Here is a 288,358-nt window from a genome sequence, read left to right on the forward strand (position 1 = left end):
TTGCATCAACTCTGTGCTTTCACAGGCATGAACTTAGGTTTTTAAACTAACACCACTTTTGAACTCAATTGTGATTACTTCTTCTAGTATGCTAACTGCATTTGTCTTTTCTTGTCAGTGATCACTTTACAGTCCTCCAGTACCCTCTTTGAAGAGCCTTTCCTAGTCTTTCAGCTTCCATGGGAAGCTTTGCACAGGCTCCTTGTGGCTACTGTTATAGGTGCTCTCATTCAGCCAGACCAAATTTTAGCCAGCCCCAGAAGAGCTTCTCCAGACTAACTCTTCTATCTTTAAAGGTCTTAAATTATTTAAAGTATGATGAAGTGGGCCTTTCCTAGGTCTCTATCTACCTTTGCTTTAGGAGGCATCTAATTTTCAAAATAGGTATTGACTATAAAAGAAATTTGGAAGGCAGAAGGCACCTCACAAGGAAGGAATCACTAATGGAAATATTTTAATTTATAGGCAGAAAATCACTAGACACTGAAAGGTATTGACATGGCCCAAGGGTTTCAGCATCTTGTTTTATGCTTGCCATTCTTGTTTCTTAGGCACTTATAATCACCAACTGGCATTTATCTATCCTTTTGGAGTGACCAGTGAATCCACAGGTCACTTTTCTTAGGGTAAGTATAATACAGTGCTTACTATTTGTTGGGCACCAGAGAATTGCCAAAGACATCCATGGCTTTCCTTTTTCCCCAACAGGGCTTTGAGGACATCTATATACCGTTCAGCAGACAGACACTGGAGTCTGTATCTATGTAAAGATGAACTGCCTTTCTTTGTAATGCAAACCCAGGTCAATTTATTGGACAATAACAAGGCCAGGTTGGATGGAGCTTTCAGCAGCCTGGTCTTATGGAATGTGTCATTGCCCATGGCAGAGGGGTTAGAACTAGATCACTTTTAAGGCCCTTTTAACACAAGGAATTGTTCAATCAGAATAGTCTAATAAATCTTGTCAATGATTAAAAATTCAGAACCCTTCATCCAGGACCAGAACATAGACTATTACTTGATTTAAGGAGGAGATTTAGTGACTTTTCCTGCCTCTGCTGCTTTTTCTAGTGTTTTAACTCAAGCAACTCTACCTATACCAGTTTAATGTCAGTTCCTCCAGAACTGCAGTAAGAAATGCCATCAGATTGCAGATTCATTATTTTTTTTTTAATAATCAACTCTTAAATTCAGTAGTTATCTCTCTGAGGGTGGCAGGGATTCCTTTCATCAAAAAAGGGATGAGCAGAGTAAAACATTTAGCATGTGAAATCACATGCTTTTGGTTTTAAAAGAAAGGAGCAATTTGCAGGATGACACATTCCACCTCCATTTTAAAGCACGAGTATTTCTGTTTCCATATTTTCTGAAATATTTTTTTTTCCTCTGTCCCCAGATGTCAGCATTCCTCTTCTACAGTCATTATCCTCAGCTTTCTCATTTTTACTGTTTTTTCAATTGTTGAAATCTCCTTTGACTTCCTTCTCATCTTTTGCATTCAGTCAGGCTGAGCTGTCTCATAAATCATCCCCCCAGTAGTGTATTCTCTGGTTTTATGGCTTTCAGAGCTAAAAGCTTGCTAATGTGACATTAGTGATTAAAAAGCATATCACTTACTTAAAAAAAATAAGAAATTAATGAAGCCAGGGAGGACGGTTCTTCCTTTGCAGCATGCAAAATGCTTCAGCAATAGACACCATGATTTGATGAATTTCAAGACACTCTACCAGACACGCTGGAGTTATAGTGTTTAACTCACTTCATATACCCTGCTTATCCCAGACTGAATATAGATTAATTAAGAGAAAAATTGGGCCAAACGTAATCTTCAAAGAAGGACTTTAATAAAGTAAGTCATTAAAAACTCACTTGAAGCTACGGCCGATTCTTTCACAATACTAACAATATCACCATATATACAAAGGTGATCATGTTTAACAGTCATGTTCCAAATTATTTTTGAGTTTGCAATGCCACAGATCTAATAATTAGCACAGATGTAGAAGAGTCTTAGTTGTCCTGAGGCACCAAGGCTGAGGTGATATAGCTTATGAGCTTATTGGCAAGAGAGATTGGAGCAAAAGTGGTCTTTCCTTTCTTCCTTGCCCTTTGTCCAGAAAGAGATGTTGGTGTGTCTCCTCTGCTTCTACTACTACTTATTTAATTTTGTCTTGTGCATTTAGGTGAATGTCCTATTTGTTTACAATTTGTTGTTCTTATCTTGGCCCTGATCTGGTGTTTTCTGTTGCTTGGATGCCTCTTATACCCAGCTTGTTTTGGTTTCAGCTGGGATAGAGTTAATTTTCTTCTAGTTACTGCTATAGTTGTGTGTTTTGCATTTAGGATGAGAGTAATTCTGATAACACTGGGATGCTTTCATTGTTTATGAACAGTTCTTGCAGAGTCAAGCGCTTTTCTTCCTCTCACCCCACCTGACCACAGGCCAGCTGACTCCAATGGACCAAAAGGATGTTCCATACCGTATGGCATCATGCTCAGAATAGAAAGCTGATGGAAACCTGGACAAGGGGCTGCAGTTCAGGAGCATGTTGGGCATCAGTTGGTTGGTGGTGAGCAATTGTTTTTTACTTTCATTGGTTGTTTTCCTTGTGTTTTCTCTTTCTGTTTTTGGTTGTTCTTTATTATTGCTATTATTATTATTTCTATTAATTATTTTATTTACATTGTTATTAAGTGTTTTTACCTTTACCCATCAGCTCACTTCTTTTTACTCTTTCAATTTTTTTCCCAATCCCACCAGGGGTGAGGTTGTAAGCAGCTATACAGGTCTTAGCTGTAAACTGGGGATAAAGTACAACATAATTATATCCTTCTTTCTTTGCTTCTGTGAGGATGATATTGTTCACATGCACATGTAATATTGTATCTGGCTAGAGTCTTAGAATGTTACAAAATACTTAAAATATGCAATTTATTACTTGCACAATTTCAGTATGCTTCCAGTTAAGTTCAAAGTAAGCACATTTTAATTATATATTTTCATTAGTACACTTTTTTCCCATGTTACAGGTCTCTGATTTGGCTAAAAGTAACTGGAAAGATAGTTCCCTCCTGATCAGAGAATTAGCACAGCTAGAAAGGGTACCAGAAGAGATAAAAAGCAATAATGTTATAACACAGCTTCTTCTTAATGTTAGAAGCAGACAGAGAGATATTATAAATAACTTTGGAATTAAGTTCTGAATAAGAAAGGGCAGGCTCACAAACTTCTTCAGTCTCCAACAGATGTTTTTTTTCATTTGCCTACAGGAGGAAAATAGAATGTAGCTTATAAATAAAAGCACTTTAAAGTGATTGATTGAAGTTGCCAGAGAGAATTTGATTTTAAAAGCACTATTCCCACTTTAACTATCAGGATCAAAAGAGTGACCTATGCCTTGTTACATACTTCAAGCCACACTCTCTTGCTGGTTTAAATCAGTAGAAAGAAATTGGTAACTACATTTCCACAATAAAATGTCCAAAACATTTCCAAAACAAACGGCAAATCCTGTCAACCCAGGAAGCAATCATGCTTTGGATCTGTTTTTTTAATAGTAAGTTTGTTTGCAGAGGATTTATACTGCGCAGTTCAGGGCCAGGCAAAAGTCTGTGAATGAGATCTAGCCCAGTGTCCTCCACCTGCAGAAAGCAGCAGTGAAAGTGCTGTCACTGCTGTATTTTGAGCATTACAAAGATGACTGTCAAGGCTTCACCACTAATCTCCCTTTGTTTTCTTCCTTCAAAAGCTTGTTTAGCCAAAAAGGAAACATTAAGAACAACTATTAAGCAAGAAATAGGACTAAAAAATCATCAATCTATATTCAGCCACCTGAATAAATAAACATTTCTGTCTTGGAATGGGTTGAGTTCCTGCATGTTCCACTCTTGAACCAACAGCATTTTCAAAGACGAATATTCATTAATATTCTGAAAGAGTGGACCACGTTTCTTCTTTCTAATTTTATTATATTGGATTTTATATCTCTTTTTAAATACTAACCATTAAAATTTTGTATGCCTTTTGTGCCAATACATTTCTTGCAGAACCTCTTTCATGATATTGGTGGTTTAACTGACTAAAAAGGAACTCACTGCTCCTTTTTATGACAAAAAAGCACAAAGCAAAACTAAACTAAACTAAAACAAAAATCCCAATCTGAAACTCAAAACCAAAAAAAGAACTGATATTATTTGAATTAATTGATAAAATCTTGATTCAAATCTGCCAACTCATGAACTAGGAGCAGTAACATCTCTAGGGGATTGTAATGTTTTATTAAAAAATCAATTGTGTCAGATAGTTCTTTATGCTATGAAATATGTGCAATTATATTTGGTGTGGACATTCATTTACTCCTTTCAGGAAAGGAACATATTAGTTATGAATATCCAAAATTTAAAAGAGTCTAAATGCCAGTAAAATATGTAAACTTAAAATAACACCTGAAAATCAGTCACTTTCAAATAAACAAAAGAATCCTGATTTCTCCCTTCATGCCAGAAAAAAAAAAGGAAAAAAGAAAAAAACAAACCACATATAAAATGCTTCCCACTTCTGACACCTAATCCTGCACAAAAAATTAAAAAAAATATTATTAAGATCTACAAATAATTTCCTGCTGATACCATATAGAATTCTGGTTATTGCTCTGATCTGAAAGTGAGAGCAAAGGAGTAGTAGCACTGATCTTGGACAGAATATACATAGATAAACATTTTAGTTACAGAGATCTCATACAAGTAGTGCCAAACATCACTGCGTTACTTAAACTAAATGAAAATGTGTACTTCCACCTTGTCCTTTAATCTCTCCTTTAAAGGGTGATTGTCCTCAAGACAGAAATCCACTCTGAATACCAAAAAAAGGAAGATCAGTTCCCCAGTATCACTGCCCTGAGTTATGCAGTATATTTAATACTTTTGTATCAGTTTGGGGAAGTTCCCTAATCACTGTTAGGACTGGCTAAAATTCCCTTTGAGGTTTTCATGGGCTGTACAGGCTGCAAAGCAGTAATTAAATTTCAATTTGGATGAAGTGAATCTTGTGTCAAAGTTTGTGATGTACTCTGAGATTCTATGAAGAAAATGTAAAGCAGAAGTCTAAAATGATCTCAGTTCTCCAACACTAAACATACTATGCAGGTGATTAATATTGTTGGAGTCATCATTGATGACGAAATACCTTTCTTACCTGAATTACCACCAGTTTTGCATGACTGGCATATATCAGCTGAAAAAGACCCTAAAGCCAAACAACCCCCAAACTCTTCCTTGAGGATGTTTTAATCAATAAGCTAAGGGAAGAAGAAAAATAATACTAAGGGTGTTTTTTTTCATCACATAATATAATAGATGGTGGGTTTCATTATTTTAAACATAGCTGTAGGTATAATTTTATTAATTTTGGGAGACAAATGTTGAGTTTATTTAAAAATGTCAGTTTTTAATTAACTTCCAATGTTGTAAAAATATTATTTCCTATTAGCTTTGCTAATTTATTGCACACAAGTCCAAACTAATCAGTTTTGCAATTATTTGTCTTATAATTTTTATTAGCTCATGAATCTCAGTTATCTTATTCTTGGTGTATTGGTTATGTTATCAATACCAAAAACCTCTTTTTTGCCTGCTATGCTTTCATTGTAAGAAAATCTTAATCAACTTTAGAATACTTTCTTATGGTAAAAAGTGAAAAACTATAATTCACCAAAACTGTATCTGAATTCTGAAACCAATTTTGCAGTCCAAAGAAGATGCTTTACCAGAAAAACAATTTTTTCCCCTAGCATACTGCTTATTTTGACTTGCAAGTGCACTCTTTCTCTGTCCACAAATGCAAAAACAACTTAATATTCAAGGTAGAACTGAAATTATCAAAAGCACTGAAGTGTAAAAACAGCTTGCCAAACTACCCAGAAAATTCATAGAAATGGTTCTACCATGTAATTAAATATTCTGTCCATACAAAACACCTTTTAAGGTGTCTGGAATTTCAGCCATATATGAAACATCACAAAATGCAAATGAAGGACATCATAAAATCATGGAGTCATAGAGTGATTTGGGTTGAAGGAGACCTTAAAGATCATCTAGTTCCAAGCCCCCATCTGTGAGAAGGAACACCCTCCAATAGACCACAGGCCTCAGAACCCCATCAATCCTGGTCTTGAAGATTTCAGAATGGGGCATTCATGAACTGCTGTGGACAACTTGTTTCAGTACCTCACCGCCATCAAAAAAAAAAAAAAAATTCTAAACTAATCTAAACCTACTCTAATCCTACCTTGTATCACCTTGCTTAAAGTCAGTCCATCTTGTTTTATCACTACTCCCAAATTTATCAATTCTCCCAAATTTGCCCTAAACCAGGACAATGTTCTTGTAAATAGTCTCTCTCCATCTTTCTTGTGGACTACCTGCAGGAAATGTAAAGCTGCAATTAGGTCAACCCTAAGATTTATCTTTTCCAGGTCAAACAAATCCTCAGCCTTTCCCTATAGAAGAAGTGTCCCATTCCTCTGATCAACCTGGTGTCCCTCCTCTGAACTCCCTGCGAGACTCTGGATCTGGCTTCAGTATTCCAGGTGGAGTCTCATCCAACTGGAGTAGAGGAACAGAACCACCTGGATACTAATTGCCTTCTGGTCTACAAGAGTGTTTTCCAGACTCTCATCCCCCAACATCCCCAAGTCCTTCTTGGCAGGGCTGTTTTCAATCTGTCCATCCTCCAGCCTGCATTAATACTGGGGGATATCCCAGCCCAGGTGCAACTCCATATTTCATCTTTAACCTAATAAGATTCCCGCGGGCCCATTTCTTGAGCTTGTCCAAGTCTCTATGGATGACATTCTATCATTTTGGTGTGTCAACAGTGCCACTCAACTTGGTGTCACTTTCCAAATTTGATCTTTTTTCTGTCTGTGTATTTAATGAAGATATTAAATAACATGGGTCCCAGCACAGAGCCTGGAAGGTCACCACTTTTCACTGATGCCAGCTGGGACTCTGAGGCGTTGACCACTACCCTCTGGATGCAACCATCTAACCGATTTTTATCTGTCTAACAGTCCACCCATTGAATCCATCTCTCTTTTGTTTAGAGAGAAGGATGTTGTGGGCCACCACATCAAAGGCTTTACAAAAGTTCAGATAAATGACAACACTTCCCTTACCCAATGATGTAGGCACTCCGTCATAAGAAGGCCACTGGGTTGGTCAGGTAGAACTCGCCATTACTTCAGTGAACAGCACTTAGGTAAATAGACAAAATTGCTAGTATTGTTCTGTGAGCTCCAAAAGGAGTGCATCAAAGCACTTAAAAGCAATTTAATTTATTTTATAGGTTATGTATATTTTGAATACTTTAAGTATTAAAATATCAAGATGAACATGCAAAATAAATATTGCATTTTTTTAACACTAGGAATATCTCACAGCCTATTTGCCTCCACCTCTACCTATTGGAAGTATACATAGAAATCAGTAGATCCAAAACCAGGAAATTAGTTTTTTCTTTGCTTTCTGAATTACTTTTCTCCATTCACAGCAACATAATCTGTCACTAAACACAGTTATATTGTGCTTAAAAAACTGTCTCTTAAAATATGACTTCATATGTTTCTCTTGACCATAATGCAATCCATTATAATTTATCTTAATCCATTGGACAGTCACTCAGGAATTAACTTTTATATTAAATATGGCAATGATCGTAAACTTCTGGTATCGTTGTTATTCCTGATATGTCAGGGAATATGGAATCCACAACATTATTTTACAATTTTTTCAAGAACAGATTCTCAGTTTCTGTTTCCACTGAGCTGGACTTCAAATCAGTTATCCCAGAAAACATTTCAATTCTTTCCTGAAAGTTAATACATTATTGAGAGATATGAAGACATTTAAGATGGTATATCAGGTGGAAAACCAGGAGAAAGGTTACAAGAAGATTTATAACCAGGACAGTTTTTAGCTTCTTCAGTTTTCTGCAATAATCTGTTTCATCTGCTCCAGTAATATTGCTGGTTTTCAAGTGGGTGGAGGAAATCAAAGCATAGAAATGTGATAGAGTGAAAATGATTTATCTAGTTAGGAACTTAAAGCCAGAGTTTCATACTTCATTTGTTCAGAGCATGAAAGGCTCACTCAAACATTTGAAATGCATGTGTGTGAGCACCTTCTTGCTAGTCCTTAATTTTCTTATTGCACATGAATAAAAATTCAATATTTACTTCTTTTCAGTGTAAATTTTTTTTTTTTGGGCATATACGCAAGTCTTTGTGAAGCAATGTTTGTCCTTGTACATACCAATGAGTCAATTTTTAATTAATCTTGGGAAACAGAGACACTTTTTCACCCTATTGTTTGTTAGCCCATATCTCTAAACCTGCTTTTCTCCAAAAAATTGGTAAATTCAAGTGTACCACATAAGAAACTAGTATCAAGGTGGTTCAAATTCTGTGTATTTTACTGAAAATAATTCATTACAGATATATTTTAAGAATTATATCAAATTTTGTATGCTTTGAAAAAGATGAAAAATAAACAAAATTTTATATCATTCTACATGGAAAGGTATTTATGTTAAGTAACTTGCACAGTATTTCATATTCACAAAGTCACATAATCACGGCAGTAACAAAAACTCTTTGTATTCTCATTTTCATATTTTCAATTGCATACCAAGGCCTAAGACTTAGAAGAGTTCCTTTTATAAATCCTTACAGTAATTCCAGTGGTTAAACAGGGGTGCTGAAGATGTAATTATTTGTGACTTCAAGGCGGGTGATAATCTGGGGAATTAAAAAAGGAGTATGTTGCATCTGTTTGGAGAAGTTTTAATGATTTGAAAAGAATCAATCCTAAAATTATTGCAGTTTCCTATTATTTTTTTTTAATATATTTAAATTTCTACTAGCTTAAACTGCATGTCAGAATAAGTCACATCTTAAAATAGCAAAATTATAGAAAACTTTTTGAAAGATACATCCTTCCAAAGCTGGCATATGCTTTAAAAATACCAGCTGACCATACATACACAGAAAATTAAAAATTAATATTTTTACCACTGGCAACATTACTTCCTTCTCACTTTTAAATGTTTTTAAAAGTATGTTAGAATTCATTTGCAGCTGGAAGGAAAACAAGATATGTTAAGGTATCTAAAAAGGCATCAGGCAATGAAGTTTAAGAAGTTAACTCCCACTTTTTTACTCCATAATTATTTCTTTATTTATGTATTGGTGAACCAAAACAACCAAAAACAACAACTAAAATGAGACACTGAATGTAAGATTTTGCCTTAGCTTATCTGAGGAAAAGTTAAAAAGGATTTTTCACATATTTGTGTTGAAATTGCTACTTCGTTCTCTTCCTCAGCCATCAAAAATACACACATATAGGTAAACAAATGCATATAGGCACTCACCTTTCAAAACCCATTCTGGTAAAAAAGGCTTTGAAAACAAATGATTCTTCCATTTTTCAAAATAAGTCTTAAACATCTAGTTTAAACAGAGGTAACTTATATATTTCAGCTAGGGAGGAAGTCCACATTCTGCTGATTAATGATTAATTACACGTACAATCCTGGATTTAGAATTCTTGTGTACTACTTTTCTCATACTCACTTCTATATTCATGCTTCCATATTTAAATGCAAAATTTGCTTTAGCATTTAACAACAAGAAAAAGTGAAATAAAATAACAAATAGGACAGGATTATATCCTCTCATAAATGAAGAATGAATCTGTGGGAATGGTCATACTGCACATTGAGTCATAACACAACTCATTACTGAAATAGAGCGCATTACATTGAGAGAAAACTCTTTGCAATTGTGCCTTTCAGAGCAACTTTCATAAAAAAAATCAGAAAAATGGCTAGTGAGGGTGTTGGACAAGCTCTTAGGACTCCTAAAGGAGAAATCAAAAGGTTTATTTTCCTCTGATATCTAAAGTGAGTGTCTTTGAAGGGAAGCAGGTCAAATAGTGCTTAATATGCAAGTACCCCACAGGATTCCATGAAAAAATGAGGTACCTTGTTGAAAGAAAAAGGAAATCCTAACAGAAAAATCTGAAGGATCAGATGGCAGGTGGTGAATCTCTAACCTGGACCAGTAATGGATGAAGAGCTGAGAAGTGGTATGAGAGGTAAGAAGCTTCTAATTATTTTGTGATTTTCTTTAATTTAATTTTCTTTAATTTAAATCAGACTTTAATTTGTTGTCACAACAGATTAACAGTGGCTGCACAAACCAATGTAATGAATTCAGGGTGCTTCAGAGCCAAAGGCTAAACCTGGATTTATTGTCGCATGTGCTTTCTTCATCCCTCTGTCCTGGGTAGGACTTGTTTCTTTCTTTTTTTGTCCCCCTTTTTTTTATTCCCAGAGAAGTCAATGATTTAAAGCAAACTAATGAGAAATAAATAAAATGAAGCAAGGTTCAACTTAACTTGGGGATTTGTATTTGTGTGGGTATTTTCAAGTAATGCCATAAGCAGCTGTGCCTTATTCCATTTATTTATTTATTTCTGATTGAGCAAAGAGAAAAACTGTTCTCCACCACAGCACTGATTTGGACCTAATCTGGAATAGCCTTTTTTATTAATATTGTACTAAACCTCAGGAAATGATGCCATAGGCCACATATTAGTGCCAAAGTATATATGAAGTCAGTTGATTCTATTTATTAAGACCATACAAGGCCTTTGACCTCCTTACAGTGCACAAACATTGGGCCAGCTGGCTTACAGACATTCCTTTATACTAAATCTGCACACTCATATCTGTTAGCAACTTTTCATTTCAACACGTCACAAGGAGTACCAGAACTGCAGCAGTGGTTTATATGGTTATATTCAGGCTGCATGACTGGCCAGTAGAAGTACATACTGTGTCATTTTCATGCGTTCATTAGTGGTGGCTGATAACAGCCATAACGCTTCTTTCAGGCAGATAAATCATATTGAAGTGAGAACCTGGAAATGGTCAGATTAGGAATTGACTCTGAACACCCATCTCACTATAAAGTAAAGAAATATTTAATTTGGCAGGAATTTATCACTGAAAAAAAGTGTCATCTGAGTGCAAAAGCATTTATGACTGCAGTTTCAAAAGCTTGAATAGGCACAAATCCCTTTCTGAGGTGCAAGTATAGGCTAGAGGTGTTACTGATTTTCAAAGAGATTACTTGAATCTGTAATGAAAGGTGCAAAGTGACTTTGTTTAGTAGACATAACCCACATTTTCTGAGCCCATCAGGTTCTGCAAACTGCAAACAAATGCAATCTGTTTATTTCATGAATGGCCTGTCTGTTCACAACCTCAAGGTCTTAACAGAGACCAAATTCAAAACATTTTGTCACCATTCATATTCTTTCACTAATTCTCCAAGGCTATGTGGGAAGGTATCATATTCCATTCCAGGCCTGAGTATGTAGTACATCGCTATAATTATATTCTGTCTTATATTTGGCATAAATTGCAGACTTTTGGTAGCAGGGTGAGCTGCGTAGAAGGAGGCAGTGAACTGCCCTATGCCAGTCCCAGATGGCTGCAAAACAGGCCAAAAATGATCACTGAGCATCAGAAATTCAACCAGGCAGGGGAGTTTGTGGTGCTTCTACTCACACATATTTAGGAAGAGCACTGTGTGGGAGGCACAGGAGGCACGGCTGGAGCCACCACCTTAGAAATAAGCTCTCAGTGATGAAAGAGACACCTCTGAGGCAAGTGTGGCCATGGGTAACATGCACGAAGGCAGGAACACCATTAATGGACCACAGCCTGTAGAAGACCTTTGCTGGGATAGGAACACCACCAGGAGGGCAGCAGCAGGTGAATCATACCAGAGTAGGGGAGTATTTTAAGGAGCAAGAAGTAGTGGAGAAAAATAAATAAAAGGTAAGGAACAGCAGAAAAAAAAAAAAAAAAATAAGTGCAAACCCCAGCCTCCTAGTCTGTCAGTTGTATTATGAAAGGGATTGAAAGAGACTGAGTGTGACATATAGACCCTAGTATTACTACAGTCAGAGTTATTAGACATTCTTATGAATTGATAAAAGAACAACATGCAATTTTTCTGAAACAGTAGCCTTCCTTTTACAAAAGGGAAATAAAAATATGAGGCAGTGAACAAAAATAAAAATGGATCATAATAACTGGATGATAATAGGATGTTAAATCTCTAAGCTATGATAAACCTTTGTCATGTAGAAGACTGAGTTTACCGATTCACAGAGAGGAGGGGATCAAAGGATGTTTTTTGTTGTTTACCTATCCTAAGATTTTGGGATCCCAAAAGGAATTCACAAGCTCCATTTAAGTCTTTAAATCTTTGCTGCTGCAACCTACTTTAAACTCTTCTTGTAAAGGGAATGTTAAAATAGGGAACATCAAGGTGATTTGCAACTTCAATGTAGGAAAGAAGGGCACTCAGCAGTTTCCAAAAACAGGTAGAGTACAGCTCTTTTTCCTAACAATGCCTGATAGATTAAATTTTAAATATGTGTTTTGAGTAAGCAGTTTATATAAGGCCGCACAGGTTCAGAACTTCAAGTTTTGTTTTAAGATTGGGTCTTTTCTTAATAATAAAATGGATGTGCTGCTAGGAAGTCTTACCCTTGCAATTAAACAATTTAAATTTTCTTTTTTCCTCCTCCTTGCTAATGCTGTTCCACATAGGGAAATTAAAAAATGCCTTATTCTTATGACATTATAGGATTTAAATTACTCTATGTTAATAGAAATCTATGGAAATAAGTGCAGTCACTTTTGATTTATAGAAGTAGAAAAGGAGGATAAATAAGCCTTTGGTTTATAGTGTCCTAACTCTGACCAAAACTTTCTGCTCCAGAGTTACCTCCAGGAGTTTTCTTAAGGTTCACACTTCACAATGAAGGTTTCTGCAGTGTCAAAACTAGATAGTTTAGTAGCAAGATGAATCAGTAAAAATATTCAAGACAACACTGGAAAACGTTTTTTCTTCAATTTCTAAATATCACCAATTCTAAACTGAGTTCGTTATTTTTTAAATTCTCTTCCAACAGGACTGAGACTTCAATTCTAAACTAGTGTTGTATCCCTCAACTACTCTTCCTCAATGCCAGAATAAAAATTAAAGATTATGAGACCTTTGCATCTTGTATGGAAAACAGTCATGTCTGGATATCCAGTGTATTAAAACCATTGCAGGTAGATCTTGAAACACAATATAATATAATGTCTTTAAGACATAGAATTTTCTGTTCATTGACAAAATATTTCAATGAATAGCTGAAAATGTGAACATTAAAGAAAGGAGTTTATACTTGAAACTCCAAATAATAATAATGTAGTAGGAGTCAAAAAACCAAACCAAAACAAAAATCTATTTATACTTTAAAGTGTAGAAAGCTCCTTAACATCTACATGGACTGTGATTCAGGATATATAATGTGCTGCATTCCATCTATGGACACTTCCAATTCCCAGATTGTGAGAATCCTGTTTTCTCCAGTGTAGAGGTGTGGTATATACCCTCAAAGAGAAGTTTGAATTATGCTTGCACAATAAATTTAAGCAGTTTTCCCGTCTTGTCTCCGTCTTCTTTTCTACCATTCCTAAAAGATTTAGGAATCCTAAAGGATTTAAGAAAGAGGGGAAATTTTCAGTTGTAAGGGTGGTGAGACAGTGGAAAAAGTTGCCAAGTGAGGTTGTGAATGCCTCAGCCCTGGCAGTGTTCAAAGACAGTCTGGATAAGGCCTTGAACTAGTGGGAAGTGTCCCCGTCCATGGTAGAGGAGTTGGGACCAGATGATATTTAAGGTCCATTCCAAACCCTTAACATTCTATGATTCAATGATTCTCTGGTACTATAATTCTGTGATTTGATGGGACATTTAGAAGTCCAACACACAAAATTTTAAGGAGAAGGCCATAAATAAGGGTAAGTAGAAAGCAATAGCCTACAACTGCAACTTCAATGGTGAGGCAAGGGACTCCTGTCCCCTTTTCAGCTCTCTCATTGTACATACAGCTTAATTCTGACATGATATCACTGTGCAGTTTCCACTTCTGTTTTCCAATACAGACATATCCTATACTAACAGAAATCAGTGCAAATGAGATCTGGTCTTTGGTATGGATACCTGGAACATGGATCTCAGGTTCATACATATAAATAACCTTAGCCATAGGCATTGCGTTTAATCTTTTCATGAATTATTGTCAGTAAACATTCTATGTAAACTGCTGCACTGCCTTTGGGTTATGTAAAATTAATGCAACGTGAATTGTAGGTCTTTCCTGACAGCTATGAGGAAAAAATAACTACATTCTGAGATACTTCAGAGCTCAACAAGTATGTTTTTCTGGAATTCCCTGCTGCCTCTAGAGAACATTAAATTTATTGCTAATAGTGCAAATGTTCATTTGTCCTTTAAGTATGAGTACTGAGGGAGTGTGCTCTTCATTTCCCACCTTAATACCATTCCCTTGAGCCCTCCCCAGCAACCAAAAGTATGTACACTCTCATAAGAGAAACAAATAGAAACCCTTAAACTCTTCCTTTTGAAAAATTTCAAATGAAGATATGAACTGCATTTCAGAACATCAAGAAACATTGTAGGAGAAAAAAGAAAATCAAATAAAACTTTAAAGAAGGCTGGTCAGTGACTCTGAGAACATCATTTTGATGTTTTCCTTATTATAAGAATCATCCACATTGAATGATGACTTAGATGTTTGCTGTACTGAGTATTCCTCTCATATCTCACCATTTGCTTGTTTATGGCTATTACATCTTTATATTCTTTTTCTGAGGAAATGCATGTGAGAGAAATGTCTTTCTGAATAAAGTTAATTCAAGATAAAATATGATATATATGCATATATATACTTCTGTTTAATTCACATTAATGAATATTTCAGATTACTCTCTATTGCATGAATTAATGTTGCTTTTGTTATGAAGACTTAAAAATCTGTAAGTTGGTAAATATTTCAAGGATTCTCTGCTGCATGAAGTTAAAAACTTAGTCTAAATTTGGCATTTCCTTTATTATTTATTTTGGCAGAGAGAAATAAGCATAGCATTCATACTATAATGTTAAAAAAATTGAGGAATTTCTTTTGACAGTGAATGATGAGTTAATTAAAATAAGAAAAATGGCACTGCCCTACAACTATGCTTTGTATGAAGAAGTGTAAAGGAAGTTAAAAGCTTTTTTCAAACATACTTCTTTCAACAGAGCTAGAGGAGCTTTGAATAGAATTTCATGTGATATAGATCCTATTGTAAGTTGTGATAGGTGGTGCAAAAAAGCACTCTAAAACTTCAATTGTTTCCTTTATCAAGATGACTTTTTAAACTGATAGTGAAATGGGTAATTAACAGCCTGCAATGTTAAATGAATGAAGAGGTTCAGAACTGAAATGTATACTGGAAAAATGGACAGGAATCCCTTCTGCTGGTTATTCTTATGAAGAGTTTGTGGTGACACACAATGCTACATATAAGCATTTCCTCTATAGTCAATAGGGAGAATTTAATTTCTCCAGAATAGACTCATTCTTTCTACATATGATTAGGCTCCTCACTTCCAGGATCTGAAGCCTGGTAAGAGGAATCCAGGCTCAGGTCAAGGAAATTAACTTCTTTTTTCTTTAATGCAGATTATCACTTGTGAGTTCACAGTGCAGAAGTGCCAACAGTTTTTTCTTGGGTTCTTGCCTCTGTTTTCATTAAGCTATCAGATTAAGCCTGTTCTTGTGAGAGCAAGTGGTACTGAGATGAAAACACTAGCAAAACCTCTTTCTTTATTGTTCCTGAATATCTAGACAGTAGTATTTATTATTTACATTGCTATCCATGTTTTTTTAGTTTACACTAAGCATCTGCGTTGCCTAGCAATTTTATTAAAAACTCTGAATAATGCATGCGTGTTTCTATACAACTTACAAGCTCAGTAGTTTGAATTATACTAATATATGCACTATAAATCTTTCCAGTTCAAGAAGTATTTGATTATCAAATCATGAGGCCAGTGAATACACATGTAATCAGATGGAGTAATAGTCCACTACATATATTTTGCATTTTGAAACTACCATCTGTGGATCTCAAACATTCCATATCTATTAATAATTAAACGTTCACACCTCTGTACTGCAAACAATCTATGCCATTTTTTCTCTCTGTTGCCACACACAACAATACCTTGAGTACTTTTTGAAGTTTTGGGCACCGCAATACAACAAAGGTATTAAATTATCAAAGAGCATTGAAAGGAGGATAAATGATCATATTGAATGAATGACTTTGAGGGGAAGCCCTGTGGGGAGTGTCTGAGGTCACTTGGTCTGTTCAGCCTGGAGGAGAGGAGACTGAGGAGAGACCTCATTGCAGCTTCCTCGTGAGGGGAAGAGGACAAGCAGGAACTGATCTCTTCTCTGCGGTGACCAGTGACAGGACTGAGAGAATGGTCTGAAATTGTGTTGGGGAAGGTTGAAGTTGGATATCAGGAAAAAGCTCTTCACCCCAAGGTCATTTGAGTACCAGAACAGGCTCCCCAGGGAAGTGGTCACTACACCAGCCCGACAGAGTTCAAGAAGATTTTAGACAATGCTCTTGGGCACATGGTGTGACTCTTGGGGCTATCCTGTGCAGGGACAGGAGTTGAGCTTTGATGATCCTTGTGGGTCCCTTCCAATTCAGGATATTCTATGACTCTATGATAAGTATACAAAATGTAATACATTAGCAATTCAGTGCCTCTTTATATGTAGAGCACAGCTGGACCATGTTATCGTAACTGGGATGCTCTGGTAACTTATCAGAAGATAATATCGCCACAATGATTTTGTTTATCAAATCATTTCAGTGCAACACAGCCTCATTCATGACTAATCCTAAGGATTTTTCATCTCAGGGCTAAATATTGTAACTAAATCACAGTGAAACACAGTTTATATATTCCTTCAATTATTAGAATGCTAATCGTGGATCTTCTAGAACTGGATATTAGAGCTTTGGAGAAAATAATGTAACGTAGCCTAACATAGTAGAGCTCCTTTCCAAACAGAGACTTTTTATTTTTTTTTTATTTTTTTTGTAAATATTAACTATTTATTGAACAGCATATTAAAGCTGATTTTCTAGACATCCAGAAAAAATCAACCTATTTTCATGTTATAATTACACCTGTGTAGCATATAAAAATGGAAATTGTACACATTTAACATCTGAAATTACTCCAGTTGGTATAAATAATTTCATAGTCCAGGGCATCAAAAGGAGTAGAACTTTGTAAGAACTGCTTTGTTGGCAGAAGCAATATAAACAAGATTAGCTGTGATGATGCACAGCTACATGCAGAGGGACCAGTTTAAATAGATTGTAAATCAATCTCATAATGCATTAAGTAAACCAGGAATACTTTGGGATGGTGATGTAGGAAAAGAGTCTTTACAGGCTCATTGTTTGGCAGGGGAAATGAACGTTCAATGAATTACAGGGAAAAAGGCTTTCTGTAATTTTGAGATATTTTAGCTTACTCCCATGTCTAGCAAAGCACATGTTACAGCACTAGTATATTAGTCACCTCAGAAACAAATGCTGAAAAAAAAATCCCATTATTTCACATTGTGCAAATAACTAAATAGGAAATATGAACAGAAGACTGTTATGAATGTTTATTTGGATTTTACACAATTCACTCATTTTTAAAAGTTACACTATTAATTAACTATAGTTGGTTTTTTTTTTGAGAAAAAAGTGAACACAGGAAACTTTTCATCATAAAAATTACTTCCAGTATCATTTAAATTATTATCAATACATTTTTCAATACTTCTTTATAGCAGTTTTGTTGCAAGATTTTATCTATAAAAACATAAAAAAATTAAAAATCCATTAGAGCTAAACCGCATAAGATAAGAGAATTCATAGATTACTGGGACAAATATCTATGAGTTATTTGAAATAAAAACTATGATTAAAACACCTACATAGTTATTGAAGAAAGTAAAATACACTGTGTAAGTAATACAAATTAGTGTTTAATTCCAGTTCATCTGTCATGTTTGCTTCTGTATCTGCCATAGAGTGGTGAAAGGAATGCTGAGTGATGCCACAGATCTCCCTGTTTGTGACTGTGCATATCTTGAATTCATTAAACCTAATTCATTTATGCTCTGTAACAGTAACCCTGATGAGCCTTTGAGCATACTCACACCACTTAAACTTTTGTCTGTGGTTGTCCCCTCTAGCATACTCTTGAAATCTACAATAAAAAGATCAGCTTTGGCTTCATCAGTCTTCTGTGCCCAGTAACAGTAATTTTAAGTAAAATTTCATGGTGAACATACAGCAGAATACTTAAAGACCTCCTGAAGAGACAAGTTTGAAAATTAGACTAAATTGTCCTTATTATGAGATGACAAAGCATTTAGCTGAAAACTGAAAGTTCAGCAAATGTGTTTGCCAGAGATTTCAGCTGTGCTAAAAAGCTGTCAGCCTCTTACTCTCTACACTCTTGACTGTTTGCAAAATTCACCTGGGAGCGCAGTGAAGTTTCAACACTAAAAGGCTCTACAAATTCTCAGCTTTTGTTCTGTACCCATAGGGTCAGCCGACAGTGATGCACGCTTTAGAGGATTTTCACATGAAGTATTTCTGCATTCTCTAGGTGAGAGCGAGAAGTGGAATGATGCTTTGCAGAGACTTAAAAGGAGACAAAGAAGAATCCCTGTCTACCATTGGATTGTATAAATCAAACCCAGTATTTTGAACAGTGAAAATGTCAGTGTTTTTAAGCTGGAGAAGAGAGGACAGATGGATACCCGTTTTATAGGCTCAACTTTGCTAGTGGCACAGTTTCAATTATTAGTAGTCCGATCATTGAATAAAGCCGTCTGCACACATAGGAGGGATTTTCTTCAAGATTTCTTTGACTAGACAGATTTTTCCCTTTTTTGTCTAATATGTCTCAATTAAACTGCTTAAAAAAAACTTGTACAAGCACTCTGGAGTACTGAAGTGAGCTTTCTGAATGTATGAAAGATTTCATCAAGAGCTTTGATGTAGTTTGTAAGCTTTCAAAGGTAAGATTGATGTTATTATGATCTTCTTCAAGGCAAAATGACACCAGAGTTACCTTGTTCAGGTAACGTTATAGGCTATTATGGTAACAGAGACAAGAGCATAAGACAGAAACCAGAAAAATAATCAGAAGTATATACAAAACCTAATACAAAAAAATTATCAACTAGAAATAAAATCAATAGACATAAACAGTGGAAATAAAATATTTACACCAATTAATAGGTACTAAAAGTAATAATTTTGCATAATTTTCTGTAAGGTATTACATAATAAAAATGCTATTTTTGATACTTATTCTGGAATCTTAAGAATGTTTCCATATTAATAAAACTGGGGATTCTTTTGTATAGAAACCAACACATAGAGAATCTCAGAATCATGTAACCATAGGATTGTTTGTGTTGGAAAGCCTCTTCAAAGATCCTTGAATCCAACCTCTCAGCCATGTGCAGTGGCATCTTTCACTAGGACAGGTTATTTAAGCACAAACCTTGAACACTTCCAGTGACTGGGCATCCACAACAACACTTCCAGTTATGGGTCCCTGGGCAACCTGTACCAGTGCCTCATCACCCACATAACAAAATACTTCCCCTTTATGTCCAATCTAAATCTACCCTCTCTCGCTTTAAAACCAGTGCACCTTTTCCTTTCCCTACAGGGTCCAGTAGAAAGTCTCTCTTTCTCAAAATATCCCTTTATATATATATATATATATATATATATATATATATATATATATATATATTAATAGGCCACAATAAGACTTTCCTGGTGCTTTTCTTCTTCAGTCTGAGCAAGCACAACTCTCTCAGCCTCTCCTAATAGGAAAGGTACAGCTCCTTGATCATTTTCATGACCCTCCTCTGGACCAACTTCAACAGATCCACGTCTTTTTGTGCTGGGGATCCCAGAGCTGAACACAGCTGGAACACCTTCCAGGTGGGGTGTCATGAAAGTAGTGGAGGAGAAAAATCACCTTGCTTGATCTGCTGTCCATTATTTTTTGCAGCATAAAATATGATTTGATATCTGGGCTGTAAGTGGGCACTGCTGGCTCATATTTAACTTTACTGATATTCCCAAGTCTCTCTAGGTCTGCTCTCAGTGTATTCGCCATTCAGTCTGTATTGATACCGAAGATTGCTTCAACCAAAGGTGCAGGACTTTGCACTTAGCCTTGCTGAGCTTCTTGAAGTTTCTATTGTCTTCTTCTTCAAGCCTGTGAAAGTCCCTCTGGATGGCCTGTCTTCAGTCTAAGTTATCAGCTGCACCACTCAACTTGGTGTCATGTAAACTTGCTGAGGGTGTGCTCAGTCCCTCTGTCATGTGATTAATAAAGATATTGAACAGAACTAGTCCCAACAGGGACTGCCAAGGAATACTAGCTGTGACTGATCTCCATTTGGACATGGAGCTGTAGACTGCCATTCTTTGCCATTACAAACACAGAGAATTGATATTATTAACAAAGCTGAAAGAAATTCTACTAAATCATAAGGCTGAGCTTAGAAACAGTCTGCTACAATAATGAGGACAGGCAATACTGATACTCTCTCAATGTAATTCTGATTACTGATCCATATCACTCAATAGAAAGAAGAGTAATATTCATAGCAAGCATTTATCAAGGAAAATGGAATTTTGAACATATAAATTATAAAAATTATAAAAATCAATCTATTGAAATGTCTGAAATGTAATGTCCAGTTTCTTCATTTTTTTTCTTTAAAGGATTGACTCCTCCTTTTTGGTTTTTTTCTTTGTGTTTTTTTTTTTTTATCTTATTTCAAGAAGATGCAGAAAAGAATGAAGCTAAAATCTTTGCAGAAACCCTTAGAATTATTCCCATTTTGCCCTTAATTTTTTAAATGTGACAATTAAATCCTTACTTTTTTTTCTAGTTTTACTCAGAAAGTTTGCAGTTAAAATGCTATATATGAAAAAAAATATTTCTTTGTTTTCTTTTTTCCCCCCCACATTTTTGACCAGGTTCCTCTTAATCTCTCTCCCTCAGAAGCTTTGATCCAAGTAACACTTGGTTTTTAATTTGCAGGCTGTTAGTCACTGAAGTATAAAAAATTGGTTCTACATATATATACACACATTTCTTTACACATGTATACATACACACACATATATAAATATACATACATATGTGTTGTTGTCTATATCTACACATACACCAATACAGAAATATTATATTAATGTCACTGAACTGCATGGCAATGTCAGCCTCAGATAAGCTATTAACTTAAATCTGGAAAGGGCTTTCAGAACTGTTTGCTTGCCAACTGTCTGATGTACTAAGTTATTGTAATTTATTGCTGACCTTGGTTAGCAGGTGTGAAATGCATCAGGGGAGATGTAGTGAATCATCATGATTTTGTTTTCAATTATTGTGTTTGCTGTCTGCAGCTTAAATATGAATGAAACCTATTTTATATAGCTTTTTTCAATGACAGCCAAAGAAAATACATACAAGGCAAAACAATTCATGATGGTTCCTTCGTATTTTTAAAATTTCTTCTATGAAATAATTTCTTTCAAAGTGTTTAGACACACTGTACACCCAGGTTGTATGTACTTTTCCTGTGGTTAAGGAAAAGAAACAGTGGGAAGACTTCTGTGGTAAGAACATTCATTACCTGCCTCATACAACACTCATTTCCCCAAAATCTTGCCAGAGAATACTGTTAGATTTAACCTTGACTATTGTTTCAAACTACATAGATTATTGAAGCTTCTTTGGTGTCTCCAAACACAATAAGATATATCCTTACTTAAATAACAAGAGCTAGGAGAATTTCCTACTACAAGGTATAAAGACAACAGTGTAGCTTTCCTATTAGATGATGAATCTAGAAAAAATGGATTCTGGCTCTGAGTCTCAACTAACCAGTTTTGTCAGGTTATGCAGAATTCTGTGATATCTCTTCACTAGTAATCCCTTCCCCTAAATCTGATGAGACTTACTCAGCAACACAGGTATGGAAAATGAAGCTAAACTCTTAATTTCAGATATTTTCTATGGTTCAGGTCTTGACTGTCTCAGTCCTTTCAGGCTCAGAAGAATAGCAGCTGCACAAAGACAGCCACCTGTCCCTTTCTTTCAGTGCCTACACCTGGAAACTACTAGGGCTGCACATAATAATAAATTCAGGCAAGAGCACAGTCAAAGAATATTATCAAGAGGCTGGAGAGTCTTAAACGTGTAGATGATTTCCTTTGGCAGTTCAGATATGTTAATACTCTAGTTTAAAATAAATAATATAATTTGAAAATAGCCACTTGTTGATTTCTTTTAAAGAATGATCTAAGAATTTAGTGTTGCACCAGCTCACCTTGCACAAACATCTTTGATAATTTTCTCTTAAATCAGGCTATTTTTTCTTTGAAAATTTATGCACCAAACTTACTTGTATATATTTTTAGATTATACTCTTAAAAAAGTTTTGTTGCTGTTGATCCAAAATATAAATGCATTCCACATTTTTGTTTTGATCTGTGTGCAGATGTAGAAGGGTTTGGATATAAAAACAACAAACACAACACACATATATATCTACATATGTACATATGCACAGTTATTTCATATAGGACTAAAGATCATCTTTGAATAGCTAGTTAAAGATTTACAGGAACCATGGACTTCATCTGAAATTTTACATACCTAAAAGAAAAAATGAAGTGTCACATAAACCTTGAGTGATTTGCCTTAAGCAGTTTTAAGTTGAGATACAAAGTACTCTGACCTAAACCAGGGAAAAACAAATACACAAAAAATACAAGCTAAAAGCTTGAGTTTACAGCTAAAGCTACATTGGTTTAGAGACAATTACCTTATAGTACTCCATAAAATGAGTCTACCCATGTAAAACCTGCATTTAGGGCACAAATTTAATAATTTTACTGTAAGCTTATTAACACAATATGGAATATTACAGCCTTTCACCTTAGTGCAGTCAGATAAATACCAATGCTTTAGCTGGTATTTCAAGGCAGAACTTCTGGCTTTTACAACTTAATACATATGCAGTCAAAATTAATTTCATTCTATTCTTAACTCCAAAACCACAAACTTCAAAAGGTTTAAAAAGAAGTAATCTGCTTCTGTAGGAGTACAGCATAGTAACTATATATCTGCTGTGTGTAGGGACTTGTTAACTAATTTGCTCGCTTGCTTATTTTCTTTCTTTCTTTCCTGCTTTTTTTTTTTTTTTCATTTTATGTATAATTCTTTGAATTCAAACTCATAAAAAACTGTTGATGAGATTCAGCTTCAGAGGAACTGTTCTTGACTCATAATATTTCAAAAAACACATTTCTGGAAATTTTGCCATATTAAATCTTATTAGTATGGGGGTCTGGCACAGTCATTATTGAGTTGTCATCATAGTCTACAGAATATAAATCTGAAAAAAATGCCTCCTGTATAAAGAGAATTCTTTATTAAAACCATCTTTCTTTAAAATTATATTACATCAATATGTGATTTTTTTGTGAGCAGAAGTTCCTTTTATGTCACCATGGTTGGTCAATTCCCTGCTTGTGTTGCATCAGTAGTAGAGCTATTAGAAAATGTGGAAAACAGCTTGAACAGGTGACCTTTTAAAGAAAAGCTTGTCAAACCACTGATCTCAGTAAGATATTCATTAAAGTAAAAGGAACATCTGCCTATTTTTGTTTTTTAAACTTTAGAATTGAAATATCCTAGGGTGATTTAGTTTACTTATATTTAGTTTTTATTTACTTGTATTTTAGTTTACTTATATTTGATAGCTCTTTATTTTATAGTCCAAGTCTGATTCTGTATTGATTCCAAGCAGATAATGTTGAAAAGCACTAGAAAATTGTCACTTACAAGTCTGGTAATAATCTGATTGACATTATTTCAGAAAAAAATTCCTCTACATTATATAAAGTTCTGCTGCAAATTGTTAGAGCATAATGACAGAGGCATCAGTTTTATCAGGGCTCTCTGCTTAATAGTCATAGATATATAGAATATTCCTGTAAGCAAATATAGTTAAAATTAATCAGCAGTAACCAATACATATTTCAGATTATATTGTTAAAAATGTGAATATCAGCAGGTTAAAGATGACTTGTAGGGAAACCCAACATGTATAACAAATTTCCAGCTAATGCTTCCACTGATGTTTATCACGAATACAGAGTACGCTAATATTCCACATTTAACAGGCATCTGGATTCAAAATAGTCTCTATCATATGTGCCAAGTCCCTCTAGGCTGTCAGTTGAACACAGCTTGTTTTACAGTTTGCCTAGATTTCACAGACTGCCTAGTATATTCTTGAGAATCTACTCAAGAATTTTGAATGCATGAGAAAATGTAGGAGGAATTTTTTTTATCCTGCCTTTCTTCAGTTCAAGGAAGTTGCCATCTGCTTCAGTCATACAAGAGAAGAGTTCAGCTAATAGCAGCTGACATGTGAATTCCAGATCTATTGTGCCAACATTTCCAAAGCCATGGCTATGCCAGTAATTGGCCAGGTGGAAACAATCACTAGGTGCAACTAGTCTAATTAGCAACAACTTGGTGGTTGTTGTTTTTCCCCCTTTAAACAGAAGAAGATGCGGGGATCCACCATCTTTCAGAACAAATACATTAAAAAAAACCTGCACTTAAAAAAAAAATTGTCCATCACTACTGCTAAAAATGCAATACAACATGAGGATAGATTGTATACCTCCTAATACTGAAATAAAGAGATTCGTCTTTAAGCACATTATATCCTGAAGTAGTATGAGAAATTTCCTCAAGTTGTACATAGTTCATGGCTGCTTTACACTCCTTACTCTAACAAGTGAAAGTGGAGTGATCCTTTCCAATTCTCAAGAACACACTTTTGCGCTGGAATAAATGCTGTGCCTGTTTTCTTCACTGTGTCTATCTATGACTATTTGTGCTGCGAATAAAAGTGCAGAGAAGATCTTGTTGCTAAGCTGCCAGGAATTGCATCACAGTTAGATAAAAGACCTGGTTATAAAATAAGGGCTAGTGGTGGGAGAAAAGTAAACATTTTCACAGGTGACTTGGCTAGAGATTCAGTTCATCAAAGACCTTTATTTTCTTTGAAAAAAAAAAAAAAGAGGAGGAAAAAAGAGAGCTTTTTAAATATTATTTGGAAAAGATCAGAGAGAGCAAGCAGTAAAATTGTCTAGAAATGTATGAAGTAATTATGTCAGAATGGGCATTAAGTAAAAGAAGATAGGAGTAAAAATAGCCAAAACTGTAATCAACAATAGAAGATGTATGCTAAAAATGGAAGCAATTTCCTGAATTGAGGTTCTAAGAACACTTGCAGCATATTTGAAGAGCAAAATGAGGCTCCCCTTGTTACTTGGTGTGATTTTTGTTTTGAGCTCACATTTAAACAGAATCTTTGTAAAGAGTACCAATAAGATAATTCTTATATTTTTTTATTATTTTTAAAATGGTAATTATAGTTAAAGCTTATAAAATAAACTATAACTTCAGTTAAAGACCTGTCTTTACTCTAAGAACCCTTTTGATCACTCATATCTTACTTTCAGTTTAATTGCCAGAATTAATGTTTGGACAGGTGGGAAGCCACCTGAACATGGCTTTTTAATGTAACTTTCTAAAGAAATAAATTTTCTGAGATAATGTTGTTCATCCTTTTTCCAGTCCTTCCTTCCTGCAAAGCTGTTGAGGGAAATAGAACTGAGTTAAATTTTATTATTTAAAAGAAGAGTTATTATATAAAAAAGAGTTTCTACAATTTTAGCCATAAAAATAATTTATTTTTTAATTCAATTGCATAAAAATGCATAGATTGCATTTGGGAGCTTTTTAGATGAAGAATTATTTTCATTCTGGTTTTTTAATGAAGAATTTAGCCTAGAAATATTGGGAATTATGAGTATTGAAATCCCAGTTATGTAGTTAGTTCTTGGAAACACTAAGATACCAACCTTTAGATTTTTTTAAATATTAACAAAATTACAAAGAATTTTTTAGTTACTGTTAATTTCATCTTAATATGTGTCTAAAGTTGTTCAGATGAGTTCCTATTACTCTTGAATAATTATAGAGTATTAAGGACTCAGCAGAATATGCTCACAGATTTATTGCAGAGTGCTTCATTTGCAATAAAAATCCCAGAAATATTATTAAAAATTTTATTTTTTAGTTTCATTTGCAACACTGAAAAACAAAAACTTTTAAGCCCATGAAGTTCTTATGTCTTTAAAACTATACTGTAGATCCAGTGTGAGGTACAAATAAGTCTTTTCTTGTTCTTTCCCACTATTTCATATAAAAACCCATCCTGAATTACCAGTTTCAGTTTGTCCTTAGATATATGCAAACAGTTTAGATATCACCTTATATTTTGTTCTTTTCTTGTAGTCTTGTAACACAAATAAAAAATCTCTTGCAGATTTTGAACATAGTTTGCCTCCACTTAGAATAATTTTTTCTTACTATACTATAATTGATAATTATATAAGGAATAATTGTCACCTTACATTATATCATTTTTTTTTTATTAATCTTACTGTAAATAGTGCAGAATTCAGGAGAACTAGTAATACCTTCTCCAAATATCCAAAGCTTTCACAAATACTTCTTACAAAATTTACAGTATTGTGAAAGTTTTACATTTTTAATCACAAAGAATGGCATAATTGTCTAATTAAAAAATATTTTGTGTTCTTGTTTCATATTTTCTTCTTAAAATTGGAAGTCTAGAGTTGAGGAAAAGGCACATTTATATCAAAGATTTCCAAATGCAAGCTATATTTTTTTTTTCTCTTTCTTTTTACTTTTTTCATTTTTTAGTGGTTTCTTTAACATAATGAAATCACAGAATGTGAACAGAATGTGGATAAATATTAAATAATTGATCATTATAAATTGAATAGAGATATTAAGATTTTTATATTTTTCCTAAAAGACATTGTCAATGGAGGTTCCTTGGAACCAGTTTGAAGCTGATGTTCCATTGAAGAGAAGTATTGTTTGCACCAGACATAACTCCTGGTCTTCCTGTCAGGTTCTCAGACACAGTGAAGTTGAATCCCAGTTTATGCATATATAGAAAAATCTGATAACTTTGCAGATCCTTTTGGGGAACTAACAAAAATATAATATGAATGCAGTTAGCATAAGCCAAGGTAATCAGTGCAAGCAAATATTCTGTCTGTCTGCCAAAATTTTTGAAAGCAAAGCTATTGCCATTGGAGATACTACCATCAACTTTACTAATAATTACAATAAGGTTCAAGAATTTATATTTAGATTGAATCTATGGATTAAATTTATAACAGCAGCTCTTTGCCTTATATTCCTTTTAACTTAGAGTGCTTTTGGTATTAAGACCTCAGAAAAAGTTTCACAAAGCATTTCAAGGAGGTACATGGAATATTTATGAATGCAACAACCCCCTGTTTTTTGCGGCCAGTCTTTACAAATTTCAGTGACCAGTGTAGTAGGAATGAATGCTCTGTTTCTGTGGTTTCTAAGCTAGTAAATACAAAGGATGTTGAATGTGCATATATTTTTTCATCTTTCAGGTCCTCTTCAGACAGATACCAGAAGAGAAGACAATTCTGTATAACTGTAAAGTTAAAAATATGTAGATGAACAAAACAAAACAAAAAACAAAACAATAAAAACAATAAAAGAGTTGCAATTGGAATTGATTCCAGTACATAAGAACTCAGTCTCACTAAAAAAAAAATTAGGGTATGTAAAACAGATTTTGGAGTCTGATCACTTTTTTTCTTTTTTTTTTTTTTTTTTTTTTCTTATATGAACACAAGTAAAGTCTTAGTCATTATTTTGAAAATTTAATTAAAAATACCCCAAAACTCAGCATTGCACATTAATTTATCTGTGAATATCTTTTAGGATGTGCCATTTCAAAAGACTTACTCAACAAGTAAATAAGATTTTTAGTGGCAGTCTTTACATCTAATTTGTCTCTGTTACACATAATCACCTACACAGCATGCAAAGTCCTCTTTTAAATACTCCAAACTGGCAGTCTAGATGATTTCAATAACTTTAAAGATTCTTCTGTGATGTTTACCATTCATCTTGGTTTTTATAGTTGTACCTTGTTAAATCTGAAGAGCTTTCCTGGTCTTTTTTTAATACAAATTTTGAATCATCAGAACTCTTGGGCTTTTATCCTTGGCGTTTACTAACTGCTCACAAGAGAAATACTGCAGCGGAAAGCCTGAAAAAATTTTCGTCAGGATTGAGAATAGAATCCAAGAAAACGGGAAAGGATGACCATTGTTTCATATTTATGGACTTTTAGAGACTAGAAAAGTTCTCCTGTTATCTTTTGCATAGCTACTGGACTCACTCCCCTGTCAGCAGTACTGTTATGAAAAACAGACAATCATAATTTGACTCCTTTCTCTTAGCTGCCAAGCTGCAGAAAAGATCTATAAATGTTAGTGGTTTTTTGGAGGTGTATTAACATTTGAGCAAACAACTGCATTAGCATCCTCAGGATCAGCCACAGGTGACTATGGTCCGGAAAGCCAAATCTCCTCAATTTCAATGGTAAGCCATATCTTCACCCAAAAAATTTTTACAGAATCCTTAAGATTTTGAGCTGCAGGAGAGATTTCTAAATGGTCCCATAAAGAAAAATATTTTCTGTTATCCTCTCTATGTTTTTGTGGGTTTTCCACATCAAGTCCTCCAAGAAATGGAAAATTTCAGCTCAAGAACATCACTCCTTATATAATTTTTAATATGTTGAGATGCGTTGTTCCCCCTTATCCTTTAAAAAAATGCTTTTGAGATCTGAAAACAAAAGGCTGTATAGCACAAGCGGCTTAAGTTCTGCCAGTTAAAAAGCATTCAGATTTCCATCAAGCCCTTTATTTTTTTATGGCTCTCTGCATTCTGACTATGAAGTAAAACAGGATTCTTTCAAAGTCCTGGGCATTTTGCCACCACTTTGGGCCATGGGGCCAATAAAAATCATTAGCAATACATAAATTTTATCCAGTGGGCTTTCCTGAACATGTGCAAATGTTCATAGGGTTAGAGAACAGAAATCCGTATGTTGTATCTTACATGCTTGGAATGCATTGAGTTTAACTAGTTTAGAATAAGTTCATATGAATACCCTGATATTTTTATATCAAATTAGGACATATGTGGCTCAAGTACTACAATAGGAGTCCTAATTAAATAAACAGATTGCTATTACATTCCAAGAGATAAAATCAATCACTGCAAAAATCATTGCTTTTTCATCTTTAATGTATTATATTAACACTAAGCTACAATATTTGTGAAATAGCCACATTTTCTTAGGTATAAATTTGCCCTTTTAAAATAGACAGTTTCCATCTAACATTTCTTGTGGTAATGCAACACTCTTGAGTTATTGGATGGGGGGGTGGGTGGGAGGTGAGGCTGTGAAATCTATTATTCAGTAGTACATTTTCATGAGATATTATGGAATATTTTGGATCAATTTTAACTCATCTGTAAGTAGCTTTCTTAGTATGACTACCTGACTTATTCAGTAGGAAGCAAATACGATTGTTTAACTATAAGTTTGGTACACCTGGAAGAAAAATACCCTATTTCTGGCTTGTTCTTGAGCTGTTGTGAATAAGCGAGACAACTAGTATTTTGGGAGTTTGGTTTGTTTTGGATTTTTTTCTTCAAATGTGGTTTGTTTTTTTTTTCTAGACTAATGTCAGGCAGTAGCATAATTTTAATGTGAAAGAAAAAACAGCAGAAGAAACTTGAAAACTTTTAATTATATCAATAACTTAGCAGCACCTAAACTTTTAACATGTAAATATATTGGGTATGATAAATATGACACATAACAGAATCCTGCACACATTGCTCTGTAATTGTATTATTTTACAGCAAATTGTGCCATAATAGAGCATTTTAACATTCTACAGCACATTTTGGGAGTACACTTGAAAACGATTTCATAGGGCTGTTTTTGGAGTTAAATGGAACTGGAGCTGAGGTGTTCTGTAATTGCATTTTATTGTGGCTCTGAACATACACCTATACATCCACACTAGAATTATTCCTTTCTTTGGGCTATTAGATTTTGAAAAGTGAGAATATTATTGTACATGGAAGCATTGAGGAAGAACTCTTTAGAAGCAGGAATGAAGACCACTAAAATTATTTTGCATAAGAGTTTTGATTACTAGGATGATCCTAAAGTGATTATCAGTGTAAACATATTTTAGAATCAAAGTACATTAAGATAAAAACCCAAAACAACCAAAAGAAACCCCAAAATAAATCAATCCTCCCCAAAAACCCTTCAGAAGTAATAGTTAAAACTATCATTGCTGAGATGTCAAAACTTCAGCAAGAGTAGGAAAAGATTTAAAAAAAAAAAATTGTTACTTTAAGACATTTAATTTGGCCTGAGGAGATTCTTAATTTTTTATATGTTGTGATCTCAAATTTTTGACATCACAAAAATTTTGGATCTTTAGACTAACTCCAGGTGACTGTAGAGGAAATGTACTGCATTTATGTTCATCTTGTGTTAAGTCATCATGATCTAAATTTTCTGAGCTGTGCACTGGTGAGAACAAAGTGTCCTTATAAAATGTGAACATTTTTCTTGCATGGTGTTACAATATTTAATCTGGGTAGGTTGTCAAAATAATTTGTCTATATATCCTGTCCTTTCTGGTTGTTACTAACACCTTTCTCAATTAATTAATTTTCAGCTGCATAAGAGTGATTAGACAAATAGAACATATAGTTTAGTTGACTAACATGTACGGTATGCTAGACACTTTCATAAAATAAGAAAAGGCAAATGTGAAATAACTGGACCATTTACTGGATTATATTAGAACTACAGCTCTGATAAAATATATTATTACATTATTTTTTTATTGATTTTTTAATAAAGAAATATTTTATATGTTTTTTTTTCTGGTAATTAAGATAATTCTGTATCTAAGATGAGTAGAAATATTCCCAACTAATCATGTAAGCATAAGAAGCACAGAACGTAGTTATAAACAAATTTGAATTACCATAACTGTGGAAAGGGATGTCAACTGCAGTGGAAAACTTAAAATTTTAATATAATAATGTATATATATCTATCTTGCTAAGCTTGAAAATTTTAAGGCTTTTATCTTTATTTGATGTTTTTTTCCTTAAAATAACATTTGACCAGATTGTTTTCAAAAGCTTTTAATTTCAAATTTTTACCTGATTATTCAGTTCATGTCCATTGTTTAAGACTAAAATAATAGTCATTCAAGGTTAATTCAAATCAATGGGATTTCATTGTGGAATTTCATGAGTGGGATTTCAAAAGACAAATGCAAAACATCATTGATCCATTTGAAATAAGCAATGGGATTATCAAGGAAATAATATACATGCATCTACATTTATCTATCTATCTATCTATCTATCTATCTATCTGTCTGTCTGTCTATCTATCTATCACAACATTTTGAAAGATCTTTAAAAAATATTTCTACCACTTCATGATATGGGAGTTTCCAAAAGAAAGATTATTTTTTTACATGTCTATATCATCACTGAGATTCTCCATCGTTCATTTATAGAACACACAGAGAACATTTTCCAAGACAAATAGGACAGAAGGTGTATATGATTACCAACACACACACACACATCTATAATATTTTTTGATTCTTTCTCTTCTTTCTCCCATTTTCCTCCATCCAGTAATTAAATATACCAGAGTTTCACGCTGACTGACGATGTGTTGGACTAACCATTACATGCCTTGCAGCAGCGCTTGCTCACACTGCAGCCTGACTCATTTATGAGGTTACTTATGTAAGTCTTCAATAAAAATAGCATGTGTAATGAGCTACATTGTACTGTCAAGCACAGAAAGGGAGTAGAAAGGATGTTCTGAATTGTCACTTACCATCCCTTACGTGTAAATATCCTTTATTACATTAGTGGAGTCATTTAATTGCTGTGGGTGTCGGTACCTGTAACCACATAAACTATAGATCAACTCGAATTTTCACTTCTGCTCCAGATTTTGAAAACAGAGTGACTGAGATGCACAAGCACATTTTGCAAGTTAAAGCACGAGCAGATAAGTGTTGCAAATAGAGGGTGATGCTAAGACCTGAAATCACCTGATAAAAGGAGGTCAGCCCTAGGCTAGCTCTTGGCACCAGGTATGCACCAGCTCAGGGCTCCCGTCAGAAAGATCCCTCACAGGATTCTCTGCTCTGTGTCTGTCACATGCATCACTGGAATAATTTCATTACACTCCACTGCATTAAATAAAAGGAGAGTATAGGTAGTTACTGATCATTCACAATATGTATTTTTTCTTACAATAAAATGCACCTGGTTTATCTGGTTTGTGGAATTTTTTTATACTTCATCTTTCACTGGATAGTATTGTGATGCCACAAATAAATATAATCTCAGATATTTTGGTTTTACCTAACCAAATATTTAACAGTAACTAATTAACTTTCAGCTATTTATATGAAAGTTAGTTCAGTATCTCATTCTTGCCTTAGTTGTTTTTGGTTTTGTTTTTTTTCATGATGAATTCTCTACAAAAGTAAAACACAAATTGTTAAGAATTTATCTTTTTAACATTTTTTCGTTCATTTAAGTTCACTAGTTTTAAAGTGATAGGCCTGGATTTTTCATTTTTTCAACTAGAAATAAATTTTTAAAAAGACAAGGTCTTGTGTTCAGGTACACCAATGGTTATATCTTTTTCGAGGACTATAAGTAATTTTAAAAGTATTCAAATTTAAAATCTGAATGGACATAAAAATAATCATTATATTTCAATTTATTTCTGTGGTCTTTCTATGTTTTGTACTCCTTTTACTTCTTCAAAAAAGACTTTGGTGTTTTGTTGGCTTTTTTTACTTCTCACAGTTCATATCAGAAGTGTATGAAAAATCAGGGTAGAATTTCTGATGAATATAATAGTTAGTCTAGGACAGCTATAACAATGGAGTTCTTTTCCATTAGTATCAGTCTCTGCTATTCATATTTCTACACATACCTGACACAAGTTGCTCCCCAACATTTTTTCGTTTTCAAAAGGAAACATTGCTCAACCCCAATCTAACTGGCATTGTCACGTTGAATACTTCTTTCTTTTCTCTACAGAACTGCTATTTTTGCTAGACTTTATAAACTTGCTGTCAATTAATCCTTCTAATTGAAGTGTTTTGTAAAATCTGGAACATCATTTGAGCTTGAATTTCCCTTAACTAAAACCAGAGTCTAAGTTACCTGCTTGGAAGAAACATTTGGAAGAAATTAATATGAAGAAGCACTGGTGATTATAAACATCTGTCCTTCAGCACTGTTTTAAGCCCACATACCATTTTGAAATCACTCTGACTAACTTATTTTAAGTGATTAAAACAGCAGCATTTAAGAAAAATATATATGGGATTTACTGTATGGAATATTTATTGTAAAGAGAGTAATAGACCTGCTACTGTATGAAGGATAAGTTTGTCTTTTGCCTTCCCTCACTGATGATTAGTTCTTTGTTGTGTAATGTTATGAGAACAACTTACTGACAAAGCTGTGTTGAAAGTTTATACATAAATAAGTATCTCTATGCCTCGTGAACACCACTGAGCATCAAAAAGGCACCTCTATGTACTTCACCTTTTTTCTTTTTATTTTTAGTGCTGGAACACAGAGCTGCTGCATTGTTCTGTATAAATAACATAAATTACATAGCCATGATCTTTTGGGAAAATAAACCATTTCTCATCTGCTGAATAAAATACCTTTTTCACTTTCAAAGCTATGCAGAACTGTCATATTTTATGCATTAGAGAATGTTTATATAAGTATGCTTTAAAAAAGAATATCTGGATGAACAGACTTTATCAGGTGTCAAAAATCATCTGTTGATAAATAGCTTTGTATGTGTTCCGAGTTAACATTAATCAAAAAAGAAAAGTATTCCTTCTTAATCCAACCTCCTAGACAACCATACATTTAAGCAGAATATAAATTAACTAGAATACCTTTGTAAGGCAGGTATTCCAAGATTTTATTGCAGAAATAAGACTGGAACAAGTGGGATTATAAATACAAAAAAATGACAAATATTTAACTTATTCATAAAAGCTGGTTTATTGTTTAAATTTCAGCTATCCTATTTATTGGATTAATGTTAATTTTATGTTTTAAATGGAATGCTTCTCTCTGCCAAAGCGAAACAACTGTGTAATACATTAGGTATTACTGTTCATAAATAATAATATCAGGGTCTTGCTCTGTCTTACAGTAATGTGCAGCTCATCTGTGCACCTCTTAAAGGTGGTATTTGTTTAGTAATAGAAAGATTATTTGGTCATAAAACAGAGCAAAGAAGAAAACATCAAAACAACTCTAAAGAATAATGCAACATTAATGACTGGATGATGGGTACTTCTGTGTTAATGAGTTCATAAATTCTTTAAGCATAACATTTTGAGATGTGTTAAAGTTGTGGAAAATGAAGCTGAAAAGCTTCTTAAACAATTCAGGAATTCATCTGTGGAAATTCCCTTCTGAAGAGAGTGTCACTAGATCTAAACTTTTTCTGACAAATGTTTATCTAACCTGTTCTTAAAAGCATCTAAAGATAGAGATTTCACATCCTGCTAGAGCAGTCAGTTACCTTGCTTAAATAGCCTCAATGCTGGAAAGTTTTTCTGAGTGTCTAAGTTAGATCTCCTTCAATGCAATTTAACATATTTATTTTTTCCTCTCTCCTTGGAGAAAGTTCATTTTATCTTTTCTGCCATAATCTTCCACAGATGTGAAGGATCTTATTTTGACTCCCTTTAGTTTTCCATCCTGCAGATGAAACTAGCTGAATTCCTCACTTTCCTCATAAGCAGTAGTTTTCCAGATTTCTGGCCATGGTAACTACCTTCCAGACTCTATCATACTGGTTCAAATCTTTTTTTTAAAATGTGAGATCCAAAACCAGGTAAAAAACTCGGCTGAGATCTCAGTCATGCTGGACAGACAGGAAGGATTTGCTGAAACATCTAATTTATGCTAGTCTTCACAGATTCTTTCATGTTCTTCGAGGAGCTGGACAGCTACAATTCCTGTATTGGGAGTGGCAATCAGTCACCTAGCACCTGTGCAACCAGGAGATGGACCCTAAAGACAAGATCCTTCAGCCTTTAAAACTTAGATGCCTTGCTATGAGTGTCCTCTGAAGGTTGAGGAGCAAACAGCCATTCCAAAGGCAGCACTTCTGTAAATGAGGTCAGCTACAGCCCCTAATAGAGGACTGAAATATTTCCTGTTCAGGCCTAAACAAGGTCTGCTTTTGGTCTGAAAACTTTATCCTGGTTCATTATATTCCCACTTGACCATAAAAAATCTCTCACCTTTGGGGGAGAAGGGGTTTTCCTTTAGGATGCTGTGTGTGATAGGTACGAATTGGGTGTAAGGATGGGAGTGACTGATGCATCTGATCAGCCAGGTTCCAGGACTCATCTCTGCCTTTTGGTGCTCTGAGTTCTTCTGTCAGTGGATTCAACACAGTTCCTTCATATGCACACTTAGCAGCTATACTTAGGTATTGAGATTTCATCTCAATACAACTGGCATTGTGGCAGTTTAGTCATTTATCTGCTCCTTAAACAATTAACAGATAGTTAACCTGGTTTGTATATGCAAAACACTTTCTTCATTCTAAAATAGAGACTATTCATTACCTGTGAGAAGGAGATATACCCTGTTTGTCTTTACTAAAATAATAAAATCCACAGTCTGTTTATAAAGTAAGAATAAATCAATTTTTTACTTCACAGAAACACAGAGATTTTGTGAGCCAAATCCTTTCCTGGTGTACTGCAGTCTGGTATACCCCTGGTCTCTTGGCTTAAGCAGAGTTTTTCTTTTTTTTTTTTTGGTCTGACTTGAGATTCTTTGAGATAGTGCTGATTTTATTATATTTTACTCTATGTTTCTAATGCAGAATCCTAACCAAGTTATCTGTTTCTTTCTCCTCACAGGACCTCATCTGATCTTTAATCTCCCTCAGAAGTAGCTTTTGTTGCCTCAAAACAAACAGATCTGACATTTTGCAAACACACTGTCCTAATCCACTAGTTCCCTAACTAATATCAGTTGTTAGGCAGAGTTGATTAGCAGCTCTGTGTGGAGCCTCTGCCTGTTTGCAGAGCTGCTGGCTCCTGCCTACACTAGTGTATAGCAGAAATGGACTTAAAGTAAACAGTGTTGCCACACTGAAGATAAGGAAACACGTCTAGATCAATTTAACTTGCAAGCAATTTTTTTAAGGATTTTGCAGTGTCAAACTGTTTATTTTCAGTGACAAATTACAACAAAAAGCAGGGGGAAAAGTCAGTTCTAAACTTAGTCTTAATCTAGTGGCGCAGAAAAGAAACCTTAGATAGGTCTGACAATTCTGACACACTTGGAAGATCCTTAAATTGTATAATGATGTTATAACAGAGAAGGAAATTATATGAGCTCAGCTTAATGATAATAAGATAATTATTTAAAACATTTCAGATATGCATAGATTCTTCTTCATTAGGTTAAGCTATATCATATATTTTAGATCAATTTAAATGAAGATGGATATATGTTTTGTGATTTATTTCTACCAGTTCAACCCCCTCCATTCAATTCAGAAATGATAGCTCACATATACATATGCACAGGTGTGTGTGCATGTGTGTACTCATGTGTATACCTGCTGTTTTTTGCTAACAGAATAATTTAAGGCAAATTATGCAAATTAAAAATTATGTCTGACACCATAGGCTCAAGAAAAACAACATCAGTCTGGGAGCTAGGAAATGTCAGTGATTTACATTTCCAGCATCACACTGATAGGTTGCTCCATTTTATAGTAATTTACAGCATTTAATGTTGTAAATAAGTTATCTTATGGTGATGTACTATACCATGAAGTGCAGTAAAAATAAATGCAGACAATATTTGATTTATATAAAACTTTGAATTCAGAGATTCATGCAGAATGGGAAGTCAAGCATGAAAATAGTTATTTGGGTTTGAGAAGAAAAATTGTTTACAGAAATAATATTTTACGCACACTCCATTGTCTTATAGTAGTACTGCATAGCGTATGCCATCACTAAGTTTTCTTTATGGCATTTCTTCTTTGGAAGTTGCACAAACTGAATCCAATGAATTATAGGAAATTTAATAACCCCTTGCTCTTGTAATAGTGTCTGAGACATGAAACCTTTCTACTGCTGAATGTTTTTTGTGTGGCATTTTCCAGGACAATAGCAAACAGGCATTTTCAAGTTTGTTTTTCTGGAAAAGTTCACTAAACCAGTTACAAGGCAGAAACATCAAAGTTGCAGCATATCAAGGGAACAAACAGTAATTTGCAAACCATCATAAAAGACTGCATATTCAATAGTAACTGTCTGTGGCCTAGAAAAAATAATGATGTACAATTTGTACATGAAAAGTGATGTTAAGTCATGCTATGTGATTTGTGGTACCACTTGGATCTTATCCTAAAGAAACTCAATGATTAAGCTTTATCACAGGATATTTTATAACAGCTTTCAGTTAACAATATTGTATCTTCAAAAGTTTTTAAGAAATACTTATTTATGCCTGAAAAATTTACCTATCTTTAAATACCTAACGATATAGACCACACACATTAGTGGTCATATATTTCAAATATGGTAACATATTTATTTCTATTACAATTTTAATTTTAAAATATATCTAATAATGGTACAAACCCTGCTGTTTTCATTCTCTAGAAGCAACAGTTCAATGTCAAAATTTGCAGCAGGATATTTGATAACTTCCACCAAGGTACTAGGATATGACTCAGCTCTTTTGGGTTTGCATGGACAGATTTTGGTAGTCAAGGTTAAAGGGCTGGCTTCTGTGAGAAGATGTCCAAATCTTCCTGTATGTCTGGCAGAGCCAATGCCTGGCATCTCCAGGATAGTCCCACTGCTGGCCAAGGCCAAGCCAATCAGGAATAATAGTAATGTCCCTGTCATAACATATTTTAGAAGGGAAAAATGTTATTGGAAAAATGTTACTCTCAGAGAAGCAATGAGTGAGAACATGTGAAAGGAACAACTCTGCAGACACAAAGGTCAGTGGAGAAGGAGGGAGAGGAGGTGCTCCAGGTGTAACCAGTGCTGAGCCCACGTTGTAGCCTAGGGTGGAGCATCTGTGGCCCTGCAGCCCATGGAGGTCAATGGGAATGCAGAGGTCCACCTGCAGCCCATGAAGAAACCCACACTGTAGCAGGTGGTTGCCTGAGAGAAGCTTGTGAGCACAGGAGAAGCCTGTGTTGGAGCAGGTTCCTGTCTGGGACCTGCAGAGCCATGGAGAGAGGTGCCCACGCTGGAGAAGGTTTCCTTGTGACCCTGTGGGGTACCCGCACTGCAGCAGGCTGTGCCTGAAGGACTGCACCCCATGGAAATAGGAAGCATTGGAGCAATTTGTGAAGAACTGTTGCCTATGGGATGGACTAAGACTGGAGATCATAAAACACTGTCTTCCCATGGAAGAGATCCCACACTGAAGCAAGGGAAGGACTCCTCTCCCTGAGCAGCAGCAGGAGCAGTGTGTGATGAACTGACCATAACCCCCATTCCCCACCTCCCTGCACTGCTACGGGGTAGGAGGAAGAGATGGGAAAGAGGGAGGGGTGCGAGGAAGGTATTTTTATGGTTTGTTTTCCTCTCATTATCCAGCTTTGATTTTGTTAGTAACAGATTCAATTAACATCCCCAAGCTGAGCCTGCTTTGCCTGTGATTGTGACCAGTGAGTGATCTCTCTCTGCCCTTATGCCAACTCATGAACCCTCCATTATATTTTCTCCTCCTTGTCCAGTTGTGAAGGGGTGTGATAGAGCGACTTTGGGGAGCATCTGTCATCCAGCCAAGGTCAATCTACTACACCAGAAAAGAAAGGAGTTTACACCTTCAGTGAAAAACATCTTGCTGGGTAAAATTAATTGGAAAATTTGAGAAGATACATACTACTCAATATGAGTAAGGTCCTCACAAGGCTAAAATAATTACAAATATTACTTGCTGCATACTTGTTTGTATCCATCAATTTTTATATCTAGAATGCTGTACAACAGGAATATTTCTATTATTTTTACAATTCCTCTACCGATTTTATTTTGAAAAATATTTCAGATTTGAGTCACAAGTTCAGTTTTTTCATATTATTAGTTTTATCTCTCTTGTTCACTGTGACACATTTTTTGTGTTTTAATAATCACAGTATTAAATCTTTATACTGTAGGGATGTCTCAGAACTGTGGTACAGGTAAGTGTGAAATGAAAACTCTTCATTATCCTTTGCAGAAAATCTGTTGAGTTTAGAAAATTACTTTTCAGTGGAAGATATCTATTGGATAAGTTACTTGATTATTCATTAACTAAACTGAAGGATAGAGTTCTCTCTAGCATTCCTCAGTTAGGGTCAGCTTAAGGATTCTCAGCCATGTACCAAATTAATTTTGTCAGACTCTGAGCCTGGCTCAGAGGGGAAGGTTTGGGGAAAATGAGATGGAAATATGATGGCTTGCTTCATCCGTTGTCTTGAGGGAAACACACAGCTGGTTGTCCTCTATGGCCCATGAAAATCATCTTCCCTTGATGCTACAAATACCAGGATGAAAATTCAATGCCTCACTCACTGAAGACCATTTTGCATGTAACATGTTTAACCTACTATATTTTCAATCTATACACTGTTTTTATTAGGAATCTAACTCCTGTATTTCTAGGTTTTGAATTCAGTTGTCTAGGTTTTGTTTTTTCTACATGCTGTGGATGGGTGCAAAATTAAAGGATTTGGTATAATTTGCTTTTATTATTAAATATATTCATAAAACTGGACTCCATGATGATTCACTTCAGCAATATTATCAGGTCTGTTGGCTACTATAAAGTGAAGTAGGAATGAACAAATTCAAATTGATCTCTTACTAATTAGCATCTTTCTATAAAATCACAGCAAGATGTAAGACCATGAATACAGAAAATTGGTCTGGGAAAATAGAGACTGTGTTAAAAATGGCAACATTCTAATAGATACTAAAACTAATTAGGTTGGGATCTTCAAGGCAATTTACTTACCTTCCTGTCCATTTATGGAAAGCTATCTGGCATAAATTCTGTCAGTTGTGGAAACACTCATTTGAATAACAGGCCATAAAAAAAGTGCCTGAAAGTAAATGATATAAAATTACAGAGTCATAGAATGTTAAGGTGTTAGAATAGACTTTAAAAATCATCTAATCCTAACCACCCCCAACCTGAACACTGGAACAGGCTGCTCAAGGCCTTATCCAACCTGGCCTTGAGCACTGCCCTTTAACACAACCTCCCTGGGCAACCTGTTCCAGTATCTCATCACCCTGTAGATACTGGATTCAGGACACTTCTGGATTGAACATACACTTTGGGAATGCAAAAATTATTAATGACATCAAAGTCCTCAGCTACATTTAATCCTGACTGGAAAGAAAAGTACACTTGTAAGAAAGAGATTCAGTTGTTTTCTATTTTTATTACATAGGACTTTCTATTAGCACTTAGAAAAATTAATGCTACCAGATTAGAAAATCAGTCTAATATTTGGCTTTCTCTAATATCATCTGTTAAATGTCTTCAGTTTTCTCTTATGACACTAGTAGAATTTCTACTGACATAGTCACTAGATTTGACCACCCAGAATTATATATTTCAGAATGCTTTTCTATCACTGAAACTAAATTTAAAATCTCCCACTGTTAAATCGTAACTACGTCTTCACTAGAGTTTATACAAACTCTTCTTTAAATATAAACACCAAGACAGGAAGCAACTAAAAAGATTATCTCATAAATATCCAAAAATATTACATATTAGTGTAAACTTACAATATCTAATATAGCAGTTTGGCTTTGGAGCCATGTGTGTTTAGAAGGAGAAAATGTATATACTGTCAAATGAAAGTTAAAAGACACTAATACAAACTTTGTTCATTAACTCTGGAGAGTTTCCTTTTTTTACTGCCTGAAAAAAATGGTTGGCCACAACCTCTGACTTCTCCCATCAGACTCTCCAAAGACAATTGAGCAATTACCCTTTGTCTGTGAGGTTAATTACCAACAGTACCCAGCTGACCATTAAAGGCCTACATAATCAGTATTTGGGTAGACAGGAGACAGAAAATGTAGAAGTAAAACTAGAAAATGCTGGAGAAGGGAAACGTCCACACTTTAGGTGTACTATGTACATTCATCTAGCCATAGAATTTGCAGAATCCCATTTGGCTGTAGCATTCTAAGGGTACTCCAAATAATTTCTTTTTGATGCTGTCCCTGAGGGAGGGGAAAAAAGACATTCACATTGATTGATATAGTTTTTCATTGAAAAGAAATTAACCCTCTTCAAACTGTGACATCAAAGAGTTCTTGAAGCCGAAAGTGAAATTTTCAATATCCAGCATTTGCGAAGGAAGAAAGAAAAAAAGAACTAGAGTGAAATAAAAGTGACAGCCATTTTTATTATTTTAAAGACTTTGTCCATGACACATAATGTTAAAATTTTAATCCTGTGTAAATAAGCACTGAACCAAAAGCTTGCTGCTGTCCTTTGTATAAAAAAAATTAAGTATTGATAATAGAAAGGGTTTGAACCATGTGGTGACAATCTCTTACCCAAGGCTGCAACTTTGTGATCTCTTAGATCAAAACACACATACCGAGTTAGTTGTACCTCAAATCAGTTTTCCAAATTTGCTCACCCTGCAACAAGGTAGATCTCCCAAAAAAATGGAAGGGGTTGAGAGCTGAACTGTCATCTGAGTCAAGAGGAAGTCCCAAGCATTGAGCCCCAGCACAGTTGCCTTGACCACAAAAGAAAGAATCCAATGAACGAAACTGATTGACAAAGATATCTACGGCACTTAAAAGCTTTTCAGAATCTAAGTTGCTGAGCAATATCTTGAGCCCATAACAGAGTACAAGTAAGACAGGGACATTTTCTGCCACCTTCTTTCTGCAACCCATGTCTTTCTTCCCCAGTAAATGAAATTCCAGATGTGCTTCAGAAGAGAGGTAAAACTAGGTTTATTCAAAAGAGAGGTACAAGACCTTTCTGTCCTGATCCAGATGCTTGTGAGACTGGGATGTAGGGCACACCATGGACTAGTTTTCCATCTCAGTATAAATAAAGCTGAAATTTATTTCAGAACATGCTGTATTCTAGCATAAAGAACATTCCAGGAAAGATGAGAAATCTCAGAAGAGATTGTACTCTTTGGTTTGTCATTCTTGAGGGGAATTATATCCACTACATTCCTAAAAGAAAGTGGTTCTTATGATTTCTCATTTTGGTTGGATTAATCCTTACCATTTACCAATTCCAAAATCCTTTCCCTGACAAATTGGCAAAAATTCAAAGTTAATATAATATTTTTGTGATTTGCTATTACAAATAGTTCAGTCCTAATAGTCATTTGAATTAATCCTTTGCTTATAGAAAGATATACGTAATCTAAAAACTCATGGCTTTTGTATCTCTTTATTATTATATTCCCAAATAACGTATATGCCTAATTTGTTCCTCAGTCCTGTGTGAGTATTAATTCACTTCTAGATCCCCTTTGGTGTGAACCAACAAGCTCCTGCAAACAAAAGTCTTCAAGCAACTCTCCAGATAATTCTTCCAATGGAGTTTTACTGGGTGGCTTAAGGAAAAAAAGGAAGGATATTTGCTATCCTGTGACTTTTGCAACATTTTGCCAGAAGAACCTGCATTCCCAAATGCTTCAATAAGATCTTCATTCTGATGTTTATGCAACCATCTGGTTTGGACAGACTTTGTCTACTATCAGACAATTTGAACTGAAAAAAATCACATATATAGATTGTGAGGGTCATCAAAACATAACAAGTGCTGAAAAAATCTCAGTCCTCCATGTTATCTGTTGTAAAAATTGATCCCCTCTGGAGAAGTGAACTGTTCTGGACCATTTAGCATTTGTGCCTGCCTGCAGCTGTGAAGTGCCAAAGAGTAAATTCTCAGTGTGACCAAGTATTTCTTCATTATGTAGTTCCATCACATTTTTTTATACATGCTGTACCGTGGTTTGTGTACCTGAGTAGACAACTTTTGTTACTTTGATGAAGGATGAACATTTCTTCTATTTTGATTTAGGTTTTTGGGTTTTAGTTTTGTTCTGCCATAATTGAAAAATTTTTGTTTCTATTGCTGTTTTTAAAATACTAGTATTCCTATTCCCATCTCCTTTTTTTTTTTTTTTTTTGTTTTTTTGTGGTGTTATTTCTACACATTACTTGCTACACTTGATGCATCTTTGTATTGATTTTTACTGTGTTGAGAATATCAATTTCTTTGTACTTTTATATATTGCTATACTGGCTTTCAGTTTAGTTTGTTTTTTTTTGCTTGCTCCTGCTTCCCTTTTGGTAGAAAAACCAACTTTTGCAGATGTATTACTTTTGGCACATATATGCTTCATTATATATTTTGAAGAAAAGAGACATGTTTATCAGCCTGTGATTAGGAGATTATTGTCAGTATCTTTCAGTTTCTGTTTATTTAAACCAGGGATTTTTATAGAGAAGAATAGTACCCTCCTCCAAAGTGGAGTGAGTAAATGAATTAATATGAATAGTGGCTTTATGTACTGCTATGGGAAGATACACATCATTATGGTAGGATAAGAGACTTATTTGTTATTATGACTGTTGCTGAAGAACTTGTCATGCATTTAAGTGAGATAAATAGCATGTAAAAAATTCTGTAGGTAATACTGAAAAAGGGGGGTTGTTTCTTTTGTGTTTTTTTTTTTTTTTTTTAAAGTTGTGCAATGCCACTTATTCTGGGTTTTAAAGCATTTTAATACAATTTGTGTGTAATTAAAATTGATGAGAAAATCAAATTTGCTTTAAAATTGGGCTTTGAATAGACATACAACTAGCTTACCATGGGCTTTCACAATTGTCTTTTCAGAATCCCTTAGCTGACAGGATGGTTAATGCACCTGTATCTCATTTTTCTCCTTTCTCTTTTCATTATCTACATTTCCATTTCCCTTCCAAAACTCAGGACAAAACTTTTTCCAAGTATGGTCTAGCTTACAAAGGCAAATCAGAAGTCAGGGAACAAATGGGAAATAATATCTGTGAACACACACATGGAAAACACCCTTTCATTTGTTAGGCTCTACCATGGTTGGATTTTGCACAGACAGAGGCTGAAACAGATGTGGTATCTAAGGAGAGAAGAAGTGCTAAAAAAACAAGGCCAAAATCAAGCAATAGTGTCAGACAGTAGGCTGTATACTGCTCTTCAGATCTGAACAGTGTTGGCTGATACAGGCTGTAGATAATCAATGTGTCCATTTTGTTGACATTTCTGGGAAAAGAGGGGGGTGAAATTCTTCTGAGCCTTTTTTTTTTTTTTTTTTGCAGCAGCAGCAGCAGCAGCACAGATGACAGCTAGAAATAAACAGTGTTTTCATGGCTGAAATGTCTGCCAGGCATGATCATATGCAGGCTCTGCTTGAGGTAGCAAAACACTGAGCAAAAGGTTGGGGTAGTAAAACAACTTGATGAGAGGTAGCTGTAGCCCCGCATTCTCTTTGCACATTCAACCCACACTGGTAATGCATGAGGGCGGTGAGCACTGCTACAAGCACAGCTCCTGTTGAATCCAGCCTCAACTCTTGATCTGCCCCTTCCTAAGACCTTTCCCCCTTATTCTTTTGTCAATGATCGCAATGTTTATGTGAAATCAATAAAAAACTGTTTTTTAAGAAAAACCCTGAAGTCCTGACCTTACTACAGAGCTGAGAATTCAACATTCAGTTGAGGATGATATCACCCACTGTGCAGAGCAACTGGCCAGCTGGTGAGAAATTCCGGCTGTCATCGCGGTGCAGGGAGTTAACATATTTATCAGATACTTGAGATGAAAAAGTGGTAGTTCATGGGGACTTTTTTTTCCCTAAGCCATCTGGTCCTGAGGTGCCTATTACATCTATTATTGAATCATTAAAGTCAATGAGGTGAATAACACGATTAAACTTGTTTACTTGTCATGCAACAGTCGGTTAACAGTGAAATGTAACTTCTACTTTCTGGTTTACTCTGCATTTAAAATACATCTCAGTTCCCCTAAGTGATACCTAAAATTAATGCCAGATAAATATCTTTTAATTTGGAGTCCAATTTAAAAGTACATTAATTCTTTTAATTCTGCTCTACATAGGAATATATTGTTTTGCAATTCCTGCAAAGACTGCTCCTTATAATTAAAACAATAAAACATAAATAATTGGCAATAAGTACAGATATGTATACTCATCATTTCACTCTACTAATCAGGTATGTGCACTTTTATGGAGGTTCTGCACAAAATGCAGTTTGCTCATGCAATTTTAGGAAAGGCAAAAAGCAGTAAATCTGATCAATATATAGAAGTCTTATTTGCATAAAAAGGTTTAAAGCATTTCATTAGATACACTCATAAAAGTGTGAATAAGCAGTTATTGTATTACCATAAATGGATTATACCTCTTTGTACTAAACCAAGATTTAAATAATATGGATTATACTGTTTGAATTAATTTTTAAAGCCAGGAAATCTTGCTCTAGTGACAGTGATATTTAGTGTAAAGGTTTCAACAGCTATAATTAATGTTACACTAGAAATTAGGAACTAAAGATACTCTATTTATGTTAAGACTTCCTTTTGAGACCTGAAAATTTTTAAAAGTGCAAAGTTTCTTAGGCTTAATAGGAAATATTTCCAGTCAAGGGACTAAAGTTCCTAGACTTTAAATCAGAGAATTGATGAATAATATTATATAGCAATGTAGATAATTATTCATATCAAGAAAGATAGGATTAAATAAAGTAAAAAAACACCATTTAAAAACTTATGTATAATCATTGAATTTGGCAGTCATGTCTATATGGTCAGTTTTAAGTAGCCTCAGTGTTAATCAGCAGCTTCACATTCCATGCACCTAATCATCACACATTACACTATGTATTAAGAAAAAACTATAGTTTAAAATATTATACTGAAAAGTTCTTCCTGGTAGCTTGAACTCCAGATACTGGTTTATCAAGCAGGTAAAGTTGTGATACCTGGAAAAACTGTATCTCATTTTCCAAAAAAGTGAAATTAACTAAATAACACTACTGAGGGTTGTTTGAACCAACTGATTTAACTATACCCAGGAACAAAATCATTGAATCATAGAAACATCACCCAATATGCTGGGAAGGGACCCATTCAGGATGACTGACTCCACCTCCTGACCCCACACAGGACACCGAAATAGGGATGTCCCACATAATCTCTGAAGTTGGTGCTGGAATGCAGTCCTCTTTACTTTGCAGGGATTTTAAACTGTCCTGGGGTGACTTTATGCTACTGGTATCCCCAGTCGTCTGGTTTATGTTATATATTAAGTTCTGCACCTTTAAGACTGGCTTTGAGAGCAAGAGAAGGGGAAGAAGAAGCCGCAGTTTGTGTTAAAGAAAAACATCACTCCCACACATCCCGCTCCTGGACTGTGGTGTCTGCAGCACGGACAGACAGCGGGACAGAGCTTCTCCCTGGTTTTTAGTTAGTTTTAGCTAGCTGAGGCAGAGGAGTTCCCTGGACCTTTGTTTTTGGTTTTTTTTGTTTTTTTTTTCTTGGATCTGTGCAAGCCTGCTCTGGACTGAACACCCAGCCAAACCCCGGGAGCTCACGCCTGTGGCCCACCGGGGCCTGGGCCTCGGCACTTTCCAGCGCCGGAGGGACTGATAAGAACCTGAGCGAGCCGAGCTACACCACATGAAAAGGACTTTCTTCCTAGATTTGCCATCCCATCGAACAGCAAGAGGTTTTATTATTTAATATTACTCAATTTCTGTTAAATAAACAGCTTTTTCCACTTCTCTCCAAAGAATTTTTTTTTCTCTTTTCCCGGACCAGGAAGTGAGGAGGGGCATTTCCCTGGGGAAATCCCCATTTGGAGTTTTCCTCCCTAATTTGCCCTAAACTAAGACATAAACCAACATGAACACTGTTCAAAGACATGTCATCAGCTGTTTAGGTGCTCAGCTAAATGAAGCTGTCGTGGAACACAACAAAATTCCTTATCTATAATACCCATGTCATTAACTCAAAAGTTTATTTCCAATGCTAATCTATTGTCATCTAGTCTTCACAGAAGAATATTTATTGATATTTGAGTTTTTGTATTCAGTCAGAATATGCTTCATCATTAACATTGCTATTGCTTTACCATTCAGACTATTTTCCATATTGAACACTTTGTTTTGTGTGATGTTGGTGGTTAGAATTGGGGTTGGGTTTTGATGTTGTTTTTGGTTATTTTTTTGGTTTTGTTTGTTTTTGTTTTGTTGGTTTTTTTTTTTTTTTTAATTTTCTGACTGTATTATAAAGAAGGATTACAGGTGAGCAGGTGTGTACCTCAGTAGCCATAACAAAATTTAAGAAGAGGCCTAGACTCAGATGAAAGCTCACTGCATAGGACTTCGTTCTTATATTCAGGACACTAAATGTAATTCTATTATAAAATGTATTGTAATCTCTGCTATTCTTCCTTTTACTGTCTATTTCAGTTCTCCAGCTAGGCAACAGAGAATAGATTTCTTTTTATTACATTGCATTGCTGAATATTATGTTGTGCTTTATTTTACTTATTTTCTTGATATTATTTTTACAAAAATATAATTAAAAAAAAAAAATTAGAACTACAGTAAAACATTAGATTAAGAAGATTATTAGCATATTACATTCCATTTATCTGTCTGATCTAGATCTTTCACTTTGTTGATTACTCAGTAAAAGTTACATGGCAGTTAAAAGATTTTCTTTTTTTAATGAAGAAAAAAATAGAAAATTAGTAGAATCAATCCTGAAGTTTAACACAGCTGTAGATAAGTGATGTAGGGAGTTAATTTGGATTCCAAAGGGGCTGATAATTTTTATGCATATTTCCCTGAAATATCCATCAGTCTTTGCTCAGAATTTAAAATGATTGGAATATTGCACAAAAAAAGCAAGCACAGAAGTAAATCTATGACAATCTTCTCCATTTTGAAGACCAGATAGAAAAGCAATATAAATAAGATAGAACTGATGTCTTTCTAATTTAATGACTGACAATTAGATGGAGGCAGGAAGTACACCAGAATTAATCCATTCATAATTTTAAAAGCACTAAAAGAAAACTCCAAACAAAAATTATTTTGTTACCAGAAACCGTATCATCTGTTCCTTTACTGCAGCAGGAAGTTTGCTAGGTTTGAATTTTTCCACGTACACTTTCTGAAAGGAAAATAAGGTGTTCAACATCCATTTATTTATTTTTAAATCAAGAAAGTTCCATTTAAATTTTAGAGTTCCTCCAGTTAAAAAAATACAGCAAGAAACAGTTGACACGGTTTGGCTTATAGTCTTCTAACACCCACATTTCTCCATCTCTTCCACCTGGCAGCTTGGGAAAGCTGCCCAGGTTATACCAGAATGCTTTGGAACAAAACCAGTCCTTTAGCATACTAGGTGTTGACAGGCCAACCTGGTTAACACATGGTTTTGCCAGGAAAAAAAAAAAATTATGCTCTCTGGATAAACTGAATCATATTAGCTTTGAACATGTCAGATGATCACTTGGAAAATGTAGCTACAATCGTAATGTGATCCTATCCATACTGTTGAAAAAATCTGAGTGACTGAAAAAAATAGCAGTCATCACTTCATCCTCAGGTTCTCAAGGCTTTTTGGGGGAAGAACTAATGAAGTCAGGTCAGAATAGGTATATTATGCATTATTTATACTTTTTCTCCTTGTTAACCCTAGCAAGTAGATGCATCACACCCTGGAACAGCTTATTTATTTGTATTGATTATGAAGGGAGCCTAGAAGGGAAAGTTTTGGGTAGCAGTCTGTACTGCTGATGTCTACAAGTGAGCAGGCAAGGCTTATCCTTGCAGACATACTCATGATAAATTGTAGAATAATATATTGCTCTACCTAGGTAGCATCCAAGCTAAGCTGAGTCCCAACTACAAAGGCAAATATAATGCCACAATATTCATTTAATTATTCGTGAACATCAGAAATTATTCAAATGGATCTTTGGGATAAGGATTTTTCCCATTTATTATTATTATTATTATTATTATTATTATTATTATTATTATTATTATTATTATTATTATTATTATTATTATTATTATTATTATTATTATTATTATTATTATTATTATTGAAGTAGTATTTTGTGATGTTATTCTCAACTACCTGGAATGATGCAGACTGGACTATTACTAATCTTTCAAGCTGCTCTTTAGAGGTTAGCAAAAATTCCAGTTTTTAGTAGGAAAGCTTGTCTTACTAGTGAGATTAAGAATGTTTATCTCCTTATTTGTCTATTTCTGTGACTTTTGTAGATAAATGGTGTCTTTAAGCACAGACAGAGGAAACACCATTTTTAACCTTTGGTTACCATATCCAAATATCTATCAGTGTTGGCACTGTTTAAAGTGATCAAAGAATAATCCTTTTTGCAGGTGCATAGGGCCCAATGATCTTTTGGCAAAAAAGGACAGTGTGACTTGACTGTGCTGTGCCTCTCTGCTTAGATGCTCTGCATGATCAGAATGTCTTTAGATAACAAAACTGCCCCATTTTGGGGCTCTTTATGGAAAATTATGATATTACTGCTGTTTACAGAGAATGGTTTAGTTTTCTGACTACTCTAAAACATAATTGATTTATATTTCACTTTGTTAAAAGAATTACTTTGGTGTAGAGTTATATAAAGCTTTCAAAGATTGAGCAAGATAGAATTTTCCCAATTTGTTCTGCTTTTCTTTAACATTGGTATAAAGTTGTACTTTAAAAAAGATCTAAAAGACATGTGAAATGTGTCTTTGGAAGCATTCACAAGCCATATAAAGTATATTAAAGAATTCAATAATTTATATACCTGAGGATATATAAGGATGCTGTACTGTAGCAGACCAGTGTCTTGCATCTCTGTGTTTCATAGCTCTTCAGAAAAAGAACTAAACTTTTAAAGACAGTCAGCACCATCAATAACAAATCTTTTATAATAATTTTAATTCTTTCTCAGTGGATGTCTCTACCCTTTAAAAAATGATCCAAATATTTCTTTTCAAATCCTCCCTTTAGTAAACAAATGAAACAGCAAAACTGGAAAAAAGTATGAATCCTCAAGACATGAATTTATTTTTATTTCCAAGAGGACTTAGAGAAACAAAAGCAGATGCAAGGACCACCCTGTTCTTTGCTGTGTTAACTAAACAAATATCATGTTTTATTTGGCTGGAAGCAAGATCAGAGGTTGAAAATTGTAATATCATAGCCACAGCTCACTTTGCCCTGCAAGGAGAAATTGTGTTACTGTTTACTTGGGACTTAAGCTTTCCAAGAACTTGTATTATCTGATACCAAAGAAATCCCTTAGGCCATTTATTTAACCCACGAATATGCAAGTTCTCCAGCAGCCCTCTAGCAACTACCATCAAAAGTTGATCATGTTTAAGAATCTTTAATTTATTGTTTGGGTGTTGCCACTGTGAGGCAAGGTGGGCATTTCAGCAGAGCTCTTTTTCATGTTTTTTTGTAAAAATGGGAAAGACGGCACATATTTGCAGAAGCTATTGTTTTTATGCAATGTCCTAACTGGTGGTTAAGAGAAGGTAGAAAAACCTAGAAAATTATAAAGCAGCTCATTTAACTGCTTAGATATAAATCAATGAATCCATGTTTAGAGAAATCTCTAGGAAATTATTGATTGTGATAGCATTTTGTTTTGATTTGGTAAGGTTTTTTTGTGTGTCTGCTTTGGGTTTTGCTTTGTTCTGGTGGGTTATTTTCCTGTGTTAACACCATGTATAGACCATACATAGTTTTTTTTAAAGCCTTGCTCCTTTTTGCTGGGGAACTTCTCCCAAAAGAAGGGCAAAGAGATAGCTACCATGAAAGGTGTTCCAGAAAATGTAATTTCTGAGGGGCGCAAGGAGTCCTCTGAGAGCAGAGAAGTGTATAGCACTGTATACTTATTTATTTTAAGGAATACTTATTTAAATGAAGAGAGGGAGCTTCCCTTGTGGATTGAAATGGAAGTGTGACCTTTTATCTTGGGATTGATAGGAGCTCTGTAAAACTGTGAACCACTTCAGCTTTCTTTTAAGAAGATGCATACCCTTGAACACCAGGCCTGGTAAAGTCCTAGGTGTAAAGCAGCAGCTTCTGTGAACTCCTTCTGCCAGGGCCACCCTCAGCACAGAAAGCAAGCCATGCTGGGACATGTACCAGGGCAGTCAGAAACACAGAAAACCACACATCAGTCATCAGAGGATCCTCCACCTGCCTGGATGCAGCAAAGGGCAGAGTAAAATTTCTGTTGCTGTGCCATGGCTCCTTCCTTCTCGCTTAAAAACCTACACAGCCCTTGGACAATGGAAGGGCTCATTTCCCTTGACTGGAGATAGAGATTGGGCTTGACTTAAGCTCCTTCTGTAGAAAATTGATAGGTTTGAACCTCTCAGAGGGTGAGCTGAATGAACCCTTGCAGATGACTCTTACCTACAAAGGGATTAGAATTGCTCCACTCCTCAGCCAGGTGTTTCAGTCAAGACACCACAGAAAAGTGACAGAAATAGAGGCCGTAGGAGGTGATAGAAAAAAGCAGTCACATCTATCAAAGGAGACTTTGACTAAGCTCTCTTTGATGATAGAAATAAACTTCTCAGTTGAGACACAAACTTTTGTGGAAAAATACTATCAAAAATAAGAAGTCCCACATGTAAGCAACTGTAGTAACTGGAAGATGTCAGCAAAATAAGAAGTGGCTTAAAAGGTATGTGGGAGTCATCAACACGTGTGTCAACTGCTGTGGAAACAAGGTAAATTTAAGAATGTGCCCTGTCCACACAGGAAAAATATTTTCATTAGGCTAAATTGGTTTAGAAGTAGATCTAGTGATACTGGAGCGGGGTGGGGGAGGGTTGGAAAGTGTGATTGAAGATGGCCCCTTGTGGTTTTTGCTTTTCATTTCTTCCTTTGGAGAAAAAGCTGCAACCTAAAAGTTCCCAGATGGCATTATTTCCTGATGCTGCTCTACGATTTTTTTCCTAAATTACATTATTTTAGAATAATTTTCACAACATTATTTTTTCTATATTTATTGTATGATTTGCCACCTTTCTTGATGTAGGGTATAGATCACAGAATCACATGATCAATTAGTTTGGAAAAAATCTCCGAGAACATCAAGTTCATGACTGGACATCACCATGTCAACTAGACCAGAGCACCGAGTGCCATGTCCAGGCTTTCCTTAATCACCTCCAGGGATGGCAACTCCACCCCATTCCTTGGCAGCCCATTCTAATGTCTAATTACCCTTTCTGTAAAGATATTCTTCCTGATGTCCAACCTAAACCTGCTTATCAGTAGTTTATGTCCTGCATAGATGTCTGGATTTCTGCCACAAATTAGACTTATAAGCAACTAAGTTTTCCAGTTCCAAAGCATCCAAATCCCAGTTTTCAAGACCAAATGTGCTGGAACTATTTATTTATTTATTTTCATTTTAGAAAATATGATTCTTTGAGAAAAATGTAAATGATGTAGGTGGTGCTGGTAGAGGGTGATATTAATAAGTTCGTGAGTGTTTTCCAAATATTTTCTCCATTCTATTAGTATTTTTAAATAGGTAAATTACAGTGTTTTTCAATGTAAAAATAATTAATTATTCTTAAATATAAGAACACTTCTAATGTTATTTCTCTCCAAGTTTAATAATTTTGAAAAAAATTATCTAAAATAACAATACAAGAGAACTTTCCTTTTCTGATCCTCTTCTTGCAATTTATATATTAAATTAACAAAGTTAATTTACCTACATTTGAAGAATTTTTTTTCTTGTTTTCCATTGCCTTATTTTCAAAGCAGTATTCCAATGTTGTTCTCTTTAATTACCCATCTGAACTCATTAGTCATGAACTCACAGCTTCTCACAAGCACTCACCTCCCAGCAGCTTCCACTAATGACTGCTGGACATCCAGTGTGATCATCACTTCCTCCTGACTTATCTGAGTTTTCTGTAAAGAATTATTACAGCAGTAGCAATACAGAATGATGTGACACTACAGTACTTTGCAGAGTCTCATTTCTAATACACTGTACACTTTTATTGCACATTTTTCCCTCTGTAGACCTCTGCTCTTCACAGACTGTATACAAAGCTACGTGTTTCAAATGAAAATAAAACTCTTCTGGAAGCACATGTTATTGCAATATACATTCTTCATTTAAGGCAAAGTCTGCAGTTTAAGTTCCTACAGGAGTTTTTCCCCTCTAAAATATTTGTTCAGTCAATAGTCATTCTCTCACAACTATCTCAAAGGCATTCAGTCAAATACTTCAAGTTCCAGCAGGACAGGAATCCTACTTTCTAATGTTAGGTGAATCATTAATGGGAACAATCTCAGATTTTCTTGCAATAACAAGTAGCAGATAAAAATATAAGATGAATGCATTTCCAAAGTCCTTGTCTATCTATAACTAGAACACAGAGTAAATCCTTTCTTTCAGGAATTGTAATTCAGAAAAATGTTAAACTTTTGTATTGATTAAGCACTATTGTAACTGGTTGGAATAACTTAATCCCTTTTTATATCTGTAATATAACATTCCAATATATTAAAGAATGAAGAATTATCCAGCACACTTCATTTACATTAAATGGTTTAGAAAACTAATTCAATTTTTTCTGAAAGGAAGTTTGAAAAAGTTACATATTATTTTGCATGAAGTGCAAGTTCTCAATATGGAAAAAAAACTATTGTCCAGAGACTACAGACATTTTTTAGGGGAAATAAACCCCCTACACTTTATCCTAAGCTTCAAGGAAAAGGAAAATCTCTAGAAAACTTTTAATATTATATTTATATTGTAATGACAATGTTTCCATATGAAATACTTTTCCAAGAGTAATACTTCTCTTCAGACCAGTCATTTGATGTCAAAATAACAACAAAGGTATTAGTCTTTATCTTATAAATTAGCACAGCCTACAATCAAGTCATGGAACCACATTGTCATAATTCTGCATCAGAAAATATGGCAGTACCTCCTGACAAAATTTGTTAAAAAATTTATATGAAACTTTTTCTTTTTTTTTCTGATAACCTCACACAAATATATGACAATTAGGTAACCTAATCTGATATAAACTGCTCATATCCAAATATTTCTAAAAAGCAAGGATTCCATCTCAAGGTTTTTTTTTGTTTTGTTTTGTTTGAGTTTGGGTTTTTTTCCCCCAGATTAGATTTGTAACCAAAATTAAAAAAAAAAAAAAAAAAAAAAATTAGTTTATTTTCTTACCATGTCTCATTATAAAAAACCAAATAATTTATACTTATGTTTCTTTTCTGAGTTACATATTTTTTTTTATCAACTGACCAACATTTGAAGATATTTTTTTAAGGTATGTAATTTGCCTTCAATGGTTATGAAACCTGAAAGAAAAACTGGAATGTTTAAAAAGAAAGATCACTGTAGTGACTTTAGGTAAATACACATACATATATTTTACCTGTTTCTATGTAGTAACAAGACTATTATGTACTCCATTCACAGTACAAAAGCTTAAATAGGAAATCTTTGTGTAGTTTTCTAAGTTTTGTGGTTATCATCTGTTTAAAATTGGGAAAGTTGTAGAGGAAAAGACTTTAATTTTGGTTGAAATGTACGTGTTACCGACTTACTGATTTACTTAAGAGCATGTGACTACAGCATGAATTTAAAGTCTTTTCCTATTTCTTGGAGAGGAGGGGGGACTTCTTTATTCTTCTTGGGTTTGGGTTTTTTTGGTTTTTATTTAAGTTCTATCTGTGTGCATTCCTATGTTTCACATACAGAAGGAGGTAGGTCTAACTGGCTCTGTAACACTGTCCTGCTTCAGGAAATTCTTAGCAGAGGTAGTGGTCAATTATGCAGGGAAAGAATGCTGCAGCAGGGCTTGCCAGCAGGATGTGGGGAATGTGTTACTTTCTAAATAAAACCAAGGGGTTTGTGGATATGGAGCACTCAGCAGTCTGGATATGCACCATCTGCCCACCCCATCTTTGTGCCCCAATTTTCACTAGGGAGCAATGAAGGCATACAGAGAGCAATGGAGTCCTGTGGATCTCCCAGGATGGGTGACTGCAGGGCTCCAGACTTCACCTAGAAGCAGACCTAAATCCTGCTCATACAAAGGCAATTGGTCTCCAGGTCCACTTGTCTGTCCCTGTGAAGTGAAATTAGGAGACTGTGGACTGGTATGAAATACAGTGGCAAGAAATAGTAACACTTTAAAGTGATTCTTTCCTCTTCTTGCTTGTTGGAAAATGAAAATGAAAATGTTACTTTTTTATAAAATAATTACATCAGATGCCATTGGTTCTTGACTGTTCAAAACTAGTAAAAACTTACAAGTATGGATCACAGGTGAGTGCTGAGTAGTAAAACATAACTTTTTAGAAAATAAAGCATCTTGATTTATCTTCTAATCATCTTTGAAATATTGACTTAATGTCTGTGAATACTGACCATCACTACAGAATAAACCAGAAAAACTGTCTTAGTGAAGTTTGATCAGCAACAGCGGATGTGTGTGTTCAAAGAGCCTAGCCTAATATGAGTCAATATGTTCAGGCTTACTGCCAGCATGTTTCTTGGACTAAGGGAATCAACTGTTCTGCCACATGTTTTCCTTAAGTATTTTTGGGAGTTTAGTCCCTGACAATTACTTAATACAATTATTTATATATTAGGAAAGATGACTGCATGTTGAGGAATTTGTTCCAATTTGATCAAAATTGTTAAGAAGGAGAGTGAGGTGCATTAGACTCAGCTGCTGTGAAGGGTAAGCACATGTCATCATTCTCTTAATTAAAACTTTAGTGTGTCTCACAGGATAAATAGTGTAAAAACATAGGGACATCAAAATAAATGCATAAAAATCTCACATTCCCTGTTCTTCCTTATTAACTGTGTTACGTATGTTTTCCCAATTTGCCTAGAAAGTTGTTTATATAGGTCACCTCAATTCCCAATCCTTTTCTAATCACTTTGTCTTGTGTGCTATTGATAATAATTTTTGAACTCAGTTGCCTACATTTTCCCCCAGCTTCTCCTTGAAATGGGAAAGAATTGCAGCTGTTTAATCAAGTTACACAGCAAGTAATTTTAAGTTTCTTCCTAATTAGTTCAATGAAGGTTAAACCATATGACAATATAGACAAAGTTTGATAATTACATACTTCATTTAGGGAAAAAAGTGCTCATAGTGGTGAAATTAGTAAGACTTTTATATTCTTCTTCCTTGATATTATCCCTGTTTCACTCAAACTGAATATATCACCAGCTGGAGAAATGTGCAAAAATATCTTCCATAGGCTAATATAATTAGCTATCTAGGGCCATGCAGAGTGCTCATAGGAATAAAAAACACCAACCCCCAATCACCAGAAAAAGGACATGTGACAATATATACCTAAACAACTACTATATTCACATATAAAACCAGACAAAATTGAATGAAACCAGAGATTTTTTTCTTTACAGGTTCTATGTCAGTTAGATAAATCTGGAAAAAAATAACTTGATTTCTGTAGAAATATTTCTGATTTCAGAAGGTACAAATGAATCAAGACTAAGACCCCAGAAGTAACATTTCATGATCCTCTGTTGCAAAGTGTCTTTAAAAAATCTTATTCTTATGGTTCTGAAGAAGCAGTAAAATAGAAAAAAAAAGGAGCACAAGTAATTCGGGTTTTTTTTACATAATTTCAGTAAAGGCCAGATTCCAATTCCAATAATAATTAAGTAGCTTCTACACCAATGGCTTCTAACCTTCAGCAAAGGGAATCTTACTAAGTCTTCCAGCAAAGGTCAGCTTTCTATTGACCTGTCATCAATTAGGTTTTGTGTGTACTTGTGATGTGAGATTGCTAACAATGCAGTGATTTATAGGATTTTTGAATATATCTTTGTTGTTCAGGAATAAAAAACATCAAAATCAGCAAATAATATATTTTTATTTCATTATATTAGGGTTTTAGATACTAATTCAGATATCATTTTTCTAAGTCCTAATATAAATTTAATTGGTTTGAAACCCAATCCTGAAAACTTTTTTCCTTCTAAGCAAATCTTATTTTCTTTTCAGCTAAAAATAATGACATTCAAATATGTTCAAAAAACATGAGAAACACAGATTTCATAAATGTAAGAATGACGAAAACTAAGTTATTCCCTCCACTTGCAAAAAAACAGACAAAAAATCCAAAGACTTTAAAGTTATCAATCTTTGTTAAAGAAATGGAAAATCTATGGTCATGGACAAGCAATTTTAATCCAAAATTTATAAAAGCCAAATATTCTGAAACTATTTTGGCTGATATTGGAAACTGGTTTTATTTAATTAATGATACAGTAATATTATGATATATTAACTATACCCATTTATGATACTTCCTTTCTCTCTGTTTTTAAAATTTACAAAAGGAACAATCTTTTAAAGATCCTTAATGGTCCTCAGCTGTCTCTAAGAGTGCTTAATTTGACCATACCCTTACGGAGACATAATATTTTACACTGCATAAAATACTCTGATTTTACCTTCTATTTTTATGTCAATAGTTTGAAAATAATTCCTGAAAATAATTCCTTTTTATTAAGTAGGTATCTGACACAATAAAATAATTACTGTAATGTAGGATCAGTCTGAGTTTCTAATAAGTGCTGCCATAAAATTACTCCCATTTTAGACATTCACTCCTACAGCCAGCAGCTGACACTGAGTTCTGAGCCTGATATACTACAACTGTCACAAAAAAGCACTTTTAATCATTAGGTGAATGAACTTTTAATCAGGTAGCTGCATATAATCACCTTTTGAATACTCACACACACAAGTTTATATAGAGTACTAGATGATTTTGGAGAAGTAGGTACCAGAATTAAATGAGTTCAGAAATCTAATCTCTCAGCTCAATTAATTTTAATCTGGCACAAGTATAGATTCTATTAGCCTTTAGTGTGATAAATAGTATGTCTCCTCAGTAAAAACACATCTAGTGAGAAAAGCATTAAATGCTATTTGAATAGCAGAACTTAATACACAGTAAATAACTGGAGACAGCTCATTTGAGTTCTTGCTCTGCTTAAAAAAAATAAAGTAATTTAACTACACAGACTGAGTATTAGTCTTGACACAAGAACATTATACTGTTTGTCTTTTCTGAATACAAGTGGGGTCTCACAGTTAATTCTTTCATCCAATAGCTACCTCTTGAAAGATTTGTCCCTGCTAAAATCTCCATTTCCTTTGGAATTCACAAGATACTTGACCAGAGTGCTACTATCTGTACTAGGGAGGAGAAACTGGCTTTGAGTTGGTCAGCACCTGTTCTAAGGGGTTTTCTAATCGCTGTTGTGGTTTCAGCCCAGCCCAGCTGGCAATTTAGCACCTCCAAGTACTGCTAAGCACCAGCTGTCTGTTCCCCACCCCTCCACGATGGAATGGGGAGAAGAATCAAAAGGAAAATTGCAGTTTGGGATGAGAACGTTTTAATAAAATAAACAAATTGTATTACTAATAATAATAATCAGTAATAAAAATCATAACAATAGGAAAAAAACAAACAAAACCAAGTATTGCTAATGCAGTTGTTTCATACCTTCTGACCCATACCAGATCCCATCCCTGAACCTTATTTGACCCCCCTTCCAAGTAACTTTCCCAGCTTGTATACTGGGCAGGATTTATAGTGTGGAATATCCCTTTAGCTAATTTGAGTAACCCATCCTGGCCCCCTCCCAAACTTTTGGCATTGTCCCTCACTGGCAGAACATGAGACATAAAATGTCTTTGATGTAAGATAAATTCTTCTTAGCACCCACCAAACATAAGTATATTATCAACATTATTCTCATACAGATTCCAAAACACAGTACTGTACCAGCTACTAAGAAATTAATGTTATATCACATGAAGCCATGACAATTATAATTTCCTACAGACAGCTGTGGATCGTTTCTGCTGCATAGACAATCACTTAGTACCTTTGAATTATATGTGCAGGTGTTACTCATTAAACACTGAATTAGGGAAAATCATAAATTTATTGCAAAATACCTGGAAGGAAGACTCAGTATGTTTCTACATGAAGTGTAGCACTTCTTAAAAATTCTTGGTAACTTGAGAAGTCTTAAGATTAAGAAGCAAGAAAATTAGAAGAACAGTGATCTCAGCTGGAGGAATAAACTTGTCTCTGACGTCTGCTTATTGCTCTTCTTATTTTCTTTATCTTCCTTAATGGGGCTAATGTGCTCCTCCCGTTTTGTATTACATAGATCCTTCCTGACTTTGAAGTTCCTTTTAGGGGAATAAGCAACTTTCAAAATTATGATGGAAGTAATTAGGGTAAACCAGAAACCTTGTGGTTCTTTTGTTTTTTGATTTTTTTTTTTTTCTGAGGTATTCACGATCTGTTTGTATTCTTAAACTTATGGTACACATGATTCCTTACTCCTGTTCCCATGATCATCTACATCAGACAAATTTTAGTGCACTTGCTGTGTCTTCTAGAATAAGAAAATTTATTCCTTTAAAATTAATCCTAAGCAAAGTTTTGGGAAAAAGTTTAGGGACCTCTCTTAATAGGCAGCGTGAATTACACTGCACTATGTTTATCTCCCTTTTGATTAATGTTTTACTCTAAAGTTATCACACTTATTTTATTGCATTTTGCATTGTCACATTCTACCATTTTTGCTATAGAAAACTCCTCTCTCCTATGCTACAACACAGACCTCTCATTACAAGATATTTTACATGATCCTTGATGAGCTAACCTTCCCTGAAATTATGATATGGCATTGTCTACAAGCTTTTGCTGTGCTAAGTTAATGCCTCTATATCAGCTAAGTTGAATGTGCTTAGCTGTCCATTTAGGAGTAAAGCTTAATTATTTAGATATTTACATTTATGACACATTTACATAGAGACCAGGAATCTGTATATAAATATGAGTCTCCCCATACTTTTATGTGTGCCAGTGTATGTGTATATGCATTACCAAATATTCTCTACAGTAAAGTTTCTGCTCTAAATTATTGCTGTTAAATGAATGTCTTGTTGTTCAAAATAAAATTAAATTGAAGGTGTTATTGATTTGGTGTTACAGATGTTCACTCTTGGCTATTTACTATCACTATACTATACACTATATTATACACTACTATTTACTAGCTGTGTGTAGCATCACTTTGAAAAAATCAGTAACAAAGATGGCTTTATTATGTCAATGGCCAATTTCATGAGATGTTTACACTTGTTTACACATTTAAAATTGATTAAGAATACTAAAGAAACTTTCAGAAGTGTTAATATTGCATTGCAATTTTGAAAAATCTGAGCACAGGTTTAGTCTGTTCTTATGTGAAAAGCAGTCCCCTTTAGACAGATCTCAAAAAAGGGAAGAAAACTGTAACTGTGAGTGCTTGTCATGCATTATATGTTAGCTTCAAAGAATATTTTAACACCTAAAACTGTATGTTTACAGAGAACATAAATAACCACAGGATATCCATTATGAGAAACTCTCATTATTCAGTCCTATTAAATGTTAAAGTGTCTGAGAAAATTAAATAAAAAGGCATACTGATATGAACAGACAAACTGCAAGCCTTGTAAAATACATGAAATGGAACTCAGGGCAGAGCTAAGTGAAGAATTCTAATATAATATAAAGCACATTGCCATAAATCTTTTCAAGTTACTTACATCATAAAGAATTTACTTACTTCTGACTACTTGTTGCACACTCCTGAATATTTCTTCATCTTTCCAATTCTTAGAAGTAGTATTGAGAATCAATAGAAAATGAACCATGAAGGTTCTGAGGCCCAGGGGGAATGATGCAAGTAAAAGAGCAGCAAAAGAAATAACAGCAGTGATATAATAAAAACAGAACTCCTTGCCTTCTGCTATAGATTTCTATATCTTGTGCTTTTTTTATTCACCCAGAACACAGAATATTCTTATTTTAGGTCTTTGCTTAATAAATTGATTCACCAAATATACCCAGCAATGTAATACATTTTAGTCATAATCAATAGCAGCCATTTTGGGACATAAAACTGAAAAAAATAGAGCATTTTATTCCAAACCACTGTTCAATAATAAATGGAAGCTGTGTGCTATGTATATAAATAAATAAATGAATTTTAAAACTATTTTTGATAAAGCAGGAGTCTTTTTCATACTACTTGAAACAAACTTCTGTGGCCTTGATTTATCAGCTGTTGGATTTCCTAATAAATTTTTCCAGTCATCATCTATTTCTTTACCCTTAGGAGCATTTTTATTAACTGATAAAGCAATCATTCTCATTTTTATCTTTGTGTCTTAGATATAAAATGTATTGTGTGACAATTTGAACAACATTGTCACATCTGATAAGCTTAAAATGGCAGAATTATTGTCCTCAATTCAAAGCAATAATTGGCATACCCAATCTTTGAAGAAGAGTGAGTAGTACACGATACATACAAACTTTCTGGGTTTCTTTCTCTGATGCATGGTTAGACAGGTGGACTTCACATTCAGTTATTCATTTGGTTTTGAGAAGTTTCATAATGTTGATTTGCTAAGCGCAAAATTTGGGGTTTCTTAAGAAGAATGAAGGACTTAAAAGGATTTAAATTCTAATGCATGTATTATATTTACAGTTTTTTTCTGATAACAAGAAAAATTTATAATCTGCATTGCAGATAATCCCAAAAATTCAGCCACTCACTGAGACAATTAGATCTGGAGCAGGCTTATTTGATAGTAGAGCCAATATCCTTCTTGTTTTATAGTCCATCCCTGAAATCCAAATCTCTCCAATTTAGCAGCAAGGATCTTGTAGGAGACTATAATTACTATTTTTATCTAATTCGGATAATAATAATATTTAATTTGCTTTCTCATGGTTGCTTCCTTATTTAAAAAAATAATTTAAAACAAAGTAATAATATTTTCTAAGACATAGAGAGCTACTTTCTTCACAATTTTGTGCTGAGTGGTTTATTTACCTGAATTACTGCATTTTTTTTTTATTCAGTTGGATGACTCATCCCATAACATACAGGATTGTGTATCAGGAGTATACTAATATTTTTTAAATAGCTGATGATTATTTTAAAGATCTCCTATCACATTTTCTCCTTCATGGAAATTAAATTCAGAAGTAATGTGAAAAAATGTGAAAACCACTTTGTTGTTATTTAGCTCAAGCAGCTCAGGGTGCTTTTTAAAGACATGACAATATTTCCTTTGTTGTATATTTGTATTTAAATGATAATAAGCAAAATTAATATGATTAAACTATATTAAGCAATCTGACATGTCCCAATTTTCATCTTCCAACAAAGTTACAGAATGTTAGTTTCTCTGACAGTGAAAGACCTCAGTAGGTTTTAGATTCAGATACTTTTAGTTCCTGAGTGGCTGATTTGGCTATTCAAGGAAAATGCAAACATTTTTGATGGTGTTGATGTCTCATGAAGTGGAACTACAAGTAATATTTTGTTTTATGACGTGAACCAATTTGAAAAACTTCCATATAAAAAAGAAGTGTAGCAAAACAGAGATGCTTTGTCCTCAAAAAATTCAGCCAAGTCTGAAGGATGGAGAGAAACATTCTTGTAAGAGGTGAAAGCTATTGAAATAGAGAAAGAGAATATTAAATGTTTGATTAGCTTGCAGAGGGATTTAATCAGATTTATGTTTGTTACTTCTTCCAGTAATTGTAAATTCGTGTTTTAATGACTATAATTAATAACTGAGCTATTTTTTTTCCAAACATACACTAATTTTTGGTCAGTATCACACTGGTTTACTATACGGCCTCTGTCTGCAGAAAGATTTATAATATTTCATTACACCTATGGAGAAAATGCTGATTAGGTCCTCCCAAAGGGGACAAGTTTCATTTACAAGGAATTATGGGGCATATAACAAAGGAATAAAATAGCTGCTCTAAAATGAAGACCAAGACCGTATAGAGGACAGAAGGTCACAACCCAAACAGTATGTAGAGGAAAAAAAGAAAAAAAGAGGAATAAATATCAGGAAATTTCTTTCTGCAATAATAAAGTTATTTGCCCCTCAACTCCTAAAAATTTCCACAGATTTGTTCCAAAATGCCTAATGCCCACACTTATTAAAAGAAAAATTAAATTAAATGCTGAAGAAGAACTCTTTCAGTGTTATTAGTATAATAGAAGAATAAAGGAATCAATTTTGTTGTGGACACAGTCATTCAGGAAAAAGCATTTAATTTGACTTGAAAGAAACATTGCTAAAAAAAAGTCTGTTGGATCATTAAGGAGGTTAATTAATAAGTACATTATGAACTATGAATAAATGAAAAATACAAATTCTCAGAGTAATGAAAATAGTGTTCAAGGTCAGGTAGCAAAAAACAGATATCAATACTGATGTTTTAGAAATAAATTTTCAAAATAGAAAACAATTTTTTTTTCAAATAGTCCCCACAACACAGTCATACAGCTTTGTACACAGGAAGGATAGAGTGTATGAGTTCATGGACATGGACAGCATCAAAAACCTTTAAAACATTATTATAAAGACATATAAAAGATAATGAGGGATAGTAGGTGTCTTAGGAGTAGAATGAAGCAGAAGATGACAAGGTAAGTTTTTCTCTTTTAAATAAACCTCTATAATTTTCAAATAATAACATGAATCCCCATGCATTCCAACTAGCTTAAAAAGAAAAGAAAGGCTCTGATAATTAATTTCAGAAAACCAGAAAGTATATGCTGTCTTAATATTAGAAGAAGACTATATTACTAATCCTAGAAGACAAGAATATGTATTTTCCCACTGACTTCTTCCCTTGCCCCAAACCAGCTATTCAAGGTAATTAGTGCACAGAGTAATTGAAGACTTTAAATGTTTATAGCCAGAGAGGTAAACAAGCAATTAGTGGTAGCACAGGTGTGAAAGAAAGTTAAGTGAACTTACAGGGGAGCTATGCTGGAAGTATACAGTCTATGTTTGCTTTAAAATATAACAGTATATTTAGGGAGATCTAGAAGCAAAACAAAACATGCATATGCAAAGAAAAATCACAAACAAGCAAATAACCAAGGCAAGGCTGAAAGAGTCAAGAAGGAATTTGGGTTTAAGATTGTCTGAAAGAGGCTGTGCCCTTCAGGAAACCAGCTTAGGTCTGACACAAAGCAGTATAAATAAAATCAAGGGTGAAGGCTGTCACAGAAAGTTAGTCTTGGTTATGCTGGTATTTTCAATGCACAAAGACATCAACCATTAATGAAAGTTAACATAACAAGCCTCTTCCTGCCTAAAAGAAGTGTGGAGTACTTTCACAGAGATAATTACTATTGGAAGACAAGAGCCAGGAATGAATTTTCTGTTCCTTCTTTCTGTCCATATGATAGGAGTTGACCAAATATCTAGTGTCTTTCTGGAGGCACAGAAACTACCTTTTGAAAAATAACAAAATGAATGTATTTTTATTGCCCTAGAGGAAATAATGGATTAGACCTAGATAGCAATCACAAGTAGGCAGAGCTTCCTAGAAATCTAGTAAATCTGATTCCTTATTTTGTGGAAGGATTAGAGAACATCTCTCTACTTTCACGGAATTTTTAATCTTTTGTTTAATATTATCACAGACAAAATATCTGTAAAACAGAGTCTTCTTCATCAAGAGTCTCATAGATACATGCCAGAGAAATTCCTAAACAAGCTGCCTGTCTCAGTATTAAACTTGACATAGAAAAGGATATATTTTTATTTAATAAAGCTAATTCTTGGGTTTTAAAAAATAACTTTAACATCATTAATTCAGATAGTTTATATAAAACACTGAAGAAAACAAGCAAACAAATAGTGCACACACAGAGGGGTACAATTTACTCTGGCACAAAGATCACTGTGGCTTATTCATTACAGGAGAAACAAAAGTGGTTTCCTGTCTTCTTTTTCCTCTAAGAAAAGAGATTTAGAGAATGACTTCGGGGGGAAAAAGGAGGAAGGAAGGCTTCTTTTTAAATAGTTAACATGCATTTATTATTTATTTAAGGCATTATTCTGATGAACAGTGTTCTTCTATGAAACATATACATCCATTTCATACAAAAGACAATATGAATTTGGACATATATATTTTCAAATGTGTCTGTTTTGTTTTGCAAAGATTCTGCACATATACCAAAACAGTCAATATCTTCTGTATGCAGCTTCAATCAATTGTGAGATAGAAAACTAAAAACAATTACCTATACTAACTTTCAACTTTGATTCTCTAAATTTTTTTGTTACAAGAGATAACTAAGAAATTTAAATGGGTAGTAATACTATAATGAAATTTTCATTAAGTATTTTCTGTAACTATTTATTAGAAAAAACATATTAGACATAATGTTATGCCTTCAGGCTAGTAATATTCCAATTAAAATTAAGCATTTAGAAGACATTTAAACACTACCACTACTTTATGAGCAGCTTATGTTGCAATATATGCTGGTCCTGGTAGAATTACTTTACTTGAAATGCCCCAGAGGTAGCCTGAGGCGAAACCTCTTGCTTATCCCTCTACTGTTATAATCCCTTTCCTGTATATGACCTACTGAGAGCTACTTACACGTATCTGGCTCCGGGTATTCCAGTTGCTTGTTCACACATCTCTGAGCAATACTGCTGTATTGTCAAGTCCAGCTAAACTAAGTTTTATAACGGGAAGATTCATTAGGCTGTTTTATTAGGTAGATGATTGACTGCATTAAGAGCCTAGAATGAAACTTTATAGCTTGCAGTACTTGAAGAAAGGAAAAGTGGAACAGCTGTTATAAACAGCCATTCCAGATTTAGTGCAATAAAATAAAAATCAAGACAGAGAAGGGGGGGAAATAAGGTCACTTTCTCCTTTAGTACAATATACATTATGTGGTAAATAATCTGTTTAACTGAATGTGGAATTGGTAAAATTATAAAACAGAAACTTTCTAGAAAATTTCTAGCTTGCTGAGGTAGTCAGCAAAACTAAATAGATTAAGAAGACAGTATAGTAATCAAACAGGAAACCCTTTCCTAAAATGATAAGATGTGTAAAAGGAAATAATTTCAAAAAAAAAAATTAAAACAATTATGACAGAACACATTTAAATTTAATGTTATGCAGAAGTATAAAAAAAAACTATCATTATTATTATACTCATAGAAAATCAATATGAACGCTCACATTTAGAATATGTGCAAGAATATTGTATAAGATTTTTTGGTTCTTTCTACCTACTTACCTACTTCATCAACTACAGTAATAAAAGACAGGACTTATGCAGACCTTACTTCTTATGATGTCTATGCTGACAGAGTGCAAGTGTGACATCAAAACAAAGCAAAAAGGAAATAAACAGGGGTACAGGAATCCTGCAGAACTCAGACATGTTCAATTACATAGGGCAATTTTTTTTCTGGATCAAATCTCTTAAATATTAAGAGTGTGCTTGTTCCTGTTATGTAGGAAACTATTCACTATACATCTTTCAAACTTTTACTTGATTCCAAGTTAAAAGTCCTATACGCAAAACAAAAAAAACAAAACAAAACAAAACAACAAAACCGAAAGTATTTACCAGCAAGATCATACATTTAAATAGAAAATGCTGAAATAGTTTTAATCATTTTATAATGGGATGGCTGCTCTTGCTGAGAAATAATGTTGTCATAATAAATGCACAGGTTACTTTAAATCCTCTTTTTATAATATGCGACCAACTACCTTTTAAATTTTCACCACAGCATCTGTTCCTAAACCTCCATATTCCAATCTTTTTTTTTTTGCAGACAAGATACATATTTGGGGCATTGATAAAATAGATAGAATAGACATTACTAAATTAGACTTTTCTAAAAGAAGCAGGTGATGTTTTCCACAGCTTCTTTCACAGACAATTTTTAATAAGTATCTTGCAAAGTCAGAGAGCCTGTTCCTATTCTTTTTTAATAACTGCAATCGCCTGACACTTATCAATTGAATGTTATCCGGTTGTAATAGGTCAGCTAATTATCCTGATCATTAACCTTTAAGAGTACAGAGGCTATGATAATCAATGCCACCCTTGGTGTGCGCCACATCATCTAATGAGTCTGTGTCAGAAAACGAACTCTTTCACCTCCCAATGGTGCAGGTTTTCATCATTAGCTTTCTTAGTCATTTGGCTTCTTAAAAGAATATGAGAAAAACTGGCACCTTGCATGAATCAGCTTATTAAAGGAATGTATAAAATAAAACTGGTTACTGAAGGTAGAATAAAGGCAGCAATATTTCCAAAAAGCTGTATGAATCATGCTACAATTTGGAAGCATCAGGAAATTTTTAATAGTCAGAAAAGTTGGCAGAAAGTAGCAATCAGTTAAATATAAGGAAAAAGCTGCTGTATCCAGTTTATAGTTAAATGGAAGCTACTATCATAAACAGAATGGAGAGTAACAATTCAGGAAATGCAATTAATTTACCTTAGCAAACTTTTAAATACATTTTTTGTTTCAGTTTCATGTAAGTCGTGGGAAGATAATATTCTCCTTCACCTGAAGAATATATAACACAAGAGCAAGCAAAGTGACAAAGGGCAAGGTGTGCATATGAATCTCAGTAAAAGGCTAGAATTAAGCATGTAGTATCAGGTCATTCTCTAATAATCAAAGGACTGATAAAGAAAGGCTTATCCAGGACACTCTTCATCCTCTGTATTTTACAGTTAGATGAATCACTATTTTTTTTAAGTGCCTTTTGATCTTACTAAACTCTTACCATCAATGCCTATTTTTCAAAGGGCTTAAGCCAGGAATACAAATCCCAACTAGACATGAAATGATGGCCGCTGCCAGTGAACTGAAACCTGAGCAGGGCACATTTTTCAAAACTTTTCCTAGTGTCAGAGCCCTAAATTTTTTTATTTCTTCTACATGGTGGATTGATAATTTTCTTTTAATAAGCAGATAGTATCAGAATTGTGAACCTGAAAAATATGCACACAAGGTTAAGTAGTAGACATTGCACCTTCCAGGGAAAGGCATGGGCTACTGTGCTGTCCTTCCTGCTTCCCGTCCAAAAGCCATATCATGTCAGTGTTGACATGGAGTCCAAAACAGCATTGCATGGTCTGTCTATCATCTGAAGTCATGCTGAGGTCATGGCACCACCCTCAAAAGTGATGCAGTCCTATCTTTGAAGAAACACTACTTACCAGAGGATTCTCTTGCAGTGAAGACTGAAAAATCAAGAATTATGTTGTTCCTCAAACAAAGACTGGATGTAAGAAAATATTTCATTTAGAAAGCAGTGAGGATAAATGAGGTTTCCATTAATCTGAACTTCAGCATGGTTTGCTTAGGAGGCAGGAACCACAGTGCATTGGTTACTGTGCAGCTGTATGAGTATGCAGAGTTTGGAACAATGCTAAAAGGACTGTGATTGATTACAGTAGAAGTTCACCTTGATCTCTGCCTGGACCCTAGATTCCTCTTACCCCCTATTGCTGTGCCACAAAATCTCACATTCCAGTAACTTTCAAACTACAGCTTTAATTTAAATAAGGAAGCATTTAGGGGTAGGCGGGTACCTCTAAAATCTGTAATCATTTTTATGTATTACACATAAATAGAAGTTAAGTATTTTCTTAATATCTTCTTTTTGGTCTTATTCTGAGTGCAGGACTTATGGCCCTTGATCTATGACTTCGAATTTGTCACTCTTGATTTCTGATATATGAGCGGATGTAGGACTTTGAAACAGATCTGTCTTTTCATGATAGGAATAAATATTTTTTAGATCTTGCTCAATAATTTTAATGATAATGGTAATATGTTATAGAAATATCATTACTGTATATATGAAAACCTGAAAACAGAAAGACAAGGTAAAAATACATGCATTTTGATTAAAATATAAATATAAAAACTTCTACTTACTGCTTTTCAAAGCTAAATTATTTGCAACTGAAATGTTTATTCTGTGAAATTTGTTAAATTGGTAAAATGTTATTAACTACTAGAACTGGAAATCAGCAAAGATGGAAAATAAATTAGAAAAGCATCTGATGGAAACCTAGGCATAGAGCTGTATTTAAAGACTGAATCATACATTAACAAACTGAATAAACAAGAACAAGCTGTGAAATACATGGTTTTTACAGAGGAAGAAAGCTCCAGCAAACAAACAAAAAATATGGACTTGGGCCAAACTCCAAACACAGCTATTATAGGATTTTATTTAAATATATTTTAGGAGATTAACATGACAAAGGATGGAGTACATCTTATGAAAGGATGTGTAAAAAGTATCACCATAGAAACTTGTTTCAGTAAATCAGAATCTCTCTTCAAACTCTGGCATAAATCTGTGTAATTTGACTTATATGAATGCAGATCTTTCACAGAGAAACATTGAAAACTTCATTAGTATGGGAAAGAAAAGGAGATAAATTTAAAGAACAAAATGAAGCTTTGCAGGACATCATTTAGGCCATGAGATAGGTACGCATCTGTTGTTTAAGATAAGACAAACACTCCCACAATCTATTCAATGATGCAGTTGCTAAAGAAAAAAGTTATTTATATGATCAGTGTAAAGCAAAATATTTTAAAGAATCCTTTTACAATCCTTATGTGTGTACTTAAGAAATAGAAGAGTATTCTCCTTTCCAGTTATTACCCCATGTCTGTCAGAGCTGAAGCATTTTGGGGAATTGAGGGATGTAGTTTTAGCAACATTTAGTGACTTTAACTAAAAAGACATTTAAACTTTTTAGACACAAAGCAGAATCTTAATGTTGGAGTTCTCTTTCAAAATATGCTTTGTTTTTCACTCAGTTGTGTTTAAATTACAGTTTCTTGGCTCCCTCCCTTCATATGAAAGCTGAAATTATATGGATCTCCATAGAATGGCTGTCAGAGGTCGTAAAGTTTGTACCCACTCTGCCTCTGGTAACTGTAATAAAAATGAGGTGAAACCAAGCATTAAAAAAATCCTAGAAACAAATGGACTTCCTGCAGCTTATTGGCAAATTCAGGAGGAACATGACTTTTCCCAGGAGGCAAAATGTGGAATTGACAATAATCATAGGGCTGAAATAATCTTTCACATCTGCCTCAAATTAGATTAACTTGTTTCAAAGTGAATTTCCTTTTAGAAATAATTTCTTCTGAAAATCTTTATGTTTTTACTTTCTTACACCTATAGGTAAAATGATCAGAGTAATAAAAAAAAAAAATTTATCTTCATCTTAATTTATTAATGGTTATACCACTTGATTAGTTAATAGAAAGAGGCACAGTTTTTACTTCGACAAATTTCACATCATTGCTTCAAGGCTCTTGATTCCTACTTATTGATTAGACACTCATGACACTATGTTTCATTCTCTCAAAAGTATTTCTCAAGCTTCAGCCTATTCTGCTTCAATCCAAATTATATTTATTATTTTTACTCAGCACCTACAATCTAATTCAGTCTAGAAAGTGCATCTGTGCCTTATTCCTGACAAGGGCCATGTTTTTGACTTCCTCATCAGCTTCCTGAACCAAACCAAACCAATATATACAGTTTTGCAGAAATGGGTGAGGCTTTCATGCTTATTTACCTGCTTGAAAGTCTAGGGATTTGCATTAATTACCCCCAGCTTTGATAAAACAGCCTTTTCCTGAATTTATGCATCCATAATGTTGTGCATCTTGGTGTTATGGTCTTTGAAGTTTCCATGCTTCCAAAGGCTTTCATCTGTCACAAATGGAAATGAGCTTGTACTGATGGGGCCAGGTTGCAGTGGCATAACTCCATCAGAGGAAAATTTACTGCTTGATATTTGAAATATTAGCAACAATTATCTGTCATATAGATTTAATCACAGTGTATTGTAACTAATAAACTACAGAAGAAGCATGAATAGCTAAAATTGACTTCAAAAGTAGAAAAGCAGGAATGATCTCTGTGGTTTTCTGTTTTGTCTGGAGAGCAAATATAGATATTAGTTCCAAAAAGGACAGATATTCTTCTCATAAGAGCAAACAGTATTTCACAGGTATTTTAAGTATTGCTATAGCTTATGACAAGGTGTTTGAGGGTATCATTCATGAATGACTAGTAGATAAGAAGGTAGTTCAAACATATAATGAAGCTCATGAATGATGCAAAACAGGAATGTCATAATTTAAAAAGCCTTGTGAAGCTAGGACCCTGCTGGCCAACTCAATCTAGTTGGTGCTCAATGAATTCTAAAGACACTCTTAAAGAAACTCAGATATGAAATCTTTGAAAATGTTATGCATTGTATTCATAAAATCATCAAAGACTCAATTATGAGTCTGAATCTCAGATATGAATCACTGAATTGATATGAATCTCAGATATGAATCTCCTATCTCTGAATTAGTACATTAAGCCAATACATGGCTCAAACCATTATTGAAATCAAAGAGAGGGAAGGTGACTTTTATGATATCTTGTTAAAGAGAACTTTGTAGACCAATGTCACATCTTGGTGCAGACAGTAAAAAAAAATTGTGTGTACATGAATAAACCCGGTATACCAAATTTAAACACAAGTCATTTTTTGTGCATGCCTCATAGATACATTAGCCTTTAAAGAATCAATAAGATTATGCATAAAGATCCTTCCAAAAATCTTTCAGGAAGATCTCACATCAATTGCTCCTAAAAAATAAAATTCTAATGATCTACTGTGGTTCTGCCCCCAGCAGCAGATTAGCGCCATGCAACCATTAGGTCACTCTCCATAGTGGATGGGGGAGAAATCAGAAATTTAAGAGTGCAAACATTCATGAGATGAGATAAAGAGACTGATAGGTAAAGGAAATGTGCACATAAAAAGCAAACCAGAAAGAGGAGTTTTTTCATAACTTTCAATGGGCAAGCAGATGTTCATCCATCTCCAGTAAAGCCAGGCTCTGTCACACGTAGTGGTGACTTTAGACAAATGCCATAACTGAATACTCTTCCTCCTTATTCCTCACAGCTTTTATTGCTGAGCATGACACCTCATGGTATGGGATATCCCTTCGGTCAATGAGAGTCAGCTGTCCCTCCTCTGTTTTCCCCCAAACTCTCATGCACCCCCATCCTGCTTGCTTTCAGGGTAGCATGAGAAGAACTTGACAAGATATTGTGTATGCACTTCTGTGAAGCAAATTAGCTCTGTCCCAGTCAAAACCAGTACAGAAGCTAAGAGATATGGTCCCCGTCTGCCTCAGCAAACAAAAAATAAAGATATTAATTTTCAGTATATTTCAAATGCTGGAACCCTAAGTGGAGACACTTAGTATATTCAACACAGATAGAAGAAAAAGGCTGAATAGTGAGGGATAAAATTTGTACATGACATACAATTTCATACAAATTTGTGATCACTGGCTTAAATGTGACTACAGAAGTGAAGGAATATTTCATAATGTGGAATGACAACCCTCTAAAGGAAATTCAGTGTTGATAACTAGGGACAGTATAAGAGAAAAGGACAAATGATGACATGGAACAGGGCACAGATTTAGTTTGTAATTTTTAGGAAAAAAACCTGTTAGGAAAGGGTATGATAATTCCCTCGTGTGGAATTGTGGAATGTGGAAATTGAATACCAAGTTATTATGTATCTGTTACAATTAAGGCAACAACAAAAATGGATGGCTGAAATTACTAAGCAATAAATTTAGAGCAAACAAAATGTGGTAACTTTTGTATGATGTATAATTACACTGTGGAACTCATGAATGCAGACAATAGAACTGTAAAGAGACTTTTAAAAGGACTAGGAAATTCAGAGAAAATAACTCATTGTAATCTATTTAGAAACATGGTAAGGTATAATCATTGTTTCAAGAGATGTTTTACTCGAAGATTGTTGTAGCTGGAAGACTGAATCTGTCAAAAAACCTGTAATTGCATCAGTCATTGGGTACGTCTGTGATCTTTAACTGTATTTGCTCTGGTTCTCAGTATCTTTTACATTAGTTTCTCCTTCAGATTGCTAACAAAAAAATAATTAACTAGATGAAATGAGGCTTTATTGGGAGATAGTAGAGTTGTTGTGTTTTTAGAGAAGGGAAGGATGGAACCTAAGTGGTGAAGCAGAAGAATTCTTGTTGGCAGTACTAGAAAGTTTCAATTTGACAACCCTTCTGGTGTAGGAATTTTTAATTTATAATCAAAACCTCCTTTAGCAGAACCTCAGACCTTTTCTTCTTCTCCTATTGCTTTTTATCTGAGAGAAGTGACCAATCTCTGCTTTGCTACATCCTTCTTTAAAGTACTTGTAAAGAGTATAAAAGTATACCTCTAGGTATACTTTTATGAATATATTTTGATGATATTCACACTCTCTTGCAGTCCTGTGATAATTAGTAAATACGAATTACTTGGATTCCTTTTGAACAGAACATAAGACAGGCTCAGAGAAGCCAGTTCTGTTAGAGACAGTGCTGACCTGGAGAGATAAAGGAAAAGAGTATGGAGAAAACATAAATTTATGGACAGTTGTAGATTTTCCTAAAGGAAACAAACCCATGCCCATTCTCCTGTTTATCCACATGCCTATAGCTGTGAGTTAAGTCAGGTCAAAGAAAATTCATTTCTGTCCCAGGAAGCAACCTTTTCCCTGTTCTTACCTCTCTGTGTTGACCAGAATTAATTCAGCAGTTATTGTTCATCTGAAACCTCTCTGAATGCTACTGGCATTCAAACTCCCTACTTTCAAGAAGAACAGCTTCCTAAAGATATATCAATTTAATATTTTCTCAAAATAGTGTTCCAAGAGGTAATTTTAAATAATAAGAGACATTACTGTTCTTATATTAGAACAATAAAACAAAAATTAAAATTAGTACTTTGGTACATTTTAAATATGTTATTTATAACATGCAAAATATTATACATGCAGGAATTATATGCTTTTATTTTGATTTTAAGTCCATGACTAATTAATGGAAATTTGAGCATAGGAAAGAGATAAGTAAAATAATAAATAAGTTTTTTAAAAAGTGTTTCTTTTCATGGTATCTGAAAAAACTTAGTAATGATGTTTGAAAGAGCAGACTAATAGGGATTTTGAAGAAAGTGTTTTGGAATTATATTGTTATTAGGACAATGAAAGCTTGCTGTATGGCTGAAACTGTCAGTAGAGATGTAGATGTAGTCAAAACCAGACAAGTTAGTGTCCTCTTCTGTGTACAAGTACCAAGAAGAAAAAGCACCAGGAAACACCCACTATGTCAAATTGCCAGCTTTCTGAACAGAAAAGAACAAAGGCACCAGAGTTCAAAAGAAGCTGCTTTCAAAGCCACTATTTGTTTGTAAATTTTCTGACTTTTGCTCTCAATATGTGTCAGCATCACTTTGATATAAACATCAGAGCATAGCCTCAAGCCAAGTTCTTCCCCCTTGGACTGAACCTTAGGGGGCTGCCAGTCTGCAGCCTAACACATAGAGTAACCCCACTACTGTATGGCAAACTACTTGTATGGAAAATACAGACATACAGAACTTTAAATGTACTACAGCACCAGAGTGACAGGTATCCCATGGAGCCTACTGTGCCCAGTCAAACTTTTAATGCTCCTAAAAGAAAATGCCAATGACTGTGAAAATTTAAGTCTTTTTGTGACAGGATCAAGTACCTGAGGTATAACCCCATGCTTCTCTAAATTGATGCCTGTCTCAACAAAAGTAGCAATATCAATTAGATGATGACATAGAAAATGGTGGGATTTTTCCACATCTTGAGATTAAGTTTGGTGAATTTAAAGTACAACACATTTTCTTCCAGAAAAATTACGGTATTGCCTTCACAGAATGGGTGAGGTTGTAAGTGAACAGAACAGGTCATCTAGTCCAGCCTCCATGTTTAAGTAGGGTCATCCCAGAAGACATTTACACAGGTTTGAATGCAAACAGCTCTTCATAAACTCCAGCAGGGGAGGCTCCTCAGCTTCTCTGGACAATCTCTTTCAGTTCTCATCACACAGTAAAGAATTCATGCTCAAGTGGAACTCCTACTGCATCCATCTCTGCCCATTGCCTCTCATGCCACCACCAAGCACCACCCTCCCTCCAATATTTATAGACATTGATGAGGTCCCCTCTCAGCTGTCTCTTCTTAAGGCTAAAAAGGCCCAACTTGCTCAGCCTTTCCTTGTAAGAGAGATGATCCAAGTTTTTCTTGTGCATAGAAGTGTTAATAATATGGGTAAGGAAGCTGCAGATAAGAAAATACTTGTAAATTAAATTATTTGGGGGATTTTTTTTGTTGAAGTTATTTTTTTTTTGTATATTTTAGACCTTATGTAATGATTGAATCTTCTGAATAAATTATTGTCTTCATATTGTCTTTTTTTCCCTGAAATGGTAGGCTGACCATTAATCAATGGATTTTTTGTAGCAATTTTAGATGGCTAAAGGCCTGAATGCAGACTTTGGAGAAATGAATTAAATTTTCCTACTGATTTTCATCTACTTTATCAATTTCAGTCAATAATAAGATCTCTTTCTGCCTTGTGAATTCTTCTTTTTTGACTTTTTTGCAATTCAAGGGTTCACAAAGAATGAATTTTTTATTTTTTGATTAAAAATGAAATCTGATCATTATTATTGATTATATATTTAGGCACTTACAATTATTTAATTAATTGATACTTGGTATTTGACAAGGACCCTTTATGTTAGGTGCTTAGAGAGCTAAAGCACACAGCAGCCCTCTAAAAAAAATAGAAAGTTATATTTGATTTTCTTCAGTTCAAGTTATTAGGCTTATTAATTTGGCTTATTAATGCAGTGGGTGAGAGAAGTAGAGGGTGATGACTGAGTTCTCTTTATCACTGACTACTAATTGTCTTTGAGATAGGATCTGAACTCTCAAACACCAGAATTAATAGTCTGATTTAAAGAATCATGAAGATAGAAAATTCATGGAGTAGGTGCTGTAGAGACTCCTCAGCCTAAAGAGGAAGACTTTTATTCATTGTGCTAAGAACTCAGCACATGCTTAAGTTCTATGGTGACTTGAGACCTCATCGAGTTACTGCAAATGGTATATCAGGGGTGATATCAAATGAAAAAATGAAATCAAACTCAGAACCAGTTAATAAATTAAAAAAAAAAACATGTATTTTTTTTATTGTTAATAGTTTCTTTGGCACCGTATAGAATGAATGTGTTGTGTATATGTTGTTCTACACTGCAGATTTTCAAGGGCACTTCTGAATTCAGTCACGTCATTATAGCTTGGAAAGCAAACTGGAAACATTTCCCATTCAGCAAATTAATTCTCAAAACAAATTGTTTCCTCACCATTACAAGGAGTCTCAAAAAGCTTGTTAAAAATGTTCTGTAAGTAACAACAGCAGCAAATAAAAGCATCATGTATTTAACTCATTCTATTCTGTCTATTGAGTATGCCAAGTAATATATTGAGATAGAAAAAAACCTCTAATTTTTCAGCACCCGAACAAAACAGATTCTCTTTTTGAGTCTGAAAACACAGAATCAACATTTCTACTAATCTGCATAAGGCTTTGCTTTTCAATTTGTAAAAATCATTATTTATACCTTTGAAAATTAGAAACACTTTTACCAGCAGAGAAGAAAAATGCAACTCTTCCAAAATATTGGGAAAAAATATTTTTATCTAAATCACAGAAGTAGATCAACATTCTATTCTGAATATGAATCTTTAACTCTGGGCTAACTTCCATAAGAGATATTGCTCAAAATAGACTGGTAGAAATTTAATAAAAATTACATGAAAGAAACAGACTTAAACAGTATATCTTAAATTGGTCTTAAAATCTTTGACAATGGTTATAGAGTTAGAGATATCAACTTGCCCATAAAGAACTAAAATTTTCTTTCACCTAAGATATGCTAAATTACAATAATTTTTACTTTATATGGCTTATACAGGCAATGTTTCCCATAATCAATCCTGTATGCAAGTGGATGCCATATACATAGAAATGTACAGACTTTTCAAGGGGGCATATGGGACATACTAAATTTTCCTTCCCTAAAAACATGCAAAGCAGCAGCAGTGTAACTCATCTGGTTGTGTGAAAGCTAATAGTAGTTAGTCTATACAGAAATACTCAATTTATATGATGACACAGTATAAAATGCCTTCACAGAGCATTAAGTAGGCGCCCCCATGTGTATTTCTCCTTTTCAACTGCATTTCTAAATATCCCACATGTTATTCAGTGGTTTTTCTGGGAATCTCTTAGAATTATTTCTTAGAGCATCTAAAATAGAGCTCCAAATATATATGTGGTTCTCTAAATCACTTTTTTTAGTGTCTTGCAAAAATGGAGGGAGGAACAAACACCATGTGGATCTGGGAAGATGATAATTTTAGGACTAGACAACAGGTTGGGTTTGGTAATTGAAGGGAAAAATGGTCATAAGGATGAAAATCCTAAAAAGAAATGTAGATTGCTGCAGGTGGGTAACCAGGCAGATTTCTTGTTCTGCCTGGTTGTCAATAGATGCTCTGTGGCTCTAAAAATTGTTATCCACTAAGAGAGAGAATGCAGAACTATCAAGTATATAAGTATAGAAATTAGTATTATTCTGTTACCACTTACAAGATTAGAAAAGGGTATATAAGCCTCAAAAAGCATTTAGTCTAACAAGTATTTTGTTTCTTTAATGTATGGATGACTGTGACAGAGATTGTAGCATTAGTGATTGGAATGCTTTAGAATGGAGTTGTCATGGGTATTCTCAGAACCAAATTTATAGCCCTGATTTCCTGTGCAATGCATAGAAAGATGTTCACATCTGAAAAGCTGGTTTACAAAAACAATGTTACTATGAGTTTTTTTCTCTGATGCAGGGAGATAAGAGATGATTCTTCTTGCAGCAACAGATGAGTGTAACACCACAATTCTTGGAGTTACAACAGATATCTTGAGATGTTGCATACTAGAATGAATGAAGAATCTTGTACAACATTGTTAAAGCCCAGAACAATGAGTGCAGGGCTACATAAAGCAGAATAAGTATAAAGAAATGTTGAAGAGTGTTAAATATTTCTTTGAGGGACATAAATGTCCTCACTTCTTTTCCCTTGCAAGCAGTGTTGGACAGTTAAACAGCTTAATTTAGAAAGCACGTGAGTGTAATTGAGCAGTAGTGATATTTCCTTTGAAAAGTTACATACAGAATATATTGCTGCTTCTTGCAATGCCTTGTTCATGAGACTGTAATGTCTTTTGCCATAGTAAGTGGTTTTGAAGTTGCTCCATTATGGAACAAATAGTTTAATATTCATTAAATAATAGTAGGTTTGGACCTACATAAGCCTACATAAGAACAAAAGTCTGTGTGACAGAAAACTGGAGTGAAAACCTCTGTCATTTACTCTTATCCTTCGGATATACAATAGTTGAAATGTAACTTTTCACTCTAAGACAACTTATGCATGAGACATGAGTGAACAAAAGCAAGACACTCATTTTATGGGAACAGGATGGAGACTGAGTGAAGAGAAGCTGAAACATTTTTGAATGCATTCTGAGAAGAACTCCCAAGTACCAGTAGTAATTTAAAGACGCAAATTAAATTCCCCTATGTGCTAACCTCTTCAATTTTATGCTACAGAGCAGGAAGATTAGTTTTAAATGACTGCAACCTGGACAGGGGTGCCAGGAGCAAGAGCTAAATAATCATCTTTCAAGAGCTTTCAAGAATGCTCTCTGCTCAAGGCATATCACTATTTACCATATTTAATTCAATCTAATCTACCATGTTTACATGGTTTACATCTTAACCTAGTTTATATTGAGAACATTTTCAAAGATTTTTTCACTTTGTAGCCAAAATCTCTCTTAGCTCAATGGATCTTTATTAGCATTCTTATTTGTAGACACAGAACTGAGGCAAAGTTCAGACTGAAAACTCATGTTATATACTTAAAAATATCTTATTTTTGTTTGTTGTTTTCCATGACATATTTGTCTCCAACCTTACCAAAACACTCTCATCTATTTGAAGATTCTCTAACTTTAAGAAGTGGAAGAATTTAAATACCAGGAATAAGTGATTTTATCATTGTTGCTTTCAATTATCACACTTAATTTTTTTTTTAGCTGTACTTCACCTCAATTCTCTGTGAAGAGACACCTTGTTGTGTTTGAGTGCCAGCAATCACATGGATAATATTGAGATCAATTCCAAAAAGCTACATACAGTAGCTTTTAACTCTCTCTTGCAATTGCCATTATGTGACTCAGACATAAAAGTGTTGGGAAATAAATATAGTTTTAATGTAGTGAAATTGACAAAAACACTGGGGGGCTGCAGGAGTGGGAGTGAGGAAATGATATTTTCCTTCCATGGAAGGAAATTTTTGTCAATGAAAGAAAGGTCATCTTCCCAGACTTGCTGTGCACATGAAGCATTGCAAAGTTTGGCAGAGTTTTTAGCTTTTATGAACTTCTGTCCTTCTTTTTCGGGCCTGAGCAATTTGAGACAGAATCCTGAAAGATTAAGAGACACATAGCAAGAGTGTGGAATAGACTGCCTTCTGCTAAGGTGGTTCACCCCAGATAGAACAGCGGGATCATTATTTAATTGTGCAAGAAAGAATGGAGACCAAGTCAGACTTCCCTTGCAATTGAGAGAATCCCCCAGGTAGGTTTTCCTGGGAAGCAAGCAAATCAAAGAAAGAAAGAAAGAAAGAAAAAAACACCAAAAAAAAAGAAAACACAACAACAACAACAAAAAAAAAGAACAGAAAGAAGGAAAACAGAAAAGTAAATGAGATAACAATTTAGAAATGGGTACTTTGAGAACCAAAGGAAACAAAAATATGGGTTATTTACATGTATTACATAATTCAAAATACAGTATAGAAAAAATAGACAGTCTTTTAAAACTTTCAAAATATATAAAAATAAACCAAATGTTACAATTAAAACATGTATAGAATTCATATATTAATCTTTTCAATTTAGTTGTTACCCTTTCCCCTTGTGAAATTGAAGTATAATAAAGAAGCTAATATATAATCTTACAGGTTTATTACTACATTGTATGTTCAGATTATTCACTGGGATTTTCTGTCCTCCACATTGGAATTAGAGAGATTGATTCTGTTCTCACAATCATAAATGAGGATAGCATTTGGCCTCCCACCTCATCTGTCACACTGACACATAAATAGTAGATTTTTATGCCAAGCAGACCTGGAATAAATTTTCCTACAGGCAGAGGTTTTAAAGTAAACATCGAAGACAGATCTTTGCAAAGAATAGAGGAATCTCATGATCAGGAAGGATGAACAACTGTCACTTGAACAGATGTTATTTTACAGACAATAAATGCCAGTGCTATTAGAGACCAGCAAGACAGAAGAAAGCAACAGAGACAAAGTGAGGCACGATAAGGCAAAGCAGAACGGAGGAAGAGACATTCTTCAAATAACTATCAGAGATTTGAGTACCAGGATATAAAACATTTTATGGTATCAGGGCTATAAGGCAAGGATCTCGCTCTCATCTGCCTTTACATGTAGGTTTCTTATTTCAGATTTTTCCTTTTGCTGTTTATTAAAAAGTGTATTTTTATCAAGATAGTGTCAGCCATGGGACTGATGTAAGCGAAACTCTAGCTGAAGGCTTGTACAAAAGTACTGAGTTTGTTCAATAATGAAATCAGTTACTTTCAACCTTTTTCCTTTTCTTCCTCTACTTTTTTCTTTTTTAATTTATGCCTTTATTTTCCCCGCTGAAGTGAAAGAAAAGTTGTGCAAAAAGTTATTACAAAATAAAACTCTTCCTCTCATTCTATCATTTTATTTGCGTCTCTGATAAATTATCAGATAGATACAGGATAAAACAAGACATGTTGCTTTTATTTATTTTCACATTTGTCCTTATCATTCCTATGCTTCATTTGGCTTATTATTTCTACTGATCTTCAACAGGTTACATGACTTTTCTTGGCATAAAGTGCAGTGAATAGGATGCTGCAAATCAAAGTCCTGTGAAGCAGTAGTGCTCTTGATTCCCTGCAGCGTTCAAGGCCAGCAGCAGATGTGGCCTGAAGTTCTGCTCCTTGAATCTTGACCTTCACTGAGTGGTTCTCTAACGACTTGGGAGGGACATCATAATTAGATAAAAATCTTGCCTATCTTTATTAAAGGGCACCAGATTAAACTCTCTGCATGTTTGATGAGAAGTGAAGTGATTGTTTTCCCCACTTCAAATGCTTCAGCATGCCTTTTCATTAATGTTTTATCACTTGCGTACTGAATTCTGATGTTTTTAAGAGTTTCTAAGAAAAAGGAAAAGAAAAACCTCACAAAACTGAAAATCTTCTTTTGATGGAAATTCTTTCATATTTTGCATATATACACATTGAACACCCATTTGAAAAAGGTGGCAGTTTACCTGAGGAAAGTAATTAAAAATCAGTACTTTACTTAAAGCCCAGTCACAAATTACTTCAAGCTTTCAACACAATAGGCCATGTAATGTAATCAAAGCTAAAGTGAATTAAATGCTTTCACTCTTTAAATTGTTCGATAAACCCGTTGAGTTACAGATGAGCTTTTGAAGAAGGGATGATAAAATATTTATTCTGTTGCAGCTGAAATGACAAACATCCTGCTGCTCATTTTATTTTAGTAAAAAGATTACGAAAGCAATTTAGATCCAGAACACATTGCTGCAGGCACTCATCAGGCAGATCTTTTGCACAGCATGTTATCAGAAGAGCAAGAGGTGAGATGTTAAGTAAAAAGCAGAAAAATGCCAGTGGCATTATCAAATTGAAGAAGAGAGTGCAATCGTTTAGAGGGTGAAATTTGGTAAAAAGTCCTACTCATAGTGGTCTCTCAATAGTGAGTCAGTTGCTAAAAGTCACTTTCAATTTATGTGCCTCTTCATCTGCACTCCCTGTATTCTTGGTTTTTTGTGTCTGATTAATGCATCTGTGGGCCAAAACCAGCAAGATTCCTTTTATAACCTATTCATGATCAATCTGGTATTAAATACACCTTAATGCGCCCTTTTTACCTTTGCATCTTGAAAATGCTGGGATGTGTTAAAAATGCCCAAAACCTTAGTGGTCAAGACATTGCAGGTCCTTTAGGTTACTAAAAACAAGAGTAAGTTTTAAGTATTAATAAAAGATGGCTTCAAGGTGGTTATTGGAAAATGCACAACACAAAACAAACACTTCAACACTCACATTTCATTGTTAATACAAGTACTCTTTTCTGATAAGGTCTGTGGGAGACCAAATTCCAAGGGACTGCCATGGGCCTGCTCATGGGAACCTAGATTGTTATGTGCAGCAATTTCTAGCTCTCATGTCTGTGTCTGTATCTATGTGTTATCTGTGTCTTTGCTTAAAATAAGCAACCAACCTGAAGAAATTGGCAAAAGCCATTTCCATCTCTTCCAAGGACAACGTTTGATTGGTGTTCATTCATTGTTTCCTGTACTTTCCATTCATAGCTGGGGTTGGCATATATTAATGGCTTGGATTACTTCTGTCTCTTGTGCCTGGTTTTATACTGTTTGAACAAATGCCTGTCAGTGTACTCTGCCTTCCAGTCTTCACAGCTCTTTTAACTCGCTTCATTACATTCCCTTGACTTTAACAGAGATGTTATATTTGCCTGCCAGTAACTTGCTCTACTACTTTCTGGCAAAGTTTGGTTTTCTTATTAAGCACTGATCTACATTACTTCTCCCAGTCAGCCTTGGCCTACGTGTTCATTCATTATGTCTCTGGTTGTCATAGTTAGCCACAGCCTTTTCCTTTGCCTTTAATATAAAACTATATAATTTAGGAATATGACTCTGGAGACAGTCCATGTCTTTCACTAAAAGTCCGTAAATGCTTTGAGCTAACTCCACTCTCCTAAAACTCTACTAAAAATGGTTCAGAGGAGCAAGTCCAGAATCTCCAAGTGATTGAATAAGCATATTCTGCAAAAAGTGTGATGCAGTAAATTCAAAAATATTTGTCATTTTTGAGCTCTAGGAAAGATTTTTCTACTTTTGACCCTCATTTATGACATTATGATTCTTGTATGTAGCCATGAAGATGTTGTGAAGCCTGGGGAGGGTTACCTTATTTACAAATTATTAAAATTTGGAAAACAAATAAACAAAAAACTACTTTCCAACTGAAAAAAATAAATCTCAATGGTATATATGTTACAGATTTTTAGACATTGATGATAGAGTAGTAGGAACTATATCCACTCTAAAAGAGAATCAGGTAACAAAGCCTAATACATATTCATTGTTCAAACTTCTGCCTATTTTTGCTGTGGTTTTTGTGTCTTTAATAATAATTAAAAAAAGAAAAATAATTGTCCAGCATTTCCTACAATAACTTTACAATTTCTTTACCAAGACATCCCATAATAAAAATACTCTTTTTTACTCAAAAATGCTTCATATAACAAAAAGGGGGAGGGTAAATGTAAAAGTATATTTTAACAAAAGTGAGTTTCAGAAATTTTAATCAGCATGCATATTCACTGTTTTGTAGTCCACCATCATAGAAAAATTTATTCAGTTTCAAATTTGTATTAATTTTCTCTCTGTGTCATACACTGATATATTAATGTCACTGATCAATGAGAAACCAGATAAAGCTGTGAAATAATAATGCCTTTACTCTGCAATATTGAACCAGGACAGCCTGAAGAAAAGAGATGGATTATTTCTACATCGAGCTTAAATAAAGAAATGTGTAGCTCCTTCAGGTTGTCAGTGGCTGCAGTTTAATCAGCTTCACAATGTCACCACAAACACATGTTCTAACTCTCTGACCTTTAATAGCTAAAATAAGAATGAAAGTACAGTAAGCATTTTTGATCTAGGATTTCACCTAGCTTGACAAATCTTTGTGCTAAGGGTAGTCTTGTGCCATAGAATAAGATACAGATATTTTGTAATTGGTGATTTGAAAAAATTACATTGGTAAGGAGGCAATAATTCCAAAATTCCTGTTTTCCAGGAGCACTAATATAAATTTGCTGTCACTTTCTCTTTACAACTGCATTGATATGATAAGCTTAAATTTAAATCCTGCAGTCAGACTGTAATTTGTGATCCTGGAAATTATTTGATTAATCATTGGGCCTTTTCATTATTCAATTCTTGAATTTAGTTGGTACCATTTCCCACTAAAACAAATCCAAAATACTGAGAAGATATGTCTGTGTATGTGTTAACAAAGAACAACAAAGTACACCAGCAAAAAGAATCAGAGATAAAAACCCAAACCAAACAAAAAATTCAACCCTAACATTATAAAAATAAAAAAAAAAAGCATAAAAGACCCCAAAAACTTCAGCATCTATGATTTCAATATTAATCACCAGTATTTTATGAGAAACAAAGAATTTTAGCTTTCTCATTTGTAGTTTAGGTCAAGTATGGTAGCACTAAAAAAATGTGTCTTTTCAATGAAATCCTAATAATTAGTGTAATTTTTACCTGGTTAACACTAAAAAATGTGCCATAGTATTTAGCTTCAAATCCAAATATTATTAAAAAGTCAAACTCACTTTAGTAGTTTGAGATTAGTTAAATATCAAAACTCTCAAGTACATGAGAAATATTACCGAGTTTGATTTGTTATAATAGTGCTCCTAAAATTGCTATTTTTTAACAAAAGTCCTAAAAGTACTGTGTTTTCCCCTGATAAGACTAAAGGCAAGTATGCAATAATGTTATTGGGGCATAAATGTTTTAAATTTCTGGTGTTGCATAATTTTGATTTCTATATCCCAGAACATAATTGTCTTTTGAAACCTAACATAAAAGTGCTTAGGGAATCTAATTGTAATAGTTAACACTCTTTCCAAGAAAAACTGACCTCTCTTATATGAAATGTTTGTAATCTTCTATCCTGTGTTGACTTTTTTGCAAGGTATTTCTTTTATATATTGCCCAAAAAGACTCAACAAAATCCACTAGGAAACTAGTCACAGAAAACACTTTAAAATACCTTTTTTCTTTTTATCCTTATCCGGATATTTCTCCAAAAAAAATCAACCTCCCCCAAGAAAAAAATGGATTTTAAGAATTCAGATTTGATACACCTTTATAAATTGCTTAATTGAAATTACATATACAAGAGGAATCTGCCAAAGATCCTATATACACATTTCTTTTCTCCTTCTCAGTGAAATGACTTAAATGACTTGGCTTTGCTAATGATAGTATCTTTATTTAGACCAATTCTAAACCATGTAAAGCCATGGAGGTGACTAATTGACTGGTCAATAGGAAGAAAATAAAACTGCTAACAATATTATGAAGTTTTTAAAATTACCTAAGTAAATTGGATAGCTGTACAGGAAATGACTGCAGACTCACGAATGCAAATTTCAGCATTCACTTGCATAAGCATCTCATAAGGAACATGGTAAATAGCTTTTCAGTGCAGTTCTCTACCCTCTGCTCTCTATAGACTGTTTCTTCCTGTTGATTTACCAATATTGACAAGGTAGTTTTCAGACTCTACTGAAAGTTGGGTGTTGTCCCATATCCAGGCAAATGGACTGTGTTGAGTAAATTCCAAAATCAGCAAACTTTTAGCCTATGACAATATACAGAATTATCAATTTCTTTATGTCTTTAAGATATCAGGGGGATTTTTAAAAATTTGATTAAGAGGATAAATTGGTAGCATTAGTGTAGGCAGCCATGTCCTCATTCATTTTGATTGTCCATGAGCTGTAATCCTTTTAGGCTTTTTAGGCCTTTTCCTAAATGCTTTTTGTACACAGATTTGTTTGTTTAAAGTTTTGCATAAGAAATAAGAAATCAGAAGAATTTAAGGAATAATTTAGTAATAACTTACAGGAAATAAAATGCATAAGTCTTAAAAAATGAAACTGCACAAGGCTGACATGGTATTTTGAATGCTAATTCATAGATGTCACAGTACCACTGGACATTCCCCAACAAATTTCTACTTTGCTTCAGTCTGAATTTCATATGAGAGTAATCTGGAAAAGTTTAACAGTAGGAAGATATTTTTCTGTGTTAGACAATCAAAAATGTATAGTTGTGATTCACAACCCACAGCTCAGAGATGCCCAAACCAGTTCTGAATCCACACAACAATCTCGCCAGCACACTGACACAGACTCCCAACACCACATTGCTCTCTGTGATGTGCTCACCTCTGATGAGAAGCTATTACAAGTAAGAAAAGTTTGAAACTGAAAAATCATCCACTAATAATCTTAATCCCAGGCTGCAACTAAGTAAATACCATGATTCTATAGCTGTAATTTGTCTTAAGATGTGACATGTGGCATATAAGCAAATCTTTACTTAAATCCACAAGGTGGGTCAGAATTACACAAAGTTTTCATAAAAAGCAAGATTTCATCTGCTATGCCTTGAATTTTTCCAAAATATTCTGGCCAAATAGCCAGAGGGGAGCGCAGAAAATAACTTGCACTAACAGTTTTACTGTTGTTGCTCTGTGGGCTTTGTTGTTGCTGTTGTTATTTATCTGTTACTTTGTTAACATTGGTAAAGCAGTAGAAGTGATGCACTGGATTTATAACTGAGCAGCAGCTCTATACAAATACCACAAGACTGGATGATTAAATGCATTCTCTTTGTTAGATTGATTTCCCAAAAGACTGAGCGCAAGCTTGAATGTAATACCCTCTGTCCATGTATACTTAGTATTTAGAGAGAAATTTTCCACCTTACCCCGTTATCATTAGATACCAAACACACAGAAAAGTGTGATTATATTGATCAATAGGTATGACAAAAGTTCATATATAAAACGTTATAGATGTAGTAGACTGTCTGCCAAACAATCATGTGTGTAACTGATTCATCAGCTTTTCCTTTTTTTTTTTTTTTTTGTTATGCTTTCTAACAAGCAATGCTAAGCCTGCAGAAAAGCAAAAGACAGATGTTTGAGCTTGCACTCTAAAAAATCTAATGGTCCAGGTTAATAGCTTGAACTATGTTTGAGAGAGAAAATTGAAGCCATTCTTTCCCTTGGTTTTGATACAGACTGCAAAAGGGAAGGTATTACAAACAATGAACAATCCAGTCCCCCAATGCATTGCAATTTCAACTCAGAATTTCAACGTGACCTTAAATAAAGCCCACTATTCACTCGTTGTAGAATACTGTAATGATGTTGGTAAGAAGACATCAAAGACAGTTAAGCCTGCTTTGGTAATAATGAAAGGGAAGTATTGATACAACTTTTCAAAAGCCACATTCTTCAACAGACCTGGCTAAGAACTGACAGCAGCTGGAATTTAATCTGTTTCTTCTTTAGTGAAACAATACTTACAGGATGGGAAGTGTCAAGTGGAAGGGGAGAGCTCTCATTTTCTGAGACTGCAAGGTTGCTTTGGCAATTCTTGAAATCCCTGCTCCTTTAGCGCAGCATCAATCATTTCATCTTATTGGAGGTGACACTATTTCCCAGACACTAGGAGTTTGAACTCTTCTGCCTAAAAATAGATCAATTTGTCATTTTTTTAATTGTCTCCTCACTAAGTGACTCTGCTTAGTTAAATATAAAGGCCAAACCTCATTTTAAGTAAAACGTGTATGTGTATGTGTGTGTGTGCACATGTATATAAAGTTCCATTCAACCTATTAGGCAAACAAACAAAAAAGCCATTAACAAAATATCTCTACAAAACACATTATATAAGATTTTCTGTAGCTCTGATTTGGAACAATTAGAAGTTTTTCTTACATTCAGGCTATTTTGCCTTTGAAATGGCAAGCTGATCTCAAACTTATGTAGCATGGTTTAAACCCATTCTTCATTTTAACCTACATTAAACTGTGGCCATGGAAAACAATTCTTTCCCTCCTTACTGAATCTAGACACATCTCTCTTGGTGTTTGACATGGATGTTTATTCTGCACTGGTTTGAAATATGTTTAAAGTTGGCACACAACTATTTATGTTTGCATTAGTGTTAATGAGAGCATTTTGTGTAGATCTCACACGTGCACACAAAATATATTTTTAAATGTGCCTTCTGCAGAAGGTAAAGAAACTCTTAATGGTTTCAGAGAATCTTAGCCTACCTAAAGGAAATTTTAGTTTTACAAAATCCTTTCCCTTATTAAAGGCAAAAAACCCCTAGAAAATCAGCTGAATAGTACAATAAAAAAATTGTTACATTGTTTTGTTTAGATTTATAGCTACAAAGGAAAATGTTCTACCCTTGAGCTCCAGACACCTTTTTATGTAACTTAAAAAGCAAAATCCTGTTTGTTCTTTGTTTTTATTGCTTTTATAAGATAACAACCCTAAAGCAAAAGAAATAAAATGGCTGCACACAAAGTTTTCCAACTTGTTCCCTTAATAACAGCCACTCATCTCTGTTAGCCTGAGCTGTGTTCCATAACTCTTGCTAATTTCACACTCACCAATTGAGTCAGGCTGGAAGGGACCATTGTGGGTCATCAACCTCCCTGCTCAAGCAGGGTCATCTCAGAGAAAACTGCACAGGATTGTGTCTGGATGATTCTTGAACATCTCCAGTGAGAGAGGCTCCACAACTTTTCTGAGCAATTTGTTTCAGTACAATTACATGCACAATAAAGAAGTTCTTCCTCATATTCAGGTGGAACTGCCTATGCATCAGTTTTTGCCTGTTTCTTTATACCTGAATCACTATTTAAATATTTATGTTAGTTGGAAGTAATTTAAATGTCATGGTTGTTGCAGCTCCATCAACAAAATCTAGAACAAAGCAAAAGTGTGACATGAAAGGGAACTGCATTACTCTGAATTCTTACCCTATCTGTTTACCTTTTCATCTTTTTCTGACTTTAAATAAGTCAGAAAAGTGCTGCCCAGAATGACCTGGAAGCCGTTGTTGCTTCTGGAGAGAGCTTCAGCCCCACTTGCCAAAAGCGGTAGTCTGTGTATGCAAATCTGAGACAGTTCAGGAACTGCAGTCCTCACTTTTGATCACATCCCCCACCATGTGGCTGCTGTAGTCAGCTATAAGGGTCTGTTTTATCAAGAGAGAAGCTGCTTTTCTGCATGCTTAATAAATTCTGAAGGAAAGAAATCTCATTGTCGCATTTTCATAAGGCCTTTCTACTTCTTATATCCTTTTCCAGACAATGGTTTTCAAATCTAGGGACATCCCTTACATCTGCTTGATTTTCAGCTCCTTTACTCTTAGCTTGTGTATTGTAATCATTTAAATCCATACCTAAACATAAACCATTACAAAATACTTGAAACTTATCTCTATACATTTATATATTATCCCAGGTATTCAAGGCCAAGTTGGATGGACTTCTGTGCAACCTCATCTTGTGAAAGGAGTCCTTGCCAGAGGCAGGAGGCTTGAAATTAAATAGTATCTAAGGTCCCTTCCAATACAGGTCATTCTATGAAAATTGAAAAACAAGGCAAAGAAAAGTTAATCTGACACCCAACTACATGACTTAATCTTCAGCAGATAAGCAGCTCTAGCTTGTTATGTAAACTTCCTATTTTATTTTTTTTTTCTGTTTACTAGATAGTCATAGCAGGAATATTTGAATATGATGGCTTGATATGCTGAGAAGAATTTCTTAGTCTGGATAGAGTTAAAGCTGTGGTTGAAATCAGTTCACTAGTGATGTGATCTCCCTACCAGTTGAGTTCCCTGTTCACTACCACTGTTATCAATATGCGTGATGCCCACTCTTTAATCCTGGCCCATAAATTCTCAGTCAGTTTATGAATAGTTTTCTGTTCTCTGAAAAAGAAATCAAACATTCTCATCTCAGGCACCTCTGAGTGTTTATAGCATTTGTTAATGCTATTTCATTAACAATTAGTGAAAATAATAAATGAATGATTTTGCATGGCTAGGTTTCTAGAATGAGGAAGAGAAAATTTAAACATGAGGAATCATCATACAATTCTGTCAGCATTACATGATGAAGAGTTGTTTATTTTATGTGCATTGCCATAAAGTAGGCCATGTAAGTACCAGATCAATAGAATGACTCTTCACTGAAAAACACCCTGGACTGGAAGACTGAATGTTTTCTGTGGCTGTGAATATCTACATACAGTCTGTAGATGCCTTACGATATGCAAGTGAAATCATTTCTTATGTTGTTTTAGTGTCTTTTTTTTTCGTATCTCTATTTTTTTCAACATTTACACTAACAAAAATTAGCTGTACAAGAGGAGAGAGGGGAAAAAAATTATTGAATTTCAACACTCAAAATAGTATTTATGTTCATGTAAACATTTTAATTTCTTTTATATAACTGTTCAGAAAATTACTAGTAAAACAACCACAGTTAGAAGTTTCAGTTGTTTACAAACTGGGATTCAAAACAGGAATTTTCATACCAAAGAATCAGATTGTCAAGAATCATCAAAGTTGAAAGAGATCTTCAAGATCATCTAGTCCCACCACCTACCCAGCACCACTCTAATCAGCTCTAATCTATATCCTCAAGTGCCACAAGATGTCTTTTGAATACTTCCAGAAATACCTGAATCATATTGATTATGAAAACATCTGATAGCCATAACAACTGTATAGTATTTTTATAAAGACCTGGCCAATATTTTAAAATGCAGATAATTTCTAGTATAATGCTATAAAAATTACTAATTACACTGATTTAGAAATTTCTTCTTTTTGACAGAAACTAATAAAAATTACTGAAAAAGAAAAAATTAGTACATTTTTATTTTATATTTTTTTATTTTTAAATGGAACAGAACAGATCTACCTGTCAAAGAGGGACTTACTTTTTCTACAATGATGAAGAAACAAATTGATTGGAATGACAGACTTTGCATTTTGTTTTTTCATACAATAAATACAATATATTCTTTCCTTTCCTCTCATCTGGCATGATTTCTTTATCTTTTCCATTAAAAAAAAGAGCTTACTGTTAGGATAAATTTGTCTTAATTTCAATTCCTGAGTTCAAATTGAAAGAGATGTTCTATTTAAGCTCATGAGTATTTAACTACAACATTAATTTCCCTAGTAAAGCACTTTTATGACTACAAATAACTAAGTGATCTGTAAACTATATGTTGTATATTTTCTTTCCATTGAAGTCCTAAGACACTTTTTGTACATGAGTGATTAAAAGAGATATTTAATATTTAATGCGTTTTGAGACTGTGTGGCATTCACACACTTAGAGTACTAGCCAATATTTTATTCATTACACAACTTAGCAAAGAGTACTGAAGACTGTTAGTGTTTATTGAGTGTTTTAAAGCAGACAAACTGGTATTACTTGAGGACTTTCTGGTCTGTTCCTTTTCTTAGTAATGTGTAAATATGACTTTCTGATCAATTGTTGAGGTTTATTAGGATAAATGGAAGCACAGGTCCCTTAGTCAAATTTCAGCAGTCAAATTCACTTTTTTTTTTTTAAACCACAGGCTGCATTATGGTTATCCTTATGTAAAAATGGAAAAGTCTTTTTCACCGTTCTCTCAAACCAGACCCTGACAGCCTGTTACCTGACATTATGGGTAACCTTATTAAGCTATTGGAAGTTACAGTTCTCTATCACTTTATTTTAGAAGGTTTAGGAGGTTTAGAATGTCTCCTTTTATTGCCTTGCTCAAAGAGTTTTTTATCATATACAATGTACAAGTTCAAATTTTTGTTCAGTTTTTACATATTGAAGAGAAAAAAGCCCTCTGAAAACAGCTAAACAGGATGTCTGTTCTCAATATTTCTAGTTTCTCAATAAATCCATGTCTCATCTAGTGAATAATAATAATGAAATAAAATTATTTTATTCCATTCTTAAGAAAATTGTACTCTTCTGAATGATTATGGAATGGAATTACACTTTTTGCTAAGGCCAGCTCAATAGTTTTTTTCAGGTGATTTTCAATTTATATAATGATTATAGGAAACATGTACCAGCTGGGTTATGTTCTTGTAAGTGGGGGAAGCATAGAACCAAATCCACTTAAATCCATCTATATTAACATATTCTATGATGATGTTAGAGGAAGTAGTGTTGAGTGGAACATAAGAGGAGAGTGTTATTGTGGGTATTTGTCGCATAACAATCCTCACTATACCTTCAGGAACAGGAAAAATGTTGCCTAACTTTTTGAGGAATTCTTCCTTGAGCTTTTTGATGAGCTAGGATGTAGGACTGGTACAGTCTAACCTAAAGTTCTGCCAGTTGCAACCCTTGTGCGCAGATCCTTGAATGAAATCTATAATTACACCATCTTCATATTACCAAACACATTGCCCACAGGTCTGGAGCTTTATAATAATCCTAACATCTTCTATCTGTACTTTAATCTTCCCAGGAGGCTCTCCCAGGAAGAGATATGGAACACTGAAATGGAAGGCTGAATATGATATGCTCCAAAACTATGGAGCATCCAGAGATACAAAAGGAGGTACAAAAGAGATGGTAGAAGCGCTTATGTGTAAAAATACGTTGTAATCCTCTCTCGGGGGGACCCCTCTGTCCCACACCACCGTGGTGAGAGCCCTGCTCGTCTCAGGACACAGGCGGCAGAGGGGGTCCTGGAGTGGATACAACACGGACTCAAAGTATCTAGACACAGGAGGCTCAAACTTGCTGGAATAGTCCCGGGTTTATTGCATGTCATCCATCTGGGGCAAGAGAGAGAGCGAAATGCCCTGGGTCTTATCTCTTATACCAGGGGGCAGGGGTGATTAGGGGGATGCAGGGAGGTCACAGCCATTGGGAAGGGGAAAGGGAAAGAAGGTTCTCAGGTAGGAACTAACATTACACAAACCAGAGGTGAGTTTTACCCTTGGGAGATACCAAGATTTTTAGATGCACTTCAACAACACCAATACACCTATACACATACATGTACATGTCAGCTGAAATGTAGATTTTTAGAAGGGAAAGGTATCTTGGTCATTGATGCTTTAAAGAGCATAGTTGGTCATTCAAATGCACGAGAATACCTGAACTCAGTTTTGACTTTAATGTACCAAAAAGGCTTACATAGCAGGTACAATAAAAGCTGCAACTCTCTACCTCCTAGTTTAATGACCACATCTTTAATTTTATTCTTATCAAATGAAATTACAATCTCTTTATCTTTTATTTTAAATATAACATAAAATAAATACTGGTACCACAAACATGCCACACACAGTTATATGCCATTCTTTCAAAATAAATTGTACTCATGCCTAGGTATCTTCTACCTAAATTTATTAGTAAAAGAACAGAAACAAAGAATTCTTTCAGAAGTGGCATGACACAAAAAAACACACTTAACCAAAGCCTTTATCCAATACTATTACGCTCCAATTACTTCTGTTTTGAATAAGCAGATAGGCCAAAATTTCCCAGATGTTGAAAGATGGAGAAGTTCTACTCAGGGTGTGTATAATATATGTGTCTGTCTCCTGGTATGTATGAACTTATTGCATGTTTTTCCAAATTCCTTTCTGCCATGATAAATAATTTTGTAATTTCTAGCTAAAGGAAAAAGTAAAGGCCAATAATAACAAAGTGTTGAGCTTGTGAAATTAAAAGCTAGTCGATAAGGTTGCTCCTCAGCCTGTTATAGTCTTTGTTCTTAAATTTAACCAAATATCCTAAATAAATTTTATCAGATTTCTCAATGGATAATGTTCTTAATCCCTCTTGGATGTGCTGATAGATTGCACATCCATTCTCAGTTGTTCCTGACTTGTGGCAACCACTTTTTTGGGTGTTGGTTCTGGTGGTTTTGCCCCTTTCAGTCAGGTAGAAACTGTCATGAGTCAGAAATTAGGGAGATGATTACAGACATGTTTTGATGCTCATATGTCTATGCACTACAGCAAATATATATGTCTTTCTTGTAATATATATCAAGCTGAGTAATAATATTTTTTAAATGAAAATTTTTGCAAGTGTTTTGATATTTATTTTGATGCATTTTAGGAATCAGAACAGAAAAAATACAATTGGCCAGAGAACACATACATATAAATACTATACAAGTACAATGATTCATACAGGACTTTTTTCATCCCTGCTCCACACAAGAAAGGTATTTATAGTTTATGCAAAATAAAAAAAATTAAAATGCACATATCCAGTATTCAAAAGCAGGGATGACTATCTGTCATGTTCTAGGATGCAGAAATGCTTGTGTTTGTGCTGTTTTAGACCAAAAACTTCTAAAACTGACATCCAATATCTGCCTTTCACAAGTGACTTTAAATTTTGCATTCTTTGTTAGCTATTTTGATAAACATAAGGATTAACTCTTTCCTTATTAAGTTTTTTTCCATTCCGCATGACTTTGAGACCTTTTTTGGGGGATTTCATTCCCATGAAAAATCATAAAAGACATTCTAAAGTGATTTCTAAGTACATCATGAAGCCATCAGCCCTTTCTGATTTTTGCCTTTCCATAAACTGCTGCTGTAGCATCAATGTTCTCCACTGTTTTTTGACACCAGATTATTCTAGGAGAAGTCACTGAAACAATTGCATATTTGTTGCTGGTATTTCTTCTTTAGTAATTCCTCTATCTAAAGAAGGTTAGAAATCCAGGAGAGATTAAACTTCTCACCATACAAGAGAAGACAGCTTAATGTCTAGTTTTATTGTCAGTATGGATTTAGTAAAGAAATGGCAATCACTCGTGCCGAAAAACCATTACATTGTAAACAAAGAATCAGAAATAAGAACAAGTAAATAATGAGTATTTTAGCTTAAGTAAAAAAAGAATGCAGGAGAATAATAAAAATAGCTAAATGTAAAGATAAAAGTACTACTTAATACCTATTTACCTTCAAAGCAGAAGAAAGCAGCCTGTAGTTAGTCATGTGGAAGTCTCATCAGGAAAGAAAGCCAGAAATGGAAATTGTCATGATCACACTTCTACCTGTATCTTCCTCCTCTGGCCATCTTCATATACGTCAATACAAAACACAGAAGCAGCAACCTGTACGTGGTTCATTTAGCTTAGGTGCACCAAAGTGGCCTAATGTTGGTTTTGACATGTTTTGAATATCTCTGGATTATGACCTGCATGAGCTCTTACACTGCATGTAGGTTTCTGTGTGAAGGTGTAGTGGGTTGACCTTGGCTCGTTGCCAGACACCCGCCAAAGCTTCTCTGTCACTCCCATACACAGCTGGATAGTGGAGAGAAAGTATAATGAGGGGTTCACGGGCTAAGAACAGAGAGCAATCAGTCATCAAATACCATTACAGGCAAAACAGACTCAACTTACAGGTAGCAACTGGATTTATTTCAAGCAAAATCAAAGAAAGATAATGAGAAATAAAATAAACCCCTTAACAACACCTTCCTTACATCCCTCCCTCCTTTCCACCTCTACCTCCTACCCCACAGCAGTGCAGGGAGATGGGGAATGGGGGTTATGTTCAGATTATCACACGTTGTTCCTGCCACTGTCAGGGAGGTGAGTCCTTTGCCCTTCAGCAAGGGGTTCTTCCCAAGGGAGGCAGTTCTCTATGGTCTTCTCCAGTATTAGTCCATCCTATAGGCAACAGTCTTCCACAAAGTGCTGCAAACTGAGTACTCTTTCAGAGGGTACAGTCCTGTTCACACAACATTCTCCAGCATGGGTCTCCCACAAGGTTACAAGTCCTAAGAGGCAACTTCCTGTAGCATGGGCTCCTCTCTCCACCAGTCTGCAGGTCCCCACATGGACCCTTTTCCAGCATGGGTCTCCAATGGGTTAACAGCCTCCCCTTAGGCATCCATCTGGTCTGGTGTGTGTCTCTTCCATGAGCAATAGGCGGATCTCTGCATCCCCATGGATCTCCATGGGCTGGAGGGGGACAGCCTGCTTGACCATGGTCTTTATCATAGTCTGCAGGGGAATCTCAGCTCTGGTGCCTGGAGCATCTCCTTCACCACCTTCTCCACTGACCTTGGTGTCTGCAGTTGTTCCTCCCATGTTCTCACCCTGCTTCTCTGTGGCTGCAATTATGTCTGTGCAATAACTTTTTTTTCTTCTTAAATTTGTTATCATAGAGGCATTATCACATGTCTGATTGGCCCAGCCTTGGCCAGAGACCCATTCATTTTGGAGTCGGGTGGCATTAGCTCTACTGGACATGGAGGAAGCCTCTGGAATGTCCTCACAAAGCTACCTCTGTAGCTCTCCTGATAACAAAAGGTGGCCATATAAACCCAATATAGATGGGGACCTTTGTGAAGTTGGACATGGTTCAATATCCCCCTGTATGAAAATACTTGTCCTCAACACGGAAAACCAAACTAATATCAGGATTCTTGTATTCAGGTAAGCTTAAAGGACTTGTTTATGCTTAACCTTGGCCATAAGCCATAGTTACCTATAGCTCAACCTGGCCTATGCAAAAAAAAATTGAAAAGATATTATAGATTTCCAAAATTAGGGGACACCGAATTTCTCTTCATGGGTTACATGTCTGATTTAGTAGAAAATTCCTTTATCAAGTGACTAGGTTCTTAGTACTGTTCACTGTCACTGTGCAAGTACTGGTGACAACATCAACACAAATTTTGTCCAGGACTTCTATGTCTGTATCATACAGGGACTGTGTCCATTACCTGCTTTTTCTGATAGAGGTCGATTTTTCTGATTTCTTTCTCAGCCAGAAGAGTGAAGAACTTTTCTCTTTTAAGCATCACTACAGGTAGCATCCAGAGTGAGAAGATAAGTGGAAAGAGTAGTTTTGCAGGAGGAACATTAAGAGTGAAGTCAAGGGAGATCTTTAATGTGCACTACCTTAGACTGGTCAATGTGCACTATCTTGCTATCTACTGATACCGCCTTTACATAAAAAAAAAAAAAAAAAAAATCTGTACACTTTCAGAACATCTAGCTTCACGGACATGTTTTCTTAGCAATAACAAAATTTATTTTTCATGTTATTGAAACCTGACATGAACAGATTTTTGTTATGTTGCAAAGATTTTCATTCAATATCAAGGAAGTTACTAACAGCTTCTAGCTGTGACTGGGCATGGATTTACAAACATATTTATTCCGTCTTCTCCAGACACAGAAATTTGCATAAGACTTCTGGCTTTGAAAGCTTCTTATTTATAACATATATGTGCATGTCTAATACCCAAATTTGAGGTACACTGCAATGTAATGTATCAGTGTCTGTCTCTCATAATTTGATTAATATCAAACAGTCAGTTCAGAGCTAATTTTTTGCTGCTGTTATTCCTTCTAATACCTAAACAAACAACATGGTAATTTGTATGATTTTTCCAGTGGATCAGATGCCAGATTGCTTCTGATAATCCCAGTAACTAACGTTTTTCATCCCTAGCACTGAAAAAGAACTGAGAAAATCCTCATACAAATTTTTTTGGTTTTTCTAAGGGTTTTCTAAAGCTTCCACCTACTAGACAGATGATATGGGTTAGACACCAGCAGTAAATGTAGTAAAATCCTGACAGAACAGATGCATCAGCTTTTCCATAGTGATAGCACTACTTGTGTGGCACATGACAACATTTAAATGAAAGACATACCTATAAAAAGACAAAAAAAAATATCTTGGAACAACCACCTCTGATTAAATGGAACTTCTCAGATGTTTCTTCTTTATTTTACCTGCAAACTAGTGCATTTCTATCTTCTTTTTATATGGTTATTAATATGGGATGATCCTATGATATTTTTTTCTAACAGAAATGTTTATTTGTGTAAAACAGGCATCCTTAAATTAATATTCACCAGATATGACACCTGTTCTTCACTGTTCTCATAAGACTGAGTGTGACCAAATGGTCAGTTATGGATAGCAAAATGTTCTCGTGTGCATTCAAGCCACTTGAACTAGATACAGTATCACTAGATGCAGTATTACTAGATACAAGATCTCCAGAAGTCCAAAGACTTTTCTGCAAGTTTGAGCACCCAGAAACCCAACTTAGTTTTGCTGGCTGCTTTGCCTGGCAGTTTAGCAAAGAATCTTTTTATTACAAATTATTCTAAGTTCTTATGAGAATTTGTCAATATTCTTTTAATTATATATCTACATATATATTATGAAAATACTCTGCAGTTTTGCAGGTTTCAGAATTTTGGTGGAATGGGGAAAGCATAACATTGAAGAGTCAAATACTTTCTACAAGGATGTTTAGCAAAGATTGCCCACACTACTGGGAAGAATGATTCAGAGTCAGCTCACAGTCATAGTTCTGAGTCATACCTAGGAAGTCCATAACATCCTAAGGAATAAACCTAGAAAATTCAGTCAAAGAAAAAAAGAAAAAAAGAAAAAAAAAAAAAAAAGTATAAGGTAATGAAAGGGAAAAAATATAAAGGGACAATTTTTACCTATATACATCATGTTCCAGGTTTATTGCCAATTCTTTCATCTTTTCTATAGTTCTTTGTCTTTTTTCTTTTTTCTCCAAACCCACCTTGTCTCTTCTGTCAGCAAGCATTTATTCTAATCTCTTACACTAAAACATGACCCCCATTCTTTTTGAGGGCTTCCTTGCTTTTTCTGCCTTCTTTTGACTTTCCTTTTCTGTTTCCTTTTCTTTCTTTCTTTCTCTGCTTAATCTTTAGCCAACCACCTTACAAGCCACCCAACTGTGTATATTCCTCACTTTGAATTCACTGTAGCTGGAATTCTTCCCAGAAACAGTGGGTGTATAGATGTGTTTATAGAAAGGAAAGGAGTGAATGAGCTTGGTATGTTTTACAAGAAATGCCAATTCTTTTTCCATTATTTTAGTGTCCTGTATCAGAGACAATAAGAATCACCTTTCTTTAACAAATGGGAAGCCATAGGGTTACTGAGATGTCCAGCATGAAAATAAAGTGTGTAACTGATCTTTCTTTCACTTTTAGCTTATAATTTGCACACCACAGAAGCTCGTGATCAACTTACCGGGCAATGAGATTATTCATATCTTCCTGCTTGCCTGTTTGTTGCTTGAAACATGCTCATTTACATCTATCAATTTATGTTTTGAAATAGTTAACCCAAAAAGAAAAATAAAAATTGGCCTGTGGGTGTTTAAAAAGAAAAATTCTGTGGATTTTGCCTACCACTCAACTGTGTAATGGCAAACTACCTCCTTAAAAGTTTGCTCTGCTCAAACCTGAATTTCTATTCTCCCTCACCTTTGGTCTGACCATTAACACTGGGGAAGGGGGACTGTGTGCTTTCTGTGACATGATCCAGGGAATAAGGCCAGCCATCAAATACCCTCATTCATCCAAATATTTGAGGCATTTGCAATTCTCCCTGTAAATTATGATAAAGTAGATGGTGACAGAGCAACATGGGAAGGGATCTCTTATCATTTAGGGGATATTTTAAGTGTTGTATGAAATTTGATCAGCAATTCCAGTTCCATAGTGAATTCCATTTTCAAATAATAATTTTATTTCTTAAAACAGACTCATTTATGCTGGTAGTTGGCAAGCAATTAATTCTAAGATAAATACAGTGAAGATTTTGCATTTACTGGGAAAATTGCAAATCTAAAAATGCTACCTGCGATCCAGCCATTAAGTTGTGTGTGCTTCTGCATGTGTATGTTTGGTTTTCCTTTGCTACTCTTTCCATGTTAATGTGTGTAATTTGTTTACATTTTTTAATTTGAAAATTATTGCAATTTAAGATAACTGTAAGAGATAGCTACAGATTTCAAACATTTGTAGCAAGGTTTTTCCCATAAGCATTACATTGTTGCAAAGTGTATGTGTAACATGAATTACATGAGATAAATATAAATCATGAAAAGAAGCAATATAATCACAGAAATACTGTTTTCTTTAAGTAAATGAAGTTATTATTAAACAATCTCTGCTGTTAACACAGTAATACCTTCCATTTATTACCCATGGAAAACTAGTCTAGGAGCAAGGCTGTTCAAAGTGATGCATATTTAACCTGATGAAATCACCATCTAAGAGGCATAGTCAAAACAAAAATTTACCTGAAAAATATTGAACTGACTGTAAACCACATAATTTTCTAATTTCCCAGTGTATACATAAAAGTAATCTACGCATTCATTCACTGAAATTGATGTTTAATTGCAATACATCCTTAATTGTTAATACATACACACACATATTTAGAGGGAAAAGGCAATGAGTTTCTGTAACAAGAGTTTAAAAAAGACTGGTTGTTTTTTTCCTGTTTGTTTGTTTTCTAGATTAATTTAAGTTCAGTTTGGCTGTAATTAGAGACTTCCTGGTTTAGACCAAGAACCATTCAATATCAATCTGGGTTCTCCCCACCATTTTTAAGTGTTTTACATTGACAGAAGGAAATACATTTGTTATATTGGTAACAGCTGAGTTTGTATCAAAAACATTTCTGTAACTAGCGCTTACAATGATAAAATTAAATTCATTCATTTGTATCATTTGATATGAGAAAGTGGTGATAACAGAGAGCAAATATCACAAGTCATATATTTTGAGACTGCTCTATTATCATGAGACTGAAGCTCAAATAAGGGCATGGCCATGTAAGGGATTGGAGTGTATCTTAAATATTAAACAATAGCATTTACTAGATAAGGGCATCAGAATTCACACACTGACTACAAAAGAACAAGTGTAAACGACCCATAGAAACCAGGAAAAAAAAGGAACATGAATGAACACTCAGTTCATGTAAGCATGAGATTAAGTTAATTAAATAAAAATATAGGTATCAGGAATTATCAATATTACCCTTCAATGAACACATTTTATGCGGTAGGACTAGTAATGGATATTTATGGCAATAGTTTTATATTATTATTTACTAAGCATATTACAAATTTCTAAAATTTGTTAGTTTCACTAACATTACATAATTCAAGATTACCTTCTTCATATTGAATCTTTAGAGGGAGAAAACCTGAAAATGCCAATTCAACACTCCCTAGAATTGCTGGCATGGACAAGATAACTGGACCCAATTGGTACAGCTCATGCCTTGTTATTTTTGAATCTTTCAGTGCTTCAGTATAGTTTTTATCTCTCCTCAACAGCAGCCCTTGCAAATAAATATATAAATAGTCCATTTTTCTTAGGGTGGCTGTCAGAAAAAGATGAGTACTATTTTGAACAAGTTTTTTGAGCTGAGAAGATTTTAAATCAGTTTGTTTTCTGTACCAGTAAGAATCAGAATAATTTTGTTCTGTACTGTGTCACTGTTGACCATTTTCCATTTGACATTTCACGTTGTCAACTTCTCTTTGGTTTGTTAATTTCTGAGAATAGCAGCTAAAGTAAATATCTTGCAGGCTTGCCTTCTACATTATTTTCCATGATTTTCCACCCTTTCCACTCAAATCCTGTTGACCCTGATGCTGATTTTGAGTTTTCCAGATGACAGTTCAGCCCGTTTGAAGATCTCTGTAGAAGATCTCTGATACTAAAACATTTTGAAATTGCAAATTTGTCAGACTGCAGAGCAGCTGTTGGACCCTGTCAGCTGCCAGAACCTATATCACTTTATATTCAGTCACCTGAAGATCTTTCCATGGTCTTGGCAAGCATCCTACAGTTCTAAACCCTTTTCCAACAGGCTGTAAATTTAATGTAATCTACTAGAAAAATCTATCATAGTTTCCTACTATTTATTTCTATCTACTTCTCACACATATCTAATGTTTCTAACTCAAAGCAAGCCCCTCATTTCTTCATGTTATTGGTTACTAGCTTCAAAGATATCAAGGAGAACTTAAATGACTTCAGAAGGAACAGCTTCTGTCACTTTCAATTATTTCATCATGCCATTTTCTTTTCTATTTTATAGGTCTTTCTGGATTTTCCCTTTCTTTCTGTGGCAAATCAGATAGTCCTTTGGTGACCTTTAGCCTCAGAAGCAAATCACACTCTTTTCACAATGATTTTTCCATTGCTTGTTTTACAGAATACAGCTGAATGTGATGAATATCATCTTATAAAGTTCAACAAATGTTTCAAGCACTTAGACATATGTTATTCCCATTGCAATAGTCTTCAGAATAATTTACCATAAGCAATGAAGTAACTATTTATTTTGAGTATCAATGTATAAGCTGGTCACAGATTTTGCCCTTGAAAAATGATCCTGTTTCTTCTGAGTCCCTTCAGTATCACACCGTGTATGTCAGCTGCAGCTTTAGCAACACGCAGCCAAATTCAGATACCGGTTCAGACAGCTTTATGTATCTGTAGTGTTGACACCTGTATCAAACAGGGCTTGATCCAAATGCCCACATTCCTAGAACTAACTCAGCAGCCCTGCTCTATCCTGGCCTTTAACTGTTAATCAAGGAAATATCCTGTAAAAATCATGAATTTCACTATGATCCAGTGCTTAAAATTTTGGAAGCAAAAACTCAGGACATGTTACCAATATGTCCAATGGAAAAAAAAAAAAAAAAAAAGAAGAAATAAGAATAAAGAATACTCTATAATTGGGCAATTAAATTGTATTATAGTGCCAGAATCTTTGGCACTAAAAGTTTATCTTTTTTTTTTTTTTTTGGGGGGGGTTTTCTCTTTGTTTTATGAGAGGTCTTATTAAGTGTTTTTAATGCTATAATGAAAACAGTTCTCATAAACTAGAGCAGACTGGACATACTCTAATTAGCCTACTCTCACTCTTATCTCAGAAAGACAGGGGCCATAGATTTCTTTAAGGCATTCCAGTGCTATTTGTAAAAAAATTATGAATGCTCAGCCTCATGGGTAGTGACCAGCCTATACAAAAGGAGCTTAAGAACAGATTAAATTATGTATATGTGTCTATCTTATGTTTCTTGATTCCAAGGAATCCTTTGGCTTGAATATGGTGCTCTAAACCCTTTCTGCTTATCCCCTAATCCCGTGCTTCACACTTCTAGAAAGCATAACCATGCCTATGAATGCTCAATCACTATTTCCTATGCTCTACAGACCATTTCAGGTACTGCCAGCATCAACATTCTAGTTCTCTGGTTTTCCCAGGTTGCCTGAGTACAGGCAACAGGAAAGAGAGACTTAAAAATGTACAGAAACTAAACATGACATGCTTTAAAGAGCAAAAATAGCATTCTGAATGATACACAACAATGTTTGGAGGACAGATGTCAGATGGTTTCTCTGTGAAGTTCCTTCCTGTGTAGACAGACATTACCAGCATTAGAAAACGTAAATCTCCAAGTCCTCAGAATAAAGTTAAACAGATGTAGGTGCTGGCTATTCTACATGCCAGACCTTTGTGTGGGAAGGAATTCCACCATGGAGAGGAAAATACTGACTGATGCTTACTTGCAGCCTCATGCTACACTGGGATAACAGAATGCCATCTTTATAATCTGGATGGGAGCTGACAAAACAACAAATGACTGACAGGAAAGTTTTTCATTTTAAAGTCATAGCAAGGCGGCACTATAGATGTTCAATAAAAGAAACCCAACAAACAGTGAACACCAAAAATATATTTACTTAAGACTGAAGACATGATTAAAACAAATTTCAGGTGAAACTGCACAAACAAGAAAGATTTTTAATAATTCCACTTCTTTACAATTGCAATCAAATATATTTGATCATTATTTATGATGTTGCTTCAGGTCTTTTTGATATTATCCACCCTGTAATTCCTTTAAGTAAAAATCCTAATATTTATCTTAACAAGTACCTCAATATACCAATTTTACATCCACCTGCAGCTTTCCAGGAACCTCAAGCCACATACCAAATGTAATTCACTTATATTATTTTTCAATACACAGATTTCCCTCCTTCTTTCTATTCTTCATTCTCTAGAAATAATTTCAAGCTTCTTTAAAGATAAATATTAGCCTTCATTATTTAATTTATTAAATTACTGTAATTTTGTTGTATTTCTTGATACCTGTCCCAGTGGAACCTGCATGTTTTATTTCCTACTTCCTATTATTTCCCAATTATCTCTACACCTCCATAGAGGTACGCAGACCAAATAATATTTTGCCAATAATGATTTGAAATTTCAAGTCTTAAAATACTTGCTTTGAAACTATATAATTTCAATGTAACTTGTTGCAGGTAAAAAATACATCAAAAACAATGGTGAAGCTCTCCTATTAAACTCTCATATTATAATTGTGGCATTAATGTGTCCATTCATGAAGTGGAGGTGTGAGATAGAGCCTGTGGTTTTGAATTTTATTTATGAAATGCAACTTTGTCTTTTTGCATATATTTTGGCTTTCTTTAGAAGACTAATAGGTAGATGTTCACTGAAGATTTATCTCAGAGTATTGTGAAGGAAAAAGAAACCAGACACAGACAGTGTCAACACTCATGGCTCAAACTTACAAAAATGGGATTTCTCAATGTAAATGGATGACTTACTGAATTTTCTCAGAGGAAATTTTGGGAGAATTTTCTTTGCTGTATTTTTTCCTATTCCAAGAAAATTTCTTAGTTCTTTAGATATTTTTCCCCCTTGATTGTTCCCCATACATACTATGTAGCATTTTACTAGATTTCAGATCTATACATTTGAATTTAGCTTTCCTCTTGTGATTGATCCAAGAGGGAAATAAATTCCATTTATTGGAAGAGACACTATCTTTTAAACATATGGTGGGTCACACAAAATATAGTGCTCTGGAAGAAATCAAAGCTCCTTATTCAAGAGCAGACATTTTTCCCCAAGGAAAATTAATAACATTACTAGTCAATAGAGTTATTTTTTTTGTTTTTCAGTTTTATGCAGACTAAAATCTCATATAGATCCTTTAAAAGCTCAGAAAGATCTAGTACTTCAAATGCTTTTGTAACAAATTTCCTATCCATTTTAAAATGAAATATGGTTAAAATAGGGTTTCATGGAACCATGGCGATTCAATGTGTTTCCTAAAGTAGCATTTAATACTGTGAGGAGAAGCAGAGATTCTGGAAGCAATGCTAAGGAGCACTGAATCATATGTTTCAACTCCACAGTAGGCTTGAATAGCCTAACTGCCTCAAGTTCAGGTGAACCCACTTTAAATTCAAATTCTACTAATTACTAAGTTTTGGTTCTCTCTCTCTCTCTCCCTCTCCCTCTCCCTCTCCCTCTCCCTCTCCCTCTCCATTTTCAGACATCTCTGTTCAGAAGAGCTGGACATGAATAAACCCTTTTCACTGTACTTTCATAAAGATTTCTGTGCTTTGACTGTGTTGTGGTTTTGGGTGCCAACTCTAAACTAAAATTCATGACATATCATTATTTTAATAACAAAAAACAGCTAGGAGTTGCATGAGATAGGTTATTTATAAGGAGAAATCAGCATAGTGAAATGCTACCAAGTGCTGATTTATTTCCTTCTTGCTTCTCAAGGGAATGAGACGTGTCTTTAAAATGAGATATACCTCCAGCCTTAGCTAGAACCAACAAAGATATAATCAGACAAATGATGGTCAGCACCTCCTGCTTTAACCCTGTAGTCTTTCACCATTTTTGTATTTAGAAATGAAATAATTAAACCAGAAGTTAAATTTCAGTATATCAAAATAATAATTGTAGATAAAGAAGCCCTAAAGAACGAGTCACCACTTGGTTGAGCTGTTGAATTTTTGTTGGAAAAATGTTGAACCAAAGACAACATCTTTAACAAAGTCAAGAAATCTTGAAAATAGTTAAACAAATATTTACTTGTGTCAATGGGTAAAAATCATTAGTCTGACTGTGAACATGAAAAATCCAATTTGAATCAGGCTTCAGGAAAGTGGTACATGTATTATGAAACAGTTTAAATAACTTATACAGTGCATGTTTAGCTCTTAACAACAAAATATCAGATCAAAATTGCTTGCAGATGGATATACATCCAGGTAATTATAGATTTTTTAATCCAGAATTGGTCACAAGACAGGTACTACTTTTATTTTCCCCTCTGTAGCACTGAGATCCTGATATATATTTTGTAATAAAAATGAGACATGCTGATGCAAAGTATGATATAAATGTATATTATAGTTCAGTTGATGAGCTTTATTAAGTATTTCCTCACAAAAATATAATAATGGAAATTAATATTATTATACATAAATTATATATCATTATGCATGAAAAAAGTTCTCAGGCCAGTTATTGACAAATCTGAAATTTGGTCTGGTAACATAGCCCTTTGAGAAGAAGACACTTAAAAACTGAAGCAACCTTTATTTGACAGAGTTACAGAGGGAAAGATGAACCTCTCAGCTCTTATAAGTAAATTTAAGAGCACATATTAGAAGCTAATATTGAAAACTTGTATAAGTTCAACAAAAGGCCTGAAGAATCCAGAGGTATGAGATAAAAACGTGTGAGCACTTTACTTTCTACTTAGTGTCTATCAATCTGTGGCAACATGCCTATAGCACTCAGAAGGTGGGATCTAAAAAGTAGATCATGCACATTAGTTCTTTAAACTTATTATGAAATCATTCTTTGATTAATAGCATTATGTATTCCAACTGAATCCTAACATAAAAGTTTCTGTTAGTTGTCCTAATTCTGCCTGTGAGTGTTTATTTTGTTTTATATTTGGAAGAGACACCGGGATAATTTCTGTATTTAATATTTTCAATTACTTGAATTGTTTAAGTCTGGCTATCAGGACAAAAAATGAGGGAAGGTGAAGTGTGAAAAATTGCCATCTTTCACAGCTTCAAAATGTTGGCTCTGTTGTCTGGCATAATTAAGTCAACAGTCTGCTGGTCTGCTTCCAGGCACTTTGACAACTGTTCTCTCACTGCCATCAGTAAATTAATAGGACTGTGCATTTCCCAAGAGGCACTCTATGCAGAATGAGAATTTCCTTGTCCTTTGGCCTGCTGCTGGTGAAGTGGTGATGGGTGACAATGCTCAGTGGGTAGGAGCTGTCAGGTCATTTGCTCTATTATAGTTGGACCATTCACACTATTATAGTTAGATGTGATAACACTTACACCCGTTATCATCAGAGGTTTATTGTGTCCCAACTGTTAGCATGGTCTCTAAGGTAATAGACCACAGCTGTGAAGTGAATTCTTTTGTGACGGAGCAAGAAGGGAAAAGAGTCTTTTTAGGCATTTGCAAGTTGTTGGGAGTGTTAGAGCTGCTTAATATTCACTAGGGTTTTATACCGGTTTATAAGTTTTGATAAAATTATTTATTTTTGCTTTGTCTGATACAGTTTTTCATCCCTGGAAGTCTGGGAGTTTCTTTGGTGGGTTTGTTTCTTTGTTGTGAGGGCTTTTTTTGTTTCGTTGTTTTGTTGGGGTTTTTTTGGTTGCTGTTTTTTTGGGGTTTTTTTGTTTGTTTGTTTTGGGTTTGGTTTCTTGTGATTTGTTGTCTGATTTTGGAGGGTTTTTTTTGTTTTTGTTTTGTTTCTGTGGGGATTTTCTGTTGGTTGGTTCATTGGTTCTCTTTGGGGGATTTTTGTTGGGTTTTTTCCTCAGCTTTAGCTTTACATTAATCCAAGTACTACCACCTTTCACCTGATTTTATTGAACTCAGTCATACAAGCACAAACTTTGGAGGGATCAGTTCACTGGAAAACTATTGAAGACTATAAATTTAGAGGTTTTTCTGCAAATGAAACACAGTCCACAGGAGTCCATAAGTCCTGGCTTTTACCCTGCACTAGGAAAATAACCTTCTGTAACTATCATGGCTGGAGTCAAGATTAGTACTTTTGCTGTCCTAAAGTAAGATTAAGGTTTTATTACATAGAAGTAAGCACATCCTTAGTAGACATAGATCAAGCAGAAGATGAATATTATCTACCTAGAGAGAAACCTGGCAGAGAAATTGCAGGGAGTACAGATTGTACTGGAAGAAGTACCACTGAACTGGATAAAAGCCTTTGCCCAGCTACATGTGGCAGAATACAAGATATTAAAGAGTTTGGTAGTTAGAGCAAACAAACGCTGAAAATTGATTTAAAACTCTCATAACACTTAATCCATACAGAAGAAATTTTCTTTTAAGAAGCAAATTATTAGGTTAAACCACGACCAATTTTTGTTGCAAGTTTTATTTTAAAATATGTGTACTTCAAAAATTGGGAGCTAATTGCTTTTTATACAGTGGCAACCAGGTCAGAGCTAGGGATGTGAGAGAAATAGCAAAGAAACACAAGGAAAACAAAAATTAATTTCCTAAATGTTACTGTTAGCAGTGAATGTTAGCAATGTCAGCTGTTCTTTATTGTTTGTGTGTGCAGGACTTCATTCACTACCTGGAATAACACTAATAATGGTACAATTCACTGGTAAGATTTATATTGTTCCAACACTGTAACAAAGAAGGCAGAAGAAAAAAGAACAGAATTATGTCACTTAGAGAAAAATGTTTTCAAATTATGCAAAATTTCTCTTAGTAATCTTTTGCTTATTTGCCGGAGATTACTCCCCAATAATACTTTCTAAAAAATTAATAGGGAAAACAAAATACTATATATTTACCAAAACATAATTTGATATATATGCCTAACTAAACATGAAAAACAAAATCAGAAAGCATATTAATTGGTCAAATTGTCACACTTGAGCTTTCATTTAATGGTCTTCTTTTGTTGCATGCAAGTGTGATACTGTGCCACAACAGCCAGCATAATCAAGCCTTTTTTTCATTCAAATTGATTAATTTTTGAGCTGCATTTAGAAGAATTATTTCCTTTATAGTTTGTGTTGTTTACTAATTTGTAGAGGAGTTTTGAATATACAGAAATTAAGTTTTGCCTAGAGAAAAAAAAGGGTAAACATGAGCATAGAGATAGTTAAACTTCTGTATGTACTCCCACATTTCCATTTATTGTTATCATTGGTTTCTCTGGGCATTTTCCACTAGCTCCACTCTACCTTAAAATACCATTTTAAAACTAGAAAGTAGGGCTGTATCAGCAAACAATCTGGCAAACAAATTTACAATTTCAGCTGAAAATTCTCTCTAGTATACTGATATGCCACTCTTCTAGTAATGCTTCGCTGTTGAGGTTGAAACATTTGTTTCTCCTCAGATTTCTTTAAAGGTGTATTAGTGCAGGAAAAAGACATTTGCTTTTTCCTTCAAAACACACCATAGACCCAAAGACCAATAATAACAACAATGATGCTTTTGAAATAACAAGTTCAGAATGATTCAACTAATTCTGTCCTAAACTGGCTTATGGGAAGACAGAGACCAATTTGAATGAGGCTCAAAAAATTTAAGGTTCTGACTACTAAACTCTAAGTAGAGTCACTTTGATCATTTTGAAGTCTCTTGTTCTCTTTCCTAGTTGTACATGCTCTAAGACTTTAAAAAAGAAAGTCATCTGCTTCCTATAATATTCTCAGAAATGTCAGCTGATCCCTGGTAGTCTTCTGGGGTACCAGATTTGAAATGTGACCCTTCTTTTGGCTAATCAGAAATAGGGTTTTTGACATATGGGGGAAGGTCTGAGAGGGCAAAACACAGGGAAGGTTCACTGCTCTGCTGTAACTAACACTGACTTTAGACAAAAAACCAAAACAAAATAAAACAAAACCAAAACAAACAAAACAAACAAAACAAAAAACAAAAACAAAAAAAAACCAAAAAACAAAAAAAAACAACAAAAAAACCCAAAAAAACAAACCCAACAAGCCAAAGTTACAGATTGTAACTATAATAAAAGAAAAAAAAAAAAAAAAAGAAAGAAAATACATATTAAAAAAAGAAAATATAAACATATAAACAAATGGAGTGGATTATAGAGTAAAATAACAACTACGGAGGACCCCAAATCCATAGTGTAGTCACTATTTTTCTAGTCCAGCCAGTGCCAAAAAAATATGACCATTTGGGCCTGGAGTAGATTAGATGCACATGCCAAACCTCTCCATGGTGTAAAGGAAACACTGTAAACAGGGCTGATCAGGTGGTTTGATACCTACACATACACCCATATACACATAACCCCATACATCCAACCCCATATACACATAAGATAGAACCCACAGACTTGCCTGTACCATATGGTCAGATCCAAAGGTACAAGGGTTGAAACAATAACGTTTGCTCAGCAGTGGGAACTGTGAGACATAAATAAGGATTTATGGCCTTGAGTATTAGTCTAATTGAATTGTCCCAAAACTGAGGAACAGTGGTTTCCTTTTAAAAACTCCACTACTTAAGTACTTCTGGAAGTCCACATGGTTAGTTTAAATTCAAAGACCAAAATGTCTTGGTGATTGCCCTATAAATCTGAAGTTATATGAGAATTGAGAGAGGCTGTGGGGAAGATCTACATTTTTCCTTAAAACTATCCTGTTCTTGATGGATAAGATCCCCCAGAATCACTCTGGGAGCACCACTACACATTTCTAGAAGAGTGTGCATCTCAGATATTTGAGTACACCTGGGATGTTCCCAGATTCACCCCTCCAAGTCTGCTTCCAGACATACATGTAAGACTTCAGTTAGATGAAAGATGAAGAATCACCAGACTAGGGTAGGAGTGGAAACAGACAGTGTTTTCAAAGGGTCAGACTTTGTGTCACCAATTTTTTTTATTTCCAAATGCAGCACACTGAGGTTTGAAGACTGATGTGGACCTTCAAATATCATATAGAGTATTAGGGGCTCATTATATAAAAATGAAAAATAATGGTCCTTGTTTCAAAGAACTAATGAACTATATACATCAATATCATTTGACTAGATTGTCATTAAGTGGGAAATAATTTTAAGATACTGTACCAATATGGAAGTGAGGTATTTAAAAGCAACAACTATAAGGACAATAAGAGAAAATTCTTATATCAACCATATAATCTGGAGTAAGAAAGGGATAAATTCATACCCATATTTGACATGATTTTTATCTCACTGTTGGTTTTTTTTTAATAGTAGATTAAATTATAGATTTTTTTAAATAAAGTTCTTAAATGGAACAAGCTAATACCTTGTGGTTTAGACTTACAGTGGTTAAGGATTTCACTAGAAGTCCATCATATTACTATCCTGTTTCTGAAATACACACTGAAATTTCTCCTTCTGCCCAAAAATATTGGATATGTGTCTGTCTTTTCTTAGTATTCTTATAAATTTCAAAGATTACAGTACACCTTTAGACATGGTCTTTGAAAACATATTAATGAATCTTAATAGCAAACTAATTGAAATGAGACTTTCCAAAGAATTATGAAGTCACCTTTGTAAATTCCTTCTGTTCAGTCAGCACTAACTCTGGTTTTAATCTCTCTTTTAATCTTTTGAATTACTAGTATTATTCTTCTCTGCAAGTTAGTTTCCTTTTTTATGTACATATTTTTAAGATGAATCTGTTATTGCTGCTGATTTTCATGTAACTTCTCTCTTTTAGACTTTCAGTATACCTAACAATTCAGGCAAAATCCTGAATATTTTGGAGACTCATGCTCATAATATGAAAATAAAATTAAAAATATTTATTCCAGGACAGTATTTTCTAAGAGACATAAAATGGCATGTTGCATGGCATTACTTCCTTCTTGTTCTTTAAAATGTTGAGATTCAAGAATGCAGCTAGGAGTGAGTTTAGACTAAATACTTTCAGCTTTTCAGGACCAGGAAGGAGTCTGTTTTCACTCTGTCTATCCTGAGGCATGATTTTTAAGAGAGAACTAGATCATGAATGCATCTCAAAAGGTTATGTCAAGATAGGGAATCACAGACCAAGAGCAGGCTTAGCAGATAATTCTTGGTACCTGTTTTTCCTCAAAGTTCTATGTCAAGCTGACTGCTGTGCAGGTAATTTGAGTGTACAGAGTATCCCAAGACTCAAGATATAGCTATAACTAAATACTGAGCACAGCAGATCTGTATAATTGTCTTCGGAAATTTACAGATTTCAGACATCCATAGATCAGATCTACAGTATGACCCTGAGAAAATGCAGCATGGCTGATACTATAGCCCAAGGGAATTACACCTGAATTGCCCAAAGACAAAATTTAGTACTTTCCTCTCTTTTGACCTTAGTCTGGATTTCAGAGCTGAGGTGATTTTCCATGCTGGCAGAAAGATAGAGATGGTGACATTTTTGAAATTTGTCTTCAGACTTAACTCTCCAAAGAGGTCAAGGAACAGAATGACTGTCTCTGACAGGGTCCAATGGTATTCTGCAAGAAAAATTGGTATTTAAGTCATCAAAGAAGAATCATGTCAGAGCTTCTTAATTCTCCTTCAGGCCCTGTGGCATTAACAAACAGCTCACAGCAACTCGAGTTATGGCTAGTTCATGGTGATGTGAAGTTCTATTTATTAGCTGTTCACTTTGAACAATGCAGAGAAACATTTGCTGAATGGATAAGCATTTTCATCCAGACACAGTTATTTTAGCAGGACGTTAATAATGAAAAATCACAGGAGATTGGAGCCTTACTACTTAAAATACTGGCATTATGTAATGCTAATCACATTATTTTCCATGCTAATGCTATTATATCAGAGCATATCTAATCTGTGTAATTGGAAAGCTGCTATTTATTAATCATTTGCACCAAAACCTTAGGAAAAACTGAAAAAAATCTACATGATTAATTCAGATTCACAAGAAACAAACTACACAAGCACATTATCTACTAATTCAAAGGAAGATATTTTTGAGCTTTTCAAGCTTACATATGCAGAAGAGCAGTCATAAAGAATGCTACACTTTTTCAGAGAAGGCCACTACACTATTTCAAAAAACACTAATCAAAATCTTCATGACAGAAAGCGACCAGGTCCATGACGGGTAGCCGCTAAGCTGCTAGGTTCCCTATTTAGTCATGGACAGGTTTCCTGTTTAGCCACGGATTCTTAATTTGCTTTCTCTGTGAGTCTTTCAGGGACAGTTGCCCACATGAAAAGTACTTTATGATTTCCTTGGTACCAGTGGCGTTCCCCTTCACTGCAGACACAGAAATATCTGGGCATCAGCAAGGGACACTGACAGAAGCTGGAAGGTTGCATAAGCTCTTTAGAGCTCAGATCACAGAAACTTTCTCCTCTCAGTGTCTGTAACCATCAGGCTTGACCCCGTGTGCACTTTTGGAGAGGACCACCCCAGACTTAATTTGGCCATGCCTGAAGAAATGACACCATAATTTTCATCAAGCTGTTAAGGCATGTCCAAAAAGACTTTCAAGTCTGGAAAACTCAAATTTGAAATGAAAACACTGGACAGAGAACTAAGGAAAGAGTTATTTTTCTCACTGGATTGTCAGTAAAACACAGAGCACCAGAGTTCCAATAAATCTTAAAATTTCATGGAAATTCTGCTTCCACTGTTCTGGTTTGCATAGCCTTTTAGGCCTCAAAGGCCATGGCAGTGCCTATATTTGAAGATAAGTTCCAGGAAACAAAGTAAAACAAGCAAATATTTTATAATCAACAGGGGTATGTTGAATGGAGGAAAATTATTTTCTTCATTTTCCATGTACCAATTTGAGAGCTTTCTCAAATTAGACCTTTACAACCATATGGTTAGATAAAAAATTGTTATATATCATTAATAGTACCCATACTATATCCATAACAGCATCATGCTTTTTCTGATACTTTTTGTCCTGTTCCTTCCTGTTCCTGTTTACTTTTGACTGAGCTTTCAGAATATAGAACAGCTGGTCATGACTAATAATCTTAAAGATGTACACAGAGCTATTTATTTTATGCCCTGTTGGTAACTTAGGAAGATATCAGCTAAAAAAAATGGAGCAATCTGAAAAAAAAATTTGGAAAACAAGGAAACACTCTTTTCTAAAATTTTCACAGCTTGCAAAGCTTACTAGCAGACAGACAGACAGACAATCATTCCTTCTGAAAACAAATAGCTTTAATCTGAATTTAAATGCTCAACTAAATGTTGATTTAATTGCATGTACATAATATAATTGAAGTATGTACCACAGTCTTTTGTTATTCATTACCATAATAAGCAAAAGTGTTTTAACTATGCAAATTAAATGTAGTTAAATATAATCAATTTAAAATAAAACAAAGAAGTCAGTGTGGCTCACTTTTTCATAACAAGTGCTCTTTCTTTACATTGTAAAATACAAAATACAAAGCACATATATTTATACTGCTTCATAAAATTACTTAGCAACATTCTAAAACTTGTAAGTAAATGAAAATATTTTTTTTTTATATTATGACCGTAATCAATTAAAGATTACATGAGATTTGGTCTTCTGTTAAATCTTTAACAGCAGAAGTCTCTTCCATTCAGAGACAGGTAACCTAAGGTACTGGTGTATAAACTTCAGATTTATGCTGGTTCATAAATTAATGAAAAAAAAATCATTTTCCCAAATTACACCATTTAAAATTTATAACTATAAAATATAAAGTATGCATGACGTTGACTTTATTGTAAGTGTTTAATTTAAACCTAAATGTTTTTATTGCAATCTCGCATTTTTTCAGTGTTCCTACCTGTAACAAATGAAAGCTGCTGCCCCCCCACAAACAAATAAACAGACAAACTCCTCCATCCATCAGCAATGGGAACCCAACATCAAAGCCGTAAACCAGATTCCAGGAATGGGGAACTAAGCATTCATACAGTTAATTGAAGGTTTGTGGGGAAATATTTTCATTTTCAAGTGAATGGAATGGTGAATACAGTAGGTTTACATGGCTGGACACCAGATGACCACCAAAGCCATTATATCACTCCCCTCCTAAACTGGGCATGGAAGACAAAATCTAACAAAAGACTTGCGGGTTTGGATAAGGACAGGGAGAGATCACTAACCAGCTACTGTAACAGACAAAACAGACTGAAATTGAATAAATAATTTAATTTATATTCATTCAAATTAGAGTAGGATAATGAGAAGTAAACCCAAGTCTTGAAAGCACCTTATGCCTACCTTTTCTTTTTTCCCAGCTTATCTTTATTCCTGATTCTCAGCATCCTTCCTTCATCAAAAAAAGAGAGGGGCACTCTGTCCCTCCTTCCTCCTCAGGAAGAGAACCCCTTACACCTGTCCCCTGCCCCGGTATGAGGTCTCTCCCACAGGAGAGTGTCCTCTACAGACTTCTCCAATGTGGATCCTTCCCCTGGGTTATAGTTTTTCATGAACTGTCCCAGTGTGGGCCCCTTCCATGGGAACCAGTCCTTCAGGCTGCTCCAATGTGGGTTCCCCACACAACCATAAGTCCTGCCAGCAAAACCTCCTTGGGAGTAGGCTTCTCTCTCCACAGTCCACTGGTCCTTCCAGGACCTTGCCCTGGCATGGGCTTCCCACAGGGTCACAGCCTCCTTCAGGCATTCACCTGCACAAGCGTGGGGTCCTTCAGAAGCTGCAAGTGTCTACTGGTTCTCCTGAGGATCTCCAAGGGCACGTCCTGTCTCCCCATGGGCTGCACCATGGGCTGCAGGGGAATTTCAGCTCCAGCCAGGAGAACCTTCTTCCTGACCTTCTCCTACACTGACCTTGGTGTCTGCAGTGCTGCTTCTCTCATGCATTCTCACTCATCTCTTCTCAGACAATACTTGTTTTGAACAATGAGATTTTTCCCTTTTTAAATCTTCTGTCCCAGAGGCACGATCACCACTGCTTCTGGGATTAGCCTTGGCTCGTGGCAGATCCAGCTGGGAGCTGGGAGGCATTGCCTCTGCTGGACATCAAGGAAGTTTCTAGCAGTTTCTCAGAGAAGCTCCCCCTGTAACGCTCCTGCTGTCAAAACCTTGTCACCCAAACCTGATAAACAATTCTTAGATTATCTTAGAAAGTAATGATTCGTTTTAGTAGGATGTTGTTCTTTGTTTTCTTATATATCATGCAGGGATCATTTATTAAACTATGCTCTTTAAGACTCCAGTTAAATGGAAAAAAATATAACAAGTAATTTTTTTAATGTAATTCCTTTTTCTCTGTTGTTATCCACCATGTCTCTGTTTATTTTCTCACCTTTCCCATTTCTTTTAATCTACCTTCAAAGTGATTCCTTATTCCTTCAACTTGTCTGAGGAAGGGGAGAAATCAACAGCACTGTCAGTTTCTTAGATAAAATTGCCTGACTCCATTGAAAAATCATATTCATATTTTAAATACTTTGGCACTCAATGGATTGATTTTATTGTTATAATTTACACAGGTCATTAAGCAGAAAGGACTCCCTGTAGCCAAGCAGTCATACCCCACTGGGGTTTTGTCTCCACAGTGACACTTACAGGGTGGTCCTGACTTTATGTCACTCTCCTTGCTAGAGTTGTACTCACTACATTATTCTAGTTGTTATTTATTTAACCACTTTGGACTCTTGCTACCACCCAATGATTCCTCAGATAATAACATGAAAACAGTAAATGTTAAATCCAGGAAAGTAAGCAAGCATATTTCTGAATTCTTTCTTTGGGCAAAAGAAGAGCGTTTTACCGATTTGTAGTGCTTCCTGTCACATTTTGGCTAGCATATGGCAAAAGGCAGCCAAGATTTTTCATATGGGATATTATAATTAGATGCTAATTACATTCCACTAATTAAATTTGAGTAGGCACCCAAAGATGAGTCATGCTTAATGATTCTGTGGGCAACCTCACTGTGACGTGTTTTTCCAGATTCTTTTAAAACATTCTCATTGTCATGAATATGCATAACTATATCCAACATGGGCCTTTATAATTAATTGACAGACTGGAATCATAGGAAAGTTGATAAAAACTGTCACAATTTAGCCTTTGCTTTAGATATATATGACATATATATGATATATATAGGACAACACATGCTAGAAGCAGAGATAGTCCATTCACACACCAGAAACAACAAGTCTGGGGTGTATGAGGCAATACCTAAAATTCATCAGGCAAAACAATTCCTGCTGCATTATATAAGTTTCAATTTTGTCTACTCAGTTAAAGGCTTATATGTTCATGTATTTGATTTGTTTTTCTTTTAATTCTACTGTTTATTTTAAAAATTTCTCTATCAGCATATCTCTGATATATAAAAATATCTCTATCTTAATATATCTGTTTTATGAGAAAAATTTACTTTTTGAAGCCTATACTGAGATGAAATCAGTAGACTGCAGAAGAGCTGGATGCCTTTCCTAGGTCACCTGCAACTCTGAGGAGAAATCGAAGGCTGTGTAGGCTGCTGGTGGTCACCTCTGCTATCCTGGGAAGAGTTGTGATGGGTCAGACCTTGAACTGCAGCAAATGCAAACTGCTGCCTCCAAAGGAAATGTTCTCATTATCTTGGTTTGTTAAACTCATGCTTACATGTTCTTTCTGTCTCTTCTTCAAATTATTCTCTCATTTCTCTCTACTGAGTAGCACAGCACCAACAGCCCTCTAATTTGCTTTCACCCTGACCCCTACACCCCAAAAAACACATACGGAGCAAATTAACTCATTCTTTCATGACATAGAAGAGATGAATGAGAAAATTTTCAGAATAAGAAGGGAATTGACCTCCCACTACTTTCCAGCTAAAGTGGTCAGACTGAGAAACAAAAGACTACTTTTTCAGCTGTTTCCTGCCAACAAAACCAACAAGCTTCTTTTTTTTCCCTTCAGTTTCCCCTCTGGGGATGTCTTGTTCACCTCACGCTTGACAGGAAATATTTAGTTGGCTGACTGCTGTGGCTGGAGCCAGTGCCTCTCAACACCTCAGAGCAAGCACCTAGAGACTACAGCTGCACATCACCATTTCCTCATCCTCATCATGCACGGAAACTGCACCTCATCCTTGAATAGTTTCTTAGACCTATGCTCTTTCCTCTGTATCATTTTCACAGGTTTATTGGAAAGAATAACCCATCCTCTTTCTTTGTACAGATAGTGAAAGCAGAATTTTGCTGAGTGTTGGTATCAAATGCAGGTCTGAACTAACTCTTTGAAAGTGTGAGCAAAGGAGAAGAGACTATTAAGGCTATTAAATGTGTGGTGAGGTACTGTATTTTTTCCTTTACATTTAGAAAATTTGTGTGAGCTAGATACAATGATAGCCACTTGCAATAAATCTACATATACAAAATGGAAAAAAGGTAAATGTAACATTTAGTTTCACTATGTAGTAGATTGATCATGTTCACATGCAATTGATCATGTTGCTTCAGAGTGGAAACCATTATAAAAATATTGATTAAAAAAAATGCTAGTCAACCAAAAAACCAACAACTAAACTACAAAAACCCAGCTCAAACCTTTTGATAAATTCAGATGACTGGCACAGTATATAATAATATACTAATAATATATAATAATATAATATATTATATATTAGTATTAATATTTGCTTTAATTTTTAAATTTTGAGAAGCTTGAGATATAAAAAGTTAGTTTAGACAAAGATACCGTAGCATATATAACTCCAGTTAAAAGTCATTAAAGAAGAAAGATAGTTATCACTGAGGAAGAACTCTGAGATATATACATGATTCTGAGGTGACCCCATGATCACCAATGATCTTCTACAACTATGCATGAAAAAGAAATGTATGAGACCAGAGCTAGCTACTCCATTTTTTCAGCTATCTCCAGCCTATGAGAGATACCAAGGACTGCCAACCAAGGAGATCATTTGAAATCTTGATACTGATTCAATAGGGTTTAAAATAATCTGGAATACTTTATATGAGTACTACTTATAGTAAAATATTCAATAATTACCACAGGTAGCCATTTGTTTCATATACATGCCTTTATTGAAATGTTGTATCCAGGTCTATATTAGCAGCACAGTACACAACATACATTCTCATCAGGCTTTTATTAAAATTTATTAAGTATAAACAATATTTTTTAAAATGTTTTGTTTTGTTTTGTTTTTTGTTTTTTTCCTTTCCCTCTCTGCCTTACTCCCTTCCAGGTGGATAAAGCTATTACATTTATTCCAACAGATTTGAATTCCCCTCAAGGCTTTTAGTGACTAAAAATTGTTACAGTATTCTGGCTGTATTCAAGTCAGATTAATAGCTTCTAGTCTCTGGGAAGAAGACCAAAAATATAAATTGTAATCAATTAACATTTATTACAGACAGCTTGTGGCTGCATAAATTTCCAATACATATTAGACGAGTTAATATTTTTCCCTCTTTTTATGCTGCTTTATCATAATCTTGATAAAATCAGCTTAAAACCTGATTTTTTTACAAAGATGTGGTACTAATTTTACCATGATATAACTATTTATTAATTATGTGAAATAAAACATAATGTACAAGGTAGATGTGTGAGGAAAGTGAATATACTGGGCTTCTCAAATCTCGTGAGGGTTTATGATCTCTCGTAATAGACACAGTAAAAATATGAACCCATGTAATATTGTCCCAGACATAGATGAAAGAGTCTGTTTTCTTTTACGTTCATTCTCAATTAATTACATATTGATCCACGTAATGCCTGTGTTTAGCTGTCATTTGGTGTGCAATGATGAATCAAATTTTTGAGCAGCTCCTAATGTAAATGAACAAGTAACATATACATATAAATAATTATAACTAAGTGTAACAGGGATCTTGCTACCACACTGAGCTTAAATAAGATCTTATTCTGAATGCCTACATTGGAGGCATTCCTTTGCACTCAATATTTACTTAAATTTCACAGCAAATATTTCATTGACTAATTGCTTTCAGATATGACATTACACAAATTTTTAAAAAAGGAAGGAAAAAGAGCATGTCTGTTATTTGGAACAAAACCTCAACCAAATACCTCCTAGGTAAATCATAATGTATGAAATGTGTTTTAGTTATTAGAAAAGAGTAATCTTATATTTGGTTAGAATATACACTTCAATCCTTTGATTACAATTCAGTAGGGAAGATATATGCCTGTTTTAAAGTACATTTAATACATAAATTTTATGTTCAATTAGCTATCAAACATGCTGTAAAAGTGTCTTGTACTAAAGGAAATACTAAGTTCTTTTTTGTTGCTTTTATTGAGTTTTTTTTAATCAATTATTTGCAAATTTCTCTTTCGTGAGAAGAGGAAGGGTGAAGGTTTGGAGGGTTCATTTTTCAAGGAAATGAAGAAACAAACTGGATTAAATCCCATACTTGTAAAATACGCTGAAGATCCATTGACTTTAGCTGAGTTACTACAATTTACACAAGTGGAAGACACGACCTTTTCTGATTTATTTTGGCAAAGAAAACTCTTTCCTTTTTTGGCACTGAAGATGTTCTGCTATCACCAGTTACTAAATCTCTAGTAGGATTCATGTGAATACAAGTGAACGTGCACTTGTAGCTGACAGCACAAATAATTCAATAGTGACTTCTGCAGAAATTTCTAACTTTCAAACCTTCATGTGAGTAAAAGTTTAGCAGTGATATTTAGAGATGGATCTATAGTGATTCAGAGCAATAGTGAATTTTTTCTTATAATTTATTTATTTTTAAACATGGTCCAAAAAACATAAGTGTATTTCACAAGAAGTTTAAGGAAATACACTCCTCTGTTTACACGTCTAGCTGCAATGTATTTTATTTTGCCACAGAATAAAACTTAATTGTCATTCTCACCTTTTGTCCAGAAAAAAGAAAAACAAATACAACAAATATTCGGCTTGTTTTTCTTAGAATGAAACTTCTCATATATATTTGAGCTGCAGAGAAATGATGAACACACCCATACTTCTGCTTGGGCAGTGAGACTTGAAGTCCCTCAGGAGCAGGTGTTCCCTGATGTGCATCTCAAAGCTCTTGAGCACATGTGACAGCAATAGCTCAGCAGCCCCCAGCAGATTTTTGTGTGGTTTGAATAGGAGGCAGGTCACAGCCAGGAAATCTTCTGGAAATATTCCCAGCACACTCTCTATGATTAGTTGTTTCTACACAGCTCAGCCTGTTATCACAGAGTCTGTTATCCAAGAATTAAAAAGAGGAAGAGAAGTTCTCACTATATTTTCTACCTGGTTTGAGGTGGTTTTGCTTACTACCTCTTACATAAAAGCAGTACTCAATTTAAAATATAACAGCAAATCAGAAGCTCTTATGTATTTAATGTGCTAAATAAATATGACTGAAATGTTTTCTTGACATGACACAGACTTGTTTTGTTAGAAGATAGTCAGAAAATATAACATGAAAGATCTATTTTCCTAAGTGTCTGAAGTCACCTTACACAAAAGAAACACTACCACAGCTATGTCTACACCATAAACTAAGAAGAGACAAGAATTAAAATTTCCCATCATGCTTGCTGGCAGTTTTGTCTTAGGCCAGCTAGCAATTTGTCAGACAGCATCAGTGTACAGACTGGGAAAGAGACTAGGCCAGAAATTATTTTGGGGAGAGTTGCCTGTTAATTTCTGTGCATCTAAGGAGCTCAGCAGAGATGCTGAAGATCTTTACTTCAAATTAAGGGTCCAAAGAACAATTGAGTAAATAGACTGAATTTATCTTTATCAGTTTACAAATACAAATACAAAATTTACAAACACTGAACAGTAAATAATGTATCTCATAATAACTAGACATCTCTGGATTTTCATTTATATCTTCATTTCTAGTCTTCAGCTTTCTATTTAACATGTAATGGTATACAACCCTAAACACTGCCAGAGAATATGAGGAATCTAGTTACAAATCAGGACAAGCTTTGGAAACATAAATGGTCATTCTAGCCAAGTAAGCTGTCAAAGGCTGCTTCATTATTTACACTGTGTAATCAAAGTGGAGCCTAGAGCTGTCATCTTTGACATGACATTGACTATAGAAACTATTATGCCTTAAGTACATGAAGATTGTCTGAACTTGAATGTGTTAGAGACATCTTTATCCTTCCAAACCACTCTGTTGTCTTCTATTTATTAATAAAATATTAATTCACTAATATTCCATTTCACTTTAGGTTATATTAACAGAATCCAAGGTAGCATTATGTGCCACAAAAGAACTGTATTAACTATCATGAAAATAATAAAATTTTAGTTTGAAATTGAGGACTACATGGTCAAAGTTGAGATGCTACGGGTCATTTAAAAGGTTATTTAGGTACGAAAAACTTGCACAGAGACAATGCAAGCCAACTGTTAGGACATTTGAAACATATTTAGATTAAAGTCAATATTTATTTCTCCTACTGAGAGAAAACCTTGTACTTTGGAAAATGTTAAAAGAGGTCATGAAGGTTTTGCTTAATACAGTTGCTGTTTTCAGTAGAAATTTTTTGACTATTTTTTCCTTTCCTAAATGTGTGTTTAATACACTTGAAAGGTGATAGATTGACAGCAGTAGAAATTCCTCAGTATCTATTAGGGACATAGGAATGATGCTTTTAATGAGCAAAGTGACCTCTTTTTCCTCTTGTTTACACTTGCCAATACTACCTTCAGTACATGTATTTTCATGCAAGATTTTTGTGAGATGGAATAACCCCACTGGCATCAGTGTTAAAGGTATGAATAAGTGTAAGAAATTGCAAGATGTGTGTTTAGTTTACTTTAATTTTTCTTCCTTAAATAGGTTTGTAATGACAAAAGTTGACTTTGATAAGGAAGAATTCAGCCCACATATTCCATTCTTCTAGACAGATAAACTCTTGGTTAGAAATCATATTAAATGAATAAAAGAAATTACTCCAAATAAGAAGATATAGATATTTTTATCTGATTATCTGGGAATTTTGTTTCATTGATTGGTTTGGAGATTTCTGTTCAAATGCAATGCAATATGGGCAAGGGATGGAAGGAAAGACAGGAACAAATTGCAGAACAGATATTTTCTAAATGAGAACATAAACATAAATGAGTACCCAAAAACATAAAAGAAATCAAACTTCCTTTATTGTTTACAAGAATAACTGTTTCATTAACTACATTCTACTATCTACTGATGATTCTTTTATCTTTTTATCTTAAAAATATGCACTGTCTGAGCAGGAATATCTGTTCTGTGGGTGAAGAGTGCATACACCTCACATAAGTTTGTAATGTCATAGAAGCTTCCTAAAATCTTTTAAAGGAAGTTTCCTCTTTTTATTTTTTTTTCATGCTTAAAATAATCCTGTTATAAAAATAAAAGTAGTGAAAGTTAAAATAGCTTGACTGTGTATTTTTACCTGTCCCTGAATCTAAGACAAATTTCCTTAACTGGTTTTTAAGAATAGGCATTTGTTTGAGAGCACAATTTTTTAGTCAGTAACTTTGTCTTTGCTATCTCATAATCTCTTTTGATATTTAATTTTTATTTATACAGCAGAATTTTTGATAGTTACCTTGAATAACAAAAAAAAAAAAAAAAATAAATAAGAGAAGCCTGGAGGGTTGAGGATTATTGAAGTTTTTGAAAAGAAAAAAAAAAAAACCCTTCCTTCTAAAAAAAAACCAAACAACTAAACAAAAAATAACCCCCCAAAACAACAACAAATTATTTCTAGACTAGGATAAGAAAAAATCAAAATCCAAAAGAAGGGAAAAGGGAAAAAAACATGTTAACAGTAATCACAAAAGTTTCCATTGTTCAAGTCCCTTGGCTTACTACCTGGCCATCTCTCAGGCCTGCAAGATGAAGAGTCCTCGACCTACAAAGTCCAGGAATCAGTCTACAAAAAGCAACTGAATGCACACAGAGGATTGTATCTTTTAGATAAGATCTTCGTGTAAGTAGACTAGGAGAAGCATTGTTTCATTGACCCACAGATGCTTTTAAAAATATATGGAGTTTCTTTGTGGTTTGGGTTATTTATAATAAAAATATTTTTCTGCATTTTATCTTTTGATAACTGAGACAGCTGACTTCAAGGCAGTCCATAATAGTCCAGACATATGTCACTCCTAATGAGTAAACTGGTTTCCTTAAAACTGGGTTTCCTCAAAAAAAATCCACCATTCCCCAGAAAAATACACAGAGACATTAAGGAAGTGTCAGATTTTATTTTGTTGGCAGAGGAGGATGTTTGATATGGTTAGGGACAGCAAGGAAAGCTTCTTTGAATCTTTGATGGGGGAACGTGTCTCTGTCTGAGGGGACTAGAGGTTATTAGTAAGATCTATGTTTGATACTTCTGCCAGCATTCAGAACATCATTACAGCTCTCCAAAAGCCAGACAAGGCATTGCCTCACCTAAGATGCTTTTAGGCTCACTACCCTGGAGGTGATGAAATGAGGGGGAAACTAGAAAGTTGTGTGGGAGCTGTAGAAGGAAAAATGGCAGTAACATCAATAAGATTATGCCACATGATGTAGTAAAGAAGAGGGTGTTTTTATGACTAAATGCGTGTGTGACTTACATGTTTTATAACTCTTAATTACTCAATAAATTACCATATGCTTTATTTATACAGAAAGGAAGCAGAAGAATAAATAGCAGGAGATCCAAAACCAAGCAGTCAAGATTACATAAAAAACACATTCAGGATTTTGACTATAGTCTGGCCAGAAAATGTCAGTACATGGAAATATTTGGGTATAATGATATAGTTATAAAATCAAAGTATTATATTTTTTTAGGCAGACCTAAATTAGGTGAGGTTGCAATTAAGGTTATATATGTGCACTTGTGGGCTAGCAAGATCCAGGCACATTTTTTAAACTTGATTTTGACCTCAGTGAAATTATTATCTTTTTCAAATTATTATACTGTCACTGGCTAGTGTTGAAATTAAAGGTCTGTCAACCTTGCCATTATAAATGCTGATATTTAGGAGTTTATAACTCAGCTGTAAAAATTTCCTTCAGGCTCAAAGTTGGCAGCAAAGGCTATAAACCAGAGCTGATTTTCCTCCCACAAAAACCATTAAAGAGAATGTTTGGACTAAATCTGAGGATATTGGAGAAAACAAAATATAGGCATTAAGGATTTTTTGATACTTTTTATGTCTTACATAAAATTCAAGAACACTTTTTATCACTTTGTTTTATTTACTGGTTCTGTTTTTCTTTTTAGTTGAGTTTAATGCTCATAAGAAATGCCTAATTAACACACCTGAAAGGTGAAATCTTTGAAATTTACTCGCAAAGTAATTATTTTACAGGCAATTCTAATTTTAACATCTGACATTCTAATTTTAACATCTCTACAAATGTATCTTTATCTTCTAGTGGCCTCTAGGATCATGAATTTTTAGTGATAAAAAAAAGTGATAAAAAAGTGGACTACCAGTGGATTATTTGTAGCAGCATTAATAATAATAGTAATAATAACAATAACAATAATAATGTATATTATATCAAATTAACAGAAGAAAATACTTGCCAGCTTTAACTATTTACAAGACTGTGATGTAGAATTATGTCGAATAGTTTTACTCCTCCACTACTTCAGGAACCACATCATGTTTTACCTTTCAAAATCATATTGATTTTTTTAAAAGGTGTTAGTTTTGTTTGTTTGGTTGTTATTTGTGTCTGCACATGTTGAAAGATCATTTCAAAGAGCTTTTATAGCATGAAAACTTTTTCATTTATTTCCAGCTATTCATGTTCATAGTTCATATTCATTTTTTATGTAGCAAATTTATCTTTGCCTGGCATTAAAATCTCTAGTACAGTTGTAGAGATTGATTGTACTTTTTTCAGACTGAAGTTTGAGTGGGGAAATCATGTCAGGATCTTTATCCTGATAAAGTTTTCATAGTTTCATAGTTTCATTGCCTATGATCATCATTGCAGAAAAGGATAAGCGAAAAGGCTTTAAATTAGGAACAGGAAATGACACAACAAAGGGAATAAATAATGGGATTCTTTGCTGCAATTTGTGTGTGTTGAAAGCAAGATGGCACATGTTGTCCATTCAAAAGCAAGGAAAAACAAATTCAATAACAACAAGGCAGTTTCAAAATGATTAAAATAAGCCCTAGGAGTTGTTGAAGTTACTGCTAGAGAAAACTTCATGGTTAAAATGTATATGAAATCAAAAGTAACAGGAAAGTTACTAAAAATAACCCACTGAGGCCTCTTGCATAAAAGAATACAGTATTTTCACAAAATAATAGGATATTCTGAGTTGGAAGGGACCCATCAAGTCCAGGTTTTGGGTAAATGGCCCATTTAGCAATCATGGGATTGAACACACAACCTTGGTGTTGTAAGCACCATGCTCTCCCCATCTGAGCCAGTCTCAGGGTCAAAACAGAAGATTCCTAACCCATCATTTGTGAGAGGCTGGGAAAGAATTTATGGTGCTACTGCATAACTGTCCTAGAAAATTGTCCTATACTCTGTCCTAGAAAACCTTAAGAAACTGGAAGAGATGGTGTGTGTGCATGTGTGTGTGAGAGAAAGAAGATAAGGAAGTGACTCTTAAGTTTTGTGCAGAGGTATGCAGTGACCAGCAATGCTCCTATTTCTTGAAACAGAATTTTGAATTGTCATTTCCATATTTGGAGCAGCTCTGCTTGTAGTTCATGTCACACTGAAGTGATTTTCAGGATATTTACTTTGTTTCATCTGTATTTACAGAAAAACACATTTTCCTCATATCAACAGCATTAAATGTTTGTGCCAGAAAATGATACTTTCATGCTTTCTTACATACTGATAATAGTCCACAGGTTATTAAAGAGCTTAAACATTATTATTGACTACCCAGAAAAATAGTATATGCTAGTTTTGTATTTCTATTTCAGGCACTATTTATTTAAACATGTAAAAAAAAAAAAAATTCAAAGATATTAGAATGATACATTATGAACTTGAGTATCAGCGCAGAAGTAAGAAAACCAAATAATAATGCTAGAGATACACACATATTTCACCTCATAACAGCAAGATCTTCTCTTGCATACAAAAAATATAATGGGACTAGTTAAAACTAATCCTTGTGTCTCTCGAATTTGTCTTCATTCCAAGAAAAAATTTGTTCAAAGGCATTTTGTGAAGGTTAATGCAAGACTCGATGTTGTGGTACATTATTTGCCTTTAATTTGCTTGCAAATTGCTGTTCAGCTGCAGAAGTCAGGGTTAGTCAGAAACAAGCTTTCTTCTTTTATGATATTAAGTATTATGGAAAATTATTGAGAAGTCTAAACACTTCCACATTCATGTTAGGACTTCCAGGACAGACTGGCTTCTGGTGGAACAGCAGCTTCATAATCCTTAGAACAGTAGATTGATCCAAGACTTTCAATGTACCAATGTTTCCTGTGAAACAGCAAGAAGGCCTGAGTTCAGTGGCACCCTGAAGGTGTCACCAGTATCAGAGCAGTCAGGCCAGCAGGAAAATCTGCAGATTTACAAAGTTTCTGCTCAAGCAACATTAGTATCTATCATGTCTCTCAAATACCCTCTGCTTTTAATCAGCTACCATTTTAACAGAAAGCTGTTAATGCTGGACCTTACACAGGAGCTGCGAATAGAACAAACAGAAAGTCAGCAGCTTCCGTGGTTTTGCCATTTATTTTTGTGTTTTGTTTTGTTTTGTTTTTTTGAATGAAGATAAAAGCTTTCACAGGAATTCATGAAAAACAAACAAACAAAAAACTCCCCCAAAAACCAAAACAAAACAAAACAAAGCACCAACCCCAAAACATTGTTGAAAGATCATTTTTTTTCCCCCTCACTTGCAGCAGGAAACAAATCCTTACAGTTTTACTTACCCTACCTGTTATTCTTTTCTTCTGATTTCTCTGATTAGGTCTGCCAGAGACTTACTCTGTTATTTCCCAGGAGTAAAAAGCCATTGTGTTTCAATAGTCATCAGAATCAACACTAAAAATGTTTCTATTCTGTTGAAGCACTATTCTTTGAAATACATTCTGTTTAAGTTTCCAGCCAACAGGAATAGTGAACATCAACCTCATAGGATAGATTTTATGTTAGCACTTTACATGAGGGGTTATACAGCTATAACTTAAGTATTATATGATGGAATTTAATTAGGTCAGATATGAAGTGATAATATTAAAATAGTAAGTTGTACTCATCATGAAGAAAAGTTCCTTGCTTTATAGCTGAAAGATTTATGGGTGCTCTTGGAAACTTTAATGTTGGCAAGCATTTCCTAAAGAACACTCTATAATTCAAAGTATGTAAAAGAAGAACTTATGTACCTTGGCTGTGAATTTCAGCTGATTCTTCTCAGAATAAAATAAAAATAAAAAAATAAATAAATAAATTTAAAAAAACCAAAAAAAAACCAAAAAAAAACTTAGAAGGAATCTGATACATTAGGTGTTAAAGACAAAAAAGTTGATTTAGAGGTTTATTTTATAAGAAATACTGTGATTTTCAGTAGAATCTTTCACAAAATGTAATAGCTATGTGAGAATGTCCCTGCATTCTCAAAAGACTGCACATCTGAGCCATCTGAACCTCTTGAGCTAATTTTACCTCTCTGAAAGTCACTTATATAGTGTCACCTGTTTGCTTAGTGAGACCTTTAAGATTTTGAAGAATATTGAGTTATTGCAAGGTGTCCAGGTAGTGTCAGTCAGTGGTTAACAGGGAAGGGCTTTCTTGCCTTTACTGTGAAGTAGCAGCTGGTCAAGTACAAACAATGGATACAAATTCTAGAACTGATGAAGAGGGACTTGAAATACTCTACCCATCTTATTTATTCTGAGACCTCACTAACTGGAAGTGTTAGTGAAAATTTTTTCTTTTTTCCAAAAGATTATAGTTCTCATATTCTTTCACAGTTATCAAAATTACTTCTTGGTCAAAAGTCTGCTAAGTCAAATTTTTTTGCAAAAATGTCAATTTCTGCTTTTATTTTCATTTAAATTGATTTCTTAGTACCAGTGTATTATGTATTCACGAGACACACACACACACACACACACATATATCTATCTATATATCTATCTATCCATCTATCTATCTATCTATCTATCTATCTATCTATCTATCTATCTGATTTTCCAGACTTCAAAAGAAAGGTTGTATTTTCTTTCTTTAAAATAAAGCCTAAAAGTTGGGCTATCTAGTGTCAAAGTACTTAATTGTAATAATATACTTAATTTATAACATGGTTTCACTCATTCAAACTTCAGATTTTTTTCATCCTTAATTACATCTCTGTAGTAGTAAGTATACTACTGACAACTAAAACTATATTTTGAAAGCTGAACACCAAAATATTTTCAAGTACTCCAAATTCTAGGTTGGAAAATCCATCAGCACCAGGCTTTCAAAACATATATAATTAGTGCAATTTGATAAGGAATATGTAGCCTAAGTGTAGGTCACATCCTAATTTTGAAACTGTTTGCTGAGATGACTCAAGGTACCAGAAGTAATTATTTTTTTTATGTTTTGTCTTTTTTAAAATTTAATATAAGGTTTATTCAAAAAATTATTCCTTAAAGCAGAATTTATAGACATATTTTCCTTCTAATGAAATAGTTTTGTTTTTTTTTTTACCTCAAGAAATAGTGAAGGAGTTCTTCCATTCATTAAATCACCCAAAAAAGCACAGAGTCTGCAGAAGTCTAACAGGTAGTATCAAAAGCACTGCATAATATTTGCATTAGTAAGGCAAATATGGAACATCTCAATAAAAAAGTTGATTTAAAATTCCTAAGTATCTTTTCAGTGACTTAGGCTCCAGATGCCCAAGAAGGCTGCAGGACAATTCCTCAGACATTGTGACACTAAAAAATCTGTGGTACCCATCTTCATTTAATTGCCTGGATCCTGCAACAAAAAGCCAGGTCCCACAGTCCTGCTCTTCAGCCAGGCAGTTTCCCTGTGACTTGAGGGACATACCCACACCTACTCAGGCAGAAGAATCACATCTCAGCAGGGAGGGTGAAGCTAAAAATACAAATGAAGGAACAAAGTCAGCCTTGAGCTCCATCTGTCTCCTTACTGTTTGTCCTGGGTACCTTGTGAGCTGCCTTGCCTTTCCCTTTGAGGATAAAAAGTGAATGTAGAAAGGAATGACTACCAGTGTCATGAGCCTGGAAATCTGTTCAGGTCTGCTCACTGAACAAGCGATAAATATAGCCACAGCCGTTTCTCTGGGACCTTTCTTTTACACTTAAGGCACAGAATTTGTTATTCATCATGTCTGTGCTGTTCTAGGCTGCTCATTTTTTCTCCTTCTTCACTTTCTCTTTGCTGCTGCTGCTGTTGTTGCTATTTGTTTTACAAGTGTGAAGGCTGGCCTGGCTTTAAAACCATCATATGGTCACTTCATCTCTTTCAAACTAAGATTTGTGCAAAATCTATCAGAATTGTTGCTTCTGAAAATAAAACACTGATTTACAGCAAATTCTACTAGAAATGTATAAAAGCTAGTGAAACTATAACTTCTTACCTGCCACAGCTGTTAGAGCAGGCACATGAAACAAGTAAAACTTAGCAAATACGGCTTTTCCTTAAAAGTTTCAGAACTCAGAAGCACAGTTTAATTTAATTTGCTCTTACAATAAAAGCTAAATGTATTTTTCCTTTTGACTAAAAAGTCATGGCTTTGTAGTATGAAATTTGTGTATATTTTTTATTTCAATTGTTCTAATGGCTTTCATAGTACTATTACCTTTATATTTTTTCTCTCTTTTTTTTTTTAGTTGGATACCTTTTTCCTATTTCATTTTAAAAAGACCCTCTAATTATATGCGTAAAGAATCCATTACAGAGAATCTGGAGAAGAGCGGAATAGGACACAATTTTAAAAATGTGTTAAACATAATGGTTTGGCATGAGGTATAATTATATGTGTATATTTATTTATTGACTCTTGGCAATGTTCTCCTTTGACATCTGGTTTCTATTGCCACAGCTCTCTCTGTGGCCTTATTATTTCATTATATCTTTATTTTTTAATTCCCACATTTGTCTGACTTATTCAACAAAAAAAAAAAAAGAATGTTCTGTAGGGAATGCTCCTCCAGAACCTGAACCATGATCTTTAACCTGGGGAACTCATAGAACTTTGGTTGTTTTGTCCACATCAGGACACATCCTGCAATTGTTCTCAGCTGAGAAGTAGCAGGCTCATAGCATGACCACATACTCAGTGCAGATCAACCACAAGATGAATGTTTACTGAGGCAACAATCCTGAGAATTAATCATTGTCCACAAAAAACTGAGCACATCCCTGCCCCCAAAAACCTCAACAAAACAAACCAAAACCCAAACAACAAACACCAAAACAACAAGCCAACACCAAGCAACACCCCATTCCTGCCATTTCTTCCCTGATAGAGTTGCTTAAGTGGGGGGATTTCTAAAGAATCTTTTAGCTTTACAGCTATCTTTCCTTCTTTGAGATACCTCAGTAGGAGTACAAGCATGAGAAAAGCTTGGGAAAGAACAAAAGGAAACTTTGGTTGTGCTTCACAGAGCAAACAAGAAAAACACCTGCCACAAACACATCCTGGCTCTGGGTTTCCACAGCAAGGTGAGGAAGTGGAAGTGGTAGTGGGGGCACTGAAGGAGTGGTTTCTGTTAGAAGGCAATAAAAAACTGCCCAGTGTCAGACAGAACCAGTTTCCACCACAGGATGGTCCTGTCTCTGGCCAAAGCTGGGCCAGTCAGCCCCATTTGTACCAACTCTGGAATATCATATTTCAAAAAGGGTAAAAACTGCCACAGAGCAACCAGCCAGGAGAGGGAAGTGAGAAAATAAACAAGCAGCCCTGAAGACACCAAGGTCAGTGAAGGGAGGAAGTGCCCCAGGTGCTGGAGGTGAGATTCCCCTGCAGCCCCTGGTGTGGACCATGATGAGGCACCTGTGCCCCTGCAGCCTGTGGAGGTGCAGGGTGGAGCAGAGATCCACCCGCAGCCCACAGAGGTCCCCATGCCAGAACAGGATGATGCCTGAAGGAGGCTGTGACCCAATGAAAAGCCCACACTGGAAGCTCCTGGCAGGACCTGTGGAGACAGGAGCCCACTCTGGAGCAGGTTTGCTGCCAGAACTTGTGACTCCATGGTCCCACGCTGGAGAAACCTGTTCCTGAGGGACTGCAGACCTGTGGGAAGGACCCATGTTGGAGAAAGTCATAAAAGACTGTATCCCATGGGAGGGATCCCATGCTGCAGCAGAAAAAGAGTGGGAGAAGGAAGAAGCAGCAGAAAAAAACTGACTCCATTCATTCTCCTTTTCCCTGTGCCACTTGGAGAGAGGAGGTCAAACAGTTGTGAGTGCAGTTGAGCCCAGGATGATGGGCATGCACTGGAAGGTGTTTTTACATCTGTTCTTATTTCTCACTATCCCCATATGCTATTGATTGTCAATAAATTGAAATAATTTCTCCAAGCTGAGTCTGTTTTTCCTGTGATGGTAGTTAGTAAGTGATCTCTTCCTGTCTTTACCTCAACCCATGAGATTTCCATCATATTTTCTCCTCTGCTTTATTGAAGTGGGTGAGAGACTGAGCTGCTTGGTGGGTATCTGGTGACCAGCCAAGGTCAATACACCACACCATTACCCAGATGGAAAAAGGGAATATACTTAAGGCATAGGCAAATTATATTGAAATTATGCTTCCTATAGACTCAAAATAGAAATAATTTCCCCTCTATTTTTCTGCCTTGTAGCTGTGTGGTTTATTAGCATTTTTCAATGGGAAGCTGGTGGCTCTTAATTTATTGAAGCAAAGCACCTTATTTGATAGGAACAAGAAAAATATAAATTACAAAGGTTTATATATTCAAAAAAACTAAAGCAAATACAAAATTTATTAGGGTTTTTTTTTAAAGTAGAAACTTCAAAATGTAAGCATGTCACTTACATAAAGCGAGCATTAACTGTGGCAAAACAAAATATCTTATTTTCTGCATCTTAATGTGAAGTACTCAGATATGATGAAATTTGGGTTTCTCAAAAAAAACAGGTTTGTAAAGGGAAATACTGACAATGACCTAAGTATCAGGGAAACTGTTACTTCCCTTTTAAAATAAATATTATAGTAAAAATGTCAGGGATTTTTTCTTTTTTTTTTTTCTGTCAGAATAAAGTTACTTGCTTAATAAAAGAAAATATTCATGTTCATGTTAGAACATATTATTTGTTGATTAATCTATCCCCATGGAGATTTTATTGACTTAATTAAGGTGTAGATTATTTCTTTAGGTCCTTGTATTGGAATATTTCCTGCAAGTGAAAACAGGTGTACTTAAAATTGTAGGATATATATTTCATGCAGTTACATGTGAAAGTATCTGAACATTATCTAGATTTGATATTAAAGCAGTCACAACAGTAGTAGCTTTAACAGATCACGCTACAGAAAAATCCCATTTTTTATTATTCATACATGCTAAAAGAAACCTTCTGGAAAACTTGTTGTTTTGCTGAATTTTTTTTTTTTTTTTTTTTTTTTAATAGGGACGTATTCCCATAAAACACATTTTACCACATGAAATAAAGTGACTAGATAGTTTGATCATTTTTTAAGAAATAATGGATTAGGATCATTTGCAAAGGGACTTGAGCACTGAGGTATATAATGTTTAGGTGCCTGGTGTGATCTGTGAAATACAGACTTCAGGTAGCCTAGGAGAGAGGAGAGGTTCGGAGAGGTTCGGAGAGGAGAGGTTCAGAGAGGAGAGGTTTGGAGAGGTTCGGAGAGGTTCGGAGAGGAGAGGAGAGGAGAGGTTCGGAGAGGAGAGGAGAGGTTCGGAGAGGTTCGGAGAGGTTCGGAGAGGTTCGGAGAGGAGAGGTTCGGAGAGGTTCGGAGAGGTTCGGAGAGGTTCGGAGAGGTTCGGAGAGGTTCGGAGAGGTTCGGAGAGGTTCGGAGAGGAGAGGAGAGGAGAGGAGAGGAGAGGAGAGGAGAGGAGAGGAGAGGAGAGGAGAGGAGAGGAGAGGAGAGGAGAGGTTCGGAGAGGAGAGGAGAGGAGAGGAGAGGAGAGGAGAGGAGAGGAGAGGAGAGGAGAGGAGAGGAGAGGAGAGGAGAGGAGAGGAGAGGAGAGGAGAGGAGAAACGAAACTTTTAGTTATATGTGATACCTGAGAGTATCATGGTAGGAGAAAAATGCATTGTGCCTGATCTGTAAAATAAAAACATCAAAAGTAGGTAGTATCTTATCCCCAGTTCAGTCTCATCCTCAATAAACTAAGGTAGCTAAGGTTAAAAATTGAAATCATATGGTAGCTAAGAAAGATGCAGGACAAATGGGTCTAGACCTCAGCTTTTTTTCTTTATGATAGAATGTTAATTCTGTAAACTGTTTCTAAGATTAGGCATGAGGCAAAGGTGCTAAACACCACTTATAAGTTAAGCCCATGGTGTTGAGAATCCATGACATACCATTGTGGGATGCTAAAAATAAAATAAAGTCAGACTGAGGCCTTAGATGTGTCAGGATACATGAGATCGTGAATTTCACTTACATTAAGTTGTCAACAATATATAAATATATACATTTAAAATGGGAACAGTGCTCCCTGACAATTATAGAGTGTATTTACATGAGTAGGCAAGTAGATCAAAACACAGCAGTACCAACAGACATCCACTTATTGGTTCCAAATGACGGCTACAAAAAATGCTACAGTGTTGCAGAATCTTGTCATTGTCACCTTCTCCAGAACTTACATTCAGGCATTCCTTCAGCTGACCCTTTCACTGTCTCCCACACTCAGAGGAATTTGCCACTCTCCTCATGGCTGCTTGAAGGAAGTGCTACAAGGGCTAGAAGTGGTTCCAGCAGAGGCTTATTTTCTGTCTGATCTGATGTCATTACCTGCAAAATAAAATGTGACTGTCAGGAGGCACAGGACGTGCTTTCACATGACATGAAAAGATACATGATAAACCACTTAAGGCTGGTCTTTGTCCATTACTGGTCTGACTTATAAAAATTTTCAGTATCTTTTTTTGAATGGTTTTAATATCTTGTCACTCACTACTCAGGGCAATACTGTGAAGCATAACCAAGCCCTTGGAGGAATGATAACTCCTCCTGGAAGAATAAGAAAAATGTCAGCATAGCATACGCTCACTGACATGATTTATTGGAACTTTCCTGCGAGATTTTGAACTCTTCTTTGTTTTGAAGGGAAAATATTACTTAATTCTGCAAGACTTGCCTGAATAGAGGCAAAATAAACTTTCTTTATGTGAGCAATTTTGGAAAACTGAGGGAATTTTAAAAGAATAAACCTGAAAGGCTGATGTATACCTACATGCTCATAATTTACTAAACATATTGGAAATTAATTACTCTAGCAATCATAACAAATTTCTATGATGTGCTTCTTTAGTTCTTTATAAGTACCTAAAATGTATCTTAATTGATTCATTAAATACTCAGAATTTTTTAATAAAACCTAGGAAACTTATAAATGTAAGGATCCAGATTCTTCGGGGTTCTGGGCACATTTGGCCATGCAGAACATCCTCCTCATCTGAATAAATGTTGTGTGAGTGGTTTAGAAGAGGATATCAGCAGAAAACCCTTCATGGGCTGAGGCCACAAGACTGATGGTTACCAAATAATATTCTGTAAACCTAGGAAAAAAAACCCTGATTTTGTGGTTGTTTTTTTTTCTTGATTGGTTGGCTGGGTAGGGGTTGTTTGTTTGGTTAAAATTTTACCTTTTTAAATTGAACTACTGAGTCATCTCTTTATTTCTTTTTTATCCCCACTTTTTGAAAATGTCTATCAAATGGCCAGATTTTCTTCAAAATACTTCGTATGAAGTATTTCTAAGATTTCTAACTAAACAGTTCATAAGTATTATAATAAACTTATAAAGTCTATTTATGCTTTGATGGGAAATTTCAAAGGTCTTCTAAATCTATTTCAGTTATGGGATTTTTCTTTATTCCTTGAGAGCCATGAAAAAGATAGTAAAAGTCTGAGAAGTCTGTTATTCTATCACATTTATAATGGCACCTTAATGACAACATATCCAGTGAGATGTTAGGAAGTCAGAGGACTTCAAAAAGTTTTATTCAGGAACATAAAAAAGATTTATGTTAATGCCTGAAGCTTGAATTCTGAATCTCCAGAGATAAGCATATACTGTGCTGCACCATAAGCAAGCTATGTCTTGAAACACTTCCAGTTTATTTATTCTTAGTTCTGTCACTCATTAGCTGTACTCTGAACTGTGTAGGAAGACTGATACCTTAATTCAGATTCCTACCTTTATAAAGAAACAAGACACAGTACACTCTTGTATGAATTCTTTGTCTTATTATTCATAGAAACTGATGAACTTGTATTACCACAAGTAAGGCCTAGAAATAATTCTCTTTTTTAATGGTTCCCAGTTCAAACTTTAAGACTGAGAAAATACAGTTTTGCCTAAATGTTAAACACAAGGCTGTCTGGAGAGAGTCATGGTTGTTGCTATCTGTCTTGTTTCTAGGGTAAAACTGAACAATACATCTTCCATGAAGATTTCCATGTGTAAAAGTAAAGTATACATAGAAGTGAGAAAGATTGCTCCCACAAGAAAACACTGTGGGTATAACTGTAGCTCAGTGTTAAAGAGACAGCTTTATAAAGTATGACATTCATTCACAGAACTTATCCCACAAGAACTACAAAGACTCACATAGAAGCTTAGCTGAAATGGAAACTGTCAAATAATTTTTTTTGGTTTTTATTAGTTTTTCTGTCCTTTGTATGTTTATATATGTAAAAACCACAGTAGCTCAGAATATCAGGACAGACCTAACAGATCAAGGAATTCAGCTGTTAAATACTGAGAGATGCTGATGCTACAGTTACTTTCTATTGACAACAAAGAGATCAGCTAGAATATTTATCAGAAATACAGTCATCTGTCTTTTAGGTAATTATATATGGCTCCTATTACTGAAAAAGTTCTACAAAAGGTTCTAATAATGAGATAGAAAGTCATAAAAGATATGCATCCTCCCTCTTTTCAGACATTTCTTCTGTCATCTAAGAGTGAGTCTTTAAATTATGTGACTGCAACAAATATGCCATTTTAAATATAGAAACAATAACTCACAGTTATTAAAGCTTGGAATAATTTCATCTGATGTACGTGGATGGAACAGCAAGGAACCACCACACTACTAACTCTTGTGACTGCTATTAAATGTTGGGAAATTATCAATATCAAATTATTTATTTGAAAAGGACCAAGTCACAACTAATCAACAGATTTTGAATCATAAAAATAACACAAGGCATTGTTTAGTCCATGTAATGCAGGAATCTAAATTTTTGGTGCATAATGTCATCAAGCATGTGTATAAAACAAAAGTATTTGAGGATATATAAAGGAATATCCCAGTTCCCTAAGTTGTATGAAAATCTGGAGGAACATATAGACTAGTCAGTAATAAGGAATATTATGTATCTTAAAAGTATAACTCTCAAGAAATGTTTTTAACTTGCTGATTATCTGAAAAAAAAAACCGAACTAAAATACTTTTGATAGATTCCATTATGTATGTCTCTGTTAGTATTCTATCTGACCTTTCAATTAAACCCAACCATGTTGTCTATTCAAGAAGCTTTGAACAAGGATTTGAAAAGTCTTAGCTGTTTTCCCAAATGACATAGCAGATTGCTTCAAAATCAATTATATTACCATTAGAAATTGGATTTTTTTGAGTCCTATATTAATGAGATAAGGAAAGTTAGTACTGAGATTAGAGTTTTAAAGCCTATTTTCCTTCATTTTATAGACACTTCCAGTGAATTTCCTATTTCATGTACAGGCCAGAATGCCTCATGACATCCTAAAGTCAAGGAAAGGCAACCTTTTTGTCAGCCTTATATTCTCCTGGAAAACAGAAACATGTTTTCACAGCATGGGTTAGAATTTAATTAGGAGCTGTATCTATCATTTCTCTTCTAATTTTCTGTTGCAAATGTCATCACTTCTTGTAATATTCTTGTTTGCATTGTTAGGACTTTATTTCCTAGGCCTGTGGATTTCTCTGAATGAGGCTTGATAGATGGGAAAATAAAAAGAGTCATATCAAGACCTGAATTAATCCCTCAATATAAAAGGTCCATGAAGCAGGAGATTACTTGATCTTACCTCTCTCTTTAATCAAGTAAAGTGACACTTTGAGAGGACCTTTGAGCTTCTGGGACCTGATATCCCTTCTGTGTGACCTACAGTGCTGGGGTTCAACTACCTGTGCCTTTTGTCTGTGCATTTTTTGGTGCAGCCCAGCTGTGCGACCTTGGCTTAGCTTTAATGAGTAAAAATGTTGAACTGTAATGGACCATGCAAACTGAAACCTTGTAGAGAAAGAATGTAGAAGGACAGGCAGAGGTATAACTGTTTAGACTCATGGTATTTCAGGACTTAAAAGAAAAATGCTGACATGAAGGGGTGTAAAAGCCCATGAAAAAAAGCAGAGTGAGAAGGTAGCAAATCAGTAGAAAAAAGGTTGACACCAGACCTTCTCCAGAAGGGCAGGAGGAAAATGTTCTCCATTTAACTGTCTGGACAGTAAAACCTCCCAGGGAGTCTCTACAGATCCTACAAGTCTGATAATCTGAATATCTTAATAGTCTGATATTTATGTCTGCTATATATAGCTCCAGTATATAATTTTTTACATATTATTTTTACAGTTTTTCTTCACACGGTAAAAGATGTCTTAAAAGTAGAGGTGGGCATCTCTAGTTCCCAGTGTTTCTACAGTTACTAGACAGAAAATGTAGAAAGTTAGTTGGTGTCAAAACTTAGATAAAACCCATATACAGGGAGTGGTCCAGTATTTTGAGGTAGCAGTCACTTCTAGTTACTTCTCAAATTTGCAGTGATATTTGAAAATTCATGGACCACAACTGAGGAAGGCAGCTGTCCCTGATAAATTCTAATGTGAGACAATTTCTCAGGTTTTGTTTTAATATTTTACAGCATGTTTTCCTTGTAAGGATAATTGTTCCTTAATTTTAAGATAAATTCAAACATTCTGTGTAATGTGCCATTAGAGATGAAAAAAACCCCAACCCCCTAGTAAAATATAAAGCTGATTTGACATTTTAAAATCTTATCCAAATATCTTCTTGATATATTCTGAACGTGATTTTCATGATATTTCATGCATTTTCCTGCAGAAAATAATGCAAGATATTTTGGTTCTGAAATAATCTTTTAGAAATCTCAGGGCCTAGGGAGCCAGATTTCAAACAGTAAGTTTTGAGTTGTATCTGGAAACAAAGCAGAAGTCCAAAATGCTTCAGGAATGAACCAGTATTTGTTAGATGTAAAGAAGTAAAAAACCTATTAAAAATGGTGAAGCTTGCATCACTTCTTAAAATAAGCATTTTATTTCCTGATCAGTATAAAAAAATATTCATGTCTATTGTTGTTCACTGAAGCATCTAGGATTATTTAGGACTTCATCAGTGTAAAAGAATCTAGGTAATCAAAGTTAAATGATTATTCTTGTGAAGCAGATTCTTGTTTTGTTTTTTTTTTGGTGGTTTTTTTTTGGTGGTTTTTTTTTTTTTTTTTTTTTTTGAAAAAACCTTCTTTTTTGCCTGAACTGTGAGCTTGGGCTATCTGACTTTTTACCTTAAGTGGATATGCCAGAAGACACCAAAGACATGTTATCTTCGAAGAAAGGCTTTATTAGAACTCAAAATAATAAATCAGAGCAGATAAGAGGTTCTTTGAAATGGGATCTATACATGCCGATCTATCAGCACAGCACAAAGCCCTGCCTGATGTGTTCACAAGCGAAACTCGTGCTTCAGATAAGTGCAGATTAACCTCAGGGGAGACATCCTCCAGGCAGAACGATTGCAAAGCAGGCTTGATGTCATCATCAGAGCCTTTTTTAGCTGAATGTTCTATATTAATTTTCAGGAAGACCACAGAAAAATTAGGGTTTGGTCACTTTTTATTTATACTATGAGACTGGCATAAAGCACAGGGGTATCAAAAAGTGTGAGCTCATGAAAGGCATGTACACCATGAGTACATGGCACCTGCACAGTGGTTCTCAGAGATGATTTCACTGGTTGTTCTTCAAATCAGAGACAGGCCTACTGTCTACATGTTTTCCATCCCATTTTCTTCAACCTTCCTCATGTTATACATGCACCAGAACATATGCAAACAAAGGCACACTCACACCTGATACAAGATTATTTGTCAGGGCCCTGAACATCAGCGCTGCCATGAGGGCCGCAGAAAGGAATAGTGCTTTATTTATATTTCAAATGCTGGTACTAGCACACTAATTTCACCCTTTCAGATTGCCATCTCACTACTATGGCATTCACCATGTTCACCAGGCCTACAGACAGTAGGAGTCAACTATCACTGCTGTGGTTATGAAGTGTGTGTGAGGGGCAGATTCCCAATACCACATCTCCCGCGCACCTTGGCACGGACGCAAGTAAATATATCACGGTCCATGACTGAGGCCTTCAGAACAAGGACATGTATAAACAAGCGTTACTTTGTGTTAATGACTTCGGTGATGACAGAAAGTTTCGGAGTAGCAAATGCAGGGCACTTGGTATATTTTACTTGGAATGGGACACCACTTGACACAACATTCCCCAAACTTCTGGCTCAGACCTGGCACAGAGGCAAATACACGGGCCAGATGAGAATCTAACCTCACCTTTTCAAAGCCACTATTACCTCCACAATTACCTTGTATTATTACGACCAGAGAAAATAAATTTTTTACTGTGCACCCAGCCTGTAAATCTTGCAGTTGCCTGTTTTCTCTATCAATAACACCTCACTAAAGACGACCTGTTCAAACAGAAAAATCATTTAAAATGTTCCGAAAGTCTTCCACAAGTCTTAAACCTCTTTTTTCTCCTGCTGGAGTTTCAAAATCTCTGTAACATCTTTGAAGGTTCCAAATTATAAACTTGCTCATCAAATTAAAGAATGGGAAATATATCATACCTTTCACCAAATGATACTATGGCACTCACAAAAATGATGTTTTAGTTTCAATCCCTGAGTATCAGATACTTCATGATCAATCTTTTTCCAGGGAAAACTTGAGAAACCAAGCTGAATAGGAAATTCAGAGCATGCTTGAAGTCTTCTGGTGAGCAGAAAAATAATTATTTTACTTAGTAGTTTGTCAGGATGAGCAGATGTTACAGATTGTCTTAGGCAGAAGAGGAGCTTTTATCTGTAGGCAGATTAAAAAGTGAGAGAAACAAGAGGCTATTAAATTGGAGTAGTTCAGTTTGAGAGGAAGAGCAATGTGAGAAATACCTAAAATAATCAGTAGTCTTGCAGTTTGTGTGGTTGCTTAGTTTTAAGCAACAGTGATAATTTGTTCTCTATTTTTAAAATCAGAAACAGAGTCAACCTGCACCCTCATCATTAGCAATACTTTCCAAACTTGTATGAAAAAAATATTTAGTTCTATCAGACTCCTCATTGACATTACATGATGACATTGTTAATTTTTGAAATGTCTGAAATTACAGCAATTAATTATATCACGAGTCTGCAATGATCTTGCCATCATTGCTAACTTTGAAGGCTAATATTAAAAATGTGTGAGCTTCAAGAAGATGACATTTTTAATTCTCACTTCAGCCACCTACTGTGTCTCTTCAAGGATTCATATAGTTCATTTAACAATGCTTCAGACTGCTTTTTCCACACTTAGTAAAATAATTGACATGCATGTTTGAAAAGTGATTGGGGAATTGTGGAGGATGGGTACGAACACGTATCACCTTTCTTCTTCAATAATTTCATTTATGGAAAAAAAATAAACTTTCACAAAATTAAAGAAAACTTTAGGTAACTTCACAGATTATTTGTTAACATCTGATTAAAAAAAAAAGAAAATGAGGAAAAAAATGAAGAAGTTTTGCACAGCTCCTCATGCTCTTGAAATAAGCTCTAGCAGGAAGAGAAAACTGAATATCAGTTTTAACTCCTGCCTAACCAGAGTCATTCTCTTTCCCATGCACAACCAGTAAAATTGAATGTTATCATGCTTAGGCCATGAGAGTTAACCCCCTTCTTTTTTCAAGATTTATCACAAGTGAATTTCTAAAGTCAAAATTGAAGTTTCAGCTCAAACTAATATATTTCTCTGATTTCAGAAGTAGAATTACAGATCAGACAGAGAGGATAATGAAGTCATGAAGTCACTTGAGTTCTTTTGAGTTTTGTAGGTTTTTGTTATTCAAAGGTCAAAGCTGGTTATCTGATTTTTTTAAATTTACATTTTATAAAAAACCTCAGGATTTTTTTTTTGTATTATCTACAGGTTATAGTCAAAGATATTGACACCATTGCACTATGTGTTCTATAAATTTAGTCCATACCTCTCATAGTTTCCTGCAAGAGTACAAAAAAGGAAGAATGTACTTACCTAAAGGAGCTACTTATTTTTTATCTTTGAAGTTAAGATGATACTGTCAGTCCTAAAGCTAGTGAGAAGATACAGAAGTTTTTAAATTTTTACCATTATCTCTAAAAATTTGGGACTGCAGATATGCTGACATTCAATGTTCATGGACTAATAATTATCCTGGTCCTCCCAAGTTCTTAGTTTTGAGACTTTTTCTCCTCAAAGAGGTTTCAAAAGAGTTATCCTTCAATTTTTCAGCTAAAAATTAATTTATTCTTATACCTTGTCACCTCTCATCTGCAAAAATTATCAATAATAAGGTTTATTGGTATTTCAATAAGGTATAATAAGGTATAATAATATACCAATAAGGTATTTCACTTTCAGTTTTAGTTTATTTTTCATTTAGTTATAATTGACACCTTGAATCTGTGATAGGCAGTGGCACTCCATCATTCTAGTTGTTTGGTTTTTTTTAATACTGCAGGTACTTGCAGTATCTATGGCACAATATTAAAACAGAGTCTAATAATAAAAATCAATACTTTGAATTATATTAAATTGTTAAGAACTGATGAGAGTTTAAAAAAAGTTCTCTCAATCCATGTTTCCTCAGATATGAAAGGCATTTTTCTAACATCAGAACCCTTTTATCAAAACATTTAATCTGACAGTGCAGAAGAGTAAAACCTGACACCTTTTAAGACACACACACACATACACACATAGATTACATACTGTAATCTAGTTTTATTACAGTGCTAATTCTGTTTTATTGTTATTGCTATGACAGAGAATTTCTACAGAATCTAGATATTCTGGTAGAATGGAAGTAACACTTTGTGTGATACAGTAGTTTTGATACACAGATACCTGTGTCCATACCAGTAATCTTGTGTCACCATTCACCATTTCTTTTTCAATACTTCTATATTAATATCTGTCTTCTCAAAATGTGTATGATTAGCTGACTTTGTAGTCAGTGACACACCATCAGTACTGTCAGTAATTATGTCAGGATGATTACAAAATAAACTATTTTAAAAATATTCCATGTTTTTTGCATAAAACACATATTTTTACTTTATATTTCTTTTTGAATGTTGTTTCAAGAGTATGCTGATAAAAAATTAAAATTTCTTTACTGATTACTGATTATCCATCTTTAATTGTACTAGAAGAAAATTAAAGAATTCAAAACCTGCTGATCTGCCTACCACTGTTACCTGAATAGCACTGAATAGCAGCTATGAAATGTCAATTACTCACATAAACCGAGGTCTTCTCTTGATGTTCCACAGACTATGTAGATAGACATATTCTTGCTGACTATCCCTCAAAGTGCTCACTATAGAACATGCATCAACTCACCATGGTGCTGTTTCCTAACTGTTTTAACACATTCACATATAAGCTTGCTATAACTAAGACTGTGTTTCTAAAATGTTATTTGAAAATTATGCTGAAATGATTGTTTGTTTGTTCACTTGTTGATAGAGGAGTGGGAAGAGGACTTCCAGTTCACAAAATAACAAGCTTTCAGGGTCATGTGCACACTCACTCTACAACCTCACTGCCCTTCTCCAGGAGTTTGGATGATGACTGCCAGCTCTGATGTGGTCCAGCTTTGTTCCTTAGCACATGTCCATGATGCCATGATGTCCCAGATAGATATTACATCTGCAGCCACAGGATGCAGATCCTTTGGATTATATGTGTTTTCTCTTCAGTGCTGAAACACCATTTCCTTCAGAGTTTTGATCCCTCCATTAAAAAATTTCCCAAAAAATAAGAAATGCCTATGTCATTGTCTAGTGTTCATTTTGTTTTATTCTACTTTTGTGGTCTGCAACTGTACTCCATCTTTTATTTTTTTCTCTCTTTACTTACAGTTTGCTCTTTGATGTGTTTCACATGCATCACTCACAGCTCTGCAGCAGTTTAAGTGATAGAGGAAACAATAAAGGTAAAACACTCTAAAAATGTATCTACCAAGTAGGACTGTACACGTATTTATACTGTTAAATGCTCATACTATGAAAATAAAACAATCCTCATTAATTTCTGACCCAGAAAAAAAAAAAGAAGAAAAATCCCTAGATTAAAAGTTGTTTCAAAAGTCAGATATGCAGGACATAAGTGGGAAGAAGTGGCTATTAAAAAAAAAATAAAATAGCAGCTAATTCTTATTAAACAGAAGAAAGTAAAACATCTTTCTTCTGCAATATCAATTTCTACATATATTTTCCAGGAAAAAAAGATCTGTATATGGGATTGTCTGGAAGTGGAAGGAGTGTATCGGTTGAGTGTGTCACTTAGATTTCTTTAACTGTGTATGTGTTTGAAAGACTTTATGTCTAACAGAAGGAGGGAACAAGATCAGCCTTTGAGATCCAGAAACTAAATATCTACTCAGTCCTGTAGGTACTGAACGGCATGGATTCAGTCTATAAAGGTCTGGTTTTTTTCAGGTGCATATTCTTCTGTTGCATAGGCAGGACAGGCCCAGCAGCAACAGTCTTCAAGATACATCTAGAGGTTGGTTCATTTCCAGCAGCTGTTTGGAACAGAGAAGCTCTAAGTGAGCCATTTCAGCAACTAGAAATTGCAGCCATCTACTGGTAACTGCCAAAATGTCAGTCAGCCAGAGACTTTAGGGCTTGGCATCTATTTATATTATCTCCCCAGACACATCCAGACTTACACAAGTAGTTGAAGAATGTGAGAGCTACAGTGTGACGGCTGGCCCTTTTGAAAGTCTGTTATTGAAGCTATCCACTACTGTATTTAAAGCTCTCCACTACTGTATTTTTTTACTTTATTTCTTGCATACACACACTGACACACTTTTAACATTTAAGACAGTTAACATGGTTTATAAAAATAAACAAGAATTTAATAATATACCCTTTTATGTTTTCCCTGTTTTTCTATTTTTATTTTTTCTTGTTCTCTAGTATTAGGCTCAAGTAGAAATATTAACTGATAAATCTTGCCATGTGGCTGTAGGAAAACAAATGTACTTGCTGTTTGAAAGAGCAGCTTAGTGGTGGTGGTCTGCTTTCTTGAAACTGTACAGAACGTGCATTAAAAGCACTATTGAAGGTAATTTTATGTCCAAATTACTGACTTCTACTGTACAATTAAAATTTTTATTTTAGGAGATTCTCAAAGCCTGAAGGTGGAAGAATCCTTATTGCTATAATCTCTGGTGCAATTCCTGTCTGGTTGCTGGGTCACATTTCTTATTAACCATGCTAGGAATGCAGAAAGATTCTCCGTTGTTTTGGGAATAACATGTTTTTGTGTTTTAACAAGGAGTAGACTGCTTTGGAGGGGCTCCTAGACAAGGGAAGTCTCAAGGGGAGCATGAGAGACAGAGAAAATATTTGGACCAGGTACAGGATATGAAGGAGTTTTCCTTCCTTAAATCTTTTAATTGAATGACTGTTTTATCTCAAGATTAGTCATGGCTGTCTGGGTTATTTCACTTATTTGCAGGCAAGATCCGTACCTTCCCTTCCTTTCCACCAGTCCCTGGATGGCAATTTCTTCTGAAGTTATATGTATGTGCAGTTTAGGTTTTTAATGCCCCAGAACGTCTGGTGCCTTGAATGATATCGTAGAGTTCAATATTGATTTTCATTCTTGTCTTTATATCCTTTGATAAGAGGAAACAAATACCTGTTCTAGTAGGTAAGGGAAGGTGATGAAAAAAAAAGAAAAAAAACAGCTTTTCAATGACAGTTGTATTGGCTCAGTGATAAATAAGTAAGTGTTACTGTGCCTTGCCAGTAAATGCTGACTGAAGTCACAGGGTACAGTAACAGTTTAGTACATTTGACACTGGTGGAAAGTTCTGTGTAGTTTAACTAACAAGCTAACTCTGTCAAATGAATGGTGGTAAGTGAGGTTCAAGATGTGGACATGTGCCAACTTTAACTTTTCAAGTAGGTGTATGGCAAATTTTTGTGTCCGACAAATCAGGGGAGTTCAATGTCTGTAACACTGGCATGACATCAAGAGAAGGACATTGTGACATAATTAAGGTGACTGCTCTAGCTAAAGTGCCCTGTTAATTCTGTTTATGTTAAGAACAGGATGAGTCCCGTCCTCTGGACAGAATATCAGTCACCCATGTTTATAATCAAACTTCCAAGTGGAAAAATATAGCTTAGTTTTATATGAATAACATTTCCCTTGCCCTCACTGACTTAGTATTAGTATCTGCTTATAAATGAAGAAAGAAAATGTACTTTTCCAGCTTAAAAATAATTCCGTTATTTTGTAAATTGTAATATTTCTTTGAAAATTGATGAAGATTTACCAGATCTATTCCTTTAAAGTAAAGAGTCCAAGATGAAAATAAAAAAAAATAAAAAATATGGCTCATATTTTCTCGTGTCTTAAATAGTTACACTTAAACACTCCAGTGCTATGTATGTAGATATATGTTTTTCTTGGAAATTCTCCTTTTCATTTGTAAATATGAAGTTCTTACTCTTGGCCTATTCAGAACTATCCCATTGCTGACATTTGTCTATCGAAAAATCATCCAGTTAATTGTTCACAATGATGTGGCACATTGTAACCATCCCTCTTTTTTTCCAAAGCAATAATTTTATATGTCATATACCACTGCAATTTAGTGAGTGCAGCAGAACCATGGGCTCTCATAGGGCTGCCTAATGGAAGCAAAATCAAATATAATGAAATATTCAAAGTGTATGCTGCTTTATTTATACAAGTGCATTGATAAAGTAGACCAGTAGTTCCAAAACAGTATACAATCAATATTTCAGTTCAGAAACTTCATCAACTTCTAGTTCAATTTCTGAGAAAAGAGGTTCTGGTACAGACTTAGTTTAGAAATCTGCCTATGACACAAAATGATGTGTAGCATATGAAAAAAGTATGAAGAAAGGTGTCTAGAAACTAGATAGCGTTCTCTGCTTAGTCATTCCTTGAACTGTCAGATGATGAACATGGGCACTGCTTTTAAAAACTTTTGTGGACTTGCTTCCTGAAGAGCATATAGAATTTCTGAATGATTGTTTGAGGAAAAATGTTATAGCAACCGAAGTTTCAGCCTAATTTCAAACTTATTGTAAATAAGTGAAAAAATAAAAATCATGTCAACAGTTAGCCTGATGCAAAGCTGACCCAGTTTATGATTCCCCAATTATATTTCTCTCATTGCTGCATAATGGTAGGTTTGTAGAGGTTTTTAGATGACTGCATGTTTTCTTTATTTGATTCCTTCCCAAGATGTCAATTCTCCTGGTTCTATATCTCATTAATTGACTTTCCATGAACAGTCATTATTTGTGCATAAAGTATTTTCTTTTAATAACAATCATACCAGCATGAATGTGTTGTCTTGCAAACTGGAAATTCAATTTTCCAGCAGAGGCACTGGGCTCTCAAACTGAGGCTTTTGGCACTGTTTAGCCAAAGGCAATAACAAAATGGAAGAGGAAATTGTGAGGACCTCAAGTCCTGCACTGGGACTTCAGTTACCTTCATTTTACACTACCTTCTGCCACGAAGACAGAGTAGTCCATTTAGAGATGGCTCAGGGCTATCATGCCAAGGCATTGCATTACAGAGCATGGGTTGGATACAGCTAATCTTGCCTGCCTGACTCTTCTGCACTGAATCATCTCTCTTGCAGAACAGCAAATCTGTATAATTTTTGACATTTCATATATCTTTTTAAGATATTTTTGTATCTGAGTGTCCATTTCATCTCCCTGCTGTTACTTGTACTGTGATAATGGTTAAAAAATATGCTATTGAAAGTCAAATGAAAGATCCAAAAGTGGTACATGTGAAAGCAGGAAAGATGGAGCATGCCACAAATCTATAAAACAACAAAAAAAATTTAAACAGAAAATGGAAGAAAATGAGAAAATATTTTGTGCATATGAACCTTGGTCCAAAACCTGTGCTGTGAATGGGAGGACTTGCCCCTGTGACTGTTACAAAATCAAACCAACACATGGTTCTCTCGGTGACAACTGCAACTGTTGTTAGAGCCAATGCAAACATAGGCAGTTAACATCAGAGAACATTTCACTGTGAAATTCTCAGTGAAGCAAAGAAACTTTCTAATTACTCAAAACATTAAAATGCTGACTGTCTCCCTTCAAAGCTTAACAGGTAATTAGTATGTATACCTATTCTTTGCATAGGTATTTATCTTCAAATACAATATTTTAAATTTATGAACTTATTGAAAACTTATGTGCATACACCAATGTTATTCTCAGTCATGAGAACTCTCAGGAGGGCTTCCATTTGCTTTTCATGTTTGGACTTCTATCTATTTTTCTATATATTTACTTTTAACTTTTCTCAGACATCATTCTTTAGGCTGCTCCCTTCTTCATTTTGTAGCCTTTATCCACTCAGTTTTTCTAGCACTCTACCTAATCCAGGATCTGTCTGTGTATTGTTGAGCAATCAATCTCCCTTTAAATAACTTGCCAGTCCTCTGGTGGTGTTTACTGTACTTTTTGAATTGAGAAATCAAGTAGAAAATCTCTGTTTAAATGAATGTATGAGTACATGTACTGTAAAACCAGTAAGTCCTACACAATTAAGAAAATGCATGTCCATTCCTTAATCAGCATCTTTATACAATTATCACAATTAAAAAAAAAAAAAACAACCCAAAGAACAACAGCAAAACAAATCATAAATCCCACTCCATTTTATTTTATTTTGTTTTACTTTACTTGATTTTATTTTTCCTTACTTGATTTTATTTTGCCTTCTGTTGTACAATAGCAGCTGAATCATATTTTTTGCACTATACACAAAGGAAGTATATTTATCAATTCCCTTGAAAAATCTTCAGCAAATAAATGTAACTTAATATGAATTCCAAAATATTACAGCTTTAACACAAACTTTTCAAATGATACAGAAATTTTCCAGGCGCATCTTGTTGGACACACATGTTAGCAGCTAGTAAATCTAAGAGGTTTACTGTGTTTAAATACCTTTACTATTTTTTAAAATGGATTTTGGTTTACTTTATTTTGTTTTCATTTTTGAGAGATAAAATAGGATCAAACACTGTTCTTTTTGCTTTTGATTAATTCTCTTATTGGGATAGTTTGTAAGAAGCAGTAGTTTGGAGCTCTCAACTGCCTTACAGAGAAACATAGCAGAAGAAATAGAAGTGTCAACCAACTAAGTTTCTAGTGAGCTCATTTTCTTCAGCTTTCTCAGAAAGCGAACAAGCAGAACCACCTTTCCTCAAAATTTAATGATTAAACCTATTGCAACCAATGAAATGTGATAAATGAAAAATGAATCTTGAGTCTAGCTAAAGGCTGTCTCTGTAATGCTCTCCAGAAACAGCCTCGTGATGTCCACACACTCCCATGCCAAAATCCCAAGGCCTCCCACAACTCAGACCTATGACAGCAAGAAAACTCCTACGTGTAACACATGTGGTGATGCAAAGTAGGAAGCCAAATCTATTTTTAAAGATTTTTTTTCCAGGATTACAGTCTGCATCTGTAAATGCTGGTTTGCATCTGCTGTAAATGTCTTTTCATTAGTCAGCCACCTGCTAGATGAGAAGTGTTGCACTAGCAACACAGTATCTGAGAATATGCATGCAAAGTTTGAGACCAGAAACTGGCATTGAGGAAGATGGAATTTGCCATACAGAAAAGTTGTTATTTTGACATATATACAAATTGAAGTAATCCCTTATGCAAGTGTTCCTTGATGAACATTTATTACTATTCATTATCTTTTGCCTGTGTACAGAACGCAGACTTTCAAGCCAATGTAACTGGATTTATGAGGACTCTTCAGCACCATGGATCACAGTGTTCTGCCAGATGATCAGCTGGCCCTGGCAGAAATAGAAGGCCAATGGCTAAAGCAATTACCTTCACTGAGAACAGATTGAACCTAAAACTGACAAGTATGCATTTTCATGCAGATACTTTCCAACAAAGAGGAGTGTCATCTATAACTTTTTGTGTATCAATACTAAACATTCATTGCTCGTGAACTGTAAGATGTCCAATAGAGCATCAGAGTTTGTTAATATGAAATGAAAACCAGGGTAAAAGTTACATGAACTCTGAAAAACAGCTTACATTTTGGAATTAATTACTTCCCAGCAGCCAGCCAATAAGAGTGATTCAGAGATGTCAGGAACTTATAAATCCAAACTACTGAAAATACTTCAGTTTTATGAGCTTGTGTGTGCATGAAAGAAAGTGATTTTGGTGCATCACACTTCACTATTCCACCTATAATGGTTGGAATAAAGTGGACTGATTCATATGCCACTGAAATCCCTCAATCCTGAAATGCCACATTCATGCTGTGGGTAGTAAAAGTAATGTAGAGGAACATTTTAACTGGAACCAGATCTGTCTTCAGATTAGAAGGCAAATACTGCTTGTGCAGGTTCCTTTTGAAGCACATTGGGAAAATACTTTGGGATAAAATAAAAATGACCCAAATAACATAAGTTCGAAGATTTGCAGAAAAAACGCTGAAATTGGCAGTGTGTCTAAGTAAAATAGTTAGGTTTGAAGATTAAATTTAATCAAATGTCTACTACAGAACTGTAACATTAGTGTGCATGTTAAAACCATTTTGAAGGAAAAACCAGGAGTGAAAACCTCTGTGTGCAGGGAGCAGAGCTGTCTTTCAATCACATAGTTCAAGAAGTCAGACTGACATCTTTCTGTCATGCTTCTGGACTTTGGATATCTTTGTTTTGATGTTCTATTCCAGTAAATTTTGCTGTTGCCCTAATACTAGATCCTGGTACAAATGCCAGGTTCTTTACTGGAGCTTCAGTACTCTTGGAGTACACTTGGAACAATTATTCATGATTTCTGTGCTCTGATCTGTTGAAAATAACTTACTGGATTTCTCATGCAATTTTCAATTGACTTATAATACTTACATTTTTAACTAGTATATCTTTCATACAAAGATTGTTGCTGCTTCTTATCCGTATAGTGGTTTGAAAATTCTTTCCTTTGCACACACATCTTTCTGAACTATTCAATAAAAGGAAATATTATAATATAGATTAAAAAATCACTTTATGCATTCAGTCACTCTTAGTGGTTTAAAATAGAATTTGATAACTCCTATCACATAAAGAAATTAAATGAAAATGGGAGGAATTTATTCAATATACTCAGAATCATTTTAAAGGATGGAAAAATATCAGTCTTACCTTGAGAATCTCTTCACTTACCAATCTGTCAGATTGAAAAAAATCATCAAAAATTGCAGTGCAGTTATTCTCATACAAGGCTATAAAGAATAGGGAACAATTTTGCTGTTATCTAAACAAGAAGGTGTGAGAGGGTTTGTCTGTTTCTGCAGTCCAAAGAAAACCTCTAAAAGTATCAACAACATCTCCACCCCCACCACAAAGGCTGATATCACAGCCCAGCAAGTATGATGAGGCCATCAAGATCACAGGAGGAGAAAGTCTGACAAGGGTAAATGATGCCCCATTCGGCTGCAGCTGAGTGCAGGTGACATCTACAGGAGCAAACCAGACAGCGGCAGGGAAATTTCCAGGTGCTGGTCTGTCTAGTGTTATAGAGTTAGAACTACCCTAGGCTACCTTTAGTCCTTCTCAACTAGCGTGATCCCAAGTCTTAGCTCAAGGCTCATCACAGACCAGACTCCACTTTCCAGTTCTTATCTAGGGATTCTGCTTTGAAGGGAGGTTGAGTAATCCAGCAGAGAAATTCCTGCTCCTGCTGGCCTCGAGGGCAGAGATCATTCCTGGTGTTAGTACCATATTTAGTGTTACAGACACAGCCACAATCTCTCTTCCTGACTAGTTTTAGGAGCAGTTAGCAAAATAGGGATTCTTTAAATCTCCTAAAATGAGGAGAATAAAGATCCTTGGGACAGAAAAAATGGCAAATACTTTTGTTCTTTTATAATCACAGAAAGGACATTAAACTGATTAATTAAAAATAAACTCTAATTCAAGAAACATCATTTTTCTAGAGAGAAGAAACCAGGAAATATTGGGGAAACTGAATGGAACACCCTTAGAAAGTCAGAGGTCAGTTATTCAGTGAAGTATGTGCCTATAAAGGTTTGCTTGCAAATTATATGATTCTGTGAAAACAGAGATTTAGAAGGAGCCAAAGAAAATCTTTCATTTATCAGGAGTCTAAAGTTTTTTGGTTTTTTTGTGGTTTTTTTCAGCAAAAATGACAAAGAGCAGAAATGTTTAAAAGTATGCATAAAGACAAAGTCCTCAAACACTTTGAGATAATTTCAACATCTAAATGAGAATATTAGTAAAAATTAGTAAGAATGGACCAAAAACCACAGAAGTGATTTAATCTGCAGTGAAGTACCTCCAGCAGAAGCTCATAAAATCAGTTCAGCCTGGCAGCCTCAGTTATAGAGAAGTTTCTGTCATAAATAAAATAAAATAAAATAAAATAAAATAAAATAAAATAAAATAAATAAATAAAATAAAATAAAATAAAATAAAATAAAATAAAATAAAATAAAATAAAATAAAATAAAATAAAATAAAATAAAATAAAATAAAATAAAATAAAATAAAATAAAATAAAATAAGTGTTTAAAATAATTAAATAGAAAGCAGGCCTGGTAAAATCAATTGACCAGAAAATCTAATTAATATATGTTTTTATCAGTAGCATTATTTTGTTAAATGAATGAATGATGCTACAGAAGTCAAAATTGTCTCATGCTACATCAAAACATAATAGTACTACATCTCTTTTGATTTTATACATCTGTAAGAGATTGGTGGCCATAATCCAGTTTAAGCAGTCTGAACATGGGTCTGCAGATATGTGATGATACCTAGCTGTTGAAGATTGAATAGACATGTATTTAATACAAATGGCTGTCTTTACAGGGATAGTACTGCAAATGAGATAAGTAGTAGTTTGCTCTCTTTCAATACATTAATATACGTTAACAAAAATTATAATCTATGCCTCATCTGTACCAACACAATTATAAAATTTACTCAACTGTAATAAATACCATTATACAAAACAAAAATAAACTTAAGATGCCAGTACATCAAATGAACCAGATATTTTCATATCAGAGCCAGCATGAATTCAGATCCTTTTGATGGATTGAAAGCTCTAGTAAAAAGGCTATTAAGAGCCAGAACAGACTTACTCTCATAGTAGTTCTGGAAAATGAATCGCATGTTTCAAGAAACTGGGGGTTGTGGTAGATACAACATTCAATTACTGACTTACTGTTTCCAGATCAATGGCCTTGAGGGAAAGCAAGGTTAATTAAACCTTAATTCACTCAAGATAAATTGACATTTTTCTTTCACAGCAGCAATTGTCTAAGCAGAAATCTTACTAGTAGTGGTGAAAGTTAATACAAAAAAATTAATAATTTTTATTCCTGTGTCATTATTTAATGAAGGCTTCTCTATGTTACATTAATTTAAAATCCTATAGGTGTAGCAACACCCATAATATTTGCATAAAATCATTTACAAAATATTTAGAAATATATAAGGTTTGATTTTAAAAACATTCTGAATTGTCTTAGAAATTAGTCTACAGAAGAAGTCCACCGTTTGAGATCAAAAGAGAAAGAGAGTCTAGGAACAGCTTTACCCTTACAACTGCTTGTAAGTGGACACAACTTTTGTGAGATACAAAGTTGGGACACCACAGCTAGAAGCAAAAATAACACTGAAGTCACCTTTCAGAACATCCACTAGTGAAAGAAGTTTCAATGTCCTTCAATACTTGTGTTCAGTCAAAATATTACCTCCTTCACCTTTTAAAAACTGGAACCACTCCAAAACTGGATATTTTTGGATATTTAGGATAATTTGGTTGGATATTTCAAGTACATCGATTGCTGATCGATTGCTGTAAAAGCAAACAGAAAAAAAAATGTGGTTTATATCAACACCATTAGAATGGTTATGTCAAGAGGATTCCTTTGCTTTAGAAAAAATATTTTCTGCAGTATATGTAAAGTTTTATAGATATAATTGAAATTAAGGTATCTGTCTTCTTTTCCTGCCTTGTCACTGACATCTGAAAATTGTGGGTGAAGAATTCTAGGAGTCTGATTTAGCTGCAGTTTAATTCTTCATCATACAAACTTCAGGGAAAAGGCAAATCAGGTCCCTTTTGCTTTATAGTCTGAGAAAAGAAAAGGATGGCTCAATTTCTCTAACATTTTGTACTTTATACTAATACAGTAGTCCAAATTTTTTATTGATCCTCTTCTAACCAATGATGTCATAAACGTTACAGAGTATTAAAATTTCACACAGGATACATGAATCTTTAAGGACTGAATTCCATTTAGTGGTCTTAATTGCAGCATCTGTTCCTTTGCTGTAATGACATCAAAATTCATTACAACATAGCATCATTACAATGCAGAAAACATAATAGCATCATTGTCATATAAAAGCATTATAGCAGGCTAGATTTTCAACAAAGATGTGAAAGGAAAAATGATTGTTTTTTGAAGAATATCAATTTGAGAGTAGTAATCTTTTTTTCTCCCTTTTAATAAGCCTTTAACTGTAATATTGTTTTCATGTGTAGAAATAAGTGTTTTGTTTTTTGTTTGCTTGTTTGCTTTGTTTTGTTTTCATTCTAAAACTTTCCTTGCCAAAATGTTTTTTAGTGAGTGGAAGTATCTGGGGATCTTTTATCTACTTGGTTTGAATTTAGGATCCTCTTGACTAATTTGGTATTCTGAATATCTCAAACCATGTTCTGTTACTTTTTGTAACAGTCTCTACCATGGCTTGCACATGCATTTAATATCAATCTTAATTAACCCATGCAAAAATTATTAGTTTCGGAACCAAGACTTTCATATAATTGAGAAACAAGCAAAATCACATCTTGAATGTGGAGTCTAGAATCAGGAGGAAAGTCAGATTCTAAATAAGTGACTCCCCTACTCCCCTTTCTCCATCCCTTTTGGTAAGGAAGGGACACTAAATGAAATGAGTTAAAATAAAGATTAACTGAAAGCACAATACCAGCAGCAGTATAATAGCAAAATAATAGCAAAAGTATACAAAAGAGAAGGTGTTTTACCCACAAAAGGGTATTCACCAGCTGCACCCATGCCACTGGTATTCAGGAAACAAAGCCTATTTGCCAAGGAAAGATCCCACATATGGAAGTTATGCCTCCCTCCAGCCTGAAGACATCAGCAAGCAGGGACAACCAAGACATGGAAGCTGGTTCATCCAAACAGGGATCATGCAGCTGTTGGTTGAGCTCAGTTCTCTGCAGCTCCCTGTGCTGCTGCCTCCAGCTCTCCGCTGCGCTATGTGTGTATGTGAAAAACATCTCTGCTAGGGTGCTGACCCCACTCTGACTGACCCTGCTGGCTCTGCTGGGCATATCCACACTCTGGAGAAAAATGGGATGGAGGGGAGCCAGTGGCAAGCAGAAGGGACCAAGTTCTCTGGGGTTTTAACGGGACTGTCCACTGCACTCCACTAAACAAGACAAGGTGGCCAACTTCCAGTGCCAGTGCCCAGCTTTTCCTGCTGAAATCACATCTCCAGCAATGAAATGGGTGGTATGGAATAAACAACGCTAAGAACTCCAACCCCTTTCTCTGTAACCAGGACAAGCTGTGGCTTTCAGTTCTCTGTGGCAGGGTGGACAGCAGTGGGACACAAGAAATATACTGCAGGCAGCATTGCCTGTCAGCCTGGAGCACAGAATCACTATAAGATTCCTGAAAGCTATGTCAGAGTTCTTGCAAAAGTATGTTGTCAGAGAGCCACATATTAGAGATCAGCTCTCTAAAATCAGCAGGTCTCTCTTTCAAAGATTTCTCCTTGTTTAGAAAAACTTGAGAAAAATATATGAATATGGTTGAAACTGTAGCTATTACACGTCTATTGGATGCTTCTTTGTCATGGTCTGAAGATGTTCACTGAAATTGTTTTGAGATCAAACCTTCAAATATTTTTAAAAGAGCCACTTCCTCAGTCATTATACTCTCCCTTAATTGGAGTTAATAGAAAACTGAACCATGAAAATATTTATTACACTAAACAAGCAGCCTCAGCTTGACAGAACTTCTGCCACAATTCAAAATTATCACCACATGTCTGTATATGCGCATAAAAGGGGGTTGAAGTGGTTACTAAAAGAAAAAGATGAAGGCTAGTACAATATCATTTGTATTTAAAATTGAGTACATTGAAGTAACTAAAACAAAGGGGTTCAGTGGGTTTAAATATTTCAAAAGAGACTGATGCTTTATCCTTTGAGTTGCTTTATTAGTATTATAAATATTTTTCCAGATGCATGCTAAACTTCCATAGTATCTGCTAAATATTCATGTTCTTAGGCAATATTTTTCTTTATATTTATCCTCTGCTTTTTCCCTAGATCAGTTATGCTCCAGAAAGCACCTCCTTCATTAAAATCAATGGTCATCTTAAATTTCAGTAGTTCAAGGTTTCATCCTTTTTCCGGAAAATAAAGGAGAAAATTTATTACTAGGTTGTTTTTTTATTGAATGCCTTATATTCATTCGGAGAGTAGCAAGCATTTCCTTCCTTTATTTAACTTTTGCTGAAGCAGAGAAGACTGGACTGTTAAGATGGAAGAGCTCCAGGGTTGACAGTGTTCCTGGCAGGTGGTAGTAGCCTGTTGTCATATGGAGGAAATTTTACTATTCAGCCCCAGTCCAAACTGCTGATCTAAAATTATGTATGAAAGTCACAGAAAAACTGTATGTGCATGTAGATAAGATGTGTCACAACAGATAAGTGTGATTCTTTAGCACTTAAAGAGTATATTTAATTATCCATTGTACCCTTAACCTCAATTCAAGAGCAAAACTAAGAGTCCTGGTCCCGGGACCTGAACTGCCTCAAGCCCGTTTGAATGTTAAAAAAAAAAAAAAAAAAAAAGTATAGGCTCCCCCAAATAAAACCTTAGAACAACCTTAGAACCCCACAACAAAACAAAACCCCAACAAACCTCCCTGACAAAAAAACAAGCCCGAAACACCAAGAAGACAAAGCTCCATACAAAATCCAAACAAACCAAAATGAAACCAACCAAACCAACCCAAAACAACCACCTCCTCAAAAATGACACAGAAAGAAATGGAGGAGCCTTGTTTTCCCCTCCCTCTGTTTTCTTTCATGTGAAGTCAATATCTCACATGCCATTTCTTATAGGTAGTTTTTAAATGGGTTTAATCTCATCCACTAAGAGGTTTTAAAAGTGCTAATTTTAATGAAAAATTAAAAAATACAAGGCTGAAAACTGTGTGGAAGCACTCCTTTGGGGGCCAGCATTGTATCAAACCCTGGAAGTGCACAAGTATAGCAACATCTCTGAGGCCAATAAAAGAATTCTAACCTGGATTTGGACAATTCATGCTATTCCTCTGGTCTAGACACAGAAGAAAAAGTTTTGTGAATCTAAACTGGATGAAGCAATCTGTCCTGTAAATTGAGTCTAAAAAAAAAAAGTGATTTACTTTCTGTCTATCTCTGTGAACCAGCTAATTTAGTGTCTGATATGCATCTGGTTGAGGCACAAGTAAATGTGTCAAGTAGAGCTGGAGGTGTTGCCAGGTAGAGCTGAAGGAGAATGTAACTTTAGAAAGCATAACTTGGTTTATATAGGAATTTGTTTTTAATGGTCTTGTATATAAAATGGGATAGTGTCTGCTTATCAAGATTGCTGTAAGAGTCAGTTCAACATATATCCTAGTGATTCCCTTTGAGACCTCAAGATGGAAAGCAACATATCTGGAAAGAATTCTTTCCAATTTTATTTTATTGAAGTTGCTACTTTATAACAAAACCCTGAGATTCTAAAATCCCATTTATAGCAAACTGATTCAGGAAAAATAAGAGACAACAAACCGCTACTAAACAAAGGAGAATAAATCCTGTTCTGAAGGAAACTGTATTGAAATTATCATTGAACTTTATCCTTTGATTCTCACAGCTCTGTTAGGTCCAGCATGTAGAGCAGTTTGAATTTCCCTGTGGCTTGGTGGTGCCTTTCAGAAGTTTTTTTCCTAGTCTTTGTCTTCAGTGAAAACCTCATGGGTGAACAACAGTTAGCATAGGACCTAAATACCACAAGCTCACAGGGGAAAATGACTCACAACTCTAATAAAAAGGTACTCAAAAAAAGAATCACAGGCCCTAGGTAAAGAATGCCAATAATGTGTATTACAGCCACACTATCTGACTGAACTTTTTCTTTATTTGTTTTGTTTTCATTTTGTGAGGTAGAAAAAGATTAAGGGGGAGACTGCAAGCTTTGGTCATTTAACATATTATGTTAAATAAATAAATAAGTATTATGAGCAAAAGATATTCCTGAGAGTCCAGAATGTCTATTATAGCCTGTATTTGTCAGAATTCAGTGGTTTTAGTGCTTCCATTACTTTATGTGCAGCTTCAGGTACTTTTGAGCAGTGGAAACCTTTTCAAATTATCTTTGGATGGGTAATATAAACCCAAGGAATTAATAATTCTTAGTCACATGAAAAATACGAAGGTTCTCTGTGTTACTATGTGTCCCATAATGGTTTATTTCAGGAATGCTGAGAATGGAGTACTGCTCATAGCCAAGTCAACCACTCATAGTGTAAAGATTTAAACTGATTAGCTCATAAATTTGGAAAGGTATTGCTGGTATTGGGTCTACCTATCATTCCACATTCAAAGATACTCAGGGAAACTTAAATTGTTAAAAGTCTTACTATTTGCTGCTCTAAGTGTACAATCTGCAATAATTCTTCTCAAGGAATTGGTCTTTCCCTGAACAGTACTAATTTACTTTCAAAGACTAAAATCTTCCTTTGTATCAGAGTATTTGATCTTTGACACTTGAGGAATATTCAAGATGATGAACAGGAGACACGTGATACTTAACCTTCATACTTTCTATTTCCAAATAACGAGTCCTGAGGAGGATTTGCCTATGAAGCTTATGTTTTATCTCAGAATAATTATTTTCCTTATATAGAAATTACATACTCTTGTAGAAAAAAAGTTCAAGATTAAAATTTTCACAGTAAAAAATTCACATACCACAGATGAATATGTCCATTTATATGAATAATTACCAGATAATTCTTATAACATAATATCTAGATACTCTCCCATGAGCATCCATAGAGATGGTTTAAAAAAGCCACATCTTCTTCTGGCTGGAAATGAAATGGTAACAGGATATAACAAATTGTGTAAAAACACCTTCTACTTAGGGTTATACTGAAAATGAAGTTTGCTCATTACTCTCTATTAAAATAGTGAAATAAATAACCAAGATGTTATAATGGAGAAGTTTTAGCGAAGAAATTCTGCGTGGAAAGAAGTGTCTTAAAAGGAAGAAAACAAAAGTTCTTTTCCAGCTTTATAAAATTAACTGAGATGGACGGAACTTCAGTGTGAGAAAAAAGTTGCTTTATAATGTTTACATGTACCCAGTTATAACCCTTATTAGTAAGATATTTCTGGTACACCTCTTCCTCATAGAAGATTGTATTTGTTATGGAAACATTAGAAATTAATATTACAAGCATGACTGTTACAGTAATACTATTGATAATATGTAATGGCCAAATCAGATAAATGAAGATTGTTATGAAAAAATAAATTTAAAAATTCATGAAAAAAAGTAGCACAATAGCACAATAAAATATTTGCTGGCTATTTGTCCTGTTTTGAAAGACCTATGCATGAACTTAATAGAACAGTTTGATTTCAATTGGAAAAACTGGAGCTTATATCATAAATCATATTTGAAAATCACCTGGAGTCAGGGGCTATTTAGGCATGTAAGGCAAAGGCTACTGTGATTTTTTGTCTATCATAGGATGAACAATAACATCGGGAATCTTGTTGGACTGTATTAGAAGAGAACAAAGCACCGAACACACACACACACACAAATTATTTATTTTTTAATAACTGTAAATAAATCTGATGATCTTGAAAAAAAGAGAGAGAGCTACAAGCTAAATGACTCTATTATACAATCTAAATAGTTTCCATATTATTTTACTGGTGATCATTTTGCACTAGACTGGGATAGTGCTTGAGAATAGCATTCCAATACTCCAAAGTGTGGTAATCAGTGTAATTCACTTATCTAGAAGCTTTATGTTACCTAAAGCCACAGTGAAAGTAGAGAAATATGTGAAAGTAACCCAGATATTCTACAAATGTAATTTTGTGTAATGGGGATTATTACAGCTCTGCTTGATCTTGGCTCAACTTGATATACTTTAGGCATGAGAACGCAGGGATTTAACTGGCAGAGATAGAAGAATAAAAACAACCAATAAATTTAAAAAAACCTGTTTTTATAAACACGTGCTAAAAAACATAGTGCCACTGAAACTTCAGAAGTTAAAAGGCTTTTTCTAATTACTTTGAGTGGGTGAGATGAAGAATGAGGAAAAAATTACAAGAATGCATTTTGTATTCAGGTAAAATTGCTGATGTTTATGTGCCTAATGGTGCCTTAAATTTTCTCTGTCAATTTCTGTTACTAAAAGTTTAACCAATTGTGTCTATATAAAAATTAAGTAAAACTTGAACTTTTAAGGTCACTCATGCATGTTTTTATGTTTTACATTATACTACAGAGAATTAGCATGGTAATAGCCGAGGTTTGGAAATCAGAAAGTGTATGCTTTGATACCAAATGGAATAAACTTTGTAAAAAGATGAGTGAAAAAATGGGGGAAATCAGGAGGTAAGAGAACTGCCCTGTGAATGCAGAAATTCTGCTACTCTCCTGGTTGTCTTCAGAGACTGTAGGGTGCTTTAAGAGTTCTGTAAGAGACAGGTAACTAAAACCAAATCTGTTTGGATTCAAATTACCTCTGCAGTATGCTTTGTTATAAGAAAGCAGGCATTTACAATCTAAAGCTGTACATTTTACAAAAACCAAAATTATATGCTTGGTTCTTGTGCTTTTTGACAGATGATATTGAATATCTAAGGAAAAAATGCAGAAAATTTATAAAAATGCTGGTACTTTTTTTACAATTTCCTCCTCCATTGGAAAACATTTAGTACTTCTGGCATAGAGTATAATTGCTTTTGCATTAAACTGTCACAGTCTTGCTTTTCAGGTATGCCAAATCTGTAAAGGCAAGATGCATTTGCTGAAAATATTCGTAAATTATGCTAAAATTTTCTCCGAAAGTGTTCATTTCTGCAGGCCTCCACTATTGAAAATCACTTTTTAAAAACAGATGATATCTTTACCTCTTTTGAAGGGTGTTTCTGAACAAATATGATATAAATCAGACCTACTACTCCAAGTGAGTAAGTAATACAGATCTATGATTCTATCAGTAAATACATAACACAATGGAGATTTCATGTTTCTTGTTGATTTAAATCTGTCCCGCTTTAGCAGAATCACAGAATGATCTGGGTCTAGTTCAAATCCCCCTGCCATGGGCAAGAATACTTCACAAGACCAGGCTGCCCAGAGCCACATCCAGCCTGGCCTTGAACACTTCCACTGATGGAACATCCACAGCTTCTCTGAGCAACCCGTTCCAGTGCCTAATTAACATCAAACTAAAGAATTTATTCCTGATAACTAATTTAAAAATACCCTCTCTCAGTCTGAAGCTGTTTCCCCTTGTCCTGTCATTACATGGTCTTGTAAATAGTCTATTTCCATTTTTCTTGTAGGCTCCCTTCAGTTACTGGAAGGTCACAATTAGGTCTACCCAAAGTCTTCTCTTCTGCAGGCTGAACAAACCAATTCTCTCTGCCTTTCCTCATAGGAGAGGTGCTTCATCCCTGTAATTATCTTGGTGACCTCCTCTGGACCTGCTTCAACAGGCTGATGTCCTTCCTGTGCTGAGGATCCACTGCATGCAGCTAGGAAATTGCAAATATACTGTTCTGATCTTTGGCAGTATGGCAAGTGCATTTCTGAGCCCTCATCACTTAAGCACTTTATCTGTGAGCATTAGGACTTTATGGGCCCAATCCCATATGAATATGCTCGCACACAGGTTTCAGTGTATGCAGGATTATTATTCAACTACTGTCTGCAATTCTATCTGTGAGGTAACAAGCAAGCAAGAGACAAAGTCAAATTGGTTTTGTGTCCTTGTTTCTTCCCTCAAATCCTTCAGGAAATGCACAAGACAGACCAATCCCTGCAGTATTTGGAAACCGGTACGTGGATGTTGATCACTTGCAAAGCTTCGAGTGAATGGTTTTCCAGCAAGTACTCCACAATTCTGGAGTTATGAGGTCAGTTATGCTCACAAGCATTCCCTCTTCAAATCTGTAAAAACTTAAGCATTGTGAGACAATTCTGACTGCAGAGAAGTACTTTGTAGCTGTAGAATGCCACCTTCCACCTTAGTTTCACTTGAGATTTCAAACTGAGAGAGGTGACAGTGGCCCTGTTTTACTTATGTTGGTCTAAAGGCAGTTGGAACACTTTTGAATTCTCAGGTGATTCTAAGTGGTAAAGCACAATATGATTTATTGCTACATGGCCTGTCTTCCTCTAAGAAATCTGCCCCAAAATGACAACCTGTAGATGACCTCTACTTTCATTTAATCTGAATGGTATTTGAGAAGTTCCAGATGGCTCCAGAAAGCAAGAGTGGCTCCTCTCGCAATGCTGGGAAGCAAGACTGCACCTAATCTCAGCTAATCTTGTTGAGAAATCCTGTCTTTCCTCAGGTATCATGCTTTCACTGTGCATCCTATATGCACATTTAAGAAGTATGTAACTTTAAAGAAGTCTTTGGCCTTCAATGGAATCTGTTCACTTTCTCTCTCTTCTTCCTCAGCCTCCCTAGACTTCTCTTAAGTGTGAGTTGGCTACAGAATTTATGCATTTTCAACAGCCTTTCTAGGTGACATAATAAAATTTGCCTGCAAATGTAATGTAATAGCAAACAAAATTTTATATACCTGTCAACAATAAAGCATAAAGTAGTGGAGATTTTCACTAAGTGCTGATACCTCCACTGACACCATATCCAGCCTCTTTGAAGGTCATCTGAAATGAACAGTCATCTGCAACTATTGAATGGACATTTGTTCTGTAAATACTCACAGCAAACAGGTTTCTGCAGATTATGAATTGTGAAAAATATAGACTACTTTAATGGCTTTGTCCATTCTGGGTTTGAGACACCTAGACAGTGCTATTATGCATACTACTACCTATATTTCAGATGACAGATAAAAGATAAGATGCATATGGTCTCACTGAAATCATGATAGCCATCATGATAATGCCATTTATCTAATGGTTAAAAGACAAATAACAAACTTGCACTGCTGCTGAATCCATGAGTCCATTTGCTTCAGAATGCTTTTGGTTTTTTATGCAGACTGTGGAAGACAGTCTGCATAAAACAGTTGCTATCAAAATTAGTCACAAGTTGCTGCTTTGTCTGGGTGTTCTTATGACAAGTTCTACCTTCTTCTCACAACCTTAGGTCTCTGAGCTCCTTTACAATAATTTCCTTAGACAAGGTCATATGTGATGAAGAAATAGGAAGTGTCATTTAATGTCAAAGGAAATTGTTCAAGAAAATGTTGGACACTGAAAGCAAGACTTGTTATGTTAGCTAAAGCCATGTCTGAATTAGAGTTTTTCCTACATGACTAATGCGTTAAAACAGAACTGGAGGTAGACACTGCAATCTTTATATACATGAGACTATTGTTGTTACTCATGTAGTAGCATTTAAATTAGAATGCCATCAACCATCAATATTGTCACTGATGTCTTACTAGTTGGCTATAAAAAAGCAAAACAGCTAAGTTAAAAAAATAAAAGGTGAACTATTTTCATTATATACTCCTTTTATAGCTATCATTTTCTACATGATGACAGAGGTAATAAAAATGGACTAGGTTTTTTTAAAAAATAAGCTAATTTAAAACTTTTGTTTACTCTGTTCTTAATCTGACATAATACTCTAGGAATTCGTGTAAGGCTACAAAAAATATTTAGTGGCTTAAGGGAATAGTGCTTGAGTATGAGTTTTTCTAAAAGTTATTAATTCAAATTTGTCATAGGTTCATAATGAGTTCTAACTCTTTCCCAGGCACTTTAGGTCCTTGCATGGCCTGTAGAAAATAAGACTGGTCTTACAATCATTCCTTCTTCAGTATTTTAATGTGTGTTTAGTGACTTGGGTGGCAAAAGAATGGAACTGGGGTGTGATTTGTGGGATGTGGCTCTAAGCCACATCAAGTATTTATCAAGAATGAGCTTAATGCCAGTTGTGAATATGTGGTACGGGACCCTGAATATACCCATGAGCCCCAATGATCCTGCCCAGCCCTACCTGGACTCCCTGTCCATGACTCAAGAGCACTGTGGCAGCTCAGCCTAGGACCCCCAGTCAAGGTCTGGACCACACCATGACCAGGCAGGTCAGCATCTGGCATCATCCCCTGCTTCTCCTGACTTGTTTGATAACTCTGCATGACCTGGGACCTGATCCTTCCCCTTGCCCTTGCCTGCTTGTTGTGTGCCCTTGGTGGGATCTGTTAGTATCACTGTCATTGTCTTGACACTGCTTCTCTGTTCAGGTTCTGTGAAAGAGTGCACTGTGAGGGTGAGGCTGCTGTCCTGCCTAAGTGATGAACAGCTCATTTCAACCTTCAGCTTCTCACCCTTTGTGGAGAAGTACTGTTCTTACTCTTCCCTGACATGAGGCACCTGCCACATACCTATCAGGTGTTAAGAAACACCTTTTTTTTTCTTCCCAGCTGTCTAATATCTACTTGCCATTTCTAAAAAAGATTTGTACATGTGTAGAATACTACTGGTTAGAGGGATGTGTGTCCCATTTGCTCTAGGATGCTCTACCTGGAGTTTTGTTATGTGTGAGGAACAACCTTTAGCACACCAATGATTTATTACCTTAGTGCATACCACACAACTGACTATTGACACAAGGTAATCTGCACCCAAAGACAACATTTGTAATTTGATAACACAGGCAGACTTGTGAGGGCCTATCATCAAGCCATTCCAAAATCATAACTATGATCACTATCAGAAAACACAGATAAGCAAATGACAAGCACACAATGATGTGTGATCTGATTAATTGACAGAGGAGATGAAAACCATGGTAATGTAAAATATGTGGCTTTAGATGTGAACAGATATAGAGGTGAGATGTACTAAGGTCCATCTTCCTGCTGCTTAAATTAGACTATACTCTGTGAGCCATGATGGGACACCCCATGATTTTGCTTGTCCATGAACATGCACTTTGAAGGATAAAAAAGACATATTTTGCAGAGAGTAAAAACTTGCTCATTCAAACTAAAATTTTATGAATGAAAACACTGCTAATAAAGTATCTTATATTCTTACAAAATTAATATCAAATTGTTCTCCTCACTTGACTCTTTGCAGGCCCATGCAAATTTGAAGAGGCTTCAGTTATGATGGAAGAGTTTTCAGTTAGTCTTTCACTCTGATGCATCCATTTCTGCACAGAGTTACTTCATCATAACAGGCATCAAAACAATCACAACACAGTACTGTTGAGGGTTAGGTGTTCTCTTTTTTTTGTTTTGTTTTGTGTTCTGGCCTGCCCGGGGAATTTTTACCCATTATGTGCTGGGACAACCTAACTACCGGTACTTAGGGGTGCTCACAAAGGACAAAGAGTGGCCGGGCCCAGGGGGGGGAAGGGGGCAGAAAAGGAGGGTGGGGACAGTTTTTTGGCTGGCTTTTCTTCGGCTTTGGCTTCGGGGAAGGACGTTCGTGTGCTGGGTCGCGGAGCTGCTGCGGTGGGGAGAAGGGAATTTCGCCATCACCCAGACGGAGCTGCTGCTTCTTCTCCTTCTCCCCTCTTTGTTGATGGCCTCGCACCCCCTGCCCTGCCGGGACGTGTGGCAGTGCCAGGCACCGCCGTGGAGCTGCTGATACACCTCATCCACCAGCCCAGGATCTCAGCTCGTCCCTGCTGATCCACCTCATCCACCAGCCCAGGATCTCAGCTCGTCCCTGCTGTCCCAGCCGACTGTTTCCTCGGAGCCCTGCAGGAGCACCGGGACTGACTGCCCGAGGGGTTTGTGAAAACAAAGCCTCTCCTCCATCCCGTCTCAGCCGAGAAAGCTGTCCCGGGGTCCCTGGTTCTGTTTTCTTGTTATTGCTGTAGTTATTGTTTGTTTGTTTACCTGGTTATACTAGTAAAGAACTGTTATTCCTATCCCCAGTTCTCTGCCTGAAAGCCCCCTTGATTTCAAAATTATAATAATTCGGAGGGAGGGGGTCTACATTCTTTCATCCCAAGGGAGGCTCCTGCTCTCCCGAGCAGACACCTGTCTTCTAGAACCAAGACAAGTACCAAACTTTATACAAAGCCCTTGAGATGAAGCAGCAGACTTGTTGTATGAATACTTCAGCAAATATGCACACAAATATGCCACCTGACTACATGATCTATGATCTCACTTCATGTAATTCTGAAAGTACATCTGTTTTCACCCACCAGCAATTTTCTAAGGTGAGATGCATTTCTTATCTTTCTGTTTAACAAAGATCACACGCTAGCCAACATACTATCACAATTATCAGACCAAATCAATGTGTGTTTGACCTCCCAAAGTCTATCCTTTAAGCTGTTGTAAAGAGCAATGAAAGATGTGAAGCTGGAGCAGCGTGAGATGGTCTGTTCATACTGTGCTCCTTTTCACAGTATCTTCACCTGCTGTTGTATGACTTTCATCAAAGTGGGGGTAAGGCTGACATACAGGAAAAACCCTGAACTATTTAGTGACTTAATAAAAGCCTTTAAAATCCTAGGACAAGGCAGTCTATCAATGCAGAAAAAAAATTGAAAAAACCCCAACACCTAGAATAAAAGAAGGGAAAGCACAAAGAAAGTCACCTGATCTGCCTTGCCAGTTCTTTAAGTAAGATATAGAAAATGTATTTAAAATCTAATATTGAAGGAAATTGATGTTTTTACTGTGAAACTTACAGATATTTTCAAGTTTATAGATCACGTTATGAAAGCAATCTCTGGAGAAAGAGAATTTTCATATGAAAGAAAAGCACCCTTCCTTTTTAATGCACCAATCGTTTTAATTTTTTTTTTTTTTTTGACCTTCCTTTCAGGTAAGTTTGAATTATATATCCTTTCTCCTCACCCTCCTTGTCTTCACAACAAATCATAACTGATACTGTAAGGTCTTAACCTCATAGAATCACAGAATGGCTGAAGCTGGAAGGGATTTCTTGGAGTCATCAGGTCTAACCTCTCTATGCAAGTAGAGCTACCTAGGCCCTGTTTTCCAGGATCATTTCCAGATGGCTTTTGAATAAGAGACTGCACAACATCTCTGGACTATCTGTATTGGTGCCCAGTTGCACACTTATTAAAAAAGAAGTGTTTATTGATACTTAGAGACAAAAGAAAACAAACCAGAAGGGAATTTTTTAGAGACAGCCAACACAACTTCATCAAGGGCTAATGATGCCTGATTAATCTTGTGGCATTCTATGACGGAGTGATTGTATCAGTGGACAAGGGAAGAGTTATGGATGTCATTTACTTGGACTTCTGTAAGTCCTTTGATATTATCCCCTAAAAAATTCTTCCTGTTCAATTGAAAAAATAGGTTTTTGACAGATAAAGAATTGGCTGTACAGTTGTATCAAATGTTATGCTCAATGGCTGAATGTCCAAAGCAGAAAGCAGACCAGTGGTGTCCCTCAGAGGTCTGTACTGGGACCAATACTGACTCGATCTTCTCGAGTGGCCCGGCTAGCTCAGTGATGAGGTTTCTCTTCACTCGAGTTTCGAGCCAGCATATGTTTGTGGGGTTCACTGATTTTCTTCAAGAATTCAAGTCTATAGAGCGAGTAAAGAAATCAGGGGGGGACTCTCTCTCTGGTTTGCATTCCACAGTTTATTTCTGTGAAGGGGAATCCAAAGGACGAGAGACAAAGGATTTGGGGTCTGGGGGGTTTCTTTTAACAGGGTTTCTCGGAGGGTGGGAACATCAGAGAAAGAACCAATTATTTTTCTCAGTTAGTACATCTTACAAACTTCCTACAAATCAAGGTTACACACACCAAGATAAGAAATAACAGACAGCAACTTCTTCAAATGCCCACAAAGGTGTAGGAGTATTCTCCACAGAGGGACAGAGGGGGGGAGAGAGGGGGGGCTTGGTTTCCTGGCAACACAGGGGGGAAAGAAAGGGAAGGTAAGCATGTCCTCTCAGCTTCCATAGCTCAGAGGCATCCTGGGACAGGAAAAACAGAGTTATAAACTTCCGTGCTGGAAAGAAGGGTCTCTCTTCTCCCAACCCCGTGCTTTCCTGGCCTAAAGAAACTTCAAGCAGCTGGAAATGCCAGCACGGTCTTCTCTTTACTCTATCCGGCCTCTCGCCGTGGGGCTGAGGAGAGAAACTTCAGTAACCATGATAACTTGACACCAGGTAAACAATTAGGAGAAAAAGAAGCTGGGGGGGGAAAGGGGGAATCACAACTAAAAGATGAGAAAAATACATTTCAAGCTATCAACTACAACAAATACCATTTTGTATCTTAATCAATGATACAACAGTGGGCCTGAGCGCACCTCCAGCGAGTTTGCATGCGACATCAAGCTGAGTGATTCATCAGGGAGTGAGACCAATACAGACTATGGGATGAGTGGATTGAGAACATTCCTGTACAGAAGAACTTGGAGCTACTCGTGAATGAAAAATTACACGAGTCAGCAGTGTGTTCTTGCAGTCCAGAAATTCAATCATAACATAGGCTGCATAACACAAAGTACTGCCAGCAGTATCAAGAAAGAGATTTTTCCTCTCTACTCCACTCTTGTGACACCCCACTTTTGGTTTTGCATTCAGCTCTGAAGAAAGCCATGGGTCTGTTAGAGAGGGTCCAAAGGACAACCATGGAAATAGAGTATTGAAATACTTCTATAAAGAAAGTCTGAGAGAATTGGGCTTGTTCAGACAGGAGAAGAAAAGGTGCTGGTGCCTTGCAATGTTTAGAGAGGCTTATAAGAAAGATGGAAAAGCACTTTTTTCCCCAGGACCTGTGCAAGGGGAAATTGCTTGAACTGAAAGAGAGAAGATTTAGATTGAACATAAGAAGGAAAGTTTCTACAAGGATGTTGATAGAGGGTACCCAAAGAACATGCTCATGTTTTGTCATAGGAAGTGCTCAGGGGCTGAATGGACATGACTTTGGGCAACCTGGACATGAGGTCCTTCCCAATGTTGGGGTAGTTGAAACATATGATCTTGGAAGGTCTTTTCCAACACAAACTATTCTATGCTTCTATGACCCTGTGTTAAAAACAGTTGCAGCCAGTATCTATTCCTGGAATACATTGCTGTTCGATATTTCTAATTCAACTTCCTACCACCATTCACCATCTTCTGCTGTAAAGTTTTCAGTGCACCTCACTGTCTACTCATACTTAAATGCATTGTTTATGATAACCTTATGAAGACAATCTCAAAGACCCTGCTGAAGTCCAGTCAGATAATATCCACTCTTGTCCCTTTATCTACCAGGCCAGTCATTTAATCAGAGAAGTTAATTATGTTTGTCAAGCATGTCTTTCCCTAGTTGAATCCATATTGACTACTTCGAATTAATTTTTTTCTTCATGTGCATGTAAACAGTTTCCAGGATTAGTTTCTCTGTCACCTTCCCAAGGATCAACATGAAGCTAACTTGTTTGTACTTCCCCACTTCCTTCTTGCCCTTTTGTAAAAGAGAAGTGTCATTTGCTCTCTTCCAGTCTATGTAATGTCTTCCAATCACCATGATTGTTCAAATACTATCAAGAGTGGCTTTGCAATGTCATCTGGGAACTTCCTCCAATCCTGTGGGTGCATCCTGTTAGGTCCCATGGATCTATGCATGGATCTATGCTTAAGAATTAAGGTCCTTAACCTGACCATTTTCCACCAAGAGTACATCCATCTTGCATATTTTCCCCTTGGTTTCTGAGACTTGGGATTTCTGTCCTCTGGTATCCAATAACATTCAGAATAAAGACTGAGATCTCCAGGATTTCCTTTCTATGGGAATAATTTTGAGGGTGAGAAGAAGGTTGAAATCTTCCAGGTCTGACTCTCACACCAAAGCTGAGATTTGCATTAAACAGAAGCATATGAAATGGAAAATGTTCCTGGGTCCCCTAAAAGAGAGGTATAAACTAAAGTAGGCATATAGCCATGTGATGTTACCCAGTTTCTGTTAATTTTTTTCTGATTATATATCTTCCTCTTTGAATCATTTTCACACAAGTTATTTCACCAGAAAAAAGACAAGTTGGTGGGTCACAGGATAACTAAGATAAGTCTTTATTAATATAATTTACTTTTTTCCAATACTCTTTTAACAGTGTCCCTCTAAACTTTCTAAACAGAAATTCTCTCTAGTGTTCCTCTGTATTTCCTGTTGTTTTCAGGAGTCCCGGTAACTGTTTCTCAGTTGTCAGATCCTTCTGTCACACGGATTCTTACAAAAAAAGACCCCAAAAAGCTCTCCCCCCACAAAAAAACACCTTCCTCTGAAGAATGGATGGTTTAATCTATATTCTTAATATACTCTTGAGGAGAAGATAATGACACAGGTAATTCATTATCACCCTTACTTTTATGACAATTTTTATGAGATAATCCAAAAACATGATACTTAATCTCCCATAAACAGCTGGCAAGAAGATAGCGTGATGAGTTTAGGCTGGTACGATGCAAAGAATGCATTACTTCCTTTGAGACAGAACTCATTTCCTTTTGCTATTTTAAATAATACTGTAAAAAGATTTGAACAGGAAGAAGGATATGTTTATGTCAAAAAGAGTAAAAGACAAGTCAGAAAAAATGCTCTTTTGCTATGCATCAGACATAAGGCTTCAAACTTTTTTTGTCAGGTTATCACTGGTTCTTAAAGGATAAATTTTTCATGATCCCCAAGGGTCATGCACAGGAAGTCAAGTATCAGTTCTGTTTTTTGCAGTGCTCAGTTTACATGTAGACAGTTTATCTGTTCCAGCTGAGGTAAATGTGCTTCCTTTCTCCATGTTTTTGTCTTTCTTGGTTTTTGTCTCTTCTCATTTTTGATGGATTTTGAGAAGGAAAGCTGTTCAGCCATTTAAAATTTCATAAGTACTACTAAGAATGTTTAACTTTCTTATAAACAAGTGCAGTTGTGCTGACTGTAATATATTACTCATTATAATGCCATTTTCCAGTGTGATTCTGTTATGGTAGGTTTGTCTTGTTTTAACTTCTATTGCTATTCTTCTATTTTCTACATTATTGGATGACCTCAAATTGTATCAGAAAATTGCCCTTTTTAAAAAAAAAGTCATATTTAGGTAAAGAAGAAGAGTAAATATAAAAGTCTCCATCTTTAAAAAAGAAAGGTTTGAAAGGGGAAGGGAGGTGAGAATATTTGCATTTGTAAGAGACCAACAATGATCTTCTAGTACAACTGACTGACCAAAAGCTAAAGCACTTTGTTAAGTATTCTTGGGTATTCTCCAGCCTGTTCAATCACCTTCTTGTTAAGGAAATATATCTTCATATCTTGTTAAATCTTGTTCTTGTTAAATGTCATCACTTGTGCTTTGAGAGAGTCAGGAGTACTCCGAGTCTAGTGTCATCAGTAAGTACATAATGGCTGGATTAAAATTAGAATTGGAATATACATGTAACTCCTAAATAATCCAGAAGAAATTCAGATTTGGTCATAAACCCATATCAAAAAAATGACAGGAAATTATATTTATCATGCATTTAAAATACTCATCTTCTTTGACTGTCATCCATTCAGGAAACTTCTGATAAGTTCTGATACCTTATAAGCACATTTTAAAAACCTATAGATCCTTCCACTGTAAATGACAGGTGGTAGATGTAAATTACTGCAGCGAACCTAGTGTGTCAATCCCAGACACTGAAATTGTACCATCTTTATTTGTCAGTAAAATCATATAATCTTCCTTACTGTTCACCTATCAACATCTGAGCTCAGTTAGGTTTTCAGCCTATTTTGTCTCAATAGCATCAAAGCCAATCTTAGCAAATGCACTGACTTCTGTCTTGTCCTGAAATCTTGTCCTAACATCTGACTGCAGCTAATGTTTCAGTGAAAGATGCTGATCTTTCCCTACATCTGAAGGATCCATCTTTTCCCCATCTATCAGGATTTATTTGGGAATTAATGACCTCCTACTTGCAACACACACAAAAGCACACATATAGATACACACATGAAAATAAATAAAGTATCTTTAGATAGCATTACATGTTTTTGTGTGTTTTTTTAGTATATATTGTAAATTATTTGCTTTCTTGAGAATTTAATTACCTTTAATATGATTGACCCATATATTGATTCATACTTGGTTTTCATGGACACAAATAGAAAAATACTTTTCTTACCTCCTTCTTGATGGTGATTGAAGAAATCTATATCTTTACAATCAGAAGTCTATCTGAGGGTCTGAATTCAGCATCAGAGAAAGCAGCCTTATGGTACATATCCCTCTGTGAATCGTTACACAGTGGTCCCTGTTTCCACTGTCCCTTCAACTCCAGAAAGTGACAGACTTTAGGAAGTTCAGAGGACACAGGTGAGATGCAATTGCTTCTCCTAGAGGAACAGAGTGATGTGTGGTGGTTACGGGAGCTGAGAAAAATTAGAAACAAGAATGGTGGTAACCACTGTGTGGATTTTGTACCAGCAGTGTCCAGACAAGTGACTAAGCAGCTAAAATGATGCCATATATGACGCGATAGCAAGATCCTGAGGATGATCTTCAACATAAGTCCTGAAAAGACTTCTGTGAAAAATGTTTTGTCATCCAGTAAGTAAAGATATGTAAATAGTAGATGTGAAAGTCTGTTGGCTATGAAACCAAATGATAGTAGTTTATATTTTCAGAGCAGTTATCTATGTCAGTGATCACCACTTCGTCACAGAGTTATAGATTTGTTTGGATTGAAAGGAACCATTCAAGATAATCAAGTACAGTCCTCATGGATGGGGAGATCTTTCCCTAAATCAGAGCACCCAAAGCTATGTCCAATCTGTTCTTGAATAGTTCCAGTCATGGGACATTCACAATTTCACCGGGCAATATGTTCCTGTGTCTTACCACCCTCATCATAAAGTATTTCCTCCTTATGCTCAATCCAAATATAGACTTTTTCCATTTAAAACCATTGCTCCTTTTCTTGTCACTACAGGTCTTGGAAAAAAGTCTTTCTTCATCTTTCTTGTAAGTCCTTCTTAAATATTCCTTTCTTTCTCACTCATATTTCTTCTTTATCCCCTTTTATCTCTTCCTTCTTTCCTATAAAATATTTTCATGGAAATTGAAGAGATTTTTGCACACTTTCAGTCTGAATAAAAAAGGTTTGAATATTACAGGTTCCAAAGTGGATTGCTTTTCATTAGCAGAATTATTTTTTCAGAGGACAAAAAGCTCTCCACATATGCATGTACATTCTTATGCACACATTCATACACATCACAGTACATGTGAAAATTATAGATGATAGATATCATGACAGAATACTACACAAAATTTTTTATAGCTGTTTTTTTATATGAGGGAAGGAATCAAACTTTGAGAGTTGATTCTGTCTCCTCTGACTACGCAGGAGAAAGCTAAGAATTTTTGGTTTTATTTTACAAAGCACTGTGTATAGTCTGTACCCTTATAATGCATTTTTCTCTTACAATAAATAAAAAGAAATAAAAAAAAAAAAAAAAAAAAAAAGCAATTGAATAGCTTCACCTTGACCAGCTCTGATCAACCAGATGGGGCAGAAGTGTGACCATATCTAATATGCAATCTCAGACATCTTGACACTTAGATACAGTTTAGAAATAGGGGTACATAGTGTCTTTGAACCAGACTGATAAATTTTTAAAAATATATTTTCTCAGTGAAGAGTACATTGAAATGTTGTATCTACTATCACTGCTTCAGAAGCAAGTCTGACTTCCCTTCTAATAAGCCTTGACACAGTGCCATGAAAGAAGCAGGGGCCAGCTAAACTGTTGGTATAAAAAACTCCTAAAAAGCCAAAAAGGATACCATGAAAATATTTTGCTCAAAGGTAAAATCCTACCTTTTGTTAATGCTGAGAAAATCCCACAGAAGTTACCTGGGTTACACAGTTATTGCTGAAGGAGATTAGTTTGCCTTGTTGTGCCAAAAGTATTAGAAAAATAAAGAGAAATCAAAAAGTTCATGAACGCGATAGACATGGAGTCCTAAATAATATTTAGGAGGACTTTTTTAGATAGTACGTGACCATTCCTTCAGTAAAAATTAACTAAAAACAACCTGTTTCATTTCAGTATTATTTCATAATATTTAGCAATCACTAAGCCTGAATTTGTATGTTTGCAGTGTAATAGGTTTTGCAGCACATTTAAAAACCTAGACAAATAAGAGTTCTGAAATCAGATGATTACACCATACCCGCCTCTAAGTCTGAAAAACTCTGTACTTAAATGGTCAAGCCATGTGGTTAGACATTCATTAATACCTGACAGGCAATAACTGAGAAATCGCTAAAACTGTTCTGGTTCTTGAAGTCTAGGGGATGTTTACGTATTCCACTGAATCACGGTATATTTGTCAAAGCATGTATCTCTGAATGCTGACTGTAAAGATTTTAATTTCACAGGAGCATACTGACACAAAAATACATATTTGAAGGCAAGATTCTCCTGACTTCATAGGGAAGGATGAGGAAGAACTATTAGCAGAGACCAAAGGAGTAGATCTGTGACAATACATCTCTCCAAGCAGCTATTAAGACATATCATAGCTGCATGCACAACAGGAGAGAAAGCCATCTTACAGGATAATCAAATTACAGGGCCACACAGCTGCTTCTATCAGGACCAATGATTACAGCCTACAATTTGGATGTTTTCCATTCAATGCATCCACCTCTATTCTGGGGAATTTCCCAATAGTTTTAATAGGATGACTAACCAGAGATTAGCCTTTTTAATTTAAAATGTTAATATGCTAGAGAAATAGCCAAAAAATCATGCAGACTTAAGTGTGTGTTTCCAGCATTATCTCACATTAGAGGGTTAATTACTTTCTTGTTCTTATTATAGAGCTGCATTCTGTTGCTAAGGAAACCAATGATTTCTTCATGTCTAGAAGTACTTGAAACATATTTTGGTTTCTTTGTTTTCAGGGATGTTTCTGGGAGGTTTTGTTGTTTTTCCTGCTGTTTTTCATGTATGTTAAATCAGAAAAGGAGAAATAACATCAAGGATTAAAAATGGAAAATACAGACTGACCTAGTAACTGCCAGATTTGTGATGGGGAGGCATAACAGTGTGTTGTCTGTGGGGAAAAGAGCTGTAGGCTCTGTCTTTAATTGTTTCCTGACAGAAAATGAAATTAGAAACAGTCAGCTTGCACTGAGTTTGAGCCCTGAAATGGGTGCTGACTCACCATCAGTCAACTCAAGCCACTTTGCCCACTGGCCACAGCCAACTACCTTTCATCTTACATTCTTACTCAAATACAATAAAAGTGTATATATAATAAAGGAAAACATTCAAGTTAGCTCCAACTGCATCAGATCTGGAACCTGGGAACTGGAATATAGAGAATTATTCTGCTACACCCACTCTTGTAACGTGCAAATTATCTGAAACTCAGGAATAGTTTACAACAATGTGTTCTATTGCATGCAACTAAATCGTCTCAAGGGAATGCACAGTAGGCCACTCAACAGAAAGATCTGAGGATCCAGCTGAGGAACTGTTTTAATATCAAGATTAAAATTAAAAGAAGGGACTGGTGTAAAGAAAGGAAACTCTGGAATTCTTTTGAAGAACACTTTATTGAACATCGATCGTGGAAGTCCAAATTTAGAGTGAATGTAGTATTTTACATTATTTGGAGACAATTTAAATTCTTTGATGTCTTTTACATCGTAGTGCTTAAATTATTAAGTTACTCACTTTTCCACAAGGCAAAGAATATTATCCAACACTGCAATACATAATACAATGTGATCACTGTAAGTTTGCTATAATTTTTGCCTGGCAAACTGTAACTAGTATTTAGCGATAAAATTGGAAACTGGAGGACTTCAGAATCTCTCCGCAAGTGGTTCTAAATCAAGTATGCTTATTTCTGTCTCTTACAAGGAATGCTATGAATATGCTTAGACACAGGAACATATATAGCATCATACCGGAGAAGCAGAATAAATTAAAAAAAATAAAAAACACCTTACATTTCTTCTGTGGAAGGATTCATAGAATAAGAATTAGATTGGCACAGTTAGTCATTTGACTGTATTTTAAGACTCTAAACCTATCAAAAAAGCACGACTGTTTGTCAGTACAACCCTTTATGTGAATAAGGGCCTGAAGTGATGACATTTTTACAGGCTTACAAGTATGTGTTAGCTCAAGGGCAAACCCATTCCAAGACCAGTTAACTATTCCTCTGCCTATTTCTCCTGTTGACACCTGCTTCTGCAGCAGTCTCAGCTCAGGGCTGCTTACTGGACTCCAATCTGAAAACAGGGAGGAAAAAGTGCCCTCCGAAGCACTCACCCCAAGCATCTTAACCGGCACGTCATGAGACAAGTAAATATTCAAATATAGCATGGACGTGTTGAGTTCTGTTTGTTGTTCTAAACTAATTGAATTTTCATAACATTCACTTGCTAGATTATAGGATATTCTGGCTGAAATGGGACAATCCAAATGTCTCCAACAGAAAGAAATCTGGAGATACAGGTTGATGGCAAGCTGAATAAGAGCCAGCCATGGACCCTGGCAGCCAAAAGGGCCAACCATACCCTGGGAGACATCAAGAAAATTATCACCAGTTGGTCAAGAGAGGTGATAGCATATTATCCTGCTTTATTCTGTGTTGGTACTGCTTCACTTTGAGTAGTGTGTGCAGTTTTGGGCATCACAATACAAGAAGGATATAAAGTTATAAGTGTGTCCAGGGCAGGGTGATCAAGTTGGGGAAAGGCTTTGAGGGCAAGACTTACAAGGTGCAGCAGAGGTTCCTTGACTACTTCAGCTTAGAGAGAAGATGTCTGAGGGTGGCTCATACCAGGCTACAGCTTTCTCACAAGGAGATGTGGAGGGAAAGGTGCTGATCTCCTCTCTCTGGTGACCAGTTACAGACTTTGAGCAAAAGGAATAAAGCTGCACTGGGGAAAGTTCAGACTGGACATCAGGAAAAGCTTCTTCTCTGAGAGGATGTTGGGTACTAGAACAATTTCTTCAAAGAAGTAGATATGACATTAAGCCTGTCAGAGTTCAGGGAACATCTGAATTATGTTCTTGATCACATAGTCTATTTTTAGGTAGTTCTGTGAGAAGCAGGGAATTGGACTTGATCCTTTTGGGTACATTCCAATTTGAGATAGTCTAGGATGTTAAATAATTTCACTTTGTGGAATAGTTAAATATTTTCTGGGAAAACAAGAACAATGATAAAAGTGAGATACTAAGCAGATTTAACAATTGAAGCTGAAACTTTTTGGAAGCTTGTATTCATGGATGTTGCTGGAAGCCAAATTAATTTAGAGGTAGGATTTTTCCAGCAATGTGTGGGTATTACTTATGGTTTTGCTCAATAAATAGGCTATCATGAAATCTGTTTTTAATTATGTAATATTCATAATTTGCAAGATTTGTCAGAATTATATTCAGAGCTGTTACTTGTAATGGAAGGCTTAGCCTTTTGGTAAATTCTTTTCAGAGCTGTTGCAGAGCTTGTCCAGATCTCTTAGGGAATAAATTCCCTTTGGTCTGCTCCATAGCTACTCTTTATGGTGTTAGTGAGAATGATTCCACCTACTCATGACATTTTCTAACTATAATATACATTATAAAGGATATATTTCTTTTTTCCCATGGTGTTCTTGAGTTTTATCTAACTTCCCTTTATATTTCAGTAGTTTATTAGGCCTATTAATAACAAACTACATATCAAATGATGTCTTGCATCATTAGTCCTTTTAATGTATTAAAATATTCTTTAGATCATACATGACAAACACCTGAAATGTGCTTTCCTAGTATTTTCTAATCAAGCTTTAGAATAATGTATGATGACAGAATCCTCAGAAGCAAAGTGCAAAGGCAAATGAGAAAAGCATGGATATAAAAATGAGTTGTAAGTACTTTCCATTTAAATATCTGAAAGTGGATGTTGCAACTCACACTACATAGATATTGCTCAGATATTCAGGACAGGAAACAATATAAATTTTTAATACAGATTATGTAATCAAAGGTCAGATTTACTGCTGCACTTTGGTTACTAAGTGTGGCTCCAGTGACACAAAGCAGTCACAAACAGCTTTAAAAGCTGTTTCAATGACCTTTATAGCTGATTTTCAGAATGCTCCAGTCTTCATTTTAGCTGCAAAAATTTTTGAGCAACTAATTTTGACATGGCAGTCACCATTAAGTAATTAATAAGAATCACAAGCTACAACACAATGTACAATTGCACATGCCTACATTCTCATAATTAAAGGTTAAAAAACTGCAGTAACTCAGCTACCATGATAAAAACTGTGTTGAATATAACTTTTTGTGGTGAGAATAAACGGAGCTACTATAGCATCTCAAATCCTTCTTTTGTTTCTGCTTTTTCTTTTTTTGTGGCAAATGCAGTGAGATTTGTGGATGAGAATTTACTCGGCAAACAGAACCTGTCAGGTCATCTCTGAGCTGTTTTGTTTTGTGTTTTATTATGTATTTTAATACTAAAATAATGAACTGTAGGGACTTTATATCTGTTTTAAATATCTTCCTTTACTGGAAACCAAAGCAAACCAAAAACCCTAGTGGGCTGAGTTGATTCCAGTGTCAAGAATGGTAGCAGATAACAAGCAGAGGAAACAGCTAAATAATACACATGTTCCTCTTGCCTTTATGTCTTCCAGGACAGAGAAATATGGGTTTTAATCCTCCATTGGAAAAATAAAGAAAGCCTGAAACAACATCATTCTGTTTACTGCCAAATGAAAAATATTCATTAAAGCAGTATGAAAGTCTTCTAATTCCAAATTTACAAAGTGTGCGAGATCTAAATCTGACATACTGTTTTGACTCTAACATTAGTTCATTTTTCTCCATTTGTAACATTGGCTAACTGAAGCATCTAACCCAGCCATGAATTTCATTAGTCTTTTCTGTTCAGAAAATGAACAGTCTTAATTTTATTTAACCTTATATTTTAGTGGATTGACCACAACCAGAGAGGAGAATTTCATTTGCTATTTCACAAAAATATTGAAAGAAGAATGTTTCTTAACTTGTACCCAACCTATTAATCCAGTCAATAATTCAGACTGGCCAATAGACAAAGCAATTGCCTGCAGCTGTAGCAGTCATGATTCAACAGGACAAACAAGATCCTTACTTCAAATAACTACTCTCACTGTTCCTAGCAGGTCTGTTACATATGGAATGCATTTTGAAAGTTCAATAAACCATCATCCTTCATGTGTTTCTTGACACTTCTGAATTATGGACTCAGAGTCTTGAGGCTTTAAAAAGGAAAGGCGGGGTCTACAAGAAAAATAAGATCAATGTAGACAATGCATGTATTCATTCAAATATACATAAAGTGTTTGCTGCAGATTACCTCTGCATTCTGGAGAAAATAATACTTTTGAACCTGTATGGACTTCTGTTCACTTTGATCATTTGAATAAGCAAACAAAACACCCCAAATCCTAACTGTAGAAATGCAACAGCAACACAGAATTAAGATGCTTGCAAGTAAGAAGGAGACCCAGTCCACATAAGCTGGAATCAAAGAGTTTTCCGAGGATCTTCTTGGTTATTTCTTTCTTACTAGGGTAGCTGAGTTGAAAGAAATCCAGATCTGAGTGTTTAAATATAAGTAGCTCCGATTGGTAGTCACAGAGAACCAGCTGAGGAGCCACAATATTTCTGGCAGGATGAACTAAACCACTCCAAATTGCGTGAATCAAGCACTGCTGTTACTCTTTCAGATTTATTTTCTTTTCTCTCAAACCTCATCCCAGAATTAACCACCTGAATTGTGCTTCTAAAACATTTAAATGGCTTTATTTCATGTATCATCTCCAGATAAAGTCTTGTTTCAAGGTTCACTTTCAATCATGGAGTATTTCCTTTTGCCTTTTTGAAAGATTATGCTTATGTCACTGGAGAATAGTTTCTGCTAGCTGGTGTGTGTTTTTTACATCAGTGGATGAAATTTTTATGTTATTGGAGGTTCCTATGTTTTTCTGATATCATAAGCAGGAAACACGATAGCCAAGTACTTGGCTGGACTAGTTTACCTAGAATCTTTAAGGTCTTTCCCCCATCTTGGACTGTGGTCTAGGTCCCAGCAAGAAATTTGTGTTTTTCTTCAGAAAGTTAGGAATATATAAGCAATGTCCACAATCAGGGCATCAGAAAAAAAAAAATAAAATATATAAGTGAGTGAGGTGATTCAATATTACTGGTGAAATATTAAAAAAATTAGGATTAGATTTATCTTCATAAAAATTCAGTCATGTAAGTGCTTGTGACAGGAGTGTCATTATTCCAGGCTACATGTGCACTCAGTGAAGAGAAGCTAACCACTTTCAGAGCTGTTTTGTCCACTAAAGATGGTCTTAAAAGGCTGATCTTTCCCTTCAGGTGATGAAAGACCGACAGGTCTTCTAACATTGGCACATGAGTTTATTGCCTAAACCGTTTAGGATATGAATTCTTGTTCTTCACATCATCAGACTGTTTAAAATATCCTTCACAAAAAATAATGATTCCTCTTTGTCCAGTGAATTTTTCTTACTCCAATTTGTGGAGTTTTGAGCACACTGAAGACATGGCTCAAAATTCTAACGAACTCATGAGGGCCAGCATTTTGTATTTTATTGTTCAACATGAAGGCATATTCTGAAGAGTAGTAGCATATCACACCAATAATTATTTAATTGTGATTATATTATACAACTTTTTCCACTGAATGCTTAAGTTGAATTTGCATAGAAAGAATAAAATTCCTAAAATACATATGTAGATGTGTCCCAACCGGAAAATTTCACTTTGTGAGTTTTTACATTCCAGAGCCATAAAAAATAGCTGCTGGTTAATTCTGTCCTTCTGTCATGATTCAGTAACAGAGTAATAATGTGCTTGAGATATCATTAAAAGTCTGAGCAATAGTTCTGTAAGTTATTCTCCTACTGAATTCTCCAATTCTCCTAGTCTTCTATTAAATTCTCCTATTTTTCAAGCCTGGAAAAGGCTTGAAAATCCCTATGTCTTCTTGTACCTCCTTTATATTCTTCTGCAGAAATACGCTTGGAAAAAATAAACAATAAACTGAACCTTTTCTTTTCTGCCCATTAAAGAGTTCCACAATACTCAAGATGTTTTGGGCCATACTATAAACATCATTATTTTGATTCATAACCGCTATATCATGACATAACGTACCATTAAGTGTGCTTTCTGTGAGAGTTATAAAAAAAAAAAATACATTCTCATGGGAAAACAACTATTAAACTTATCTACAAGAAAGATGAAACAACAAGAAGTTTAGAAAGGCATCTACAGACTTTTTTTTTTTAATATTTTTAATTCATAGCTCTTTGTATAACATAGAGCAAGAAATAACCTTTGGCTTAATGCATTAAGAAATTAAATATAATACAAAAATATGTATCATCTCCTGTCTAGAAAGCTGTTTCAGAACAGATACTGTATTTTATAAGGAGAAATACTGAAAATTAAAAGCACTTTTTGAGGTGTGTATGCATTTTCCCACCTTAACAGGTATCACTATCCTGATCATTATTTAGAATTGCACAAAACAAGGGAAAAACAGTATTTTACCATTTTATGTTAGTGCATTCAAAGGCAAATGGTTTCATCTTCTTTCCTTAAAAAGATACATAAAGTCATCTTACTCATCAGGCTCTTTGTCAAACCTGGCTGTTAAGCACTAAAATTCTGCTGCAGTAACCTGAGTCCTACCTGAAAAATTACTTAACAGAGTAGGAGAATACACTGGTATTTTGTTTTCAATATTAGTTCTTTTATGAATTTAGATTATATAAAACTAAGAAGAAAAAAACACTTCTTTTAATGTCAAGTATAGAAAGAATAAAAATATTTTTTCCTTGCTTTTGGGAGGAGAGGAAAAAATTATGCAACTCCAGACAACCAATTTTAGCAGTGAAAAACATGTTTCTCACAGGATGAGAACTGCTATAAAACTGAAACACAATTTTCAAATGGATTCTAAGTTTAACCTAAAAAATTTCACCTATCCTAACTCCACGAGTGGCTATATTTTTAATTCCTACAGATATTGATTCCCTCTTTCCTTCATTGTTTGGAATTACAATAAATGTGAAAATGTGAGTCTTGGGCAAAAGTAATGCTTTCAGAATGCTTCTGGAATATTAGTGACATTTGTGCAGACTTCACTGAATATAAGATGAGCTCAAGCTGTCATGCTCTGCAGTATGTTTAGTACCCACAGGACTCTCAATGTTGTTTGATTTTATTGCAGTTAATAATCAGGAAATTCATTCTAACATTGTTGAGATTTTGGGTTGCTTTTTGCTATGAAATGTTGAGGTATTTTTTGTTTTCTTTGCAGGTTTTTGGTTTTTTTTTTTTAATTTTTGTTCTGAGATCAAAAAAGAAAAAAAGCTTAATGCTCCTTAGTTGAAAGTGCACTAGGAAGCAACTGTCAGAAATAAAAACCACAGTGAAAGTCTAACCTTCTTTACAAGTATGTTAGTTATCCCTGGTAATAAATAGTAAATTCTTGAATCTGTCCAGTTGGTGCTGGGCCCAGATGGCGTCAAACGCATCCTCATGTCAACTGATACCTGATCCTCTTTTAAATAAAACAATTATTACATAAATTTTTTAATTCCTCATTATCTCTGAATACCCTTACCAGTAAAAGGATTCTTTTATCATGAAAGAGGAAGCAACCAATGTCCCAAAAGTTAAGCAATGCCTCAGTGCTCCTAGCCAAGTCTGATAAACTTAATAAATATTACCAACAAGTAGAGACTCTTCCCTGCTACTCCGCTCAGTTGCAGTACAGTCTGGAGGTTTTAGAGCTCACTCTGATCCATAGTGTCATAACAAAGACACCCATAGGGTTTTCAACTTGGCAGAATAACTAACTTAGTGGAGGAAAAGGTCGCTGAACATCATTTTCTTTTGAAGCTTCAAGCTACCAGCCAGCCTGGTAGAAGGTTTCTAGACTCTCTTCGTCAGCAGTTGCTGCAAATAGAAGTGGGAATAAGAGACCCACTGATTGATCTCCATGAAGCAGTCCACTCTCCTTTTTTGTACATTTTTGATTGAATAAAATTGCTAGCATACAGGACCATAAGTCACCATAAATATTTTCATTCCAAGACTGCAAGTATGATATAATTTCAGAGTTACAGATGAATCTCTGCTGTAATATATTCTAAATATCTACATATTCTAAATATCTGATTCCATAGCATAACTGGACAGATCTCTCATTAAGTGTACAATTTCCCAAGATATTTTATGAAGCATTATTCTCTCAGTTTTGGTGCCAAGGGCATATCAAGACTTTTGAAAAGCTGTTTGTAACCATGCAATTAACCTTAAAGAAATGGTATGGGACAAAGCATAGCTTTTCACTAGTAAGTGATTATGACTAATGCAGGCTCATTACAAATGTGTTTAGGCAAGTGAATAGTATAAACAGAAAAAATGAAGAGACCCTCGTTAAGTGAATACTGATCACATTTGGAAAGACTAGTTCTTATAGAAAAAAAGCACACTTTTTGGCAATCTAAATGAAACCTTTTTAAAACGCTCATTTTGTACACTGTGTTATTGAATTTTATTCTGAGAACTATTTAAGCTTTTATATTAGTTAATAAATTCTTATCTTTTTCTCAGTGGCAATTACAATAAACTAGTAATGTTCACTAAGACACTAATATTTATATTCTGCTCAAGATTTTTATTGTCGTAATAGGAGCTTAACATTAAGAAAAGAAGAAAAGTAAGTAAGATTTAAGCTAAATACAAGGAAACAAAAGAAGTTGATTCAAATATTATAAATTTATGCATTATAAACTACAATACTGTACCACATTTTAAAAACAAGGAAACTCAACAGTCTGACTTTCAGAGCTGCTTCTGATTTATTAAAGTTATAGCAGACAAGAGAACTCAAAAATTCTTAATACCTTTCAATATAATTCCGCTTTTAGTTGGGTGTCCAGATAAAGATTAAGGAACGCAACTTCAGGCATCCTGCTGTGACAATTTTCACTTCTGTCCTTTTGCTCTCTCCTGTTATGCCTAATGCCAGAAAAAACCTGGAGGAAACATAACAATTTAATAAAGTGCAGAAAAAAGAAAATGCTCAGAATTCCAGCTGGCTTTTCCACTTTGTTGGTAATTATCAAAAGTGCCTACCCACAACTGGAAATTAGAAGAGAAACTGCTGTTATTGTCACTTCCCTGCTCTCTATGCTGCTTTTCTTATCCACAGTAGCCCCCTAAACATGTTATCCAAAACCAACAAGCTGTGAGGTTCAGCTACTGTGCACTCCTTTCAAAAGCACTTTTGAACACAACATTTCCCTCTCAGATAATAACTTTTCTGCTACAACATAACATGCCAAGGGAAAGATGGTGCTCCACAGAAATGCAAAAACCAAAAATATAATTTAATAAAGGACAAATGAAATGATGAAGTATTGCTGCAAATGCATGAAGGGCTCTGGCTAATTGAACATTACATATGTTGTGGTTAGCATATCAGAGTTTCTTATTGTGCCATGTGTCAGAAGTTTGTATGGAGTTCACCATTGTCATATGCCAACTTGTTGGCAGTAATGACCTGGAAAGACAGACAGAGACAAACAGTGGATGAATTTGCTGTCTAATTCTAGCAATGCAGACAAAATCTCTCTTCCTCTTTTGTCTTGAATGTGGAGTTGAAGTGGAAAAAATTCTCCTCCCCACCTGTATGGAGCAGTAACTCAGTAAGTGATCCTCTGAGCAAGAGAGAGAATATAGTGGGTACACACCACCACTGTGGTTTTACCTGTGGGACTACAGAGAGAACATGAGGTAGGGAGATGGAAAACCTTCCTTGACCCTGGAGAAACAGGTATGTGACTGGCAAGGAAAAACAATCACAAAAGTGAGTTCTTCCAGGAAAACTGCTGCTCCAGACTACAGTGGGCAGTTTCCCAGATGTAATAAAAGGGCTCATTTTTATCCTGATCAAAGGGCTTTTGATTTTTAGCTATGAGGAATGTGTAGCAAATATTATGACCAGAACTAGAAGGGCTCTGCCTTCCGGCAGGAGTGCTCTGATTTGAAGCCCCAAGCAGCCCAAGGCCAGAAGTAACGGGAAAGGCCAGTGCCTGGAATCACAGTAGTACCTTCACTGGGTGCTGTGCGTGGGCCTCAGGCACTTCTCTTAAAAACCTGATGGTGCATCAGAGTAAAAGACATAAAAGATCAGAAAATATTCTTGTCTGACCATGAAAGGCAACTGTCCAGCTAGTCAGCTTAGACTCCCTTTCAGGTCAGTGGAGAGAGATAAGCACATTGAAGAAGCAGTTCAGATCACATGTAAGATAAAAGCAGCTTCTCTCTACCTATTTCTATTGACTAGAGTCGGAAGTCAAGCTGACTAGACTCCTAATTTAGGTATTAAGTATATAGCTGAGTAGGAATAATTTGATCTCCCTGCTTGTATTATAGCCTGTTTGAACTGGCAAGTAGAAGGATCACTGTTGCAATAAGATAATAAAATTATGTTCTTCTCACTTTTCCTTCTTTTTTTATAATTTATTTTTACAATAAATACTATTTCCTTTTGTGGATTTCACAAAGATATCCAGTGTATTGGATTAATGTGAAACAAAAACATCCACTGTTGCTTAAAAAAACAACACAAGGAGAAAAAACTTGATGTTTCCACTGTACTCAGTTTTTACTGTGAATTCTGTTTACACAGTACTATGACCTTGAACCTAGTTTTAGTTTCTACAAAACGAGTTTGTACTGATTTTTGAATAATGCAAAGGAATTATTTTTTCAATAGGTCTTTCAAGAGGAGCATAAAGGAAAAAGAAGGATGTTAGATGACAGTCCACATGATCATCTATTTAATTCCAGTTTCATTAGTTACATACACAGCTAATATACAAATAAACAGCCTTATAAATGCAAATATCATCTGGCATTCAGTATTAGAGTGGATATCTAATGTTCTGTAAATTAACTTAAAAACACCATTTTATTTTATAAGTAGCTGAATCTCTTTGGCTAGACTAAGGGAAAATTATATTATAAATAATGATCAATACATTTAAAAGTGAATTATAGGCATGAGGCCTTTTAGGAAAACATGAAAAATAGTCACTGTTTTCCAATAAACATTGAATATTTTTACAGGCAAAACTTGAACTTTTTGGAAGGTGAAATAACACAATGGGTGACGGAAGGAAATGCAGTTCTGCAAACATAATTCATCTGCATCTTAGCAAAGCATTTGGTTGAGAGTCTTGTGAAATATTACTCTGAAAAATCCAATTTCCTTGGATACAAACCATATGATACAGCATGAAAAGTAGCTCAATAGCCATAAACAGTAGTTAATGATGAACGACAACTTATCAGATAGGAAGAGATGTCTAGGGGCATACTAGTGTAGAATATTTCAGACTTCTTCTTTATCTGACATCTTCATTAATAATTTAAAAGAAGTTCAGATATCATATTAATGAAACTCACAGATGATGCTAAATTGAGATGTGATGCTAACAGAGAGAATGACAAAGAATAAAATAGCAGGGCACTAAGCATGAATCTACATAGATACTAAGTATCCCAGAATCTCCCACTTCTCTGATTTCAGAAGTCTAAAGTGTTTCTTTATACTGTAAATTCTACACAAGTTTCTTGAAACTTATTCCCTGCTTCCGAATTGGACCTAAAAAACTTTTCATTGTCATCAGAGACAATAAGCTATCTATAAGAATCAGTAAGAAATACAATGATTTTTTTTGCATAATCAGAAACAAATATATAAATGATACATATGTGTACAGGTGTCCATATTGAGAGAGAAAAAATAACTTTTTAACAGATTATTTTTTGGGCCTTTAAATATGTTTAAACATCAAAACAAATATATATTTGATGTCATATAATAATACATTTTGCATGAACCATATTCTGCCTAATAGTAAAAAAATGCTGGAATTATGGGAAAGAAAAGGCCAACTCATTCACTCCAGTTCTATGCACATAGGAGGATGGGAAAGAACTTTTTTTTTATTTTTTACTGAAACAGTTGAGGGTTACTGTATGATAATATACTTTCTCATATTCCATTTTTTTTGGATTTAGCTGGCTTTTCATCTCCTGGTGACACACAGTAACATATTTCTTGTCTGTATAGACATGCCTTTGCACCCACATTGAGCTATTGCCTTCAGTCAGGTTCACTGAGGAAGCAAACTCACCTTTTCTTTTTTGCCTCTTTCTTCCTTTCCCATGAGGATCATATTGCAGGATTAGGTATTGTGAACTCACAATACAAGCTCTGTGTTGCTGTTGAAATCAAGCGCTATTCTTAACTAACAGAACACAAGTACTGAAGATTATACAAAGAGCACTAAAATTCCAACCAAACTCTTATCCCTTGGCAATGTTTAGATTTATAGATTTTCTCTAAATGTAGATTTGGGGTTTGATAGCTCATTAAGTTTGTTTTGCAGTTTGTTTAGTGTATTCTCATACCTTACTCAATAAAAATGTGCTGCACACTTTCAGCCTCCACTCTTGAAAACTTTCAGCTTATACAGAATTAGAACTGTATGTTAGTACTGTAGGTTAGCACATGGAATTCCTTCAAATGTAAGCAAGTTTTAGAATAAAATGAACAAAGGAAAATTCATCTAAGATATCCTGGATGTATTCTTCCATTTGTTGTCTTTGATTTACTAAAATGGAAAGAAGGTGTCAAAGATTATGGGAAGGAAATTAAGTCAGCAGCAAAAATTTTATTTTTGTTTCATATGGTACTGTGCAAACTAGATTATTGTGTACTTCCTTTTGAATAGAGGACAGTTACCTTAATCTTTCATATATTCAGTGAAATGCGTAAAATAAAGAACTTAATTTGATGTCTTAAGTTTTTAGCTTTCATATTTTTCAGATCTGTACTACATTTGTGTATAACTCTGAACTGCATACAGAGTGTTAGTAAGCTCTCTTCACATTTTTGTCAGACAAAACTATCCTTCCAGGCCTGAGACCCAAGGACATCCTCTGCCTCAGGCCCCAAAATTATAAATAAAATTGAATTGGGAAGGGAAAGCAAAGTGGGGGAATATGACTTCATTTCCTGAAGCTATAATTAGACAATTAACCTCTGATATGCAAACAGACCAAACTTCTATCCCTCTGAGTAAGTCATGACACTTGTCCATCTTGGGTGTAGTCACTGCAAAGTTTTGCACTGCTCAAGGTATATCTGTTGAAGGCCTTTAATAAATATCTACTTTATTCTTTTAACTCTGTCTAGCCTCTGTTCTAGGTAGCCATTCCAAGGTATCAAATTGGTCTTAAATTCTTGAAAGGCTTTACATTTTTTTCCAAACATCTATAAAAGTAAAATCTCCTTTATCCTTGTTTGCAAAACCATTGGGGCGGGTGTCTAACCGCAGGACTTGTAGCATGGCAGTGCAATCACCACTGTACTGGAACTGTTCACAGCAGGAATTTCTCACATATTCTGCTTGATAATCTTAGTTATATATAATATATAGATACATACTTAATATATACATATTTATATTAGTAATATATAATGATAGCTATCATATACTTTTAAAGACCTTTCGAGTTCACGTGCCATCATATGTTGTGTTAGTTCCTCTAGACAATAAAAAATACACAACCTTAGAAGAACAGCTCTTCATGCACTTATAAGCAGGATTTGTACCAAGTAGCCCTCTTGAAAATGTATGAAGTAAGAAGCATCATAAAATGATGTGTGACTATAAATGGAGATAATAAAAAAGTTTTTAAAAGTTCATCCTTTTTTATTATCAGACAATTATGAGTGTGGAGGATTAGTCTGATATGCCCAGTTATACAATTTGCAAATGTTCTCTTGCAAGAACAGACATAGCATGCACATTAATAAGATATACTGCATATATAGCTTCTAGTTTACATGCTTTAGTTACAAACAGAATGTCATGTCTTAGGGGACAGCATGATGGCATTGATGTTAATAAAATGCAGGAACAGCATGAATGAACCTTTACCGGCTTGTAATCTCACTGTCTCAACACTTTTTAAAATCTGAATGGTGATTGCTACTTTATTAGAAGCAACTCTGCTGCATCAATGCCAGCAAGTACTGGAAATTAAGGACTGAGAAATCCTTATTGATTATACCATTACTGCGTTACAAAACCAATTTACATCTCAGTCCTTGGCTACTGAAGAGTCTCAGGTAGCTCCCTCATTGCTGAGAGTTAAATGTGCAAAATGAGACCTTACATTTTAAACTACACGATGGATTTAAAGTTTTTAGATTTGTCATTTTGGTGATTGACAAGTATAACTGTCATGCAAGGCATACTTTAAAAAAGATAAAGTACATTTTAAATTTGACTATGTCTCTGCCAAGAAATAAAAGAAAATATGACAGCTGATCTTGCAAAGATGCAGTTTTAATGTTGTAAACATATTTTTTTCTACATAATACGTATTTTTTCTGCATAATCTAGATTGATAAAATGAGGAAAATAAATTAGAACATATCTAAGTACACTTTTCTAATTGGTGTCGTTGCATAATTCAGCACACTAACATTGAACACTACTGGTAATGGTGGCAGTACTTGTTATTCCCACATCTGTACACAATTTGACCTTGGCTTTGCATTTTGCAAATCAATAGCTTGGAAAATGTGACAAGAGTAATGCAATTTTTTTTTTTTAATTTTATTCTCAGAAATATTAAAAAACACTTCACTAAAAGAAAAATAATACTATAAATAGAGATTATTAAGATTGTACAGTCAATTATTCAAAATTAGGTACTGTTACACTTAAATTTACCTCACATTTTTTTATCAATTCTACATGTTCTGATAAATTTAGCCGCATAGGCTAAGTGACTAACATAGGTAAGGAATATAATGTGGGAATGGAATGATTGGGGTAATTTTGACCAAAGACTTATCTATGATTCATTTATCTTATTATGATCATTAATGAATAACCAAGGAAGAGTGTAAGACTTGTATTTGCCTAGAATATTCCTGCAGTTGAGAGCATTTTTTCTTTTTGCTACCACTTTCTCAATCAAAACCGATACCTGCATTTGAAACACAAAAACTTCTTCCCACTCAAAATCTTCTGTAAGGACTAATTATTAAACATAATTTTGTTTGGTTTTTTCCTGTTTAAATTCAATTTGTACAGTTTAAATTCAAATTTTAACATGTATTATGGCATGCAAACTCAAGAATGTGAAATGCATTTCCTGACCCATAGAAAGAAGGGAAATGGTTGTAATATCTATTTTTTATTTAGTGTAATGTTGGTGTTTCACTCAATTTGGGAGTCTGCAGTTGTCTGACCTCAGCAGTAGGATTTAAATGATATGAAATAGATGCAGAAAGAATTAATGTGAAAAGAAAAGATACTGGACACATTCCATCTGTGACAAATTCAAAAAGATTCATAGGTCTTAATGCTGTCATATGTTAAAAGGTCTTAACACCTGAACCAAAGAAATGAAAGATAGGAGTTTTCCCTAATCAACAGTAGTCCAAGCTTTATTTGTTCTTATGTTTTATCCATGAAAACATGGACTTTGTTTTTCGTTTTTCTCCATGATCAAGAAAATCACTGAAGTGCATACTCAGTTTTTAACATTATATGGCTCAATACACAATGATACTTTTATAGCAGCACTTAGGGATTTGGCTGGATTAGTACTCTTGCCAGTAATGCAGCCCTAACATTTTTGTTCTTTGATGTTTCCTCGACACATAATGAATTTCTGACCCCTAGGACCCTTCCATTCTCTACTGAACTGTAAGCTTGGAGTTCAAGTCTATTAGAAGGCCTATTTATTACTACTTAGCCTGGCAGTATCATACTGGCATCATGTTGAATTTCTGTAAGTGAACAACGAGGTTTAATAGCTACTGAAAAGGTTTGGGGTTTTCTGGAAGCTTAAGCTGTTTTAAAAATTAGACTCTCCCTGTAATGAAGTTCTTTTATTTTAACTTATTTTTTTTTTATTGCCCTGGTGATAAAAAAAAATATTACTGCAAAAGCTCCTCTAACACAAACATTCACTTTTTTTTATTGATTTCTTTTCAACAAATGACACTTTCAATAAAACAGTAAGGTCAAATGGCTCAGGAAATATGACCTAACCTGTGGACTTTGGACAAAATGGTGAAGGTCACATCAGGTTGCTTGTAAAATTATTAAATTCATAACATTACAGCAGATTTTTATAATGCATATACACATGTAAAGCAACACAGAAAAATGCTCTGAAGTACCATGAACATATCTGTCCATCAGACATAGAAAACTTTCCCAGATTTTCATAAGAATGTTGATGTGTTTCAAGGTAATATTCATCCCAATGGAGAAAATAACAGATGAATATTTTTCTTCAAACAAAATATTCATTTATTTTTTTTAAATTTCAAAATCTGGAAATGGGAAATAAGGAACATTATTTTCTTTGCAGCTAGGGATTAATGTTAATTACAAAAGCATATCACAATTTATACACAGTTTCCAAATTTACATTAGGTGAACTTAAGAATAAAGTTTTTCCATCAAAACTGGAAAGGAGTGAGAGATTTTTCAGTGTAATAGGTCATTGCAATTCACTGCATGAAAGGAACAACTGCAGACTGGAAAGAGGAGGTCCCTCGAGCGTTGTGGCCTTTGTTCAGAGTTTTCCATTCAATTTCCACAGTTCTTTTTTTATGACACTGCTGATGGAAAGCCAGGAAAACACGGCACTATGAGAAGGTATTTGACACAAAAAGAAACATAGAATCAGTGCAAGATCAGCAATTTGCTCTACAGGTCTAGAGCTGAAATTCTGAAGCGGATTTTCTTCAAGGGATTCATATTTTAACATGTATAGAAATTTCCGTTTAATTTATTAAACACTAGAAAAACTGAAACCAAAGAATCACTTGGAATTTTAAAGCAAATAAACTCATATAATGAATTGTATTTTCAGTATAACATGTTTTCTTACTAATACAAACTAGATCTAACTTCTCTAGAATTTAGAGGATTCAGGTCCAGATAGTCATATACGACAAAATGTATATTTTATTTACATAACTGTCATAATGTCACCTACATGTCCTTAAGTGTGATCAAAACCTCCTTGGGTGGTTGTAGACTTTATATAAAGGCTGGATACAGTTATATAGGTGTTTACTCAGGATATATGCAATATCATCTGTAGTATTTTTAACTTTTTCAGGTGTTTGCTTGAGAGTTATACAGGAAATGCTGTTCCTCTCCCAATCCCAGGAGCACTCATGGACTTGAAGAGGATTTTCTTCACTGAGTATTCAGAATATTCCTTCAAAAGTCTGACTCAGCAACTACTAAAGAAAAATACATTAAAATACTTCCTTTTCTTTTTTTAAATACTGCTTTAAAAAATTTTGCAGGAAAATATTGAACAGGGTTCAACATACTTCTCAATCTGAAAGCATCCAGACTCTCATCTTTCACTTGGGATAAGAGTGTCCTAACCATAGGATACAAATCTTTACCCTACATTTGTTATGACTGACAATTTTAAATGTTGAAATTCAGGACAGTTTCAGACAGATAAAGTACTCTTACCCAGACATATCCAAGTTGTTTAGTACAAGCCAAAGACTTTGTAGAAGATCAGTAGTCTTTGGTATGGGAAGTATTACATTCATATGATTCATTGGTCTGTGCAGATCAACCATTTTTTGGACATTCCAACACTGGGAACATTTAAAAATGCTGCTAGTTACAGGGGGAATACTGGAAAAAAATATGCTTCAACTGTTTCATCAAATGGGCCTGAGCTTATTAAAATGCAGGCATCTCATACAGAATGCCTGGTAAAACCACCTGCAGAAAGCTGGAACATGCTGAAGGAAAAGTAAAGACTTAGGGCCTACAGGGCCATGACTTTCAATGATGCACAACAGCTTTTCAAGGGAAGCATGAAACTATTCCTAATTTAAGTAAGCACAGCAGCTTCAGGTCATCAGGACCTTAGACATATAAACCCACTGCTCTCCCTTCCTTTATGGAGCTTGCTATCTATGTGCCACACAATTCAGTTTTAAATTAAGGTTCACAGAAATGTCTGGCAGATTAGCAACACAGTTTTTAGTGATTAAGTCTGCATTTTTAGTGTTCTTCTCAGTAGGAATGAAATTAAACACTGAAAAGAGAAATGAAGTTTGAAGCAGGGACTACAATGCACAACACCTGTTCACTCCCTTTCCATCCCTATGCATGCAGGATTGAATTCTGAATAACAGCACAGAAGAAAAAAATAAGACAAAGCCATAATTTTAGAAAGGTAGTGAAATTTTCCACATTTGTGATGAATCCTACATAAATGGTTATCTGCTGATTGAAGTCCTCTTTCTGGATAAGTAAAAAGGGAGTCCAGAATCCTCCTCAGCCTAGGGAGAGCAGCATATCCAGGTGCAGATGAGGGTATGCTTTTACTTATCTTCTACAATATAAATAAACCCTTTTTGGGATAGTTAGTCCTGGCAGTGTCCTTCAGAACTGGTGAAACCTATATCCACAGTCTCAGGGCAAGAGAGCATTCCCACACCACTCAGTTTCATCTTCATACCCTAAGGGATGTGGGCAGGAATTAATTAGGTAAAACTCAAGAAAATTTAAGAAGAAAAATTCTACATACAGTCACAGTTTTGGACCGCAAACGGGCTTGTGCAGATACACAGTATAAACTGAATAAAGAATATAAAACTGAAAAAAAAAACCCTTTTTTTTTTTGTTTCTTTTTTTTGTTTTAAACTTGGATGCCAAAATTCTTCTTCGTTTGTGTTTTAGACTCTTATATGATTTTCTGGATTTGAACATGACTTTATTTTGCCACACTGGTTTCTGCAGCAGTAACACTACATGCTGGTTAACCAGTTTGTGGATTTTTATCTGTGTAAGGCATATAAGCATAGATTATTTATTCCTTAAATAGTTATTTTATATTTTTGCAGGTTTATGATTTTCAAAATATTTTTGCTTTGTCTGAGAAAAAAAAAACTTGTGTAAAAAGACCACAAAATATTCTTTTGCCAGAGCAGTCAGGCTTTCCAAGGCTTGACCTTTCTTTCCTCCAGCTTGATAATAAGGAAGGGAGAGCACTTTACAAAAGGTATTTGAGAGCAAAGGCCATCTGCTTGTAACTAGTCAGACCTGACTCCTCATTCTCAGGGAGCTGCATGAGAGCAGCTGCCCAAGAAGTGCAGGGAGAAGTGTGATTACAGATAATCAGAGCTAGTTTTACTTGAGTCAATTCAAGCAAGAGATCAAGCTGAACGACCTGAAAGGGTGACGTCAAAACTGCCACTCATGTCTTTTCTGTCACTCAGAAGAAACTTACGTGACTGAACCAGTGATAGTATACACTGAAACAGTCATGCTTTTTGTGGAGTTGAGTGTAACTATTGTTAAAACTCTGTTACTAGGACCAGTCGCTCACCTGTCTTTGAATGCATAGCTTGAATACTGTCCACCTGCAGGAATAAAGCTTCAGTTTTCAATATTTAAAGCAAAATGGATTAAAAAAAATCAAACAAAAAAGCACTACTCCTTTAAAGAAATTACATTTTAAAATTAAGCATTGTTTGTTGAATATTTTTTTTTTTCTTTTATGAAGAATGTGGTTTGAATAAAGAATTAAACAACAATTACTTTTTCTAAGAAGTCACAGAATCACAGAACCATGGAAAAAGCTGAGATGGAAGGCACCCACAGGCCTTATTGAGTCCAGCTCTTGGCTCTGCACAGCACCATGCCCAAAAGTCAGACCATGTGCCCAAACACATAACCCAAACACTTCTTGAACTCTGTCGGGCTGGTGCTGTGACCACTCCCCTGGGGAGACTGTTCCAGCTCCCAGCCACCCTGTGGGTGAAGAACCTTTAACTGATATCCAACCTAAACCTTCTCCAACACAACTTCAGGCCATTTCCATGGGTCCTGTCACTGGTCACTATAGAAATCAGCGTCTGCCCCTTCTCTTCTCTCAAGGAAGCTGTAGCCTGCAATGAGGTCTCTCCTCAGTCTCCTCCAGGCTGAACTTATCAAGTGCCCTCAGCCCCTCCTCATACGGCTTCCCCTCAAGGCCCTTCATCATCTATGTTACCCTCCTTTGGACACTCTCTCACAGCTTTATATCACATACTGTGTAGACCAAAACTGCACACAGTGCTGGAGGTTGCACCAATGCAGAGTCATTTAAACTTGTAGCTTAATTCATTAACTTTGATGCTTGTTGGACACAAATCAAACCTAAATAATTCTAGGGTTTCAAAATGCACAATGTACCCAGAAAGTATGAGAATCTCTCTCTAAGTTTAGGAAAAAGTTCTTTCAAATTTGGATATTTAGACACCTAGTCGTATTTTTTCACACATCATGCTGATTGTAGCATTTAACTGAAGCCCATTCCAGTCAAGGATGGTAAATAAAGATCAGATTTCTTGCACTTATTTCAAAGGCAAACCAGTCAATCCAAGATGCACATGTTATCTATACATTTGGAACTTGTTTAGCTGGAAGAAATTAAGAAATTATTTTTCCTTTTCATGAGGTCATTTGACAAAATTTTATGGCTCTCTTACACTTCAGTAAGTTTCTCCCTGGAGAATGGCAAGTGACAGTGACTAAGTGAGACAAATTAGTCACACTGAGATGTACTGGAAATTTTTACACAGACAAGTCCTGAATCCACTATTCCCCTCCAACCTCTGTCCCCTTCTAAAAACTATCATGATGAACACAAATGAAACGTCACCCAACAATCTGATTGTTCAGCTTTTTTTATTCCTGAGATATGTAAACTAAAAAATGTGTTTTTCTATTTTCTGTGCTTCCAACATACTAGACTGCTCTCCAAATACATGTGCTCACAGCTTCAACACACAGGATACAATATTTATTTCAAATATACTGAGAAATATCTGGGGTAACAGAGCATTTCTGTTTAATTAACATAATTTGACACAATTTTAGGTATAAATAGTTCATAAATCCCCAGTAAAAGAAGTGTCAAAACATGTGTTAACTCCATCTGCTAACATTCTATAGAATCTTAAATCTTAAGTGGCACATGAAAAACAAGGAAACACATTCAGGTGACCTAGGGAGCTTACAAAAGACTAGTTTGTCACACACTGGGAACATATACAGGAATGAATATTTCAGGAATGAACATTTTAAATCTACATATCAAGATAGTCCTATTTGAAACTCCTGTGGATTCATCTTTTTAAAAATTGGAGGAAAGGAAGGAAGAGATGGGAAATTTATTGAGTAAAACTGTTTATTATAAAATGTTTGAAGTAGCAAAACATTTAGCTCAGCTGTCTGCCCATTATATAAAACACTTTTAAAAGGAAATAAAAATACAGAGTAAGAAAAAAAAATGAGCAATGAGCTCAAACCTTAGGTTTAATGCAGTCAAAAACACTTTAAGATTTTTTTTAAAATAGAATAGACAATAGAATGTGGATGATATTTTTGTCACCAACAGTTTCAGCCAAGACATGAACAACAGTCCGGGTAAGATTTTGACCTCTGATATGCAGACATCTAAAATAGAGCAGACAAGACATGAGTTAGCTACCTAAGCTCCACTCAAAGGTGATGGAGATGAAGCATAATCATTTAATAAAGGTTGGGAGCTGTTTAACTTACCTGAAAGCAAGAAATCACATTTTGTCACCTTATAATCTCTCTATATGTCTTTGACTTAACAAAAGCAAACTTAGACAGTTTGGAGATACCATAAAGGAAGCATCCTTAGTTGCAGTGATGACTTTGACCATGCTACTGCTTTTTTCCTCCTGTCTTTTTAGTGTGATCTTTTTTTTTTAATTTCCTTTCTCTCACATTTTTGTATATTGTGAAAAACTTCAAACAACTGACTTACTAAGTCAGATTTCGCAGCACTTGTTTGTGTACCACTAAGTCAAACTACAGGAAAGACAAGTGTCTTAAACAGGCGTGGCTATGGGAACTTCTCCAGATTCAAAAATCTGGCAAGATGATGGATCCACATTCTAACTCTTCTTCAGGGAAGCTGTTAGTAGGATTCAGCACTGAAACAAAATACAACTTCTATCTTTGACTATCTGAACTCTCTTTATACCAAATCTCGGTGTCCAACTACCTATGGCAGGTACCACAATAATATATATATATTTTTTTTTTGCATGGGGTATTATATTAAATCTTCAAAATCAACAATACATCACTGCTATGTACACAATATATATTAAATTTGAGAGCCCAAAGCACCAGGGACAGTTCTAGCTAAATCAGAACTCAAGAAATTTTAATGGCACTCAGTACTCCATAAACAGAGGAGGAAACCAGTGCAGCACAGTTAAAAAAATCTAATTTTTTTTAAGCTATGTTCCCTTCAGACTTCCCAGTATCCACTAGTCCTAATGTAGTCCAAGTCTTGTACTATTTCACTCCCATATCAGAAATGCCAGCTATCAAGAGCAACCAGCAGGTGCAGCAGTTTACAAAGCAGTTTCTGGGCACATCTTCGGAATATTTTAAGAATACATTTTGGGATAATCAGGCTCCTGAAGGAATCTCAGAAAAGGCTGAGACTTCTAGAAAAAACTAATTGCTCTTAAAGAACTGACAGCTTTTCGTGATCAAAAAGTGCTTTGAGATTTTTTCCAACCTGATACTTGATTAGGCATGGTCAAGCATCTGTTTAGCAGATGCTGGGAAGAAACCTAGAACACAGCAAAGAAATAGCATGTACTCTGGTAACACATGATGGGATGGGAGCTGCGTCCAATAAAGAGCAAGTTGAGTCTGAGCCACACAGTAGCTCCAGGGGAAAGAAACAAGGAACTGCAGTGGGTAAGTCTGTTGTGGAAGGTGGAGACATGGAGGCCCCAGTCTGCCATGAGTCCTGTACCCAGCTCTGGGGTTCCCAGTATGGTAAAAGAATGAAGCTGGTAGAGAAGGTGCAGAGAAGGCCATAAAAATAAACAGATGGATGGAGCACCTCTTCTGTGCAGAAAGGTTTAGAGAGTGGGTTTGTTCAATCTGGAGAGGGGAAAGCAACAGAGATCTTGTTGCAGCCTTGTAGTGTGTAAGGTGGGTTATAAAAATGATAGAGACTTTTCTATCCCATAGTGAAAGGAGAAGGGGAGATAGTTTTAAATTGAAAGAGATTAGACTTACTGGACATAAGGAAGAAACTTTTTATGATGAGCCTGGTGGGACACTGGAATGGGTTACCTACAGAATTAGAGACCCATCTGTGGAAGCCAAGAATAAGATGGTCTTTGAAGGTCTCTTCCAACCAAAATCATTCCATGATTCTACCCGCTGCTGCTTTTCTGTATGGGCATCAACAATGCAGCAACAGGAGACCAGGGATGGATTACATGTGACAACATGGTCCTGAGGATCAGGGTCAAGCTTATGGAAGTTCCAGTGGTTTGAGCCTCGGTTCTACCAATCATTATCTCCTCAATCCCTGTAAACATGATGGAAGAAATAATCCTGGAAACCATTTTCAAAATTCTTAAAGACAAGAAAGGGACTAGGGGTGATAATCATGGATTTATGAAGGGGTAATTACACCTGGCCAACCTCACAGCTTTCTGCAATAAAAGAACTGCATTTATGAGTGTTAATCAATGTTATCAACACACCTAATAATTAGGTAAGATTTTTTTCACAGATATGTTTATGCAGCACCAAAAAAAGTATCAAAAATGTCTTGTGCTGTTTTTTATCATTTTGAATAATAAAAATTGCATGCAATTTTTTGCAGTGAGAGGAAATAATCTCATTGTCACTTTGCCACACAATACAAGAGAGGAAACTCCTTCCATACTTATTTGATTATATTTTTTAGAATCCAAATCCATCCTTGTACAACATATTGTCATATTTATTTTGCATCTGTGACAACATCTGAGTCACTTCTGTCTTTTTCCCCATGGGAAAAGAAATAGAGAAGCAAATATTTAAGAAGAATGAAAAAAACAATACAAATATAAGTGAACATTTCTTACTGGGAATATAAACACAAGACTGTCTGGGAGCACTCAAGTTAGCATCACATGCTAGGAAGAGCCTCTCTCTTACATTAGCATTGTGTTTCTGAAGGGCACCACGGGGCAAGGATGAGCTGTTCTTATTAGGACTAGCTTTAATAAGACATCATTACTCTTATTCCAACATTTCACCCAAGTGGCAAGGTTAAAACCCCTAGAGAGGGCTTTGCAAAAATGTTTTTGAAGAATGATTGTTAAATCAAGTGCTGATAGAAATTGGAGGAGGCTTAAGAGGAAGCTGAATGACACAAAACCCCCCTTTCAGTAGGGTGCAGAGGATCAAGAAAATAGTAATTGAATCATAGGTATTGCTTGACCAGGATTAATTCATTGAGTTCAAAAGCAGAGAGAAGTTGGTTAAGGACTCAATTTTTCTATGTGCATTTTCTCTCACAGCTTTTGTGATAGTATCATTCTTGCTCAAAAGAAAGGATAATATTGAATTTTCACTGTCGGCATTACTATTCTTTATCTTGCATTCATTTCTGAATATGTCCTTTAATATAGGAAGCCCTATTGATTTTTATTGTGTCTTTTTTTCCAAGAGCTTTATACTTTAAGTTGTTAACTAGATACTTTATATATGTATTTTTACGGGATAATTAAAATTACATAAATAGACGCATTTTTCTGTATTTTCATAATTTAAATTAGTTCTTTATGATAATGATAATTAAAAAAGCCCCACACAAGTCAAAATAAATATATTCTTTTTCTTATTCTTATTCTTACTCTTATTCTTATTCTTATTCTTATTCTTATTCTTCTTATTATTATTATTTAAATCAACAAGCGAGCTGTAAAAACCCAAACCCTTTTACTCTGTGAGCTCTAGTAAAGAAACTTTCTTAATGCAAGGCATGATCCAAAAGTTCTTTTAATTTTTGGGCTTTGACTCCTACGCTTCATGATATCCTTATACTGCTTTTAAAACTATATGAGGTGTTCAAATTACTTCATTGTAGAAAGGAATCCCTCTGCATTGTACTATGGAGAGATTAAACTTAAATTTCCTGTTCATTAAATAAAATTAGTACTGCTTGAAAATTGTAACATAACTTACAGTGTTTCAAAATAATTTTGCAGTCATTATTCTCTTACATATCTAAGTCTTAAATCTATAAAGAAGTTACTAAATATTGTTATTGAAACAAGTAAGAAAAATAAGGTAACAATTGTATAATATTTTGACTGAGTTATGAAAACATGGAGTGACTACTGTTAATGAAATTATAGCTATATAATGTCCTATTATTTACCTGTATAGTGACTACATGCATAAATATACAGAGAGCAATTTATTTATCTCTTCTATAATCTTTAGCTTCTGAGAGAGCTTTCATTTCAAACAGGGCAAATACTTCAATAGTTAATATTGGAACATGCTTCAAAATTAATTTGTGTTTTATTCCTTCTTTGATAAAGGAAAAATTAATATGGTGTCATTCCATAATGAAAGGTAATTTACGGATACACAATATGGCATCTGTGTTTCAGTAGGCAGTCATTAATTTTCATAGATTTTCTCACTGGCAAATTATCATAATCTTTCTGCACTTTTTAAATGTAGGAAGTGACAAAAATACATATTCAATCAGTTATTAAAAATAATTTTTTCTATTATTGCATTTTGGTTGAAGAGAGTTCATAAGTACTATCAGAACAAACCACATATATATAGTGTTCCTATTTAATGTATCATAGCTAGGTAAAGAACTCAAACATCATTCACCCAAACTTCTTGTAAACGTGTAACATAATACAATAAACTGAGGACTGAGTACCTTTTGGAGACCTTATGTTGCTTTGGGCAATATAGTTCGGCTTTTCACAGTAAAATGACAGTGAAAGCCATTTTAGATAGGTAGACTAGCATCTATCAGAGAATTTTCTTGAAAAGTTTTAATCATCTGAAGGTGTTCAGTGTGCTAATAGGAGCCATGCAAAGGAAGTATTGCTGTCCCATTTTAAACAAAGTCTTTCAAATCCTCTGAGCAGATGCTGAACTCTAAGCATCTACATAAGCCCATCACTACTATGGAAGGCAAGGGAATGTTTTTAGTAATTTTAATTCCTACAGGACCAAACTTCAACAGAAGTTCCTGGTATAAAAAGAAGATGTAAGCAAACTTTTTTTATGAATCTGAATTAAAGTTATCCTATTTTTTATTCAAAATCCCCTAAATTCCTATACTTCAGGACTTGTGATAATCATGTCATAACTGACATTCTAAAGAGAGATTCTTCTGATATTCCTGAGCTTTCCCTTTCTGATTATCCATCTGTGTTTTAATCTTTCTGAAAATGAAATTCAGTTACAAGCTAAAAGCTGTTAATGGATGTGAACAAATGGGGAAAAAATGTGACAATATGGTAAATCTGAGTTCCCTTTCATTGCTGAACAATAATATCCTACCTAAACATGACGAAAACTTATGACTCTTATGACTGTCATATGACATATTTTTGACATTATTTATAAAGACAACTTCAGAAAGCTGACTCATAGCAGGAACTGACAAAGTATTAGCATCCATTATTGCCATTATTTTTCATGGTTGTGTTTGTAAAGCAAAGCAGTTTTGTGATGAAAATGTTAGCCATGACTGTAAGCCCTTTTGAAAACTTCCACTATACTTGTCTTTCCTTTTGTTCACTAGTTCAACAATCCCTTCATTCTTTCATGAATCATTTCTCTGATTCTGATTTTCTTTTCATGAAACCATCTCTGTCCTCTACTTATGACTAAAGACACTTTAATACAATAAAATGAACAAAAATATCACATCTTAGAATGAAAAGCATGTGCTGTTGCAAGCACCCACTGATATCTATACTGCCAAATATTGACTGCTGACTGCCACCATGGCTGGATCAGATTTATTTCTGCTCTGAATTGTATATGGCAAATAGAATATAATTCTAATTTGAATGCTCTATGTGCACCAAGTTATGGAGCCATCTTTTTTTTTTTTTTTTTGGTGGGGGGGAGATAAAAACAAACTTTGTCTGAGATGAGTTTCCCAAACAGAAACCTGCTGCTGCAATAGCAGATGAGTGATTATGTAGTGATTTGGAGCATAATTACCTATGAGAGACTAAATGGTTTAAGTTGTTGGTTTGATATCAGTAAACTGTTTTGCCTAGTCTCCTATCATTTTGCCCATTTTAACAAACTTAAACCTTTTCCACCCTCCTTAACTGCAAATCCTAGATTGTTTACCATATATTAAATTAAAAAAAAAAATATATATAAATAGAGTGCATCTTGGTATTCACAAAGGAAATCAGCAGGAGTTGCTGTACTTTTGACTGCAAAGAGGTGCATAAAAATGAATATTTAATAGGATGTCCACTTAGGATACTCTAAACATCATTACTGGCACTCGTCCAGCTAAGAAAAACAGAAGGGGGAGGAATCTACACACTGCTTATTTTAATTAGGTGAAATTATGTGGTTCAATAAAGCATGACAGCCTGCATAATGAAAGAAGAGCCCCATGTTTATGAGAGAATTATTGATGACAAAAATGTTGGCAGCATGCATGTTTTACTGAGACAGTCGAAAACCATTTTATTATCTTTTCATTCATAATTTCCTGCAACATGCTTCAGTGTGTAAACTGATAACACGACCATGTGCTGGAGGAACCTTTTACTATTTTTTATAACAATGAACAAGGCCATTTTTCTTCACTTCAGAACTAAACGTTGTTGACCCTTTCATAGGCTGATGTAGAACATGGTAGAAGAAAACAAAAAAGACAAAAGAATATTTATCTTGAAAGGTGTTTATTCTGTGAACTGGGATAGAGCACATTCCTTGGAGATGGGAAAAAGGGATTTTAAGTGTAAGAAATGAAGGCTGGATTCTTATCAGCACAATAAAGTGTAATTTTTGTATTTCATAGATAATAGTTGCCTGGCTATAATTTAGAACAAAACTAGAATATGTATTCTGCTTGCTGTATTTCAGCAAAATTTGACAGAAAGATAACAAAATTTTACATAGGAAATAGATTTATCTTGAAAAATTAACATTTAATTTTTTTATAAAAGCAATGTTAGAGCTTCTCTAAGGTTTAAGGAAGCAGCAATGCAGGAAGGAAAGTAAAAGCTAACACATGAAATGTGTCATAATATGTCAATTTTTTGAAAGGAAATGAATAAAAGTTTTTTTGAAAACATGAGCCAGTAAAAAAGAATGAAGAAAAAAAACTAACTTGTATGAAGAAATATTGTAGAAAAAAACATCCAAGTTAATATTTTGACTAAAAGAAAAATCTCCTTTGTGTAATGTGCTCTTTCACTTAGGAAGAAAAAAAAAATAAGAATAATTAATATTTCTGGATAAAACTAGCTTCATTACCTTTATGTCTGACATTAAAGTGCAATAAGCCTATTTATACCTCCTCTGTAAAGAACTCAAACCCAGATCTCAGGCTGCATGCAGCAAAACAAGGGGTATCTCTCCTCTATCAGTGGACTTGGAATGGATTTGATACCAGTTCTGTCAAGATCACCGTATGGAGTATGATGTAACAACAAAAATTATTTTGTTGTTGCAATAAAACTAAAAAAAGTGGTTGTTCTCTTGAAATATTTTAGTATTATTTCATGTAGGAATGCCTGCACACAGGTGTACCAAGGAAGTGTTCTCCATTTAGCGTAATTTCTGCCCAGAGCAACTTTTCACAGAAGATTAACTGAAAAATATGAGAGAGGGTGGGAAAAGGAAAGAGAAGATGGTGTTTGCAGCATCTGCTTTCTTTTAAAATTAGAAAGTAAAGGAAGTTGCATACTCCAAGGTCTGATGCAGGAATTCAGGTGGTCATTTCTTATTGTGGTCTAGATTCAAAATTACTAGGTTAATATTTTGCAGAAAATAAATTCTAAGTATTTTGCCTGCATGGAGGCAGCTGCAGTAATGGAAAGATAACTACTTTCTCTGTATCCCAGGTACCATGAAATCCACCTGCTCTGATCCTTATGTTCTTGTTTTGCTAATGATTGTCTTTTATTTTGCTTTAAATTGAATAATAAAACTTCCAAGCAAATATTTTTTAAAGTTATGACATAAGACTGCCTGAAAATAAAATCTAGAGGGTAAGGCAGATTCATGAAATTACTATTCACAACAAAATTTAGTCACACCTTCATTTAAGATAAATGACTTTAAATAAACTATTACTTAAACTAAGATAGTGATTGTCATTACCCATTTGTAGGGACCATGATGTTCACATCCTCCAGAATGTGAACACACCAGAACACAGGTCAGGGAGCTCTTATGGTTTTATTGTACAGTTGCCTTAGTTCCAGCCACCAGCCCTGGACTGGAAAGATTTTGGCTAACAAGCCAATATGATGGCTGTGCTCTGCCCATACAGAGCAAGGGAAGAAAACAAGAAAAGGGAGTGAGAGGACAAAGAACATCGCCAGTCCTTAAATCCCACCATGGTCTTGTTGCGTGGAGCTAGATAAACAAAGAGAGCAAAAAAAGAAGAAAAGGAACGTGAGGGGGGTCTATCTGCTCCCTTTTGTAGTTAACCTGGTGCATGTCTCTTATGTGAACTAGACTTCTCACACTCTTTTGTTGCTGCAAGGAAAGCCAGCCCTCCTCCAGGAAATGAGCTGGGAGGGTGGGACTGAGCACAAGTCTCCAGGTGGAGCAGGAAGCAGTTCAGCACTGCCCCAGCTCCACAGGACCCTCTCCTCTGATCAGAAGAGAATATTCAGAATACTTGAGACAAAATATGCTTAGCTCTGGTTCTCCACAGTGACAATTTAACCTGTTTAATTCTGATTAACACATATTAATACACTTGTTACATGCATCAAAATCTTCAGACAAGACGTTCTGTTAAAATAATGGTGTTCATTCTTCAGTTTTTGATTTTGAGGATCCGTGCCTGTCTTCAGTTCCTTTGGAGCTAACCCTCTTCGGTATTTCCAGCAGGATATTCAGGCCCAATATGTATTAATAGATTGATTAAAAGGGTTTTGCCACTAGAGAGTCTTTCCTTAATTTTGTATACAATATTTAAATCAAAACAAAAAGTCCTGACCTAAGTTGAGTAGCTAAAAGATGTTCTGCCATCACTAATTTTAATCTTATATTTAGCTACCATAAACAGTGAGCTTTTGCCAAAGAGAGTGGCTAACATAGCTAATTGGCTTGAGATTTAAAATTATAACAATAATTGTTGTGTACTTCTTGTGATTAGTTTAATTATCCCCATTTCCTCTGAAAGCCTCAACATTAATTCCCATTGACTGTAATGTTAATTACTGGCAGGGGCAGAGATGTTCAGATGCTGGCTCATGCTGCAAAGTGAAGTAATTGATAACTTCAGCAGACAGTTTTCTGCTTTATATAAATGAGATCTGAGCATGTCATTATTTTCCTTTCTTGTTTTTCCTTTTTTTTTTTAAATATGGACAAAATGGAGAGTAAGAACACAAAATATTCCTCATAGCAGTGAGAGAAGTGTTAATATGCTTTCAAATACTTAGCAAACCTTTTTGGGGTGGCAGAATGGAGCACAATTAAAAGCAAATAATTGCAGCCCAGATAATTTCATTTTGACTTGCTACTCCATTACATTCCTTATACCCCGTCACAGGCATTTGTTTCTCATCCTGACCTCAGCACTGACCAGAGAGGCAGAAAGAATCTCGCAGGTTCAGCAGGGCTGCTATTGCTGAATATCCTGCTGTCTCCCAGAGGGAGAGGTGTTCATTTGAGATTTTAGAGAACAAGAGCCTTTTCATAACCTCAATTACCACAAGGTCAATCTTCAACTGAGCGTTCAAGTGGTACTTAGATTGCCTGGCAAGCAGCTGTGGCCCAAGAGTGATGCTGAAACATAGCTAAACTGTCGCCAGTGTCTATCTGTTAATGGCAGTAGCAGAAGAGAATCTTTCTGATAATTTGCTTTTTGGGGAACCAGGATTTGATTCTCGCGCAAGTGAAGCCTTGTCAAGATTAAACATTCGTTTGTTATTCATAACAAATGTCTCTGTTTCCCTCCATCCTTCAGTAATACAAACATATGCATGCATGTGTGTATACGTGTACATATGCATAGCTACATGCACTATATACAAAACATTTTTATCTAGGCAACAACTTCTATATTACAAAATTTCAAAACCATTATGCATGCATTCTGCTAGCAATGAATTTTTATTACATTTTTTTTGTGATAAATATATTTATGCTCTGACATGAGATTCATGCATAAGAATTGAAAATTACTGTGAAGGTGATGGCAATCTGTCAATTGATTGAGAATCCTTCAATCCCTTCAACTTTTATTCTTTCAGTAAGGTCTCAGTGTAGGTCAAAGTACAGTAGGAAAAACAGAATTGCAGCGTGATGAATAAAGCAATTCAACTAGATTAGAAACCAATGTTCAACGTGGCAATGCCCAAACTGGAATGTTATAAATCAAAACCCCAAAATGAAACCAAATGGTCTAACTTAATGCCTATTACATATCGTGGTAAGGCACTAAATATGTTGTAGTCACTGCAATTTGAATGCTTGTGATGTACTAGAAACATACACATTTAACCAATAGCAATATGCCAACTCTTTGATCCTCCTTCAGAGCTCTAAGTCTTTGCTGACAGTTACTTAAGGCTGACAATGTTCTGGGAAAAACCCCAACCATTATTGCATACAGGGATTGTATTTTATTTTATATATATATATATATATTTTTTTTTTAAAGAACCATTTCAGTACCTCTTTCAAAAATCTAGCTAGAAGATATATTTGTGAAGCCTCTAATTTTGTCAAGGATTAAGCAAGCAAAAAGTCTTTGTACCCTCTGCTGCCTGCACTTCATTTAACCGTAGCTTTTACTGCAACCCAACTGATTTTATCTCACCCAACTTTAGTCATCCATAGAGTAGAAAACTGCGCCTGCAAAAGTTATCAAGAGTTATTTTGCAGTCAGTAGGGGAAAACAGGCATAACTACAAGGTGATTCATCTCATCCTAAAGCTAACATCCAAACCAGGGGAGATTAATCACATTCCAGAAGTTAGGTGTGATGAATCCCAGCTCTACTGACTTGAATAGTGGTTTTGCCACATAATGTGACTCAGAGCTCACATAGTCATGACTTCAAGTGAGGCATGAGCCTAGCTCATGTCTGTGAAAGACAGAATGTGAATTTTGTACTGCAGATGCTGAAACTGACTGTAGTTTTAGCTTCTTGCAATCAAATAAATAATACATACTGACACGTAGAACATTGATTTTACAGAAAACAGTAAAAGATTTAGTGAAACTTATACAGAATTAAGAAGACACTCACAATTACAACCATTCCCACTTTACCTTCAGAATTTCCTAGCTACCTTCTTTTTTAAAATCTGTTAGAGTTTTTCTTATTTGAGAAACTTAATCATTAGTTCCTACCTACCCAGACAATAAACTCAGCTTTCTTCTAAAGCCCTATCTGGCCTGGAACTCATATTGTCAAGTTTATGCTGTCTCATAAAGGGTGTGCATGGCAACCTTCTCAGAGCATGACAAGTGGAGCAACGCATTTCCCTTCTCAAGAGGTCAGTACATATTTGCCTACTAATTTCCACACTTCAGGTGAAATATAAGTTTTTTCTTATTCTCTGTTCCTTCAGATAGTCCTTGTACTGGTTTTCTGAATAACCAGTTCTACAACTTTTTTGGTCCACAATGTAGGAAAGAATGGAAGTTCTCCTACCTTCAGACCTATCAAGCACATGATTTGATAAAGCAGTTCTGTGGAAGATTTACAGCAGTTTCCGGACAGCAGTTAATCCTGACCATCCACTTCTGAATTAAATAGACTTATATAAAACATAAACACAGTTTATCTTTTGACACAAAAGAGTCAGGGATTGTTTGGGTTTTTTTTAAAATAATGGATACAATTTTTGATTGCAGGAAAGGATTCTGAGTTTTTTACCTCAGATAAACTGAGGTAAACACTGTGGTTTTTGTTTTGTTGTTTTGTTTGTTGTTTTATTCTCAGACAGGAAAATTGAAAAATATTCTCATGATTATTTTTCGTGGTAACTATTTTGAAATATTTTTTCATTGAAATAAGGAGCTTTCTGTCAAAGCTACTCAGCTTTACTAAAAAAAAAACGAAGAGGGGATATTTGGCTAACAAACTTTGTCCCAGAAGGCAAATTACACAGATGATAATCGCACCAGCACCTTGTCTACAAATTCAATAAAATGCTTAGCACAGCCCATCTCTGTGCTGAGTATACTAAAACCAAGTGGAACTCCTGGGCACTGCAGAAAATACTGCAGGACACCTGATACCATTCATTGTCGTTTATCTTCCTTAGTGTCGAAACTTTGTAAAACCAGGCAAAACACACACACAAAAAAAAGTCAGATAGGGAACTGATAATTGTCAAGGTCAAAAGGACTGTTATTCTTCTTTAAATCTGTCAGCAAAAATAGCATTTGCAAGCTCACTTCTTTTTGTTTGGCTTTGTTTTTTTCTTTTTAGCTTTATATTTTGACATTTTAAAAGCCCATGTCTAGATTTTCAAGTGAGTTCTTTCCCCACTGGAATTTGAGCTTTAGTTATCAGTGCTGAAGGACAATTATATGTAGAGATGGTCAGCTGGATCAGTTTACTCAAGTTCTAAGTGACTGTTTTTCCATGCTTCCAAAAGTAGGTCATTGATTTTTTTTTTTTTCCTTTTTCCCCACCTGATGGAAGTGCACTAGAGCCTGAGTCTCAGTGTGTGCTAGGAAAGCACTTGACACATGCTGGGACCTAAGAAATCTCAGAAAGCTCAGATGGTCTGCAATGAATTCTTATTCTGTAACATGCTTGGCAACATCTATCTTAATGAAAGCAATCATTCCTGTGAACTTGAGTTTTACAGTGACTCCTGAACTTGTGATGTATATTTTCTCATTTTGACACTTGCTCTTGTTTAGTTGGTGGCTAAACATATCGGCTTTGACATTTTCATAACTCTAAAGAAAACATAGTTCATCTACTCACAATTTGCAGTCTCTTTCTGCCTCAGAGCAAATAAAAAATAAAAGAACTTCCTTTTGGACAGTCATGAACAATCATTTAATGGCCCATAACCGTGAGACTAATTTCATATTCCTTAATACTCACAAATATGTTCTGATTTAGCGAAATACTAGACAGTGAGGTAGCCCCTCTAGTAAGTATAATAACCACCAATAAGTTTATAGGAACAAAACCAATTGCTGTCAAGGTAGCTCTACTAGTGCCATGTGCCAGCTGTGTTGAGCCAGCGTGAGTCTGAGGATTCTGGGGGTAAAGCAAAAGAGCAGCATACCCATGCTGTCAAGCCACTCTGTGTTTAAGCCTGTTTGCACCCTCTCCTGTATTCATGCTGTAACTTCTTACTTTTACTCTTTCAAATTATTCTATATAAATTGAATTAAATTGGAAAGGACGAAATAGCCCATTTGAATCTACTGTATATTTTATGCTACATGCTATTGCATACTCCAGTGTTTCAGAGGCACTCATTCAAATTCCCCCAGTGAGAAAATGAAATTAAATATAATTTTTTGTGTATGAATAACAGTTTTGCTCTTATTACCTTCTTAGGAGATAGTGATGGCACCACAGCTGGCATCTGTTTCTTGCATACAGTGTGGTTTAGCAGGCTTGTTCTGGGAACATTTACTAGAGCAAGTACAAGGACAAGATAGGAAGACAAATATTTAGTTTCTTGTTCCTTAGGGACCTTGAGAATAAGGTAACCCATCATTTTTTAAGCACTGGCAAGAATTCTGAACATGCCAAGGAATATACTTTTTGGATACTTGGAAAATTTTAATACCAAGAACTTAAGGCCCTTTAGTATGCAGCAAATAGCAATTGAGTACATATTGTATCTGAAGTTTGCATTGTGTTTCATAACTAGATAGCTGTGATGTATGATAAATCCACCTCTCACATCCTCTGAGTACCGACTCCTTGCCCATAAGGTAGGTATAATAACAGCATATTATCTGTGGAATATTCATAGAATCATGGAATTGGAGAATACAGTGAGTTGGAAGGATCCCAAAAGGATCACGAAGCCTAACTCCTGGCCCTGCACAGGATACCCCAAGAGCCACACCATGTGGCCAAGAACATTGTCCAAATGCTTCTTGAACAGGCTGGTGCTGTGACCATTTCCCTGGAGAGCTTGTTCCAGTGTTAGTAGGAGCATTTTTCAGCTGTCTTTGAGTGCATAGCTTGGATCTTGTTCACCTGCAGGAATAAAGATCTAGCTATGCTATTTATGTTTTCAATATTTAAAACAACACTCATTAAAAAAAACCAAAAAAAACCCAACCAACCAAAAAATGTACTACTCCTTTAAAAAAACTACATTTGAAAATTAAGCATTGTTTGTAAATTATTTTTTTTTCTTTTCTGAGGAATGTGGTTTAAATAGAGAAATAAGTAGCTATTACTTTTTTTCAAGAATTCACAGAATCATAGAAAAAGCTGAGTTGGAAGGGATCCAGGGTATTTAATCATACTGATAAGTAAATTAATAACTCTAATATAAAGCCAGAGTCATAAAGGATGTTGGACATTGCAATTTAAGTAATGATATAAAACCTATGTCTAAACTTTATTTTTTCTAAATATTTTCAAATTATTTTCAGGTGCTTGCACCACATCTATATCACAATTCCCTTTCTGATATAATATAAATGATTTTTTTTTTTTAAATGTGCATATTTGCACTCACTAAATAAAGATAAAACTTTTTTTTCTGGCACAGTTTATTCTATCAGCTATGCTATCAGCTAAAAGCTATGCAGTCAAATTAAATCCTTGCTACCCAAGGGACGACATCTAAGCTGGAGTAAGTACCATTATAATTTAACTAGCAAATGTGTTTTTTTTTAATTGTCTAGTACCAACTCCTTCCCACCTGATTAAGGTACAAGAGCCACAGTGTGTTTTGTTTACTTTCATGAGGTGGCATAGTAGTGATTTGTTCAGAATTGCAACATCCCAGAGCTATCTTGAAAGTGTCTATGTGGCCCTTGGTAATTTTTGCAATCGCTTTTGTTTGCCCCATTTGTTTAACTTCAATTGCAATTTTTCCTCCAGGAGTTGTCACTTTTCCAATGAATAGCCAGGACTAAGGTTTTACTTTGTCAGTGTTTTGGAAATTGGTGGAAGCTTTATAATATGCAAGCAGACTGAGCATTTGGATACAGTACATTGGCTAGGTGCTTGCTAATTCTTGTTTTCTGGAGCAGTTTGAATGTAGCCATCTTAGCATTTTCGCAAACAGTGTGAAAAGCAGGAAAAAAAACCAAAGTCTGTATTTCTGTATGTATACAGATATGTAGACCTGACCTTGGAAACTAAGTAACAGGATAAAAATAATAAAAAAAATATTATTAATAGTAACAAAAATAACTATGAAAAAAGTATGTAATGAGAACAGTCTCATTATCTCCAGATTAGAATAATGTGCAGCAACACAGTATGACTCAAAAGTATTTTTCAATCCTTGAATTCTCTCTATATCTTTTTCTTCAGCAAGTATAAAAGGGAAAAAAATAGTATTAATCCATTCTTCCTACCTCATGGTAAAAAAAGAATGATTAAGAATTTAACTTACTTTAACAGAGTATATTTGTGGGTTTGTACATGTATATTTGAGACAAATAAAAGTAAGATTCACTGACAGAAAGACAAAAAAAGTTCACTGATATCTTATAATACTTTCCTCTCTCTAACAATCAGAAAATGAAATATATTCTCTAGCACCATTCAAAGCACCAAAGCAAAAGATCTTTCTTTACTCCATTGTATTTCTATAATTCATTCCCTTTAAGAAAGAAATATTAAAGAAGTTCAAAGTTGAAAATTTCAGGAATTTATAGCTATTGAATATTTTATTTTTCTGCTTCAAACTATAATTATTCCATGACAACACAAAATACTATATTCCTAGAAATGTAAATTGTAACATTAAACCACAACTTTGTACAAGTGCAGGTAGTTATACAGTGTTCAAGATGATGACAAGTAATCTGTATTTCCTGTTAAACATTTCCTTTGGAACTGACTTTTTTTTTTCTTTTTTTCTATTATCTTTTCTTTATCCATCCTTTTTTTTCCCGAGGCAGGTTTAGTGTTTGATGCACATTGCTTCTTTATTTTGGAGTATACAATTTAAAGTATCATCAACCAGAATGTCTGGTCAGAATGTCAGAATAGTCTGTCACACTAATACTGCCATATGGTGGCATGAATGTCATCTCTTAGAAAGGACATTTTCACCACAGAAAGGTTAGGAAAGCACTTGTTTACAGTAATGTAACTTCTTTTATTCTGTTGGACTGAGAAGAGCAAGAGTTAAATTATCTGTGTAGAAACTGGATGATTTGTTGCTTTGAAGTCCTTGGGTCAGGCTCCTCATTGAGGGGAGCTGCAGCAACTTGTCTCATATACAGTAATGACTCTGGAGTAACTATTTTATTGCCTAGAAGAGTGAGCAATGAGGCCTCTGGGAACCAACTCAACCTGGCCTTAGCTCACTAATAGAGCTGAGAACAGCTTAATTTGTGCAATCATAATCTGCATGATTTTTCTTCTGCAACTTCTATTATATAAAATTCTCCTGTGAAAGCACTAGCAAAAACCCCATTGGACAGTGCAAGAAGAGAGATAGAGGGTATATCTAATTTCCTTGAAGTTGTAGAAGCAATCAATTTTTATGTAAAAGAAAATATGGTTTGTCCTAATTCCTATAGCTGAAAAAATTCTAGAACCCAAACAGAAATAAGATTTTAAATTAAATCTAGAATAACTAAGGGGCATATGTGACATTTTTAATTAATATTACAGTATTTTTCCACTACTCACATTTCTTGAAAATGAACAATTAGTGATTTTCCTGCTAGGTCAGTTCTAATCCATAGCTCATGTGTTTGGTCATCACTGTGAAAAAAGCTGGCTACTTGAACAGCCTTAGAAATAAGATGCCATGATACAACAAGCCTCCACTATCCTTAAGATTTTTAAGAATGGTAACAAACATTTCAGGGAGATAAATATTATGTGGGGATAGGTGTAATGGCAAAGAAAAAGTTTTGTTAATCATGAACAATGAGTGAATTACCTTTCTTATTAATTGGATAAGTTTCTGGTTTAGTTAATTAATATAAATGGGTAAGTAAGCAGCTGTGAGGAGGTCCCAAATTAGTATGAAAGATATCAACTATTTATGCAACTATATTTTTCCTATTAAGCTAACAACCACCTAGACCATGTGGCCACATTTCAGATTAATTTATAGAGGTGTAAATCTCAGATAACACTGTTGTAAATCTAGAGCAATTCCAGTGAGCACAATGAACTTACTCACAGCTTGCATTAGTGTAATTGGAATTGGAATATGGTCTGTATTGCAATAAGGCACCAACTATGCGGCAAAATTCATTTTGTCGGAGAAAAGCCTCTTAAGTTTTCCACTGAAATTTACTTCAGAGGCCAAATAAGTGTAGAGCTGTCTACCTAATCCCAGGATGGACTAAGTAAATTTATACTACTCTCTTTTCACAGAGCTGTTCATTGTTAATGGCAAATTCACTTGTGTGTGCTTCTAGGAAACTGCCTAATTCATACACCGTTTAAAACAGAACCACTGCTGATAGCTGTAATTAGTTACATAGCAACCCTTCCTCCTGCTGCTGCAAGAGTGAGGCTGCTAGTCCAACTTCTATAACAAGCATGTAGCAATTAGTAAAACCTGAATCTAGTCCAGTGATACTGAAATGAAAGGGTAACAGTTGAGAAACTGAGCTTACTTTTTTTTGTTTGATCTTGGAGGTATTATATTTGCAATTAGTTTGCAAAGGTAATTTTCAAAAGAATAGTTGTATTTCATTTTGGTCTTTCTAGATTGTGCTGTAAATACTTTTTGTTTCATAACACTACAGTTGTGGGAAAGCACTCAATGACAGAATAATTGTCTAGTTAATTAATTTGGAAACATTTATCAAGTCCAGTGGCCTGCTTTATTCTTTCTAATCTTCAAAAGATTTATTCTCAAACAGAAGAAAACAATCTGAGATCTTAGTAGGTAGGTGTTTACAAGATTAGAAATCTAATCAATGTTGTTTTTTTTTTCCCCTCTTTCAGTGTGAGTATAGGCGTAATTTGTCAGTTGGGGAGGGATAAAATCAACTGTACACATCTATTTCTCAAACAGAAAATCTCTTCTTCAGTAAGGAAACATTTTATTTTGCTGATCCTTCAAGTTGCTTTCTACTCACTTGCTAAATTCTACATGACTTCTCCAAGTATTTAACATATATTTTTGCGTCTATTACAGTTTAGTTCTCTGTCATTTGAAACCTCATTTTTCAGTGTTTTTCCAAGTGATAACTAGGAAATGAAATTTATAAATAAAAAAATAGACTAAGGCTTTTAGGCAACATTTCTGACTTCATTTGCAAAATCTTTTCACACCACTTTTGCCACAAAATCTAGCCAATACAAATTTTGCATATGAATTCCAACTATCTTGAAAAGCCTAGTGAACAAGTCCTTCTAAATAAAGCCTCTGCATTTTGCATAATTAAATACTCTTGCATTTGATCCTAGAGTTTACCAGGGATGGATGCTTCGAAGGTTTTCAGAGGGACCTTATGCACTCATAAGTTGTCTACTTCAGGCATTCAAGTCAGATGCCTGACATCTCTCAGATTATTTTCTGCTATAAACATAGTGCAGCTCTCTCCCCCACTGATTTCAAGTGCATCTAAAAAGTTGTACCTTGTATAATACAAGTTTCTCTGGGAAAAAGGAATACAAATGATGCAATTTATGGAGATGAAACATTTTGTGTCTAATTCACCACATATCAAGGTCTAAGAAGAAAGTTTTCTATGAACAGAGATAATATGCTTGTGGTAAAATGTGTATCAGTCTGTGAATTGTGTAATCCCCCATGGAACTTCCATGTCATCAATAAGTCAGAAGAATGAAGTGAGTATGATTTCACTCAATTGTGGGTCTTTTATTTGTTTTATTAAGATTATCCTTTACCTGTTGTAACTCTTAAAATTGTGGAGATATAAAACTGTATTTGAAAGAATGCTACTGAGCAGACCCACGTGTGTTATGTGGGATGTGCACAAAGATATTACTTCTGAAAGGCACTTAAAAAGTCCTTTGCCAGTGCAGTTCATAACTGAGCTAGCACAATTCTGTGTACTTCTACTTGGTTAAAAACAAGGTAAGTGTTATCCCAGTGAACACAGTGATTACACAAACCAGCTCTCCCTTCCTCTATTCCGCTCTCACCCTCTCCCCTCACAAAAAAAACCCAACCCAAAACAAAACAAACAATCTACTTTCATGTATCAAACCCTGGAATCCTAAAACTGTCATTACAAAAAGGTGGTATATTTCCTGAAGCCCAGGCAGCTGACACTGGGGTCACTCTCTTTCATCATAGAAAGAGTGGGGAGTGGCTCCCACCTGGAGAGAGAAAGGAAATAGCATTCCTGTCATCCCAGACTCTTTAAGCATGTTGCTGATACAGCAATGCTATTGACAAGCAGCAGCTGTGGGGGGGGCTGTCGTTATTCCTGTATCTCCACTTGCAAAGAATTCCTCAAAGAAAGTGTTGTGATTTTATGCAACGAAAAATATGATAAAAATGGACTGATCTCACTTAACATATGAAAGAACTGTCCTTTACATAGCAAGCATTTTCTTTCTAAATTATGCAAATCATTATGTTTTTTCTCTACAGATGAAAAAGAGTAAGAAAGTTTCTTACAGAAGGAATCAGATTTTGAAATGCCTTAGCTTTAGGAAGCCCTTTAGGAAAAACAAACAACTACCCTTGCACTTGCAAAAGCCTGCAGCCTGTACAGAGAAATGTGGCGACCACAAAAAAAAAATTACATCTTTACAATAGGAAATGAAGAAGAAAAAAAAAAAAAAGACTGATAGATACAATTAAAAAGAATTCATTCTGAGGCTGATGAATGTCAGAACACAGACAATTTTGGAAGCTCAGGTACAGATAAATTCTGTTCAATAAGTAAATGAAAAACTTGCTGCACTGATGGGAACAGTACAAGAGCCTAAAGACACTAAAATAGAAGGAAAAAAACCTGAATTCCCTGAGAATCAAACTCTGAGAGGATCAAACATGATAGATGGCAAAGGAGAAACTATCATGGCTTGCTGTCATGGAAATTGCTTTTGTTTTATTGTGTTTCATACTTTATTTTGTGCTTTCCTTTCAAGTGCAGAAAATGACGGGGGAAAATTAGATTCAGGATAGTCTGGGGAATTTTGGATCTCTTGTTAATGAACTTTTTGTTACTGCTTAACCTTATTCTATGTCTTGGCCAGCTCTTAGAAATTTTACTCTTCCAGAAATTTCATATAATAACCATTTGCAAATTCTGAATGTTAATAGAGATTTTGTTTACAGTATTAGATCAGTGCTAAAAGATGCAAAAATAGGTACACACTATAGGAGATAGGCTTCAAGAATATTTAGCTGCTAAAATGAGATTCAGTGTTCAGTGTATATTCAATCAGTAGTTTTACCAAGGTCCTATCCAGCTTGGGTGTCTTTCCACAACACTACGCCTTGTATTCCAAAAAAGCGAAACACAGGAAAAACATCTCAAGTAAAATTTTTAAATGGTTAAATAAAATTTTCTCAGATGACTTGGTTTCATTTTAGTGTTCTCCTTGTTTTCCTACACAAAGTAAAAATGTTAGCTCAAAGGTAGCCTGAAAATCTCACATAAGATATTAAGGCAAGGTTGAAACCACATCATTAGGAAAGTGAGAAGAGACTGACCAGAATGGTTTTAGGGGAGCTAAAAAGGAACAGCAAATAAAACCATTTATTTAATTAGACTTTCAACATTCGTCCATTAAAAAAAAAACAAAGTAAACTGGGAATTCACAGTTATATTTGTATGAAGTTACATGTAGCTAATAAAAATGCATTTAAAGAAAGTTTCAGACAAATTCAGTAACAAATAATGCTACAAGCCATGTAGGATGAAAAATGTGTTATAGATATGAAAAAAAAGGGGCACCGATGGCTTTTCCATGAGAATTAAGATATTTCTAGAGATAATAGATAATGAGAACAGCTGATGGTTTATCAATATTAATTTATTAAAACATTATAAATATATCTATTTTTTATATACTGCTTTCTTATTCACTTCCACTGGTTTTTTTTTTTTTTTAAGGCTGTGTGTTGATTCTTTTTTAAAGGAATGTAAACAAGCTGGTAAACAGATAACCTTATTCTAACAGCAACATCTTGAGTGGGGGTGGGAAGCAACCCCAACCTCCTCTGTGCACAGTCAGCATGAGTCCATGAGGACAAATGGTTTTGCTTATTCACACACTAGTAAAATCCTCCCTGCAGAGCCAGGTTTAGCAGGGTCTAATTTTTGTGTTTTATTTTTGTTTCCTACAGATGTCGAAGTTGGTAGAATGAGATGGGTCTTTCCTAGTGGGAATTTTAGACAGGCTTTTCTCTGTAAAGTGTAGTATTAAAACCTAAAAGAGAGCAAGATGGTTTAGGATATTTACAGAAAAAAAAAAAAAAAAAAAAAAAAAGAAGCAGGAGAACAAAAGCTTTTTGTCTAAATAAGCCAATTGCTTGGTTAGTAATACTAATAAATAGTTATATCAGTGTTAATACCATACACTTTTTCTTCACTTTCTCCTTGTCATTTATGTTGATAAAGTCAGCCAATAACTTGGAGATTTTTACATGTCCAGATCACTTCAGATTTCTCAAATGCAACTGTCTGCAACTGAGCCTTTAATGACCATCTCCTTCTGTATTAAATGGAGATAAAAGGATTAATGAAGAATATAATACTTTAGGGTCACTTTGGATATTTACTTTAGGACATGAATAATCTTAATCTGAAAGTCTCGTGTTTTTTGACATGTAACTATCAGGAATGCAGGTGACTTGCAAAGGCAGGGATATCTGCATTCTAACTTCTGGGTTTGATAAGACAAATCCTGCCCTTGATATTCACCTTCCGGTCACAAAGAATGAGTTGCCTCCATCCATAAAGACAATTCAGGCAGATGAAAAGGAAAGACAGCAAAATAGAAAGGCAGTACTACACCAATTCAAAGGGAGGCAATATCCATCAAAGCAGAGATGGTCACAGAGACATCTCTTTGAGTCACCAAAATATATCAACTATCTAACAGAGAAAAGAAGCAATCAAAGCAGTCTTCACAGGAGAACATGCAGTAAGAGAAACAACTAGAAATAGTATCAGATAATGGAAGACAGATGCTTATACAAGAACTGCAAATAAAGCAAGCCTATTATCCCGTTTTTGTCAGGGTGTTCATAAAAAAAAAAGAAAAAATAGAGGAAAATGAGAAAAATAATGGGAAAATCATTAAATTAAGAAAAATTCCAAATTACCTAAAATTTAAATTTTCAGATTTCTATGACATACATAAGACCTGATGAAATGCATCCCAAAACCCCAAGGAAATTGACATATTTAGTTGCCAAAGTGCTTTCACATTTGAATATATTTGAATATATCATATTTGAAGAGTCATGGAAGCCAGATGATCTTCCCAGTTACCAGAGAAAAGGAAACATCACATTCATTTTTAAAAAGAGGTGCTCTGGTAGCTAGCTACCAGTCAGGTTAATCTCAGTACCTGACAAGATCTTCCAGGAATTTATGCTGAAACATGTGGAAGCCAGGGAGGTGATGAGAGACAAAAACACTGTTTCATCAAGGGTAAATCATGTCTGACTAAGCTAGTGGCCTTCTCTGAAGGACTATATCAGTGGACAAAAGAAGAGCTATCACCTTGGGGTTCTGTAAAGCCTTTGATATGGTCCCACATTGCATTCTTACCTCTAAACAGGAGAGTGTGACTTGAGGTATGGACTGCTAGAATGAATGAGGTATTTGCTGGATGGTTATGTTCAAATGGTTGCAGTTAATGAATTTAGGACAAAATGGAAACCAGTGATGAGTTGTGTCTCTCAGGAATATATTTATGGACCAAGTATAGACTGGCACCAGTACTGCTTAACATCTTCACCAGTGACAATGAGACTGAGTTCAGCCTCTGCTAATTTGTGCATGACACCAAGCTGTGTGATGCAGTCAATTTGCTAGAGGGAAGGAATACTATCCAGAGGAATCTGCAGAGGCTTGGGTGCTGGGTCCATGGAAACCTCATGAAGTTTAACATGAAGTGTAAGGTGCTGCGCCTGGGTCAAGACAGACCCTATCAATACAGGCAGGAGGATAAATAAACTGAGAATAAAGCCTAGGGATACTGGTGGAAGAAAAATTGGACATGAGCCATCACGGTGCATTTGTAACCCAGAAAGTCAAACATATTCTGGGCTGCATAGAAAAAAAAGGGTGGTCAGGAGGCTGTGAGGTGACTTTTTTCCTCTATTCTGGTTTGATGAGAACCAATCTGGACAACTGTGTTTGGCTCTGGGGTCATTAGTACAAGACAGATATAGATCTGATTGAGTGGACACAAAGAAGGGCCTTGAAAACCATGAGGACTTTCTTATGCAGAAATACTGAGAGAGTCAGAGGTTGTTCTGACTGGAAAAAGAAGACTTCATGGAGGCCTTCAGTGTATAAGGGGACTTGTAAGAAAGCTGGAGACTTTTTAACAATCATGTTGTTTGGGGACAATGGGCAATGGATTTAAATTGAAAAAGATTTGACATAAAAAAAGAACAGTTTTCACAATAAGAGTGGAAATAAAGTAGAAGTGGTTGCCCATAGAAGCTGTGGATGTCCCATCCCTGGAAGTGTTCTAGACCAGGTTGGATGAGGCTTCAAGAAATCTTGTCCAGTGGAAAATTTCTTACCCATGACAGAAAGTTGGACTAGATGATTTTTGAAAGATCCATTCCAACCTCAAAAATTCGATTCATAGTTTTCTATGAAAACTACTGGGGCTGAAAGTTTCAGTTCAAAAGACAGCTACTCCATAGTTCCCATTAATGTAGTTCTTTTTGTATAAATTCTCTAAGTTATTTGAAATAAAGTTAATGTTTTCTTTTCTTCATATCCAAAAATACTATTCTCAGAAATTTTTAGAGCTAAAGCATTTTCTTTCTTTCAGTCTCCTCTTAATGTTTCAGAATCACTTCATATTTGTTTCTTCTTTAAGGTCTCAATTAATTGTATTTAGTTTCATAACTATTCGGAGGGTCTGCAAGATTCAGACGTTATCAACTGTTACAGAAATGTAATTAAAAATAGGTATAGGAATCAGAATAGAAATAAAAGTAAGGGGAAATAAATATTAAAATATAAATTTATCATATTCCACTGTTTAATTGTTTTTAAACAAACATCTGAAAAGTGAGTTAAATTTTCTAGTTTGCTCTGGGAACTTAAGGTCACTTCAATGATACAAATAATTGTAAACATACAAAGATCGTGGTTTTTTGCGGGTTTTTTTGGTTTTGCAATATTATAGAAGTGAAAATCAGCTGAAATATACAGGTATGTGTTTAGTTCATTATTTTCAAAGAAATAAGCATCATAAAATATGTGGATTATAAGGAGGGGCCAGGAGGCCAGAGATGGAACAAAGCAAGATAAGAAAAGCACAATCATAACATGAAAAACATACAAATAAAGAGGCCTTGAGCTTTACACTGGAGGGTGTCAAACATGAACTTTGATTTGAATAAAGGGTATACATCAAAGAAACAGAGCTTCACATGTAGTTCTGCTTTCCTTGGGTCAAAGGGATTAGACCCTCCAGGACCTACAGGTCCTGCAACAGAAGGAAAAATGAAAAGCCATCTCAGTTGGAATGAATTGTGGGGAAAAGTTAAGTAACATGGAGAACTTGAGCTTTCATTGACTTTGAAAACAGTTAGAAAAGCTATTACTCCCCATGTCCTTTTCTCATTGTGCTTGTTACCACAGCAGACCTTCAGCAACAGAGCTCACTTCCCAGAACCAAGACAGATGGTTGTCCCTTTCCAAAAAGCATCAGTGAAGGCAGCTGAGCTAATCAGGCTCATCTTAACATTTGAGAAAGAACAAAGAACTTGTTCCAAGTCCTGAATCTTGTTTGACGACTCACAGATGTATGATTTGACCACAATCTAAACTTCATTTAGATTTCTGAAAGTTTTGGGAATTTTTTAATTGAACACAGTGACAGTTTCTCAGTTTGACTTTAGTGATGTTCAATAAAATACATCTCTGTTGAACTGTTTGTCTCCTGTTGCTTCCTGTTAGGATCATAGTGTGTGATTCACTGGTTTTGTTAATGAACAAAACATATCTTTAAATACTTCTACTTGAACTGTACAAAGCTGTTATATTTATTGGTTTAATTTAAAAATATAAATATTTTTCTTAGTTAAAAGTGGAAAAAAAAATAAATCTGTTATTCTTAGAGAGAAACTAAACCAAAATATATGAAAGCCTAGATTTAGAAAGACTGTGGATTTACTTTAGATTCTGGAATACCTTTATTTAGAAGTATTATAATATTTTATCCTCTGTTACTTCTAGTTCATATTTGGCATTTTTGTACATAACACTGTGGCTACTAACTTCTAATGTCTTCTGGCTGAAATTAATTTTTTCCTCTTGGAACAACTTTTTAAAAGTATAGTGTTGCATATTGGTAAAGCCTTATAAAATAAGGGCCTTGTTACCCTTGTAAAATCATGGCTCAGGCCTTTGACTTAGGCTGAGTAGAGGGGAACTGTGGGAGAGTGACTCAGCTGGAACAGGGGTAGAGAGACGTGAGAGATGTGAGGGACATGCTGTGCGACTGCTGCATGCCCACATCGTGGTGTGTGGTGCTTGGTTGACTTGGGCTTGTTGTGCCTTAAAACTGTGTAAACTGATAACCAGCTAACTGCTTAAAAAGGACTGCTTTTTGTCATAAAGGAGATCTCCTTTGCACTGCCTGGGGACTCTGCGTCGCCCTGCATCGTCACAGTATAGTCATTCAGCTATTAATTAAAGCAGAGAAGACAAACAAACCTGTAATCTGTGGCTGAAGAGAGGTGATGTGACATTTGTGTTTCAGCATTAATTTACTTAACTATTTATTTAGAGACAGAGACTTCCAACAATCAACAGAGAAAATACCTCTTATTTGCTTGTGAAGTATCCATAAAATTTTAGATCAGAATAGAATTTGATACAGGCATAGAATATAATCTGTATGTGTCCATATAAATTTGTTGAGGGTGATACTAGGCATTAAAGGATGTTTACTAGGATATCACTGTGTTTGATGTGTGAGTCAGTGGCTGCACTATTGGATGAGGCAACCATTGTCAGAGTTTAATTTCTGAATCTAATACCTTTTCCTTCATGTTTTGAATATGTTTTTCCATTTTCTTTTTTCTTGCAGACATTTTTAAGATTATTTCAGTATCTTTTCGTAGCAAATTTATTATTAAAGGAACAGGCAAAAAAAATATTTTAATAGTAACAGGAAAATGAGAGACTTCCATTTCCTGCTTTTCACAACTTTCTGTGGGTCAGCTTGCTTATTTGATTTCTCATTATTTAAGAAACCAACAATATAAAAGAGTAGTCAATCTTAATCTATGTCAGCTGATATCCATTCACTCTTCCAGGTATTATGTTTTTCCTTTCTGATGAAAAACAGTCTTAGCATTTTCTTAATTATCTTATTTCACATCTTCAGCTTTGGAAGCAGCGCCTTTCTCAATTTCTTTTCTCCTCTGCTTCCAGTATGTTTCTTTATGATGTCTCTGTGAACTTCAAAACTTCTATTTCTAAAATCCGAAGTATCTGACTTGTATTTTGTGTATCTGTCTCTTAGTTTAACTGCCAAACATATCCTAAGCTGCAGGAGTGGGTCCAGCAGGTCAAAGGAAGTGATTGTCCCAACCTGAGCTCTGCTCTGATGAGACCTCACCAGGAGTACAGCATTCAGCTTCAGTGTCCCCAACATAAGAACCTGTTGGAGTGGGTCCAGAAGAGGGCCATAAAGTTGATCAGAGGGATGGAGTTCCTCTGCTGTGGAGAGGCTGAAAGAGTTGAGATTGTTCAGCCTGGAAAAAGTTCGGGGGAGACCATCCAGCAACTTTCCAGTACCTAAAGGGGGGTGTGACAAGTCTGTTGGAGAGGGACTATAAATGCATATATAAATTCAGCTGCATGAAGAAAAGGTAATGAACATCATGATGAAAGAAAGAATTTCATCCTTCAGCCCAGAGTCAGGAAGGGACATATTTTCCTATCTGCTGCAGAGCATTGTGTTTTCAGCATCCTACATCACATACGTAGAGTCAAGGAATCAGAAAGAAACTACAACACTGCCACTGATGATACTGCAACAGGAAAATTGAAAGAATGGCAATACTTAAGGAAGAAAGTTAAGCATTATGCTTAAATCATACCTTCAGAAAAATGGCTGTAATGTTCAATAAAATTGTGTTTAGAAAGATGCAGGTTGATACATTTTTATCCCAAAAGAATGATAAAGTGCTTTCCAGTCCATTATGAATGAAAAAAATAAAATATCCCAAAAAGCAACATTGTTATTTCTAGTAGTATTCCCTAAGGACTGATACCAACCAACGATAGTCACAATTCCCTTCATTTCTCTGGAAGTAAATTTGAAAAAAAAAAACATTCTTGATAAAATTTTCTGATGACATAAATATTGTCAACTTCTTAAACTGATGAGCAAGACAGAAATCACACAGAGTTATTGAAATTATTAAATAACTCTGACCCATTCAAAGAAATAGCTTTAGTGCAGGTAAATGCATAAGTTATGTTTTTAAGGAATGAACGACAGCTTCTGGAAAAAATAATTCTGAGAGGTATCCAGAGCACAAAAAAAAAACTGAGCTCGCATGATAAACTTGTGAACAAAAAGCTTATTTTGATCTTTTGCTGTTTAAGTAAGAAGAATAAGGAAATACTGCTGAAATAGATATCAGGATATGGAAGTGTCATTATTGTAAGCATATTTTAAAAGGGATATTGAAAAGACTTACATAAATAAAAAAGTAAAACAAACCCAAAATTTACCATTAATTATTTCAAAGAGGAAAAAAATTCCTTTCAGTCAAAAACTCAATAAACCAAACACATTTAATTTACATATGAGCAGACAATATGGATGATAAAAATTTTAAGGATAACTGATTTTTTGAGCTATGCAACAGTGTTTCAGCAGCTAAGAGGGATTATTTGGCTTCTGACATTCTCAGTTCAGGACTGCATAGTTTCAAAGGCATATTGTAGCTGAATATAAGCTACCAAACACTTGCAAGGCTGAGGATATACCAATGCCCACTGGTCCCCTTCAGCTTGAAAGTATGGGTTCTTAAGAGCCCAATCCAACTGAGCCAAACTCAAAATATTTGCTGTAAATTTGATGCAAAAAGCAAATATATAATATGCCATATAACTGCCTCGTTAGTTATTTGTATTGAATAGCTTTTACTGAAGGTTGATAGAATGTGCTTATATAAAAGATTAATTATGGGACTACAGTAATAGCCTTCTCTGTCATTATTAAGTCCATTCTTTTAATGAAATTTTCTTGAAAGAAAAAAACCTACAGAACTACTCAGCCACTCTATCTTTTATCTTGTTTCAGAATCTAGCTTTTTTTTCTCCTCATTGTAGATGTTATTATTTGAAATGTACTTCATACAGCTGTTTTTTTATTATTTTGTATTTTCTTTCAACTTTAGATCTGTTCCTTCTTCCCCTTTTTAATTAAATTGATTTATTAGCATCTGTAGGCATGTGAAGTTATTTATCAAATATTTATCCTCTGAAACAGGTTCAAGACTTATCTTTACATTACAGGAGAAAATATTATAAATTTCAGTATATTAAACTTTTATTTTATGAAAAGAATTAATCTAAAAAAAGTGTGGTGAAAATGTGCATGGATCCAAATATGGGATTTATCCATCATAATATTAAAAGCCTCAGTTCTCTTACATTCTTAAAAGCAGGAAAAGGAGACACAATCGGTTGTGAAATATCCTTAAGGTACACACAAGCCTGAAATTTCTTTTGAAACCTAGAAATATAAATTATCACTTTATGTCACAAAGCTATTAATTTATAAGTGACAGCATTTCCTTCTTCATACCATTTAAGTTTGAAGTAGCATCTATTATGATTTCTTCCAAGCCAAGTATTCTCAGTAGATGAACAAGGGATCAGTTTCTTCCTATGATTTCAGATTTGGACATTATTTTTTTTCAGTGTCACCAGACTCAAAGACAATTGTAGGTATGACACAGATATGGAAATACTATTCTCTCTGAAATGCTGCCATTTATATGTGCGGGGCTGAAGGCTTTGACTGGTAAAACTCAGGATCTTTACAGAACTAAACCATAAGCAGTGAGATTTTCACACCACATAGGTCAACACAGACATATTTAATATAAATTCTTGATTTTTATCTAGCCTTGTATTATTTTAGGGGCATCAAAACTCTGCTCCTACTGGAACCAGGCTGAAATGGGAGGTTTAGAGGCAAAACTTTGGATTATACTGTTAATAAGAAATATTTCCTTACATAATTTTAAGAATTTTTCTTATAAGCATACTAAATTTGCATATGTATCTCTGTCCTCTGCTTAATCTCTAATCCTCTGCATGTCTTCAATTATTTAATTATCTTGCTTCCTCACCCCAAATCTGGACACTAGAAGAATCCAGTGAGGAAACAGAAGAGCCATAAATTCTTAATTCACACTGGAAGAAGTTACAAGGTAATGCTCTGTACAAAATGTTTCACTTTATTTGGTTATGTGGTACTAAAAAATCAATTATTCTCATGAAAATCCTGGAAAGAAATGTTCTTAAATTAAAAGAAGTTGTAACTGACAAATAAATGCAACTCTGAATTAAAACAGATTCTTCAGACACACCAGATGCATGTGTTGACTGGTTTTGATGGAAACTTGACATACTAAGACACCCCAGCATGACTGCTTTCTCTGTGTCTTTAACCAGATTTTGTATGAATATAAATCTCAGTCTACCACATAGTTTGGGGTGTAAAGTACATGGCACACAGAAGTGTAGTACATACAGCAGAAATAAGTTTCTCCAATACTTTTTTGCATTATCTGTTTAACTTTGCATTCAAACATATAGTTTCCTTGTTTTTTTTATATGCTGAGAACAATTGTGCACACATGCATCTAAGCTCCCTGCTGGCATAGTGATAACCTGCAGAGAGATATTTATTTAATGCTACACTGAGCAGATGAAACACTCTACACAATAACAGCTTTTCCTCCTAAATGTAAAAGGAAAAAAATCTTATAAGAGGTCTGTACTCTTCAGTAACTCTTTTTCTACATTTCGATAGACTGCAAACAATTTTCTCTTATAAATTATTTAGACTTCATAAATGGTTCAATGTACCTTTGCCTATTTTCTTCAAAACAAGAAGGAAAAAATGCTTTCATATATTTTATGCATATGTTAAATATGAGGAAATAGAATAGAATATAAGAAATAAAGCTTAGGTAACTGTACACAACCCCCTCTGTTCCTTTATGTTTTCAGATAAAAGTAAATAAATTTTTTAATTTTTTTTTTAGCATAAAAGAATCCACAATTTTCTGGAGATAAAAGTCAGATGAACTTCAAGAAACAATGTTTGACCTTGAGTAAAATTCAAAACTTCATTCAGGATCTAATTTCAAGAAGACTTAAGCAGTATTTTCCTTAAAGAATTATGAACAGAATACATTACTAGAAATAGGGAGGGTGTTGCACTATTTTTTGGTTTTGTTTTGGGGTTTGTTTGTTTGCTTTTGTGTGAGTTTTGTTTGTTTGGGGGGTTTTGTTTTGGCTTTGGTTTTTGTTTGCTTATTTTTTTCTACAAAGAATTATAAAAGAAGAGCAGCACAAAATATCAGTGCAAAGGTAGCGGCATTTATACAAAAACATCTGACAATGAGCCCTAAAAGCATCCAGCTCCAGTTAAATTAAGGGTCAAATTCCCAACTAAAATTTCCTAACAAAGATTTCCATCATTTCACTCTTAGTAAAGAGAGAAATTCTTAACTGGAAATGTTAAAGAAATCAAACCCAAAACCTAGATTAAATGGGATGAAGTTACTTGAACCTTTAAGGAAGCTGAATTCAGGGTCTCTCTAATTCCCTTATCCAACAAATTAAAATGCAACCAAATTATGGGTTAGGTCCAATCTTTGTATGATATTGAATACCTTTCTAAGTACCATTATGGAGGCATGGCTCCCATTAAAGTAAGTAAAAAATTAAGCATCCTGGCACCTTTTTCCTTTTTGTCTGAATAAAGCATGGTGCTTGGATGTCTTTCCAGAGATTCTATTTATTTCAGTGTATTACATTATTTCAGTGTATTTTGTAATCTATTTAACATATACTGTGGATTTTGTTCATCATTCTTCTGTGTATTTCATAACCTTGTCTATCACAGAAAGAACATACCAGACTATTTTTCTTGCTATGGTAAAAGATTGAGAGTTTATCAGACTGGTTATTTTACAATTCAGATTTTTTTTTTTCCCCTTTCCGTGTTTATCAGTTTTGTTCCTTACAATATGCTCAAGATTCCAGTAGTTTTTTTTCAGCACACAGTATACAAAATATGTATACATAAACGAAGAAAATTTATATCAGCTTTTATGATAAAGAAAAAACTAACTGTTCCTGATTCCAAAAGGAATTGTTTACATGAAAATATGTTTGCAGTGGCAAAAATATCTGAAATACTTTCAAGGGCCCTATTCACATCTCTTAGAAATTGCCTTTGCACAATATTTACTGGTGTAGATTTAGACACAATTGTCAATAGCTGGTATTTCACAGTATCACAAAATGGTTGTTGTAAGAAAGGATCCCCTAGAGATCATCTAGTCCAACCTCCTGCTCAGGCAGGGTTGCCTAGAATTAGTTTTCCAGGACCACGTCCCAGCAGCTTTTGAACATCTCCAAGGACAGACACTCCACAACCTCTCTAAGCAATCTGTACCACTGCTCGATCATCCTCAAAGTAAAAAAGTGTTTCCTGATGCAGTGGAACCTTCTGTGTTTCATTTTGTGCCCATTGCCTCTATCACTTGGCATCACTGAAAAGAACCTGACTCCAACCTTCATGCAGGCTCCCTTCAGGTGTTTGTGTTTTTATAAGACTTCCCCTCAGCCTTGTCTTCTCCAAACAGAAAAATCACAGCTCAGTCTTTCCTCATGGAAGAGACACTTCAGTCCCTGCTGGGAATACCAGCCCTGAACACCATTAGTCTTCTTTGCTGCAAGGATGTGTTGCTGACTCATGATGGTACATGGCACATTCATTGTTTATTTGATGGAGAACTTTATTATTCTGAAAATTCAGAATCATTCATTTGGATTCATTTACTTAAATATTACTACCAGCTAGCTTTGATCTTAGCTTTCTAAGTGGAAGTTTGCCTACTGAGGAAGACTGCACTGTATGTCTCCACAGCATTTCTCTCTCTTACTCATTCTTCTCTTGCCTCTTTTCTGGTTCTTTAAGTTGAACACCTCCAACAAGACATGTCTTTCTTCTGTGACTGGAAAATTATACATCACATACATTATTTATGTCTGTTTTCTCAGCACTGGTCATATACACATGACAACTCAAGTTACAGGAACTTCGTCTGTACCCTGTGCATACCTGTGACTTGGACAAGTGACACCTCCAGAAGAAGGACTCTGGGACCCACACCGCTGAGAAGATCAGAAGGAACCGTGTGATGCCACAGGAATCCATGCGGTATGGTGTCTTTGCTTAATCATTCCTTTTCACTCACTGTCTTTTTTCCCTTCCTTGCCTCTCCTCCTGTTTCTTTTTCTCTGCATCACTTCTACTATTAAATAAAATCCGTGCTATTGACTTCTGCAATAGGTATTTGTGCCTATTATGGTCTTGTTTGCACCTTAATTCAGGCAGAGGCATCTCTTATAATCGGATCATAACTGTGGTTATACTTATTTTGTCTGTAGTTATGCATATTGTCTGTGGCATGGTTAAGCACATCAGGAGAAAAATTCTTGGGTTTCTGCTACATAAGGCACCTGGTGTATTTTTCAGTAAATGGAAGGGGATGAACTCCTGCTCATTCATGTGAAGAATGGCTTCCCAAGTTCTATTTGAAAAAATTAAGGGAAATAAGACTTTGCAGAACAACCACAAGAATACTAATTTTTTTTTTTTTTGTCATAGCCAAGATTTTAATGCATTTACTTGCTAAAGCTCAAATCATACTTCAGTCTGTGCATATGTAGTTGTTCTTAATATCATTGGGAACTGAAAATTTAGTGTAAAGATTCAGTACCCTCATAAATTTAATTTTTAGTTACAAACTTGTCTGAAGGTAGAAAAAAAAAGCAGATCAGTCTTTTAAATGCCTTGATATTTTACAGGCTTAAAACCCCATTGGAGATGGTCTTTGTTGGGCATCTGTGAATTGGTCTTCATGTGAACATGGATTAAATATACTAAAGACATAAATCTAGTTGCAACGTGCAGATTCCTTCTACTTTATTAGTATTACCTTTATTAGTGAGATATTGGACTCATTACAGCTTCAGCTGAGTTTTCATCATGTCTAGTCACAATCACCGAGGTCTGTCAATAGAAAACAGGATTGCCTCAATGTTATTTAAGACTAATCCTGCTACTGGAAATGACTCTGGAAACTTTGCTGCTATCCCATGTATGCTTCCTATTCCTTTCTTAAGATCTGGCTTCCAGAAGAAAGGCTGATAATTATTTTATTGAGATAGACATTAAATTGATATTTTCTCTTTCATAAGGCAAAGATAAAATTACTTGGATTTGAGTTGTGTTTCATCAGAGAATAATTTTATGGATTTATGGACGAGGACCTTTAGCTTTCAAATCCACTTACGAGAATGTTTGATTTGGGATGCCATGCTAGCTATGTAATTTTTGATTTTCTACAGGAACACAGCCAATATAGCTCTTTTCCCACTTCTGAAATAATTTCAAGTTCCTTTGTCCTAACAGTGCATGAATCACTTGAGAACAGAATAAATTTTACTTATCCATTTTATTACTGCTTTAATCCCCAAGATCATCTTCTTGTGATTTTGAAAACAACACAATATGATTTCAAAAAACATAATTCTAGTCTAACTTTTTTTAAAAAAATCCTAGATGCAATCAAAAGCATGAGACTGATGTTTTTGCCTCATGACATCCATACTTCTATACTTTATTCTGAAGGAACCTGTAAAATAAAAGATGGGAAAGAAGCTTATTTAAATGTCATTTATACTTTATAAACAGCTTACATTTTAAATTTATATATCCAGATGGCCTCTTAGGCTATGTTAGATTAAGAAACTACTTTATTGTTAAAAGGAGAGTTGATTGATGTATGTTTTACTGAGTTTAAAATTTTAATAGTCATTGATACCAATAAGAGCTATATTGATCTCTAATAAGCAGACACATGGAATGAAATTCTATTACTTCCTCATTAATGTATTACATTTGTAATCCAGAATATTTAAATGTTTACTACTTTTATTTAACAAAGATGGCATGCTAGCTACAAAAATAAAAACTGTGCAAAGTATAACAACTCTTTTATTCTTATTACTTTGTAAAAGAAATATAAAAACATACTCAAGAAATGAAGAATGTATAATACATTTCATATTTGCAAAAAAATTAAAATAACACTTGAAACTATCCAAAACTCATTTTTATACCATATACTCTAAGAAACGGTTCCAGGCCACTTTCATGAAATTGTATGTGCCAGTGAAAATATTCTGTTAAAATTTTACTTTTAAATGTGTTTACTTTATCTTCTAAATCATTTCACATTTCACATAGAATTTTTCTTCTAACACAAAACATTACATTTCCAAATGCAGATTTGCAGGTTTGTGACTCAGTTTGACATTACTAGAATTCACATGTTTAAATCCCAATGCTTCACTTCGAAAATTGATACTCTACTATTAATAGATTTTTTAATTGCCATATATGAAATCATGAAGTAATTGAATTCAGTATCTAGTTCAGGTTTGCAGAAATTTTAGATTTATTTTCCTTGTCTTTATGAATATATTAATAAATAAATCTTATTAAATATATAGAACTTTTCTGTTTCATCTTCTAAAATGTTATTACTCATATTGACTCCATAGTTCTATAATAGCCGTGCTGAAGTCCAACTAGTAATGGTAACTTATGTTGTTTTGAAGAAGAAACTCTTCACCCTGGGATCGAGAACTTTACTAACAATAGGAGGGACTCTATTTATTTAACAAGCAAAAGAGCTCTTAATAAATTCAAGATGCTAAGATTACTGGTATCTTTACTTTGTTGATATCTGCTGTTCCTCTTCTTGTCATATACATGAGCAAGCTGGTAGCAAATTTTGTCTCCTACTGCAATATTTTTAGTCTGGTATGTGAATGTTGTCATTAAAAGACTAGGCAGTATTATAAATGACAGTCATTTTCAGATTTCAAAAAGAACTGAGAACATAGTATTTGGTACTTACAATCCATCTTCAAAATGAATCAGATGTTGTAGCTATATTTGCAATGCTGTTGACACACAACTAATAGTCCAAACACAGTCTAATGATAACTTAAACCAAATACTTCAGACATAAGACCTATGAAAAAGCAGATTTTTGAATCTAGGAAGATATGTGCCATTGTCAAAAGGCTGTTAATTTTTATTAAGTTTACTGTGAGTTTACCTAATATCATATCTACCTCGTGATGGTAAGTGAAATATGTACATGCAGTCATACTTTACTCTCATTATTCTGTAGAAAGCAAGTGTTGTAAATTATTGTCTAGGAAATTCTCCTCCCCTGTACATTCTTGGGTAAGAAACTAGATTCCACTGATTTCAGTTAATTTTTAATATATGTCTAGCACGTATTTAAAATATTGAAGCATTGCTGAAGAAGAGACAAAGAGATATTTTGAGGTGATAATAGCATAATCATAGAGTAATTTAAGTTGAAAAAGACCTCTAATAGTACTTAGTTCAACCATTAAACTCTTACAATCAAGTCACCACTAAATCATGTCCCCAAGTCCAGCATCCCCAAAATTTTAAAATACCTGCAGGGGTGGTACCTCAACCATTTCCCTGGGAAACCCTTCCCAATTACAGTGTTGGACAAACCTTTCCATGAGGAAGTCTTTCCTATATCCAATATAAATCTCCCCTGGTGCAACTTGAGGGCATTTCATTTTGTTACTTGGAAGAAGAGACCAACACTTACCTAAATAAAACCTCCTTCAAGGTTGTTACAAAGAGTGATAAGGTCTCCCCTGAGCCTCCTTTTCTCCCACCTAAACAACTCCAGTTCCATCAGCTATTTTCATAAGCCTTGTGCTCCAGGCCCTGTGCCAACTTTGTTGTCCCTCTCTGGACTTGCTCTAACATGTCGATACCTTTCTGGCAGTGAGTGAACCAAAACTGAACATATTCAAGATGCAGCCTCACTGTGCCAAGTACAGGAGGGCAATGAATGACCTAGTCCTACTGTCCACACTCTTTCTGGGCAGATTTCCAGTCACTCTTCCCCAAGCCCGTGGCATTGCATGGAGTTGATGTGACTAAAGTGCAGGAAGTCGGCACTTCATCTTCTTGAACCTTTTACAGGCCCATATGTTGATAAAGATATTAAACAAACCTGGCCCCAAGGCTTTGTACCTATATTTCCCCAGGATCCAACTAAGGATGGAGTTTTTTCTTGGCCATCCTTTTTTTGCTGATGTATTTATGGAAACTTGTTTCATTTTTTTCTATGACAATAGTCATATTATCAATAATCAGCTGAAGATCCATTCGGGCTTTGACCCTTCATATTTACTTCCTGCATAATCTCACATGTCCTTGTAGTATTGAGTTTCCTTCCACTTCTCACAAAAGTCATAAACTCTCTTTACCCTGCCTGAGTTCCAGTCAAAGGTTTTTGTTCAGACATCCCAGTCTTCTTCTCTGCCAGTGCATCTATTGGCACTTGGGAATGACCTGTTCCTAGGGATTTAACATTTATTTGAAGAATGCCCAGCCTTCCTGGACTCCTTTGCCCTTCAGAACTGCCTCTCAAGGGACACTGTCAATCAGCCTCCTAAACAGGCTGACTCTGTCCTTCTGAAGTCCAAGGTGTCATTTTTGCTGACCCCACTTCCTTACTTCTCTGTGGATGGAACACTCTATTATTTAGATATAGATCTAAATGCCATGATTAATACAACCTCCAAGCACCGCATCATCCACCAATCTATCTCTGTTCACAAGCAACAGATCCAGTGGGGTCCATTTCCTAGCTGACTCACCAGTTGTACGTCTTCCGTACATTCCAGGAGCCTTCTAGACTTCTTTCTCTCTGCTGCGTTGTATTTCCAGCAGGCATCTGATGAGTTGAAGTCACCCATAAGAAAAAGGGCTGATCATGAGACTTCTTCCAACTGCATATAGATTATTTTTGTCTTCCTCTTCATTGTGATTGAGTGGACACCCCACCAGGATGTCTGTGTTGCTTTGCCCTGATTCTTAACCATAAACACTCAATCCTATCACAACAGTCATGAAGCTTCAGACAGTCAAACCACTCCCTACCATACTGGACTATCCCACTGCCTTTCCTTCCTTGCCTATCCCTTCTGCAGATTTTACAGCCATCCATTGCTGCGGTCCAGTTGTGTGCATCTTTGCACCAGATTTATGCAATGGTAACTGTGTCATAGTTTTCCTACAGCACAGTGGCTTCCAGCTCCTCCTGTTTGTTGCCTGAGCTGTGTGCATTGGTGTAGATGTACTTCAGATGCCTCCACCTTTCTGGAGAGACAAGCACTAATTTCTGTGTGGCTATTCTCAGACAATTCTAAGATATGAATAACCCTTGTATTTTTGCTGGGGCATGGATCTCCATCCAAGTAATGTAATAGAGTAGGAAGTCTTCTCTTCATGTCTTTAACCTGTGCTGAAGGGAGGAGGCAGAGTTCAGAGCTAATTCTGTGTAATAAGCATATTCCACAAAAAAAACCTTTAGATTGGGATGCAATATGAAACTTCCCTACCAAAACTCGTTTTGAAAATTGGTTAATAATGGACATAGTAGCTCTTCAATAATATTAAATCATTCATTGCAGCAAAAATCAACTGGTTCCCTTATATCTTGAAGAGATACTTTCTACCATTTCCTTACAATATCTGCCAAGATTGTCTTCAGCTCTTCAAAACATTCAACACCTGAAGGTTAACTGCTCTGTTATTTTATCTTCAAATGCATAACTGTTTTTGTGGTGTAATAAGTAAATCAATTTCCTTCTAATCACACCTGTCACAGGGACATAGACTGTCCATACTCTGATGAATGGAAGGTTCATCATGAAAGGGTCTTTGGTACTTTCAGGTTCAAAACTTATATGGCATAATTTTGGTGCTGAATTCTAGAAATAGAAGAATTCTGAACATACTCATTACAAGTGTCTCTTACCATTACTGAAATTAATTTTTTGACAAAAAATATGGAAGTGTAAATGTGCCTTATGACAACTGTTCACATCTTTCTCATTTTAAAAGAAGAGGAAACTAGTGCACATTAGAAAAGCCAGGCAAGAAAGACAATTTCAACTACTTTCTGCATTTTCAATTAGTAAAATTTATACAGTTTCACTGAACTTTCTTCCACATACTAATAAATAATGGAATGTACAATTCAATTAGTATTTTAAACTATACTACCTATATACTCAAATCATTTCAGTGGTACTCTGACTATAGAAATCCGCAATTAACAAAACCTCATACCAAGTTATTACTGCCTCTAATATCAGTTGCAACTGTGTTTGTAGACAACACTCTCCTCACGGGGGATGTGTAAGCAAACAGATACAGCATTCTTTAACATTAGTTTCCTTCCCAAAGGCATACATTTTTCATGTAAGTCACTAAAATTTTCATTACATGTGTGTTTTCTGAAACAAAAAAAAACATTATTTCTGAGGTGAATATCAAAAACAATCATCTTGAATAAGAATACTTCATGGCTTATTTTTTTGGTCAAGACAAGCTGGAAGACTTCCTAATTTCCCTTTCAAAACTTTGGTTAAACGACCATTACTTTTCCAAGTAAACAAAAACACATTAAGCATTTATATATGCAAACACATAAGCCAAGAACAGGAATGAAGTCTACTGCAAAACTTAGTCACAAGACTGAGTAAAACTAGCTGGTAATTTTTTTAAAACAAAAAGTAAATGTTGTCATTTAAAAAAAAATTAATTTCCATATCAGATGTTGCCACCAACTTTCTTGTAGTGCTATCACTGTTTGCTTACTTAACTAATCTAACACACCGGTGAAATAATCCTATTTACACTAATAAAAGCTGTTGGAAGCAAACAAATGTATATGGAGTGTGTATATAGACATAGTCACATATATGTGACTGTGTGTGTATTGAGCAGATGTGTTATAGCGAAGCTTGGAAGAATAATCACATAACCAAAAATCAGTTTATGTTGCAAGGAATCACCTAGTCCAACCCCCTTGTTCAAGCATGGACACCTACAGCAGGTTGCCCAAGATCATTTTCAGGTATCCTTTAAATGTGTTCGATGATGGAGACTTTGCACCCTCTTTAGGCATACTCTTATAGTGTTTCACAGCTATTTGAAAAATTAAACTCTTATTTTCTAGTTTCTTTATAAGTGTTTGTGCCTGTTGATTGTTTCTTTTGCTTTGTGGAGCCTGGCTACACATTCTCTATATCAAGTATTTATACACACTTCTGAACTTTCTTCAGGAAGGACAGTCCCAGAACAGCAAGGTTCCGTATGCTAAGGAAACTTTCCCGTCTACCCATATAGAAGCCACTCTGGCAGTCACAAACACACCACCTGAGCTGAAGCCACAGCAGGTAGCTCCTGGGAGCTGGCCAGTGCTACACTTGCCTCCCTACACGCAGGACACCACACAGTCAGAGAGGGTTTGTTTACTGGCTCAACCCCAGGCTTCCCATAGTAGAGTCTCAGATGTCTTTTCTTCTTCTATTCTCAGATGTCAATTCTTACAATAATTTCATTTTGATGCAAGAACTAAATAACAAAATAGCAGCTTGAGCTGGTGCCTCCAAGGAGGGGCCCAGAGCAAAGGAGACCCTGATCTTTTAAGAGATTGAAAGCAGCTTGGTGGAGAACTGCTCAAAGGTACTGGTGGATGAAAATTTGGGCATAAGCCAGCAATGCTAGCTGCACTCTAGAAAGCCAGCTAGATCTTGGGCTGCATAAAAGGTGGCATGGCCAGCAAATGGAGGCATGTAACTTTCCCCTCTACTCTGGTCTTCTAAGAACCCACCTGTGACCAGCTCAGGGATCTACAGAAAAAAGAAAGATACAAACATGCTACAGGAGATCCAGGGGAGGGCCATGGAAATGACTGGAGAGCTGCAGCACTTCTATGAACACAGTATTGAATTGAAGTTGTTTGGCCTGGAGAAGAGAAGGCTCTGGGGAGAGCTCATTATATCATGGAATGGTAGAATAATAGAATCAGAGAATCACATAATGGCCTGGGTTGGAAAGGACCATGAAGATCATCTAGTTCAAACCCACTCTCATGGTCAGGTACACCTTTTGCCAGACCAAGCTGCTTAAAGTTCCATCCAACCTGCCTGTGAACTCTTTCAGTGACAAGGCATCCATACTTTCTCTGGACAGCCTCTTCTAGTGCCTCACCACCCTCATAGTAAAGAATTCCTTCCTAATGTCTAATCTGTCCTCTTTTAGTTGAAAGCCTTTCCTTCTTGACCTTTCACACCAGGACTTTGTTAAAATTCTCTCTCCAGCTCTCTTTTAGGTCCCCCTTGAGTATTTGAAGGTTACTCTAAGGTCCCTGGAGCCTTTACTCTTCCAGGCTGAACAACCAACTGTCTCAGTGTCTCCATAGTGGACATGCTCCATCCCTCTAATGATCTTGGTGGCCTTTCTCTAGACTCACTCCAGCAGGTCCACGTCCTTGCCATGATGGGAACACCAGAGGCAGATGCAGCAGTCCAGGTGGGGTCTTATGAGAGAAGAGAATCACTTTGCTTGCTCTGCTGGCCATGATGCAGCCCAAGATATGATTGCATTTCTGGGCTCTTAGCATGCATTGCTGTGTCATGTTAAGCTTTCCATCGACCAACATCAAGCACTTCAACACTTGAAGAGGGGCTACAAAAGAGAGAGAGAGAGACTTTTTACTAAGTGGGTAGTGGCAGAACATGGGGCTGTGGTTTTAAGCTGAAAGAGGGTCTATTTATGTTGGACATATGGATTGGACGTTTTTTACAACAAGAGTGGCAAGACACTGGAGAAGGTGAGCCAGAGAAATTTTGGATGCCCCTCACTGAAAAAAGTCAGGGCCAGACTGATTAGGGCATTGAGTACCTTGATCTAGTGAAATATGTATCTGCTATTATTTGAACCCAGAAAACAGATTCTGGACTTATCAAAACCCTGAAAACTGCTTGATAATTTATGGGGGTACTAATGCTAGATTTGATTTTTCTGGTTACATTGCTACCCTTGACTTACAGACAGTGAAAGTTAAGAAAGAAAAATCTCACTTTAACAAATAGAACAGAGAAAAATTATAAGCAGATTATGAATAATATTAGAATATGGCATCAGGATATCTGATTAACCTGTTCTATTTTAAATAAGATGAATGTAAAAATGACCCCTGTAGGATGTCATATGTAAATCTATAGGAGGAGGAATAAACAGTTCAGCACTTTCCTAAAAGTTTTTGTGTTTGGCAGAACATGGTGAGATTGCCTTAAGAGACTTCAGAGACTTGGGTTGTTTGATAAATCCTGCAAATGGAAAAAAAATGGACCTGTCAAATTTAACATATCAGAAGCCCTATTAGGTCCTAAGAAAGAGGGAAATACATACCTCTCCTGGGCCCATTTATAGCTGCAGTATGTTTTACTCTCACAGTATGCTGGCAAGCCTTTTTATATCAACAATAAATGTGTGTTAACATATAGGACAAGCTTCCCAACTAAGAAGTGTGAATATATCAGAAGTGACAATCTGGAATGCTAATTTTTTCTTCTGTTTATGTTCAAAAGACAGAAATAGCCAAATATCAAAGGTCTTGTTTACCTACATAATGTGCTGAGCATTGGAATTTCTACAGTAAAGATTAAGCCTCATTAGAAATACAGAAAGTGGCAGAAGCAGAAAAAGGAAATAATCAAGGCTGAAAATAACATGATTGCTTTTGTTAGAGTGTTTCAAACTTCACCTAAATGTGCAAGAGTTTCTATATTCAGTTTAGTACTAGAAAAAAATATTCTTTGTACTTTCTATGAAATGATATTACATGAGGCATATCTACATCTGTAAAAGCTCTGTTAAGAAAACATCTGTGAGGCAAGGTTTATTAGTGCAGAGGTAGAACTATTCTTATGCAACTATATTCCTTTTGGGACCAAACAACTACTTTTTAGGCCAATTAGTTCTGCATCAAGTGGAAGTACCAGCTCAGGTCAGATCTCCATTACAGGGTTTAAACATGCCTCAAGTCACTACTGAACCTTTCAAGGTTTTACCTGATGTCATAAAAAACCTTTCCTGTAAGCAATTTATTTAAATTGCTGAGATGGAAGGCTTGCTTTGAAAATTTGTTCATTAGTTCCAGTTAGTCAAAAATATTGAATGATTGAATATATGCAAGTCCACACATAGTACAGGTCTATTCCTGCTATTTGTAACACTCAACAGAATATTACTACATCTAAAGCCAAGACACTGACTACAGATAAAATTTTATGTTCTGCACAAAAAAGCACAACCTTTCTGATTAAAAAATGAGAAAAGCAGAGGCTAAAGATTTTTTTTTCCTTTCAATGGATACTTTTGGGCAGCGTTACAGCCACGAATCAGCCAAAATCTCTGTTTCCTTCAGCTGACAGGACTGAGACCAATATATGACTCAAATTGCCAAAAGCCTTACACAGATCTGCAGCAGACCTTTTCTTTCTATTTAAAGGTTAATCCAGATCACATCTGAAACCGAGCATGTTATACACAGGGGTTTATGTGTATTTGACTTAGAGTTACTACAGTACTAAGAGTAATGTTCATTACTGTAGAATAAGTGCAAGTACTTTGAATAGTCTTTCCTGGGTTGCTCTCTGGGGATGTGTGGAGTAGTATTGTGAGCTTACGAATATAAAAGCTGTTTGAACATAAATTCAAGCTACTTTAAGAAAAAGCAGTTTAATCATGACACAGTATATAATATAATGATCCTCTTAGCTAGACTATAATAAGATAAACTTTAATCATAATCAGAGTTGTACATGCGGGTGCATTTACAGGACATTTTTGCCACAATATTATGCAAAGTTATGAATTTATTTCTCCCTGTGCATGTGATTTGAATAAGGTAGGGAAAACAGTCCTCTGTACTGGGAAAGATCATCTTACTCATGTGGTAAAAGCTCTCTTAAGGCACTTTTGGTATGATCTACAATAGTTCTCAAAGTTAAGTTTTGCCTTTGGAGTTTTTATATAGTATTCAGGATTACAAGAAAAAGAGTTTTTATTAGAAAATTGCTCAAAGAATGGAATTGCTAAAGTAATAACTATATGAGGTCAGTAATTTTTCTAGTCTTTATTTTAATTTGCCTCCTTATCACAGAAATTAAGGTGCCTAAGTGTGCAAATTTATTTTAGAATGTTGCAGTGTTTCTGACTGATGCCTGATAACTGTGGGGCTATTCTATTAATTAGTAAAAATAAATGATTGTGTAGTTGTCTGAACAATTTTTGCAATAGTCTCTGTAGATGTGAAAGCTCTGTTTGATGCCATTGTTTCCAAACGTTGTCCTTTCTAGAAGTGTACCACTTCAAGACAGAGTAGACTGATGACATTAATAATTGGTGGCTGAATATGTGAGGTATTTGGATATTTGCAACACTTTCAGTTTGTAGTTAAAACTTGATTTTGAATATTTGCTGATCTTTCAGCTTGCAGTACTGTTGCTCATAGGCTTTTAATTTTTTTGATTATCTCACCTGTAAATATTTAGTGCAGTTATTACACTACCAGTCACTAACACTAGATTGATATAATTATATTCCTTTTCTACATCACCAAAGGGAGAAATTAATAAGTGATCTAAGTTTTGGTCACTTATTTGTTACTGCAGCTCTGTACCCAAATGAGTGAGTAATGATCAGGGCAAATATTCAAGCATATTCAAGTGTTGTTTTTATCTAGGAGAGAATTAACTTTCTTCACAGTAGCTGGATAGCTTCATAGTTTATGTTTTTGATCAGTAAGTGTTTTGGATTTGTGCAGAAAACAGTATTGATAAGACAGGAATGTTTTCACTATTACTGACCAGTACTTGCTCAGAGCCAAGGTCTTTTCTGCCCCTCATCCCACCCTTGTAGTGAGCAGGTGCATAAGGAGTGGGGAGTAGACACAGATGGGACAGCTGTCCCCAGCTGATGATCCCATATCATGTAGCATCATGCTCAGCATATAAATCTAAGGGAAGAAGGACAGGAGACATTTGGAGTCATGGCATTTGTCTTCTGAAGTAATCACTAATGCATGATGGTGCCCTGCTTTCATGTTCATGGCTGAACGCCTGATGGGAAGTATTGAATTAATTCCTTGTTTGGCTTTGCTTGTATACAAAGCAAAGGTTTTGCTTTACCAATTTAAGTGACTTTATCTGAAATCATGAGTTTTCTCACTTTTACTCTTCTGATTCTCTCCCACATTTCACACAGGGCAAAGTGTTCAAGAGGCTGAGTGGTACTTATTGTTATCTGGAGATAAAACATGACAATGTGTCACTCTGCTTTCCTGCACACCATGCCTGGGCAGCACTTCAAATGTTTGTTCCTTTCTACTATGTAAGAATATGTTATTAAATTTTTCCAGGTGTCTGTCAGTCCTACCAGATTTTCATAAAACATCTTGAAAATGTTTTGTCTATCTAGAGTCACAAGAGTGACTGGGTCAAGAATCCAAATACTCAGGTTACAGAACTTTCTGCCATGCTACAGGTGCTATCCAGTGTGCACACCTGATTTCTTCCTATGGAAAAGTCACAGTGATTGGATGGGGATGAAGCTGAGGAGTGATGAAGATGGCATTGGGGAATTTAGGAGAGTTGAGTCTAAAACTAGTCACAGAGGGGTGGCCTTGGAACTGAGTTGTCAACACTGAGACTAGAAGAAGCTCTGATATGAGGACTCTACACCTTGCAGAGCTGCACATTTATCCAGGGGATGACTGAGCCTCCCGGGCCGCCTCCTCTGCTTCCTGAGGTTATAAGAGGACAACCACAAGAGGAACACAGGAAGAATCTGTATGAATTTCTGTCCTGTTTTTAATAAAATCAAACTGAACCCAACATGTTTTTAATATAATACTTCCAATCTGTAGATAGTACACCTGAAAAAAAATTGTCAGCCTTAGATTTATAGTAGCACCACAGCAGATAGATAAAAGTCACAACAGACTTCAGTGTTATGAACCAATGTTAATATCTTCATTAACATCATAGACAAAGGGATCGAGTACATCCTCAGACAATTTGAAGATATGTGGCATGGATGACACACCTGAAGGTGTTAGAGGGACCTGAACTGGCCTGAGAACTTGGTCCATGTGAATCTCTGTATATTAACACGACCAAATGCAAGGTGTTGCACCTGGGCTTGGGAAATGCCTGGTGTAAACACAGGCTGATGAACAGATAAGAGCTGCTCTGCACAGAAGGACTGGTGTATGAGAGGCTGGACTTGACCCAGAAATGGGGGATTGCAACCTAGAAAGGCAACTGTGTCCTGGGCAGCTTCAAAAGCAGTGTGGGCAGCAGGGTGAGGGAGGGGATTCTGCCCCTCTGCCCTGCTCTTCTGAGACCCCACCTGCTGTGCTGCATCCAGCTCTGGGGTTCCAGCACAGGAATGACATCAACCTGTTGGAGAAAGTCCAGAGGAAAGGCACCAAGATGATTTGAAGGGTGCAACACCTCTTCTATTATGAAAGTCAGAGAGCAGTGGGATTGTTCAGACTGGAAAAGAGAAGGCTTCAGAGTAACCTAATTACAGCACTCCAGTATCTAAAAAGAACCTACAAAAAAGATGTAGAAAGACTTTTTACAAAGACATGTAATGATAAGACAAGGGAAGATGGCTTCAAACTAGAAAAGAGTAGGTTTGGATCAGATATTAGGAAGAAATTCTTTACCATGAGGGTGGTGAGGCACTGGGACAGGTTAAGAATTTGCGAATATCCCATCTCTGGAAGTGTTCAAGGCTAGGTTGGATGGGACTTTGAGCAACTTGGTCTGGTGAAAGTTGTGCCCGTTTGTGGTAGGGGAGTTTGGACTAGATGATCTCTAAGGTCCCTTACAGCACAAGCCATTCTATTATATCTGAAGCCATCATCCTGCCTAGGTTATTTAAGTGAAAATTACTGAATTTCTTGGTGAAAATAATTGCAGGTTTTTACACAAAATTCAAGTATAAAAATACCATACTTCTTAAGAGTACCTATAAAAAAGTCATGTTAATTCTGTAGGTATCACCCAATGTGGAAAAATTAATATGAGAATAAGAAGTTGTATATAATACTGCAATCACTTAGAAAAATATTTTTCCTGTAGAATGTTAATACATAATACTTGGAGAATTGTAGCAAAAGGATATGTAAATAAATTTGGAGTTTCATGTCCTTCTCAAGTATGCCTACTGTCTTAAATAACCTTTGTTCTGTGTTCAATTTGCATGCTATTTTTGTTTGCAATTTGGTTTTCTTTTGTAACTCTTTCCCTGTAAATGCCAGCAGAGGAAACCTTTGTGCAGAGGACTAAGCTAAGCACATTCATGAAGAAACCTGGGGCATGAGCTGGGTGGAAAGAGGTGGCTGAGAGCTGAGAAGGAGGTGTGCTGCCACTAGATCCAGACTGATGGACCATAAGGATTAAAGAAAGGGTTTTAGCATTTCTAGGGGGAAGAAACAGAGAAAGGAAGCAGGGCTGATGAAGTACAGAGCCCAAAGAGAAGACAAATGTTTCAACAGGGGTGACCCTTGCCTTTGAGCAGACAAATCTAGGTAAATGAGCTGGGGCCTCTCGCAGGGAAGACATTCAGGACCTAGCCAAAACCTGGCTGCAGTCAGCAGCAAAAAAAAAAAAAAAAAAAAAACCAAAATGTTACAATCATTCTTATATGTGGAAGAGGGATTATGCATATGTGGGGTTTGCATTACAGAGATTTTAACTGTTGGCAAGTAACATGGCAGAACAAAAATGGTTTTGTAGAGCAAAACAGTGCTGAAGGCCTGAAGACTAAACTGAAAGGCGGTTCAGTGGTGTCTGCTTCATAGTAGCTCCATTTTGGCCACATGTCAAATGCTCCTTCCCGTTCCAACCTAAAATACCATTGTTAAGTGCACCCAGAAATGGTGTAGTATATTATATCAAACCAGACATGACTTACTGAAAGGATGCTGGCAGGAAATATTGATGATATGATCTTAGCCTGAACCTTAGGTAAGAATTCTTAAAAATGCATTGGAAAGAGCCCAAAGATATTTAAAAACAAATAAATGATCTTTGAAGGATGCATATGAAAAGGAGAAAGAAAGGAAAAAAAGGTAAGCGCTGAAAAAACCCTTATCAGGTTCCCACACAGGCTATAAATTTACTCATAAGTAATGATCATATTGAACAGTAAAATGCTTGTGCCAGTGTCTCTCTTCTCATAGTCCTGCTTTTATATATTTGGACATATTGTTTGCAGGCTGATTTCTATAAAAAAAAAGAAATTTCTGTAGTTTATGCCTAAAACAAAACAATATTTCTTGGAAAAAAAAAAAAAAGAAATGTGGAGGGGAGATCTAATTATAAAATTCAGATTAGGTTTATGAGAAATACTAGGAGCTGTACCTTACTTAAGCTCTAGAAGTCTGAAATCCTGACATTTCAAAGCCAAGCCATTTAAATAGGTGTGTTATATATGAACTGTTTTCATTTAGGAGATGCAGGGCACTTTTTTACAAAAATGGCAATATTGTTCATCAGTAGGCTGGATTATTAGAGGTTTTATGGAAGTGTGCTGAACTGGATTCTCCAGAGATGTGGTATCTGTCACTGCCATATTAGATTTAAGCTGCATACAAATCCCTTCCTCCTCTGAGGCAGGAAATATCAAAGTTCAGATAGAAAAATCCCAGAAAGTCTAGGAAGGAGAAAATGTAAGTATCATTTTGCCTTGAAGTTCTGTGACACAAAAAGGTAATAAGAGCTAAAAACACCAGGCTCATGAATTTTGAAAGACACAGCACTGGAGAGTGATGAGCACTGTTGGATTTTTGTCCCACCATTCCTTTCTGGGCATATCATTAGCCAGAGCCAGTCCTATGGATGACTTGCTGGCGTGCAACAGTGGCAGCTTGCTGGGCTTTTAAGCACCCTTGGAGCCATACTTGACAAAAGAATGTGGAATACCACTGATAAACACCTGATGCATGCTGAGGGATGCATGTAGTTATCTTTGCAAGAAGGTATTTTACATTTGTGTACTGTGCTACCCTTCTTGAATGGAAGCAGATTATAACTGCGTAAAACACTCATATTTAACAGTAAACTCCATCCATATAGGAGACATTTTGCTGTTTTAACTCTGTCAGCATAGCTAAAAAGCATGATGTTAGGAGATGACAGAATGTGGTATCAAGAAAGTATTACTCTTCCTATTTTCACATAAAAACTGGGGAAGAGGGAGAGGCACTGGTTTAAAAGGGTGATGTGCAAAGATAATGACAGAGTACAGAACAAATACGGGTATCTCTACCGAGTTCACTGATCTAAATTACTATCTTTTGTGCATTTTACCAAATATGCCATACTCTGTGGTCTTCTATATTGCTCTGCTCTGAAATGATGAAAGCTTAGCTGCTAAAACTGCTGATTTTACTGGAAGGCAATTTATAATATGCCTGGCTTTGACCATATCTGTCATTTTTGCCTGACTTCAGCTATATTAATAAGTCAAATTTGAAAGTGAGACTAAACAGCTAATTTTACTTTGGAGGTCTGTTTGAAAGAAAGGAAGTTCAGAGTGTTTTCAGTTTTCACATCAAGCTCTTTGTTCCTTTGATGGGCAGTTGCATAGCTTTAGCTTTTAGTCATATTTTTGTACCTATCAGCTCCTAGTTTCCAAGATTTTTCTCTCTGTAAAATGACTTGGATTTGTTACTTACTTAATTTGTACATTATCACTATGTGGGATGGAAATTCCTAAGAACTAGGCTTACTTTAAGATACAAGTCTTTATTTGAATTTGTGTGAGTGGCATTTTGTTAACTGCTGATTTTTAAACTGGGATAACTTAAGTGGAAAGACAAAGGAGACTTTATTATTGGTGGATATATTGTTATTTTGCATTCTGGGTTCATTTTACTGAATTTGGACCACAATATTTAGAAATGCTTGCTGAGGGTAAATATGGTAAGGTAGGGAGAAATAGTAAAATTCCACTATGGTTTTCTAGCTACTCACAACTTCATTAATTTTGCTCAATTAAGCTAGGTTTTCTAGAATTCTTTATTGATAATCCTTGGCATTACTTCTACTTTTTCTCTTGGTTATTTCCACAGAAGGCATGAAAACAGAACTGAGAGATTATTCCCTGGTTGTTTGGGTTTTTTTGGCAATGCTGTTATTTTGTTTATTTGTTTATTTTTAATTTGCTTCTAAAATAATATTTCTTAAGTGCCAGGGAGGGTGATCAGATTTGACTATCAGATTAATGTATCACTTGCACATCTTCTCAATGAATTAATGAGATTAAATCTGGTTTTCTAAATCTGACACCCTAGAGTCCCCACGGGGTGGGGGCGGGGGGCATATAGCTTACAACTTTACTATATATTTTATATTCTATATACTACTTCATCTGACACATACTAGGCATTTACTTGGAGTGAATTGTGTTTTCTCCAAGTGATTATAATTTTTAACATCCTCTCTAGCAGCATCAGGTGACTACCAAATATGCATCATCTACTGTGAAGATGTAATCATTTAGTAAGATAAATTCCACTATATCAATCCTACTTCAAAATATGTTGAAGGAAAAAGCTTCAAGACTTCATTCTTCAACAACATGCTTGAACTGTTATATTTACAAAATCACATACTTAAGCTAATTAATTGTGTTCAAATTATTGCATCTGTATAAAAGGAATATAATGTTCAAAAATAAACATTGATATGAGTTCATTATGATTAAATTACAGTGTCCTTCAGAGATGATTCAGTGTTTGAATAAATGCAAGCATCCAGAAGCTTCCACCCAGACAACAGATATGTCCATTATAAGGTGTCATTATTAATCTTTATGAAAAAATATTTCTGCTATCCAATCATATTATGCAAGTTCCTTTAACAACTTAATAATAAATAGAAATGTGTAACCTTCAAAGTGTAGGTCAAAGAGAATTTAAAATGGCAAAAAGATTGTACTATATGAATGCCTCCTACATGATTAATTATATAAAAGTAGCATAAATAAGTTAGATGCATATTTTCATAAAAATTAGTCTATATGGATCCATACTACCATTCAATAAGTTTGGTTCCTATTTCTGTTTTAGATGGTCTAGAAAAACAGTCAGTACTTAATTATTTTAGTCAGCAGTTCATTTCACTGGAACATGAGGAAATCTGTTTTACTAAGATCTGGACAAAATAATCTAGGCATAGTATTGGAGTAAAACAGGTACATTGCTGCCAAACCAGAAATGCTTCCAGACACCTTGGGTCAATCTGCACCTGTCCATGAAAATAGGCTCTATGATTATTCGCAGGAAGTCAAAGGTCTTTCTTTACATGGTCACTATTCTCAGTTTATGAACCCTGGCTCTGGTTCTCCTGGTGAGATAGTTGTGATGGGAAGAAGTTTTTGAGGAAGCAAATTGACATTCCAAAACTATTTACAGGTTCCCAACCAGCACTGTCTTGCTAAACCTGCTAATTCTTCTAAACTTTATATTATTAATAATTTAGGGTGTAAAATCTGTTTCAGAATACACTTCCTAGTGCCTCCTTTTTTCCTTTCAGTCTTAAAATATCATTATTTTCCATACTTAAGCATCAGTAATTATTCCAGTACTTTTTTATCCAGTACTCTGTCCGAGGGACTGTAAATATAACAGGATAGAGACTACTGCGAGTGAGTGGCCAGTTGATTAACCAAGTGATCACAACACTTTACCTTCAGTTTTAACTCAAAATATATCTGTCCACAATACCCTCTGCTGACAGTCTCAGGAATACTAATCATTGCCTTGGCATGTGGGAAACAGTATTTTAATACCATTTTCTTAACTCTTAGAGGGGGTATTTCCCTGATTTGTTATTATTTATCACATCACAATTGTTTCCTCCTCCTTATGACTTTTCTCAGATTTGTTGACATTTCACACATTGACTATCACCTCCTAAAACCCTGCCTGCATCCTCTCAATCTCTCCTGTCACTTTTAATTCCTAAAACTCCTACTGCTGCCCTTAATCTTTCTTACTCCAACTGTGTTTTCATTTGGACCTCTCCAGGTGTTCTCTGATTTCAGGTAAAAGCTGCCTCTGTTTCCCTCTTAAACATCTAGTGGTTATTCATAATTTTTTATTAATAATTTTTATTTCAGAATCTGGGCTCTGCATTCTTGTCTCACTTTTAAGATTGACTTGTCTGCTTTGAGTTGTAAGGATGCTGATGTCTTATTGAAAGATCAAAGGAGCAGACAAAATTTAAATACATTAAAGTGAGAGAGAGCTCATGATAGAAAAACATACTAAGGAAGCCAGAGGTTGAAACCTGACTCTAAAAATGTTAGATCAGAAACACAATAAAGAAGGTTGCATGACTTTTAATGTTTCTCAAAGTATTTAATTGAGTGGAAAATCCAAGAGCCTGTCAAATCTGTTTGAAACAAAAAACTTCAGCCAGGACTAATAATTAGCTACCAGAGCAAATTAAAAACAGTGCAGTCCTCCCTCATTAGAAGTTTTAAACTAGAACCTGGGCGCATCCACTAAGGCTGACTGATGCTTCTATGAACTCATGAAGGTGATAATAGGAATATTTTGCTGAACTCCTAGTTCTCTTATGGAAGCAGTCAGGCAAAGTGGTTAAAAGTCTTTTCAACCTGAAAAATGTTAAAGATCTTGGTTATAATATTTTGTTTATATGTATGCTGTTATCTTTTGTTTGTTTATTTGTTTCAGCTTTGTTTCTATGTCTCAGTGCCTTTGGATATACTAATTTGATCTACTTTTTAAACACTTTAGAGGGTTCACTTGCCAGAAGTGTAAATATTTTCAGGTGCTCATTTTAGCCATCCATCCAAAAGCAGGAGCTGATGATATCTCTTACTGATGACTCGTCCCTATTTAGAAATTGCCATTGAAACAGGCACAAATGCTAAATCTCTCTTAAAAGTATAAAAATTGACAAAAAAATGTCTTTTGAAATCATTTCAGTACATTAATTGGCTTACTTTTATTAAAAAATTTGAAAGGAAGCTGAAGAATAGTTTATCATAAAAATTAATTGGTGTAGTGGCTCCTCTCAGGGCAGTTGCAAAGAGAAAACAAATTTCCTTAAATCTAACAAAAGTGTCCAAAAATCATTACATAGTAGAATTAAACAGACACTTCAGACATTATGTAAGAGGAGACTTTTGAGCTGTCTAGTTTATCTTCAATAAACTGGCATCACTCCACTAGCATGAAACAGTCCTGCAGTGGGAAAGGTGGTCCCTGTTGCTACCACTGTTCTTTCCAAAGGAGTTCCTCCCAAAAATGGGAAATAAACTAAGCAGTTGAAACAGTGTGGGAATAGAAAAGAGTTGATTCAGAAGGAAATAATTATCTCCTGTCCTTTGTGAATTACGAATGTGTTTCCCTGGAGGCATTCTGTACTAATCAATTAAGCTCTGGGTAAAAAATGTTGCTGAAGAATTTATATGTTCATTGAAAATCCTGTTGCTACATATCCAGCATGAGTTACATAATTCTCAGTTATGAATCATAGATATGTAGTAATCTTGCACCAGATAGTTACCAAAACTATAGTTACCATTTTTGTAAACTGAAAATCCTATTTATATTGCTACAAAAGGTATATTACTTTTATTCACCTCTGATTATACTAATCATAATTTCCATATTCCTTCTCAATTCACCCAACAACAATTTTCACTATTGTTCTCCTCCCTATTTCTGTTCATCAGAAGGAAATTAAAGCATGATAAAAAGAATTATAAATCCAACATACAATATGATTTATAGTTCAGAAAACGACATGTATAAATTAAAGTGCACTAAATTTATTTTAAAAAGTTGTAACTCCCAGGAAATGTCATAAGAGTATTTTTTGTATACAAATCTTTCCATTCTCAAGAGTATCTATTTTTTGTTAAAAAAATAAATATACACATTTTACATGTGTATTTATATAAATAAATAAATATTCTATTTATTTATCTGGTTGGAAAATACTTTTCTACTAGAAATGGTTTAGGTATAAAAGCTTTCAGTGTTCTCCCCTTTTGGATGTTATCCTTCCAAATTATAGTTATTTCTAACACACTGCTCTCTTTTCTTCCACAGAACTTTGTATAATTAAACGCTTGAAGGTATATCTTTTTTTTTTCCTTCTGTGTCTCCAGATAAAAGTTTTGTTCTCAACAAGCTTGATTGTCAAAAGATAAGACTGTTACAGTTTTCTCTGAGAAGGGAGGATATAATTGTCTGGCTGAACAGTGCTTGATTTTCAAAAAAACTGTGACTTCTAGGCTTACCTAATTAGACTCGTTTTTTCACTGAAGTCTTTAATTTTGTCTTGCTAAATGTGAGCCACTTCTGTTATGACTGAATAAAATAATCTTCACGATGAAAGAATGTCCCATAATTAGGATTATCTGAAATGAGACTAATATCAAATAATACGCTCTATGGGAATTGCAAAAGGAAGCACAGAAATCTTGAGGATCATATAGGCTTTTATCCAGCAATAATAAACTATACTGCACTCTGGTGAAGCACAAAAACATGGCTATCAATGAAAATGCCTTTTGTGCAACCCATATAAAATACCAATAATAACCAATTTAATAACCAATATTAAATGACGATTATCAAAACAGTGTTGAACAATAAAGACAGAATTAAAGAAAAAAAATAGGTCCTGCACTTGGGTCACAGCAATCCCCTGGAGCACTACAGGCTGGGAGCAGAGCGTCTGGAAAGCAATCCAGCCAAAAAGGACCTGGGGATGCTTGACAACAGTGACTGAATGTGAGCCAGAGTGTGCCCAGGTGGTCAAGAAGACCAGTGGTATCCTGGCCTGTATCAGCAATGGTGTGGCCAGCAGGAGCAGGGCGGTGACTGTGCCCCTGTGCTCAGTGCTGGTGAGGCCACAGCTCAAGTCCCGTGCTCAGCTCGGAGCCCCTCACTATAAGAAGACATTGAAATGCTGGAGCAGCTCCAGAGAAGGGCAGCAGAGCTGGTGAAGGGTCTGGAGCGCAGTTGCTATGAGGAGTGGCTGAGGGACCTGGGGGTGATTAGCCTGGTGGGGAAAGGAGGCTCAGGGGTGACCTTATCACTCTCTACAACCACCTGTAAGGAGATTGTAACATGGTGGGAGTCAGTCTCTTTTCCCAGGCAACCAGTAACAGAATAAGAGGAAATTACCTCACACTGTGCCAGGGGAGGTTCAGGTTAGATATTAGGAAGAATTTCTTCACTGAATGGGTTGTGAATCATTGCAATGAAGTACCTGGGAAAGGGGTGGAGTCACAGTCCCTGGAAGCATTCAAGAAATTACTGGATATGGTACTTTGATGCCAAGGTTTACCTGACAAGGTGACAGTTTGTCAAAGGTTGGATCTTGGAGGTCTTTATTACAATGATACTTCACAGATAAATAAACATGATGCTTCCAAAACATTGCAGTCTATTTCTATTTGCACCTGTGACGTTATAATAACCCATTTATAGGGGAACCTTGTAAGGCAATTCAGTTCACACTGCACTTTAGCCAGAGGAAGGGTCCTTTACTCCTCACATCCTCCTCAACAATAAAACTATAAACTCAGAAAAATTTCTACCATCAGGAAAAGGATTTTCAGGTATGAGTAATGTGGAATGGAAACATCTTCCTGCAGTCTTGTATTAGAACCTATATTGTCTTCTTAGTCACAAAAATGAAAAAATAAAAAAAAAAAAATCTGTTTCCTTCTGGGTGTATGCTTTTAAATCTCAGTCTTCAAGCATTCCTATTTCACAGGCCAGACAGCTGAAGAGAGTTGTCTAACAGGAGCAATGAAGAGGGCTAAGTCAATCAAGTACTTGTTGGTGACTGTAAGTCAGCACCAATACTTTCCTCCATGGCTCTATTTCTTGACAGTTCTGCCACTATCTGAACTGTCTCTTTTTTTTGTAAAATGAATACCACCTAGTCAAGAAGCAACTTTACTACATTATTAGAGGCACCAGAAAATTCACTATACTTCTGTTAAATTCCACTGATTGCTCAAATGCCAGTAAATAAAAATTACCCTTATTTAATTCTTCCTTCCTCTGGTCCAGTGGTTTCTCTCATACAATAAAGTGCATCTATTATATGTGCAAAAAATCTGTCTTGTCACTTAAACTATTTCTGGCAAATTCCTAATGAGTTTTTATCTTTGCCCAATTAATTGTCACAGTCTCTGTTTGGGAATAGATAGTGATGTTGATGTGAAAAATCTAGATTATTAAAGAATTCCATGAAATGCTTGGTTATGCTGAACTTTTATAAACACAGTGTGTCTCCAGTCATGATTTCTGGGTGTCACAAGTAGCCAAGTAGAAAAATTTGGTACCCTACTTCTTATTTCTTTGATAAAGAAAACAAAAGTAATGTAAAAACTCTTAGATTTGTGGTACCAAAATGGTAAAAATGAAGAATATTCATGATCTTGAGTAGCATGTGTCTCTTTACAAAGAAAATAGTGTAAACATTTCAGTAGGGTGTGGATCATTTGAATTCAGCAATCTGTTATATAGTACCACATAATAAGCCACTGGCAAATGTAATGAAAACAGCAGGTCAGGAAAATTTAGTGGAAGCTATGAAAGTATTTAAACTGACACATTTAGATGGTTTATGTACTTCTTAAGGATAAGTGTGTGATACAAATAGTGCTAATGGAAATGTAAATTTTCTTTTTACATGTTAATTTCACTCTGAAGCGAACTCATATAAAACTTCTTAGAACAGTGGTGCTACACAATAAACATTGACTAGCAAATACTTTTATTGCACAGCAGTCATCTTCATACTCTAGCTAATTCTGCAATTAAAAATCAGTCACACACAAATAATGTTGAATAATGTCTTCCAATCCAAGTCTTGCCACATGTATTCTCTACAGGAACTAAACTGTGGTCAGAAAATGCTGTAATGCTATGTTCATATTAAACATAAATGTCAGTGCTTCAAAGAAATGTTGCTCATTTCTGTTGCAGCACTTATGTGTCACCAATAAGTCAAAGTTTTTCTTTTAAAAAAGAATATAAAAGTGAAAAAAAAATCAAAACAGGTTTTTTACTCTGAAACCCATGATGACAACAGTGAACAGAATGGTCATGGTGATAATAATTGTAACATAAAACTAGTCTTCATATAACTTCCTGCTCTGATTACTTCCTTACCTCAAGATAAAAAGAAAAATAGAAAAGATGAAGAGTTATAAACTAAGTCCCCTAATTCAAATAGATTTATCTCTAGGCTTGGGTAATATTTGATATCCAGATCTTCTTGTTATAAAACTGAAAATTAGAGATTTAATTAGAAAACTTCTCCCATCCAGCCATTCCTAAATTTGCTCTTCCTTCATCAGGCCATTCACAACATGTAACAACAGTTATATTATATAATTATACTGCCTGTGACCTGAAAATATTAGGTCTTTCAACTCTTTATCTTCCTGGTAGTAGACACTCATATAATGTCATATTTGGACCTAATGTGACTGATTGAAATTATAAAATCAGTTATTTGTACATGTGCAATCTTTCCTTATGTTATATTCCATTTAATGAAAGATTGTGCAAGAGCTTATTGGGTTTGAAATTTTTATGGATTCATGCACATATTTATTACAGTTAGCAAGATTTAATATTTTGCATTGCTCTGAATTTTCCTTTGTTATCAAGAATGTAATTTTTAATTAAAATCTAAAATAGACACAGCAAGATTCTGTAGGTTTGAGTTTGAGGGGGATTAAGTAATTTTTTACAAGCTATGTGAAAATTTAGTATTTTTAATTTTAAAGGAGCCTTACTATGCAAATCTTCAATTTTCTACTGAAATTTAAGTCAGAAATTTTTAACTGGTCCTATTGGTTGTATACTTGAAACACCAATTTTCCTTAGCAAAGTACACATGGAAGAGAACATTTCTCTTTGTACCTTTGTGTGAAAATCCTCTGTTCTTCCCATCTTCTAATTGTTTTTTTGTTGATTAAAAAATGTATATTCATAGTGTCTACGGAAGAATATTGAGTTCAAGGGAAGGAGTGGGTCATCCAGGGGACATTCAATGTTATTAACAGGCATTTTATATGCGTCCTAGATGTCATACAGAGCTCTGAGTGGAGGCTTTGCATTAGACAGAAAGACAGTAGAGATCTTATTCTACCAAAAAATACAGTAAATATTTTTGTGGTCTCAAGCACTGCCACAACGTAGTGTCTACTAAAGCTGCAGTCAAAAATTCAAAATATTTTTCTTGATGCATACGTAGATAAGAGAGCAGACATAATTAAATTACTTGTGTTTAAAATATGGCATATGGAAAAATGTGGAACTTCCAGAAAATATTAAAACAGGTTTGGGATTTTTCTTGTGGTGAACAGGAAATCCACCCCTTCTATTGATATACTAAGGAATGCTTTGAAACATGCACAAAAAATGGATAATTTAATTAGATATGCTACTGCTAACAGACATAGAGAAGGGAGGGACAAAAAGCCTTGAAAAAACACTACTAATGAAAAATAACTAAATGCTACCAAATGGAAGATATTTATAAAAAAAATAATTTTTGTTCAGATGCAACCTTTTTAGCCCATGCATGTTTAAGTCACTTTTAGGCAGTCACAGCAAAATCTCAGCTATTCTATGTTAACTGGACTTGAGACAGACTTACATACATGTTGTATAATATTAGATACCTTCAAGTTAGTGTTAGCAGTTATAAAATGTCCCAGTCTTTTTTCCTACAAAAAAAAAAAGGGGAGGTTAGATTTGTCAGCAGAGATTATCTGAATTTTTAATTTACTTTTCATAAGAATCTTTATAACTAACAGCTTAAATCACTGTTGGATGCAAATCTCCTCATTATGAAATACGCATTTTAGCTTCAACACAAAACAACATTTAGTGCCCAACATTTATTTATATTCATCAAAGTCAGCCGTCAGTATTTCAAAATAATTTTCATGCTATGATTGCCTTCAGGATTTTGGAAATTTTTATACTATTGAGGCAAACTGCAGGTCCTGCACTTCATAGAATCATAGCATTTTTAGGGTTGGAAAAGACCTTTCAGATAATCGAGTCCAAGCATTAACCTAGCACTGCCATGTTTACCAATAAACCATGTCCCCACATGCCACTTAAGTACCTCCAAGGATGCTGACTTCAGCTGGGAAACCTGTTTCAACGTTTAAAAACTTTCTCAGGGAAGAAATTTTTCATAGTATCCAATCTAAACATTCCCTGGTGCAACTTGAGGCAATTTACTCTTGTCTTATCACTTGTTTGGCAGAATACCTCACCTCACTGAAACTTCCTTTCAGGTGATTGTAGAGAGTAATAAGGTGTCATTTTTGTACTGAGATGCCCAAAACTGAGCACAGGGCTCAATGTGTGGCCTCATTAGTTCTGAGAACAAGGGGATGATTATTACTCTAGTCCTTTTTGCCACACTATTTCTGATACAGATCAAAATAGCATTGGCTTTCTTGGCCACCTGGGCATATGCTGACTCATGTTCAGTGACTGAAGACCAGCACACTCAGGTCCTTTTCCACCAGGCAGCTTCCAGACACCCTTCCCCCAGCCTGTAGAACTGTATCAGGTTGTTGTGACCCAAGTGCAGAATCTGGTACATCGTCTTGTTGAACCTTGCACCACTGACCTTGTCCCATTGACCCAGCCTGTCCAGATCCCTCTGCAGAGCCTTTCTGCCTTCCAGCAGATGCCTACTCCAGTCCAGCTTTGTGCTGTCTCCAAACTGACAGAGTTTCATCCTCTCATCCAGATCATCAATAAAAATATGAAGCAGGGATGGCCCCAGTACTGAGCCCTGGGGGATGCCACTGGTGACCAGTTGCCAGCTCTAAGTAACTCCAGTCACCACAACTCTCTGGGCTCAACCATCCAACCAGTTTTAACCCAGGGAATAGTGCACCCATCCAAGCCACAAGCAACCAGCTTCTCCAAGAGAATGCTATGGGAGACAATGTCAAAATCTTTTGCTGAATTCCAGGCAGACAACATCCAAAACTTTTGGCCCACTCACTAAACAGGTCACCTGGCCATACTATGAGATCAGGCTGGTCAAACAGGACCTGCCTTCTCTAAACCCCTGTTGGCTGGGCCCGATCCCTTAGTTGTCATGCACATGCCTGTGATAGCACTTGAGCTGCTCCATGACCTTTCTGGTACCAAGATCAGGCTGACAGGCTGTAGTTCACCAGATCCTTCTTCTGACCCTTCCTGTACATGGGTCACACATTTGCTAAACTTCAGTCAACTGGGACCTCCCCAGAAAGCCAGGACTGTTGGTAAATGATGGAAGTAATAAGTAGGCAAACACTTCCACCAGCTCCTTAAGTATTGTTCGTTTATGCCTGTTTTTATCAAGATTCTTGTATCTTGTCTTAATGTTTAATTTAATTAAGAATTTAATCCCTATTTGCACTTTCCAGAAAATCATGAAGTTTTATAGTTGCTCTTGTGTTACAGCAGTGATTCTTTCAAGAATTTATTCTCGTATATTTGGAATTCTTTCTTCCTAGCATTTATATCGTTCACAACTCATAGAATGGTATTCTTACCTGGTAAAATGAGATTTGCTGCCATCATAATCAGTGAAAAGATTGTTATTGGAGACTAGAATCAGAAAATCTGTCATCATGGTGCATATTGTGACAGTTTCTGAGTTAATAAAGAAAAAGCACAAGCATATTCTTTGTTCAGACAAGCCAGGATCATTTATTTTGCAGATATTGTAATAGGGGTCATAGCTAGAGTTTTGGCAGCCTTTTGATTCTTTGTGTAACTAAAAACATGCATTTAAACCAGATGGAATTATAACATAAAGTTTTTCATTGCAACTAGGTTTTTGGCTTCTGTTGGTTTGTTTTTAGGGTTTTTTTAATTAACCCAGTAAATGCTGCAAGAGAAGTAATAAACATTATTGGAACAATTTTGGCTGATGTGCTGGGTCAGCTGGAAGTAAAGAGTCTGTTTCTATAAAAAGATAAAGACGTCTGGACTTGTTAATGTTCATTAGTGAAGACCTGTGTGTGGTTTTTATTTCATTTAGATCCCTTTCTTTTGTAGATTGAATGGTTAGTAAATTTTTTATCTTCAAAGTTTTGTCAATAAAAACTGCCCTTTTGCCCCTCCTTTTATGTTATCAACTAATAGGGAATATTTAACAAAACTGAATATTTAACTGTAATAGATAATTAGCTATTTCTGATGACCAATAACCAGTTAAAAATGCATCTTGATGATGCTTCAAATTAAGTAGAGAAGTTTTTTCAGTAACCAATTAATTTTTCTTTTGATACATAAATATTTTGGGGTGGGAAAAGGAAAAAAAAAAAGAAAAAAAGAAAAAAAATCCACAATCAAAACCTTATGGCCAAAAATAAAAATGAAACACAAGATTGTAACATAACCAATAAAAATAAAAGAAAAACTTGAGCCAAGCAAGCTTCTATTCTAGAATACATTCATTGGTTTCAGATAAATGCTGCTGCTGTGACATAAAGTAGCTAAATTCATTCACTGCTGGAGTTTAATACAACTGTAAACTTTTATGTAAAAGTATATTGGATACCTACAAATGTCCAGAAATAGTGGCACTTTTATTGGCTTTTAGTTGAGTTATTTTCCTTCAGTTGTTATGTGACATTCTTTGTGACATTCATCAGATATTTCCAATTACTCTTCACATTGCTGCTGCTTTTAGTTCTTCTGTTTGGTCCTTACCTCTAGCCTAATTGTAGACAAGTAGCAATGGAGACTGAAAATACATTTGTGATTGCACAGAGCTCAACAAGATAAATACAAAAACTCCCACTGAACATTCTCTTTAACCTTGTTAATGCATGAAGGATAGCAAAGATACCCAAGAAATGACTGCTTCTCAGATTTGCACCTGTGAACAAATCAAAGGCAGAGAATTAGAAGCAATCAGATCCAACAATGGGTCTTTAGAGGCACAAGTTATATGAAGGTACTATGTGCATCCTTATGTGTAGGCCACTATCCTATGTAGGAATATTCAGAATATATATGAACCAATCTTAAAATTGCTCACATTATTTGTTTACTTTGTAAACTGGATTCTTCTTTCCATGGTGACAATGACTCTTGATAAGCTGACAGAAACCAGAAGAGCATAAAAACACCAGAGTATGTAAAATTTGCCCATGTAAAAGCATTTGAAAGCATGAGCTCAAGCATATTTCTGAGGAAATCTATCAGGATTAAAGGATATCACTTCAAAAATATATATTTTAAAGCATTTGGGATGCCTATAGACAACCTCCAGACCTGTGTTTCTAAGTTGTTCAAGGTTCCACTATCAACTGCTGCCAGTTTCGATCACTGCCACTTCTACAGGCTTCTTTGTGCTACAAAGATTCTCTAATAGCATCACCATTTTCAGCACAAAGTCTACTCATGCAGTAAAGCCTGAAAAATACGTATGAATCAATATCCTTCACTTCTTCAGATATCCTGAAATGTTTTCCCAGGAATCTAATTTTAAGCATCTATTTAAATGTAAACAGTTAAGTATTGCTGTCTTATGGACATTCATTTACCTACCATCTCAAAATTATTATTATTATTGTTGTTATTATTATTATTATTATTATTATTATTATTATTATTATTATTATTATTATTATTACGCAATATATATTAGATAGTGGGCTTTGGCCCCTCTTCCAATATTATCCTTGTTCTTTATCCAAACATGATCCTAGTGCTAAATATTCAATAAAACCCTACTCAGACATGCCCCCTTTTTTCACCCTGTTCGTAGTCATTTTCTGCATAGTCTCTGAACAGTGATGAATGTCTTAAAAAGGTGAACTGCTCCACTGTTCCTTTAATAATTCTCCACCTCCAAGATGAATTCAAAAGAAACAGTAAAGAATGACATTGCCTGCATCATGTTAGTGAGATGATCAAGCTCATGACCACGTATTATAATCTTAAGCATTCTTTCCCCCAGTTGCTTTATGTATGAAAAAAAATCATAAGAATAACTTTTTTTGTATTGATGATTGAAGTTTTTTCCCCTTACACTTTTGAGAAATAACACTGGGAGTTTTTTGTGTTGTACCTAATGAATCAAATTTGATTTGAAATCATCAGTATTAAAACTTAGCACAATGTGATAATACCAAGGGGATAGCTAAATATAAGAAGTCTCTGCATCTGGGAGGTAGTTCTAAATTTTCTATATACTTATTTGAAATTCTGCCCTACTTTCAATAAAACCAATAGTAAAATTTCCTTATTTCAGCTGTACAGAAAAAACACAACCATAGGCATTATGACTGTTCACCATAAAGAGGATTAAAACAGAGGTCCTTTTAATCCGACATTCATTTCCTAGTGTGTATTAATAGTAAAAATAAAAGAAAATCCACAGGTAAAAAACATAAGGAACATAATATTTACAGGAAATTTCTTCCTAGCCACAAAATTGAGTTACCTCAGTTCCTGAAACAGGGGTTCATATTCCTTCCAAAGTTTTAAGTCTAAAGTAGAGAATGGATGATCCTATTGTCTATACAAGTTTCTACTATTTTCCATCAGTCTTATCCTAAGCTTAATACTAACTTGAGTTAGAAAAAATGAAGGTTAAAACAGTCATCTCCTTTTATCAAATTTAAATTTGCCTTTTAATACTTTTACCGTGTCTTCTTGTTTCAGGAAAAATAATTAAATGTTATTTACATTTTCCAACCTACATATTCATTGAGTTCTATGGCTCAAATTTGCTCTGTTCAACTTCAAAAAACCCAACACAATTAACAAAAACCCCTTCATATGTGGAGCCTTCCTGAATTTTCAATATTGACCTGAGGTCTTCGGCTATGTCTCTTGGGGAAATAAACACTTTTTTTTCCAATTGGCTTGTGTAAAACAACAGCAAAATAGGACCATGGTGGGATATGCTTATTTTAAATGTACACTATATATAAAGTCTAAATTTAAAAAAAAGAAATCAAGTTGCCAAAAGTTTTTATCTTTGATTCACCAATAGAAACGGTGCATATTGTTCTAAGAAAATAAGAAATATGCTGATGATAGTATCTGTATTACCTCTACCAAAGTAAAGGTCAAAAGCTCTATTACATATCTTAACTTTTAAAGTAATGCACGGTTTTCAATATTTACGTATCAATTTTTGGACAGCAAATACACCTTTATGACAGGTGACCTTATCCTTGTCAGAAAGAGATGTATGTTAGAGCTGTTCATCAAAATGAAATACATTCTTTATAATTCTGTCGCTGTTACTATGGTAGAATGACTTATGTCCATTGAATGAATATAATTTAGTTTTGAAGATTGAAGTTTAAATAAAGAAAAAATACAGTTAAAAATTATGACATAATAGCATTACTTAAATTAAGGTAAAACAGATAAACAGTGTCAAGACAATTTTCTCAATATCTTGATTTAAAAGGTATTGGCAGTCTGTTCTCCCATGTATTTCTTTTTGTACAAAGGATATTTTCTATCCTTTTTTCTTACACTATTTATTCTATGAAATAGGCTATTCTGATATCCTATTTATATCGGCTCTAACAGTTGCTTGCCAGGGAGAAGGGGGGCCAAGGGGAGAATAGGAGTGGTGTGGACTAGATGACCTATAGAGACCCCTTTCCAACCTAGATTATTCAATGATTTTCTGTAAATATTAATTGCTGTTTCAATAAATAATCAGTATATTTCAGGAGATGGAACAAATATGTTCCTGTGAATTTGAGTTACATCTAAAACTGCTCCCTCTTAAATGTCAAACAAGGCATGTCTTTTCCAGGTGACCAATTTACATTGACTGTTTTGCTCCAAGACATAAAAGTCTGTTGAAGTCCTGAAAAGAAACCTTGCTTCCAATGACATGTTAAAATTTAGGTAAAGTCAGAAAGTCAGACCTTGACATTGGACTTTATTTAGGGTACAAGAAGGAGAAGGAAGGACTTTACATCTCTCCATTTGACACTAAAGTATGGCAGCCACATCCTCAGACTAGACTGAAGGGAGGATGATGAGCAGTAAGCCAACATTGTGTCCCAGCTGCCCTGGTCTCTTGAAAAATTCCAAAGGCAAATATTAAATTTACAATAGAATTACAATAAAAGTCAGGTAGGCATGCAAATATGTTTTCCCCTGTTTTCAGATAAATATGCATACCTGGTCTAAAGGCTTTGGGTTTATCTGTGCTTTTTAATCCATACTCTTCTGAAGACGCAGCACAGACTGTGATACCTAAATTACAATTACAATTTTGCAAGAGGAATTAAGTATTCAGAACGAGTTGCATGCAGCTTTTAAGAGTATAAACTTATTTTCCTCAATAAAAGATACTTCCATATATTAAGATAAATGGTCTTAAAAAAAAATTGAGATTCAATACTTTGGAATTTTAGATAAGATTAGTCCAGGTTAAAGAAAGTAATTTCAGCTATTTATTAATCACTGATTCTATTTCAGAAGTCACATTCCTTTACAAATTTTCAGCAATCAGTGGATGTCCTCTGGAAAGATAATTAGTAAGGAAAAACACCTGGAAGGACCCTACAGACACAGCTTGAGTGTCCTGTGAGACACATTTGCTATCTGTTTTAAGTGCCATGGTTGTGTACATTCCCATGGGCATTGGCTGGTGTCTTCTGCAAGCCTGTACTACCATTTCCCAAGCTGAATTTGCAACAAATATTCTCCAAGGCCAAGAAGTTAAATCAGCTGATGGAAGGCTCTAAAAGCTGCTCCATGGTATATGGCAATATCTTGTAGTCAAGAGCTAGGAGGAGGAGGGAGTTAAGAATCAAAACTTTTAGTAGTGAGAAGCTACTGGCCCTGCTTAATTTTGCCATGAGTGATACAGTTAAGATCATGCAACAAGTATGTTAGAGAGCAATAAAAACTAAAAGAGAAGAGCTTTGTTCTGAATCTCCCTGTTTAACAACATGACTTCTGTTCCCCTCAGTAATAAAATCTGAAGTGTGCCACTTTATATGTGCCATGTTTTACTGTAGAGCTGGGTGCCATTGAGGGTTTTAATGTGATATCATACCTTTTATATCTTAACAAGTATAGTAGTAGACAATGCAATCTAGGTACTTGTTTTGGCTTCATAGTATAAAGTAGGACAGGAAAGGAGTATTATTTATTTTGGTAAAAAGTGTGGTAATAATATCATTTAAATGGCATTTTATGTAAGAAATATTCCACGATTAGTTAGGTATAACCTCATGTTTGTAAATAGTTCAGCATGAGGGTACCTCAAAAACAAAAAGGTCATGTTAGAGAAATTTAGGCAGAAGAGAAATCTGTAAAATTTACTAGATAGTAAGACATTGATCATTTCAGGAGGACAAAGTCAGACACAGCTGCACTCAACTTTATTCCAATTTTCCAACTCCAAACATCTATGATTGCTTAAAAAAAATAATCAAGCCAACACTAAAGGAGTCATATATCCCTTAACATGTTTACAGTAAACTTTTGTTCAAGATAATTGGTTTTCGTTTTTATTCCCACTATTTTCTTTTACAGAGATTGAACTGGGTTTTTAAAAAGTCTTTAAAGCAAAATTTCTTTTTACTTCCCCACCCTTCTTTCTTCATTCAGAAATGTACAAGGGAAGCAATGTTAAATGTTCATAACACTAATATTAATTACTACACTGGAATATGAACCCCACACCCAAACACTCCTGAATACTGGAAGGACAAATGTGGATCTGAGTAGTTTCTGACTCTTGTCTAGTGTATTTAGACTTCCCTAGTGCTGCTTTCTAGGTTAATTTCATAATTTCATTTCTTTCATCTAAACACACATCTACTAGGAGGGCAGGACTTATTGGCAGCAAACTTTCCTCTCACAGAGGTCAGTCTCTGATGCTGAAAATGGTGGCTAATGGAGGGGAAAGCTTCAAAGGGAACATCAAGACATTTTGAGAGCAACAGGGGCAAATTTAAGGGAGTTAATTGACACTGCCATAAAAATGGGAAACACCTGAGCAAATACATCACAGATCAAAAGAGAGAGAAATGACCTACAGAAAATCAGACAGAAAGGAAAAAAAGTATAGTAAAATGCATTCCAAAACCTAAAAATCTCTGCATGTAACTCTGTTACATTAGTAATAGAGGTGCATTCAAGCTTCAAAAATCAGATTTTGTATTCTTCGGAGTTTAGAGTATTAAATCTGCTGTTTTGATTCACAGCTTTTTATACTTGAAAGTATAAGCTCACTGAAAAAAAAAAACATTACTATACCCTTTGATAACCAAAACATTCACACTGAAAAGCAATTGTTCTTAATACTCTAAGGAGAAAAAAAGTAAGTTCTCACTCAGTAAGGAATACATATAAAGGTTGATTTTTTTTTTCCCCACTATTTTTTTTCTTCTAAAATATCTAGAGGTTTGTTCTATCTACATGCAAGGTATATCTATGAATGGCAAAGCTAGCATTTTATAAGACAATCAATTATTTTATTATTTGATAATAAAAGGACGAAATTTCTCTGCTCTTCCCCTTAATAAAGATGGGACCTTTTTTGGTTTTTTCCTAATTTTATTTTGAAGACCTAAAAAACTGAATTCTTAAAAAACTTGAGAGCTTGAGAAGAAGAACAGATTATAGGAAATGACACCCAGCATACAGAGAGCCAGATACTGGAAGTAATCTTGATAGGATGCAATAAGTGTCTATGCAGATATTATCTTTAATTGCATATATATGCTCAATTGTTTTCAGTCACATGTAATTCTTCATTTATCTTCATTTTATCTACTTAATTGCCAGATTTTCTCACAGTGAGCTTATTTTCATAGTTATTGCAAACTACTGACCACCTTTAAAGTGCTATCTATGAAAATAATAGGAGAAATATAATGCCTCGAAGGTGATTATTCTGAAAATATTATGTCACCCAGCAGTCACTTCCTAAATAGTGATAACTGATGTACCTTCACAATCAGAAGTACCTCCAAAACTCTATGGTTTACAATGTGACATGATGACTTTTTTTTTTTTTTTGTGGTTAACACAATGACTATTAAACAGCCTATTTATCTGAGATTTCCCATTCTGGATAATTGAAAAGTTAATTATGATCATCATTACTAACTCTTAGTTACAATGAACATCAAGTTAAAATTTGTGTGACTTAAAAAGTGTATTACTTGTAAATGATGTAGAGCTCTTCATCTAGAGTCATTTCTCTTTCCAACATGAGTAGAAATGAAAATACTTGCTTCTTCGTGGTCCTAAAACCCTATTCATAGTTACTTCCCAGGATTTCAGGATTGACTGGATGAAAGTAAAGTAAATCAAACTAAGTATTTGTTGCATACAGGAGCTAAGGTCCTTTTAACTGGTTATTCTGCCTGTGCTGAACTTCCCAAAGTGTCAGTGTAGCCACAGCTTTCTACGCTCTTACTTCCAGTCCAGGAACCAGTCATAGAGGAATGATGATGGTGATTTCCTTGTAGATAATACTATGACCTGCTAAAATGTGGAATTCCCATTACTTGAAACATTTAGTAAAAGTGAGAAGAGTGTTTTTCTTTTTAAAAATATGCAGTTTCAAGTCATAAATGTAAAATATTTTGTAGGCTTTATCCTGAATTGTAGACAGGTAGCTTTGATGAATAAGTCTATCTTTTGTAGGCAGATGTCTCTAAATTTATGAGACAAAAGCTAGAGTGAAAGACCATACCATCTTTGTCACCAGGAGTTCAGTAAGACTTTTTTCATTGGTTGCAGTAAATATTGTGAATATGTAATCATAATACCCAGATTCCTGATGACATGTACAAAGCTAACAATTTTAATGAAAAGCAAGAGCAGTTAAGCATCCATCTTCCATTATAAAAGGGATTTTAAAACTGGTCTATTTATAACCTCACATTAAACTTAAAACCAAGGGAACAAGTATTGGCATTAAAGCACTTTTATCTAGCTGCTACTGGCTCATAAAAAGCAAGAACTTGTGTTGTTTTTTAGTTGCTTATGCCACAGAGAGTTTGAAGTTATATAAGCCATTGTCAGGCATGGTCTGTGCTTCCAGACTATCATAGACATACAGAAATGGATAACATTCACACTGGAATTCGTTGTCATTAGTTCACAGAAAGAGAGTTGTACACTCCTCCAAAATACAGAACTAAGTATGACAAATACTTATTACTCAGGAGTTAAAGATATGTTGCCCCAGGAAAATAATAAAAAAATGAAAAAAAGCAACAAGAACAAAAATCCATCCAGTTCTGAGAAGCTGTTTTCTGATAAATAAAAGTCAGGCCAGAGATGTCATCAAAGGAAAAAAAGAAGCTCAGTTAACTGAAGGCAGTGACAGTGAACTTGATATGACTAGCCACACACACCTAGTGGCATTCTGACATGTCCCTCTGGAGTGCTAATGAGGCTGTCAGATAGGACACAAGAACTACAAGACACCTATGCCATTTGGAGCAACATTTGACAGTCAGGAAAAGAACATGTTCCCCTTATATAAAATATTAGATTTATATATATATATATGTGTGTGTATGTATATATATCCATATATATATATATATATATATGTGTGTGTATGTATATATATCCCCACACGCACATATATACAAGTTTATGTAATTGCACTTCACTTTAATATAATTTAAAAAGAAAAATGAAATATTCACATTCTTTGAACTCAGATGAACCAGGTTTTCAGACTACACAGATAGATAAAGCCTGTTTACAGAACAGAAACAGAAGTAATACAAAAGTACTTATACTAGATTAGACAGACTATTTTTCATTTTTTTCTGTCTTCAACATCACACATTCACACTACTTGTCTTTAACTGTGAAAACATTTATCTCTAGATATGGAATAGTAATATCTAATGTTTAACAAGGAAACAATACAGTGCTTAGAGAAAACTGCAGATCAAATACAAAAAAATTATAGAACCAATGAGTTCCAGATGTTTATCTGTAGGACATCCCAAGACTTTTGATTGACTTAATCATATCTATGAATTCCCTCTAATACTATCTACATACAGAATTAAGTCTAAGGTCTTTGTTCCTCATCAGAATCTAGCCACACCTCAGATTCTAGGTAGCTGGCCTCAGCTGGTGTATGACTCCTCCACATACAGCTTCTTCTCAAAACACCTCTCCTGAAGACAAAATCAGTGGAGACAGAATCAGAGCTAATTCAGTGTGTCTCTCACCCTTTGCTACCCAGCACCAGCCAAGAATAGGAGTTTCTGACTACATGATCAGATGAATGTCATCCATTTAATTCACTGGGTTTTGTGAAAGGAAGTAGATGACACTGATTGCTAACCAGTTTAGGACTTGTTTCATCTAGAACAGAGGGTCTTAATTAATAAATTCTTATTGTTACAAGATGCCACTCAGTTCATATATTTTAGAATCAAATTAATTTTCAGCTGCATGTCGTAGTCATCCTATAACTACGGTATACAATTTCTTCTTCCTAAGCTTAGAGCAAAAATTCTTATTAGTTGTCCTTTCACTGCAAGCTGTTAAATTTCAACACATTTTGTTAATTGTAATAATCCAGATTGAATTGAATTGAATAATCCAGCACAGCCCAAGCCATGACTACTGTCATGGTTTGACCCCATCCAGCATCCAAGCCCCATGCTCAATCACTGGCCCACCAGTAGAATCAGGTAGAGAATCAGAAGGGTAAAAGAAGGAGATCTCATGGGTTGAGAGAAAGACAGTTTAATGGGGAAAGCAGCAGCCATGTATGCAAGCAAAGCAAACCAACGATTTAATTCACTGGTCCCCATGGGCAGGCAGGTGTTCAGCCATCTCCAGGAGAACTGGGTCCCATCACATGTAATGGTGACTCACAAAGACAAACACCATCACTACAAACATGACCCCGTTTCCTCCTTCTTCTCCCCACTTTATATACTGAGCATGATGCTATATGATCTGGAATATCCCTTTGGTCAGGGGTCACTTGTCCAGGCTGTGTCTCCTCCCAGCCTCCCATGCACCGCTAACTTCCTCACCAGTGTGGCTATATGAAAAGCAGAAAAGACCTTGGCTCTGTGTAAGCCCTGCTCAGCAATAACACAAATATTTCTCTATTACCACCCCTGTGTTCACCACAAATCCGAAACACAGCCCTATACTAGCAAAGAATATTAGCTCTACCCCAGCCAAAAGCAGCACAAAAATCCTCAAAATCTTTCTTCAATACCTTTCTCCCTTGATTTCTGCCATGCCTTAGTGTCAGGGTCTTCATTTCAATCTTCAGTCTGGGAAGGTATTTCCCTGGAACATTGATTGAGTTCACTCTTAAAAAAAGAATTACTTATTTTAGATCATGCATCCCATTAATAAAGTATCCCTAAACTGTTTTCATAGCTTTAATATGGTCTGCTTCTAATCATTAAAATCTCTTCTGTGCCCCTAGGATGTCTGCTGAGGTTCCATTTCTGCAGCGGGGTGTAGTCATACTTTTCCTCATAGTGTTGGTTATTCCATTGACAATTCAGCTCTGTAACATTTTTCCTGCTGTTACATCCATTTCAGCCTCAGGTGTACTTTAGCAAGATTCATCAGTGTGTTCCTGGCAGGCAGCAGAAACTTCAATTTCCTGAATCAACTCTAGGGTCAGTTTTCAAATTTTTACTAAAAAGCATGTCTTACTAATGCAGATTTGACTCTTCTTGATGTGGATGTGAATTTCTGGCCTTTTGTAAAAGAACTTCTGTTCTGTTATATTATAATCCTGTTTTCATATCTTCAGTAGTTCATGCTCCTCCTATCTCTCTCTTGCTACCATTGATACACTTTTTTGTTTTGTGAGTAGCACTTTTTTTATTTGGTTGTTTTTTTTTAATTTAAAGTTTTTCATTGAGATAGTCATTTGACATTTTTTTCCTGATATTTTCTTTCTTCTTTTTTTTCTTTTTTATACTGCCAGCCTCAAATCCCAACAGTTGGTGTGATCACTTCTTCATTCTTTTTCTTAAAAGAAATGTGACCATCTCTGCAAAATTGCTTTAAATAAAAATAAAAATAAGTATTGCCCTTGTGTGGAGAAGATACACACTACAGTAACTGTTTTTAAATGGAAAATAGGTAAAAAAAGATAGGTAATAGCATTTAGTCCAAAGAAATTATGTTGAAGGATAAAATGAAGAATAATTTAAGTTGAAAGATTTTGTTCCCACTTGCAAGCATATATAGGTCTCATAGTTATTTTTCCCATTTCTTACATTCTCACAGAGTATCCATTTGTACAGAAATCTTGTTTTTCAGAGTACTTTTGATAGAACACGATTATTATACTCATCAATAGCTATCATCTTCAAAAGGACTGAACTCTTAAAATTAAGGGCCTTGGAAATCATGTCTTTATAATTTACAGTTTTGATCAATGAAGAAAATGAAGATTTTTGAACTTCAGTTAAATAAAATAAAACCTGCTCTGTGCAACTAATAAATTGCAATAAGCCATTCTGAGTATTTTCATGTTTTCTCAAGAAATGTTTTTGTGGTTTTTGTTTTGTTGGGTTTTTTTTAACAGCCATTTGTTTTGAACAGCCATATCTTAAAGAAAAAGTTGCTAGAGAATAGTTTGACACAAATATTCTTCAAATAACGGACAACTGTCAACTATGAAACAAAGAGGCATATTTGAAAAGGTAATTATAATTATTTTCCTCATACAAGCTAGACAGTTGTACTTCTGAAACACCAGAGCTTTTAAGTGGGAGCTAAATTAATCTTTATTAATCCTTGTTATCATGATTGCATAATGTCTGGATTTAAATGTCTGATATACAGAACTCTGTTTCCTGCATCTCTGGTAATCAGAAGTGTGAAAATAAACCTTACACTTTAAAAGAAACACTTCATTTGAAAAAAATAGATATAATCATCTGTACTATTAAAAAAAAGTTTTACTTCACACAAGAATAAATATACAGCATGTCAGAGTTTCAGACTTGCTATTTTATGTTAAAATATGCACTGCTACATGTCAGAGCTGTGAAAATGGGAGGTAAAACAAGAAGGCACTTGGCCAAATAGTTATAGCAAGATTTTTTTTCCATTAAGATTTTTATTTTTGAGAATACTGCTCCTATAATTTAATTACAGCATTTAAAACCCTCTCTAAAATGGTCTCTGTGTGCCCTACTGAAACTTCAAACTAGCCTAATTAATTATTAGATCAGAGTGAAAAACAAAAACAGGTTTGAGTTTGGGTCTTCTTGGGCTTTTTTACAAGCTTCTAAACTGCAGAAATGAGCCATAATTCAAATAACCACTTTCAAACTACAGATACAGTGTATAAAAACATTTAAAGTACTTTCTACAGACACATCATTAGTTTAGAGTTAGCTTGACATTAACATTACCATTGTAAATCTAAATTTTAGGAGAAGAGGGTTCTAGCTTTATTGCAAACATGTTCTGCCTAAAGAAGCTTAAAGAGAGTACTCAATTGGAAAAGATTTCTTACTTAAATATGTTAGCTCTCAGAAATGAGTGAGGAGTTCAAATTTTAAAAAATACTATCAAAATAATATTTTTTCCCTATGTGTGTTTGGGCACTTAAAATAATATTAGAAATTAATTATAATTATCATAGTCTTAAATTCACTTGGTCTTATAGAGTATGAGTAATGAAAGCATATTTCTCTCACCTTAAGGGTGTATGTTTGTGTGTTTGTTTGTTTTGATTTATGGTGTTGTGAGAAATCAAATCAAACTGTAGTTTCACACTATATGTACGAAATATATTGTATAAATAACTGAAGACATATTTCCAGAGAAATATTGACTATTGGTTTAGAAAATTATGCAAGATACAAGATTTTTTACTAATTTAAGGGCAATGTGCTGTGAAAAATATATATTTACTGTTTAAATGATAATACAGACCTTGTGCAAATGTCTTTTACAGCCTTTTATGTCTCCAGTGGCTCATTCATGATCCATTACTGTTTAAAGTTTCTCTAATAGGTGGCTGCTTCTTAAGGGTTGACACAATATGTTGGGGAAGAATAACTACATCTACACTGACATAACAAGCTGCTCTTGAGAACAGCTTTCATAACAATAACCTAGCTTAGATTAGATGCAAACTGGCTTCATTTCTGTAGCCTATACGTTGTACCTCCAATGCACTGCAGAGCAAGGACAGCCATGATGATGGGTACGTCATTGTCTTCCTTGCAAGTCACTGGAATTTCCTCAAGGATTTATAACACTACACCTGACCTGTGAGATCTTCTCAGCATCAGGTGAAACATCGTCATGGAACGTGCAGTGTACCCCACAGATTTTGTAAAAACAGGGTCTTTCAAAGATTCCCTAATTCTCATACTGTACAGTTTTCAAGCATACAGCCAGAGTAAGAATCCCCACAGAAATTTTCCAGTTGAAAAGCCAGGAATTAAGTCTTTTGCTTGCTGAAACAAATGCCAGTAATTTGCCATCCTGTTTACTGCAGGGAGCTTATACATGTGGGGGATTTCATTGGCCTATGAGAAAAGTGGAAAGAGCTTTTTAGAAGGACATGTAATGATAGAAAAATGAGGAAACTGAAGAAGGGCAGTTTGAGATAGATAATGGGAAATAATTATTCACTTTGAGCATGGTGAGACACTGGAACAGGTTGCTTCTAGAGAAGCTGTTGATTCCCCATCCATGGAAGTGTTCAAGGCAAGGTTGGATGGTGCTTTGAGCAACTTGGTCTAATAAGAGGTATCCTTGCCCATGATAGGGGGATTGAACTAGGTGGTGTTGAAGGTCCCTTCCAGCCTGAATTATTCTATGATTCTGTGATTGCATGTAATTTCAAACCATATTAACAGCCCTGAGAAACTCAATCCTGAAGTCAGTCACTGCAACTAAAATACCATTTTTATTCTCCCATTGGTTTTCATGGTTTGTCCATTTTTACTGCACCACTTAGGAATGTTTCTTCTTTCTTCCATGCTGTATATAAATTTCTCACCTTTGAGTTCACTCTTTACAACCTGATAGACCTAAGTACTTTCCTCTTAAGAATTGTTTAAGAAGCTAATGATTTGCTATAACCTCCTAAGAACCTGAGAAGACATATTCTCCTCTGCGTGCTTCTAGTTAGCCTTCAAATGAAGTCAAACAAATGGCTTTGAACTATTTCATTTAAACCACTCTCAGGGAACTAAAAGTACATATGAAGCCAGATACCCCATTTAATCTGAAAGGAAGTCATCAATAATAATAATAATTTGTTTCTTGAACTTTTTTTCTTATATGTAATGCACGATGAAAACCCTTTTTAATGTGAAGGCAAATACACTAGACTAAACCAAATCCAGAGATGTTTTACACCAGTCTGCTCAAACTTTATTGGGAGATATTAGGGATATTCTACTCCATGGCTGAAAGTGTTAATAGATTGATTACATAGGTTTTCAGTTAAGAAACAAAAACTAGTAGAAGACCACTGAATTTTGTGCATGTGAACATAGATTAACATGGTCAGTGTATTCAGACTAAAGTCTTGATTTACATTTCACATGCCCCAGCTTCCATCTGTACCAGGTTTCATACATGCTAGGGTGACCAATATATTACTGCAAATTATGTTAGAATATTAATGCAGGTTCTCAACTGAATTCCAGTTATGATTAAGTCATAGATTTGGTTATATTTCACTTAAAATAACAAAACCTTTGTTTTCTCAAGTGTATTTTAGGTATGAAGTGTTCTGTATCACTGATCATTCATATTCCTTTTCTATTCTCCATCATTCTCTGAAAGTCAACATATTAGAGCTGCTGAAACTTTGTTAGCAGACTGGAAAATTGTTCATATTTCTGCATGTGATGGCATGAGACATAGGAACAACTGTGTGTAATTCTTATTTTATTTTATTTTTACCCAAGAATCTGAAATTTCCATCTCATTTTCATTTTGTGTGACTATCATTAACATGATTTTACCTGAGAAAACCATACTCCTTGTTTAACACAAAATGGATAATCCCAGATATCATGAAGAAAACAAAGCAAAGTAAAAGTAAACAGGGGAAAGTATGATTAAAATGTCATCATATTTATTTCTCAGATTTTTCCACTTTCAAGGGAAGTCACTGTATTACAAAACTGCAGACTTTAAGCTTTCATTTGTTTTACTAACTAGCTTTGTTTCATGCTTATCTATAGCATGATCAACTAAAATGTTTGCTTAAATATGCATCACGAGATTTCCAGGTGTGTGAGATATGATTCATTAAGAAATACCATTGTTTCTTGTCTAATACTGAGATCTATTCAACCTTACTACCTTAATATGAATTATTATTATAAACTTTCAAAGAGAACTTATATTCTAAAATACTCAATTACTTGGCCATGAGAAGAAAGAAAAAAAAATACTATCAGTAAATACCTTCAGAGTTTGCAGAAAAAATTTAGAAGAAAACTTGGGTACTGCACCTTTAATAATTACTTGGTTTAGTAGCTTCAAAATACTAATAATTAAAAAAAGCTCCACTAGGTCACTTTGCACCTTCTCCTTGGCTAAATTGGACACTCTTGCTGCAGCTATGATATCATGTTGCATATTTGGAAACTTGACATATGTCACACTGAGGACAAGAAGATTAAAGTGCTTTTCTTTTCGACTGTTTTCCTGACAATTAATTCTATATTGCCTCAAGACCTAAAATATGCAGCTTGTTTAATAATGCTCTTTGAACTCTGTAATGATTGATCTATTGCAATTAAACTTTGAACTCTGAATATTACCAGGTCATCTTCTTGTTGGCAGTAGTAGACCTGTGAGCCCTCTTTAAAATGAAATCCTATGGCTAAGTCACTGATCCAAGAGAGGATAAAAACCATATCATCTAAATGGCCAACAATGGCCTCCCTTGAAGAGGGAAATTAAAATATGGAAAAGAACAATCACACTGAAATGGGAACATATTTCTAATTCAACATTGAATTGTGTGAATTATTGAATTGCCAATTTTAAATAGGTCCACTACTTCAGTATAACATTTCAAAATAAGACAAAAATAATCAAAGTGCTGAGTAAGAAACCAGAGTTCTCGGAAGCTTTGAAAAGACCATTTTTAAAAAAAATGTCAAATTCTGACACCAAAATTTCTCACTCATATCCAAGCTCTTTAGTCAAACTGAGACATAAACCCTTGTGCCCATAGAGACATCAATTTATTTAGTAGTTGTGAGACTCAAATGAGATGTGGCAGAGAGAAATTCAACATTTTCTTCAGCATCACAGACTAAGGAAAAACACGTATTTCACTTCCCACTGAGTCCTCTGAACATTGATACTTGGTGGATTTTTCTAGTGCGATGCAGATTTCCTTACTAAATAACTTTAGCTTTGATTTTTTTTTCTCAGTATTTGAGTAACAGAAACTTTCATTTTTTCTCAATAAATATAATGATTTCTTTTTACCTTTTGCTGCCACATCAGGAAACCATTCTATTCTTAATTTTTTTCTAATATTTAGATTAATGATAAAAGCTCTGATAACTGGGATACTTTCTTCTGAATTGTTGGCTGAATTATATATTACATAGTGATTTTTAAATATGGAAAAAGGGGCCTGACTAATTTTTTGCTTTAATTTTAAGTACTTAGAAGTTAAAATTGTTAATCCAAATTATCTATATATAGAAGAGAGAATAGCAATTTTACCACTGTGGATTGTCCTAAAATTTTTCCAGAATGTCATATCTTTAGATGAACCTCTTTAAATATGAGAATGGTCAAATAATCTAGAGAAGACAATGGACTATTTGAAAGTCTTTAATGTGAAATAAGTCTCAACCCTGTACAGATGCAAAGAATTAAATATAAATGCATAGGTTTAGATAGAGAGAAACATCACAGAGAGGATACAAAACCTGCTTCCAAAATGTTTTTTAAAATAAGAAAATAAAAAGTTCTTCATGGTGCTCATTTATCACAGCAATAGGGGTAGTTATAATTCCAAATCATCAGATTCATGAACAAACACTGTCCTTCTTTTAATTTCTTCTAACAGGCCATTCATCTTCTGTTTCCCTTCATGTTAGACGTCAAAAACAAGCGAGCGAGAAAATGTCAATTTTTATATTTATTTCATAGCATTTGAATAAGAATAAAATAATGTATCCAAAAAAAAACAAACACATTTAAACCTTTACTGCCTGAAGATTTCCACAGAGGCCCAATACTCTACTTACTTTAAAACACCTCAGAAACAGAAAGGAAGAACTTATAAATGAAGAAAAAATTGTGCTTCCTCAACTTGAAGTGTGCTTTCTGTTTTTTACTCAGAGAAGATAAAACATTAGTTTTCATCAAAATTATACAAATATAATTTTCTCTATACAGGTCAAGACAATGCAGCTTATTTAGTGATTTATGAAATCCAAAGGTTGTGCCTCACTTTCCTTTCCAAGATACATCTGGACATATGATAAATAGAAAGCGTACAAAATCTTATATTTCCACCGTATCTTCTGTTTCATAAATGAATTTTTACTTTTTCCTGATTGGCTCTTCTATGAAAAATTGTAATGTGGAAGATCTTGTTGCTGCCATACTTTTTACAGCACTACCCTGGCTGCTGTTTTGCTGGAAGTCAGCTCTGGGCTGGGTTCCTCAGGATAGTTTGGATGAGCTGCTTTGAAAATTGCTTTCAGATTTCATTTTTCTTTACAAGCAACAAGCAGAGTTATACAGATTCAGACTGAAGAACAAAACTTTTAAAAAATAGATCACAAAGAGTGAACCTCCCCCCAATGCAGTAGTAGCAGTTGATATTCCATTTTGCTCATTAGTTTCTCAAAGATGAACTTGTCCTTGAGAATTGACAGTGCTTTTTATTATCTATATAGATTATAGATTATATATATATAGATTATAAAATCCTGTATGGGGCTATTTTTGGATTATTTAAAACTTGAAGGTGCTTTCTAAATTAATTGCTTCCTTGAATGAGTTCAAAGTCACATTAGAAAAAAATAAGAGCAGGTTTATCTTAAAGGGTAAGGTATATCTTCAACTTCTGAAAACAATTCTGTTTACTGGAGAATAGCACAGAGGAAGAAGAAATTAAAAATCAGCTCTAGGCTTCTGGGGTAAATTTCTCTGATTTTTTTTTCTGCGGTAAATTCTCAGCCTACTCACAGCCTTGAGTAGTGGGGTCACTGGAGAAGTATATTCTTGATCAAGAAAATGCACAGCAGAGTGCAATAAGAGCAACTAATTTCCTATACTGTTCCACTTTAACCACAGCAATTTTTCCTACATTTTATCCACATTTCTCAGGAAACATTAAGGAAATCACTTGTTCAGAAAGCTTACCAATCTTACATATAAGCTTTCCAAGACAAACCTTTACTTGCAAAAGTATACAGCATTTAGAATGCCTACAGTGAGAGCTTTAATTATTTAAGATATTTTTAAATCTCCCCAATGTATTTAATGATTTTCCCTTCTACTATTAAAAGAAAAATCACAATTACTAATTCTTTTCCATTATTTTCAAATTATTCCATGGATAATATATTTTAACAATAATCAAGCACCATTCTTAAAATGAAAATTTCCCTTCTAGTAAAAAAGCACCATAGTTTCAATGTCTTTGGGGGGATTTTTCTGTGTTTCAGTTCCAAATTTATTTAACTTTACTTACATATCCAATATTCTTAGACCTGGCACTCATCATGTTAGCCAGCTAAGACTGGCTAGCACATCACTGCTTGTTCCAAAATAATTTGAGATTGAAAGCTTGAAAGCTTCTTTCATCTTTCTTCCCCTGTGCACTGACTCACCTTCCACCTTTACAAGAGATATGTTATTATCTTGTTCAGTTGACTTTACCACATCAGCTCTGACAGGAAGATAAAGTTTCCAGTACCATAGTACATGTCATTTCCCAAGAACATTTCTCTGAAAGGAACATAAATATGAATTACTTCTTAAAACCTCCTGCCATAGTGAAAAGACTTTTCAGGAACTGAAGATATTTTTGTCCAAGCTTGAGGAAAGGCTTTAATTTTCCAAAGTGATTTTAATCAATGGGGAATTATACTGAACAATGATGAACAGACATACAACTGCCATACACAGGCTGATAATAAAGATGAGGATAAAATAGTTTTGCATAATAAATGCATAATAAATGTAGTGCAGAATGAAGACAATCTACACACTAAAGGCAGAGTGGACATTATCTCCTCTACACAACTAATACACTCTCTTGTCAACTGATACTCAATTTATTCAAACCATTATTAAGTATTGTAAAAGTAAATTTAATTTATAAAAAAATCCACTATCTTTCATAAAGTTGTATATTACCTGGTCTCTCTGTGAGCTACTCTTATTATTTTTTCTCTGTCCTAATGCAATTAACAGCCCAATTTAATGTGCAGGGCACAGTACATGACATCTGCGACTGGCATTATAGAAAGTAATATTCAAAAAAGTATATTATCTGATGAGTTTGAGAGAGGGCTTTATTAGCCAGTTTTGGTAGAAATTTCTTTTGAAGATCCAGAAGCATATTTTATATGTAGATGGACATTGGGTTGCTAAGGAAGATCTTCCTTAAGCTTCCTTAATCTTAAGGAGATCAAGAAAAAATACCCTGTGCATAGACCTCCCACAAAGACTCTCACATCATTTTTTTCCTCCTATTTTTTTCCATAAAAATAAAGAAAAACTTTTTCTGTTAATGCTAAGTGCTGGGCTTTATTTTCAGCTCTCTGTGGCCACAGCAACTTGACATAAATTAGAACTGACCTCCATGGGTTCCAGTGGGATAGCTATGAATTGGAATGTGCAAAGACATACTTTGAAACCACTTACATTAAAATTATTATGACTGCATTCTCTGTAACTTGGATAGAGCTGAGGTTTTAGCTCCTTGTTCTTATTTTCAGGGATATGAAAGGAGGAAAGGGAAAGAAGACAGGGAAGTCCCATATAGATTAATTCTCCTTTTTTTTATGTTCTATAAAAGGTAACTGAAGATGCTATTTTAATGTTTGACTGAGTAGTTACCACAAATATCTGAAAATGATCCCATCTGACTGGATAATCATCAGCACAATATAAATGAAGAAAAAAACCTTGATATTTTAACAAGACAAATGGAAGATGCAATTGTCACTATGGCCTGAGGGACAGAAATGCTGAATCATAAAACCAAACTGGTTCTGCCAACAAGCCAGCAAAATATGAGAACCTCAGATTTGTGGTAACTTGAATTTGAGATTTCCCTTTGGTAGGTCTGTCTGAGAGCCAGACCTCCCCATCACCATCTGGCTGTATTCCACCTGGATGCTCAATTCAATCCAGCTGTGGTCAACAGGCTATCACATCATCAGACTGCAGAGCCAGATCCCTGAACACCTTCACAGCTCATTTTTACTGGGACTTCCAGCACATGTGGGTTCCTTTCTGCTGTCTAGAGGCATAAAGACTGAAAAGGCACAGACTTGCTCTAAGAAATTAATGTTTTTTTTTTTCTGGGGTTTTCTGCTTTGAATTACTATTTCACTATCTGAAGATATTCTGGTTCACAGAAAGAATTAAAAGGTCTTAGATAAAACTTTGAATAGAAATTGCATTATGAAATTATGGATAGCAAAGAGGACAAGAAAAGAGTTTGTGTTTTTTTTAAAAAGAACTAGAATAGTATAAAGATTGATTAAAATATACATTTAACATCTATATTGCAAATCTCACACCTTTTTTATTGTTTGTTTTTAGTGAAAATTCTGAAAGTTCTGCTGTCAGTGCTACCTACACTGACACATGCATCACCTGCTTATCATCATATGCCTGGACTTCCTGTTGTTCACTCAAAATTAGACAAGATGCCGCACCAGGGGAGGTTCAGGTTGGACACTAGGAAGGATTGCTTCACTGAAAGGTTGTCAGGCACTGGAACAGACTTCCCAAGGAAGTGGTGGACTCACCATCCCTGGAAGCGTTCAAGAAACAGCTGGATGTGACATTTAGTGCCATGGTTTAGTTAACAAGGTGGTGTTCAGTCAAAGGTTGGACGGAGGAACTGGAGGCTTTTGCTAACCTTAATAATTCTCTAAATTTATGTCAAGATGGGAATTAGGATGCAAAGAAGATACTTCTTACAGAATGCCTTAATGAAATCTAAAGTTGGAATTTTTATACTGTGAATGTTTTCAAAAGCAGATGGCTCTTCCTACTCTTGATAAAACAGCATGACATTACTATCAAACAATAAAATTATCAGGAATTTTATTAATTTATTTTTCATTATTGTTAGAGCTCTAGGTAGGCAAATACTTAATATCTTGATCATCCCCTGGGGTACCCCCATCCCCCCACCGAAGTTTTTTATAATCATCAACTAGAAGCTTGTAAGCAGTCATAATACTTTTATTTGGAAATGAAACTTGAAAACTAAATTTTAAAATTAATGTACTGAGAAAAAGAAGTGTTCTAAGTAGGGTTCAAATTCTTTTATCTCCCTTAGTAAGAGAACTCATATATGTTATGAATAGAATGGATTGAGTAACTGTATCATTAATTATAAAAGAAAACAATAATAAAAAAAGAGCATGAATCCAAACAAACTATATTTCTTATAGTAATCAAATGTCTGCAGTGCTTTTGTTTTTTATGCATGTATAGCTAAGATTAAAGGAATGTGACTTGATTCTTTCTCCTTCTGGAAAAAAATATTACAACTGTAAAGCAAATTCTATAGCAGAAGCACTTAGCTTGACCTAATGTACACTTGAAATTTCTGTTGAATTATGTCATCCACCTTCTGCCAAAATGAATAATCCTGAATTAGCAGTTAGAGAAGTGACCTCTGTCTCTTCCTCATTAACACATTTCAAATGTTCTCTTTGTAGTATGTACAATGTAATTGGCATTAATACTTTTACTACTACTGTAAGATATTTGATTTTGTTTTACTATAATCAGCAAAATAGTCTCTTTCAAAATGTAAATTCCTCTGGAAACACTGAGCACAGCTAGTGTTAAATGTGCCTTTCCTAATGAATATTTTACCTTATATTAATATACTCTATGCTGATTTTTGTGGCAGAGGGAAATGTTCAAATCACATCCGAGCAATGATTCATGCAATCTTAGAGTGAATGATTGACTTTGTATGGAATGTTTTACTCTTGAAAAATGCTTATTTCATCCTACTAACTAAGAAAGAGCAGATAAGATTCTTAAGTGGCTAAAAATAGCTGAGATAAATCTTGTCCTTATATTCTCTTGTGAGTGAGTGGCTTAAGATCACTCAAAGAATCATCATCAAAGATATTAGCAAAAATAGCTCTAATATGAATTCATAAAATCATAGTAATATTTTTTTAAATAAAAATATTTAAAAACAGGATCGACAACATATATCTTTATCCAGTCCTTCTGTCTCAGAAAAGCTTATAATTTAGTAAAGTTCAATACCAGACAGCCATTTAGACCAGTCAGAATATATTATGGAATTTCAACAGCAGGCTTCTGATGCTAGTTGAAATATTAAATGAGTATTGTAACAAGTATGTGTGTTGCATTTGTCAAGCTTTTTTTCCAGATGTCCCAATCCAAAACATAAAGAGTATCAGACAGATAAAAAGCAAGGAGAAAACACTTCTGAAATTGCAGAAGGTCTGAATCCTTAGAAACTCATGTGCTCTTTCTAAAACATTTCACTACACCAGTTTTATTTTTCAGATGTGAGGTGGTATGGCAAATGTGCACTAAAAGTATCTAAGTATTTAATAAGAAATTTTTTCAAAATAACCCTGATGAGAAGAAAAGGATCTATTTTTTAATGTGATTAACTGGCAACAGAACAGTAGACCATATTACCAGACAAAAATTTAGAAAACACCAGGCAGAAACAGAGGTCTTCACCTAACATGATCCTTGGTAAATGTAGCTGAACTGCCTGAAGAACATTGTGGGAAAGGACTAGCATTTTGCCCTATCAAAAATCTGTCTCTATTTCTACCTCCAGTCTGGTGTCCATTGCCACATATTTCCTTTTTCAAAACTCATATGTCTGTTGTTATTTTCTTATTCAGTATTACTCTTGCTTCTTAGTTTAATTCTCCAAGCATTCTCTCCCATCTTCCTACACTTGATCACTTATGCCAGATGCCCATTCAGCCTGTACACTTTATATTTTATTTCAGTGCTGGCTCCTCTTTTCTCTTTATTCGAACCAGCTTTTGTTTCTTGGATTCTGCAGATACAGAGGGTGCAAATAATAAAAGTTACTTCCTATGTTTTCAATGTTTATATGATATGTACCTTGAAGCCTCTGGGAATAGTCAAAGAAAACCCAGCTCACCTCACTGCAGTGTTTGGAAATTTTTGATGTGAAAATTCAAGAAGCCTCCAGCAAACTCATTTTATATCACCTTTTCATTTGGCCAATATTTTGTAGATTTTGATAAGATCAGTAAAACATCCACCCAATGTAAGAATAATAATTGGAAAAATGTCAAATTTCCTACTTTCAAGTAGGGAGGTTCTAGCACTATTCAATGTCAGTAATCTCTTTTTTGTATTGATTTTTCTAATAAGCGTAATAATGGTTTTTCTTCCCCTAACTCTGTGTGGCCAGCAGGTTGAGAAAGGTGATTCTGCCCCTCTACTCTGCTCTCGTAGGAGCCCACCTGCAGTGCTGCATCCAGCTCCAGGGTTCTCAGCACAGGAGAGACATGGACATGTTGAAGGAAGTCCAGGGGAAGGCCGTGAAGGTGATCAGAGCGTTGGAGCACCTCTCTGCTGAAGACAGGCTGAATGAGCTGGGTGTTCATCCTGGAGAGGACTCTAGGAAGACATTATTGCAGGCTTTCAGTATTTAATATTCAGATTAAAGAAAGATGAGGATGGATGTTTTAAGCAGGATTTCTTGTGAGAGAACAAGAGGTAGTGGCTTTAAACTAAAAAGTAGAATCAGACTAGATACCAGAAAGAACATTTTTTGCAGTGAGAATGATGAAAGACTGGAACAAGTTTCCCAGACAGGTTGTGTCACCCCAGGACAATGCTCCAACTCTGGAAATATCCAAAATCAAATTGGATAGGTCCCTGAGCAACCTGATCATCATTGAGGATTCCCCTGCTCATTGCAGGAAGGCTGGACTAGATGACTTTTAAAGGTCTCTTCTAACCCAAATTATTCAATGAATCTTTTCTTAAAGTAGAAGAATTTGAATATTTTCTGCTTCGGCTTTGTTAATAGGTCCTGATGCAGACAGAAACTCTTTTTTAAGTAAAACTCTCATGCAGAAAGGCTGTAAAGAATACAAGGCTACTTTTTACTTTTATTTTTAGGAGTCAATGCACATTGCAAATTAACAAGAAAATTTACCTACAGATAGAGAATTAGCTACTTTGGTCTCACACTGATTCAATTAAACAAAAAAAATCAGGCATAAATGTAAAAAACCCACTTTTATAGTGCAAAATTTCCAGATGACTCTTACAGCAGCACTGTTCTTTGGTTAATTCCTAATATTTCAGGAAATGCTAATTAAACAGTTTTAATCACGAAGTCATGCCACTTCAGATTTTTGAAACATTTATAAGAGGATGCCAATTTTTTTTTTTTTCATTGAACTAACCGCCATTATCAAAACTAACATACGAAATCACTCCATCTTAATTTCAAATATTTAATCAGAATAAAGTGTCTTGGGGAAAACAGATGCACTCCTATCTGTAGAATATGTCTTCAAATCCATGAAAAACCAATTAGACTGAAAACAGTACATGCTGCATACAAAATAGAAAACGTCCTACAAATTTTATTGTTGCAACACTTATAAATTTCATGTGCAATTATCTAGGTTTAGTTTCTTTTTCTGTACAACTGTTGTATGGCACCAATATCCATCAATTAGACCTTTCTTACTCTGACACAAAAATTCAATTTCTTCATATTTGTGTAAAGTATCAATCCCTTTTAAACCATGTACTTTATTTTCCTTATATAAAAATATTATTGTTCCTACATTTTATTAAATATCCTCAGTACTGTCTCCTAGGTAAAAGATTAATTACTTGGCTGTGATTCATAGGAATGGAGCTGCAACTAAATTACCTATGTGGCATGTCAGCCATTTCTTTTGTTATGTCATGACGTACTGCTATTTAAGAGTGGAAACAAAGAAGTATTCATTTTCCTGTAAATTTCCATGGTCACATCTTGGGAATAGCATCAATAACCTAACCAACAGAAGATTATTAATCTGCAACAAATGTTTTCTGTCATCAACAAGCTTCATCTTTAATGCTTTCTTCACTTCAGTGCTCATTAATTATATTTAGGTCAGCTATACTTACGGAGGCCTTTCACAACAAAAAGTATTATTTTCTGTTTCAAGTGGGTAGGGAAAGGAATAGATCGGCAACTAATTAAAACAAAATATTGACTCTCATTTCTGAAAAAAAAATCATGCATTTCTATAACACTATTTTTTGCAATTACACTATACATGGGAGGGTCCATGAGAATAAATGCACATAAAGGATGTTTTCACTCTTGTAATTAAGGAGAATTTAGTCACTTCTCAAATACCAAAGAAACAAATTATTGTAGGGACAAGTTGGGGTGGGTTTGATTTTTTTTTATGGTGTGGGGGACTGGACTTTGGGGGTTGACTTTTTTCCCACTGCAGCAGTGAGAAATGTAATATTTTGCATTATGTGTCAATAAACTGTGGTGATATTCCTACCACATATTTTAAAAAGCTGAAATACTGAAATTATACTTGTATGAAACAGCTAACAGAATCACTGTATTATATGATTGATCTTATCTGCAGTCACTGTTGACCCTTTTTATCAATTTAGGGAATCTGAGTATTGAACTAAATTGACTTTAATACTATTTAGGGCATACTGTCATTACTTTAAATCTTGGGCACTTTTACATATGATAAAATGCTTTTAATCTAACCTTTCCTATCTCTATAAATATCTCTCTAAATATATCTTTAATGTCAATAAACTTTTCTGCCTCCTAATCACAGAACCTGGTCATCATCCTCTCTTTTATAATAGAAACACTGCACTTCTCCATGTTTTTATGTGACATACTGTTATAGTTCCCTTACAGTAAATACAGTTTTGTTGATTTGAAAATTTCAAGTAATTCTTTATTTGTGAAATAATGCTTCTTTACAGTTTTCAACTCTGAGGGATTTTTTTGCAAAAGTGGTAAGGTCTGATTATTAGTGGGGAGGGAGACTTATTTACAAGGCAAATGGTTCTAGGCTTAGTTTAAATTTCAGCTTTCATTTTAAATATTTGGATTTTTTTAAAATGTGGCCTTTTTAAAGAGTCATAAACAGTAGCTTCATTCATTTTTCTAAGTAGAATATATCTTCATTGCATACACTTTCAAATTCATTTCTTCGAATTGTTGACTTTATTAACAACTTTGCCACCAAAGTAAAAGTCAATGTAATCTCCCTTCATGGCCCATCTCTCTCTCCTCATTGCACTTTTCCACCTTTTTGCTCTTCTTGGTTTTGAAAGAATAATTTCAGTCCCTCTGAAACACTTGAATTAGTAACATGTTACAAGTGTTAGAAGAAATTATTCTGCTCTTTTAAAAGTAATTCAAGCATAGAATCACAAAATCATTTGGGTTGGAAGAGTACTTTCACATTTCAAGAGCAAAAGAATAAAAATAATAAGTGGGATATCAGGATATTGGGTGACGGTTTATATTTTTATCATCTAAATACTACAGGGAGAAGGGAGCATATACTGCTTCTGTATTTCAATATTTGCACTTGTAGGTTTTGGCCTTATATTTCTACTAGAATGAGAAGTTCAATGATGGCTGAAAGATAGGGATTTTTTCGCACTGGTATTCTTCTTTGAAGACCTCAGTAATTAAAGAATGGAATGTCTTTGATGCAACCATGTAGAAATTAACTAAATGTACCTGCAATTCTAAAACAGTAATTGTCCCTTTTGCTAATGCTAAAAGAAGGGTAAAAAAACCCAAAACCCAAATACTCTTCACTGACCTTTTTTTTCCTTATCTGACTTCATAAAGTGGCCTTTTAAGAATTCCTGATAAGGATCAATTAGCTGGTAGCAAGAGTATGAGTTTGGGAGAGATTACATGGCTGAATTAAAAGGATTGGAAGAGCATGTGTTTTAGATGTTACAAATTAACTGTACATACCAAGGCTAAGTGTAACACAGTTAAGCAGCTCTTCTACTTAACCAATTTCAAAACTAACTCATCTGGATCACAAGACGACTTATTATTACATAAATAACTGTAGTCTTCATGTAAGGCAGCTATTTAAAGAATTAGCAATAGCTTAAAAAGTGACATTGCATACTCTTAATGTTTCACATTTTTATAATTTTAAAAATATTATCAGCAACATCTACCAAAATAAGAAAATAATATATAGAAAGACTAATTGGTTAGAATTGATTTATATTATGAAGTCATTTTAATGACCTCTAAAATTCTAAAACTGATTCTGGTTCTATAAGGTACTTAGACACATTTAAATTTATGTGTAAAAATAGTTTACCTGACATTTACTCAAAAAACTGTATTGTGCGGAGTGGGAAGCAAGAGTCAAAGTAGCCCAGAATAAACAACCTATCACATTTCATTTGCAAGACAGTCAGAAATGCAGTACCTCTGTATAGAAATATTTAATGTAGAAATATGTGAACAACTAGGTCTTTAAATCCAAACAAATCCAGCTCAGAGTTCAAATATGTAAGTATGTTCAGAAACTTCACATGCCCTATTTAAAGCTAGCATTTTGATTAAGTTAAAGTCTGATTTGCCAGGTGATTTTACCAGATAATTACTTAATATTCTTGATTTCTCTTCAGAAATCAGTGTTTGGATTGAGAAAAATATTATTTTAGTAAAACAATTTGATCAGTCACTTTAATTAAAAAATAATTTTCAGGAAACAGCACAGTGGGCAAGCACCTATGATGAAAGTAAGAGGTGAAGACAAATAATAAGAAAAAATAGTCTCTCTGCACACAAAAACGGATATCCAAACCAAAAGTTTCTTATATGCAAGGGAAAAAAAAGATATTATAACCACATGTACTACTTCAAATACTTTTCCAACTACTTTACCAGAATTTTAACATGCTTATTTAATTTTTCCCTTGTTTTTTGTATACTATGATTTTTATATGTACTCAGATGTATACTGTGGTAGTTATGAAGCCAAAGTTTAAGGTTTGCTTCAGGAAGCTTAAAACCTCTCTTTGACCACAAGTATGCTATCATTTGAAGATTTCCTAAGTCTTTATGTGGGATCTGTGGGTGGAGAAGTTCACAATGTAATGATTTATTGTTCTGTGGAAAATGCAAAGCCAATTTAGACAGACTTAAGGCAATTGCTTCGCATTTAGAAAACTTTCCATTACCGATTTCTGTCACCATGTAAACCCTCAGAAAGTATGAAACTCTGACATGTTCTGAAAACAATGTAATTTTCATTTCTGCCAGAAATTAAAATATCCAGCATTTTACTCTAGGTGTAGACTTATCATTCTGATACTCAAGTCTGAGGGTTCTGCTGCATTTCAGTACTACAACTTTCAGTTTGAAAACCCAGGACTCCATATCGTGTTGTATTAGCAAGCAATGATCTTATCTAATAATCAAAGAAAAAATACATTTTTTTATACAGTTCACATTCAGTCTGGAAATTAAAAAACAGTTCTGTGGGCAGTGATGCCACAGAATGCTTGCAAAATAGATACAGCTGTTACTTAGTCTGAAAATAATGCAACCTTTTTAAAAAATAGTGTTTGAATAGTGTTGCTTTCCTTCACAATTCTTAATATTTCGACAGCAACAGCTAGGTGAGGTAAATTCAGGCAAGTCAACCTCACAGAGACATTTGCTCACTGTCCCACAGTGGAATGGGGAAAATAAGAAAAGCACAAAAACCCATGGGTTGAAATAATGATGGTTTAATAAGTAAAGCAAAAGCTGTGCACACCACCGAAACAAAAGACGGAATTCATTCACCAATTCCCATGGGCAGACAGGTGCTCAGCTATCTCCAGAAAAATAGGCTCCATCATATGTAATTGTTACTTTACTTGGGAAGAGGGGCTTCTCAGTTCTCAACATCCCCTCCTTCCTCTGTCTTTTCTGCAACTTCTATTGCAGGGCATGACACATACCATATGGGATAGCCCTTTGGTCTGCTAGAGTCAACTGTTCTGGCTGTGTCCTCTCCCAGTTCCTCGTGCAGCCCCAGCCTGTTCACTGACAGAGCAGCATGTGAAACAGAAAGGGCCTTGACTGTGCAAGCAGTGCTTAGCTAAAAAACCTCAATGTGTTTTCTGTTCTCTTCACAAAAGGAAGATATTGCTTCATACAAGCTACTATGAAGAAAATTTACTCAGACAGAGCCAGTACAGAAACACAGGTATCATCTGTGAAGGTGAACATAAGGAGTTAATGCTGTGAAGATTGAAAGCAACAAAGAGCTGCTTGATCAGGAGTTATTGATAAGAAGGCAAAAGGTAAATTCATTAGTTTATCTGTAAAAAACCAGTCTAATCTACAACTGTAAAAATCTCATGTTCTCCTTCCCTTTTCCATATTCTGAATCAAAGACACTGCAGCAGTAAACTGGTCATGAACAAACTTTTTCTTTTCACAAAGGTGACCCTGGAAGCTAGAGATGAGTGCAACTTAATGCAGTATCAGGGCTGTGAATTGAAAAATGCCTATAAACAAGAGGCAGGTCTATGATGTGCTGGATGTTCTTTCCACAAACACCAGTCTCTGTAGGATATAAAGCAAAGTCAAAGCTGCCTTAAAGCAGCAGGTGAATGTTTTGCCACCTAAGGGGCTCAGAATCTTTGTGAATCAGATCAATAAAGATTTGGTGATTCAGAAGGACACTTTAACCCCTAAAAACACCATTATTTTAGCAGCAATTCTCCAAGGAAAGCTGGGAAAGAAACAAAAATGTTGTGGTCAGCTGCTGCATAATCAAGTTGTCTACTAAATAAAACTGAGACCTTCTCTTTGTCCTACAGCTCTGTAATATTTTTTTCATCAGAACATTCCAAAGAAAATCAATAACATATCAAGAACACAGTGATACCTGGCAGTGTAATTTCAGAAAGTCTGCAGATCAATAGCTGTAGAGAGGCTTACAGTTCCACGGAATATAAGTGCAGTAACTAATGCTGGGGACTGTGTAGGTAAGCGTGTGTGTGTGTGTGTGTGTGTGTCCGAGAGAGAAGCTGAGATTTACATTCATTACTGGGGCTTTCTGCAACGTTGTATTTCAGTCACTACCTTTACTGTTCCTTTGTGAAAAGGTTTTAAAGCTGGATATTTTTCACTCCTTCACCTTAAATAGTTATTTGATTTAAACAGCTACAGAAATAACATCAGATTCTCTACATTTTAGATTGAAATGGGATTTACATTGAGGCGTTGATTCAGAAGTTTTTAACTCAGTCAACTTTGTCTCAGGTTTGTCTACAAGATCTGTGCTTGGGATTGAATTATTCCTAATTAATGATGGATGTATTCAGTTATTTTAAAGTGAAAGACAAGTTGTTTTTTTTTTAAAAAAAGAATTTTTTTTGTATAATTTCAAACTCACATAACTTCAACAAAAAAGATGTTTTAAATATATAATTAAGAAATTTTCTTTATCTTTTGAACCAAACAATTTTTAAATTTCATCTATGAGAAAGAATTAAGTATACAAATATTTAACTATAAGTG

The sequence above is a fragment of the Poecile atricapillus genome, chromosome 1 (assembly GCF_030490865.1).
Source record: "Poecile atricapillus isolate bPoeAtr1 chromosome 1, bPoeAtr1.hap1, whole genome shotgun sequence".
NCBI classification, from domain to species: domain Eukaryota; kingdom Metazoa; phylum Chordata; class Aves; order Passeriformes; family Paridae; genus Poecile; species Poecile atricapillus.